We start from the raw sequence: 288,358 nt of genomic DNA, 5'->3' as shown, positions 1-288,358 counted from the left end.
AAAAGATGCAGAAATGTCAGTGGTCTCTATAGATGTCAAAAAAATTAAGCAATCTTATAAATCTGATTAATTTGACTCTGTCGTATTTATGTGGATAGGCTGGCATACGTCTGTATTGCCAAAGTTATTTCACTTTTTAGGAATGCCAATAATACTATGTTTCTTGATACATACCTCTGTCTCAGAGGACGGAAAAGAGATCAATCAGCATGCTGTGGAATTAATTTTGATGCCAGACATTGTCTGTACAGTCTTGAACTGATTGTGCATTTCTGAGGGCTTAACAACAATCAATCACATTTCTTTTGGCATCAGCTTTTGCATTAATTAGGCCTGAAAGTATTTTGCTATTTTAGCATCATAAAAAGGTCTTCTATTGCTTCCTGGTTGGTCTCTAGACTCCTCCAGTTCAGCACGCTCCTCTTACTTTTAAAAAGTTGAATTACATTCTTTATTAAGAAACGTGCATAACTCGAAAACCTGCCGAAACCAATGGGAAGGATCTCAATGAAGTTCAGATCAGGCCCACTATGAGAAAAAACTACTGAAAATGTTCCTGGAGTAGTACTGGGAGGAAAAGTAGAGCTGGGAAAGGGGGAGAAAGAGACAGACAGACACAGAGAGACACACACACAGAGGGAGAGAGATCTGACACAGAGAAAAAAGGTAGGAACGGGGATGACCCTGTCCACATCTGAACAGCCCTATCAATTCCTAAGTGTGTAGGGATAGGCTTTACCTATTCTATTCAGGTTCTCTCCAACAGGAGTGAAGTCAAACTCTGCCTCAGGACAGAACAGAAACATTTCTGCAATCTTTCACTGTCTTAACAACATGTATTTGCACATCAACAGGACATAGTGAAACGTATCAAAATGACTCTACACTTTAAGAAATGTAATAAACACAGAGAGAACAGTGTGCTTCATTTACAGTTTTCACCCTTTCTTCTCAGCCCCTTTTAAATTCACAATTTGTAAATATGAATGACAATGCCTTTAGGAAACTATTCTACATCCATTACTGGCAGCCAGTTAAGTGATCTGCAGCTGGAGCAGCCTGCAGTGTGCCACATGCAATATAGAGAGGGAAGTGCTTTTTATCCTTCTCTACAATGTCTCAAGCAGAGTGCAGAAACTAGCCTGCCAAGTTACAAATTCCAGTCAATGAACTCAGAGATAATGAAGATGTAGCACTTTGATGAAGATTCAGTTCACTCCAACACAAGCTCCAAACATCACCTCTGACAACAAGAACTGTAGTAATGGAAAGCATGCTGTTTGGAGTGGTCTCAGACTCAGCAGAACCACGTCTTTCTTCAGAAAATGTTTTAACAGTATCAGAATAGCTAGTGGAATTTCAGAGTATGCAGGTAGAGCATCTGAAGAATATCCATTTAGTTTTGCTTATACTGCGTGAGGCCACATCTGGAGTACTGCGTCCAGTTCTGGGCTCCCCACTACCCCACTACAAGAGGGACCCGGAGCTCCTGGAGCGAGTCCAGGGAAAGGGCCACTAAGACGACTAAGGGACTGCAGCATCTCTCCTATGAGGAAAGGCTGAGGGAGCCGGGCTTCTTCAGCCTGGAGAGGAGAAAACTGACCAATGTGTACAAGTATCTGAAGGAAGAGGTTTAAGAGGATGGGACCAGACTCTTCTCAGTGTATCACTGTGCCCAGTGATAGGGCAAGAGGCAACGGGCACAAACTGAAACACAGGTCCGTCTAAACGTGAGGAAAAACTTCTTTCCTGTGAGGGTGACTGAGCATTGGAACAGGTTGCCCTGAGAGGTGGTGGAGTCTCCTTCCTTGGAGATATTCAAAACCTGCCTGGACACAATCCTAGGCAACGTGCTCTAGCTGACCCTGCTTGAGCAGGGGAGTTGGACTGGGTGATCTCCAGAGGTCCCTTCCAACCTCAACCACTCTCTGATTCTGTAATACTGCTTTAGTAACCAAAAAAAAAAAAAAATAGCCTGAAGCCAAACCTTGGAATGAACAACAGTACATCAGAATAACTAAGCCTTAGTTATGGATTTCAATGCTTCAGGGGTTAAATACTCAAGGGTTTAAGATGCCTATAAATAATTCAGTCTATGTCTTTTCAGTAGATGTCTAATCCATTAAATATTCACTAACACTTTGAAGACTGGAATAGTGTCAGATCTCAAATTAGAAAATGTCCTTTGAATGTCACTCTTGTGTTAATTTCAGTCATGTTATTTCAGGTTATTTGCCACATCTCAAACTGGGGAATATGAATAGAACAAGGAGGTTTTTCCTCTTTCTTGATATGCTTCAATACTATAGGAAAGAAACAAGTAATTCTCCTTTTGACATGCACATCCCCATTGACTTCAAAATGGGGAAAGTTGAAAAAACAACAGGAGACTTCAGGACCTCCCGACTTCTCACTTTAGCAAAGCAGCACAAAAACACAGCTGAAGTATTATTCAGTTGGTAATATTATATATTACACCGGTCTATTAAAAATGTAGCCACATTCTTGGGCTGAAAATAAAAAAAGTTATTGCCCATGACAAAAGGAAGAGCAAGTGAAAAGTGTCAAATAGTAACTCTCTATTACAAGATAAAAAGACTCTAATGTAGACCTACCAGGTTTGGAAAAGAGATAACGGCACTGGGAAATTCCTTCCAGTCTTGGTATGGGATCACAATTAAATACCAACTCTGCCATATGGCCCAAAAAACACTACAAGTTAAACAAAAGTATGCAAACAGCTATGTGTTCAGAAGGCACTGAAACAAGTTCTTCCACACATCATGAACCTTGTGACATAAATTGATTCTCCTGCTTGAAATACGTCACATTCTTCTTCAGAACAGCAATGTCTGTGTTAAGTAAAATATTTCCTATTTATCTCAGCTGATTCCTAATGACAAATCCATGTAATTTAGCTCTTCTTTCAATTTGTGAATTATTTTCAAGTAGATGTTGCTTTTTGTTTGCATGGGTTTCTGGTTCAGTTTCTATAAATAATGGATAGATCAGAAATGGCTACCTGCAAGTATTGGCTAGAATACTCAGTATTCAGAGTGAATAGTCAGTAATACTCATGAAACGGACAATTCAGACTAGAAATTCAGTGCCTTAAGCATTATGGATACTCTAGAGTCAAGCTTTCTTATGATGTATCTACAAGAGACAATCCACAAAGTTCAGCGCGGGACAGGAATCAAAAGCACTCTTAATTTACCTGTGCTGCTGGAGAGAGAGGAAAATGCATGAACTGCAGAGCTTCGAATCTAAAGCTCAATTTCACATCTAAATTTTCCTTTAGCTCTTCTGATCCAGCTCAGATAATACTACTGTGCAGAACGGGAAGTCAGTAAGAACTAACCTGTACGTCAGCAGAGCTCCTGGGTTTGGCTGCACAACAACAGTAACTAAAGCCACTCACGTGCAGCACCTTTTGTTGATGAGAAGTTAAGACATCAAACAGGGAACCCACTAACATTGAGGCCATGGTGATGCATTCTGCAACTTTCAGTTTCTGTGCCCCTTTGCAGATAATATTCTGCAATCCTCTGCTAGGTGGCACCACCACTCCTCTCCTCCAAAGGAATCTAGATTCACACACATGTATGTGTGGGCATGCTTGTTTGCCTGTATATAACCCTCAAGTATGGGGAAGTACAGTGAAGAAAATATTAAAATTATAGGTTATATATGTGTGCACAAACACATATCCTGACTCTAACTTGCAGTGGATAACATAATCCAACAAAACCGTAAAGCAAGATGCTTTATTAGTTACAATTTCCCAGCTAGTCACCAATACACTCCAACTACTGTGCGAGTAATGACAAGACAATAAATATTGCTGGTCTGTTTAACGACAGGGAATTGTCACTGTGAACCTAGATGTGTTCCTGAAACCATTACTGAACAAAGTGGCAAGAAAACAATTACAGAATTAAAAATATTACTGCCAGGAATTAACTCCATAATACTCTCTGGTCAAGCATTCCTTCCCTTGCAACTCGGCTGGCCATGTTTCCTTCTACAGGGAAAGTCTAAAATGTCTAAAAGGGGGGGTATTCGAGGACCATATTTCAAACCAGTGTTAAATTTCACATCAGTAGCGTTATCTGGAGAGCAATGAAAAACACAAGCTTCTTTCCAAAATAAGAATGAAATGAAATAGTAAACGTTACATTTAACAGAAATGGATCATGTCCTTACAAGGAGAAATTTCATTATTTATCAACTGTTATGAAATTTAATGACTAGTTTTGATGACAATTACCACATCTCTGACTCAACTAGTATGGACATGACCCATTAAAACAGTCAAATATTTATGAAGCATCATTTTCTGCTGTTCACACCTTCTCAAAAGTCAATTAAAAATGTCTAAACATTTTTTGTTTGTTAAACATAAGAATGCGTGCAGTCTCTCTCATAAAGTCCATCAGGGTCTCAGGAAGCTTAAGCCCCACAAGGCTTTTAAAATACTCCCTACTGTTCTAGCAAAACAGAGCTGACCTTTCAATGCCAAGAGCAGAACAGTCTTTCTTTGGCCTTCATTTAATCCATCAAGGATTGCCTGCTAGACAAATTTTACTGTCCCTTCTCTCTCTCAATTTGTGCTCAGGATTTCAGGCTGTGCTAAAGGTTTAAAAAAAATGTTTTGGGATCTTATGTTTGTATTTGAAAGTTTTAAAAACCAGCAGCTTTCCTCTGCCTTTCCTCACAGCATTTTCTTGTGGCTACTGACAGTGACAGAAAGAGGCATTCTTGCATATTTTCTGTCATGACATTGTTAACAATTCACATTTGCTCTTCCAAAGGCTTTCCACAGAGTATTCTGGTGACTCTTTCATGTCAGTAACTGTCCATACTCCTTTCACACGATAAGCACCTAAAATTAGTGCCTGCTTTTCCAAACTGTGTGCATAGCTGCATGCCTACCTCATTCCAGTACGCAGATTAAATATTTGAGTACACATACATCTAGTTACTTAGCTAGCTGAATAAATGCCCAGCTTTGCTCTAATACTAACTCAATGCAAAGCTGCCCTGTCATTTTTAGGCACACACAATGCCACATGCAAGCTTGAAAGTCAAATTTCCAATAATCATCAATAGCAATGAGGGTAGGTACCAAGGACTATCGTTGTTCACCTTTAGCTTAAAACACTAAGTGCACTTTTCTGAATCTGTCGTTGACTTAAATGCACAAAGTACATCTTAAAATAGTCCTCCACTAAGGGATTAATGAACTACAGACGACTAAAACTAATTAGACAGCTCATGGCACAACTAAGCAATGCTATCTCCTTCTTCAGTAAAGGAGATGGCGCACAAGCCTTCTGAAGGATTTGCAGCTCTGGCTCTCTTTGGAAAAAATATTTTATATGAATAAGTCCCTCCAGATCAGAAAGAGGTACATAAAATCTATAAATATATTACCACTGGTATTTTAAAATCTTTCTTTAGCTGGCCTTCCATCTCTGCTGAGTACCATATTGAGTATATTTTACTGCTGTTCTAGCAAGAATCACAAAAAACAACAGAATGAAATTGACATCGTGACAAGACAACACACAGGTATGAGTAATGAAACTGATACAGTTGGCTTTCAGTGTAGAACAAAAGGTAATTTCCTCTTTCACCTCTTCAGCTCTGACAGCCTTTGACATTTGTTGAGCGTAATGCTTTGATTTCAAGTAGTGTTTTTCTTTGCTTGGATGATTATGACCTTTATGTGGCACCTGCACCAAAATAAAATTCAGAGGGAAATCAAGGCCAGATCGATTTTCGTGGTGAACTCTCCAGTTGCCAAAATAAATGACTTTGTAATTCATTGTTAAAATCTCCAACTCATATTTCCTAAATCTAATTTACTCTTTAGTACATAGATATGTCCTCAGGTATCTCACCAGAGTAAGCTAGGAGTTTGTGAATCACTTTCCTGAAGCCAAGCATGGAAATTTCACTTACCTTCTGCATTTGAGGCATCTTTCCTAAACGCATAATTCTTTTTTGAAAATGAGACATAAACTCTAGATCATAAACAGAGGTGTTTTATATAGCATTAAACACAGCAGTGAATTCATGCAAATCAAAGGTCTTGTGCTTAGGTTCAAAACTCACTTATGGATCGCTTCTCATTATCTTTATGATGCAAGTATCCTGAAGGCTCTTCAACTCCAGCATAATTTAAGAACATCTCTAGGCTATGTCCCAATATTATGCCCTTCCCAGGAAGCTGAGAGGAGATGAAATGAATTATCTGGGAATGCCTCAGCATCAAATATCTTCAACTCACTGGTAAACCGAATTGCAATACTTAAGAGTAAAAGAGCAAAGGTTTTACCTCCATCACCGACAGAATTTGTACATTTTTCCCCCAGATTATAACTACTGTCAAATTACTATCACAGACACATATTTAGATGTCTTAGTTATCCCAGGGCCTGAAAATCTTATCCTTACACCAGATCATCTAAGCATTCAAATTCTGTAACTCAGCTCCTACTGAAAGGAGATCTAGCTTTCCATATAAGTAATACTATATGCCCATAGCTTACCAGAAAACACAAAAATATACATACACAAAAAAATACAGCTGCAGAGTGTTGCCCTTTAAAAGATAAAGCAAAAAGACAAGTTTATAAAAGAGAAAACCTGACCAAGGAGCAGTATAACATAAGGAGAACCTACCAGTTCTAGTCATTTACAAGTTATGAATCAATCATGAGGTATGTTGCAGATATATAGGGGCTAAGACAGGTTATAAAACAGAGCAGCAGTTTTTTCATTTCGTCAATGCTGGTGAGGCCTCAGTTTAAACAGCATGCCCAGTCTGGGGGTTTCACACTACGATACACGTAGTATTTTAGTGTGTATTTTTACAGTAATTAAGGCTACATAATTAAAAACTTAGCTGAGACTGACTTCACATTCACAAGAGCACAGTAAAGCAGCAAATACCTAAACTTAATAAATCTATAAGCTTTTTGACAATCCACTGCATACCTTGATTTTAAATGAGTGAAAAGAAAAGAAAGGTACACTCAAAAAAAAAAAAAAGTGAGGGTAGGGAAAGAACACAGAAGAAAAACCTTTTAAACAGTGCCTTCCTACATAGCTCTTATACTAGATTAATCCAAAGTACCTTGCGGACTAACTTTGCTTTCATAAGTGTGCAAAATATGTGGGTTTTTTTTTAAATTGAGTATATCCTAAACTTCAAAAATGGAAACATAGACCCAGGCATGGGCCTAACCTAAGCCACCAGATAGCAATCTCATCACATTTTAGTAGGACTGAAACCCAAATTTTGACCTAATTCTACATTTTTCACATACCTTGATTATTTGTACCTTGACATACCTTGATTATTCAATACCTTGAGTAATGATCATCTTGAAACGAAACATAAGGTCCCTAAAAAGATCCTTTAAAGGTCCAGTCTTCCTTTTCAAACTGTAAGTGAAACTTCTAAATCTTAGATTAGCAAAAAAATCCAAAATTGCTTACATCTCTATCCTGCTACTACAGTAAACATCAAGAACACCTGACAAATCCCAAATTCAATGTATTCTCTTCTTGGCTGTAAATTCTATGCCATGTATTTGTTAACTGTTAATACTGATGCAACTGTGTTCTCTGGCAGACTTCAGGCTACCAAGATGTTGATTTGAGAAGGTAGTTGTTCTTATGATCTCACAGAACTGTCTATCTGTTAAAACTATAGCATGACACACCCTGAGTCCTGGCAACAGATCCAACTGGTAAGAAAACTAGAGAGTGAAGCTGGTGGACAGGTTAGTTACTACATCCCATTTTGTCACTGATGATGTCTGTTTTGGGGCAATTCACTTTTCAACTTTTAGCTCTCTGGCATGAATCTGAACTCTTTGTGTAGAGTCAGATGGGTGTCACAGACGACGTTGCACTATTATTACTATTAACAGTAACATTATTCCCCATCTGCTCTTCCAGGACATGCTGTGCTAGGATGCAGAATTTATTATTAATCTTTTAAACAGGACAGAATCTAGCTGCAAAAGGGCCTCTCCTTTTGCAGTGTCCCAACCCTTCCACTGGTCACCTCCAAACCTTTCAGTGGAGGAACAATGGTGGTAACAGCTGTTTTTTCAAGGAACTGATTTACTACTTGCTTTCCGTTTAGAATATTCATAAACATGCTCCAGAGACAGTCACTGAGACTAAATTGTTGAAAGAAACTTAGAAACAAAGAACTGTTGAAACTACTTAGATATTGACAGCTGTTTTAAGTATCTAAGCTGCTTATTTCTCATGTGGCCCAAACTGGTGATTTAGGCCCATTTCTTCACATGTATTGACTTTACTGAGGTTTATGCTTCTGAGGAATAAAGCTAAGAACTAACTTAAGCATATAACTGTCACTTCATTTTCATATGTCCAAAATTTAAATCCTTAGAAACCTTTGCTCAGTTTCCCCTACTCTCACAGGAATTCTCTAGGTACAAAAGCTCTCTGAAATTCTGCCGTTGGCCACACAACCCAGGCCAGACAATGAGAAAACAAAGAGTCTGGTAGGATTCTCATACTGGACAGACTAGGTCAAACTCAAAACATGACCCAGGGAAAACATGTTCCCTTAATCCAGTGTCCTAACTACTGAACTACGTTGTTTTCTGAGAAAGCTTGCTTACGATATCTGTTACTGAAGCTATTCCATTTTCCTGAATAAGAAGTCAGTGAAATGGGGACTTGTGTGATACCTGAAGGGGAAGGTTTTTTTGTGTTTTGTGTGTGAGAGGTTTATTTATAAAGAAAAAAAAAAAAAAAAAAGCACATACACAAACTCAGCCATAATCTGTTTTTACTGCTACTAGAAAAATGTTTCAGTAACTCCAACACTCTGAGGCAGTTGTAGTACCAGATATTCTAGTTTCCAAAAGAACAAATCCTGCCTAGAGACAAACTCTCTTTCAGTTTCCAGGAAATACTCTATAAGGGGGGATGGTAAGGATTTTACTTTAATATAAAAAGCAAGTATTTCTTATCAGAGAGAAGTCTGATATACACCATAGTCTCCTCTGACTTTAAAAGATATCCTAGCATTAGTCATAAGGAGTTAGTTTCCTTTATTTAGATGGACTGGGATCCTACTCTAGAAATCTTCCGTTGAACTTCCACATCCTTTCAAAGACTCAAAGGCTGAAAATTCACAAGATTCTTGGGTTAAGGGAACCTCATTTTAATTCTCAAAGTCTTTTCAGAGTTTTATTAACTCCTACAGACACAGCATTCAGAAAATCACCTTACAGAAGTATCTGGGATTGAATGAATAATAACTAGGGTATTATTAAATTAACACAGCCTCTTTCTCAGCTCACAGAATGCTAACAAGCAAACTGTAATAGCCTTACTTATCAGCAGATAAGTCAGCTTGATTCAGAATATTTCCAAGGAAAGTAGTAAAGATTCAATATTCAAAATTCTCTCTCTCTTAAAAGTTGTGATGGGTCACATGAGTTCAGTAGCATAGTTCTTTTTCAGCTGAAGAATATTAACTCTTACAAAGAATCTTTCTGGCACTGATAAACACAGGCTTAAATAGGAAATTCCCTGCACGTGATCAGTCCCACATACAAACCAGAAATTTATATCTCTTCACCTCCCAAAGGTCACTTAAATTCTGTTACTTAAATATCAATAGAAAGGGAGGCCAAAACTGGCTGAGAATAGCTGGAGCAAATTCAGTGGGGGGGGGAGAAAAAACCAAATATACACACAGAACTTAATTCGTAAAAACTGACCTTGGATAGCATCAAATAATGGCAGATTAGCAGACACAGAACAGCAGAGAGATCACGCACACTATGCTGCTCTCAGCTGAGAGGGTATTTTATATTCATTGAAATAATATTTACTCGTTTTCATATAATTCAGTGATACAGTTATTGTGTGCTAAGAATGCAACAGAAAGTCAATGAAAAATTAAGCACTGCTATTGAATCTACCGTACATGTATTCTGCCATATCTGTGGCATGGAGATGGTATCCTCCTCTCACTGTATATGCTTTATCTGCTCCCTGCAGAACCTTTCAATAAGAGTTTGTTTTAGCCCAAGCAATACTGTGCCACAGTAACACATCTGACAGAAGGAAAAAGGGAAGATAGGGAATAATTGTCAGTGATTATGTTAAACAGTAAAATATATGAAAAAGTAAGCATCTTTTGGGATTTGGATACGTAATAGTTTTATGATGGATGCTGATGATCCTCAGCCTTGGCCTGCCAATCTAACTACATCATTGCCCCCTTTGCAACCTTCCACTGACTGTCCCTTCTCTATTGCACCAAACATAAACTAACTGCCATTACTTTCAAGGCTCTTTATGACTGATCCTCCCTGCCCATTCTCTCTCATCAAGTATTTAGAGGCCTCCAATGAAGCTGTACTGACAGCTTCCATCATCCAGTTGTTAAATTTTCAAACAAGCACTTCTATATTTTCTCTTGTGTTTCATTTCAGTTTGAAGTTGACGCATCCACAAAATCACTTCCTGGTTCTCCTCATCTTCCGTTAAAATTCTGCTTTAAAAAGAATATTGTGGTCTATGAAGATAAATACCTAACATGCTGATCAACAATACTGAACTGTCTCCTTGCCAGTCTATCTATAATTATCCTTGTGTTATTTTAAAACTGTGAATTATTTGATCCTCTCAATAATGTTTTAGAGCTTACTGAGTTATTCGGTCTCTTACAAGATAAATGTGCAGGTCTCCCTTTGAGGAGAAGGAGAAACACTCACTAAACCCACAGAGCTAAGTTACTCATTTTAATTTAGGGTAATATAACAACAACTCCACAAGATGGCACTACATAACGACCAAATGGAGGAATACTAGGGACTGGCACGTACTATGACTGCTAATATTCAGGGAGGATTCTGTACTCACCAAACCATACGGAAATAGTTAGAATGCAGAAAACAGACATCCTAATCTGTGCTAGTGAAAGCAACATGAGAAAAAAAATGAAATGAATTAAAATGCCTAACAGTAAAAACTGTAATTTTTCCTTTTAGAAAACAGGGAGGACTCACTTCACAGCTGAAATTTTATATAGAAACAAACTGCAGGTGAGCAATCTATGACATATTATAGGCTCTCCACCTCTGCCAGGACAGTTCAGTTATATCCTGAGCATTGATGCTCACTCAGTTCCAAACAATTCTCTAGCTGAAACAGTGTTTTTTACTCAAGCTAGCTGGCACTTAGGAGTGCAGATTGACATTTAAGTATAGTGAAATTTTACATAGCCCTGCATTAGAGAATCAGCCTCTCTTTGTAATTAATAAGAATATCCGGTAAAGCTAAACCAAAAAAAAAAAAGTAGTGTAATTCAGTGTTCTCCTGAGATTTAAATAAATTCTTCTTAGGTTACTGCAACTGTAGATGATGCATACTACTTCTGCAGTAAAAACATGGCATGACAAGATTTCACATCAGCCACCAGCACATCAAGATTAAGGCAGCATCTTCTCAGAAGGCTTTGGCAGGAAAGCAGTTTTGAAGGATACATGTAGAGACTGACACAATCCTACGGCAGGAGAAAGATCCTACGAACTGTAACATCATGAAGTTGAGCAAGATAATCTAGGCAGCTAGAACTAGGACTCAGGCTACTGATAACTCCAGGTTTCTTGCTCATTTATCTAGTTCTACCTTCACTCTTTTTGAATAAGACAAAGCAGATTCGTTTCAGAATTGTCACTTATTTAGCGGTTATCCTGTTTAACGGTGCATGGAATCAGCAGTATTGGGTGGATTAAACTGCCAGTGTCAGGAAAGCCTCGTATTTACCAATATGCAGCACTAAAAAAGCCTTGATGAATGTAATCTACCTCTTCCAAAGGTTAAGTTTTGGGAGACTCTATTAAAACAAGTAGCTACGGGAGTTTCTGCTTTATTGTTAGTTTCACCCGAAACACTGAGGGCCAGATCTAACTCAGAGCCACCTGCTGACTTCACTGGGCTCTGGGATCAAGCCTTATCTGAGGAAGCTTTCTCAGTTAACCCTTTAACAAGGCATTCAGTTGATTAACAGACCTCCTGCCTGCTCCTCTGATGTGAATGCTTTCATTTTTATGCACCTCACGGCAGCAGATATGCTTGTACAATCATCAGCAAGAGAACTTTAAAGAATAGCTGTGTAACTGCAGCATCCCCTAGTGTATTTACACTGCTCAGCTGTTATTGAAAATCCCCATAACATTATCAGCAGGCAGATCCTCATTTCAGGATCAAGCTATTGCAGTACTGACTGAAATGCTGATTCTAACAGAAAAGCCAATCTCTTAGTGTGTGGCTTTCTCTGAGTATCAAAAAAACATTGGTATTAAAAAACATACTAGACAATTGTGGGAAAAGGCCATAGCTCTAAAGGTCCTCGAAACTGAACAGAGATGGGAGAATCTTAATAAACAGATGACAAAATTTTGATAAACAGCAGGTCAGTGTCAGCTTACTTTTCAGAAGATATTTGTTGGATTTAAAACGGTGAGAAGGATATTAAGGGGCAAGTGGTTAGAAAGAAGTAAAAGTTTGTGAAAAGGATGAACTAAGTCTGAATACAGCAGCACTTCATTCCTACCAGGAAGACTGTAACTAGTGTGTAAAGGAGGGAAAGAAATGGCTCAGAGCCATTTTTAGCAATAATATGCCAAGCAGCCTGAAGTCGTCCACTCCAGTTTAATCCTCATTTCACGTTTCAAACAAAGCTACATGCATAGCTTGCTTCTTTTCGAACTGCACTGGAAAGTGCTGAAATGAACGTTGATGCAAAAGGCTGGACATAGGCAGCAGGTCTTGCTTTCCGAAGAGTAAACACAAGAGTGAAGTAGCAAACAGCTCAAGGTGCCTTATTTTCGGTGGCTATAAGCATGTCAAATTGCTATGGTAAATATTCTGTAAGTTAATTATAATGTACTAGATTTATACATTAGACACCTCATATGAAGGTTTTCATTTTTTTCCTCAAGGATTAAGCTTAGATTCTGATGATCATGCTCTCATTTCATTTATGTTGCTACAAATCTGGAATAACTCAGTTTGAAAATTTTTTTCAAATTACAGCTGACTACTGGAATTCTGCCCTGCGCTTCAGTGGTTTGGTCAGTTCTTATAGAACTGATAAATGAATGGAAATGAACATAAAACCTGATAAATGACAAGACGCTTAAGCTATTAAAGATATCCTACCTGTAAAAAGTTTGGGGTTTTTTTCCTGTTTAAAAAGTCAAAAACATCTCTTTAGATTTAATCTAAGTTTAATTTTTACTCTGGAGTGTAAAAAAAAAAACGCTATGAAAAGTGACAATAAAAAAAACAATTGAATTGTGAACTAGGATTTAGGACTGGCATCAAGATATTATTGAAATGCAATTCATATCAAAAAAGGTTAAAATTACAGCTTTCTACTGACAAACTTTGGCCCCAAAGTCTGTCTTTTATCCCATATGTATTTGTCCAAAAAACATACTTTCACTGTCTGTGCCACAGAGCAATATCCAACAGAAGGCTGTGCTTGAATCTTTCGTTTTACATGTTACTGATTTCTACTTGTGACAATATAGCTTGATTCTCAACTTGTAAATTGGGCAATGGCAATTGGAAAATTTTGATCTTTTACATATAGATAGCAGATTAGATCTTTTGATTTGCCTGTATTGCATCACTAATACAAATACTATTGTTCACAATATAGTTATATTTAAAAGAACAGAAAGTGTGATTTTCATATTGGCACAAAATTGGGTTTGAAAATACCTATAAAAATGAAAAATAAATGGGCTGACATTATCTATTCCATTTGAAATTATCCATGCTAGTTGTCACAGAGAACTTTTCCTTCCCAAACCATTTTTTTCCGTTTTTTCATTATACAGTTCAGCATTGCCGCCCACAGCAAGAGAAAAAGACATTGCCCCATAGAGTATGCACTGATGAATGAATAGGCTGTTGCTCTGGGAGAGATGGGAAAATAACACCCCATATTTTAACTAACTTGCATAGGAGAACCTTTCTTGCAAAGAAAAACTGTTGTCCATGCTGTCTCAGCATGACTCATCTGGTTGGCAACTCAGAAAGAACTCAGATCCTCCCTCTCCAGCTAAATCCCTGTCACTGGAGCTAACAGATTTCACGTAACTGACAACACTTTGGGAATACAACATGAATTTGAACTGAGAACGGGATCAGAAACAAAGAGGAGTAACAGTAATAGTTGTTCAGTCTAGTTTAAGATGCATCACCATGTTATTTGTTACATGAGCAAATCCACTTATTTTATAGAAGCTTCAGGCAAGTGACTAAAATCTATTCTAATATTCCACCAGCTACAACAAAAATTGAAAATAAATCTAGTTTTGACTACATGCCGTACCTTCAAAAGTAGCAGTGATAGAAAAAATAAAGCACATTTTACACATGAGCAAACAAGGACTACATCTAGCAGATATACAGCTAGATCCTTTATAATCTCATTCATACAGCATAGCTATAGATTTATAAGAGAGATGGTCATAGCATAGCATAGTAAGAAGCTGTGTGTTTGACACAAGAATTACCTTTTAAAAAAAGAAAAAAAATGCTGGAAATCAAAAGGGATCCTTGTGGTCATCCAGTTTTAACTTACAGACTTTGATTCTATGAGTCTATTTATACCTGTAAAGGTGAAAAAAAAATCACTATCAAATTTAAAGTGTCTATTCACTAAGGGTACACACTCTTAATTGTAGGGGTCTTTTTTTTCCCCCTCTACTTCAGTGAGATCTAAGGTGAGCCCTCATAAAGCAGGCAGTGGTGTATATCCTCTTTGAAACCTTATTCTGATAATTGTAAATGACTGCAACAGAAGACAGATAAGAGAATTGGGTCCACATTATTACATTCTAGCAAAACGACATGATGTGCTGACATTTCTTTCCATTCAACAACATAAATTAGAGGATATTATCTCCCTCCTGCACTTGACATTCAAATGAGTGATTGGTAACATTATGGGAAGCATAATTGCATGGGTATGACAACATGTAATTAGTGGGTAAGACTGGTAAATCTTGCCTAAGTATTCCAGCCCTAGCATCCAAATTGTCTGGTCTCTGGTATTTGAAGACCCAGCCCACCTGGCTCAGTAATTTCAGCTGAACATTTGATTGCAGATTCACTGTTTAATAACCCACTTTAGGCTTTTCTTTGTTTCCTTGGATTATGAGAAATAAACTAATCTGTCTATTGAATAAATATCCACCCCAACTGCTCCGACTGCTACATATAGGTAACTGGCTTTTTAACTACAATGTTAACCTGATGCTTCCTTTTTTCCCTCCATTCCAATCTATTATTTGTTTTTCTTTTTCTTTTTTTTTTTTTTTTTTTGCTACAGCCAGTTGAAATATATTTATTTCATAAAGACTGTAACAGTTTCAATGAATTTAGCCTAATACCCAAAGTCCTCCAATAGATATTAAACTGATTGATTACATTGAATACTGTTTTCCTCAAATTTTAAACATACTTAGTTTAAAATCTAGCACCATCTAGTATAAAACCAGAAACCCATTAGATAAGCCTGCTGGTCATGCTTCGGTTTTGCAATGTGATATAGTATGGAATTTTACAATGTCATTGGCAGGAACTGAGGGGAAAAAAAGGCTTGCCATACATGCATAGCAGAAGAGAGAATGTGGTGATTCATCAGCTTATAGCTAAGACTAAGCATTTTGCTCTGGGATACTACAAAGTAACACCTTACGCTGATGGAACCTCTGGTGATCAACATGTGACTGGTGACACACCTCTAATTTGTTCATTAAAGACAAAGTCTGTAAGCAGAAGGCCAGCAAAATCTCAAGTCAGTGCTTCCATATCACCTTTATCCCTGTAACAGGTCTTATGTAACATAAGAGCACTGAAGCTTGCTCCTTTTACATTTTTAGCCGTCTCCCTTTGTGAACTTACTGACATTTTTGATGTCCAGAGGAGGGAGGACGGACAGAAGCTTGGCATGCTGAACCATAATTCACTGTCAATGCACTCTCTACCACAAATTCTCACATTTAGAGAAATTATTCTTCTCTCCTGACTCCTGCCAACAATTGCTATTCACTGCTACAAGGAGTTCCTGCATTCTACTCAAGAGCAGACTTATTTTTGGTGGGAAGACTTATCTAAAAGCATGATTTGTACAGAATTTTGGACCCATTTGAGATCAGGCTATTAGAACAATGAACAATCACAGAACAGTTAGAAAATGTTCTCTTCTGCCTGAACTACCATGTTTTAGTAGCACATACCTTCTTGTCTTCTCTCTCTAATTTGATCAGGCTCAAAATGTAAATATTTTTGGAATAATTAAGTGGTTCAAAAATCTTGAAATTTCTTAGCTTATGAACATGTGATACTTCAATATTAATAAGGTATTATATATAATTTTATTTGCAAGTTTCATAAAGTAGTGGGAAAAGCTCAGTAAAGGCCATAGCCTCATCCTCAGGTTTCTCTAACTCAAGAGCAGTATGATTTTAATTTCTTTAGTTCCAGGCATTATTATTACATGCCAATTTAAACTTGCTAGCTTCAGTATGCGAGCCAAACTAGAATTAGTAAGCTTCCTCGTAACCCTTTCTCTGTGAGCAAGGCATCCCTAAACTGCCTTCCACTTGCTAGCTTGTGTGTGTTTTCCTCTGAAGTAGCTGTTTTGATGAATTAACAGTGTACTTATAGAATTTGATACAACCATTGTTTTTATCTAGTATCCTAATTCTTGTGTATCTATCTCTTGGGTTCTTAGTGCTTATAGCATTGTACAAAAAAACCACACACAAACGCGCACAATTGGTGACCAGAAGAGTGTTCAACACCTCCTACCTGACAACGACTGTCACTTTGTGAACTATAGGGAAAAGAAGCATTTTACTGGATTTTCTCATACTTGCTTCCTAAAGTCAAACCATACTACTTTCCTGCTATTATTTCCCCTATTAAAACAAAAAACAAACAAACAAAAAAACCCAGTATACCTTGACTGCCAGAATGGCCAAAGCCAGATTTCTCACATATTGAAATTTTATCGAGTGAAATTAATGGGAGGAAAAAAAATTGCACTTCCTTCAGAACCATCTTTTTTGTTACTACCATTTCGCTTGCTTCTGCCTTTTCTGCTGTTCACACCTTTCTCTTCCCATCCTTTCTTCCCCAATCCTTGAGCCTCATTATCTTCCATTCTCAGCCCATTTCAGACCTGGTTCTCAGTCCCAGTGTTCCTCCACTTATTCCACCCCAATCCAGCTTACTCTCCCCTCAGTTTTGTGGTTTTCTCCGTTATCTGTTTTCTCCTTTTTTTCATCTTACTTATTTTTAGCATAAATTCTTTCTGCTCTAACATCTGCTCTATTCCCAGAGCTAAACGTTTCACAAAGCTCAGAACGTTTTCCCATAGGGTTACTTTGTGCAGACATCACCTGCTTGTGCTTTTGCTTTAAAAAAATCAGTTCATATATCACTTGCTGCTTGGAGAGACAACGTATAATGACTAAGCTTGAAAGTGATTGGGCAGCATATGCAATATTTCCATGCAAATGATTGTAACATAGCATATTATTTCTTTTCCCTTAGTCATGGCACTATTTGGAAGATAAAGACAAAACAAAAGTAAAAACACCTAACACCTATCCTCCCTGGTGATAAAAATGACCTACTCCCCACAAACAAAATATTTCCTCTGCTTTGTTGATAGCTATTTGTCATTAATTTCTGATGCTTTCCATTGTACAAACATTCAGTGCTAAGACACAAAACCACACTGAAAGCAAACTGTTAAATGTAATACTTGCTAGAATACATGATAGAAGTCTGATCTAACTGCAGAACACTCACCCTGATCCTAGAACAGTACATGGTGACCATATTTCACTGCAGGAGGCTAGCTTCCCCCTCCTTCATCAAAGAGCCAACAAAAGAATGAAACACTGCGTAGAGTGCAAGTTACCTCATGGGAGCAAACACTGAACAAAGCAGAGGCTTCTCTGTACTCTACTGAGTTATACCATTCCAAAGAATTTGTGGCTATCAAAAGGAAATGTGCTTCTATGTACAGACATCGGATAAATATGGAAAAATGTGAATTTATCAGAAGGTATTCTCCTGAGACAGAAATACCTGAGAAGGTATTCTCCTGGCCTCACTGCATATCCCTTACTATAGAAACCACTCGTATGAGCCAGGAAAAGCTTGAACACTAGGGATTTTTCAAATTCTGCTGGGAAGGTTCATATCAAAATCCAGATAAAAAGTATGTCCTACAGCTATCTCAGCACCAGTCATATCAATACATAAAAATATCATAAGAATTCCAGCTGAGAATTCCAAGACACTATAAAATCTTAACAATACAAGGTAGCCCTTTCAGAGAAGAATTTCTTCAGACAACTTATGTTCCTCATAACCTATTTTATGAACCATTTCCTGGACAGGTTTCCTAATACTCATTTGCTTGCAATAGAGGAAAAATAATTTAACTCCTGTGTGTGGGGTTTGTTTGTTGTTGTTTTTTTTAAAGACACCAAGTGATAGGGAAATGCCACAAATACCACAAATTAATTAATAATAAAATTAAACAAAATAAAATTATTGCAAAAGACTGGAAGAATATAGGTAAAGAATTCCATTTGCTCTCACTGCCTAGAGGTAAAATGCTGGGTATGACACCATTTCTAAGCTCCTGGATCTGAACACGCAGTTCAGGTGCAACTTGATTTACAGGGGGGAAATCCAGTCATTGCTAGCTTTTCCTTGTCTCCCCCTTCAGCTGCCCTATGCCTTCATTTCCGCAAGACAGAACCCAAGAGCGCACACACTGTACTGGGCATTAGTGCATGCACTGAACACACATGATTAGATACAACCCTTGTCATTTTAATTCCTCTTGAGCAGCACTTTAAGTTATCTAAATATATCTGTGTACATATATATATATATATATGTATATATTTTTTCTGATTTATGATTCAAGAGACGGTTGAAAAATATAGGATGAGATTCGGGCTCCATCAAACTCACTGACAAAGCTTAACTTCAGCTGAACTAGAATTTGACTCTAAACTAATGCCATTAGTACAACGTAGAAATTTACTGGTTTTGGGAATACTAACTTTGACAGGTGTTTTAAGCAGACAGAAGCAGTATTACAAAGCCAACTTCATCATTCGCATTTACAGTCCCTAAAAATGTAAATGACAGTAAGAGCTCTGTGCTCTTTCCAAGAACACACTCAACAGAGAAGATACCCAAAAGGAGGACTATAGCTGTTAGACTACATAATTCTTTATCAGGACTTTTTAAAAGATATGAGAAAGAAAGGTTTGTAAAATGAAGACTGCTGATAGTTGGTGACCAAATAGTTTAAGAACTGAGATATGCCACTTCTTCGCCCTAACCTAAAGAAGGCAAGCCTGTGATCAAGGATCAAAAGATTTTGGGAGTAGCTTCATAAATGCAGGTGAAAAATGACTTGGAGAAAGTACTATTTCGACTCAGTGCCTGATGTTGGAACTAGTGTATCAAGTAGAATCCACAGACCTGGTTTCACCTCTAAGGGATTTTTCCAAATCTAAAGCCTAGGAAAATATATCTTTCGATAAGGATGCTTTTCAGGCCTATGCCTTCTGTAGCCTGACAGAGAATGGAGATATTTAACACACACACAGATCTGCATTTGGACAAGGAATCTGAGAACAGGTTTACTATCTTTGGAGAATGAAGAGTTTATGCTCTCTTTCATTTTCTTGAAATTTTCATCCTGAAAAGGGGAACTTTATGACTTGACTGGTGAGCTAACCTATTCTGTAATAGCTATGCAGAAAATGAGGCATGACATCACGATCTACTGTTTGGTTACATGAGGGAAAAACATTCATGCCTCATAAGAGTAGCAGTTTATATATTTAAAAAAAAAAAAGAAAAATTGATACAAGTTTTCCCTACTTGCTGTAAGAGTTAAAAAGATTTTGACTATAGGAATAAAGCACTGAACAGAATCCAAATAAGATCATCTTGTCCCTTCCAGAACAATTTCTCTTCAGTATGTTATATGGTCAACTCTTAACTTTTATCATGAATCTTGTGCTTACTGTTTTTCTTAAGGAAAAAAAACACTCAAGTACAGAAACTACACACAAGAATCTGAAATGATTTCAGTAATTTTCATTTTTATGTTCTTAATGTTTTAAAAACAATCATCCTCAAGGTTTAGTACTTTGCTTTTGCTCTTTATTTGGCTGTTTTTAGGCCAGTTTTATGTTTTTTGGTGCTCTAGAACTGATGCTACTGTACCCAACATTGTTTTCATTGGGAATACATGGACTTTCATGTCAGGGATGAACAACACTCCCAGGAAGGAAGATGTATATTTTTGGGTTATACTGAATAGCATTTCCCTTAATTTGTCTCTTTCTTCACACTGCAAAGCAGAGGCAAGCCATTTCTTCAGTTTTCAATCTGGACTCCATACTGAGTGCAAAAACTGCTTGTGAATACTCTGTAGGAGTGTAGATGGTATTATACTGAGATGATTAATTTTTATACACTATAATCATCTATATGAAGAGTTAAAGTTCTCTAATTGCCTGGTGTGAATTACAGGTGATAGATTTGATAACGATCCAGGTAACTGAAGATAGGCTCTTTCTTCAAAAAAAATTTTGATCAATTTTGAAAAATTCAAAAATTCTTCAAAAATCGGGCAGGAAAGACCAAGCTCTTTCAATAGTGCATTAGAGATTAAAGGGACAATATCAGATGGTTTTGAATTGAACTCTGAATTTTCTGTGTTGGAAAATATACAACAAATACAGTAACTTAAAAAAGTTCTTTAAATCTTAATTTCATGCTACTATCAGACCTCGACAATAAAAAAATGCATTTATTGATTTACAAGACAAGTAATCAAGGTTAAGTCAGATCAGATCAGCTCATTTCAGCCTTCACCTATACCTTCTTGGAGGTAATTACAGAATTTACAACATGGCATCATCTCTACTTAAGTACAAAAATGAAGCTCTTTGTTACGTGGCTGCAGCTAACCCTTCTTTGGTAACCCTACAGAAAGCCCAAATACATTTCACTCTATTAGGGACCTCTCCAAGGACTTTCATTTGGCTACACGTAGTCAAAATGATATAGGTGGTCCTTTCCACAAGCCAGAGATCAACCAGACTGTAAATACGATATGTAAACTGTACAATAAAGTCAGTGCTTATGCGGCAGTTTCCATTCAGTTTTCTTAAAATCTGTATCCAGTCTCTGTTCCCTTTGACCCACCGTAACTCTATATTGACCTTAAAACTGAACAAGTCCTCCATTCGTACGACCCTGTGTTTTATTCTCCAGTGTCTGCATGTGTATTTGCTTACGGACATTAACTTATTGCTCAGCTGTTGGACTGTCTATTGACTTTCTCAGATTCTCCACTTCTACATATGACTTACATCTTCAGTAGGACACCTGTACAAAACCAAACAGCTGTATCATATTCCAAGGACTTTTCGAAGGACTTCCTAACTTTTCAGAAGCAATGGAAAGCTTTATAATGTAAGTAAATGCATCCATATCATTCAGAATAATAATAATGAGACTTCAAACATTCTGCTACTCATTACAATCTAGCAGTGTAAAGAGGCTGTATGAACACAATATATATAAACTAGAAAATAAAGCAAAAGGAAGCAATATAAAACACCACAGGCATACAGATTACAGAAAGGAAGAAAAGCAGACAGCCAACAAAAGGAAAACAACATTTAGGTCACAGTCCATTAAAATGAATAAGTAAGGAAACGTTCCAGTAGTGTGCTTATACACTTAAAATGACATGAATTCAAGAGGACTAATGGCTCAAATGTTTGTCCCCTGTAGCTGGGGTTGAACAGAGACAGGAAAACAAAATAAAACAAAGCATGTAAGAAAAGGGCAACACTAGTTTCAAACTTCTGAAATACCAGCCTTTAACTCCCTCTCTCTATAAACCTGAGAGGCCTTCTCATTAGCATACTTCAGTTAATGCCATTACCCAATCATGAATATCTCCAAACTAAAATGAAAGTATGTAACTCAGTCCTTCCCACATTTCTTCAAGCACAAATGTGGGCTCTGGGAACACTTCCTAGCTTGTGGACCCTGACTGCATAGGTGGACACCATCTCATTCTTTTCTTTCAAGCAGACCCAGACAAGGCCGGAGCTGTCCCTCATTCTCACATGTCCCTTAGTCTGGACAATCGGAGCCCAGTCCACAGCACACAGGGGAACATTCTTGGTCTGCAATGCAGACAAGTTCCTCTGTTGTCTCTATACAGTGTGGGAACTTCAGTATGCAGGTGGTCAGTTTATCACTCACCTAAAAAGGATACTATAAGTGTTGGGAATGGGGAGAATATGTTGCTTACTAAACTTTTAAAATATCAGAATATCAGCCATTGTGCCTCTTTAGCTCTGTTCTTCAGAGATCTGGAGAAACGACCACCCTGAACCTACAGTTGACGACACAGCATTCTAGACTATAACAGAGTAGATGTTCAATCCAGCTCTGATCTTGAAGTGGTAGTCTGACAGTTTGATAGTTCTGCCCAAACAGTAAAGGTGCAACCAAACAACACAGTACAATAGCACAGTAACGTATTTGCCTCATCAGAGCTATTTAAAATGCAAAGCAACAGAAATTTAAGAACCAGATATTAATTCCATGGAAGAGCACTATTTTGGAAGTCAGAACTGGCAAAGTCCCAGATACAAAGTACCAGTAGATCTGTTCAAAGCAGTTAGTAACTGTGTTACTAATCTCATGAAGGAAACCTGCAATGTCGTACAGCTGACTGGATATCACTCCAAAAAGCACATAAAGGGAATCTTTTTGTTCTCCCTCTGAGAACAGGGATATAGAGTCTTGATGCAACGGTATTACTTCTGATATCAGAAGAACTGTTCTATATAATTCAGGATTGCATGAAGCAAACTTTAAAAGCAGAACTAACCTCAAAACTTCATGAAATTATTGCTTTCCTAGTATTTTAATCACCATTGAGTACATTTTCAGGGACTATGCAAAAGCATGCTGTATTTCCTAACACAGCCAGCTTTGGAGCAGGCTCGATGGCTCAGTGATCACAAAACATCTCAGTTAATTTAATACAAAAAAAAAAGAAAGAAATATCTTACTGCTGAATAGAATAAGAGATAAGAGTGTGTTCTATCCCTAGTCACACAGAATTGATTGTGGAACCATCCCTGGAAAGACCGCACAAAGCCGGAGGAGTCTCTTTGCTGACTCTCTGAACCACCTCAGATACACTGACCATATCACTCTTTGAGGTGGAACACAGTGAATGGTGGAGTTGGTTAAAAAACATTGGTGAGAAACACTGACTCTCTTACATAAAGAGAGCATTAATACAGTACACTGACTCAATAAAAAATTGATATTAACAATCAAGGTACAAATACACAAGCAGAAGGTACAAAGCAACTGTTCAACTGTCTAAGAATGACATAGGGCTGTTCCAAAGAAATAAAATAAAGTCAGAAACAGCACACTTAACTATGAAACTTCAGGAAACCTGTAGAATCTCCAAAAATAAAGTGATTTAAATGGTGAAATAACTTGTTTTTCCACAGTAACTTCAGATGTGCATCATGGTAAATTCATGTTATTGACATGCAAGAAACAAAACCTTTGAGATATGAAGCAGCAGAATGTTGTCAGAAATCAACAAGCAAGCTTACATACTGTGATTACCTCCAAGATAGAGAGGACAATAACCTTAAGAGAAAAACATTATGATAGAATGGTAGCAGATCATTATTGCGCAGACAGTATGCAATACACCCAGGGACAGTCTTGAAAAGAGCATTTGAAGTTAGCAATGAATAGAGAAGACTATTAAAACATGAATAAGTAAACCTGGCTAGTGGTGTAAGCTGCCTTAACAAGCCTCTTGAGGATACCCCACAGGAAGGTGTTCAAATATAGCGAAAAGACATGTCATCCTAGAGTAATTCACTACTGAGGCTGCGCCACGGACCTAAAGTACGCTACAGCTGATCTCAACAACCAGTATTACATACACGCTATAGAGCCTTCCCTCAGCACTTTGTGGGAAAATAGTGACTCAGTTCGACCTAATGACCAAGACCTTTGTCTTCCGCTCAGCTACGATGCTGGCACTGAAAGAAAGCTGGAAAAAGAAAACAGAAACAAGGAGTCTCAGTGAAGTGTAAAATGTTATCACCTTCTCCCTCCATAAATAAACCTTAACTACATGTTGTGTGATATTATCTTTCTTGTTCTCTAGTTATCCGTAGCAGAGTAAGAAGGTACAAGGCAAAAACCTGTAATTTGAAAAAGCAAAACAAAAAGCTCTTAAATAATGCCAAAATTAAATATAAGAAGCTTTTTCTATGTCTTCTTTAATACAGTTGTATCATTTTATATTGGCAGTAAGTTTTCTTTATAAATACAGCTGCTTGTATTAGCATATATCCATTATTAGGTATACAGGAAGCTGAAATGTCCTCTAAGTATGTGTACTTTGATTTAATAAAAATTATAAAGACAATTGTTGCTGTCATTTATGAACTACTGTACAACATTCCTGATTCACTGTAGATTGACTGACTCATTGTAAATTGCTTTGTTCCCGTATAGCAGGTAATAATTAGCAGTAGGTTGGCTTTGACACTCTAAAGTACATCAGGCAAGCAATCTCAGGTTGAATATGTTTACTGTGTTTGTGAGAGGGAGAGAAAAAAACCCTAGAATTTTCACCCAGCATTTATTTTAGCTTTCAAAATGACAGAGACAGACATTGGATTAAACAAAAATCCAAAATCTGATTGCTTGAAGGTTTTTAAGTAACACTACCTAGTATAACATATAATAGTTTTATGTGAGCTTTCAAAAGTTAAAAGACACTCCATTCAGACTATAACTATTTGCGCTGGTACCTGCTAACTGACCTATCAGTTGCAGACAAACAAATGTGCTGCTTTCTCTCCAAATACATAATGATGCATGAAATCCAGGGGCAAACAGAGCGTTGTCAGGTCACCAATTTGTCACAAAGCTGCTAAACTGCTGGACAATGCAACTGTCTCTCATATTTTAGGGGGGAAAAAAATCACTCTTAACGTAAAAGCAAAAAGGATATAAATAAACTTGATTTCAAGTAAAGGTTTCATGGGACAACTGTCTGACGTTTCTATAAGGCTTTCAAGGAACCATGGTGATTCCCATTGCTACAGTAGTCAGATAAGTTTGACAGAAACTTCAGTATATAGTGAGTCTTGGAGCAGAATGCTGCAGAATGGAAGAATACAGTTATAAAATTTTGTGTAGAACCCAGTTACTATAGCAGAAGAGCACTGAAAAAAATCTGAGGTCACCGATGTATTTTTGGTTTACGTATACACCTAGCCTCACCGGCCATTTTAATACTGCAGTCTTCTGTTTGATTAAAAAGTCCTGCAATACATTGATAGCTAAATGTAAAAGTCAGTTTCCAACGTTTCTGTCGCAAGCATTCCAAGACTTGTTGTTCTGCGAATGTAACTGAGGGAGGGTGGCTGAACCGATCTGTTAAGAACAGCAAGCTTAACAAGCAAAGGCATTCTTGCAATAGGGACTCACGAAAGCAATGGTCCATACTAAAACATGTTTCCCATACGAATTTTACAAATACAATTGCACCAGTAAACCCTTGCACAGGTGCTCACATGGAACACCAGTCTACCCTGGGACTGGCTAGGTGCTCTTCTTACTTGGCTACTGAACTATGAATGACTTCACCAGGTCGTTCAATTTCCCAAGTCTCTCTTTTGCTGGTCCTAATAAAATGGTGATATTGACTAGGACTTCCTGGCTAAGGTAACAAGCTAATGAGTGTTAAGATAGGTGCTATTCATCCCAGAAAGTATGCTTTTTCAAAATATAGTATATATCAGCTACCCATAATAGCAGAAACACTTTTACGCCAGCATAGGTCAACAAAAGTTTTTTCTTGCATAAACATATCATAGGAAAATTTCTCCCTTTACAGATGTTGTAATACAGTAAGTTTCCAGCAAACGGCTAAAAATCGCTGCCAGCAGTTTGATTCAAAAACTGAGACTTAAGTACAGTCCTTGCCAATGACCGAAGCCTCATGGCAGCTATACAGCTAACACTCCTAGACCTGAATGCTGACCTATCCATTCCTCTTCCTGCTGAACTTTGATGTTCTGTTAAGTCAGCCTTAGAGCGCTCTAACTCTGGGAGAGAGCATAAAAGAGCTAGGGAAATAACCACAAATCGGCCTCTTCTATTTAATAAGAAACAACCACACCAGACTTCTTAGAATAACGTATGACCGATTAAGTCCACGCTTACGTTCAGATTTGATGCTTACTCATAGACGTGCATTTGTTGTTATCTGTGTTATTTGCTCCCTCAGGCATGACAGTGCATTGGGAAGAAGTAACAGAACAATATACACAACACTTGAGCATAAAATCAATGAAAAACCAGTAGCTTCCACATGTGTTTGTTGGGCCTACTCTCAGATCAACAACCTTCATTTTCTATCAGTCTAAACATGGAGAGAACAATTTTCTAAGCAAAGGTGAAATCCTAAATTTCTTGAACAACCTAACCCGTTATCAGTGAGAAAGCACTAAGTGGAGTTAGGACTGTGCAAGTATTAGTTGTTCTCCAAGAGACCAAAAAGAGGCTGAATGATACTGTTTTCAATAATAGCAAAAAGGAACGTCCCTGCTTTCTGAATCAGAAATAAATTCAATACCTTTACAGATGGGAAAAGAAGACTCCTGCTGCAAATCACCACCATCTGAGGCACAAACATTAAAAAAAAGTGTTATCTATTGCGGATTTCTAATGAGATATAAACCTGGCAGAGAGATGCTGTAAAGATTCCAAAGGAAGCAGACATCCATGTTTCAAAGCACGTTTTTTCAGTCTCAAAGCAAAGAGCACAGTATAGCAACAGGGTGATGCATTCGTTGCTACATCATCTGGGAAGTTTCTCAAACAAGAGGAGCAGAATGGAAGCAGCAGCCAAAATCCTGCTTGGCACAGAGAAAAGAAAGAACTCACTGAGTAGACAGACAGAACATTCCAGACAATAAATTCATAAAGGATATCAAGAAAACAGGCTAGAAAGGGCAAAAGATTCCCAAAGAGGCCTCCCAGTCAGGTGCCAGTAAGGCAGATGACTCTCGTGGTGACACAGGAGAGAATCCAAGCGTTGGGGGGATTCTAAGCACGTTTTTGCAGTCTGACAAAACAGAAAGATAATATATATTTCCCTAAAAACGCAGCAAGATACAAACTCAAACACTTACAACATTTGTGGGTCAAAATTTAAACCCATATTTTGAAAATATTCCATAATCTTTAAAATAATGCCACATTCTAATAAAAAGTCTACACTGAGGCCTGAAAAAGTTGGTTTAAGCCAGGATCTGCATGCTTTTATATCCATATCTCACAAAATAGCAGTGGCTATAATGTTACAAAACATTCCAAGGTGCTTTTTAAGGTGTTTTTTTTTTTTTTTTAAAAAAGACCATTAGCCTTATGCCAACACCCAGACTTTGGCAACTTCAAGATTTGGTGTGAAAGAAACAGTTCTGCTGGTGACAAGTCATTAGTTCATGACTCTTAGTTAAAACACAGCACTTGACATCACACTTTTCACTGGACAATAAGGACCAACTCATTATGTGGGCTACTTCTTTGCAGCTATGTTTAGGGTTTAGTGAATGTCTTTATGCTTGTACTTGGGTTTGTGTAGGCAAAAGGGTAAAGTTAACATTTATTCTTATTTGTAATAAAATGTATTTATTTAGGTCTCATTCAGAATGGAACTGCAGCTCCTTGTAAAGGGTAAAAGCAAGACAACTTCACAAATGGCAACACAGAAGAAAGTCAGTTGAGCAAGATAAATTAAATAGCCATAAGATAAATCCTCCAAGGCACTTTTTTGACACCTTTCCATAAACTAATGGGTGTTTTTGTTCCATAACCAACATTTAAACAGGCTAACACCTACTTCTGGACTGTAATGAAAATCAGTCCCAAAAGAATGCAGTCTCCTGAGGTGGGGATCCCCACAGTGTAAGGCAATAGACAAGATGCAAGAAGAATGGCAGTGTGGCAGTCACGAAAAAGCCATGCTTAAAGGCAAACACCATACGATACTTATTTCAAATGCATCTTAGGATTTACTCCGAATTTGTCACCTGTTTTCTTCCACTAAATCTTCCCTTCCTGTTTTCAAGACTCTCATACAATAATTCTTCCAACTGAGATCACTCCCTTTCTGCCCCGAGTCTTCATTTTCCTTATGTAGCTTCAGATGTTCTGAACTGTACCTCACACAGGAATTCGCCACTTCACAGTGAATTTATGTTGCACTCTTTGATACCAAAGGTTTACTTCTGTGCCAAAATGTTCCCTACAAAAATTGGAGAGGAACAATCAACAGCCTTTTTCTTCTTCTTCCTTTGCTACACTCCCACTATTTCTGACTTGAAGTATTCCAAAGAGCACATGACTACACTTCACAGGAAAATTCACCGAAAAACTCAAAGCAAACAACATCTATGCCTGCTTAGGTTCCCAGCATATTTGCTAGGTGGTAGTCACACAGTGATGTTTGCCCAAAAACCTTCAACTCTGCAGAAAAGAGGCAGGAACTCTGCTTGTAACAAAAATATATAACCTAAATTAGGCACTTTTTTATTACAAATTTTATTTTCACTTAACACCCAAATTCAAAAGAGTCACTTCATGTGATACAAAAGTTTTTGCACTAGACAGTGGATTATCTTTATCTGTTTCAGTTAAAAAATATAAAGTAATTTGATAACACTGTCTAATTTGTTTAGATTAAACTTTGGAGAAGAAAACACTGACTCTTATCAGCATTTTGCTGGCTTCTAGCTTAACCTGCCTAAATGTTATGCAGCTAAACTAAATTTCTAAATAACATATTCTTAAAGTTTTCTATGGCTAAGCCATAAGCTCTCAAAACAATGCTGCTCATCTACAACTGAATAGTAAGATACTAAAACACAAGAAACCCAGGTAATGCTCCAGGAGAGAAAAAAAAAAAAAAACACCAAAAGATTTATTTTTTGCTCTCTCAGGGAGTCCTCTCCCACAAAAATTCTAACTTGATTATCTTTGGAATCGACCTGAGCTACTTGAAATTTTTACTGAATGCAGTGCTAATACCATCCTTCTTCCAGGTCTACCCAGGGGTTTTGCAGGCATTCATTAAAGACTTGACACAACTTACTGAGGCAGTAAATAGGCACCGCTTCGAATTCTGAAAAATCAGAACTATAATTAGACATAGCAATTTAAGTGATGGAGCTCAATATTATTTTATCCAGTGTTACACGTCTGTAAACAGAGGTACAGACTAGTTACTGAATCTGGGCAAGTAGATCAAAACTGGTTTCAGAAAGTATGACTTCTACTACCCCACAACACTAAATCTATTGAAAAATACTTTGGAAGCACGCATTCCTTCACAGTACAAGCTTTGGCAGAACAATTATCAAATGGATATATACTCTCTCTCTCTCTCTCTATATATATATATATATATGAAAATAGCAGATGGAGTCAACCTGCACTGGCATAAAAACATATTTAAGTTACAGTCCTTTGTTACTGAAATACATGAGAATATTTTTACTGAGACTAGCGCATCTAGATCATGACCTTATTTATCTTTCATCCTCCATATCTATAATCCTTTTTTTCTAAATGTAAAACTTTTCCCTCGTTAAGGGATAATTCATTTATGTAGATTAAAGCTAATATGATCAACCAAAGACGGTCTAAATCCACGATGGCAAACTTCTTATAACTTAACACAAGGATAAACCAAAATCAGGATCCATCCCTATACAATCAGCCTCACAGATTGGCACTAGCATTGAAAAAGTGAATATACACACCTCATTGTTCTCCCCATACTTATTTAATACAAATTGATGTCACAACCTGCATCTCAAAAATCTCCTCTCATGAATTATTCCCCTTCATTAATTCCACACATTTCATCCCAAGCAATACAAGTCAGCAGAGGAAGCCTCATCACCCTCCCTGAATGATAGCACTTCACAGTCTCTCTGTCAACCCTGAGCCAATGTATGACTTAAGGAACATAAATGGAATTTAGAATGATTTTCTATTAATAGTCAGATGGAGAAAGAGAAAATGCCATAGCCTACATCCTGTAACTGTCACACTAAGATTAAAGCATTAGATTCCAGTGCTTAGGAATTCTGAGTGTCTTCTGCAGTTAAGTGTAAAACTCTCTCACTCATCTCCATAGGCTTTTAACTATTTTAGACAGCTATCACACCAACTCTTCAGTGCTGCGACAAGGAGTTAAATGAAAAGACATCCTGACTTGCAGCCTTATATTTTAACAGGACATAGACAATTTCAAAATCATATTCTACCTGACTTATTTCATAAGTCTCATTACCAGTAATGCCAAAGTAATATGAATAACAGACTACAAGAGAAAATCCTCCACTTTCTCACTTTGAATCTTTTGTGCTGTTGCTAACATTTGGGCTCACTTGGCTTCAGTACTTCACTACGCTAGGAATATTTTTTTAATGGGGAAATATAGTAACGCCATAAAAATGACCTCTAGGCCTTAAAGGAAGTTGTGTATTTTTAACACGTAGATGTAGCTTGTTTTCTAAGTTGGCTATAAATTTCAAGCCAATAGTGTTCCTTCAAGGCAAATTTAGCTTCTTTTAGTCTCGGCTAGTATTTACCAGGTCCAAGACTCTACCCTAGCTCCAGGTTCGGAATACTCCTGATAAAATCAAGCCTAACGGCTGTTTGAATCACAACTTTAACCAGCCTTGGTCTACTCCCAAATTATATGGTGAATCAAGACTGGCATTAGTCACTGCCATAGCTCAGTTCTGAAAACTTTTTTACAGTGACTGCTTATAAAAGTACTGATGTCACTTAGTTGTTTAGAAAGAGAATGAGGTGTCATCTGTTACCATATTATCTATCAGCTGTATTTTGCCTTAGGTTTCAGGTAAGCTATTACTCACTATAACTATTCAGGTTACTAGTATTAGTTTCTATGGCTCATTAAAATGAAATTTTTTGGTTCATGCTATCCCTTTCTGTATTTGCTTTGACTAAAATTTGTCTTCCTTATTCTTACCATCCACTGAAATTCTGCTGGAAACACAGCTAGTAGGTAGTTACAAATGATTAGGGAGGGAGACTTAAGGCTCTAGAGTGACTTACTGGGTGGTCTTAATTTGGTGCTGATGTTATTGGGCTGTGAGATGCTGATGGACAGCTGGGAATAGTTCTGAGTGGGCAGAAACATAAGTGAACTATCTCACAGTTCTTTTGTGTTTTATGATGTCAAAACCCAGCAATATGCATGCACAGTTATCGTATGCCACAGAAAGAACATAGGTAGAGCAGCTCAGCGAATAACAAATCTGCTTATCAGATCTTATTTATTAGAAGAGAAATGTTTTCAAAAGGCTAACTGGCCTTTTGAAAAGGCCTGGAATCAACAACAACATTCCCTAAAATATTCTGATTTGAATCCATTCTGGAATGAGGGGAACCAAACAGAAATAGCAGAAAGATACTCTTGTACTAGGGTTTTCCTTCTAAACTCCAAAATTCTCAACAGGAACAGACAAACTCATGAAGAGTTATTATAGGTCTAAGTGGTAAATTAAGGCTTTCTTTAAACATCACTAGTATCATTACAATTGGAAAAATAACTCATTCTATTTTAGCATCAGTGTTATAAATTTAAGGCACTTATTAGCACATGGATGTTCTGTTTATCACCATCATTGCTCCAAAAGCTACTATAATAAGTCGGGTACTTTGTAGCTATCCAGCCATACAACAAATGAGCAGCATTCAAAACTTTATACCTTTTCCTTGGAGAGATCCATTGTCCTGAAGATATTCTAAAATCTACAAAAAAAGCTAACAGATTTTTGAGAGAAATCCTCACCACTGAAAGTCTGTTTCTTCCTAAATAAAGCAAAAGATTTTCCACATTTCTGTATGATTTAGAATAAATAATACCACTTCAGTAGCACCCCTTTCAGGGGAAAGGCATCATAGCAAAGAATCTGGAAAAAAAAAAAAAAAGTAAAGCAAATGACTCCCTGAAATTTTCCTGGTCTGATAATTGTGGAACTCCTCATTAAATACTCTTTCAAGGCATCAGCAGTGCTTGCAAGGCTGTACACAGGCAGCTCGGAGTGCCATTTACACCCTGCCACCGCCCTGTGGCGCCCAACTACCCTCCTTAGCGGCTGCCCCTCTCTATTCCTCCAACGTACGTGTGCGTGAGCACGTCCACACATACCCCTGCACAGGTTCAAATTCCACTTTACACCTGACCTGGTTCCAAGACTTGAGCTAATTCCTACATACTACAGGCCAAATCCTGCCCTAAAGTACTGCTGTCAGCACACAACATCGTACCACAGCTGCCCTCCAGCTTTCAGCACTGCCACCCCTCGTGGCAGGCCGGCCAAGAGCAGTCACCCCACCCCAACGGTCTCAGCGCGTTTTGGGCCCAGCAGGTTTAAGCGTTGCTTGCACGTTACCTGTGCGAACTCTCTTTTTAACTCATTAGGTCAAGGGTGGAAATCACTAGCTGCGATAACCAAAACAGCCCCTCAACTCAAGGGCGACGTCTCCCAGAGAGCAGCAACGTCTTCCCCCCACAGCACCAGGCAGGGGCCGCTGCGCTCAGGCCGGCACGGCCCGCTCCCCCTCTGCCTGCACCCAGGGCCAACGGTGCCCCGAGCCAGCCTCGCGCGCGGCCGTGTCTCACGCAGCTCAGGGCTGCCGCGAGCCGCGCCAGTGACCGTTGGGGACTGCGGGGGGGGGGGGGGGGAAGGGGGCTTCGCGCCGCAGCACGCGCTGCCCGCCAGGCGGGAAGCAGGCGCCCGCCCTCTCACACCTGCCGCAGCGCATGCGCAGCGCGCCCAGCCGGCCGGCGCGTCCCATGAGGAACCACGCGGAAATGGCGAGGGCTTTTGGCCACGTGACCTTCCCCTCCTTCCGCCCCTCTACAGTGACAAGCACCTTGTTTCCTTCTTCCCCCCCAACAGGAAGTGCCCCTCCAGGCTACTCGGCGGTCTCGCTGCTCTATGGTGAGCCGCTGCTCGAGGTCAGGCGGCGGGGGAGGGGGCTGGTTGATGGCCGCTACGGTTGGGGGAGCGCGGAAGTCGGGCGCCGGGGTCCCGGGACAAAGGCGCAGAAAAGTCCACAGCGAGGTACTGGGGGGGGGGGGAGGCCTGAGGGGCGCGGTGCGCGCCCGGCGGCGGCGGGAAGGGCGGCGCGAGGCGACCGTTGGCGGCGGGGGAGGGGCTGCCGGGGCCGTGTGGAGCCGGCGGGCAGGCGCCGCCTTAGCGGGCCCCGGGGCGGGCCCGCACGGTGCAGAGCTCTTCCGGTGCCCTGCCACCGCGCCGGGCCCGGCCTGCTGCCGGCAGCGAGCGTAACGTGTTTGGAGGTGGGGATTACGGACTGTTCTTTCCCTTCGACTCAGCGCTGCTAGTCGAAACCGTATTTCCTGCCGTCGTTGTTTCCACCTGCAGTGCGAGACTAGGAAACCTTTGCTGAACCAGTGCTTCGCAGTGCTGGTCTTCATTGCTTTCCTCTGCTTTAGTTTGTTGTGGTCTGTGCGATAAACGCTAATTGCAGTTTTCACACTTGTGAGTAGAGGCCTTCGTTAGAGTAATTGGTTTTTAAAGCTCTCCCATTTCCACCAAGGAGAGTTCAGAGGTTAAAAGCTGTGTATTCCCAAGTAGAGGGGGGAAGAAACGCATCTGGGGCTTTGCTTCTGCCAAGAATTCTTACAAATCAAGTAAGATGCATAACTTGATCCACTTGAGATTTGCTTTCTCAGAGTTTAATACATCAGTATTTCAGGTATTGCAGTCATCTGGCAAGACAGATGCCTGCTAAGGATAGCAATTTAATAACTTATGCCCTCTATAAAAATTGATAATAATTGTTTTCTCTTTTAACTAGAATGTCTTCTGAGAATTCAGACTTCTAAGCATCTGCAAGTTTGGAAAATGTATATTTTTTGGTTTGGAAAAATGTATATTGTTATTTTTATATTCATCAAGTATAAAATATAAAAATATTTCCTCCTCACCTGCCAGTGCAGGAATTGGAAGTATACATTTGTTTGTTTTATCCTCTGAAGTACATTTAGTACATAGCCTACAATAGACTTACTTGAATCAAGTTAGTTGGTATTAACCAGCAATGGCTTTAGGTTTAAATGTACCTAATAATGCTGAAAAAAAGAAATATTTGTGTATTCCACTTACCGAGGTCTTATCTGAAAATTAGTTTTTGAAAAGCAAGATTAAGTAAGTTATTTTATCCTTAGTGGAAAAAAAAAAAATTAGCTATTTTAGAGAATTTAGTGTCTTGTCAGGGTTGAAAAATGCAATATCCAATTGTCCTTAATTCTTATAGGAAAAGCCTTTTGTATCATAATCCTTTAGACATGAGGCATATCAAACACATTCTCCACAGAACATAAGAGAATCCTCAAGAACATTAATAGGACATTTATGCTATTCTTATGCTCTTTCTGAAGAACTTTTTAAAATCAGTTGCTGATGAAAACAAAATGTGAACTCTGGTGTGTCATGCTTTGGTCTTATAGAATTCCAGTTATCTTATTTCAAAAGACAGACTAACTTTGGGCACTCAATGGAAAAAATTCCATTCATAAAACAAAAAAACAGACACTAATGTAGAAAAATTTGAGATTTGAGTTAAAAAAATTGAAGAAACACCATTTCTGATGTGAAGTGTTCCACAGTGTGACATTTTAAAGTTAGAAAATAAATTTTATAAAATTACAGAGTCCAGTGAGGTATACTCTTCTATTTAAATAGGCATTTAATGGTAAAGTTCATAGGCTTTTATATGAAGCAGGTATTTTTAAAACTCCAGTCATGTCTATATTTTAGCCCTTCTGCTGCAGTTTCCTGTCATCTCTGTGTAATTCATGCAGATCAGAAGAGCTGCACAAAGCACAAGAAAGATCTTTAACTGACTTATATTACAGAAATTTTAGTTAAAAGTTTAGATAACCTAGTAATTTGGGATTAGGTTAGTTGTAGTCCTTGAAATACAAGATTTATGTTTTGACCTTAGAAATCCGTTAAATACCAGTTTTTCAATTTCTAGATAATTTGCAAAAGCCAGAACTATATTTGCTGTGTGCTCAAAATAAAATACACCCCTTCTTCTGCAGCTGAGGTATTTATAACATTGTTGCCTCCACATCCAGTACTCCTACTGCCTCTATGAACTCTGCTTTTAAATCTGAAAAGCTGGAGCATTCTTAACAATAGGCTGAGACCAATTTCTAAATTATTGTTGAGAAATAATTGTTCAGTTATTCGTTTCTATCTTGAATCAAATATAAAATTTTTCCTTAAAACAAGGTTACCAGTCTGAGTATAGCCCAGCATGTAATTTGTACTAGGAATACTTACACCATTAGACAATACTATGCTCTATGCAAGATCTTTAAACTACTGTACCTAAAATTTAATATAGGGAAATGTGTTATGTAATTGCTTTAAATATATTCATTTAGTTCAGGAAAACTAAAGCATTACAGTCAAGGGGATTTCTCTGCAAAAATGCCCCAAGCAATGGCTTTTTAGAGTATTTTAAGGGCCTACTAAGTTCTCATTATTCTGTGTTAAGCTTTTTCACTAAAGCTGCTGTATTCGTATTTCTGTATGTAGGATAAATCTGTGCATTTCAATCTCCTATCGTTAGACTGTGTGATACTATTTGCATTTATTTTATTGAAAATATCATTCCAGAATATTTTTCCATTATACCACTGGATGATATTTGTAGTGATCAAAAAGCTGCATTGCCCTGTCCAGTGGTTAGCATAAATGGCTCTGCTTTTTAGTTAGCCTAATTTTGTTTTTGTAGAGTAGTTTGTAGGTGAACCTTGTAAGATCTCAGTTAGGTTGTGTTCATTTAGGTTAGGGCTCTTGGGTGTTTTAGAAAGCAAATGAATTCTTTTATTTCTCTTAATAGAAATTACTTTATGCTGTCACAAAAAGTAGCAAAGATTGGCTCAGGTCTAATGTTATAGGGCCATCACTGGATTTACGGCAAGCTTTGGCATGGGTGTGAGACAGCTCTGCAATAGCTAAAAACATCTTTGGTAATTGTATTAATGCTTAAACGACTGCCCAGTATTTACATCATGCAGACATAGCAATCTGTTGGAGAGAGCTGCATGCCAAAGGCCATATGACCTGAACATCTGCACATGTCTAGAACTACTAATCTTTGTGTATCCTGCAGGCTGATGTTTCTTGAAAAGGATCAGGTTGATTCCGTGTATTGACTTGCACTTATGCATTGTGCCAGCCTTTCTTTGCTCCCAGGAGCACAGGGGGAAAGAGCTATTGGATGTAAATTAGTACCGTCAGACAAGCTGTGCAGCCTAACTTCAGCTGTTTTCTGGAAACAGGATGGATGAATTGTTCAGCTAGCAGTAGTGTCCTCCTGTGGGCCCTCCTTTGTCGCCCTCCTTGACTAACTAGGATTGTGATTTGCCTCACTCGCATGCCAAGAGAGGGGCCCTCCTGGAAATCAGTAACTAGAGCAGTCTGCTGTCCAAACCTACCTAGGAGTTGCTGTCCAACAACTCATACCTTGCTTCCAAATTGCCTTTGAGAAAGTAATACTGCTGCTGGTATGAACGTTTTTAGTTGATATATATTATAGCTTGAAAAAACATCCTCTGAAAAGAGTATAAGGTGCATGGTTTAATTCCAGAGTTAAGTTTAATGTATTTTCAGTTGTAACAGGACTAGGAGGCTATAGTATATTATAATTTCTCTAAACTGTTTTTGAAACTATTTAAACTTAGTCTGTCAAGCTTGTAGGTAAAGGCTTGCAGCATAAATCTGATGGATTTTTAATGCTTTCTCTAGGGTGATCTTCATAGAAGCTACCAAAGACTACATAGAATTCATTTTAGGCAAAATAAGGGAAAGGAAGTTGTTTTGATCAAGTAAAATGGATCCTTGTTCAGTTGGAATTCAGCTTCAAGCTACCAATGAATGTCATAAGACCTACTATACTCGTCACACTGGTTTCAAGACTAAGCAAGATATATCTTCGTCTGACCTACTGCTACTTCAGCTTAGGACTGGAATGACCCTTTCAGAGAGCAATACAATCTGCTTCCATCATGCAAAAATTTACATTGAAAGATTTGAAGACTTGCAAAAATCATGCTGTGATCCCTTTAATATACACAGAAAACTTTCAAAGAAAAACTTACGTGCAATTGATTTAGATGATGCAACTTTTCTAAGTGCCAAGTTTGGAAGGCAGTTTGTACCTGGTTGGAAGCTTTGTCCCAAATGCATGCAGATAATAAATGGAAGCGTGGATGTTGAATCTGAAGATCGCCAAAGAAGAAAACTTGATTCAGATGTATGTATATGGATCTGTTTTTCACCCCCTCTAAATTCTATAAGCTATTGGAATTGGGCTTCATTTAAGTTCTACATAATGAAATGAACTTTTTTTTTTTTTTTAAGAGAAATATAAAAGAGTATAGCCTTTTAAATGTCTCTGTTTTAAATGCTCACTGTATTTAAACCTTTATTTGAAAGACTGTTCAGCTGAGCGCCTTTTCAAAGTGTATGCACACATTGAACTTTTCACCTTTAAAAATAATCCTGTTCCCTAATTAAATATTAAGGTCTTTTTAATTCAAGTGATTGTACTAGGGTGATTTACTCCTCTAAGTCTATGTAAATACCAGACTGCTGCCTAGCATTTATTTAAACTTATTTTTCAGGCCTAGCAAAAGATAAGCTTGTGTGCTTAAAACTGAACATTGCAAAGGTTGCTTCTAAGGATGTAGAGATACACTGCTGTCTTGGTCTCTTGAGTTTAAAAATAAACCATCTCTAGCAGTTTGTTACCAAGTAAACCTGCACTGAGGTGAATTAAATGTACTGTGTGGTGTCTGAGCTGCGAAGGCCATGGCCTTTGTTCAGGGGCGGTAATGAACTAGCGTGGGAGAAAGATTCTTCAAGTGCTGAGTTTGGAATACAGTTTGTACATTGTTGGGCGCTTTGTTCAAGATGGTTGCAGATAATCAATAGAAGTTTGGACAATCAGATCAACAAGAGCTCATGCATATATGCCCTGTGGTATAACAGAAATGCAATCTAGAAGCAACTACCCTTTCAGCCCAGAAGCAGCCACATGACTATTTTTTGGATGACATGTCAGCATGATTTGGAGACTGATAGGGTGTGAAGCTGAAATTTGAAAGTACGAATCCATTACAGCTGCTATTCTAAAGCTTGTACTGTTGGTTTTTGAGACTTAAATTGTTTCTGCTAGGAGATTCAGTGCAGAGTTGAGATCAACAATTTACCTCAGTTGTTCCAAAAGCCAGGCTTGATAGGCCATTTCCTTATGGATATAGGTTGATGTTCATATTCAAATGATATTTTCTGTTCCTGTTCAGGGGCGTACAGCTAAGGCTTTGAAGTCTCTGCAGTTTGCTAATCCGGGACGACAGACTGAGTTCACTCCTGAGACCAGTAAAAGGGAAAAAAGAAGGCTGCAAACAAAAAGTACATCATTTAATTCAGACAGGTAGGCTTCCATTATTTACATTATTATCTTTCTTGTCTTTCATTTTGAGATAGTGTAGCTTTGACAATCAACGTCCCTGTAAGGCTAACATTTTCTGTATAGAATATATTTTGCTTATATGGTTTTGGTTTTATTTTGTTTTTGAAAGACAGCAATGAGTAAACTAAACTGCTGCTACAACTCGCGTGCATTGTTGAGGAAAACAGAACAGAAGGTTAAAAAAGAATACAGTCCGTATTTCAATCAGTTAAAATAAGAACAAGTATTTGGTAAGGTGTGGCAATACTACACAGCAGACCATAGATGAAGCTATCAATTTGTGTAAACTAGAAATCCAATAATAATTAAACTTGAATAGAGTAAGAACAAAGTAGAGTAGACTTAATATTGATGGGAGCTGTCATCTTTCAGTAACCTCAGAAACAAAAGTGTGTAAGTTAGGATGAACCTTACCTTCTTTAAAAGGAGGTGAGTAAACTGTTGTCAAACATGCTGTGCCATGCTGGATGACAAGTTAAGCTTTTCTCATGTGGCTAACTTCAAAGTCAGGTATCCTACACAGAGGAGGGGTTTATGCAGCTGAGTTTTGTGTTTTTTTCCAGTTAAGTTTTGGACCAAATCAATGTTAACCAAATTTGAGGGGGATAAAAATCTCAGTTGTAACTAGTCCTAGAACTTATGAAAATCATGCAGAAAGATATTAGTTCCTTTCCCCTGCTCTCTGCCTGAAGTTTCACCTTACAAGACAGCAACCAGACAACACTACCTGTGCTGCTCACAAAACTACTTATCCCTTCCGCTTCCATTTCTTTCTTCTACTCAATGTGGACACAAGTTGCAGCTAGGGAAATTCTTGTAAGATGTCAGGAAAACTTTTTTTCAGGTTGCATGTAGTCAAGCGCTGGATCAAAGATGTTCTGGAACCTCTGACCTTAGAGCTGTTCAGAACTTGACAAGGCCCCAAACAACCTAATCTAAGTTGGGCTGACTTTGAACAGAGGGTCAGACAAGATGACTTCCAGAGGTCCCTCCTAACCAGACTTTTTCCTATGATTCTGTAGTTTAGCAGAGCTGTAACAGATGAGTAATGAGTAAAGCATAAAGAGTATTTTTTAATTATCATGTGCACCCTGAATGATTCTACATAACCTCCTTTAAACTGCAACTATACATGTTACAAGAGATAGAGGTAAATAAAGGCAGATTCTCACATCATAATCTGAAAGGTAATGTAGAGTCAAATTTGCGTCATAAATAAGAAGAATATCCAAAAATGGTTGAATAAGTAAGTGATCATGCTGTTAAAGAAATTAAAACTTTCTCATTCTTGAAGTGAGTTCTAACACACTACAACAGTAAAGATATGATTTAGGAGAGGGAATGGTTGTTGCATATGGTAACATATGTACATCTTTTAGACTCATTAAATTAACACCTGAAAAAAGCAAACTTCTGTCTACAACTATTAACCACTTGATACCAAAATAGATGGATTTTTGAATGTGGAAATAACTGTTATTTTTCATTATGCAGACAAGTTATACCAGCAAAGAGTAAAGTCTATGATAGCCAGGGACTCCTCCTTTACAGTGGAATGGATCTCTGCGATTGTCTTGATGAAGATTGCCTGGGCTGTTTCTATGCTTGTCCCAAGTGTGGTTCCAACAAGTGCGGAGCTGAATGTCGCTGTGACCGCAAGTGGCTATATGAGCAAATTGAGATAGAAGGAGGAGAAATCATTCGCAATAAGCATGTGGGTTAGTGTAATATGCATTATTTACCCTGATTATGTGTTCCAGGCTTTGATTAAACACAGCACATTTATCACTTAGAGCTTAATTAAAGCCGTTGGAATTTATCATGATGCACGCGATCAATGCTCTCACTTTAATATTCATTTTCAATATGATTATGGAAATATTCATTATCATACTGATATCTTGTCACACCTCATTCTACCTTGTAGTCAGTCTTGTTAGTCGTATGAATAAGTTCTCATTAAACAGTCTTGCATTATACTGAAGTATAAAGTGCTGAAGTCTTATGTGACGTTCTTAGCCACTCACCACCATTCCATACACTGTTTTGCAGAACATACCATCTCCACGCATCCCTCATTTATCCTTCTCTATTTCAGAATCTCATGGTTTTGATTGTTTTCTTTATGTGAAACAATTCTCTATTGTAAATTCTTCATGAAATTACGTACAATATTAATAATAAAGTTTTCTGCAGTATTAATAGTGAATGTATTTTCTATAGAATATGCCAGCTACATCTGATAAATTCAATCCATGTAACTTACTGGATTCAAAAGTATTTAGGAGTTCAGATCCTGTCCAAGTTACTGAGATTTAGATCAAGTTCTCTACAGGAATTCAAGCCTCACTGTTACAGTGTTACTGGATTGTCAAGGCACTGAGAAATATTTCAAAGTATTTCATTGTGGTACAGTGTTTAGCTGTTTTTTCTATAATGCAATTGAAATAATTGTTATATTTGTAATTGGTGTGTAACTGAACTGTAACTTCAGCAGTCGTATCTCCTTTTTTATTTTTGCTTGTTTTTAACGTAAGGGCTTACGTGCAGCTGAAGAGAGTTCAGATGTCTGTTTCCAAGCTAAGGCTATCCAGACCTGTACAAAAACAGTTGGATTGAGATTATTTTTGGTTGACATAATATTCATCCTCAGAAAATTAAGATCTTAACAACATAGCAAAATTCAAGGAAAAGAGTTCATCATTGAAATACGAGTAACATTAAATGCTATTCCCTGGCATTTTGTTGTTGTTGTGGATGTGACAGAGTCGCAAGATCTACCTGTAATCTTGGATCACATTTATTCAAGGGTGCTGTTAACTATCGCCTTCTGAAGGCTTTAATTTGATAAAGTTGTATAATTTTACTATTTAGAGTATTTTCTTTTTCTGGTAAATGATGTGAAGGAGGTTGTGTTTGTAAAACCCAAAGTTGTGCTTTGAGTTGTACTGACATCTGCTGGTCCTAGTGAAGTATAAGCATCGACTTAGGACTCATATATGCTACGTTTCTGTTAGACTTTCTTTGAAATTAAACAGACTGTCGTCTTTGATCAGAGCAATGGCTCTTCTTCCAATATGTGCCTCTCTTATTAGCCCTGGATTCCAGTCACATTTATCACAGGAGTCTTTTTTAAACAGTAGCATGCTGTTTACACTCTTTTCCGGATGGCTTTCTTACAAGTGACATTTAACGCATTGCATTATGTTGACTACAGCGTGTGTTTATTTTGACACAGCAATTAGTAGCTGGTGTGTTTTGTCCCTGTTTGGGACTGTTTCAGCTCTTAAGCAACCTTTTGAATTAGATGAAAAAAGAAATCTCCACTTCTCTATCTACATCAGAGTGAAGAAGAGAAAGCTGGTCTAATCTCGAGTCAGCAGTACCCACTGTTAATAAGCATAACAGACTTCTAACTTTGACTGTAACTTATCACCTAAGCCTAAAATTAGACTTCGGATTCAGTAAATGTTTAAATGTTTCAAAGTGAAATGCAAGTAGTTTATATTTTCTAGAGCATCACAGTATTAGACTTGTACCACTATATCTCCAATAAATCTCTAAAGTTAAGGCCGAATAATTAAGGCTGAATTAAACTGAATAGTCTTTCAGTTTACAAATTCAGTAGTAATTACGGAGTTTCCCAAATAAATCACTCAAGTTCTTCTCAAACAAAATGCATAGGGCTACTGTTTGACGGAAAACCTGTTCTAAATACTGGGTACTATTGATTGCTGTACATAAGGCTTAGTTTATTTCTGTATAACAGGATTTTTTGGTGATGGTCGTTGTTCAGATCTGTTAGTTACGTATGTAGGAAGTCAGCTGACCTGTTTTATTCTCTTAGCTTAAGAAATACTATTAACAAGGCCTGTGTACCGTAAGTTTCTTCAGCTATTAGAGGTCTAGTTGTAGTAGATCTGAAGTCCCTTCATTTCATCCCGGTGCAAAGAGCAAACATCCACAAGCAGAAATGAAGAACTTCAGCTTTCAAGTAGGTGGTTTATATTAGATGGGAACAGGCACACAAACCCAAGCAGTTCCCTCTTAGTTTACTGGTGAGGTCTGTCATCTTCCTTTCAGGTCTTATCCTCTAGACCCTTGGAAATTTGAAGGAATCCCTAGAACTAAAGGTCTAATCTACACATGTTAAAGCTGGAAAGAAAGGAAAGCACATCTGTCCTTCCTCGTACAGCAGTAGTACTGTCAGACTCATCCTTGTGAGTGCAAGAAATGCAGCAAGGGTGAGGGGGAAAAATAAAGCAGGAAAACTACGTGATTATTGCTGTCTAGTGCCTGTTATCTTCCCCAGCTTGCAATAGTGACTGCAGTTAAGTACTGCCAAGTTCACCTTTCCTTCCCACTTCATGCTTGTCTTGCAACAATCCCATCAATATTATTTTTGCTGGTATACTCAAATTGCCTGTTAGTTGAGAGACTGGGAGATAAATGGTTGATACAGAATGAAAAGCTAATATTTTTAGAAACAGAAGAATCCTTCCCTGGGAAAACTGACAGCAAAGTCCCATAGCCTCTGTGGGCTGATTGAAATGGTATCTCACCAAGCAAGCTACTTCTATAGCATTTCCTTTTAGAAATGGAAGCTCAGATGTTGCAATGTATAGAAGATGGCACTAGGGCTCTTAGAGTAAGTAGAGCAAGATGATGACACATCATGTTTTTCAAGATACTGTTGTACAAAGGTGAGGTGTCAGGAAAACAGGGCTGGCCATTAAAAAAAAAACAGACATGTAATATATCTATCTAAACAGGATTATAGTAAAGATCGTGGTCTCATTTGCACACTGTCCTCAAGTGGCGTTAAATTCACATTTCGCCCTTACGTTATGGCAAAAAGTTTCCTATCAAGATGATACCACATACTTGCCAGTGCGAGTCAGTGTGAACCCCATTTCCCCCAACAGTGCTAGGTGGACTAAGCTTACATCTGCGATTCATGAAACTCCCAATTCCTGTCTCCCAAAACTCAATAAGTAGACTGATTGTGTTGAAAAGGGCCTCAAGATCATCCGGTCCACACACCAGTTCAAAGCAGGAATGATTGTTGTATCAGGTTGCCCAAAGCCATAATATATTGCTCAGGTTCTTACCAGAGCCATTCCTGTTTGTTAAGCACCCCACTCAGAGCAGGCATCTAATCCAAAGTTACTAGAGTGTTGAAAGAAAAAGAATAATGGTAATGGTTAACCAAGTCATGCATATTTCTGGACCAATTTAGACAGGATGACAGAAAGCAGTCTGACATGTAGACAAACTGAATTATGACACTAATTATTTGATTATACCCCTAAACAATAGTCAGGCCCACAGATTTTAGTTCATCTAATTGTGATGTAAATGTTTCTTCTTAGGTACGTGTTCTGCCCAAGTTTGCAGGGTTCAGGCAAGATTACTACACATCTTTGACAGTTGCCGCAAAAGTTAGATTAATAGCCAGTTTACCATATATTGGTATCCAGTGTAGCCATCTTCATTATATACTTAATGGGAATGTACATTGCCATTTTCTTGGTGCCTGCTATTGTTTGGTTCTTTTGTGTTTAAAAAAAAAATTAAGCTGAATTGGATAAATGTTAGTTTCCACACCACGTTTTATTTGGCTGTTAAAGCAAACTTTAGCTTTACATGCACAGTGTGACTGAAATAACTGTTTAAATAATCATCTTTATGGTGCTTGGAATTCATGTCTGACAACTTTTTAAGTTAATACAATTCATTGTAAAGCAGGTAGATTCTAACCAGAGCATATTTCCTTAATAAGTCTAGGTTATAGTGTGTCATTAAGTTGAATAATATGCTTTTATACACTTCCATGTCTTCCTCCTATTTTTCCAATTGAAAGATGAGTTTTTTCAAGTCAAACTTTACCATTCTGCGAGGTTTAAAATGTTTACAGCTATGAATTTCTTGGATTTTTTTTTCTGTATATTTTTATAAAGTTAAACACTACACAATCTTACCTCCTCATCATAACAAACTATTTTTATCGCCATCCCAAAGTAAGTGCATGTTGTTCATACATAGTCCCCAATCTTTTTGTATTATTCTACAGCTAAGCCTCTTAAACATTGTTCTTTTGAATATAGCCAAAGGGAGCAACTATTTTCCATAAAAGCTAAAGTTTATGAAACTACTATAACCACTTTAAAATCTGCAGTTGGCTTTTCTTTGATACATGTAGACATACCCCAGTTACTGTGTTAAAACTTATGCCTCATGGTATTGCAAAAATTAATGTCTCAAAAAAAATCTTACATATTCAAAAGAAGGAAATCAATGACAATGAAAATGTATTTTGTGAATAATATATACCTCTTGGATCAAATGAGTTTATTAAACACAGGTTCCAGATGTGTGATCTCTTAAGTACAGTGTTAAATGCTATTTTTGGTTTCTTTCTCACACAAATTTAAAATAGAGAGTCAAATTGAGCATCTTCTAAAGTCAGCAGGAATCCTCCTATTGACACCAGTCAGACTTGCATCAAAACCTTGCAGTCATATCTAAGATATGATGTGCCCTATTTTTTCTTGGTGGAGTTGAAGGTTTCAAGCAGTGATAAAACATTCCCTGGGATGCTCCCTGTTAAAGACCCAAAAAGCAATCCCTATGTACAGTGTATTCAGGTGATTAACTCAAAGCGGGCATTTTATTGACACTTCCAGTATCTATGCTACTAAAAGGCATTTATCTCTGGGAAAGGTTGTGAAGGGGAAATGAATGATGCCAACTGAGAAGAGAAAAGTGGCCTCTGAGAAATTGCGACTTCATTGAGCAGAGTACATATAATCCTCTTTTGTATTAATCATTGTAACTAAACCTTTAATAATATCAGATTTGTTAATACTTTGGTAGTTCTGGACACAGTTTTCACTGATCCTTTTTTTGATTATTTGACTTTCAGGTTCATTAAATAAGAGTCTGAATAAAGCCAAGCATAGGAGACAGGCAAAATGAGAGGGTCCGTCTTTCAGCTAACTCTCTCAAGAGCATTCTTGCATTGGAAAAACTAAACACTTCTACTTGAGTGGGCTTAAGTATTCAAACAAGCACAAGTTGAAGACTTCAGAGTTGTCTGACGTAAGTCCTTGGCATAATTTGAATCTAGGCTCCTGAACATACATGAAAGGACTCCAGTGTCTAGTACTCTGCAAGAAAAAAGGAATTTCTTATGTAATGGTTGCATCCAGCATAGATGTTAAATAAGGTATTAATGCATGGCATGTAGGAATCTTGCAATGGCTGTGGATTCTGTCATAGCAGTCAAAATGGCAGGGACACGTTATAACATTTCCTTGAGACACAGCATGTAGTTGGGTTTCTTTTAATCAATTTAGTTCACAACACTTAGAAACTAACATGAGTAAGCTTTCTTCTTAATTTTGAATGGTCACCCAAGAGATTCAAAAGAAATCAGAAACAGCAAGAAGGAGAGACCTACACAGAAAGCATGATTTCAAAAATCCAAAAGTTAAGACTAAAAGCCTTTGGGGGGGGGGGGGGGGGGGAGGCAGAAAATTGAGTTAAGGCAAGTCTAAATTTATTTTTTCCTATTTTAATATTGTTTAGCCTTTTTTATATAGATCTTACAAATATTGTCAACAAAGGATCAACAGAAAAATGCACATAGGCATATGCTAAACTCCCACGGTTACACAACTACACAGAGGTTAGGCAATCAGATGCACATCTGTCACATCTTAAGTGACAGAAACTTTGCTAGAGTCAGCATTAAAGCCGCCAGTTTAAACTGTCCAGTTCACTCTTCTAGGGATTTTGTTTGAAACACATTCTGATTTAAAAAATAGCCTAGTTTTACATTTTAAATGTAAGCATTTTAAACATTTAAACAAAATTTTAAACATTTTAAAAGTTTCTCATATCCAGCAGAGGGCATCAGTTTACTGCAAACTTGACCACTAACTTTTCCTGGTGCACTTTATAGGAATACATCTGCATTCACTTGAGCAGCGTGGTTTTCTTTGTAGGACGGATTCAGGAATCTCACTCAAGGCAAGAGATGCACTCCCCAGGTCAGTGAGGTTGCAATAGAGCAGATTCAAGTACAAGATGAGCGTTTTAAATTAAAACAAAAGGGCTGGATTTGCTTTTTGGTCTTCCTAAATATTTTACTTCACCATATACCTTGCTGATTGTTAGTCCTTCAAGTGTAGATCAATATGTGTCCTTATAAACACGTTTACAATTTACAGTGCTCACTATGAAAGCTTGATCTTAAAACTCCAGCTTATCCGTGCTTTAGAAATTCAATGTTAGGTAGCACAGAAGAAGCCCATTCATAGCAGCAGGGTCCTGCAGTCTTTCGTGAAATAGGAGACTTTGACATCCACACTACTGCTGCTGTTAGTGTGCAATATACTGCTAAAAAATTGCACTCGTTCTTTTTTCAGTACAAACACTCGTACTCTGATATTCTCCTCAGTCCCAGTATTTTTCTAGAGCATACATTGTATTTTCAAATGTGAGAAACCAATTCATTCCTGATACCGCCACCTGTCACACATGAGGAGGCCATAGCCCTCCAGGCCTGCGGAAGGTCCGTGCCCAAACACAGTCCTCCAGTTATGCTGTACATCTTGCTTTATTGTGATCCAGCTGTCCATGTCTTTGTCCTATCTTACTATTTCATGGCACAGTGCCATACCATGCATGCAGAAATATTAAGGGAAGCCTTGAAGTCTCCAGACACACACTAAGTCTCTCTCTTCCCTTCACCTTCAAACACCAGTAGAGAATGCTATCTATAGGAAGATAATAGCTACCAAAGTAGCCGAAAGAAGCATAGAATGAACTATGGCAGGCCAGAGAGAAGCAAGATAATGGGAGCAGCTGGGGAAGGAAAGAGAGTAATAGGAGGAGATACAGGGACTAGGTGAGAGGAAAGGTGTCCCAATTCTTCTCTTTTGCCACCTTTTCCCTTTGGGCAGCCCTTCACACACAATCACAAGCAAACTAAATCTGTATAGCACAGTAAATGCCTTGTCCTGCTAGGGTCTAGTTAGCACAGCATTAAGAAGAAGAATGGAGCGCAACAAAGTCAGGTTTCCATCTCACCCACAAGTGACAGCACTACCTACTATAAGCTCCTGAGAGTAAACAGTGGGAGGGATTTAGTGTCCATGCAGAGTCCTAGGCTGCATATTGAACCAGAAGAAAAAGCAATTTGTGCAGTTATCGCCTGATTTTCTCCTTGTTCTTTTAAGTGTTCTTGCATTCTTTAACTGATAGCTATACCTATGTTAAATCCTTCACATCAGCTACCAAATTAATAGCATGAAGCAGACACCATTAATTTACATATTGAAAAAATAAGAACAAAACAGTTGCAACAAGTATCAACTAAGCATCCCAAATTAGCCACTTACCAGCATCATCAGAACTCAAAAACTGGGAATTCAAAGTCTCTGCTCAATTCACAGACCCTCAGGCCTCACAAATCACCTAAACAAGTGGAGCTAGGGGTCAAAATACATTCTCAAGAGCCCAATCCAGACAGTAGAGAGCCCAAACACATAATTTAATCATATCCTCACCCATAGACCACTGAACTGCAAGCCATCTTTTTCAGCTTAATACTTCAGGGAGCATGAGAAGAAGTAACCATCATAATCTAATGTATACATGAAGACTCTGCATAGCCATTCTCTTAAACACAGCTATTTCACTTAAAGGTAGAAAAGCAGATTTACAGACTTTCAGTAGCACAATAAGCTTCCAAAATGCAGTATTTCTCATTCTAGCTCATCCCTCTTAGGAGTACCTGACAATCCAGATGTATTCAAGAGTTTTCTCCCTATTTCATCCATTTTCTGTTGTAGGCTTGTACTACAAAAAATACCACCCCACCCCCCACAAAAAAAAAAAAAACCCTCCTCCTTTCCTTCTGTTTTATAACCTCATAGTGCTCTGAGAGGTTCCTGGGTGGTTTCCAATCACACAGGCTGAATCCTTCCACCAGCTGACTTCAATGTTGCTATAATGTTTCTCCTGACAACCAGCTCATCTTAATAGTAGTTATCTTGTTAATCAGAGTGATTATATCTCAAGTTTAGTTTTCACTTATTCTCTTTGCCAATCTGTCCTGCTTCCTGGGTGTTTCAACTCAGTCTCTAAGAAAAGATAAAAGTAGAGTTAATAGTCCATTAAACACACTTGCCTCGTATGCCTAACCTCAAGCCAAACTCCTAAGTTGTACAATCTTCTTAGATCACCACTTGGGTAAACCCCAAATCTCGGCTATACTGTTCTGTCAAGCCCGTTTGTCTATATATTGCATCGGCAATAGCAAGTTGTTTTCTCATAGCAGTGAGCTCAATTAACAGTCCTATTGACTTCAGTGAAATTACATACATGGGTAAGTGGTCAAAGCAAATAGATCAGTTCTGCACAAGTAAAATAGGCAAATGTGACCTGATGAAGTGTTGAAGCTGATGGAACTGTTCCCACCAAGATATTCTTCACCCTCAGCTGTTATGTATGCTTTTGTAGTGACAAATGAATAGAGATTGGGCCTGTGATCTGATGACAATGAGCCACCTAGCCCCAGTGGAAGGTAGCTACTAAGCAACCATCAGCATACAGCTAAAATAAAATCTCCTCCTGTTACTGGGAACCCCCAATAAAATGTTTGGGTAACCTTTGCTGGGTTGGCCCCTAGAGACCACACCTTCAGAAGCATTAAGTCCCCGTGAAACCACTAGAAGTTAGGTGCCAAATGCCTGAATCTGGGCTTAAATATCTGGGTTTCCCCTTGCAGTTCAAAATCAGGTTTGGAGACTCGGTCAAGACAGCAGAGCTTGGAAAGACAGAATAGATGACTTCTCGTGTCATTTGTGTTGGATATGGTCATAATAAAACTAGCAAGGTAGAGAGCTCAGAGTAATTAATTGACACTAACAAGCTGCTTATATCTGTAGGCAAACCCAGAATTTTATTTTTCTCAAGGGAAAGTTTTCTTTCTACTGTTATGTTTTGGTTTTGGTTTTGCTTTTGCTTTGCTCATTAAAAAAATCTAGAAAGACATAGTTTATCCAGCCTACTCTGTGGCAACTACCTCTGGTTTATGACTCCCCTGTGTTAATTTCTTATCTGTGAACTGCTGATTCTTTGAAGTAAAACATTGGGCTGGATCTGTTTTGGAGTAAGTGAGAACACAGGGCCACTGACAAAGGAAATCTATCGTAAGAATCACTGCAGAAAACGTCTGCAACTTCTCCTCCTCCAGGTGTGAGTGAATTACAACATTCAGCTTTACATATGTGCCCTCCCATCCCAACTGGGTACCTCTGTCCAAATATGGGGTAATACGCTGAGCCAGTTTTCCTCGTGTATTGACTGAGCACATGAGGGAATCCTTATTTTTAAGCAATATAGTCTCTCCAGAATGGTAGACTCTAAATCATTAACTTTGTATTTGTAATTGATTTAATTTTACCTTGGGTAGTGCCTAGAGGGCCTAAGGCTTATTCAGATCCTGAACCCCAACAGGTAGTTTCTACTTATTCCAAATCGTGGTAAAGCTGTGTACATGTGTCAGTGTTTATAGAACTGGTCCTTGTATGCAGTTTATGCAGCCAAACTAGAGGGAACTCACCTGTCAGAAATACAAGGTGCAAATTACATCGTACAAGTTGCCCTGAATTAGAGTAGATTTGTTTAAACCCTCCTGAGAGAAGCTGACGAGATGCAAAGATACTTTTCTACCCAAGTGCATGTTCTCCACTACAGGGCATGATGAAAGTGAATCCTGTGTTTAGTTGACTTTTGTTGACCCTAACGATTATTCAATAGTTACCTGTAAGGTTAGAAAGTATCGTTCTGCATCTTCTGCTTCAATGTAATCTGAAAGGTTCATGCATCACACAATTACAGCTGGTAGCTGGTTTGATATTTTGATACTACCGTGTGAAACGGACAGTTCTCCCTAAGGAATGGAACTGTAGCTCTTTTCCACCGTAAGTCCTGCCTCTCCTCTGACTCTACCAGCTTCACAGGTTTTTTTAAGTGAATTGAAAACCTTTGCCTACCATCCAGCACTAGTTGATGATGCTTCTCGCATGTCAGAAATTGCTACTGACATTTCAATTTTGCTTTATTTTCCCCCTTTCTTTGATAGTGTTAGAGAGAAAATTTGTATTTGAATAAAAAACAAGTAATACATGTCAGAGTAAGCGTCAGAGAATGTCAGAGTGTTTTTTTTCCAATTACAACTCTATTTCAAATAGGGTAATGCAATTAAAGGATAATTGCTAGAAGTGCAAAGCCAAGGTTATGATCAAAGTGGTTACCCTTTCACTTTTAAGTCCTATCATACTAAATAAAATATTCCTGCGGGGCAAGTTACTTTGCATATCTGTAAATATGCAGAAGCAACCAAATGTTTGGCACTACTGGTTGAGTGCATATTTGTTTATGGACTGCTATACTAAGAAAAGAGGACAGATACAGGCTTTATCACTGATTAATAACGACATAAATTCACTTCAGGATAGAATATTCATTAACAGTATATTAGTTGCCAGTATCATAACATGCTTTTAAATAGTGGTCATAGCAAACTGCTGATGTTATTTTCTACTCAGCTGTAGTTTGATTTCTCATTTCTTTGATAAAGTATCAGCAACAAAATACAGCAAAAAAACCCTTTGTTCAACGGCTTATTGAGTACGTTTAGCGCTGCGGTGGAATATAGCCAAATGAGCACTACCCAGAAGTTGTCTCACCAATGAAAGTGATTCAGTATGGCAGCCTAGCTGCCAAGCAGAAAATTTTGTCACTAACTGCAAATTCAGATACCACCAGATTGGTCCCGTTCTCAGCAACAGCCGTGCAGCAACCCAAGCAACCTACTAAAGCTGATGGAGTTGCACCAGATGTTCATTGTTGTGACCAGGACCAAAAATGAGCTAAATTAATATATTTATATTGCATCCTGAGGGTGGCCCTTTAGCTGCTCACAAGACCAAAGCCACTGCTCTTTCAGATGGCAAATTTACAAGCTCAGGCCCAGGCATTGCTAGAGGGCAATGACTGGCAACAGAAGTCGTCAAGCTGTGCTAGCTATAGGGAGCTGAAAATGATTTTCCCACGGCATGAACATACATCATTAACTAGCATGAAGCATTAACTACCCTTTACCAGTCCCCGGTTCCATTACTGGTGCCCAGAACACTACGAGGAGTGGTGGTGGAAACCGGGCTTTTGTTTAGCTGGGAATGGAGGAGGCTAAGGGGAGTTCCAAAAGCAGCCTGCAGCTGTTTGAAGGGCAGTTATAAAGGTGAAGGTGCCAAGTATTTCTTCATAGAGCCGGACCATATAACAAGGGGCTATAAGTACAAATGAAGGCTTGGCACAGATTGGACATTAGGAAAAACTTTTTTCTCTAGGAGGATAGTGCAACAGTGGAACGGGTTGCCTGGAGACGCTGTGGAATTTCCCTCCTTGAAGGTTTTAAAGATTTATCTGGACAAAGCTGTGGCAAACCTGATCTGATGTTTTGCCCATAGAAATTCAAGGATGGAGATCTTCAGCAAAAATAGATTTTCTTTAGCTTCAGGCTTTCAAATAGAGCCATGGACTTACACTTTTTAAAAGTCTGAAGCTAGTGAAAAATCTGCCTTTTTGCACGGGCCTGTCTCTAGGAGGCTGCTGGTCTAAGACTTCAGTGTCACAAACCATTAGTAAGGTTTTTCCAAACTGTTTTATTCAAGTACATGAAGTAAAATAGCAATCCTTTATTATTATCTGCTTTATTTGACTGGTAATAGTGCCTAAAAGGGGCCAGGACTCCAATTTGCTACTCTTTGAGCCAGTCTTTGCTGTGAGAGCACATAGTCTCATTTTCTATGAGAGTTTCAGTGGGACAATGACTAAGCCTTGATTCCATTTTCTCTGTGTCTTCAGCTGCTGTAACAAGGAGCTGGCTGACAGGAGGTGCAAACTAAATGTAAAATACATAATGGGGGAAAAACTTATTTTATTAAATGTTCAAAATTAGTGACAGAGCATAGGTGAAAAATTGCCCTGCAGGGTTTGTAACTGAGCATACTAACATTCCTCCACTGTACTGAGTGCAAACTGCAGCCCATGAACTAATGGTATCTTTTGAGAAGCTAGCTTCGTAGCCCTTGGGAGCTAGATGCCTTAGATAGCGTTGAGGCGTTTTTAACAACCTCCAAACTTTTTGTTTCAGAGCATTACTTTTGTGGCTATTTATTCTTTTGACAAAAATGAGAAACCCAGCAAGCTTATCTGGTAGGGACTACTGTTGTGTAAGTTGGAACTTTTCAAACGAGCAGCTAATTCAGGAAAAGGCTGGCTAGTGGAGAAAGGCCTGGGAGGGCAAGGGTGCTCTATAGTGTACAGTTGTTAATCCTTAATCCTCTTGTGCTCATTTAATGAGAAACCAGAAAGTAAAGCTGTATACATAGAGAATTTGTTTCATGGCATGAATGTAGCATTAACATTAGCCTTTAAAACAAGCCTAAAATATCATCTGTTTATTTCTAATGTTGGCGTTATTTCAAGAACGTTTATTCTGCCTGCAGACCTGCTATCTCCCCACCCCACCTCAAGCATCCTACTCTGCCTGAGGCAGACAAAATGTTCCTTCATGTACAAAACAGGAAAATGGGGCAGAATAGGACACCAGGAAATAATGATCCCTGTGGAACAAATAAGCAGAGGGAGAGCAGCTAAGTTAAAGTGTTTCCCTCATTCCCTGGAGATATGTCCTTATCTCGATAATTGGAGGAATAATAAATAAATAAATAAAATGTCTTATTTAGTCACGTTGTTGTTTTTGGAAGCCTTTGACTGTAGCGTAGTCAGGAAAAAACTTCAGGATTGATCTGAAGTGCACAGGCCTGTTTTCTATTAAGGTGTATTAATGTCAGGTTCTGTGCAATTAGTGAAAAGTCAATTCCCATTACTAGTTAACACTATTGAGTATCTGCTTTCTTTAATAAAAAGCCATGTCCAGCATAAAGACTATAAATCAATAAGCAGCCACTTTCTAAATCTGTGTCCTCCAAAAAATGCAGAGAGCATGGTAGGTTAGAAGACAAAACAGATGTAGAAAAAAAAAAAAGATCTCTGTCCTGTGAGAGCCTAAATGTCTGCTATAGATCCTGTGTTCTCACATACTTCTGAATAACATTGTGATTGCCTTTATGATTCAGATCTTTTTCAGAAATAGTTTACTCCTTTCTAAAAGGTGTGCACATGCAAACTGTTGTTAAAATCTTTGTATTCATTTAGTGACATCAAAGATCAGATTGGCTGAAATCCTCTACGGAATGAAGTCTTCTCTCATATTTGGATCACGTATATGTTCAGTGACCCAGCAGCTGCAGTAATGGCCTGACCGAATCTGGGAGAGACCTTCAAAGGTATCTAACACCGCCTGACATCAGTGGCAGGGCTATTCAGTATTCACTGTTGACAAGCCCTGCAGGGTAGGGCAACTAAATAAAGTTGCACATCCAGGTCTTGCTTTTCAGCTAAAACAGTGAATGCTTATGCTTTCGCAGTCTGCAGTATGCATGCTGTTCTTGGTAGGGGCTCACCTGATTTATTTGCTATATTAATTCCATAAGTGATAACAACAAGCCATTTCCCATTGTAGCTCTTGCAGGGCTTCTGCTTGAACAACAGCTGCCAGGATGGCACACACATTTAATTCTTACTGTATTTAATAGAACAATCTACAGGTTTCATACACAGTTTGATCATATTCAGTGATTGCTTTGGTAGACATCTGAAAGTTATACTATCGTAATAGAGGAATGGCAAACCAATCTCTCTCCTACTTGTGCTTTGGTAATGCTCTGTCCTGGAAGACTCTTTATCTTTGTGTATTTATTTTTCTTCTCCTTTGAAGATACAGCTATTCATTCCAAAAAATCCAGTAGGCTACTGTGAAAGTTTTATTTGGTTTATTTCAATAGATCCAGTACCCCTATACAATGGTGTATGTTGGAATATCAATCAATTAAGGTACCAACAGATTCCTAGTTGAGTTCTGCCAGAGTTACGAAGTTTTGCTTTGTTTGTTTGTTCTTTTGTTTTTAAGAACAGACAATACGATGAGCCTGATTATTTTTGATTAAGTTTTTTGTCTGTGGAGACCTGTCAACTGAAGAGTACAACTGAAGAACGTCCCTATACCCATTTTTTGATGGGCAGGAGAAGAAATAGACTATGCTCCCTTAGCATAGACACCACTTCTATTCTAGTGCAAACATACAGACTACAGTCCTTCCATGTTTAGGGTAGCAAAATGCTCTTATCCTCACGGCAGCAGTAAAGAGCACAAGATGCACAGAACTTACTCTGAGCTAGGGATATGTCAGTATCCAAGGCCTGGCCTCATACCCCCGATAGACTAAGACTATTGTCTTTCTCCAGTTCAGTTATAGAACAAAAGCATCAGCTGTGGCACCCGGGTGAGCAGCTTTTAGAGGAACAGAGCTTATTCTAATGCTATTCTTGACTTTATTATCTGCCATTCTCTTACACTAAGCCAAGAAGGATTCTTCTAACACAGGCTAGAGCAAATTTAACCAAATAAAAAACAGAACAATATTCAATTTTAGCTGCTTTGCCCATAGTATTGTCTTCCCCAGCACCCGACGCTTTCCAGACTACCTTTCTTTGTTCTGTCTTGTTTGGCCTCAAGTTCTACCTCTCCACATCTGCACACAGGAATAATTGCCAATAATTAAGTCACCTGGGTTCCCCCAAGAAATTAAGAGTTCAGTCAAGAGAAGGCCTTTGGCTATGAAGGGGCAGATGAAAATAAAGAAAAGGAAAATCAGAAAAAGATGTTACAACCATTCCCTAGTATGTACTACATACATGCAAGCACACAGACCCCTTGTAGCAGTGAAGAATTGTGATGGACTGAAAAAAGCTAGTCTGAAAGAAGTCTAGTCTAGCTCTGCCTCTTCATATGATACATACGGAGCTGACATTCTCATCCCACTGCAGAGCCGGTGTTGCAGCAGCATAGCAATAGCTGTTGGTATCAGGAGCTGTGCCCCAGCAAGAATTATGGGCAAAGCAGGGAGAGAAGATGGTAGTGCCTCCTCACAGAAATAAGAAACCCAGTGGGCTTAAAGATGGACTTCAGTAGTGGTGTTTGTGGGCGGTACCACTGCTGCATCACTGTGGAGAGAAAGGAAGGAAGTTAAAGAGTTAAGGGGGTGCTTGTTACTAGACATTCACTTTGGCAGTTGGGAAACTGAGGAAAGAAATGCATCCTGTTTGTTGGGGATAAGATGTTATTAGACTGTGTTGTGGAGTGATTTACTTACTGTTCCTATTTTATTGATTTATTCCTTCTGGGTTTCTCCTTCTGCTTACTAAGTTTTCTTTATCTTACATGTAGGCTTGGTGCTTGCCAGCAACAAATATTAAAGAACAAATTTGCTTTCCCAAGTCTCTGTGTTCTGTGCACAAGGACAACCTTAATTTTAGACTGAGCTTTGCTGTTGCTGGCAATACTAGGCAAAAGAAATGCATCTCAGGTTGAGGTTAGATATTTGTTTGATATTTGCAAAGTCCCTAGCCTTGATTCTCAGACCTAGCTGAGTTCTCTGGCAGTCTTTTCAAACTGCTATAGCTGAAGTCTTTTGAGTCTTTCCAAACCACTGACATTTTACAGACCTGCATTTGGAAACTTAAACCTAATTTGGCTTGCAAGTTGGTATCAAGAACCTTTAGCACAGGGAGCATGCTGTTTTTTAAAATGAGTCATGTAATAGATCTAGCCAAGCCGCAATCTACGCTGAGGCCTCAGGCTACCAACTAACATATCCTGATGATATTTCAGTGGCCTACACAAAGTCAGCACTTAGGCTTGCAACCACTTCCCTTGTATGAGTACCATCTTGACTAGAATCTCAGTGGAGACAAAGATGAAGGACCTTGCTCAGAGCCCTTTCAAAACAGTAGGCAAAGGTATGGGAGGAAAAAGGAAGTCATTTGCTCTTTTGTAATGGTTGGTTTCACAGGCATTGTTAGTACCTTTCCTCACCCATACTGGTACTAAAATACAGGCACTGAATGAAGTAAATAGTCACTTTTCTTGGCAGCAATGATTCTTCAGCAACACACAAAGCACCCTTGTCTTTGCCTGGATTTGAATAGGTCTGTGAAACTCTAAAAAACCTTCTCAGTTCTAGAGGTGATCCTTTTCACTCCGAGACACATTGGTAAAACCAAGCCTGAAAAGTGATAGCAATTCTGTGTACATTCTAGGATATAAATATAAGGCTTCAGAGCCCAGAGTTGTCACACAGTTACCAGCTGCAAATACTAAAATCGCAGTGTTTCTGGGAAATGCTGATGTTAAATTAACAAAAAGCTCAGATATAAAAATATAGCTGTAATTTAAAATTCTCTTTAATACAAGCTCATTCCTGCACTTGTTGTAAATGAACATATTTATAGACAGTGTTAAAAATGGAATGGAAATTTGTGTTTATGAAAAATAAGGAAGTGTTGTAAATGGAAGAAGAGAGGTTGTGTAATATTCATGCTGAAATGAGGCTTCTCTAACAGTATCCCATCAAGAATGTTAACTCTTATTCAGTAACTCTTCATTCTAGCTCAGACACTGTCAGCTGTACACAGCTGTGTCTAAGCACATGATGTATTTTCACTTTTGTTTATACTGTTCTGGTTGATACTAATCAAACTCTCTTCAGATAAGAGTACATCATGCACTTGAACTCAATGCTGAAAGCACACTTTATCCTCTTACTGAGCAGTGTGTGTGTGTGTGTGTGTGTGTGTGTGTGTGTGTGTGTCACATCACAGGTGAAGAAAATTGAGGGTCTAAAATCTATTATCCTCAGGCATAATACATGCACTCAGTTCTTAGCCTTTCTTTGGATGGAATGTTTTACCGTATTGATTTCACTTGCATTAAAAATTCTTCTTTGCAAATGAGAGTCTTGGATCTCTTATTATTTTAGATCTGAGCGGGCAACTGAGTTAATATTAAAATGACATATACATGCAAATCACATTTCCTATGTTACAAATAACTGGAGCAATGCGAATAGACTGCCATTAATAATTTACCTTATGAGCTTAGCCCCCTTTTTTTTTTAAATGGAATTTCCACAAGCAGATTGCAATTTCCTCAAATTTATTCACTATTCAAATTCAGTCAACAAATTAAGAGAAAATGTTTACCTACTAGATACCTTGCATTTTGCTTCACATATGCAGGACTTGGCGATTGAAACAAACTGCTAGTCACAATAGTGTAATTAAATGACATAATATAATTTCTATTCCTCAGCTAGATCAAAGTGTAATACTTCTGGGGAAAACTGTCCATACATACGTGAAATTCACATCTCTACAAATATTGCCTATGACTGAATTTTATCTACGTTCATTCAGATTAACAATTCAGCTGCTCAGATGTTTAGCAAATGATCATTAAAATGGTCAAAGCATGTTCGTTTCCTTGTTTCTCCATGAGGAAAGAAAATAATTTTTCTTTCCTTTAGCGATCTCTAATCTTTTCTGATATACAGTTGGTTCTCCTCCCCACAAGTTCTGCAGATGCCATTAACAAATGTAAGGCTACTGACAGCAGACTTCTTTTAGATAGCTTTTGTTCATTTCTTAGAAATAAGCCTTTGCATCTGTAAGGATTCATGGGCCACAAGTGAAAACAAATAGTAAAAAGAAGCAACCTAGACTATCAGAAGCAGAATAATACATCTTCTTCGCTCAACCCTCCCTCCTCCTGCTTCCTATTTTGTTTTCATTTTTCTTAAACAGGAAAAGTTATTTTCATCTCTTTTTAATTATTGTCATCACTAAATTCTAATCATAGGCCTCATTTATTGGAGGTTAACATGCCATGAAAACTGCATATAGAAGCTTAAAAGGCACAAAACAGTTTTTTCACTTCTTCCTCTTTGATTTTCAACCGAGTTAAGTATCTAGAGTTCTTTGCACTTTCAGAAATCTTCACCAAGATACAACTTCTTTCCATTGCAACTAGAGAGATAGGGTTCCACCAGCCCTAAGTCCTTACAGTATTACCACAAAACTAAACAGAAGAACAAATTTGATCTGAAATATTCCCCTTATGTGAACAGTTTAAGTTATTTTTAAACATAACTGCTCAGCTTTGTTTGATTTTTAACTAACGTACCAACTGTTTCATAAAATTCTGCTTTGAAACAGAAAAAAAAAATCAGAACTACCTTATTGTTGCCTCAGATGATCATGTAGTAGGAGTTCTGAGATCAGAAACTTGAAAACCTCCAACACAGACGGGAGACAGCGAGACCAGAAGAAGCTCTGACTACTGCCGGCAGCTGAGACAATCACCCAAAGCTGTGTGCAGCTGAATGCAATTTTTAGCCTTTTCAAAATCACTCTGTATTGTACTATGAAGCAAACCACCACCTGATCAACCCCAGATGAATGAAAATCCATTGTAAACTCACTGTTACGCTTTCTCCTGGCTTTGTGCTCAAAAGCAGTAGAGATGAAGAGAGGCCCTAAATTCTATTTAAAGACCTAAAATTTTTGTGTTTATGCTTCCATGTAAGCTATAGTGGAAATTGCCTTGGGGATCAAAGGGGAGTGGCATACTGGGACTCATCTAGCTTTGAAAGAGATAGAAAAGCCAGCTTAGAACAAGGAGGGAAACCCCCTTATTATAAAGGGGACAGAACTTCTTCTGCAAGACGTGTTCACTAGAAACCTTGGAAGAACTCCCAAGGGAGCAGAATTCCTCTTGGGGCTTCCTCTGCTTTCTGATGCTTTCTGCATCTCTCTCTTCCCCTTCTCTGTTGAGTAGTGTCTGATATATTTGAATCAGAAGGGGAGGACTGAGCTGGAGAGCAAGTTGAATCTTGCAGGCTGGCTGAGCTCCAAATATCCCTGTCAAACAGGATCTGTGTGAATAGAAAGGGTTGTAGTTCATTCAACCCTTCTGTGCTCAGTCCATTGAAAGAGGACTTGAGCCTCTACAAAGAGGTCAAGTTCGCTTACCGCCTTTTCAGAGACCTTTGCAACTTGGCCTTGCTCAGCATGTGATTGAGCATAATGCAAAAGGGAGGAGAATTTGGACATGAGAAAAGCTTGGACCTAGCCATATTTACTGCAGATAAAACCTAGGTTTTTGGCTTTCTGGACATGGGAAACAAGCAGCATTGAGTATAACTCTGCATCTTGCTGTGTGATTATTTCATAGATTTTGAACTAGTGGTCTCCAGCTCTTTCTAACACGCCTAGCATCATTTAAACATTACTTGCAAATGAAATGTAGTACTATGCAGTCCTTTCTAACCAAATGGGCAAAGCTACATTTTGCAGGTCTGCTTCTCCTAATGTGGAAGGCAGAAAACAGTACAGTCTGCAGACTTAAGGTACTATAAGTAATTTTTCCAAGCATAAAGCTTACCTTATTAAGTATTTCTATCATCTGCAGCGCAGTTGTTCCTTAACATAAGCCCCATGCCTGGTGGTTAGAATTATCAGGGCTGGGATATACTGTATTAATATGTCACGTCTGTATGTTCTAGTGATGACTAATAGCGGAATGGGAATGAAATATTACTCAGCTGGTCGAAAATCAGCTTTCACTGGGACACGTATGGCAGAAACAATAGCAAGAGTTCGCTCTTTTTTTGTGACTTATTCAAAGCTTGCGCCAAGTCCCCTGGAAAGATCATTTATGGACTTGAATGTGTGAAAAGAATAGTGTTGTCAGACAAAATTCAGAGCTGATTTTCATACCATGAAAGGCTAGTATTCTGCTGGGGTCATATCGAGATAGAAATGCCTTTTTATTGAATTCAAAGGATGCTATACCAGAAGTGAAATCACTGTAGAATTTGGTCCAACATCTTTCTCATTTACAACAGTCATGGATGTACATGTCCTGTTGTCTTGGGGCTGATCCATATTTCAAACTGAGCTTTTATTGCTGATTTGTCCTGCACAGAGGCCGGGGGTATGCTAGTTTCTTAAAGGGTTAGAAGCTTCCCCGTTCTTATTTTCTACTGACTGATTCTGTATTCCCCAGAGACTTCTTGTTAACAGCACAGGCCATCGCCAAAAATTAAAAATAAAAAAGGAGGGGGGAGAGGAGGGATGTGAATAATAAGATGTACCTGCAGCAGTCCTTGCTGTATATTCCCTCTGTGTCCCACTGACGGTGTCATGTGGAAGGGAAATTGTTCTATCAGTGACTATGTTAGATTCATGACCCCACCACAACCTTGAATTGGCCTTTAGTTGTCGCTGATGGGAACTGAAGAACAGCTCCTGTCGACATGATTGCTGCTCTCCAATGAATCAGAACACGCAGGGCACAGAGCAGCACATTAAACTAGCAACAGAAATATATCACTGTACTTTTATATAGATGTATTGCTTTTGCCCAGGCATATAAATGATTGGGCTATCCACTTATTTTTTTTCCAAGGACTATAAATTAAAAATAAGCTAAGGGTTTTGAAATTATGTTCTCTCTCTCTCCCTCTCCCTCCCTCTCGCCTCCCCCCCCCCCCTCCTTTTTTAAGCTGGGTAGCTATTTTAGGTCTACAGTAAAACATTTTAAAGGTAATCTTAAAGCCTATGTCTATTTCACCATCCTTTTTCTAAAGGAAATCTACTACTGCAGTTCTGGCTCAAGTAATTTAACACTTCAGTGTGATCACAATAATTTTGTGTATCCTTGTGCGTCTTTTGCTGCTAACAAACACTTACAAGGCTGCATTTTTTTAATTTAGTAAGATGAGTATTTTAAATGGCAAAATCTATGTCATATATTTTTCCCCTAACAAATATATCATGAACTTGGATTATTTCAATCTACCTTAACCAAAGGTCACTTTGACTTGAAAGTTAGTTTGATGTACAGCTGCATAATTTAATGTAGCGCCTCAAAAATATAAAATTTTCACCATTAAACTGCATTTAATTTTTGCAGCCTTCTCTGCTCCTGGAGTGAATCATCTTTTTAAGTCATCCATTTAATTCAAAGGTGATATCACCAAACTTGCAATATAAATGCCTGCAGGAAATTGTGATATGTTTTGTCCAGTATGTTTTGTCCACTCTGCCTTTCCAGCTGTCTGTCAACAGTGTGACCCTGTGACCCTGGTTTATCACTTACCAAGTTTGCACCCACATGCAGAAGGAATAAGCTACTTCCCTTGCGTTCTTATCCCTTCTTAGGTTTTTGTGGAGGGAAGCGGGGAACTAGAAATGATCAGAATCCATTTCTTTATGGTATGGGACTGAGGCAGGAGGAGGCGTCACGGCCTCAGAGGAATGAAAAGATACAAAGGTATGAGAGTGTTTGTTCCAACTGAAAGAAAGCATCACTTCAGCTCAACTTGGAAACCCTTGCACATACAAGTACCCCTAGTCACAGAAGTGGAGCAACTGACTCCTGTGAGGCAAATTTTTCTTGTAAGAATTTACAGGACAGAGCCTGCCAGATCACCTTCTGGTAACTTTTTAAACATCCGATAAGAAGACCTTTACTTTTTTAACTTTACTTTTCTTGGACCACCTGCTAAGGAAATTTGGTTTTAACCACATGTCTTTGTGTTGGATAACATGAATTTGTCATTCACCAGTGAACAGAACAAGTTATCTGGTCAAAGAAAAAAAACACCAAGCTGATTACAGCTATTTCTTCTTAACATAAGTTAAGAGTCATAAACACTGTAGTAAGAGTCATTATCAGAGTCATAAACACTGTAGTAACAACTCTTACTTGTCTTTTTCACCAAGCTTTGGATGACTGAATCTTCACTGTTAACCTGGCTGCATGGTTGTCTTTTAAAAAGAGCGGTAGTTTCCACATCTAATGATAATATGAACATTGAATGTTTTGACCAGTTTTAGACAAACACTATTCAGAATGGCAATACTTCATCACATTATGGTCTTGACAGTATTTAAAAATTAAATCCGTTTTGATCCTCTGTACAAATGCAACTAATATTAAGAAACACGGATTCCAAGACTTCTTCGTCTTCCTTAATGTGGATAGGGTGGGAAAGCGCATAAAAAAACTAAGCATCTAAATGCCTAGGAAGTAATGAGACCTCAGTCCTCGTGCTCTGTTGCTACCTAGCCATTGTGCTTTAATTCTTTAGGAGTTTAAGCATCTAACAATAAATCTCTCTAAGTGCTCTTGGCATAGCCAGAGTTTGCTGAAGTCTTTGGAGTGCTGTGCACTTCAATATCCAGCTCTTGCTAAAATCCTACCAAGATGCACAATTAACTCATGGATTATTGGCTAATGGATAGAGGAGAGCATTGCCTCTTCTGTGTGTTTTTCAAGAAAGAAACTTAAGTGTAGGAGAAAGGATTTAGAACTATGTACTAAGTGGAGACAAACACTTAGCTGTCTTTGAAGGACAGGGTTGAAACAGAGGCTCAGCTTTTCCTTTCTGGCCATTCTAAGCAGCTCTCTGCCAAGTGTGCTATCTTCCAAAATATGGGTTCTGCAAACTCTCGAGCATTGCCCAGAGAGACTAGCTATCAGACTCAAGACTGTCAGTTTCACAGTGCCATCAACTAGACAGATCAGTACTTAAGTCTATCAGTGGTCCAGTTGTATGTGCATTCGTAGGATAACAAATGCTGAAAATCTACTCTCCAGATAGATTATTTAATAAAAAATATCATTCTGTTCCCAGAAAAAGTACTTTCTTTGTGCCTAAAGTACTGTCCAAAAGCATTTGTGTTCTTTTCATGTTATACAGGCAATTTGCCCCATGGCCTTGGGAAAGCTAATTAACCTCTCTGTACTTGTTTGCCAAGCTGGGGACTTAGGAAGTGCTTTTTTTTTTCCTTCCCTTTTTACAGAGTTGTTAGAAGTCTTGACTCTCTAAAAGCTTTAACATGTGATAATTGTTTACAAATTAACTTTTGAGTATAGCTGATACTAAATTCTAGACCTAATGACTTTACATAAGCTGCTCATAAGCTTCTTTAGGCTCTGAGCGTAAGATTATTTGTATTGCTGTTCTGTCAGGTTCAGAGAGAGAGCGATAACTGCAAGGCCATTTCTCCCTTTCTTTCTGGATACATTGGGCTTGAGTGGACAAAGCAAATGCTTTGCCTTTGCTATCCACTCAGAAAGGGAAGATCTCTCACCGTACACAGAACTGACTGAGGTGCTTGTCTCCGGAGGAAGGAGGAACTGAGGACTAAGCTATGACTGTGAGGCTCGCCAGTCTGGCCAGCTCCTGGAGGAGCGCTCCTACATGTCATCTGTTCGTTAAAATTCTGAGCAATTCTCTAATGTGTTCTTAAAGGCGTATGAAGAGCTCTTATGAGCAACCACAGAACAGAAACAAAATGAAAAGTATCAGAAACTGACCATCTCAAAATAGGTAGTGATAGGCAGAGAGCAATATAGCTGCCTAGCAAGTTAGTCTATGCCCAGAACTACTTAGTTTGAATTGCAGCTCAAATCTTGGCACTGATCTTAGTGAGATGAAGTTTAAGTTATTGACTTTCTTGTAACCACTGGCCCACTAAACTTCAGATAGACTTAAAATACTTCCACCAAATAAGTATAACTGGCACTTGAAGGACACATAGAAAGTCATTACTGAAAGGTGCTGACTTTTCTGATAATAAATTAGTCTTCTGACTCCTTGAACACTACGTCAGGCCAGGCAGTAGATTGTTTTATAGTGCAGGTCTGGCATGCTGTTTGCTTACCGATGTTATGAATGTCTGTGGTTTTATTTAGGGTTTAGGTTATCACCAGATGTTGAGATTGTACAGGGAGAAAAAAAATCTTGAAATGTCCGAGCTTGATCTACTCAACTGTTCATCCAGCAGCTCACATGAAGGGGAAGGTTGACAAATTTCTGATATCAAACCCAGCTGTCAGAACAACACGAGGTAATAGCTGTCCTTGTCAAATGCGCCAATTAATTCACCAGACTGTCAATGCTGGTATAATTGATAGACTCCACAATCTGGCTGAGTAATGAAAGTGGAAAGCATTACTAAGACCATTTCACCTCCTCAGAGATCTTGTAATGTAACCTGAGCTGTCAGCACTGTGGTGAGGGACGCTTTAAAAAACAATTTTTCTGCAATGGTAAGTAGAAGTTTCATATGACTCTTAAATTAAGGGTGGAAAAAGATGTGAACAGAAAGAACATGAAACAATTAAACAATATTGTGGAGGGAGAGTTTTACCCAAACACTCTTTAAAGTGGAATAGAAAATAGAGTAGTTATTTCTCTGTGAGAATCTGTGTGTTTTAATGAGCGAGTTGTTTTTAGACGAAAACATGGCCGTTCCCTTAAAAGCTATGGGTGCTGGAAAGTAGTGTCAACTAAACATCCTTATTAGCACGTTCCTTTGTCTGACTTAGAAATGTTTGTTAAGAACTTCTAAACAAAAAAAAAAATTGCTGTTAGAATTCCCTGGCTGCTATTGCTAACTCATCCACTTCCAGTGTAGACTTTGCTCAAGTTCTCCAGATTTTAGAGAGTGATTTTATATTAAAGTCACTCATTAAAAAAAATTTAAAAAAAAGCTTTTTTTTTATCACTGCAGCGCATGGATAAGGTTGTTAGACCTAGAACTAGACAAAAACACCTCTGTTATGTTAGTTGTGCCAGTTGAAGAGAGCTCCTAGCTGAGGACTCAATAATATCAGAGTACAAAATCGTGAGGAAGAAATCCAAAGCTGTACACATTGGCAAGATAACAGCGTGAAAAACCAAGGACTGACGTTCACCAAACACTTCCCAGTAGAACTGACGCCACCCTGTTGAACTCGCTTTGTTTCGTGTTTGAACTAGAGCTGTATGGACAGGAAGGAGGATAGTGTCGGATCTCACCGTCTCCCCTAATATACAGCCTAACTTTGACACAGGAATCTGTAATACACCTAGATTCCCTTGGGGAATGAGGAGGTACGTTCCTGTACTGACCCATGAAATATATCCCACCCTCCTTAGCACAGTGCATTGGCTCAGCTCCTTCTGGGATATCACAGCTATAGGATACCACAAAAGTGTCTAGAATCATCAGTATCACTTAAATGGACTTGAGAAATGGCTGCTTGCTACAAAGAGAAGGGGACAAAATCAGATCTGCCTCTCTGCTCTCAGGAGTGGTACAAAAGCATGTCAGGGGACCCTAGGGAGTTCATTCTAAGCCACCTGGGAATTTAATGCATGCCCTCAGGGAATCCGAAATAAGAAAACTGAGCTTCTAAAGAGAATTTGGGCCAGCATTTTAGGGGGAGGGACTGTAATATTTGTTCTTTACACAGTTCAGGAGATGATTGAAAGACGTTACAGCCAGTGATAATGATGAGAAAAGCAAGTAAAAAGGGACTCTCTGTGCTGGGTAGCTCTGCTTTCCTACTTCCTAGGATTTATGTACTTATGGATGAATTTAATACTTGGTGATCAAAAGAGTTCAAATAGCGGTTGTATTAATGATTTCAACATAACCTCTAAATCCCAGGATAGCTGTAGAAATTTTCAGCTTGGTCTTAATCTTCTGACACTTTTTATTAAGAACTAAATTAAGTGCTGTTGCCTTATGATAAAGCAGCTTACAGGAGCGTGAATTGTGGTATTGTCACTGCAGTATATGTACACTCTGTGCTCTGATCTAAATTTCTAGTCAGACTGGCTAGATCTTTTCTAAAAGTGAATTACTAAAGGGAAAATCTCCTGTCTGATATTCTTTTGGCTTTTGTCTTGGTATTTGGTTAGTCCTTACCTGGTCTTTTTTTTATCTATGGCTCTGAGTTTGTAGAGAGCGGTGCAGATTAGTACCTACATTTGCTGGAGTGTAATACTGTTACAAATGCTCCAGACTAGGACAAGAACCCAAGTCTTCCAGTCCCTGCAGAATGTGTTGGCTCTCAATTGCCCCTCTTTCTTTCTGTTTTCCCAATAAATGATTGGTACCTGTTCAAGATACCTGCAGGGCTCCCAGCTCGTAAAAGTATTATGCATTTTTGCAGCAAAGGCCTATCTTATTCTGGAGTTCAGGATGTGTGATCGGCTGATATTTCCCTTTTGTGACCGAGGAAATTCAGAAATCTTCTCACAATTACAGTTTTCTCTTTTCCCCTCACCTGTTCCCTAAAATATATTGTTCTTAAATGTGCTTTTTTTCTTGAGCCAATATCAAGATATTGTGTCTGAGTTGGGGATAGAAATAAGTGATGTTTGAAGTTTTTCTTAAACCTCAGGACGGTTTATTCTGGCACTGCTTTGTCAATCCCAAAGACAACTCAGTTTCTTACTTTGGGTTAGTCCTAGCCTCTAATTAAAGGTAACATCATCCCCAAGAACCCAAACTGGCAACCGTAGTCTTTGTTTGGGAGCTGTAAGCTATATTAAGTTCTGATACTGAGTGCCTTGAAATTAAGGACAGGGACTTTGAACTTGACAGGCTATTGCATTCCTTCCAATGTAATATCACGGGGACAGTTAAAGACGTTCCTATTGCAAAAACTGATGGTAATACAGAAGCCAGATAAAATCCATCCTGGTGATCAGAATCAGGATGTGAAGAGCTGTTGGTCAAGGAAGACCCCTTTTTGAACTCGTAAATTAAGTGGATCTATCCTATGGAATACAGAGCATAGAAGTTATACACAAAAATTAACTCTGCCTAATGACATTGTGAGGTTGTGTACAAGACATTCAGAGCTCAGAACTAAAATTAATGATGCAAAGGTCCTATTTGCAACTCTGCTACAGATTTTTTTGTGTAACACTGGATAAGTCATATGGGCTTAAATTTTGTTTAAATCAGATTTTTTAAGAGGAAAATTTAATTTCCTCCTTTGCCTATGATATCAGACATAGTTAAAAGGATGTTATGACCAAAAAAATGTTGGGTACTTGATGCATAGACACACTGTGCTAAATTAGTTACTAATGTCTGCTGGTAAGATGGACACAGTGCTTGCTTGTAAATGTTCATAGTCAACTCACAGAGCAAGTTTGTTTGGGTGTCAGATGGCCAATCTATGAATGCGATGTAAAGCAGGATAAGAGGGCCCTCTGTTTCAGCTAGCCCAAGGGAAGTTGGAGCTCTGTCACTTGCAAGGGGTGTCCACTTGCATATGTGGCTGCTAAAACAGGCTGTCTTTCCTCAACAAATAAGCCAGTTCTAATAATTGATAGGGAGACTGGTGGTCCAGTTCTTTAAATGTACTTACCGGCATTTAAACATTTAGGTATGTTGAATAGGAATTGCAGTAGGATTTGTGAATGTTTGCCAAACTTTCATCTTAGCAATGACCAAAGAAGTCTGAAGTGTCACCCCATATCAGAAAAGTTTAGAGAAAAAATAGGAGTTAATGCTCTACCTCAATTTTGAAAAAAAGCCAAGCAAATTTATATTTCTTAGAGTCACAGAATAATTGGAGTTGAAAGGGATCTTGGCAATTTATCTAGCCCAGCCTCCTGAAGGGGGAACTCTCCCCAGTAGCCAGCTGGGAAGAGAATTGACTTGGAGGTCCCCAGATGAACATCCTCCTCTGGGCCGCCTTTGCCCAGGATGCTGTTGGCCTGCTGTGCTGCCAGAGCACACTCCTGGCTCATGTTCACTTCACTCTCCACTCTCTACCAAGACAGTAGAACTGCCCCTGCAGCCAGTCAGTCCGCCTCCAGCCTGTACTGTGTCAAGGGGTTAGTCCTTCCCAAGGGCAGGACTTTACATTTGTCCTTGTTGAACTTTGTAAGGTTTCTGTTGCCCATTCCTCCAGTCAGTCTATGTCCCTCTTGCACACTTTAGGACCTTTGGATTGAAAGGGAAATGCTAATGTTATTTTAATGCTCCCCTGTGCTCTATGAGGAAGGCAGGATGTTACATGGCAGATCATATTTCTTAAAATGCATCTAGAATATATCCTAGAGAGGGAAAAACAAATAGGGGACAGTGTATCCTGCCCTTCCTCCCCCACCCAGAGGTTAGTTGATGTGCTGTTTGGTATAAGATATGTGGCAATAATATCTTAATGTTGTGGCCTTCGGTGAATGCAAGGTTTAAGACTTGAGGGAAAGACATCCATAAATTCTCACAGTGATGAACGGTTGGCAGTTTCATTTGAGTACTTTCTGCTACAGAAATGTAACATTTTTTTTCCAAGGGCATATGCCAGAGAACAGAATAAGAAGACTTTATCATATGAGTACTTGCATGTCTAGTATAAAGTAGGCATTTGTTGTGGGCTAGCAGAGTCAGAGCATTTGAATATGGTGCACCCAAGTCACAAAGAAGAGGGGGAACATAACTAGTTTATGTTCTTGGCAGAAGCCTGAGAATAATGTGATGTGCTTTGCTGGGCAAGGTGGAAGATGTGATGTTCCCAGCTGGCAACTGACGGTAACTTAATGCTCCCAGCTGGAGTGCGAGGATGATATGATATTCCCAGTTGGTAGCCAAGGCTTGCCTCAGTGCATTCCCATTTGTACATGTGGCTTCTCTATACAATGGGAAGGGGTGGGTAAAGTATAATAAAGCAGCTGGTCTATTAGAAGATAAGCTTTGTTAAGAATAACACAAACATGCAGAATCCCCTTAATCTTAAACTTTATTATCCTAGATAATAGGCTTTAGTAGTGACAACAAGCAGTTGAAATGCGGAATTGTCCTGGTTCCTCAGGCACCTGCCATGTCAGTCAGTCAGAAACCATCTTCTATACAAAAAGGTGGGTGTTTGGTATAAGCAAGCTAGAAGTTGCGTGCTTTTGGAGAATGTTTTTTGAACAGGCAAATGGAAATCTGGATATGTTCTCTTTGCAGATTTAAGAATGCAGTCTGAACTTGCTGTAGGAGAGAGGCTAAAATGGTATGAAAGCCTGCTTGCTTTCTTTACCTCAGAGAAGTAGGAGTAAGTCATCTTTTGTCCCCTGAAGCCAGCTTGAAAGGGTAGGGGGTTTGCTATTCCTGCTCCGAATTAGGCCTTGTTTCTTAATATTTAACCAACGATGAAAAAGGGAAAATATCATGTTTTCTTTTTGTATAATCTTTATCTCTGCCATTTGCAATATCTCTGCCATAAAATCAATTTAGTCTTATGAGGCACAATTCAGAAACGGCTACTGAAACACTGATTGCTGGAAAAATCTAGGTCTGATCACAGAAGCCCAGTATGCATGTGCACTCTGCACTCCTGTAAGTGAGTGGGTACAGTGAGCTTTCAAATGAGAATTGATTTTATTTTTAAATGGCCTTGGCTTTATTAATTTTTCTGATTTATTTTTTTTCTGCAGTCCTACTGTCAAAATGTTAGGCAAAAACAATCTGCTTACCACAAGCTGGTGGTGGCTGTTGTTGTTTAGAAATATTTCAATAAGACCTTTTGTTAAAAGAGTAACTACAAGATAATGGAGCATGACTTTTCAGCTGTGAGAAATAAAAACATTTGTGCCAATTATTTCAATGTGGTAATGTCCTCGAAAAACAGTTTCAACAATTACTCTAGCAGAAGTTTACAGAGCAACATATATATATATATATAAGGCAGAAAAGGAGGCTAATTTTCTTTTTGGGGGGGGGGGGGAGGGGAGGGAGGAATACAGGTCCAAGCAGCATAGTTAAAGAAGTCTAAACATTATAAATATGTTAAAGATTGATCTAGTAGGATAGATTCTGATTCTTAGTTTAGATCACAAATCTAGGATCTTTCCCTTTTAATATTTAGTATTTGAGTTTTTCCTCTGAAGAAAGTGATGAATGGAGATTAGAGAGAAAAAAAGAATCAAACCGGCAGCATATTTTGACTTGCAAAGCTACTGACTTTAAAAGGAAAGGGAGCAGAAGGTGCATTTAAACTTCCGTTGTTATGTGTCTCTCTAAAGACAGAAGATGTGCGACAGCATGATTGTCCCAGCAGCATACCCGCTGCATGCCAGTGAACAGTGGAAAAGTATCAGGATGGCAGACTGGACGACGTCATGCAAACTAGCTAGATAAGAACAATTAGGAAATGGGGAAACCTAAAAGAGGAGCTTAATACTATCTCGGTGGGACTTTAAAAGAAATGCTCTTTCAAGCCTGATTTATCTCTGCTGACTTGCATCTAGAAACTTGTCATCTGTTCCTAGTAGTTCCGGGGCTTCTGATGAGAAGGTTTCATGTTCAGTGAGCTTTATCAGCCTTTTGTTTCGGTGGGACTGGGACAAACTCCCCTTCCACAGACGGCTCCACTTCCTCTGATAGACATGACCAAAATACCTCAGCTTCCTTTTGCTATGGTATAATTGATTTTTTTTTTTCTTTCCTCCCAGTCCTTTCTTTCCCCAAGGAATTGACTGCACTAGATCAAATTAAGAAAAATCTAAGCATTTAATAGGGCTCCTTCAATACAATGAAGTTTGATTGCTTGAAGTTCAAGTTCATGATAATTATTTATGCTGACAGCACCCTCACAGGCAATAGACTGACCCTTTTCTGAAGGCATCAGCCTCTCTAATAGGAAATTATGTTGATTCTGCTGCCCTTATATATGACCACATATACTTTTAATTATTAAATATGAGGATGAAGATCACAGAACAAAATATACAAAATATATAAGCAATTCTCTCTTCTAATTTCATGAGCCCTGTTATGAAAAATCCTCCTTAGTAGGGAGTAATGAAAACAGTCCTCCAAGTCAGCATGTATTTGTGTGTGCACACAAATTCTATAAAACCAGGTGCCTTCATTCCTGTGGATGCTTGTCAGTGTACAAAACACTAGCATGTTTTCACCTACTTATAAAAATTTACATATGCCTGCACACACACGTGTACAGTAGCCCCCCCCCCCCCCCCACCACCTTTGGCTGGTGTAAATGAAGCAGTATAGCTTCTTGGACTTCAGCAAATCATGCCAGTTTACATTAGCTGATGTTCTGCTTCCAAAAGTGCAATAGATAAGTATGGAAAGTAGACATGTGGGGTGGGAATGGCATGGGGGATTGGAGGTTCAGGTTATCTTTCCTCCCTCCCCAAAGCAGCAGCTACATCTGTCCTCCTTCTGTGGAGCATAACTGTCAAAACATCAAGCATTTTGGGACAGCTATGCCCTCACGTGTGTTCTGCTCTTTTAGAGTTGGGAGAAAAACAGTGTACGTGGCTTTAGCACAAGGACTATACTACTTAGGCTGTTGAGTCCTGCTGTGGCAGGGGAGGGTTATACTGCTCTGCCACATCTCCATGAAGTCCTTGTCTTTTCCTTGAACCAACAGTCCAGGAACTCTGCTGTGGCCATCGCACTCTTTCTTTCTACTGCAGGCTACTTTCTTTATAAATGTTCATAGATTTTCTGTATATTACAGCTTTAAAATGCAGGAACATCTGCCTTGTGTTACCTAGTAATTCCCCAGTCAAGGGACAAAATAGAATAATTAGTCTCGTAACTTGTCTAAATTAAAAAATGGTGTTACTTAACAAAAAAACTTTATACCAGTTAAAAAACTGAAAGTTAAAATTGAGTTGCATGAAGTCAGCAGTCCTTCATTGGGATGGTGCTCACTTTCACAAAGTGGTAACATAGGCATTGGAACAGCACAACTTCATACCAACTACTTTGGCTGGAAAGAAATGGAGCTGTTTGAGGCTGGCAGCTGATCAAGCACGTTTGAGGGAGTCCCTTTGGTGACGAGCTTCTGTTCTTGGTTTGGCTTTCATCTGTTGTGACGTTAGCTTGTCTGTATCTTGGTTTACCCATTTTAGAATGTATGCAAAGATAAAACTTGTCTCAGTGGGTTGCTCTGAAACTTAGCATTGGATTGTTCTTAAATGCCCCTGAATTTCCAGACAAATGAACAAGGGAATTGCCTTAGTACAGGTCAGGGTTTGAATCTGGGGAGAGGGTTGGTTATTTGGAGTGGGGCGTTTTTTGGGGGGTGAGGGGGAAGGAAGCAGTATAAGTCGATGTAATTAAAGAAAAGGATTCAAACCTGCTTCTCAAAAACAAGCAAAAAACCCTGCTCTGTTTCTTTAAATGAGGGACTCTGCCTTGGCTGCTCAGCCATTCATACCAGGGCTGTGAGTTTTTCAGTGATACTGAACTCCTGGTGACCCTCACAGACAATAATTGCTTTAGCATAGGTTTGACAACAACAGCAAGAAACTCTAAAAATAAGCACAAGCTTAAAATAAATTTCAGCCCTGGAGACCTGCACATGTAAAGAATCCAGTACATCTCCAGTGTTGTTTCTTGATTAACAACACGGTTCCTGGCAGTTGGAAAAATGACAGTTTTTGAAAGAGTTCAAATGTCTCATGCTCCAGTTTCTACGCTGGCAGGGAGCCAGCCAGCCGCTGAAAATGGATGGCCCTTAAAGGAACCTCACTCTGCAGTTCTGGGCCAGGACCCACTCTCATTTACACCAATATCTAGCTTGTTTAAAGGTGGAATGTGGAGTACTATAGTACTCCAAAGCTGCTATAGTAACTGAAATAAATGTCTTCCCTTGCTTTATAGTTGTAATATTTAAATGTGTTCAACATAATATTTAAATATATTTATTTAAAATATGTGCATCATAACCAGCAACGTGGAGCACCCAAAAGTCACACTCCAAAAACATACTGAATGACAGCCACTTTTGTACTGGAAGAATGAAACGACTTACTGTCCATCAAAAGAAAAAAGGGGAAATTTTAGCCAAAGGTTCTGAAGGAATTCTCTGTCTTTGGCAGACATGCCCACAAGATATATGCAGAGCAAAAGCATGTCCAATATTTAAGAACACCCTTTGAAGATTTCCTGTTTAATGAACCATCTGGAAATTAGCCCTAGTTCTTCCAAGGTTTTAAGGCAGTACCTGTATCTTGCTTGTATATTGGACCTGGGATCCAGAAATCCCAAATGTTCACTAAATTTAATGGAAAGGAACTCTTCTTTCAGTAGAGAAGAAGAGTTTTGCTTAAAGAAGAAGTTGTTTCCTCTTTCTAGCCTGTTCAGTGATGGCATCTGAAGGCATCTGCTCCAAAGAATCCCCAGATAAAAGCTGTCAGCTGTACTATATGGAGCATAGGAGGAATTTTGATTTGATGAGCGATGGAGAGGACAATCAAATTACTGTCTTTTTGGCTCTCTTCTGGATAACTTTCTATGGACTCTTGTCTCAGTTCATCAGGCTGACTTCTTGCAGGCAGCTGTTTCACAAGAGGAAGGATATTAAACATTAGAATGTACTTGTCCACTTTGCATACTCTCCTCTTATTAACGTTTTACAGGATCGTAGTTTAAGCAAAGGGTGTTAGGACATTGACTAAGTTCAAAAGACGTATGTGGAATTGTGTGTTGCAGTCAGTGATTAATCCAGGCTTCTGTACTTTGTCCCAGTGGGAAGATCTCAAATATTTCAAGTAAAGGATTTGTATCAAATTTCAATCCTCTATAATAAGTCTACAGAAAACAAAATATCTCTAGCTTTAGACAGCTGTGGCTTCCAGGATGTGGTGCACAAGGCACGAGAAGGCATACCTTCTCTGCATACTGTTATCTGCAAACTCTTTTTTTTTTTCTCTCTCTTATCAGACAAAAGCTATTGTGAGATCCAGTTTGTAAACCCACGCGTTCACCTGACAGTGGATTTTCAGGTATTACATGTGATTCTAATGCAGCATGTCTGTTACAAACCAGAGCTATCTGAAGTCTGAGAAACATAAATATGAAGAAGTGTATATTCTTCTTTTGGTTTTTTGATTAAATGCACCTCTGCTCTACCATCACTGAAGAATTTGGGTCAGTTTGGTTCAGTGACGGTTGATGAGACAAAATAGTGGACTTGCTGTTGGCTTTTTTTTTAAGTGCCCACATCTTAAAAAAATGGCTGTATCACCTTGCTAAATAGAAAAGCTGGTGAAATTGCTTATTCTAGTAGTCATTTGAATTAGTAGTAATTATGCCTCTAAGAGTAAAATGAGATTTTAATGGTGATTAATGCTAAACTGTCAAGACTGCTATTCACACTTCCAGGGTGCTGGAAACTGACCCCTAAAATAGTTGTCATCTTTTGTGTGATACTGCTTTTTCATAGGACCAGATGTGAAACATATGGTGACCTATTATTGTAAGGATGAGCTGTAAGTCTTGGCTCAATCATACTGGACAAACTGCCCGAATGGAAAGATAACATCCACTGACTATTATAGCATCATAGCAACTTTCTAGAGTTAAGGGACAACGATGGGCTTGGGAAATTGCCTAGCTCAATTCATCATTCCTGCTTGATAGAATAACACTGATATTCTTCTATGCTTATTTATATCCCAGAAGAATACCATTCTGCAGTGCACCTGAATATACTATAAAACATATTATTACATACTATGTGTTCTCTCTCCTTTCCTGGAGAGATGTTTAAGGGACAGACAAGATATATATGTATATACATATATATTTTTCATATAAGAGATATATAAGGGATGGACAACTCTGCAAGGAGGGGGAGGTCTCTCATAAATCAAAAAAGGGGCTTGAAGCAAGATCTATTTTGAAATTCTTTTGGCTGTATCTAGCAGGTCAAGCTAGCTATCCTTATGTTACTTTTTGACTTGGAAGATTCGAGTACGTTGATTAGGGAAAAACATGCCCCTCCCTGCCAGTAGCGGAATAGGTTTTTACTTGCAAAACATCACAGTCTCGTCCCATATCTGTGGGATGTACAGCAGATCAGGGATAACTACAGTTATCCTACTGCTCTGCATGCTCTTTGGCTTGGGATAGGGCAATTCGAAGGAAGTCATACTACTGCCCTTTATATTAAAGTTAATTTTTGTCACTAGTGGGCTTTTCTCCTTAGACCTCTTTTGCTCATGGGTTATCGAGATGGGGTTTAATTTGCACTGAAGCTGACAGAATCACCAGTGTAAATGTGCCTGTTCCAGGTACTCATTCCCGTTGCTGCAGGGAAGCCAGTGGGACTGTGGGCAAGAGCAAGGGGAAGGTGCAGCATCCCCCAGCGCTCTGGCCAGCGGCAGGCAGGTGCACAGAGTGGCTGCTGCAGAGGCAGAAATGTGCTGGCATGCTCCAGACTGATACGAGTAGAAGGATGTTGTATTGTCTAGACCTCAAAGTAGCATGCAGAAAAATAAAAACTAATTATGTAATGAAGCTCACTGTTTGCTTAGGCAGAGTCACAGCCACAGCGTTCTTGGGCACCTTTTCTGTCCTTATGGACGTTTAGTTGTTTGGCCAGGGTCCTTGTGCTGGGCTGGCCACCTCTTGCTCACAGGAGAACTGCTGAATTGTTGTGCTGAGCTCTGCAGGACCTTCGCTAGCGCGCTTGTGCCCCCTAACAGGAGTGAGGGCAAGACTCTCTTCTGATGTGCCAGATTTCCTCATATCCATTAACTTGATCGTTAGCCAATACTGTACTCAGTCTTCAGTATGTTGGCAGGTACTCTTCAGAGCTATAATGGACTACATTTCAGTTTTGCTACTGCCACTTTGTATTACTCTTTGGTATGATTCTCTCATTTTACGAACAGTTTAACCTATTTACTCATGCGTAAATGGACAATGGTTGAAGATTAGAGAGGCTTCATTTACTATGAAGAGCTACTATCTTTTGTCTGCAAGGAAAAAGGACCAGCTGACCTAGCTAGCAGATCATATACTTCTTGCTGTGGATGTATCAGATTATCATTATAGTGTTGGCCTATGGGTAGTAACAAGTAACAGTAGCACAGGTACACACTGATTTTTAGAGGCTAGAAAAGTACAAACAGGTATTTCAATAACTAAATACACAAACTAATACACAGGGTGGTTGATAGATACATGCAGTGCATTATTGCATTTCACATTCATTTCTAAAATCTAAGTGCTATAATTGCTGCTGGTCAATCTCTTCAAACAACATGTCCTGTTTGAATGTATATTTGGAAAAGGGAGTAAATTTTGTGTTAACTCCTTTTAGAGACGTTTCCAGTATTTCTTCTATTGCCATATTCTTGTGTTTTAAGATCCTTGCATCAGAATAAAAGTGTTCTTATAATCTGTCAGGTCTTGCTATTTCATCAGTGCTTTCACAGCGCTCAGTCCTACATCCCTAACTCATCCGAGCAGCATCACCAACTTCATAACATCAGTAGATTGTAAGAAATGCTGAAACTACTTCTGCATCCTTACGGCAACTCTGTAATTGTGCAAGACTGACTCATTACAGTAAAAATCCTCTTAACAATTGTCTGGCAACAAAAGTGAGGTATTTTTGTTTTTTAGCTAAGCTTTCTGCGACACGTAATGCTACCACACCGTAATTGGCATTTATATAAATATTCAGGCCTGTAAACATGATACTGCTGAAGCCACAGCTACAGCTGTGATTGTCTGTATATAGCTGCTATGCTCAAGATACATAATTAATTCCTTGCAGAAGTCTATTTTAATAGTGACATAGGTACAAAACAGTCTCTCAAGTGCCGCTGTGTTGGGAAAGCACATCACAGACAGATTGTAATGACTGCTGACACCAGACCAGCTTTCCCCTGGTTTCATATAAAAGCCAGCAAACTCTAAATCATCAGTGCAACCATGCTGCTTACCTGCCGTCATTGTTCAAGCATGTCTTTACATCAGGGAGCTAAATCCATCAAAACACAATTTAAGAAAAATATTTATTGCACAGTGTACAAAAGTCCTATTGACTAGTCTGAAAAAAAATTAAAGCGGGATTCAGATTTCAACAAAGAATACTTCCTACCCTGAAACGGTGCTTTGGTCAACCACCTGGCAAAAAATCTTCTCATATGGGAAACTCTTAAAACTGTTGCTCCCCTGCGCGCTTTGGCACACACACTTAAAAACTTGGTCAAAAGAAAAAGGTTTCAGTCAACAAATAACAAAATAAATAAATAAACCAACATGCATCATATTCTTTGCCTTAAGCATGTAAGCATTACTCATTCCACATAAGAAACTGCCCTATCTACTGATTTTTTTAATTACTAAAACCTATCCATATTAAATTTCTTTTTCTTTAAAGCGTGTAACTTAATATCCTTTAAGTAGTATTTGCAGTAGTTACAGTCTATGTACTTAAGCATGGAAACTGGGCATGCGTTAGGAATGCACTTTCTGATACCAAGAAAATTGGTTCAAACAATAGCTTTAATGGAAAATTAAAAATATATGTATTTTGTTCTTCTGAGTTTGAATTAGGAAGCTGGCTCATTCTAATTGTAAGATCGTTACAAATAAAGAGCTGTGGGGAACTAAAGAGCAGCAAGACATCAGTTCAGAAAATAAGGACTCAGTCCTCAGTCTGGCCACAGGCTACCTGTGTGACTTCAGTTGAATATCTTAATTTTTGTCCCATGGTTCCTCCAACAGTAAAACTAGATAGTTATCCACTTTTTTGCTTTCCCTGATTCTTGCTTGCCATGTGTTTCACGGACATACCACGAGAATGGCATTGTTTACAGAATTCTAGATAAATAGATAAGGTGACGGATTTAAATGCCACCGAAGATATGGGGTGTCCAGTAGGATTTTTCACATGTTCCTGGTAACTTAGGGTACATAAAAATCTGTCCCCTTTCCTTAATAGAAATGTGACTCAAAGAGAAAATAAACCACTTGAGTTTCATTTTAAGCTGATACAGCTATTGAATTCCAAAGTTTTTATATCTAGTATAAGTGGGTATGGATAAGTTCATGTATTTTGTAGTGTAAGTCTACAGTCAATTCAATAGTACTTTCTACTAGAAGTTGCTCTGTTGATTAGAAGGCCCTAATCAATACAGTTTAGCTCCTCTTAGGAATTGCCACTCTCCTAGTCCAAGTTGGGCTTCAGCCAGATGTCATGTAGTGTCAATAAAATGCTCACATACGCTGTCTCCAAAATTCTCTATAGATACCTCATAACACAAAGCCAATAATGATGTGGTGTTACTCACAGAGCTGCACTCTGTATCTTACAGTAACGTAAAGATTTTGTATGTGCTTCAGACCTTTTAAAGAATCTATGCTAGTCACTAGTCATGATCTTTAGAGAGCTTGAACTAAGCCAACTCATTGCTCATTTGCTTGCTGAAGAAAAAACATGAGATGCATTTGAACACTTTAAGATGATTGATAAAGATTTTGCTGTGTGTCTAATAGAGCTTGCTTGTTCTCTTAGTCAAAGAGCCTGATTTTTTACCTGTTTATCCTCACTCTATCTTAACTTAACTAAAAATGCAGGAATTGTTTTCAGTCTAGCTGAAATTCTCACCTGTTGCAAGCCGATCTGTATTTTAAGTTCCAGGGTTGATTTTCATAGCAGCTGCCTTGGTTTTGGTGGTAACAAAGGAATTGGTTGCTCCATCCATCTGCAAAGGAAAGTGTACAAATTGGGAAATTTTAATTAAAGAGCTAGAACATTGTTCAGGAGACACAGATTCAGTTCCTAGCATTGTGAGAGCTCTTGTGTGGTCTTGGGCAAGTGGGTCAGTCTGTTAAATCACTCCTCCTTTTCTCCATCCTGTCCCTATAGATTCAGCTGTACAGTATGGGAGATAGCTTGCTATGTGCATAGAGCTCCCAAACAAATCAGATCCCTGCTGACTTTGGGCAACACTGTCTGTACAAACAATTAACAACAACGAAAAGCATTAATCTCTTCCCCCCCAATTGTAGAGTGACTCTCTGCTGCCAGTAAAGTAAAAATATTTCCCAGAAATACTCAGTACAGTGAACATTGAAAAGGCTTGCATATAAACTTGCATCAATTTTTGCTAAAAACTTAGATTTGCCTGTTAGCTTGTTCCTTTTCTAACAGTCCATCACTGAAAGCTCTGGGCAATAGATACACGTATGGATCACACTAGTAGTGACACAACATTTTGTCAGTAACAGTAGTAGAAAAGTACATTTTTAATGGGTTTTCAGTAAGACTACGATTTTTGTAGTTTAAGAGTCTCATCTAAACTCTAGGACCATGTCATTTACCTAGATAAATACATTCAGTTGTAAGTCATTCATTCATTCAGCTACCCAAAGCAAGAGGAATTCATTTTTTTTTTTGTCAGACCCTGTCTCACAAATGTAAACCTTAGGTACAAAATAAGTGGCTAAATTGTTTAATTAAAGAATGGCAGGAAAACGCTACCAAGAAGGAATCAAGGCCTCTCCTCTGATTCTACTCTGTAATCAACAAAAAAGCAAATTGAATCTGAGGAAAATCTCCAAAGCAGAAAAATTTAGAGGTAAACCAAAACAAGATGTAGCCTAATACCAGATCATAAATGAGTTGTTACAAAACTGTCTGACTCAAGCCAGAGATGGAGGTGTGGAATGTGAGAACTAGATGGGGAACAATAAAATCTATATGAATGACTGAAAACAGATTCAGTGCACTAAAACTCACTCTGACTTCTCTTGCATTTTCTCTTGAGTACGCTGATACAAACTGAAGTTGAAAATGTTAAAACCCACCTTTACTCTTCCATGTTGCATTTAGGCTACACTGCTTTGTCAGTAGCCCTCTTCTTTGTGCTTCTGTAGGTCAGAAAGTGCTTTGATGGCTGGGACTTTGCAAAAGTGTGCACAGGGTCTCCTATGAGGATTAACAGCTGAAATGGTTGTCTGAGCCTGAGTCATAAAGCGATTTTCTCTTAGTAGCACAGGAATGTAAATTAGCAAAAATGATGGTGCACAGAAGACTATTTTTTGCAAACAAAGGCTCTGCAAGCATGCTAGGATCTATACCTCAAAATAAAGGCAAGATAAAATACACTGCTCTGTGTTTTAAGCTCTGTTGCATGCACATTGTGGAATTGCATTTCTCTTTCTTGTGTAAGAACTTGATAATGTCAGGCACAGGAAAAAGTGGCCCCCCCTACAAGCCTAGGAGCAAGGGGGGCAAAGAAATGATTACTTGTACAGTGAGTGGAAAGCTTTGTAAAGTGAGTAAGTTGTCTATACCTGCTAAGAAGTAACCTGGTGGGGGGAGAGAGTGAAGGAAAAAATTCCAGGAGTATAAATCAATGAGATGTGGTCAAAAGTAAGGTCTCAGAAAAAGCCCTTGGGTAAATTTAGCACCAATATGGAAGGACTGCAGAGTTTGGAAGTCTCCCTGTGACTTAAATTATAGATGGTTTCCAGGAGTTTCCTTAATAAAATTTGTCTAGGGAGAAAATATTGGTGTCAGTGAGGGGAAAAAATCTGATTCACGGAAAATGGAAAAGAGGAAAGGCAGCTTCAACCAGGAGTTAGGCATCAATCTATTTCTTAGACACCGTCTTGGCAAAACCCATTCTCCTGGTAGAACTTGCCTGCAGTAGACCAGATTGATTTGACAGTCTCTTAGCCTAATAAATACTTGACCTCAAGGTCTGCTGAATTCACTAAATTCACTATGCACAGAGAATTGGGAACCAATCACCTCTGGGGAACATCCTGTTCTGCAGCCCTCCCTTGATAAAGGCCTTGACTGCTTTCAGCCTTATCGAGATGACTAGATGAAAGCTGCTCTCAGAAGAAGAAAGGTTAATCGACTACACTACTGTTAATCAATCACTTGGAAAGATTCAGCACTTACAATAGGTAGGTCCCTCTTCCTGCCAAGAGGTTTGTGCATGTTAACCAGGGACCACCTCCTCCAGTCTGAAGGATGAGTAATAGACAGAAACACAATCCAGATGCCAGGTGTCTGATCCAAAGCCAACTGAAGTCAATAGAAAGACTCCCAGTGAGTTCAGTGGGCTTGGATCAGACCCCAGAGAAAGAATTATTATCCCAGGCTTATTCTGCATACAGATGCTGAGCTACTTTAGCAGTGAAGGATCCTTGAGAAGAAGCAGATTCACCATAGTTTTATCTTCCTGTGAAATCAAAGTTCTTCCAATCATACTGTGTCCCACTTGCACTGATTGTCAGATATGGCTGACATCCAGCAAAGGAAAATTACCTGCCTGTGACAGCAAACAAAGCCATGTACACGTTTCAAGGCCTCTAAAAAGAGTATAGAAAGAAAAAAAAAAATGCAAAACTAGCTCTGTTAATGCTTTCTGGGCCTTTTTGTAATTGCTGCTAGCCAAACTCTCAGCCTTCTCAGAGAAGAGAAAAAACTAGATCAATCTCTGAAAGCACAAAGGAAAAAGAGCAAATAAGATTCAAATAAACGAATAAGATTCTGCCATGGAGAAGCACAAACTCATCAATGAGCAAAGAGTGGCACTTAAAAGGTTAAGGACACAGCCAGAGAGAGCGCACAAACACAAGAAAAAACGTACACTCAGAGTACCAATAAAGACTACATATTTCTCTAAACAATCACCTATATTCTCCATCACCAGCAATGAATAATGAAGTAAGTGAGCGTCCTTTACGTTTGTTTAAATGGGAGTAGAGAAGTCTTGGCCTATTACAAATCCAGGCCCTTGTATTCCAGTGGAGAAAGGCTCATTTGATTACACCTGCTGCACTACATGTATGGTCAAAAAGCCGTATGGCAAATAGGTGAACCCAAATGATAAACACCTTTGAGACATCTACTGCTAGATGTACCAGTTTAGAGCATCAATGACTCCAGTACAGACTTTCGCTTTCTCACAGTATTTCCTGTGGTATTTTCTTGTTAATGGCCTTACTCAAGGCTGAGTCCTGGCTGCACTGACACTAGCCCTTGTTCATCTACTTCTGTCTGCTGCCAGAAGGCTCAGGATGCTCAAAGCCTGGAGCAAAGCTGCTAGCTTAAAATTTTTGCTTTAGAAATAGCCTAGTTTTCATTAGAGGCACATATCTGAATTGGAGAATGGCAGACTGGACTCATGGCTGTACCTGCTCCAGCCACATGCACGTAGTGAAGAGGGATCAGGTCCTTCAAAAGGCTCAAGGGCTATCCGGATGCAACTGCAGTTCTCCACTCTTCTAAAGGTTCATGACACTATGAAGCATTCAAGGTAATGGATCTTTCCTCCTTATGTAGTAACAAGGAGCAACAGACTAGCGAAAGAGGATAATCTAGGGTGTTTGCTCTCTCATCTAAAAATTTGCTCTAAAAATCTCCATATGATTTTTACGCGCTCCAGGAAAACACAAGGTTTATCTGAGGAAGGACAGCCATCTAAATATAGCCATACTCTTTGCCAGTTACCAGGTGCGGATGCCAAAAACAATTCTCCAGTCTATGAATATATGTCTAAAGCAAAGAACAGATACTGGTGAGTTTTTTTTAGTTTTTCCTTGATGCACTGGCTAAAAAATGCTGTACTGCAAGCAAAATATCTTTCAAGAGAGTGAAGGCTGCTTCCTTTTCAGTAAAGAACCAAAGAAGAAAATCCAGATACAAAACAAGAACTAGGCTTAAGAGTTATAGCAGCCTCTTTCCCAGAAGAGACTTTGGTGCAGAAGCCTTTCAAATCTGAAAATTTCAGCCTTACTCCATAGTTGTGTGTGATGTGAATTACTGTAACATACATGAAAATACATAAGCAGCAGACCTCTAACTTTGTACCTTTTAAAAATATTTCCCATTATATGGTGATTTCTATATACTACAAAAAATATCAATACTGAAATATGTGATAACAATGACATTTCAATATCCAAGAGGTTTAAAAATTAACAACCTGCTAAGATAAACGGGCACACATTGTGGCTCTCAAGTTCCAGTTTCATGTTACTGTAGATTCATGAAAACAATGCTTTATCTTGTTGTGTTTGGACCTAGATTTTCACAGCCATAAGTGCCTTTAAAAAAAATTTTTTTTTTTTTTTAAGAGGAAGATGTGATTATTAAATACTGAACTGTAATCCTGTGCAGTTCTCTTGCCAGTAGTGGATTCTTCAGTAGCCACAGAATTGAGAATGCACCCAAACAAAATGCAATATATTTTATCTATAATTATTAATTTCTTAACTGACAATGGATGAGCATAAAGCACCTGCAGCTCAGTACTAATGAATAAGTGAGGAAGTACAAAGGTTGCTACCTAATCAATTTTTTCTCACATCATCTTGAACAATACCCGACAAGGCATAAATGCACAAACTTCGTTGCATGCTGAATTATAACGTCTGAAGACAAAATCTCTTCTGTCTAAAAGGAATGGAAAGATGGATGGCAGAGAAGCGGAAGGAAAGGTCTTGAGTGCTCTATCGACCCAACTGATATCCTGTGAATGGTAAGCAATAAAAATTTATTAAGAATTAAAAAAGTTATTGCTGCCCTCCCCCATATTGCTAATGCCACACAAAAAAAGCAAAATTCTCTTAAACCACGTATTTAAAAATCTTGCAATTTTATTTGCATATAAAGGCCGCTAGATATAATATCACAATAAATTTAAAGAAACAACTGCTTTTCTAAATTCCATTAACAAGGTAACATAAAACAGAACAAAGCTCAATAGCATTTACAGTGGTAGAACAGAAATAACTATCGGCAACAATATTTTGTGCTAGCAAGATTGCATTTACACACAGTGCAAAATAAGAAAAAGGAAGTAAGACAAGAAGAATACTTAAATATAAAGGACAACTAAGCCTTATTTTAGTTAGGCTTGATTGTATCCATTTGACTCTATACATGTCTGAACTACAACAAAGATTTAACTCAGGCTCTTGAAGGCCTCGAGCACCTGGAAAATGTGTCACATCCGTCATAATTTAGATGTGCTGTACAGCATAATTTTGCAGATGCTATACTGGCAATATTAAATTCCTAGCTTAGTTATAATGCACAAAAAATACATATATATATAAATTCATATTTAAAAGAAGTCCGCATTTACATTTTTTTTTACTGCGTGAAAACACCTGCTCTTTGCAGCTTTCATCCCCAGTTTTTTAAAGCTAAAATAATTTAAAAAAAAAAAAGAGAGAGAAAAAAAAGTAGATATCACATACAGGCTGCGGCTATCTATATCAGTCTTCAACATATACAAGTAGACAAACAACTAAGAAGTCTGCTTTCCCCTTGCTGCCTATTTCTGTTAACAGGAAGAAGTTTCAGTACATGCACACATATCAAGAGGTAAACAGACCCCTAAATCATGTTTGTGCTACTGAAAAAGTTTGATATAAATGGAGAGATGAAACGTTAACAATTAGAGCTAGGGAAAACAAAGACACTTAAAAAACCGAGACAAAACATAAGTTGTGCAAATTTGGGTGTTTTTAAATGCTGCCTATTTTTTTTAGCTTATAATATAATATTAAAATAAGGTCTTTCACTTATTAAAAGAAAGCTTGGCTGTCCTTTTGAGAACACTATAACAATTTACAATGGCAAGTTTATTGAAAAACAAAATTCATTTTACAAATTCACAATGCTTTATCAATTAAAAATGAATGCTGCATTTCCAAAAAGCACAACCTCTAATTTTTTCCTCTCTTTTGTACCAGCAATTTACAAAAAACTCCCCCCCAAATATCCCCCCAATCCCTCAAACAAAATGCCCCTACATAATTTTGAAATAAACATGTAAAGAGAATGCAAGTTTTATAATTAGAAAATGGCAGTTTATAGACCTTCCCAGTTCCAAATGTGCAGTAGTGCTTCATGATCCTTGAGGGGTTGGAAGGTCAAATATAATTGGTGGATTGGTTGGTTGAAAGCTGACTGTACACGTTGAGGCATTGATGTACGTTGTATAACCGTCTGTCATAATGCCGTAACCTGTAGGGAGAAAGTGTCACACTTACTGTAAAATAAACAAACGATACTGCCCATGGGCAGCTGCTCTGAAAGCTTGTTGTGGGATCAATGCTTTGGAATAAAATTAAATTAATCCCTTCAAAATGACATAAGCTCCTGAAAACTGCCACAAAGACTTGTTTGAAAAAAATACAATATATTGTATTTGAACTAAGAACAAATGCTTTTGTTTCATATATGCATTTTTGTGGATGGTCCTCTACTGCAACTGGATACAGCAAAAAAAGGCAAAATCACACATGTGCCTTTTCTAATTACTTAGTGTCTTTTAGTTTGCATGCCTGTAACGTCAGTCAGATAACAAAAGACCAATCAGGGCTAGAGAGTTAGAAATAACCGTGGTTTTGTCGGTAAGAAACCTTCTCAGGGAGTTCCAGGGAACGAAGCCTTGTTCGCTTTCCCCATACTAGCCTCATCATCCAACTCCTGATCATAGGGAGGGGCTGCCAAGCTTGCGAAACCTCAGAAACCTATTAGCAGGTTTAAAAATAAAGGGGTGAGGGGGCAATTAAAAAAGGAGTTTCAGTAGCTTGTTTTTTCATGATGGATCATGCGTCTGACTAAAATTTTAACATATGACCCAGGAACAAAAGGTCACCTGGGTGAACTTAAGTGACCTGGAGAGCAGCCAGAGAGTGAAGGTTCAGAGAATATTTCCTCCACCCTCCTAAAAGCTGCTGCAAAGTGTTTCTTTGAAAATTTCTGTCTAATATCACAAGTACTTGTGCAAGTGAAGCAAACCAGTAGTGTGAGATACAGGTGTGGGTTTATTTCTAAGGCTGCTCTAAAAAGCGTCCCCGACAAATCTGGCTGATTTACAGGGATGCTATGGTTACAACACCTTGAACTGGCAACGAAATCCAAATGTAGGAATGGACTTAACAGGAATAAAATAATTAAAGACATTAAGTTCTTTTCAAAAGGACCAGTGAAAATCCTAAGGAAAGGAATCCTGCTATACACAAAATAGAGCACTGGAGGTCAATGAATGACCACAGGGCTTAGGCAGAAAATGGAAGTAAGCTTAAATAGGTGACTGCTTTTCATTACTAAAGGATCTTGACAACTCTTTCCCAAATAAAAGCAGGAAGAACTGAATATTAATCACAGGTCACTGTCACAAGCTTTTTCAACATGCCAAAGACTAGACTCTCCAGTAACACCAGGGCATCAATTTCAGGATGCTTAAGACTGTTCTCAGCCTAAACACCTGGCCAGCAATTCTCTCGTTCAGAGTAAACGTGAGGAAGCAGCTGTAATGCCTTTTTTCCTTTGGCCCCTAACTTTTCTCCCACTTGCCAGCAGGAGTAGGTGGGGAAAGAACAGAGGGCTGTGCGCTCCAGCAAGTCTGGGCAGGTGGAGCATACCATAGTGCCCCATTAATTGAGTCCCCTGTGATTCTAGGGTGGAAGAAAATGACTGATAATAAAAGTACAGAAATTACGGAGGGGGCAGAAGCTCTCCTCTCAGACACGTTCCCTCAAGAAGGACAAGGAGGTAGGGCTCCATTTCTGTGCAAAACTTTGCCATAGTTTTCAGTTGACATCCACAGAAAGCTCACAAAGGGGCTAGAAAAGTCTAGGAAGACTTTGGCACCAAATGCTGTTTATTAGAGTTTCATGAAGAAAGAGAACTTCCCATTGCTAACCCACAGGGGAAAATGTTTTCTTTTTAAACCATTATGATAACAGTACAGAGCACTGCTGTCCTAAAGCTCAGATAAATACAGCTACCCACAGTGTCTATCAGAAAGAATAATCATTTCAGAATTGCTGCACTGTCTTTCTCTATTACTTTATTTATTTAACCTGGCAATTTTGATTTAGATCATCTCATCATGGAAAAAAACTTGTTGTCATTGTTTTTACTTATCAACTGGGAAGAAAAACTGCACGACCAATGTGTGTGTAGAGCATTCACTCATTTAGTGGAATGTGGTGCATGTTCACCTGAGCTGGATGATCATTAATTGCTCCGTAAGATAATGCTCTTAAGAGAAACATTTGACCATTTCTTTCCTTACTGAAGTGAACCATTCCTTTGTCATCAGCATAAGAACCTGGACAGTATTTTGACTTTTTTTTTTTTTTTTAGTATTCTTGTAAGAATAGTTTTATTTGATCGTTCCCTTTTAGTATGCGCTACCATCCTCCTTATAAGATTTAAATATAAACATGGTTGCAACATGGTTCCTCAGAACTTCTTCATAGGTCTCTTGTACATTAAAATACCTTTTTCTCCCATCAACTTAACACTTTTAAGACTAAAAGTTTCAGCATCCAATGTGCCTACAAAAGCTGTAGACAATTTGCATGCTTTAGCTGGGAGTCTTGCTCCATTCACTTATTAATATCCAAGGATTAATATTTGTACAAAATACTCCATCTTCTCCTGGATGCATTAAAGTACTACTATTCATGCCACTGTACTTAAAGTTGTGTCATTATTTTCGTTATAAACGCCTTACTTGCAGATCTTTATAATCCAGACATAACATTCATTGCATGAAGTCATGAGGGCTTTGGAAAAACCAACAATACTAGTTGAGAAAGCTGCATTTTTTTCTTCTTCTTTTACAAAGTTCTCCAAATCTGTGAGCCTACAGAGAACCTAATTAGAATCAATGGAGAAACCTCCAGGGCGGAAAATATAAAGCACTTAACGTGTAATTTTGAGTTCTAGGGTCACAAAGTCTTGCTCTCTCTCAGGCAGAACTCCTAGTATTTGTCTCACAGCAATGTGAAAGCAGCAAATTGTATTAAATATTTAAATATATCCAAAATGTATTCAATCTTTCATTCCGTTCCACTACCATAAACTGAGCTTATTGTTTCTGAAGCTTCACATTCTGCCTGACTTGGAACTGACAATGGGGAAATATCTGTTCTAAGATGAGACTGCTGGAAGCTACCATGCACAGTATGAACGGTCTTACAGAACGCTTTCAGAAACGTATGCAAAGTGAGCTGTAGCAATCTCTCATCCTGATCTCTGACTCAAGATGCCCTCCTTTCTGCTTTCCCTTATACGCTGAGGGAGGTGAGCTGAGACAGTAAGTTGTCTTCAGTTTTTTTTCCACCAACACCTTTCTTGCTCCTGCATTTGGAATAATTGGGATAATTTTCAATTTGGCTTGTATGCATTGGGAATCTCATCTGTTTTTCTGATCAAGTTTGTCAAAATTTGAATGGCTATCAAATAACCTGTACAGAACCACCTTTGCACAGTGAAAGATGTAGGTGGCTAAAAGTAGCACATATTCCCAAAGCAGTCTGTCTTAATTCTGGCATCAATCTGCAAAGTGCTGTGCATGCAATCGCTTCCCTCAGTTCGCTCTCTACCTCAGTCCAATATGCCATTATCAGTTCACATCCTGAACAACTCACCATTGAAACGCACTTCTTTGAAAATAGGGTCAGATCAAACAGAGGAGTAGCACTGCTCCTTACCTTCATGAATTCCACCAAAGACGTGGAGTTTGGGTCTTACTCGCCTCTGCACTGTGTTTAACAGTTCCACACAACCAACTCTCTGCAGCTCCTTTGGGACCCAGTCCCGAAAACCTGAGGGCAAAATGCAATCAATAGTCTTAATTTTCTCTGTTCAGGTAAGGTTTTCACATGGTCTTTCAGGAAGTCATAATTCACTGAAGGGTTTATTACATTATCTGTAGTCATAAACTCTCCATTAAAACACACAATGGCTTTTAAGAAACTTCTCACTGTCACATTGTCTTCTGTAAGATTTCCTCCCTCTTTATGTGCGTTAATATTTTTCTGTATGCGATTTGCTTTTTTAAATGATAGGCTCCAACTCATCTTCCACCTTCAAACTCTGCAATGCTGCTGCTGCTGCAGATTTTTCTTACCTTTCTCCCGGCTCTTACAGCAGTCTGCCTCCCAGGTGAGCTAGGTGCTTACTCCAGAAACAAAATACATCACGAGGATCAGCTGTTCTACGACCTGATTCCTCTGCCACCCCAAACATTTAAAATGCAGTCTTCCAGAGGACCGTGGTCTGCAAGTGTCGGACTGCTTCTGAGCCCTCAATCACTAACAACAGGCAATACAGCAAAATAGCTTCCAGCAGGCTAGTGCTAATTGACTACCTTTAAAGTAAAAGTGACTTAGTTCTACAGATACTACAGAAAAATCCATAAAACTTGACATCAGTTATTGCAGAAGTCTGCTGTGTGGACTAGTGCTGATAAAGATCAGAAGGGCAAGAAGAAGAGGTGGAGTACAAGGGAAATCAGGGACCAAATCCACCTTAGACGTTACTCTACTAACTTCGAATTTATTACACCTTATGCCAAGTTCATCCTGGGTAGTTAACATATTTTGGGACATGAAATTGACTGAATTCTGGAGAGTACAAATAATCCCGTATGTAAAGTCACAGCTCGACTTCTGTTAATATTTACATAATTTAAAAGGCAAAATTGTTGTGAATATTATCATGCAGGCTAAGATCCAGTCATCCTGATTTTAGGCACAGTACTAACATCTCATCTGTGTCTGTGGTTAAAATATGAGTGGAAATCTTTTGAAACTTAACTTTATAATCTCCATCAAAATCAAGACATAAGTAATCTTATTCAATTAAAGCATACATTAGCGTCTCCAGCGTCACAGTATTTCTATAGGAACCCAAATTTAGAGCAAATGGACTGGCAACTCATTTAAAACAGCATCTGTGAAACATTAAATATGCTTGTGCGTTTTTTTTTTTGTTTGTTGGGGAAAATAAACAGATTAAAAGAATGTTATTCTAAGTGCTGGTTTCCAATATCCAGTGCACTTCACTGTCAGTGGGTGGTACATCGCTGCTTTATCAAAGCAGCAAGATGGCAGTTCTACTAAACTGGGAGAGAACCTGCAGATTAACTAAATAGCATTTTCTAAGTAGTATTTAAAAAGTCCCTAGTAGCTAAGCTATAAAAGGAGCAATAAATATGTTATTGGCCAAAAATTTTCTTCAGTTTCTTTTTTTGAACTCTACTTAGACTACTGACTCTTAACTTAGTTGTGATACAGTACATAAACACGCATTAATTCCTGACTGCACATTCACTGTGAAACTCTATGAGAGGACTGAGCCAGCCTCATAGCATTTAAATACTTTTTTATATTGGTATAACAATATTGGTTCTGGAAAAAATTTTTCATATCCACTACCATCTCAAGAGTCAGTGATGCTCTCATCTACATGTGACGATCTGACCCCATGGATTTCAAAAGAATTTACTAAAAGCCGGACAAAATCAGTCTATGAACAAGAACGGTAATGCAGGAGGGACTGACAAACATTCTCATCCTGATAAGCCAGATTTATAAAAGACAGATCCTCTTTTGTTGTTAACCAACTGAATTTCCACTGAAGTTAATAAAGCTATAAGAATCTCTAGCAACTGAGGAGACAGTCCTAGACTGCTTGCCACATCTGTCTTGCAGAAAAGCAGTAAATAATGTGTGATATGGTATTGTGGGGTACAGGATGGGAAAAGAGTGGGAAGTTTCAAATGGCCTAGTGCAGGGTTTAATTACCTTTGACATGCCAAACCTAGAGTACTCCTACCTCTGCTGAATGATTGCTTTACTCTCTTTTTTAGACAGTCAGAACTTAGTTTTCACAGAATTAAAACAGAGATCAGTGGAATTACTCACATTAATAAGGCAAGCAAAATCTAACTAAATGAAAAACTAATTCACGAAAAAACAAGTTACACGTTCATATACTTGCACCCATCTGTCAGTGGTTTGAGTAAGGAACAGTTATCCGAGGGCATGATTTTATTCCCTCACAAATGCACTATAAGCCAATTAGAATATGTAACAGTATTTTTAAAGATACTTTTAACAGAGTTGAAGAGGAAATTGTCAGGGGAAAAAAGTAATTACATATTCTGTAAGATACTAAAAACCTTAAAGAAACTTACTATAGCAGAGGAAAAATATTTTAGTCAGTCTCTGAAAAATCATATGGGAAACTGTTTCTCAGATGAATACGGTTCTTAAATAAAACGTCAAACTCTAATGGCTACAAAATCGCATGTTTGATTTTCCCTGGCTTGACTAAAACAGAAAATGTAATTTAAAAACATCGGGAAGCTCAACAGATCTAAGCCTAATCATCACATTAGACTTCTTTCAGACAGACTTTTTAATTCATAGTTAAGGTGCAATTACTATATCCCATATAGCATTACTAATTTTGCTTATTTTGAAAGTAAAATTCTCATGCAAAAGTCACACCCGGCTTTTGCTTCACTTACCAAGAGGAGGTCCATGCGTCATTAGTATATCAATACCCTCAGGGATAAGGTTCCACTTGTCTAGCAAAGACTGACCTCTGGGTAGGTTAAAGCCCCATCCATTAAACCATGGTGTCCTTTGGGGGAAAAAAAGATGAACTGTATCAGTCTAAACTAAAAAACTCTTCCCTTTTAAGAGTTAAAATAATTTCTGTACTTCAGAGATTACTTGCAAACAGCATTTTTGAAGAGGATGCCTCCAAAACAAACTGGTTCAAATTCATACATACACTAATCTGTATGTCTGAATTCAGATTAGTATCCTGTCCTCTTTATATTTCAATAGTATTAAGCCCTGGGGCATTTATCCACCACAGAGGAAAGGGAAAACCAAATAATCCAGTCTAAATCGAAAGCTTTTTTCAAAGCCTGCGCATGTTCAAACATAACGACTTGCACCAAAACTTTAAAAAAAAAAAAAAAGAAAAAGTTTTTAGAGGCAAGAGACAATTACTCACAGCAGAAGGCATCTAAGGGATCACAGTTTGACAGAAAAGCTGCATATAATGCCGTCATTATAAGCACTCTCTGTACCACAATAATTCACTAAATTCAAGCTTCCTTTTTTTCACTAGTTTTAATATCACAACATTTTCATATGCCTTGGCTTTGAGTTCCTGAGCCTCCTAGAGGCCTTGATCATACAACGTTTGGCCTCATGGTAACTTTTAAAAGAGATCGTATCATTTAAAATATTTTAGTATTTCTTAAGAAAAACAGAGATCCTCAGTTCCCTTCATCATAGCACAGCATTGTTCCGAGACATTTGTTCATCCATCAACCCAGGCACAGAGGGATAAAAAGAAGCATATTTTATAGGAATACTTGTTCTGGGACGTTTTAGTATCGATGTATAGCAGCAAAATCGAGCATTTTGATGCACATATAATATAAGAAAGCCTTTATCAGCCAAGTCCAGAGAGCAACTGTTCCAAAGAGATAATGTAGTATTTACATCTGTTACTAACTGTAATAATTTTAATACTTTTCACCCCGTGTGTGTTTCCTAGAGGTTAGGCAACAGAATTAGGCTCGGTTGTTTCACATTCCATGTAGGATACTCCCTTTCTAGGCCCTAGTTTTTTGGTGCCTTCTCTCTTCGGTTCAAGTTACTCCTTGCAGTCTTCCAGCTACTGCTATTCTGAAATGAACAGGTTTATTTTTACTGCAAGTCAAGGAAACGCATGCCTATCAAATAAGAGTTAATTAAGAGCCTACATCACTTCACTATGTAATCTGCCTCCTGCACCCTTGAAGTCATGCACGCTTTCAGTCCCAAATATGCATTTAAGTGAAAATTTCCTGTTGAAAATACTTCTCTATTTAATTCTTGTTTTTTTGTAATTATAGTGTTTTGTTCAGAGGAGACAATAATATGACTAATTAAGAGTTCACCCAGATCTATGTATGTTCTGCATTCCTGACAATCAGTGAAAACACAAGGCTCTATTAGCAGGTGGAGTACGGTCACTGGTGCCTTGGTAGCAGCCAAGCATACCCTCCTTCCGTGGAGTCCCACACGTGCACAGGATCCCCTTCAGCTTAGTCAACGTTCTGAACCTTGGATGAACACTACCAAAACCGAGAGAAATGAAAATTCCAATATGAAACATTTTATCTAAGCTATGGGTTGCTCATAAACATGGCAAAGAAACTTCAGCTCTCATTGTGGGCTTATTCTAGAATCCACTGAAATAATTTTAAAAAAGATGATCTTATGCTGTTAAATAAGGTCAGTGCACCTCAGAGGAGGTCTGTATGTAGCTGCTTGAAGATTGAAGCACGTGCCTTAACTTTACCTAAATCACATGCGTTTTTGCCTTTTTTTTTTTATTTTTAAGTTCAGCTTTCTGAACGACAACTAAATTAGATATCAACTTTTCCTTTACTATAATGTTCCTGGCTTTTAACATATAAAGACTATTGTAATTGTCAGGGTTTCAGTTAAAAGCTGGAATATGGTTCAGCTAAATATTCAGCTGCTTAAAAAAAACAAACACACACAGCATAGGTTGAACTGTTCACTATCAATTAAAGGTTCTTTCCCCACTTGCATTTCTCCTGCAGGTAATACTGTAGTTATTATACCATAGTTAAACCTGAAATATGAAACCACATCTACAATCTCCAAGAGCTCTATAGAGACTACAGCCAGAAAAGCCTGGATTTGTCTGCAGGTTTTTTATTTTCTTTTATTCTTTAGCACTGGGGGAAGAGGACAGGAATCTGAATTCCAATATATTCTTCGTTCGCTAGCCCCAGTAATTAGCTGTGACTAACAGACACCACATGGGAATCCACCTGTGAGAAAACTTTACAAAAACCGTCTCCGTTATGCAGCATGTGCACAAAAAAAAAAACCCAGTAAAATATTTCTTTAATATACTAAATATATTCATGAGAAATTAATAAATACTGTACATAGGGAAGAGAGGGTGTGAATGAAAGAACACGGGGATTACAGATTTAGATTTCACTCTCTGAAGCTGACGTTTAAAACTTGAACCTGTACTGCATAGTCAAAGAGCCTACTGCGCCCCGACGGAGCAAAGTGAGAGGCACGTGGCCCATGCATTTTTGAGGGGTTTCAGGCCTTGCTAGAAAGCCAATAGGAAACAGAACGTGTCCAAAACAGCGCCAGTAAGAAAAATGGCTTCAGGGCACAGTTTCAGGTTTAGATGAGATCACAAGACAGGTCCCCCTATGTTTGCACTCTGCTGCGTTGCAGTGCAGGCAAAATGGAGTTGATGTACTGTGAATCCCTGGAGCGGACAGACGAATAGCTGTTTACCCCCAGCAAACTTCAAATTGCGTAGTAAAGACGGACTGTAGTGTAGGTAGGTAGAGTTGTATCAAGGGTCTCTATTACTAATTCTGGATTGGATGGGAATAGTTTATTTCTATTATTGCCTTTTTCTGTATGCACGAGTTAGATAGAGTCACACTCACCTTTTAAATAATTTAGTGGGGAAAAAATTGTGCTCATAGTTACATGCCCTCTACAACATCTTCTTGGGCTGATTACTTTTAAAAAAAAAAAAAAACAGTGAAGCTGAAGAAGGAAGGGTCTCTAATCAGTTTTGGCTACACCCACCTATGGTGAATTGCAATCCAGTGCAAAGAATTAGTAAAGGCTACTTAGTCTGACATAATTTTCTTTCCTATAAGTTCTAAATAAAAGAGTTTAGTTAACTCCTGAAAACATTAACAGTATACTTCATTTTTAAGTACCTGACAAGAAAAGAAATTAACTGTTGAATAATGCCAGAAGGGAGGCCTAGATATAAAAACCACAAGGATGGGTCATGAGAGATTACAAATGATTTTGTCATTCTATGTTTGATGGACCAGAACACTTCCTCATACGCTGCGCACGGCACGCCACGGGTCCTGCTGACCCTGCATGTCAGCCTACAGCCGAGAGAACCTAATTTAGCTCCTGCTAGCCAGAATCACAGCGCACATCACAGCATCTTTCACATGCCATGAAACTGCCATGATAATTCTTGATCCCTGGCTCACCCGACAGCTCAAACCTCCCATGACTGCAAAGCTTCCTTATCATTCAGGAATAGCAGTTATCCTGGCACCAGATGTGTCACAGAGAATATTCCAACCAAAGGCAGACACCTGGCCAATTTTTACTCTCTTCCCGTTCTTCATTTCTACACAGGACTCCCCACAGATTCCTCTCCACCTGCCATTTTAGAAGATGCTTTTTCTGCAATTAACACTTATGCAGCAGGCCACATATTATCTTCAAACCTTGTGCTGCAAGAGACACTCACATCACTTGACATGCTACCAAGGAGGAGGGGATCTTAAGCTTCATGACAAGACTTGCCTCCCTTTGCAGGGGCATTGTAAGATCTGCCTGACAAGAAAAACAAATCCATCCTCCTCTAAACGCAGAGAGGGCTGACTCTCTGCGTGCAGGTGATCAGATTTCCCTTTCCCCAAGTAACTTTACAGTGTGTTTTTACTATTTTTCTATGAAATTCTGAAAGAAAGGCGAGTGTCAGAGCATTATTTTATGGAGACAAACTTCAGAGGGTGAGAATCACAAACACTCATAGCAGTAGTGTGTACATCTCAGAAGCAACACAGTCACATGGCAAAATAGAAGATACAAGACCATGCTCAAGTTCATCCAACCGACAGGGGAATTTCAACTTCTCCTGGAACTTTAACGTTTTTTTAAAAGATGGTGTCTCCTACCATCCATTTTCTTTCTCTTTTCTGACAAGCAGCTCATGAATTAAATTACATAACCCTCAAAGTTCAACAACTCAAAAAGGTCAATGTATAATGAGACATTTTGAATTCAGGTTTTCCTTTTACTTCCACTAGTTTTAGCCAGGAGTAAATCCAGTTATGTCAATGGATTTACTTCTTTAAAAAAGAAGAAAAAAAAAAGTAGACCAAATACCCTTTCTAATCACGTGTATTTATTAATTTTCCAGTCTTTCAGGAAAGCCTCAGTTTTATCTTTAATCCAACAAGCAAAGTGTACGGGAGGCAAAAATCTCAGTCTGTTCCCTTCTACAGGACAATAGTAGAGGGAGTGTCTGAAATGCACTGCAGCAGGAAGCACTTGCGCACAACTAACAGCAATAATGAAATGCTCTGTATTTTTGTCGGCGTTTAAAGCAAACACATAAACCTAGATTGCTAGGGAAAGAGACAGTTCCATTAGCAGAACAAAAATGACAGGGCGCTAAATACGCGTTCCTAGAATTGTTCAATTATAGGACCAGCCTACAAACATATCCCAAAAGTTCTACGTGAAACTGTAGCAGCGCAGGGGAGCCAGCACCCAACAAACCGCAAAGGAAAAAAAGTGACCTTTGTGCACAGAAAAGCCTTTCAGTATTCCTCCCTCCGCCCCCAGCACCGCACACCAGCGCTTGCCAAGGCAGGGAAGCACACGCGCCCTTCGCCAGGCAGTCAACGAACAGAGCGTGCCTGGTGGGAACACACAAATAGTGATCATAGCTGGGGGGGCGAGGGGAGAGGGGGAAGAAGGAGAGTGTGTGTGTAATCATGAAAACAAAAGCTTGAGTAGGGCAAGTGTACAGTGTATTAAGTAAGCACATTTTACAAGATAAAAGCTCTGAAATTTGCCTTCAGCTCTACAAAAGCAATTTTGATTAAGCTCTTTCTTATAGCAAATATTTAAATACTAGCTTATAATGGAACAAGAACAATGAAAACTTAAAGCTGAAATATTTTTCCTAAATGTGCTTGTTAGAGGTAATCCTGTGATATCAATAAAGGACATAACGAGGTGGTTCTAGCCCTATTTCATATCCACTGCTGCTGTGCCTCCTCAGTGTCCCATTTGGGAAGTGAGGATAATAATACACAACCTAAAGCAGCCTCATGGGGTGCAGTTCCTTGGGGCTTTGCTTTTATCCTGCATCTTTACACAACTGAAGGTCTCATGGGGAAGCTGTTATGCAATGTGGGTTTTGAGCACTGTGGCTGTTTTAGCCACGATGCTTGTCTGTATCTCCTTATTACTGAAGTATATAGGGTCCAGCACATATGCAAGTCTCTAAAACACAGTTCTGCTGTTTGTATAATGTTACGAAAAGCTGAAGCCTGAACAGCTGATAATTTTTTACAGGTATTAATTGTCTCTTTAAACTTGCCTACTACAATTTCTAAACATTTGTGTTTTGTCTAAATAAAAAAAAAATTTACGAAATCTAACTGACACACATAACCCTATGCTTGGAAGGAAAGAGTCCGCCCAGTACCTTTTCTCTACAACGCAATCCTCCACAGCGGAAAAACTGCAGCAAGCCCTGCGTCACCATTTAGCTGGTGTGTGAGCTGGTGTACTCCTTGCACCAAGCTGGTCTAGATTTCTGCCTCAGATGAGTATGAATGAGTAAGCGGAGGTTCTAGCTCAGACTCCTTTCAGACAGAAAACTGTGCTTGTGCTTGACTTCTGGGAGGAAAGAAAAAAGTAGCTAAGTCTTCAGCACGTTCCACCGATTTGCTGAACTGCACCGGATTATCTCCTAAAATAAGCATCAGCTATAGGAGTAAGGGCAGCCTTAGCCTTCTGTATGACTGGAAAACACGTATGCGGTAAGAATTCCCTTCTGCAGTTTGCAGTTTTTCCATCGCTTACTCTGTGCACATCTCTGACTTTGCTGCCTCTAGGATGCCCCAACTTTTACTGACAAGTGATCAAGTTCTATTCCTACCTCTACAGCCTCCTACTTCTGTGGATTCAGAAGCATTTGGCCTCTCAGATGATCCATGCAACCACTGGCATCAACTCTTCCATCCTATGTTAAGAACAACTAGTGATGCATTTCACAGGAGGAGCACAAAACACCTCCTTTGTTCTGTGCTAACAATATCTGAACACAACAAAAAGCAACAAAGACCACAATGTGTCGTCTTCAGAAGAACGTCTTCTGTGGTGAAGACGACGTGTTTAAAAACGGAATAAGGAGGAAGCTGTGTAAAGGAACACGTGACAACATCCCAGGGTTTAAGAAATTTAAAGCCAAAGGAGCAGACGGACAAGAAATTAAAATGCCAGCAGTCTCATGGAGGATCACAAGATATGGAGAAGGTAGAGACACAGGGCCCCTGAGGAAAGAACGTGGAGTGACGCAGAGGAGACAACTCTAGGAAGCAAATAGCTACTGGAAAGTGGAAGAAAGGAGCAGATGAATTTTTCAAGTTTGTAACTCAGAAAACCTTTGGTTAAGGTGAAGTGCTCAGCATAGAAGAAATTTTCCCCAATCTTCTGAGGTTTTCCAGTCCCTGACTGTACTGTGATTATTTTATTTAGGACTTCACTTCATGAGATCTGGGAGATACTTCAATATCCCAAAATTGCAAGAATAATTCAAACTGGAATCAAGGGCTAATTTCATTCTACTTCTAAAGAGAACAGAATTACATAGGCCTACTAACATCAGCAGGTTTAGACCTTGTATATTTCTGTAGTGCGTATGGTTGAGGATGGCTTGATGTATAGACATGGGCCTAAGCTAGCACCAAGCTCAGCTGCGTCCCTACAATACACTGCTTTTCCTTGCACTGTGGCAGCAGTGCAGGCCTACAAGCACCAGGCCCAACCGACTCGCACAACCATTCTGGTTCCAAAGCGGGCACGTTCTCCCCTTCGTTCTCATATTGCCCCAGTATGCAGGGTACGTACAGCCCCTAAGTGTCAAGAGATGCTGCAAGTACTGAACAGAGCTGCAGTTTCTCAAAGTTTTATAGTAGAATTTTGTGGCCTTTGCAGAAACAAAGAGGAAGGGACTCTCTGACCTAGAAACTCACCACAAAATAAGATGAATATCCATTCCTGGGGATAGGCTGACAGCAGGAGGAAAGAAAAAAAACAGCAGTTTTTGCTTCAGTTTTGCACAGTAATTGTGCACACTACAGGGCGATAGGTTGGATGGCCCAATTTCTTCTTGTAAACATGATCATAATACACTTACTTGTTTTACATCTTAAATAATTTTCTACATGCCTCTTATCATCCATACAAGAAATATAAATTGACAGAGCTTCCATCCCAGGTAGCTCTGCAAGAGATGTTTATTAGTAGCCCTGTTTCTGCAATGACAACACAAAAGAAGGTAAAGCAAAAGCAAGGAAGTAACTGCCTCCCATACACACACACTCGTGCATTTGGATCCACTAGAAGCCTGGAGATGCAAAAGAGGGAGAGAGAACAACAGAAAAACATGTAAAAAAGCAAAATCTGCAAGGAGGTAAACTGCATCTAGTAGCTTCTGTTGAATGTTATAAAAAAACAGCTGCATTCAGAAAATAATAATTAAAGATGCTTGTCCTTAAAATTAACTACATTCAGTGAACTGTGAAACAAATGTTGCCAAGTACAAGGTAACATAGCAAATAAAGCCCCACTCAGAATAAAAGAAGTTATGTAATTGCTGCCTGCCTGCCCTCTTGGTGAATTTGGCCCTTGTTTGTAAGAGACAGTCTCTAGAATATGTTTTTAAATGCTGCTTAAAACAGAATTCTTCAGCATCACTAGAGAGTCTCTGTAGTTCCTCTGAAATGCTATACTAGTCATAAAACAGCTGGATTGCTTAACCATCAATAAATGCTTAAGTCACAAACTAGAAGAATCCCAGAAACATATTTTTATGCAGTGCTTCAGCACCTTTACATCTGCACCACATGTAACTCAATGCTGAATCTCTCCCTAGAGAGTTGGCTTTGGCTGAGACTCCTCCGATCCCCTGAGGCAACGTCAGAGCTCACTGCTGCCCAGAGAGGTGCCACTTCCTTCCCACGCCGGGCCCTGCAGCCACCTGATGTGTCCTTATACTAGCTCCAGTTTGTGCAGTCCCTTTCCTGGGCTGATTTGCAGAAAACGCTGGGGGGCGGGGGCAAGCAAAAATAGTTTTCTGCCCTTTTTTTTTTTAAACTTACACTGTCTCCTACGAGGGTCAGATGCGCTCCAAAGAGAGGAGGGAGGCACCCCAACTGGCAGGAAAAGGGGGACAAGGAAAAGCAACACTTTCCTGTTTCAGCAGCAGCAGCTGAGCTGCTCCAGGAAAAGGCAGCATCAGAGGAGGCTTCACATCCAGCAGAGCTCCCTCCCAACCCCCCAAGCACACTGTTGTTCAAAGCAGCAGGCCAGGCCCAGTCTCCTCATCACCCTCATATGTTCCCGTTATTTCCCTTGTGCATGCATTTCTGACTGGGGAACCCATTCAGCTCACTAAACTGGAAGAAAACTAACCCAGAAGAGAAAAGAAAAAAGGGTGAGCAATTTTCTGCTGTTGAGCGGGTTACACCAGCTCACTGTTGGGTGAGATCCATACAAGAGCAACTGCAAAGAAGGAGAAGAACGGCCACAGCTGTGTGGCAGACAGAAGGGAGCATCACTTGCAGCGACAACAAACCAGCAGCTTGGCTCCCCCATCTTGGCAAAGCTCAACGTGAGGTTTTCATCCTTCAGTTGTTTCATGCATTTAGGCTGACTTCAGCAGAAGACCCAGGGGACAAGAAGTCTTCCAGGATCATGCATGACTTTATGAATAAAATCAGCTCTGGCGCAGAGGACTGAATTTCTTCCCAAGAGCCCTGTCAAGACAAGCTTTTGGAAGACAGAACTGAGTCTGGGAAATTGTAAGCACTGGGGGGCACTGAATGGTAAACAGAGACAAGTGGAAGGAGATGGAGAGAAGTGAGATTTCTGGAGATCACTGGTAAAGGTCAGTATGTTACTGGTGACTTAGAAATGAAGGAAGAATATATTTAAAAAGTAATAGAAGAGAGGATCTGGGGCAACATACTACTGGCTGAATGTACTGGAAAAAAGGAACTGGATGTTAAAGATACAAGGAACAGAGGGAGTTGTGATGGATCACCTGTTGTCTACACTAATATTTTATTTTTTCCAGCAACCAGTATCAGGTTCCTCAGAGGGAAAACTCTGAATCAAGCATGCAAATGTTCATTGCAGCTGCAGATTTTGTGGGTAAGCACCCAACATAAAGGATATATTCAGATATTTACTGCAAGTGTAAGTACTTTTATTATCCATGTGTACGTATAATCCTTTGGGTAATGTTCTGCTAAGCTTTTACAGAATGACAATCAGTAGCAATTATTTTCAACAATCAAAAGTTTGTGGTACAAAAGAGTATTTCCTTTCACGTGGTTTGAATATGCCACTTGTCCATTTCACTGAACACTTCTTTATTGCAAGACTGGCAAAATTTCCAACCAGATCAGTGTCAGTGTATTGTCCATGTGAGGTATTTGTATGGGAACTTGGCCTCTTTGAGCTGCAGAGATCTCTAACATTCATGGATTCTTTACTGTCCAATGCAACTCTGAGGTTTACTGAGAGTTGGCTAATTTTTTTTCCCAGAGCATAAACCATCAATATAGCTTACTGTTCAAGCATACACAGAACTGGAATTTAGTAAAAACTGCTGAGCACCATCAACTTTAGGAAGTCCAATTTAATCTATTTGGATTAACAAATGAGGGATAGTAACTAGTGATATGAGATGATGTCACTACTTTTATAAGCCATGGTGCAAAACCCAGGCTTGGATGCTGGAGGGAAAAGGTAATAGCTGGAGTACCTCAAAAACCCCCAACTTTTCGCACCCTGCTGTTCTCTGAAGGTAACTCTTTGAAAAAGAAACAGACTTGCCTTTTTATGCTTACAGGAATAACTATTAAATACCATCTAAAATATGTTTTGAACCATTTTAGAAATGAAATCCATGACCAACATTTTTAATTTTTCCACAGGCAAACTATGGTGAGTGCACACCTACGAAGGATTCAGCAGAATTAATCCGAGTTATAAAGCCCTTCAAACAATGGAGTTAGGCCAGAGCTGAATTTAGCTCTTTTTTTTTTTTTTCCCCCGCATTTGCCTTACCTGCATGTAACACTTCCTTGTTCTGGATGTAGAGTCAAGGAAAAAAGATTTTGGTCAAAGCCTCCTGAAGTTCTGGATGTCTGGGTTGCACTTGCTTTTCCTGATATGATTTCTAGACAGACTTACCTACTTAATCTGCTTAATTGTTTTTGAAAACTAATTTTAAAAATCCACTAAGCCCATAACTGCATCACAGGAACTCAAAGTCTTTCAAAAACTCTTTTCAAGTACCTTATAAATAATAATGACGTAAGCCTCAGAATATTCTAGACAGAGCACTGTTCTTTACAGAGGAACTGTAAATCTAGGTTGAATGCAGCAAGAATAAAGATGCCAGAACATGCTCAGGTGGGAGACATAGAATGTGCCCTGCTCCCTCTTTAGCACTAAGTCTATTATTCTTATCCACTCCAATGATTTAAAATGCAATACTGAGATTGCTTATTGCCAGATGGTGCTGTTTATCCATAAATATCATCACTTTTCCCCCCTCTAAAATGCCACTGAGCATTCTTCAAAAAGAAACTGAAATTTTCCAGAATGTCTGGTAGGAAAACCAGTGCTTACATTAATGAGTCTTTGATGCGCATATGACCCATAGCATTTCACTGTAGGAACTCACAACATAGTCTTCCAAACCTTTACAGAAAAGGACTGAAACTGTTAGTTATAATAGGCCATAGGATACTACCAGTATTTTTTGTTTGTTTGAAGTCCACACTGCCTTCCATTTCAGCTTATTCTTTAAGCTGGATGTAAAGTTGCTCACCCTCTCTAGGCAGATGAAAATGGCCAAAACAATCAGGAAGTTTCCAGTGTCACAACACAAGTTTATTTGGCATTTAGGTATTGCATGAAACAACATGGCTGGTCCTCAAGCAATAATACTGGATTACCATCTTAAATGTAAGTGCTGGGAAATGTAATCTATTTAAAAACTACGCAGATTTCCTTCATCTTAGTCATTTCTGGCAGCCTTCCCTTTGTGCTGAAATTTAACCTCTGGCCTATTCAAAATTCCATCTTCATGGAAAACTGCCGTCCTACCTGGGAGCCTGCAGGAAGCAAAAGTTTAGTAACTCCTGTCTCGTCTTCGTCCAAAAACATTGCTACCTAATTTGTCAAATGGTGCCAATCAAAAAACTGCAAAAATGTCATCTGGGGAAAGGGGTGGTTTTGCATCTCTGTATGCATACCTTATCTGCTCTCAACTCAGGGAACCTCCTCAGACTTGTAAGCAAGCAAAGTGCACACACACACACACACACAAATCCTGTGCTTGACATTACAGACTTATTATAGGTATTCTATAATATACAATACATATATTAAAATGTATATATCGTCTTGCTCATAGGCCTGTGACCACGAGTCCAACAAATTACTTCAAGAAATGGCACAGTGCACTCCCAAACCAATGAAAAATACAACTCCTGTACCGCTCAAGCATGCGCCTAATATTATAACCTAACATGTTCAGGTTATTACCTGGAGGAGCTGCCTTATGTATGAGCCAATTTAACTAGTCAATTAAAGTAATGCACTTAGTTGATCAACAGGAGAACACAAAAGAAAAAAAAAGAGCAGAAGAGGCTGAGAAAAAGCATATGAGGATCATAAAAGAAGCAGGAGCTGCTGAAAAGACTGTACAGAACACTCCGCACCACAGAGGCGAAAGGAGCATTATTTTAATTGAAAAGGACCTGTTTAGGCACGGGTCACTCGCTTTTGTTGACTTCAAGATCATTAGACATGAAGCTTAGATTGCATGTGGATGAATTTACACAACATTTAATTTTAGGCTCACCCACCTTCATGATACCCCTTCCAAGAGGTCTTTGGGAGACCCAGATTAGCACACAATGAACAAGAGTTAATTTGATTCTTCTGGCTAACACGAAAACTCCAGTTAGAAAGCAACGTAGTAGAATTTTTACCTCCAGATCAGTGACTCCACTGGATAAAATGCTATTCACGCTCTATCCCGCTCTCACCTTGACTGTGAGAGGAATTTGATCCCCATCTCTCCAAGGCAACATGTAATTCTCTTCAAAAGAGTGTTAATGGCACTTAATTAAGTGCAAGCAAGCAGCAGCAGCAAAGGGATGCAGGGAAGATCTCTTCCTCATCAACAACCTCATCAAAACTCCAGACGTTATGAAATACCTAGCTGGATTATACTGTAATCCAGTTTGCCTGTGTCTGTTTTCAAAATATCTGTTTACGTGCGTGACCAAACTGTTCCTTCGCAACGGCCACGGTCAGGGCACAGTGCTGCGGGTCGCCATCGTCACGCCTTTGCGCTGCTGTATGCACAACTACAGCAGCGAAGCCAACGAAGCTAGTAATTCTTCATTTACAGCACCAACCTACCCTCACTTCAGTGGATGGCAGTAAGATCAAACTCTAAAACATGGGTATTTGTTCCTCTGGATCACGCACACTCGCATTTTGAGGCGATACCTTTCCTAAGCAAAGCTGTGAGCTCATATTCCAAGTTTCCCCCTGAAGTAAATTTTTACTCCTGAGTTACAAGCCTATGAACTGGTGGTTTATAACACAAAAGCAGACTGACATTTAAACAAGAGTGGCAGTAGAATAATGGAATAATGGCTTTACATTAGTATTTTATGGGAGGCTGAATTACCACAGAGTTAACATACTGTATTTTCTGGCAATAAAAAAAATCTGTCGAAAACAAAAGGTCATTTCATTTAATAATGTAAATGAACTAGATTCGTACAGTATGGTCAAGACAGTAAAGGAAAGATTAATTCTTAAGAGCAAAAGTCACTATATCCGGATGGCTAGGACTGTTTTGTTTTCAATTCTTTAACCATGTTGTAAAGCCTGCAGTTCATAATCCACAGCCATGTATTGCTGTGCACTGTAGATTTTAATACAAGCCCCGGACTTCAGTCTGATCTGATAAAAATCTGAAGCTTACAGTAGACCATTATGCGGGCAAACTATTCATTTTATATTCACCTCCTTGTCGTGTCAGTGCAGAGGTCATCTAAAGAGGGGGCCTAATTAATCAAACTGTCAGAGCCAATGAGGAGGAGCATGTTAATAGGACTTTTATTTCACCCAGGAAAGCAGCGGTCTGACAGCAACCAGAAAATATGGCCTTGGTGTTGCTGTTTATTAGCAATGCTGAGACCAATAGTAATAGGTGCCAAGCAGCTTATGTTTGATAAAATGCTGCATGTCAAGAACCTGCACCAGCCAGAAATTAGACGGACAAGAGGCAAGATCCTCAGCATATTGATAGCTGGTGAAGGGAAGATATGGTTTGGATGTGATCACAAACTGAGAACCTGCCCAGGCCACATTCATATTTCTACAAAAGTGAAGCAACAAAAAGGAAAAAAAAGAAACAGCCCCGCATGGCTATTTCCCTGCGCTGAAGGGTGAGTCTTTTCAATATTTAACTACTATTTGGCATATATATGTGAACACAGCCACACTGGCAGAGGAAATACCTAAATTTGGTGCAGCAGTGCAGAACCTAAAGGACTGCCTTCATGGGATCCTAGGCGGGTATATGCCTCGATGGGCCCTGAAGATCTCCGTTATCCTGTAACTGGCAGGATTTTGAACAGCCATAGACTAGTTTAACACTTAACACTAACTGAATCAAGATCAACGCAGAGGTTACACCAGATCAAGGAAGCATATCATAGGTAGCAGTCAGGGCTTGCCTGTGTTAGACTGGGCATTCAGTGAGTTAGATCCTGATAATGCTAAAATAAATGTGATGAAGAATTAATTTCTTATCCAAAGCTTTTCCGCCAAATGGATGCTCTTAACACAAACTGCCTGCCCATAGTAAAGATGACTACATGCACATCTAAAAGGGAGCGAGTGGGAGACAAGAGATGCTCACAGCTTTTGAAGGACACTGCACTCATTTTAGCAGCAGCCACGACATTTGCTGTGTGGGTGATATATGTAAAATTTTAAATTATTTATTTTAGTAATGCACCCCTACGTGATTTCTCAATCTGCAGTGTACTTTATACTTCAGGCCATAGTAGTTTTTATAATTAACTGCTTTCTGAAGCCATTATTTTTTTTTTTTTTTTTTTTTTTTACAAGACCATTATTTCCAAATAAAGAGACAGCCAACACTAAATTGCCTCTGAACAGAGAGCTGCAAGAATCTACTCTTGGGTAGGATAAAGCACACAGAATCATGCCTCTACTAATACCCTCTGGAAAGGTTTAAGCAGAGAATGGAGCAGTGGCAAAAAAATGCACTGCCAAAGGTGAACCTCAGACCCTCTTGGGACATAAAAGAAAGATTGAGAAAAGGAGCTAGGCTAAGTTTAAATCTTTCTTGGTGGAAGAGGAAGGCTGTTGTGTTTATGGCTGCTACCATGGATCCAAATATCCTCATCCTGCATTATCTTGGCTTTTTTCCCTGAGAATACTCTATTGTTTGGATCTTCCTCTTAAAGCCAGCAATACTAAAATTGGAATCAAACGATGCAGAAGTGAATCCTGTGGCCCCTAGCTCTTGTGCGTCAGCCTCCGAGGCTGCTGCGCTCAATCCTTGAGCTCTCACGAGTCTGTCACAGAGATCCAAGCTCATGCCCAGCACAGCAATGCCTGCTGTGATGCGGACAGCTGTCCCTTGTGAGTGGACTCAGTCCCTTGTGAGTGGAATAACACAAAAACCAGAGAGACATTAGCAGCAAGAAGTTTATCTGTTACTGATCTTGACTGGAGTTTAGATGGCTTAGCTTTAACATGCAGTACAGCAATATTTTCCCTGGTGGGAAAACCATTTCAAAAACCTCCCGCTTCTCTCCTGAGCCCTCCTTGCTGCTCTGTGCCAGCAGCAATGCTCCCTCCTGTTGCACTGATGGGATTGATTTTGGGACGAGGGTCACTGACGTAATCCAAGTTAAAGCAAATTGGAAGATCTTTTCAGTTATTTGGTTTACAGCATAAAAAGCCGCTGTAGCACAAATGAAGGACTGGAGAACTGCGGCACAGAACCGGGCGTTCAGGGCAGGAACTCTTTCTTCGGTAGCAAAACATGTTTAAAGCTTTATCATCAAACTCCAGCTTTAAAGACAACAAATCACCCCTATAATTAATAAAGATACTCTCCCTTCCAAAACTTCTGCTGTTGACAATATCCTTTGGAATTGTTAAAATTACATTTATTTCCCCTTACAGCTTCATATGTCCTAATTTAGCTAACATAAGGCATGTTCCCTGTACTTCACAGAAAATATGTCAGACTGATAATGAAGAGAGAAAGCTGTGTCAATGCAGTATTCTTACAACATATTTTAAAATCAGTTCTCTATTAGAATGTAAAGTAGCACAAAAATTTGGATTTACAGTAACTGCATATCCTTTTTAGAAGTACTGAAGAGGGTTTTTTCCTGCCATTGATAGCTTATTTTTGCTACTTAGTCATTAGTGTTAGTATTGTATTAGTATTTTATTATCTAATCAGTAGTATTACTTTTGGGGCTACTCCCCTTTTCCATAAGTCACCCCTTCATTTACTATCATTGCCTAGTCTGAGTGTGACCAAGCAACAGGTTCTTCAAAGGCTTTGCAAAAAATGCATTCTTCAAATTGCCTGCCTAACTTTACAGAGATATTGCTGTTATTTTGAAACAAAAGAAAATCTGCACGTTAATCCCAATGACATTGCTATAGGAACCTTATTTACAGTATGCTAAAAAAAACCGTTCCTTTCTTACAGCCTCATTAAATCTAAGCCTCATTTAACTAGTAGGACGTTTTTACAATGGGTTTACTGACATACAATGATAAATATCTGTACAACATCCTTCAACAATAGCCACGACTATAGCCATAACCACAACGTGTATAAACACTGCATCAGTTTTAACAATGTGCTGTCCTGAATAGTAGGAAGTGAAGTAACACCGAACACATTTTTACTAACCTCCACATCTCCAAACCTGCTTTTTGCTTTAGTTTTTTTTTTGTTGCTTTCTGTTTTGTTTTGGGAGGGTTGCCTTGTTTTGTCTTCTGAGTGGGAAAAGAAACGTTCTCCTTAAAACTGAGAGGATTAAGAAGTTAGACTTTGTAAATGTTACAGGATCCCTTTGAAATTTTGACCTAGGAGGAAAGGTTTCCTGAAATTTGATTCTTTAAAGATAAAAGGGTTGGCAGCAGGATGAAAGCAGCCCTACCCTTTTTTCCATGTCAGAGAAATGAATGGAATGGTTTATGAATACATGTAACTCACCCATTCAGGAGCCACACTGGTGCCTATTTGTCCTGAAACATCAGTGTTAGGTTACTGTTCAAATCAAAATAACTGTTAGCTACCATGAACTTGATCCTCAAGAACAACGAGGGCCAGAACGCAGTTTTTAGAGAGTCTTAATCAACTTTTCAAACTCCAAGGTAACGCAAGGAATTCAAGGACATTTCTGTGTGGACTGTGCTTTTAAAACACCAGGCACCTTTACAAACTGTCACCCGTTATAACCTACTTTAGCAAGAGATTAGGAATAACAAAATTACCCTATAAACTAAGCTTTAGCAGGCTCAACTGCTTTCTTGTTCATGGCTGGCCTCTGATTTAATTTCACATAAAATGATATCGCAAAGCTGGACATGGTAAAGCTGCAGTATTTACACTGGAGACCAGCGTCTGACATTCTGTCTAAATGAAATCTCCCAGTTGTCCCAAACACTTTTTATCTTGTTTCCATGCTAGCAGTTTGAAATGTCACTACATATTGCCACAATGACAGATGAGCAAAAGCACAAAAGAGCAACATAGCTGGTTTCTCCATTGAACTATGCCTGGCAAATGTGAAAACTTACTTTTGCCCCTGGCTCCTGCTCCGCACCCAGATAACGTTAATGGTAACAGAGCTAAGGTCTAGAATGTGACTTCATACAGACTGAATTATAGATCAGTGGTTAAAAAAAAAACTTTTTGTGTGTATGTGTGTATACACACACACACACACATAATTTTAAAAAGCATCACTAAGGGCTGCAAGTATTTTTTACTGTATTACCATGGCTTATCTCACTAAGGTTAATGTGAGACTTACTGCAATAAAATCCTGTACTACAGAGAATTGAGCTATGTGGCCAGAATACATATTTTATGTGGATTAACAGACTTAGGCTTGGATGGTACTGATAAGAAAATAAAGAAAACTTCCTTCAGGAACCTTCTGTTTAAGGATTGAATGCATCCCACTCACTGGGATTTCTAAACCTACAGACTTCCCTTTCAGTGACAGTGGGGCAAGACCCATGGTGAAATTATCTGGACAGACTCATGGGAATCAATGAGCTGCTCTAAGGAGGACTTCAAGATCAAATTTTGAACTTACATTTCTCATTTCCAAACCTCTTTTCCATGTTACAGTGAAAGAATGATCTTTTTTAAAAAAGGAATCCGTCTGTATAGGTTTGTACATATCATAGAGCTGGTAACTGCTAGAAGAAAAATAGATGTGTTAATTTTACCAATTAGCATCTAAATACTGCTTAATCTCTTTCTCTCTCCCATTTGAGGAACTGCTCTCACTCTGGGTAACACTACTGTTTACTACAATGACGTAGGGAGACTTGCTACTTTTTTTTTTAAGCAATGCTGAAAAAAAGGAGCAGTGAACATCTGTATGCAGCAGTCTCCATCTAGACACATCCAGCACCTGTATCAGTGTGTGTTACATGCTGGTCTCCTTGAAATCAAGTTCAGGATTTCATCCATGATCTATTTTTCAATAAGTCATCTCTCACTGTTCTGCTCTTTTATACTGCTTTCCTTCTGAGAACACAGAAGATATGAAAAGGTGCATTTCTATTAGCAACATTCACTTTAAAACTTTACATTTCACTCTCTTTAAAAGGCTCTGCTGCCATCCATTCTCTGATACAAGCTGTTATTTGGCCTTCATCTGCCTGTATCCTCACAATAAATCATTCCGACTACCACAATACCTCCTTCGCAAAAGAACAGCCAACCAACCAACCAACAACCACCACAGGTCATTGTGGTCTCTCTTATGAGCATTAGGCAAATTAACTTTTGAGCGGCACAGGTACAGGTATAGGAGAAAAGAGAGTTCTGCATCACATTCTGGATAAACACTCCTGAAGATGTAAATCTGTTCAACCACTTACTTTACCAATGCACAACTGAAACCCCAAATGAGTGGAATCTTCCATGACTTGAGATATGACACGACTGAGACACACCATATTTTAGGGATATATTTTCAGAGCTTAATACTGAGGTGCATATGAAACCCTATTCTTCCCGATATGCAGGAGTCTACCTACCTCCATGAGATCCACAGTCTGAAATCACTTCGTGAATGAACTATTCCTCTGCTACAGCTGACAGAAGGAAAGAGGAAGGAAAGGAGAAGACTAGGCACGATGCCATCAGTTTATGTAACACTTACAAAAACAGCCCTAAACCCCTACAGTACAAACAGCCTCATCACCCCCAACAGACAAGGCCAGTAGGTCTACGCACACACACACACACACGCATACATATGAATCAAGCTATGCTATGTGACATGCTAAGCATGTATAATCAAGCAGAAGCAAAATATATGGAAAATGAATATGACTTTGTATGTTTAAGTAGTTTTGCATATTGCTATTAAAAGATGGAAGCCTTTATAATATTTGGTTCATAAAACGTTAGAGCAGTACAACTTCAGCCTGTAAATACTGCTCTCTCTCAAAAATTCATACTTCCTGTTTACATGCACATTTTCCCTAACTGCAGCTTGTATTCAGATAGATGAATTCAAAGTGACTAAAATGCAAGCTATTGCTGGCTGTCATGAGGAACAAGGTTTTATATAACTCTTACTGCTTTTCAGTTCCTAAATCACTGACATGATGTATTTACTAAGTATAGTATGACCTGTTATTACTACGTAAAGTAAACGCAATCTTATTAACACGACTTCTTGTCAGCCACACTTAGCCATGCAAAAGTCAAACATTTGGACCAAGCTAGTTTACTACAGTCCTTTACAGGCAATGGAGACAGACCGACCCAAGGAAAGGGCATTTCAACCCGTCCACAGGCTGATGTTTAAAGAAATTGGGATGGATCACAGGTGCCACCTTCTCTCTCCATTAACTACAAAAGGAGCTGAACAAATCACCTTAGCGTAGACTTTCAGCTTTAAAATACCAAAAACCTCATCTGCTAGACCTTAAGGAACATCATGCATCTATAAAGTGAAACTTTGGAAAAAAGTGATGAGAAAGGTTTTTTTCCGCATGAGAGTGCATGTATATACACAGTATCTAAACTCTGACACCAAAAAAAAAAAAATTATACACTAACTTCTGGCAGTTCTGCAAACCCTGCAGCGTATTTCTTCTTTGAAAGTGTGCAATGCTTGTAAGGTGGCAACCATGATACTGCCTTTAAGATATTTCAGTAAGAGCCCTTGACAAGTCTCACATAAAATATTCAGCATTGATGCTTTCAAGTCCACACAATTTAACTTAAAAAGCTGTCTTCAGTCCACATTATGGAAAGGGTAAGTATAAAGGTTTCCCTAGCCCTTCCCATCTGCCTTTCTGAAGCATAACAGTATTGGACTGCATCACAAACACAAGCCAAAAATTGAAAATAATTTCTAAGGACATGTATTTACTAAAAACTGTAGTAGTTTTAAAGAAAATTCAGAAGAATTTCACATATGTTAGGTTTACATTGCTAACAGGAAGAGCACAGAACAAAAAGAGAGGGGGTTGTATAATGGATTTATTTAGTCCTCTAGTACCAAACCTTATTGGCCATGCCTTTTATTGCGAAGGCTTTTGTCATTCAAAATGACTTTTAAAATGAAATCCTGGCTTTATAAGACTGAGGAGCCAATGCTGCTTATTTCAGAGGGAGTAGGGTTTCACCTCTTCTCTTTTACTGTTATCTGTAAAATGAACTGATATTTGCTCTATGTAAAGAGATTAGCAGTTCTTAAAATAAAACACTGAAATATTAGGAAATATCCTACACTTCTGTATACATCTGCCTAACTCTGCTCACACTGCAGTTGCAATTAAGGACTCCTTGCAGGCATAAAGTGAATAGCATATTCAAGTGCTTGCAGGCTTGGAGACTTCACTACATTTTTCTAAGCTATTTAGATGCTATACTAATGCCGGCATCAAGATGGAGACATGGCTGAGTCTGCATGCTGTCTCCCATAATGTAAATCTGCAGTCCTTAACCAGGCAGAATTCCAAGTACAATGTTCGAATTTGTCTTGACTGTTGTCTGACTAAGGTCTTCAGGCTCAAACACTTAATTTAAAGCCTAAAGAGATCAATGGAAAAAATCCTATTGGCTTCAATAAGCTTTGGACCCGACTCAGAGGATCACAGTTAGAACGTTATCTAGGGCCTAGAGATGGAAACAAGCATCTAGTGGTTTTTCCAAAGAACCTATACAGCCTTTCTGCAGATGCTGAAAATATGTTTATGACTGAGCGCTTTCAGCACGGATTTTGAAAATAAAGAGATTCTCAGTTGAACTACTCCAAAGTTGCTAGCTCAGTATTAAAGCTGTTTTTTTCCCTTCAATCATTTTAGTCCTCTGAAATTTTTTCATTCCTATCCCAAACTATACTAATCTGACATTTTCTTTATTCTTTGTTTCTTTGGAAATCCTGTGCCTCTTTTTTGTTTTTTCCCTTTTCCTCCCTCTGTTTTGTACACTAGGGAATTTTCTCCTTGGCAATGGAACTTCATGATAAAAAACAGACTAGTAACGCATTTAACTTCTACTCACAGTATGCAAAGCTCTTTTAACTTTTGTTGAACTCAGTCTATAGGAAATGGTGCTTTAAAACTGGACTTGATACATGATATGGCCACTGAAATACTTTCCGTATTTCAGATGGTAACTCTATTCTTCCCAAAGAGAAAATGACTGAATTATCAGGGTCTTTCACTCACACCATTCATGAAAACAGATACACTTTTGTAGCATATTTAAAAATATCAAACTATAGAAACCAATTCCCATAGGGTAACCATCAGAGATAAATTTATTTGACAGTTCATTTTCATGGCTAAAGCAGATTTATTTATTTATAAGTATCATGTTTACCATATGATACTAAAAGCAGATATTTCTTCCTTTATATCAAAGCCTAATTTGGTGCTAAAAGGTTAAAAATCACTGTAATTCTGCTAGCCTTGTCATATATATACATAGTTAAAAATCAGACACACTTTTTTTTGCTACATCAATATTGCACTGCCATTGCAATTGATTCCCTTGTCCAAAATCCGCTCAGGTTAACCTGCTGTTTTACAAGAGCTATGCATTCATATATGTAAATACGATCTGTGATTTTCTACCCCTTATAAACTACCATTTACCCTTTAAGCAGAACGTTGGCTAGAACTCCTTCAAGCACAATGTCTTATTGTAGCTGGAGAGTACCAGACATACAATGCAAGGTCCATACAGTAACTTCTGCTTGGCTGCAAAATAGATTAGTGTGGGTGAATCTGTCTTGGGGGAAAACCATCAGGTGCTCAGAGGCACAGAGCACCTGCAGGTACCACCTGTGTCTTCTCATCCCAGATCTGACACTCGTTTACAGGAAGTGAAACTTCAGCCCCCACTGAAATGAGAAGTCTGCCACCTGATTTAAACTGTATTAGGATTCAACTTCAGATGACTGCTGACAAAGCATTTCATTTCTCTGTTTGTTTCTATGTGTATAGACTAGGCATAATCTTTTACTGTGGAATTACTGCAAAACATATTTTACTACTGTTAATACTAGGAAAATATTTGAAATCAATGAAGGTGTGATTGGAAGGACCAGACCAAATTCTCATTGAAATGAAAAGAAAAGATTAAGTGAGCTCTGGATCATACTTTGTTTACAAAGCACAACCTTCTTTAAAACAAACAAAATTTTAAACCTAAAATTAGATGCATGTTACCCAATTATCCATATAAAATCCCCACAGAATATAGTGTAAATGAGAAGATAAGCAAAAATTTAGTTTCTGGAAAAAAATATCACGAATGAGCCATTTCTGTGCGTTTACCGAGTTGCCCTTTCTTGTCAGCATTTGCTGGATTAAAAAGAATTCACCTGAAGTATTACCATCCGGGAGGGGTGAAAGTGCAATATAATTTCTAGTGAATGCATTACCTGAAAGTTATGGTGTGAAAATCACAGACACTCCCCCCCCCGCCACTATATTGCAACTAGAATAACATCTTTCCATTTTTCACTCACACCAGTATTTACCTCCTTATCATTTAAGGACAAAAAATTTGCTGTGTCAAATGAACTTAATTAATTATCTCTAGAAATGATTACTTCTTCAAAGAATAGTTAAGAACAGTGATAAAAGCAAAGCCTAGCCCATAGTAACTATGTAAATTTCTTCTTGAGCTATACTGCAATCAGTTTATCCCTCATATAGTAAGATTTAATGATTCTTGTAGTAAGGCAAATTGCTACAAAAATATGATTATCTAAGATTTTTAACACACAATTCAGTACGAAGCTTCTCTATGAAAGGCCACTGCTTTGGACAGGTAGGCTGAAAAACACAAAGAATTTCCAATACAGAAGCAAAAAAAAGGCCAACAAGAAAGTGTGCAAGAGCTCACTGGGGAAGCCTTGCTTGCTACGCCACCTTGCTACCCCTTGCACAGCCCTGAAGGTCTGAGCCCATGAAGGACTGTTCATCCATCCCCTCACGAGCTGCTGTGCGCTCTGGGAAGAGCACTAGGGCTTTCTTGAAGTTGCAGCTAGGTATAAGCTCCCCAACTTCCACTCAAGTTTTGTTAGGTATATTCTGTAAAGCATCTCACAAGTCAACACCTACACATCCAGGGAACTACATGCCAGTCAGCCTCACCTCAACATCTGGAAAGGTTATGGAACAGCTCATCCTGGAGGCCATTTCTAAGCATGTAGAGGATAAGAAGGGGATCAGGAGTAGTCAGCATGGATTGACCAAAGGAAATCATGCTTAACCAACCTGATAGCCTTCTTTGATGGGACAACTGGCTGGATAGATGAGGGGAGAGCAGGGGATGTTGTCTACCTGGACTTCAGCATGGCTTTTGACACTGTCTCCTGTAACATCCTCATAGGCACAATCAGGAAGCGTGAGCTAGATGAGGGAACAGTGAGGTGGATTGAGAACTGGCTGAAAGGCAGAGCTCAGAGGGTTGTGGTCAGTGGCGCACAGTCTACTTGGAGGCCTGGGTCTAGCTGCGTCCCCCGGGGGTCAATCCTGGGTCCAGTACTGTTCAACTTATTCATCAGTGACCTGGATGAAGGGACAGAGTGCCTCTCAGCAAGTTTGCTGATGACACAAAACTGGGAGCAGGGGCTGATACCCCAGAGGGCCGTGCTGCCGTTCCGAAGAATCTCGACAGGCTGGAGAGACGGGCAGAGAGGAGCTTCATGAAGTTCAACAAAGCGCAAGTGCAGGGTCCTGCACCTGGGCAGGAATTACCCCAGGCACCAGGCCACGCTGGGGGCAGACCAGCGTGCTTTCCGCGCTGGAAAGCGGCTCTGCCGAGAAGGACCTGGGGCTCCTGGTGGACAACAGGCTGACCAGGAGCCAGCAATGTGCCCTTGTGGCCAACAAGGCCACTGGGCTCCTGGGCTCCATTACGAAGAGCGCTGCCAGCAGGTCGAGGAAGGCGATCCTCCCCCTCTCCTCAGCCCTGGGGAGGCCTCACCTGGAGCACTGCGTCCAGCTCTGAGAGGCTCCCCGCTACAAGAGGGACCCGGAGCTCCTGGAGCAAGTGCAGGGAAAGGGCCACTAAGACGACTAAGGGACTGCAGCATCTCTCCTACGAGGAAAGGCTGAGGGAGCCGGGCCTCTTCAGCCTGGAGAAGAGAAGACTGAGGGGCGGATCTGACCAACGTGTGTAAGTGTCTGAAGGGAGGGTGTCAAGAGGACGGGGCCAAACTCTTCTCCGTGGTGACCAGCGATAGGACGAGAGGCAACGGGCACAAGCTGCAGCACACGAAGGTCCGTCTGAACGTGAGGGAAAACTTCTTTCCTGTGGGGGTGACTGAGCCCTGGAACAGGTTGCCCCGAGAGGTGGTGGAGTCTCCTTCCTTGGAGATATTCAAAAGCCGCCTGGACACAATCCTAGGCAACGTGCTCTAGGTGACCCTGCTTGAGCAGGGGGGTTGGACTAGGTGATCTCCAGAGGTCCCTTCCAACCTCAACCATTCTGTGATTCTGTGATCTGCCACAGTAACATCAGAAGTACAGAAATAATGAATTTTAGCTTACCTGTTTTAGTTTGCAATGAGTGGGATGCTTTCTCAATATTTGCTGCTATTTCTCCGCATTCATGATGGAAAAATGCTGATGCTTTCGCTCTTTTATCACTTGCAAAAGGCATTCAGTTTCCAAAAATGTTTTTTTCCTTTCTGATTGATTGCTTTCTTCTGCAATTTATTTTAAATAATTTTCCATGGGAAAGATATTTTGGAATACAAAATTTGAATAATTAACAACTAAAATTAAAATAAAAAGACAATGGAATGCCATTCAGTCTTCAGAACATTGTTAGCATAAAGCTTTTCTCATATCATGTAACTAAACATAAATCTACACATCATAAGCAGCTGCATCTCACAGCACAACAGAGAGATAAAAAAGACTCTAGTAAGCAGACAAGTAGCTTGCCAACATTTGTGGCTTCTCTATTCTCTTCAGCAAGTTTACCACAAACAAACTTGCAGTAGAAAGTACTAGATTCACAACAAACAAATGGAGAGACAAACTTGTATTTCTTTTGTTTTTTTTTTTTTTTGAGTTTTTATATAAATTAAAATCCATTTAATATTAAATGCATTACTGCTATTTTGGACAGCTAATTATTTTTTAACGTTTACCCTCATTCTATAACTACCCACATGAGGTCTACACTTACAATAAAGTATTTAAATAATTAATATCCTAAGAAGTTAGCAACGTTTAAATGCTCCTAAAGTTAAAAGTCAAGCCCATGAACTGGCAGAAGTCCCAAATAAGCTCTTGGAACCAGTCTGCTGAAAAAGATTTTTAGAGGATTAGTCTCTTCTTTTGGAACAAAGAGAATATATTCTTCACTTCAGTCTAAACAAGTAGTTCATATTACTGTTTAATTAAAATTTAAAAATAGACTAGGAATTGGAAAAGCAAAGATGCCTCCTGCAATCTGAATAAAAACCAAGTGTGGAAGACAAGGTCCATTATCTCTACAATCTTGAAAAACTAGCTTGACCAGGAACAATAGCTCAATTTAGAAACTACAGGTAATATTTTTTCTAATGAGACACGAGCAAAATTTGCTGCGATAAACTCATTTTCTTTGTGTATTTAGCATGTGCAAGGTAGTTTCAGTCTAGTAAGAAATCAAAAATATTCTGTGTATGCATAAAAGAATTCTAATTTACATGCAAAGACTGCTTGACATAAACCTCAAAAATAAGTAAAAAGCATAATTTAGCATTTCATAACCAAAAAATTTAAAAAGTAAGACCCTAATGTTTAGTAAGCTATACTGTTATTTAAGTAAGAATAAATAGCATATGGTCTCAAGTTAACAAAATTAAAATATTGCAGGTCAATGAAAATCAAAGTTTCCAAGGTTATTATAAAGTACAAAAGCAAAAAAAGATTAAAGCCAATTATAAAAATTGCTTAGACTTAATTTGACCCACTCTGAAGAAAACAAACACTTTCTTTTACAAAGAGATGTTTCTGCAAATGGTATTGTTTATTTTTCCATCTGCTCCTAAGGCCTTCCCATAAGTAATACAGCCTACCTAATCTTTCTTCAGCTCCTTTACAGTGCCATCCACTGCTCTACTTTCCAGGGCATGCCCTCTTTCTACACCTTGCCACTGTTTATCTACCTTATCAGCTCAGGAAGAAATTTCAGCAAAACTCTTCCTCTGGTCACTGATATCTCTGGGAACCAAATCCATTAAGATATTTCTGACCCCTACTCATGCTGTTTTAACTGTCTGCTGTACAGGAAGGAACTGATAAAAATAGGATTACAATGCCCTTACAGATGAACTAGCAAGAGGCTCGACTGTGATTGATGCCTGAATAAATATACAATAACAGGCCCTACATTTCAACACAGCTTTTCGGACAAGGTAAGAAGTGTCAGTTTTCACTGCCTGGATTGCAGCAGCTTTTTCTCAGATATCTGGAAAGTGCCCATCCACGATGGGATCTTCTACGTTAATTTCAAATAAAGAGCAAGGGGTAGATAACAAAGAGTGAATATTAGTATGATTTTGTGAAATATAAAAGTGTCATTTTTCCTACAGATGTCTGCCCCCCCCCAAGTTTGTACAAAGGCCCAAATTCCTCTGAAGTCTAAATACCTTCCTGGCACTCAGTGCCAAGGTGGGGGCTATCAGAAAAACGAGCAAGAGCCGAACAGCTCTGCAAAAAATAAACGGGTTGGACCAGAAGTCTGGGACGCAGAGAGGAGGGCTAGGACTAATGTATTTTTTTGGCTAACTGATGAAGTCCTTGGGAAAAGAAGTCCTCAGTGGGCATTCAGGTTCAGACTTTTATCTGGACAATGGTTCAAAACAAAGCAACACCTGCCCCCCGCCCCCCAACAACTGTCAGTTGTGTCCTTTACAACAAGGGGGAAAGAGCTCTCCCTGGACTGCAAGCTACTCCTTTGCGCCCGTCTTGCCACAGCAGAGCACCTGCAGCGGAGCAGCGTGCCGGCAGCCAGAACAACTGCAGTTTAACTACAACTCACGCTCTAAATGGGTATCACAGAGAGTCTTCTACTGCACAGAAGTTTATACAGCTCATTGCCGAGTTTGGATATCACCAAAAGGACACAGTATTTCCATCAAAGGATTTCAAATGGTTTTCACTAACTCCATGGTCCTGCAGTACAGACAGGAGTCTACCTTCCTGTACTCTTTTAGTCTTTCTTAATAAACTAATTATTATTGAGAGGTGCACTTAACACCTCAAACAGAAATTTCAGGAGGTCAACTCCATGCACTGCTTTTATCCACTTTCCTCTTTTTGGAGCAGAGTGTTTCAAGTGTCCTGAAATCACACGTTATCAGGTCCCACTTCAAGTAAAACAGCTCTATATTCCACTTCAACAGTATCTCAAAAATACCTTTTCTTATCCCACAAAAAAGAGGCACCTACAAACTTCAAGCAAGCAAATATTCCCACTGGCTCCTTTGAAATCATTCATGAAAATAACAGTCGGCACGTGTTTAGTACCTTGCTGGATCATGTGGCTAAAAATAAGTACGATATTACTTGGCACTTTCACAGTACTGTCCAAGTGACAAGTAGTTAATTAACCCTCATAATATCCCAGTGAGGTAAGTATGTAACTATTGCTAGCCTCATTTTGCAGATGAGGAAATTAAGGCAAAGAAACAAGCTTCTTCCAGCTAGCCTTACAATGAGACAGTGTCAGAGCTGTGACTTTAATTCAGCATTTCCTTACCCATATGCTCAATCCTTCTGGCATCTGATGGCTTTGCATATGTAACAGCTGCCTGACTGTTTGCAGTTCTACAAACTAACCTTCAAAGTGCAGTATCGCCAATTCCTACCGTTTGCAACAGTTAATACAGATCAAACACAAAATTAAAAAATAGACATATCATTAAAACGTGATCCAAACCAACACAGTATCGTTCAAGAAACAGTCAGAAGGATCAGTCACCTTTAAGGTGTGCTCTTTTATTTGTGTAATGCCTCTGAAATTAATAGCACAGTTATTTCTGACATTCGGTAGTTTTCTGCTGCAGTAGTTTTCCATGTGGTTGTGGCAGCATCAGAGCCAGGAAACCACCATTTACGTAGACCTGCAATACTTAGATCCTGGCAGAAATGGGCTCTCCTATGGGCAGAGTCGTTATTTACGGCTAGAACTCCAACAGAGATAGCCCAGCAGCGCCACAACTCAGCACAGCATAAACACAAATATTTTGCTAAAGAATAACAAACATACATATACTTCCTTGACAACATTCTGGTTCCCAGCACCACAGGAAATATTCATTTCCTCTCACAAATTACTGACACCTTTCTAAAACATACTCTGTCCTCTCCACCAAGAACGTATGACCTGACAGTTCACCTCCAGAATAAACCAACGTACCGAATCTCCTCCTTATCCACTTATCTTTCTGAAAACTCTGTGAATTAAAATTATTTCACAGCAGTGACCTGTATTAAATTGGCTTTCAGGTACATACACAAGTGCAAGTCATATGGCTTTCTGATGTGAGAGTACAGGAGCCCCTTAATGGCTTTGTCCTCAAGAGTTCAATCCACTAAAAAACACAAGCCAGCTGAGGATCACTGTTGTTATATTAAAGATATATCTTGGCCAATTTCTAATATCTGTTTTATACACAAAGCACTTTAATTCAAATGCAACATCCTTCATTTGAAGGGGTACAAAACACACACCAGATCTGTCACCCCCTCTCTTACTACTCACCACAAACAGAACGAGTAGTCCTACTCTAAAGTCACAGTCCAACAAGAGAGTAAAACCCATTCTAGGGTATCCAGCACCAGATGAAAAACCCAAACATCCCCCCAAACAAAACACTGCAGCAACAAGATGCCAAGCATTCACCAAGTACAACCTCGGCCAGCTCAAAATTTTCAAGAGATCTGAAGGAGTAACTCCGTCCCCGCCGCAGTCAGCCCAGACTCCCTATTTGGTACTCTGGGTACCGAACAGAAACATACCTGCCTCTATTAATGGGTAATACAGCTGATCTCAGACCCGCTATTACCGGCTGTGCAACTGTGACCTGGCATTATGCTGTTTCCCAGTCTCGTCCTCCCCCCCTCCCTGCCCCAATTTCAGTGGGATTTGAATGCTTGTAAGGTTACATTAAAATCATTGTGTTTTAAAAGTCATTTCATACAGCATCTCGCTGCTTAGTGTCACCGGAGCAGTGGCCCCCTTCTGCAGAGGGGAGTAGCAAATCCTGGCTCAGTGACTCCCGTGATTTATGAGCACTCTGCCTGACGTATGTGATTTCTTTGTTTAGACTGCAGTACACCCCAGACGTAACCAACCAAAAAGTACCAACAAGTGCTTGGGTTTTATGTTACTATAGTTCTGGATTAGCACAGTCGTAAATCAGGGCTATGATCCATATTTTAATACCCTTTATTCTCCCAGTTATTATGATTCAGTTATGATTTGAACAGCATGCCATTCCAACCTATTCCATTTATTTATCCAATAATAAACAAACCCTCCACATCACACTTTATAATGTAAAAATCAATTTTTGTATTGAGCTTGTAAAAATCAAGCCTAATGTACATAAAAAGAAGCTGAAATTTCCCAAGACTGTTCTTATTCAACTGCTGATGACAGAGCTTGCTATTCAAGTTCATACAGATACACATATTGCAAGTGGGAAAAGCCATGAAGCAAAAGATTTTCTTACTGCAATTTAAAATATCTTTGCATTTGAATGGAATATAAATTCAGTGGACTACTAACCAAATGATTCCTCCCCCCCCAGCTCCAGAGTAAGAAAGCACTTCAGCAAACACCTAAAACTTAGAAATGTCACAAGCATGAAAGCACGCACTTAAAATGAAGGCAGGAACTTTAGCTCAATATGAATGCATACTTCCCTATGACTACCCGCCAAAAATCTGCTTTTTGCCAAGTATTTCTGGCAAAGCTGGTTCAAATTCAGGAACAGTTTTGGGACAACCAGACCCACGTTCTTTTTCAGCAGTTCTACCAGTTGTCAAAGCCTGCCTCTGAGTAAGTAAAAGATACAAATATTAACACACACGAATCACAGAGCTGCTTTTCCAAACAGGTGAATGAAAGCTCTAATAAAATTACAAAATAACAAAGCTCTGACCATGACTAACTGCTGACTGTTACAGTAACTCTGGGGAAGTCAATATCTCCTGTCTAAACCACAGACTGTTCAAAATTTTAAATATTAAGGAAAATTTTCCTGATTTAGAGTACTTTATTTTCTTAAAATCACATCCTGGAGAAGCAGTGAGGAACACGATGCTGATGCATACACTGTGAATAAAGGAGCGATCCTGAGAATTATCTTCTAGTAAGTCTAAATCCAGCACAGAATAAAATCAGGCTGTAACTTGGGAGGGGAGATGTAATTGCTGTTAAGAAAGGAGAATTATAACTAGTCAGCAACTAAGATTGCAAAGTGCTCAAAAACATAGTCCTATTTAATTACATTTAATTTTTGTACAAAATTCAGTCAGTGAATGAAAAGAATATAGTAGATTGTATGATACTAGACTTTGGCAAAATGTGATAAAATCTCTTAAAAAAATAACTAAAATAGGCTTGCCAGTGAGGACTATCATGCAGGCTGAACAGTGGCTAAAGGGCTATGAACAAATGGACTACAGTAGCACAAGGGAGGTGCTAGTGGATTGCTACAGGGACTGGCATGAGGATCAGTTTTACTTAACATCTTTATTAATTATCTGGAAGAAGGAGTAAACAGTACATTATACTTAAAACTGTGAATTTAATTAATGAGAGGTGTTATAAACATGACAGTGGGGAAATAAATTTTTCAAAGGGAAGTTAGAAACAGAATAAGAAAATGGGATTCATCCTGAAAAAATGCAGGATAATACATCCGAGAAGAAAAGAATAAACCGTAAATAATCAGAGAGAAGAAGAAATCTGAAAGCGGTTAAGCTAAAACAAAAGACCTACGGGCAGTATTTGACAGCATATTATGCATGAGCTTGCAACATGAACAGGAAAAAGAATAAAAGGATTTGGGCTACAGATATGGAGGTATCACATCAAAAGACAACGTGATGCAAGTCTGGACTTCCCACAGAAGCAATGCAACAAACAGTTGTCATACTAAATTTGTATTTCAACTAGCCAAGCATCTCTATTTATATGCCAGTGATATCCAGGCAGAATACTGTGGTTTTGGTTCTGAGCCTCTTCTGAAGATAACAACCCCCCGACCTCCAGAATATACATACATACATATACACACACACACACACACACACACACACACACACATATATCTCAACAGAAATATGAAAGAGCAAAACAGATAAACTTGTAAGGATTAACAAGGTTAAATATGTACAGTAACTGAGACAGGGTCTGAAAGGTAAAAGAAGAATATAAACATCATGAAGGAAAAAGAAACATTTAGATTCATCAAATAAGGTATAATGCAGGTTTTTTAAAAATGAAACAAATGCAAGTGGAGTATTAGTACCTGTTAGTAACACCTAAAACACTAAGGAAAAATCTCCAAAGGAATTAGCTTAAACTTTTTCTTCATTTATTAAAAATGAACAAATCGTTCAAAAATATCGTGCAGGAAACAATCCTGCAACGACAGGATGACTTTATAGGTCTTTTCCATCTCTCATTTCAATGATTCTGTAAGAGACAATAAGCAGAGAGACAACCCTCTACAAAATTAAATCACTCAGAATCAACTGCAGAATGAAAATTAAATCACAGTAAAGTATTCTCTTCTTTGTAAGCATTAGCATTAATCACATGCAAAAGTAAAATATTAGTTAATTTGATTCTCTGTGCCTTCCAGACTCTGGACGAAATGAATCAATGCAGGAAGAGTGATTTCTCTGATAACCAGGAAAATGATAAGGAAAGGAAAAAAAAAAAAAAACCCTACCATGTTTAGGGATCTCTATCTCTAAATTCACAGTAAGCAAAAAAATGAAAAACTTCACAGTGGTGGCCTTTATATAGCATTATCCAAAGAGGACTGTAATTGGAAAGAAAAACACCTTGGACTGTATAGGCCACTACTCGTTTGTTTGTTTAAATGACTCTTATTACTCTTCTGCAAACCTGTGAAAAATGGCTTTATTTTATACGACACCCAAGCCTCCAAACGGTTAGTCCTATGGAACACTTCAGAATCGCCACAGGAAGAAACAACGTAAACTAGAATGCCACCAACTCTTCCTTAACCACCACACACACACACACACAAAAAAAGGGTGAACTTAAAAAGCACGATACGTTTTGGAACCCGTTCTCCTCAATTGCTGTGCCGCAGGTTAGCCGGGTGCCCAGGAGCCGCTCGCTCAGCTAGCTATTCATGGCAGGATCACGTCAGTGATAAGACGCACACTGAAAGAATTTCATCTGCACTGTGTCAAAGGAGGGATGTAGGTATAACGTCGGCATTCAGCTGTGCTCTCTAGCCCATGAAAGGTCAAACTGGACAAAGCATAGCCTAATGAAGCAGTTCGTGTCTGGGGGTAAAGCTGCACAAAGCCTTTCAAATTAGCAGTTAAATCCAGGCAGGAAGCAACAATGGATCAAGTTCTTATTGTAGCCAACAAGAATTCAGACGTGGACTTCACTGGAAGTCGAGTTTGGTCCAGTTTTGTAAAGGGTGATAATTTCAGCTTGTGTACTAGCACAACTGATGCATGCACCGCAGAAATAAAGACAAACGGGCCAGGCATGCTGCAGGAGACGAGCACAGCAGCTGAGGCAGAGCCTGCTGCCTCACGGCTGATGTTCTTTCCAAACAACAGCTTTAAGTTCTTGAGTTCAGGAACAGACTTAACAGAACTGACAAAGAAATAATTGACGAACATAATAAAAACTTAAAACAAAAACAACAACAACACAACAAACCACAAAGGAACAATATAGAAAAAATAACTAGAGGTCTGTTTTGTTTCTTCTGATACATATTTAAAACACATAATTTCCTCCTGCAGGGAGGAAATACTGTATTTAATTAGAAGGATAAATCATTAAGCTTTTATAGTTAGTGACACTTTATATAATGAAATCAAACTACTTCCTCACCACATATGCTATTTGTGGTTTGAATTTTACTATTACTTCAAACAATGGAAGTTTTACAGCTCAGTTTGCTTATATTCCACCAATTCCTTGATTTTCATGTATCAACAAAAAACTGTCTGGCCTTCTACCTACTGCAGAAAAATACACACTACCTTAAATAACCTTCTGAACGTTGAGGGGATAGATGGATAGATGCATCTTCAAAACTAGGTGAAGTAAGTTAAAAATGTAACCTTTTTTGTTTAATCAAAGCTGAAATTTGGTTTCACAAATTCGAAGATGTGGCAGGTTCTTCCTACTCAAAATGTATCTTAACAAGCACTTTTGCTGGGACAGGATACTTCCTGCAGCTGCTGGCTAGCTTCTGCGAGCTTTCTATCAACATGTAGCCACAAATGTCACTAATTTAAACAATTTTCTATGAGCCTCCCACTATTTTCCTCTTTCTATTTTCCCCGTGTTACACCAACAGAATCAAGATCCAAGAATGAAGGAAGTGCAGGAGACACATCACTGATTTCATTGCCATTTAAGCCAACCCCAGCAGCTCTGTTCTGCAGACTGACGAGGAAAGCACATTAAGCACTTGCAACACAACATCCAAGTAGACCTGCTTTGCAGCCTGATTAATAGAATCAGCCTCTAAGGACTAATCGTAAGTTGAGCTCTGTCTTGTAGATTAATAGAATAAAGGCACAAGAGAATAAGGAAGGTTACAGGACTGGAATATAAATAAGAAAAGGTGTACACTCTCAGTAGTTTGACTGCTAGTAGTTATCACCTAAAGGCATATCTTCATGGCAAGGTCTCACTGTTCTGTACTGAAGCAGCTCACTTCCAGATGGACAACCAGAAAAGGCATCTCAGAACGTTTTATCTGTATTTTCTGTATCTGTCCAAAATTTAAGACACCAAAAAAAACTACTTCTCTGAAACAAAGCATACTTTCATCTCATTGTAAGTATCACTCAAAATTTCTGTTGAGATTAGCAGATTACAGTATTCGCAAGAACTATACTTTTCAGTTACGCATACACAGACAAATCAGCAAATACAACGTTGGCATACAGTGAATGACTACTACTCCAAACACTGCTGCCATTGCAATATGGTAGCAGACGCTAAGACCCAGCAGAGGGTCTAAATGAGCCTCAGATGAGGTGTCCTGTCGCGCCATGCCATCCTGGCCAGCTGCTTCTGCTGGCCCTGAGCAGGATGCCACTTCGTGAGGAGAAGGAACTTAAGATCTCAGACAGAGAAGAGTTCTACAGATACACTCCTTGGAGACAAAATGCAAAATAACATGCATATTTCCATCACCTAAATTTTTGCTAACGTTAAACAACAATTTAAAGGTATGGATGTCTACACAAATACTGATTTAAAAAAAAAAAAAAAGTAAATTAGTTTTTCATTCCTTTAAGGAAAGCAGACTTCTCTGCTTTTGAAAGTACTGTACTTACTGGTTATAACAGAAAATTTAGTAAAGATAAAGGGAATAAGAAACGCTATTTCTGTGCCTACTTCAGAGTTCCAGAAGTAGTACAGGTACAAATCAGAGTGCTTCATCAAAAATGCGGACTCTGTTGTGTACAATCCTAAATGAACTACAGAACTTCTTTTAACTTCATGTATGCCATCTTTTACACTTCAAAGTATCTCTTTATCTACAAAAAGATTAAACAATCTGCTGAACTCTACCACAGTGATTCATACTTGCCTTCTTTCCATGTTTTCCAACCTTTCCAAAAAACCGAACCTCTTCCAGAGCTATATATACAAGAACACAAGCAGTGTTGGTCTTGAACCTTATAAACCTAGGAGCTTATTAAACAAGGGCTTCAGGTTAGGCGATGGAGGACAAAAGTGGTATTTTCTTGGTTTCTCAACAAATGGTAAAACTGGGTTATATTTGCAAACAGAAGACAGTTACAAACTTACTAGGAACCTAAAAACAAATTCAGATGCATATACTCCTCAGCTATGGCTATTGGTGCAGCCTGCACTGAGAACAGAAGCCCTTTAGGACTACAGTTTTCAGCTGAGCACTCTCTTATAGCCTTTCTCCTACACTTTTCTGCAATGCAGAAGATGGAAGGGTCCCAGGCAGCCCAGACGGAACACCAAGAGAGGTGTTAAAGAGAACACCTTTCCTGCAGTTTCTTTTTATTACATTCCCAATTTTGGAAACAAGATGCATTACAATCTGTGCCAGGGAAATGAGATTGAAAGATTCACCCTTTTATATAAAAAAGCCTACCTTTGAGGAGATACGCAATCCGTAAGTATCTTCTTTGGGTACAAACTCATCAACTTTCCCAAGAGGGCAATATAGTCAGCAGCTGCCAGTATCGCCCCTTTTTGGTGAGATACACTGATTCGTATGTGTACAGAAATAAACTGGCTTCTGAGGAACCAGCTCATACTACTTTCTTATCTGTCCTATCCATCCAGTGACTGCTGCTGAAGTATCTAAATGAAAGGAGAGGGCTCTCCAGAAGCAGTAGACAAACTGGCAGATATTGCAGATACAGTACTCAGAACATTATATGCAAATTAGCAGGCAACAAACATGACGACGCACCTCCCAAACAAGATCAAGTACCTCACAAACCCTCCACCACACAGTCCTCAGGAGAGTCAAAAGACTGGGTATCAGACATGAGAACTGTTTTTCCTGGTTAAAGTAGGCATAAACATACTAATCACTGGCTCATTTTCTAGGGAGTACTATTACTCTTGCCAAAGCAAACCTAGGCACAGGGTTCCCAGGCATGGCATGTATATTAGCGTGAAAGGCAAATAGAGGAGCACATATGTTAAAGGACACTGGTCTGCTTACACTGAATTCTTTATCCAAAACACTGAAGGAGAGGAAGAGAAAACAGTTACCGGCTGGTAACTCCCATTACTTCCTCCCAGGTGCACCGTACAGTCTGGTTGTACAAGGATGCCCTTGTTTGTGCATAAATACAGCATGTGCTGTAACTTCTCCTTGTGATTATTTACATACCACAGTATCCAGAAGATAGTCAATGAATGCCCACCAAATTCTGTAAGTGCCTATATTAACGCAGTGTAATGTACATTAAAATAAGACTATGCTATAGCAAAACCAGTCAAACTATAGGTCACCATCCATAAACGTAGTCAAGCTGGCTCATATGGCTCACCTGTTGGGGCTATGTCATACAACCCAGGCAGCGTTGGAACAGGCACTTTTTGATAACCTAAAACTGACTGAGGAGGAAGCAAGGCATCACAGCTTGAGGCCTTCTGTAGGTACTCGGGGGTACACGCTACCCAGACACATCCATGAAGGCATGGCGATAAGCTGTCGTCGCCATCACCTGCTTGTAAGCTTTACAGCTTAAGCTTTCTCTCATCATATCTCTCTCATATGCATGGTGCACAAAACATAGCTGTTAGCTGTATGAACATTTTCCTACTAAACCAGTAGAGTCAGAAAAATTGGCAACTCCTATACTTTGGATGTATGCATGAACTAAAATATAGACTAGCACCTGAACATTTCAGAGGTGGTAAATACCCACCAGTCTCATTGATTTTCAATTGAAATCATGAATGCTGAACACCTCTGAAATTAGGTGCCAAATCTACTCTACTAAAAAACTTTGATGAAAATGTAATGAATTTAGCTGTCACTCTTGACCTTTACTTCTATGCTCAGATTCACGTTCAGTGTTCTCTTATTTGAAGTACTTGTGCAATTTTTGCTTTATTTCATACTCTGCGAATTACATTAAGTATTTTATATACATGTCAGGTTGAAGTTAGCGTTCTGATCAATAAGTATTAGATAAACATGACTCAAATCATCTTCAAGGCAGTCCTGAGAAATCTGCTCTTCCAATGGGAGCTCACTTGCTACATGACTTGTTACGCTAAATCCATACATACACACTTTTAAAAACTTAATTTCTCTTCCATTTCTATTGTATTTTATCTCCATCCAGACATGCGAATCTTATACCATTATTTCCATCTGAACCACTGTAAATCCTTCAATTTTGTTTCCACGTTCCTTCTGAATAGATGGAACTATGAAACAAACCACCCGTAGACTACACGCCTAGCCTTTTCACCTTCCCGATTCCTCCAGACAGTACACAAGGCAAGACCTCTTATTCTTTTACAATCTCACTCATTTCATGCATGTATAGGGGAGTGTCAAATGCATTTTAAAGTATCCCTTATATTTCCAATTACAACTTAATTCTGCAAAGCTCTTAATATGTATATCTACAGTTAACTGACAGCTATATACTTAACGAAAGCATATTACCAGCCTCGCTGGCTCAGTGAAACTACTCGTGCCTCAAATTCAGCACGTTTAAGTACCTTTTTGAGGTGGGGGTTTTGGTTACATATTTCCAGTGTGGCTTAACACAAACACCCTGAAGTTATCTACCCATGTAGTCTCTTCTGACTTCGGATCACAGCTCCTGACTTCAAAATGATTCGTTCATCCAGTGCTTTTAAAACGGCAGCACTACTGACTGAGCCTCCACCAGCTACATTAGTTGATGATCTGCGTCTAAATATCCTGCTGGAAACGCACATACCCTTAGGCGCATTGGGCTCGATGCTTCTCATTCTTCTACCTCTACTCTTACTGCCCTTGTTTTAGGGAGAGGCTAACTACACAAAGTCTCGGTCTCCCACTTGGTTCTTTGCTGGACTCCCAATTGCTTTGGCTCAATTGCTCCTCCTAGAGGGCCTTTAGTCTCCGTTGCTCCTCCTAGAGGGCCTTTACTCTCTGGGCGCTCTGTTCCTCAACAGCCCGGCCTTGGCTCATGCTTTCTCCTGAAGCCTATTTGCCAATGACTCAAAGCGCTCAGCTGCTCCCTACTTCTCTCCTTCCTGCTTAGGTTATATCACATAGGGTCAAGGAAGGAAAGAAAGCAAGAGGACTTGAAGAGCACCATCCAAAGCGGAGAACAGGATGCAAAATCTGTTCTTGAGTCAGCTTGTCAAAACCCAAACGCCTTTCTTACTTTTCCATTTTCCGATTGTGACAGTGGCTGTCCTCAAGTGTAAGTTCTTCAGTTAACCTGAACAGCAAGATATTTTCAGTTTTGTCTTTCCTCCCCTTTGCCCTAGACCCCCGTAAAGGCGTACGGCACACATGCAGGCAGAAGAAAAGGGAAGAGTCATGAAGTGCAGAAGCCACACAGAAGAATTTATTCAAGCAAGCACCAACCCCTAGTCTAGGGTCCAATTTCACAAGAAACAGACTATCTCCACATTAGGGTTAACTCTCCCCTTCCTTCCCCCAACTCCCATTCTTTAAGGATGTTCAGTTCTCCTCTCAGGATGACGTCTATAGAAGCCAAGCTGAAAATCCCAGGACTTCTGTAATACTCTAGGTAAACCCTACTCTTCCTAACTCCTTGCTGGGTTTAAATGCCTTCAGACTGCTCGGTGAGAAACTACACCCTGAGCCACTGCATACCAATGCCAATTGGACCACTGTGTACTGCAGCGCTCAGCAAAAGGAAAGCATCTCATTCCCGGGCAGCTGGCAAGTGAAAAAAAAAAAAAAAAAACCAAAATCTGAAGACACATACAGAACTTGTGGCTTTTGTAAGCACAACTTTCATTTCAGAACAACTTTGCTCTTGAGCAGACCATACTTCCATTTATAAACAGGAGATCACCTTAACCAATTAGCCCCCTAAACACTACAGCTGATGATCATTGTGACTCCACTCGTTTCTGCAGCACTTCCTAAACTCCAGGAAAACAGTGCAGGAATTAAGAGACATATGGCCTGTTATCTCAATCATTTCAACACCCAATGAAACAAGGAGTTCAGGGAACCAAATCCCTGATTCTACATTAGGAAACATTCAAAAGAGTAAGGAGAGCTGTCATTTTATGTGCTTAACTAGCTAAACTTCCACCTACAAATAGACACAGTTTGGGTGTTAAACTAGTAATGGATACTCTGCAAGCTCTTATGCCTGTTGAAGTCAAGCCTGAATAAAAGTAAGACTTCATGATTTGTTTCAGAGCTTGAGATACAGAGCTTTCCGAAAGAACCGGCTATGACAGGTTAGCATCACAGTATAAAGGTCACTTATGAGATAATATATCTACATTACAAGCATTCTAATATCTCGCATTCTTAAAAAAAAGAGAGAGAAAGAAAGAAAGAAAGAAAGAAAGAAAGAAAGAAAGAAAGAAAGAAAACCTTTAAAAGTAAACAGGAACATTTTTAACTTAGAAGTGAATCAAAGATGCTGAAGAGAAATCAGTGACATTCCCCTAAAAGGCAAAAAAAAAAAGTAAACAGACCATTGCAATTCTAGACCTGGTGGAATACATTCTTCAATCTTAAAATGAAAAGAGTTGAAGGACAAATGCTCCCCCCCCCTCCCCCCAAAAAAACCCCCACAAGCCTGCACCTTGAAACACAACCATGCTACAGCAGCGGTGTGTTTGTTTAACACGCAGATAGAAGACTTCAGTCTTTGCCAATACTTTTCTCAATTGCTGACTTCTACTGAACAAATGCTGGAATTCCTGAAAAACTGGTACTACATCAACAGTCTTTTTGCAATCTCCCTCTGGTTTCCTTCCTGCTAAATAGCAATGAAAAACATTATTGCTGAGTAGTGCAATTTCTGTTCCTCCCCTTTTTAGGCACAAGTTAATTGCCAACTAAGACTATGAAAATAAAAGAAATGAGATCCGTTCTAACCCATCAGTATATCTGAATCCTATCATGTGAGTTGCCAATTGGTTTCCCAGTCCTCACACTTGATATCTGCTGTTAATTTGCTAGCTATTTCAAGAACTTGAAGACTGTCAGCAAAATCCATGATGCATTACAAAACTTATAATTGAAAAGGAAAAAAAAAAAAAAACAACATCTGACGCTTTTCTGACAGGGTAAACAAGGTCTGAAAACACTGATCAGAACAAGGGAGACTTACTAACATATAGCTACTTGTATTAAAATATAATTGCAAATGAAGTAGAGAAAGCAAGACTTACTGAAATTCATGCAAAATTATGCAAAATCATTTGATGAAACCCCAAAATTTACACTAGACTAAAAACAAAGGAAAAAAGTTACAAAATCCATTATTTTTAAGAGGAGATGACTGAACCTCTCTATGCTTTCTTAAGGTTGCCTATCTATGCCAATTAAAATTTTGCTTCTGAAAAAAGAGTTAAGGCACTTCCTCTGGAGTTACTAAAAAAAGCAAATGAAAGCCTCTGCTTCTCAGAGGTGAGCAATAGTGAGACGTTTGTTCTTGACCTCTGGATCACCCTACAGATCAAATTCTTGGACATAGGAAAAACCCACTAGTATTCATTAAAAGCAACTGGGAGGCTAGCTTTGTGCTTCTGTTCTGGAGACCCGAGCAGGCTACAACTTGACAAACGTGCAGGATATTGCTGAACAATGCTGCTGTTCCTGTCAGAAGGGAAAAGCTTTATTCCCAGCTTCATTCAGGATGGACTGATTTTAATCACAACGATGCAAATCATAGATTTTAGTCATTATTAAATAACTAATTTTAATCTCCTTCTACTTTTGTGCTTTTCAGTTATTTCCATAAAGTTGATTTTAATTGACCGTTAAAATGCATTGATTTATATCAAATTCAGCTTTTATATAAGTGTTAAGCATTTTCACTCTTCAGAAAGATTTATCTATCTACAGTTATTTAAATAAATATATAGAGTGAGGTCTTCAGTTTTACTTTTCATTCTGGTAGATATAGGTGGATGCTGCCCTTATATTTTAATAGCTAAAAAACAATGTAAATGACTACTTTACTAGATTATTTTATACCTATCTTTTGTGACATTTTTGTGTCATTCTTATGGAGAGTAGAATTTGGAAACCATAAATAAGCCTATTAAATTGTTAATCATGAAATAAACTACCAAAAATTGCTAGGCACACAAAATAAAGTTTATCGGGATACTTCCACATTTTAACTTTTTTTTCTTTTCCAAACAAACCAAAAGCTACCTGTAGGGCTTGCTGAACAGCAGAACAGAATAAAAAAAAGAGCAAATATTATCCCTGCACCATTGTCTCTCTCAAAACTTATTTGAACAAATTCTGGCTCCAGGTAACGGCAGTTCTGTGGTGGTTTGAATGCTTTTAAAGCTCCATCAGAAAACAGACGTTGCTGCAATATTTGTATTCAAACAGACGTAACATACTATATAGTAAATTATGTCCTTATTACGGATGAACAGTTTCAAATATAATTTAAATGTGTATTTTATAATTAAAACATTTTAATTTAAATGCATTTAAATGCTCACACATGCTCAGTAGCTGAAGAGATCCAGTAAAACCAGATCCTCCCTCCTTACCCTTCTACAGATACATCAGTATGCGAGTTATGGCTGTGCATGCTGAATAAAGGGAATTTTAAGATTTAAAAGTTCAAATATCCATTATTGTTTGTATTGTTTGTCCTCTTCAGGACAAACCTGGCCTCTAAATCTCAGACTTCCAAAGGAGAAAACGTTTCCATTGCAGCCTTTAAGAGTTTGGGTTGCATAAAGTATAAACTGTCAATTATTTCTCCAACAAATGAGCTGGGTTCATAGGGCAAAGGCAGAAGGAAGAGAAAGGAGGGTCATGTTTTTATGGATTGTTATCTATAGACTAAATGGAAAAATCTTCAGCCATTTTATTCCTTCAAGGTACATAAAAGAACCTCCTAGTTAAGGTGTGAAAATGTCAGTTACATTCTCCACCTCTGAAAGCGAGTGAAGCTCAGACCATGATTCACGTCCCACCCTTGCTCTTTCCTCTCTTAGGGGCTGGTATTCTGCTTTCAGCTCCTCACCAGCTAATGCCATTTAATACTCTTAGACCCATCAGGCTAAATTCAAATTTTCTGCTCCTTAGAGGCTGCTGATATGCACCACTGCACACTCCAATTGCAAATACACATGAATGCTCCTGTGTATTGCACATTATTTTCTACATACAAACTCTACTAAATTGTAAGTTAGGAGGCACTACTTGAATTCTCTTAGGTCTTTAGAAAGCTTTCAGATGTACCAAGAGTAATAACACGTAATGAATATGGACTGGTATTTCTTTTCTGTAGCTACATTGAGTTGGCAATTTACACGTTCTAAATAGATGGATGACTTATAGCCAGTTTTCGCAGTCTTCTGGCGATTACTTCTTAGAAACCTCTGACAGGCTGAAACCCCTTGAATCACAGCCGTTATTCTTGGTTTGATCCTCTTTTCAAATTAAAACCAGTAGCTTTATCAGCAAATGAGAGGTTTTTCCCTTCTGGAAATACTTACAAAAATGCACATAAAAAATTGAACTTGCCAACCTACCTCATTTTAGGGTTGGAGCATCTTCTGGGTTAATGACCGCTTCCGCTTCTTTTTAAAATCCTAATTGAGGTAAGGATGCCACATACAAACCCCCTTTCTTTGGGGGTAATCTGAAGATTTATAGTAGTAGAGTGAGATGTGGTTGGAGGGGAAGGAGAAAAAAAAAAAGGGAGGTGCTAACAGGCCTGCCTGATCATTCCGTCTTAGCTTCCACATACAGGACAGATTTGGAACAGATTTGGAACAGATTTTTCCAGTATCTGATGCGACTTTTCCTTCCTCTCAAGGACCAACTAAAATGCAAGCAACTACCTGAATTTTCACCTTTTCCAGGAACTGTCACAGAAACACAAGACAAAGGAAGACACTACATCACTGTCCTCCAAACCGGGACTGGATGTACTGATCTAAAAAGCTGTATTCAAAATGACATCTCCATTTCCTAACGCCAGTTGCTCAAAACATGGCTTTACCACAGTTTTCCACAGCTGAACACATAAGAATCATCTTCCAAGAGACAGCAGAGGTCTGCTCCCGGTTGGAGCTCAACTTTACTTTCTAGCATCTATCGTTTACCACCCATTGATTGTGAACTGGAAAAAAACAGTTATTAATAGATTACAGGGAGGAATAATTAAGATTCGTCTTCCACAGCAAGGTCAAATAACGTATGCCACTCATTTCTTGTGATTAAAAACAGCTCTGTTCCTTGATGTGGTGTGCCTTAACATTTCAAAACAAAGACCCTAATTTCATGTGTATACCTGCAAAATGAAAGAACTTCTGGATGTAGCTGGAGATAAAAGGGTAACAGACTGCTATTATGGATTTGGGATATAAAGGGGGGGGGGGGGAGGGAGAAGTAAGTACATTTTGCCAGTATAGATAAATGTCAGTGCATACAGATGAGTTCTCCATTTCAGAATACCAAGTTATCTCTTCCACAAAAATGCATTTCCCAAGACCTGGATTCCGAGTTATCCTCCAGATTTCTCCAGCAGCTCTGCAGTAGCACAGTTCAGGTAAATCTGTCCTACATACATTTGAAAAATGCCTACAAATTGTAAACATCATTGGATGCCTGCAAACTGCAAGCCCTGTCTGATGCACGCATATGAAAGAAGCTGAACAGGATCTTAATCTTAGCAGTTAACCTTCCAGTATACACAGATGCTCACCTAGCAGCGCCAGTCTCAGATCCACCTTACGCTACCCAAGGGTCTGAATGTGCCTGTCTTCTTCAGTGAGATATACGCTGCTACGTTTTAAAGATTACTTTCAAAGGTCTTTAATTCAGGTTAAGAACCATCTCTTAAGATCATCTTTTCCACTTAGCTGATACTGCAGGAGTGAGAGTACTTTTTTTTTTTAAGCTAGGCAATGTCAGATTGATTTAAATTGCAAGATAAAGGCTGTGATTTTTAAATAAGAAAAATTAGTAGCTTAAGTCAAGAGTGCTAGATACAGAGTTAGACTGTTGTCTTTTAGCCAGCACTAACAACATTAAAAAAAAAAAAAAAAACCACACACCACACACACTGTCAGAAGTCTATTGATGTATGAACCACCAGAGTCTGTGAGCTAAGTGTACAGTCAGAAGAGATGAGAGGAAGGGAAGCATGAGAAAGGGGAAATTTTCTCATGTCTATTGGTTCCATTCCTTAGTTCCAACCCTGCCCTTCCCCCTCCTCTCCCACTTTCACATTTAAAACAAGCCTGACATCAAAAAGATTAAGTTATAAGCTTATAATAAACCCTTCGTATAGGTGTGCATAATTTAGCATCTAAGTAGTTCAACTGACAATTGAGAATGCCAAGTAACACAATGATTATTACCATCACTGAAGATCAGTTTTCCAGTAGAGGCTCAAAGGGCTATTTTTAGTATTACTGTTATTATTTTTAGCATGAGAATTTAAAACAAGTACTCCCCAAGATTCCACACACAGATATCAGGCAACAAAATTTAACAACATATTGAGAAAACAAGAAAGACTCTCCTTTGTACAAAATTGTGAACAGCAATTGTTCCTGCAAATGCTTGGCTCGGGGTAAAACGGGGTCAAAATTGGCTTGAAATCTTGCTATCACACCTTTACGAGCAAAAGAAAACAGTGCTTATGTCTGATCAGAAACAAGAGGTAAAGAACTTACTGCCTTGAACCTTGTACTATGTGAGTGTTAAACGGTACCGTACTCATCTAATGGCACAGCAGATATAAATATCAGAACACGATCAAATGCAGCGGAGTTGAATCCTTCCCTGATATGTCCTCAGATGCCACTGCAGTTAACCCACAAGCACAGAGTGAATATCGAGTCCTCAATTTTTTTTTAAGTGCACTCAGCAGGCAGAATGGAGATAGATTACAATTCTTTTTTCTGTTACTTTATATACATGCCTAAACTTAACGTATTTATCCTGTTGCAAAAAATACAGTTATTGTGGTTTACGTTGAGGTTCAACAGCTTGTTTCAGGGCAAAGCAACAAAGCAGTTCCATGCACTTTCAGCAGCAATGGTTCCTGCCGTGTCTTAAGGAATAAACATAGCAAAGAAAGTTTAAATTGAGACTTACCAAGGGGCACCGTATATTCGGAATCCTTTAACCGTTACCTCTGAATCTTGCAAGTAAATACTATTTGTCAGGAGTGACTGAACATTGTCAAAGTCCTCTGGTTTCAATTTGGACACAGAGGGAAAGCGGTAGTAATCTTGTTTAACAAGGTCTGCCATGAATTCCTTATCAAATGTCAGTTCGTGATTCCCAGCAATCACTATTTTATATTCATATGGCAGGTTTCCTGAAATAACAAAAAAGAGGACTTAATTAGCACATTTTCCTCCCACACCAATACTGCCGGCACAATAAGTAGACAGCTAGCAGTGACTGAATGAAATACCCAAGACCTGTGTGTATCTCCATGTTGAGCAGAAGTTATTAATGCTGTTTCTCTTCCATTGAATGAAATTGTGTTAAAATGCAGAGTAATGCCACACAAGAAATACCGTAAGAAAAAGCGTGTGCTGCAGAACTAAACAAAAGAAGCTGGTAAGTGCTGAACTAGCTGCTAAGGTGGGGCTCCCTTGCTTTCAGCTGATTCCACACTGATTTATACTAGCCGAAGATGCGATACTGAGTCTGATCGCTTAATTCATGGGACAGAGTCAGCAGTCCTTACCCACAGAACCGACCTGCTGCGAGATACCTCAGGTTCCTTAGTGAGTGGGTAAAATGGAGCTAGCAGTATGCCTCAAAAGCATATTGGGACAACACCAGGTATGGGGTACTGAGTTGGGTAGCTGGTGCTGTTGTTTAAATTATGCAGTTATTCAGACTAATTTGTAGGGAATCCAAAGCATCCAAGAAGTGACTTCTATTCCCAAACCTAGCCTGTTTTCCGAAGCTCTGAATCACTCACAATGGACTTTCACTTTATCCGGTTTACGGCAGTGTCTCATTCCTGTAAGAACGCACGTAGAAGGAAACATGAAACCCGAGTAAGTGAGACATAAGGTAGGAGAAAAGAAATGCAGTTAGCTTATTTACTGGGAGGGTCAGAAAAAAGCATATAGGCTTCATCACTTGAAGTCCGTGCAAGTATTTCTGTTTGGAATGAGGCATGGATCAGGCCTATGGAGCCAGACTGATTTCAAGAGTTCGGAAACAGATTTTCAAGCACTTGGTACCAGCAACCAGTGCCAGATCTTCCAGATAAACATATTGGGTGCTGAGCTCCCTTAAAAAAATGGTCCCATACTGTAGTCTCTTCACAGAAGTTAAGTTCTTTTACAAAGTCTGTCCCACTATGACTTGCCAAAAGTCACACACAAGTCTGCCTCAGAGCTGAAACCGGACTTGCCTCTCCCCTCTACTGCTTTCACCATAATCCCAATTTTCTAGTCTTAGTAATACTAAGTGATTCATTTTAGCACATATTCCTAACTTGAAACATTTTTTTCATAAAAGCGGTATATACTTTAGAGAAACAAAGATTAAATAAACCACTATATATTCACCTTTATAGGCTCGTGGGGCTTCTGTTATTTACACAAACCATGAGGGTAACAACTGACACTCTTAACTGTTGGTGTTGTTAGCCCAGATGCTCAGAGATGCATACACATGGCAGGTGCTTACCTCCCACTGATGTGGGAATAAGACACTGGTGCTGAGAACGTAGGGGGAAATCTGTGAGTAGGACTTCCACTTCTGCTACAGCCCACGGAATGCAGAAGCGAGTGCTACATATTCTGCAGCAATACAGTTTTACTAAATAAACACAGCTTTGCTATTTTAAAATTTGTGTTGCAAATTTCAAAAGTGGGTTCTTTTTCTGTTGCACAGTAAGTTTCAAACTAAAGCAGGAAACAGGGGAACAGGCCAAAACCCTCTACTTTTTAGTATTTATAGCATGCAAATGGGAATTATTCAAGATTCCTGGATGTAAGTATTTCCTTCACAAAATTACTTAATTCTGTACAGAACAATAAAAAGCAGATTCCCTGGGGGAAAAAAATAAAAATAAAAAAACAGGCATCTTCATAGATTCCTCATATGCGAACAAAATGTTGATCATACATTTTCATAACTCTCCATGGTGCTGCATTAGATTAAAAGCTGAGGGAGATGCTACCAGGCACTTATCGTTCCTCTACAGTTTATGCCCCACTCCCCCTTTCCCTCTCCCCTCCTCATTTCTGCGACATGCTGCTCTGCAATTAATTTCATTTAAAAAATGGAAGTGGCAGGTACCTACAATTCCTGCTCTCTGTGACTCCTGGGCACAAGGTAAGATTGCCATTTTCTTCTCTCTCAGGAAACATAAAAGACACCACTGGCATGAAACTTGATACACTTGTCATAACTATCAATCCCCCAAAACAAGCAAGATGTGATTAAATTCTCAGAGAAGCAGGATGGAGAAGTTAAATTCAGGTTTTTGCCAAGTTATCGGCATTTGCCAGTTTTAGCAGAGAAAACTTCCTAGTGTTACTGGATAAATGTCCAGATTTCACACTTTCCTCCATTTATTTTGATAAAAGATTTGAAAATCAGCACATTTTGCTGATACAACGTCCAATTAGATGTGGAACATTTTGTTTCAAGTCCTTTTTTTTTTTTTTTTTAATTATTAAATCTTTCCAGAAACTTTGAAAAGGAAGACGCTTTGCAGACACACAGGAAAGCAGAAGACAAACTAATGGTGGGATTAATGATTACTGAAACTTATATATGTAACATTATACACGTTATATATATGTGAAAATCACTAGGGAAAATTCAACAGTGTTTACTACGATTTATGCCACAAAAGTCATTAATTTTATTGGGACTAAGGAGAGGTCCTGCCTGGTACGTCACAGAGACCCAGTAACGCAGTAACTCCCACTGGGGAGCCTCAGGGCCACTAGAAGAGAACGGTCTCCTTCCAAACTTAATTGGGGAGCTCAGTCCAGCGCCCCACCAATGAAACCCAAGGATCGACACCAAAGACAGAGGAACACGTCAAAACACAGCACTGAGGAGAACCTCCAGGGGCACCAAAATACGTCAACACCTACCTGCAAGCCATAGCTCTGCTGTACTGCACGCCCATAACGTGCTAGCTGAAGAGTAATTAGTTCTGGCTGCGGAAGCGTTCGCTGCAAACCTGAGTCCCCTATTCATGTCTGAGACAAGATGTGTCTCATTCCATATCTGTAAATACTTTCACTATTTACCATAAGATTGGCAGAAAGTACTGACCTTGCTCCCCTTGCTAGCAATGAGGAATTCTACTCATAAAAATGCAAGCACATACCAAAAGCCAAGCCCAAGTAAAGGACAGCAGAAGGGAAAGTCTCATCCATTTCTTTCCTCTTCCCTGAGGAAAAACTATATAACTCTAATCACAGTAACATATTACCCGCAATCAGATTAGCTAATTTGTTCATCACGTTCAGGTTTTCCCTTTGTGAAAGGCCTTGGCAGCGCAGAACATTCCTTCTCAGTTTATGAAATAATTTGGCATGTTTTATTTCGGCAGCCCTGCCCTTTTCCTATAATCTGCTGATCTTTTGTGTTTTATACAGAAACACAAGCAGTCTTGCTCAAAATCTCCTACTCAATGGTATTTCAGTTTTCATCTTGACCAGATGAATCTCTATGTATCTACATTCATATCGTCTGTACAGAGAGAGTCTGCAGCACAGTACAGAGGCTGAAAAGCATTTCCTCATCTTTCTTCACTAAATTTCTGTTAACTACATTTGTTCTTTATTAAACTTCTTTCCTAACTAGTAAATTTTCCATCATGTACCAGTAATACTATTCATTCTAATTTACATTGCGAATCCAGTAAACAAAAGAATCTTCTTTCAAAACAGAGAAAGAGTTTGATGCGTTTGTTGGGGCAAGCACTTCAGAAACTCAAATTACCAACTGTCAAAGTAACAATCCAGTTTAGTTTTAAAAAAAACTTACCTATTTCCCAAGTGAGATCAAAAAGCTACAATTACAGCTAGTAAATACGATTAGAAAAAAAAGGCATCAGGAAGGGTGTGGCCTGGACAAATAAGCAGCACTGAGACTGTGAAGTAGACAGACTTACACTGGAATACTTGAAAACCTCAGAAGGAACAGACTATATGTTTTTTCATATATATGTGTATGTATATATATTTACACACACACATACGGGGAGAGTTTGTTCAATACATACTTTCCCGGCTAAGACGTTTTCCAACATTTGCCCATAATAGGAGCGACAAGGGCAAAATGGAGCAACTGATTTAAGAAAATACTGTAACTAGACAAGTCGTTCTCTTCTGGACGACAAAAGTTCAGTACCAGTCTTGTGCAGAGAAGAACATATGTAGTCAACGGTAAACAAACTATAAAAACTAAATGGTTTATATAAATACAGTAATCTGAGGGTGTCGAAGATTTCTGTGCTTTCTCCATTTACCAGTCAACCCTCAGGCTACAGTCCCACTTACCAGTTCTTTCATCCCTGTGTCCCCCAAGCAATTGTCCTCATTCCTGTGCCACTGCCTCTCTTTGCCAACACAAGGATTTGGTGGCCACAGAGCACGGTGGATCAGGAAACTGCTCCAGCTGAAAACTGACATAGCAAAAAAAGGACTGAGACTCCATGTAAGCTCATAAGGCAGGACTTCCTCTCTCAGCAGAAACCACTTATGTCACTTTAAAGTGTCAGCCTAACTTTAAATACACACAAATTACATGTTTTGCTTTGTTTTTTAGCCCATGTAAGTAGATGCTCCAGTACTTTTTTATGTTCCCTCAAAGCATTAGATCCTAGGAGTCCTCAACTTGTTGAGCAACCCTTCCTGTTTTATTGGCGTGCCGCATACGAATACAATTTAGTCACACAACCAAAGTTTTGTAGAGCTGTCAGACACAAAAAGGAGTCTGACTGGCCGTGAATGTTAACTGCTTAAGTTCCTATAAAATCAGAAAAAAGGACATTAAAAAAAAAAAAAACGTTTGGACTATCGTTACCTACAAGGTCCACTGGGGAGGCAGAGGAGTTGGAATAAAATGACACTTAACAATCTACAATAGTGGTAGAAACCTGTATTTGCATACACAAATGTTATGCAAGTGCTTTTGATACAAAGCTCTGTATATACATCCACATATACAAACTGTTCAGGCCACACAATATTTCATGAAACGTTAAGTGCTTTCATGCCCATTTCACTGAGTCTCTGCCCTTCTGGCCATATATTGAGATTGGCTTAAAACTCTTGAAATATAAATCTTAGCCTCTTCAAAAAGGGGGAAAATCTGTACAAGTAGCAAACCTGTGCAAGTGAATCATTTATAATTTACAATATATCATATATGCTTCAAAAGTACAAGACTGGCCATGGAGCGTTTGCTTATAACCAACCACATACAAGCGCAGAGATAAACACTGGACGAGCAGATTTCACGTTGTTCCTTTGGACTTCCAGTCACTGCATTGCAGCAGCACAGACTAAGAGCTGTATGGGTAGAGCTGTACAAACTGCCCATCAACAGGCAGTAGGAGAGGGCAACCGGCAAACATCACCACATAGAACTTATCCCGCTCAGCAGAACCGTAACTCTTCATAGACGTTTCCTTCTGAAAGCCCGCTGAAACTTAAGGCAATGCTTGTACTGTCTTCAGTGTATTTACAGTACTCTACTGCAACACACATAGGCCCCTTTCAACATTTTAAGAGATGAGAGAGAATACCTCAAAGACTCTGATTTCTTCTTCTGCAGCAACAAATGAGTTAGACTGTATAAATACAGCATATAGACTATAGCTTTTACATGATATGCTGGACTTCTCACACCATAAAGGAAAACAATCCACTGTAGGAACTGAGATCCAAAACAGGGTAGGAGAAACAAAGGTCTTTTTTCTAGGATGAGATTAACTATGAAAATATATTCTGCCTATCCAACAGTCCTCACAAACAGCCCTCAGCGGAATAGCTAAAACTGAAACCAATCAACATACTGGCTGAAAGCTTAACACATGTATTTCTACATGTCTTCCCTCTCTGTCTGCAGAGATCTAAATAATGAAATAATTAACTACAACAAAGCAGGCAAATAATAGACAGAACATGCACAGAAACAGAACAAGCTTCTAAAGAAGTAAAGATCTCTCAAAATCTTCTTGATGAAAAATATTCTGCCAGCTCTTTTAATAATCATAGTTCAGATGTCTCTCAGCTTCCCCCTCCTCCCCCCCCCACCCCAAGAAAATTTTGGAGAAGGAAAAATAAAGGCAAAACAACACATGGGAAACACAGCAAGATGGATAGACGAATGAAAGTTTAACTGTTTTGCCTTTATGCAAAGAAAACATCAGACCACAGCACAGGGAGAGGCAAAGGCTGAGACCCTTGAATTCCTGTGATAAATCTAAAGCTTGTACATTAAAGCTCCCCTTTGTTGAAAACGCTGTTAGACACAACAAAACAGAAATGTTACGTAAGTGCAAGCTCTGCCTCTGACCTTTCACTCTGTAACCGTCAGGCTTCATTAATTTTCACAAGGCCTGACAGCTCTAGCGTTAATACTCACACTTGCTGATCGAGCCACACAGCAGGTTCAGACTGCTACCTTCTCCTCTGAAACTCATGCATTAGGATTTCTTCCATGCTGGCAATGGAAAACCAAGTCTAAGAAACATTAAACACAAAAAACTACGTTACAATAATGCCAAGGTTGAGCCATAAACCCATGAAAGCAAGGAAGTATCGAGTGAATCTCGCCTCAGCACCTGTAACTCAGCTACGCAGTGGCAAGATATCGCAGCATATAGGGTCCTCTGTGAATGACAACACCGGATACCGGAGAAGTTACTCAACCTATACGGTCACTTACGAGCAGTCTGATACTGCAGACACAGCGGTACCTAATACCAAGTCCTTATATTCATTTCCTCACCCACAGGTAAATGAAGTGAATTCTGTTTGACCCTAGGCTGTAACATCACCACGTGCAGTATGATCCCTGAAACTGGGCCATATATCCTGCAGAACCTAGCTAACAGTGGGCCTGATTTAACGATGCTGTGACATTTGGTAACAATTCCTTGCTTTTATGTATTTATGTCTCAACCGCAACATTATTCTAATGTAACTGTTTGTGATTAATATCCTTTTCCTCTCTGTTAACAGAAAAAAGTACCGTAACACAAGCGATAATCTTTTGTTTCACTTCATGGTGTTCCATGGCCTCTTTAAAACTCTCCTGACGCTACACATTTTGTTTTTTGATCTCACAAAATTGCTTTGAATTTCATTGGGCTAATGTTATTGGAACTTTTTCTTGCAACTTAGAAGGTTTCGCTACATTTTATCAATTAATAGATAGCATTAGTTCGTTCTGAAACAGAATCTTTTTTTTTTTTAAGCTTGAACTCAAAAAAAATTGAGATTCTGTAGCTTACACCACTGCCAACTTTAGGCGCAAAAAGCCCCCCAAACTGACTTCAAAATTAAAAAAACATAAGGAGCACAGATTGCTTGCTAGCCCCTTCTCTTCAGGCTTGTAATTACAAGCCTGTAATTACATAACCTCAAAAATGGGACTTTAAAGGAAAAAAAAAATTACATAACTTACATAAAACCAAAAAAGCTGACAGCTATGAAGTTTCCCTCTAAATTTAGCAAATTCTGAAGACAACATCCTCTCTGCAAACCACAACAGTCGTCGTCTTTTTCCCTTTCATTTTAAAAAATGATTCTTGCAGAAATGGTAGTTCTTGTAACTCCTGAGTTTCCTACAAACAAAACAATATATGAAGGACTACCATGACAGCTTCGATGCTATGTGTGCACTTCTAAAGAGCTACATCAAGTGAAAGAGCATTCTCTTCGGGTGAAACATAAGGTTTTCAGAAGAGAATCAGCTGATCTTTTGTCTGATACCGTTGAAGCGTGTTCCTCTAAGCAGAATTACCCCATCTCTACACTTAGAAATAGGCTGGCACCTAACCCTCTGTGCTTTAGGGCCTAACCATAGCTGGATATACAGAAATATGTTACATTTTTGTCCCACAGAATTTTACAGTTTCTCTTGCAATCCTGAACATCAAACATTAATACATTAAGATCTAATGCACCAGGGCTGACAACTTTAACCGATTTCAGCTCAGTGTGGTTTCAAACGGCTCAGATCTTGAACTCTGAACACCAACACTGAGGATAGAAACATCCTCAGCCTTCACAGTGCCAGCAGAGCTAAGTAGAAATGCTCTCCTTGAACTTGATGAAGACTAAATTGAAAAGGAACATTTCTGGCTACTATTACATTAGACTAAAATATAGAAATGAACCCTAATACTATCTAAATCTAATAAGAAAAAGCCATCTCTATTTCAAAATTTTCAAAGCATTCTTCTCTATAAATGCATCACAGATCAATTTACATGGTACTCTTGCCAATAAGCAAAACGAAATCACAGGTTCCAATTGGCCTAACTCATATTGGAAAGTGTGAAAGCAAATGCTAGAAAATGCAATTATTGCAAACAAACTCCATTTTCTCCACTCAGGAGGGAATTTCAGGGAACGTTTTATTGCCCTCAAATAATATTTCTAAAGGCATCAATACACAATTCCATTTTCTTTTTTTGAGTCCCCCACATACTATATAACCTAATCCTTTATAAAGAAACTCACCAGATTTTGAAATAATACATTGGCAGTTGATATTACTTGTGCATGCACATATTGTATCCATTCAAATGACTTTTCTCTTTAAATTTTAAGAATATCACAAAACCAACAGTCACTGTCTGACACAGACAGTTCCAGACGTACTTCTCATACTTCATCCTTTGTCTCCATCATTTACAATTCCAATTAAGTCATTTTTTCTAAAATAAATGAATAAAAGCCATCAAAAAGGGGGTCATCTTGAGAAACAATTATACAGAAAGTAATTTAGCTAATCATAATTATCATGGATGATGTATTGGTATTTTCATACACATGTATTTCTACACCGCAAGAGGCCAGTGAATGCTAAGGACAAGGCTTACCAGACAAAGTTAAATCTTCATCTAAAAGAGAAACAAGTCCAAAACCAATTATTCACTATTTACTGAAAGAAAACTCGTCCCAAACCTATGAGAATTTTAACCGTAGGATCCGAATCTAGACTCTGCTCCCCAAATTTTTCTGCCTAACATGGACCTTTATGCCAGCTGCACCACTTCCTTTTCTGTCCACAGAATTAAAAAACAGACCTGCATCAGTCTCCTTCCAATTTTGATAAAAATATAAATAAATAAATAAGAATCAGGAGTCACATATAACTGCCAGAAACATTCTCTTGTTTCTCCCGTCTCTGAATTTGTTCCAGTTATTTAGTTTCTCTTTTTCAAATGAGGATGCAGAGTCTTTATTGCTTACTGTTCACAGAGCGCTAGGCACACGCCTCCGACTGTCTCACAGAGCAGTCAGTATTGCTGAAAAGATCCCCCCAAATGGTTCATTTTTTCTGTATCTTAGGAAGGTGATCAGAACACTTCTTCTGAGGAAAAAAATCTCAAATATATAAATGAGACATTTTTACGATAACTACTTTAACTTTCTTTTTATGATTTTTATTATCCTGTAGACAACTTCTCAATTTGCACACAGAACCAATATCCTTCCTTTCAAAGCTAAGATTTTGGAGTACAGTGTTGGTAAACTACAAGACAGAGAGCAGGGTCCAGACTACTTACCAAACACTAACATACTGTGGATAAATTTCAGTAATAATGAGGAAAAATAATAAGCAGTGGTAGCAAGAATAATCACAAGTAAACTAAATAGAAATGAAAAAGAAGAAATAAGGTAAAATATTTTTAAAATATCTTAAGAGCACGGACTGCTGTCTAAAAGCAGTACGTCAGTTTTTAATCACTCTGAAAATGCAACTTAGGTGCTAAAAGAATTAGGTGCTTTTGAAATTTTAATCTTGTGATTTTACTTGCAAATGTTTGCTATAGAAAGCAACTTTGATACTGAAAGGTTTTCTTAAGCATGCTTTCTGATGGTGATGCTGGTGATGGTTTCTTCCTTTTCTAAGTCAGAAGAGGAGAAATCTAAAAACCTGAACTAAACTCCTTCTCTAGAGGCGGACCAACATCCATCTGACAGCTCTGCCTACTATATTTCAGAATTACCTTCATGGTCCATTCAAAGTTTCTTTTTTTTTTTTTTTTTTACAGGGAGGAAAAAAAAAAAAAAAAGGAGAAAGTACACAAGGAATGCAAACAGAAATTATAGTCAACTAAAAATATTCAGGTAGAAGGTCTTTGTGAACCTCCAGTACCATTTATCAGGGGACCTTTGCTGAAGCCTGTGTTTAAATTTATTATTCTAAATAAACAGAAACATTCCATTATAGTCTCTCAAGATGAACTTGGATACCAGAAATCTCCTGAGCCTAGTAAGGGAATTCCTTTTAATATCCCAGCCCACAGAGAGGTTTCTTAGCTACTAAAGGAGACAACCAAATCATTCCAGCTGTATCATGCTATTACAGGGAACTGAATTCTTCTTATGCCTTTTTTTTTACTAGCTATCTAGAGTTGCCTGAGCAAAACAACACATGCCCTCAGATATTTTTTTTGTAAATTTAAACACATACACTAATCCCAGACATCCAAAGGAAAAAATTAGGAAGGAAAAAAGGAAAAAAGTTCTAAAGCCATAACCGTTGAAATCAGAGCTCCAATCTTGCTTCTGCTACTTTTTTTTTTTTTTTTTTTTTTTTTTTTTTTAACCACCGCTCTTCTCCTGGCCTTGGGCAAGTCATTTCAATTATCAAATTATTTACACGTTACAGCACTCCAGCATCTCAGGATAGAAAGTTCAGACTGAGGTCTTTTAAAAATCCAAGGCACAGCTCTTTGACTTTTGGTGGGCAATCCTATGTGGCTAAACATCTCCCAGTTGTCCTTCCAAAGAAGGAAGGACAAAACAAGTCAATGGAAAATATTCTGTGTAGTATAAACTGCGTCCTGCAGCATATAGAGTTCACAAGCTTCATTTGTGACAGAGTTTAGGTAAAACTCCTACCTTGATATCCTTGCTACTGTTAAGTACATAGGCCCTCTGCCACAGCTGTCTTTCTTCCTTATTAAAATAAGGATGATAGTAAGCACCTCACCTAGTAAGGTAATTAAACCCGAAGAAAGTTCAAGGAGTATGTGCGATTATGTCCACCCACTTGAATTTACAGTAATATTTCCACAAGGTGCTGCAAAATCCACATGATGCAGCACTCGTTTCCTTTTTTGTATAGAAATACAGTAAAGGTTCTGGTACACGAATAAATATTTCTCTATAACTAAACGCCATTCATAAACTGTTGAGGTACGCAACATTTACAATTTTTCACCTTCTGTGCTTTCTTCAAAGTAGGGGTCTCTGCTGACTTACTCATTTCAGCCATCATTTCCAGTCTAAAAAAGGCAAAAGGTACCATTTGCAGACCTTAAGTTTTGCAGAATAAAGAGACGACTCTAATAAACAGAGCTGGTCATTAAGACAGAGCACTAACAGAACAGCTATTGCAGTCACTTACAAAAAGGTAACAATTTATTTCTTATTTATATTCCTTTCTGCTAAGGTTTTGCCCTTTCACCTCAGAGGCAAGCATCACTGTTTTTACAGCTGGCTTCACGGAAGCATTTGTTTATGAATGGCTATATTGCTTCCACTATAACTGTACACACATCCCTTCCAGTAACTCAGTCAAATGCCAGAGCTCATTTTAACACATACAGCCAGAGGTGTCAGTCACCAAAGCAGTGGCTCTGCCCTCCCGCTGCCCCCAGCACTACCCCTCAGGGCTGGCCAGGTGACTCCAATCGCCCAGTATCTTCTGAACCGTCCTTGCTCACTCCATGTCCTCCTCACTTTTCAAACTCTACTTAGTGACACAGTACTATAATTTACAACCAGGAGACTACAAATGGGGAATGGTTTTCCCCGCAGCATACCTTACAGATTCCTGTGCTATTCGAGGAATGACTTTGCCAGGGGTTATGAAGGAATGAGGTGTGAAAGGTTATGAAGTCTGGTAACTTTTCTCTTAGGAGGGCGAGTATAACTAGAGCTAAGATCACTGACCACCAAAGCTTCCACTAGGGACACAAGGTCGCAGAAGGAATGAAACCCCTTCCCCCCAGTCTTCAGAGGAAATCTCTAACCATCTTTCAGGCATCACACTCCAGGGGCACCTTGCAGCTTTTCTGCTCATCTCTCGGCAGCGAACACAAACACCGAACGCTGCTTAGAGATTGAGAGAGAAATGCATCAGGGAGACCAGTTCAGATAAACGTAAGGAAGCGCGGCTAACTTTTTGTCATTCGTATCCATGTTTTAAATGGAAATTCTCTACGCTTCTGTGGCTGGTTACACTGAAAAAATACACTGAAAAAATAAATGCCAACATTCAAGAGAAAAGGAGCTATTCTACTCTGATGTCCAGCCAAGCCTGTAATAGTAGTAAGACTCTAGTTCAACAGAAAACATATGATCCTGGGGTCTTTGAGGTTCAGTCATCAACAGTTAACAGGAAATTCAAAGAACAGAGAGCTCCTGAGCTCTCGTTTGTTAATTTTATTAACTTGAGAAGAAATTAAGCTCTGGAAAAAGCAGGTGAACCTCCAGTCGACGACTTTACATCCCTGTGCTGTCTCATTTGTCTCTCTCTTCTTTGTAGCCTCAGTCCCTCCCCCAGTTTGATGTTATTTTGTTCTCTTCAATATTGGCTTTGTGTCTTCTTGCCTCTCTCCTGACAGTGCTGTCCCCTGTTGCGCTGCTTTGCTCCTTCTTTACCCTTCTTTACTAAATGTACCATCAATAGTAAGAGAGGTTTTAGTAACCATCACCTCACAGCTGGTGCGCAGCGAGAAAAGAGCCGAGAACAGCTCAGCATAGCATCGGAAGAGAGGGAAGTGAAGCACTGCAGTGACCCGAGCCCCCGCATGATGCAAGCCCTGCAAAACTTCACCTCCAAAGCAGCAGAAGGTATGTCGCAAACCAGACCACGCACAGGCCAGATACACGCATCAGCCCTGCTCAACACGCTGCAGTTCAACAGTTCCTCCAGCAGTTACACCAGCAAAGCCGGGAGAAGCTGCCTGTGGCTCTTGCAACTACAGAATAAGCCTTTCCGCACAAGTAATGTTACTTAAACTACTGTGCTCAGAATGACAACGCAGGACAAAAAAACCCAGAAATTCAGAAGTTAAGCTTAGGGAGAAGGAGTTCTCATCTGTTTTCTCCCTACCAGCAGCACCAGATTGCCCACGAATACAACACTCAGCCTCCAAAAATCAATATACTCCTTAAATACAGTTAATAGAGATTTCAAGCTCTTCTGCTGGGGGGGAGACAGGGCAGGGAGGGTGTGGAGAAAGATGCACAGGTTTTTCCCTCACTGCCCTTTTGTGGCAAGACTCGATCATTCCTGATACATTACATGCAGAATTTGTCTGAGCTCAAATTCTGAGCTCCAGTCTACTGAAACAAGAGGGCTTAATTAACAAACTATACAGGCTGGTCACAGCCAGAAAGAAGCAACAATCTACTTTTCTTTACTAATAATAATAAAAAAAGTCAGTAATTCTTGGAGCGTTTACTAGCCCCCCCCCTTACAGGTAATTACTCTAAGATAAAGGTCTGCCAGTCTTGTATTAACATAAACTGCTGCATGTTGCTTTTCCGCAGCATAGTAATGTCCACAATACTGTGAATAAACGCTAACATCTGAGTTTTAAGCCTGATTCAACCCCTCCAACTAACATTTTCAGCAGATCTTCACTCTCAAGAGGTTGTTGGGCCATGAAAAAAAATTTTTATACAAACTAAAATTGTAAGAAAGCATTTCACTGAGATAACATTTTGGTAGCTCGGTTTAAGGTAATCTCACACATTTGCCCATGTGCAAAACAGAAAAGGACCCGGGGGCGGGGGGAAGGGGAGGGGGGGAGAGAGAGCAAAACCCTGAGACCATTCCTGCTGTCTGCTAGGTTCTGTAGTTGTATGCAGCATAAAATAACAGAGTGGTGATAAAAAAAAAAAAAAAAAAACTGTAATAGACAGGACACTGCCAACCAGCTTTAAATTGAATTACACAGCCTGCTAATCTTTACGATGAGATAAAATTTCTTTGAACACTCACTACACATTATACTAAAATCTGCAGTGCTTTCTCCCCCTAGCCCCAACCTCTCTCTGCTCAAAGCAGCTCCTCCACCCCCGCAACCATTGTTCTTACTAAGCAGGAACGTGATGCTCTACAAACTGAAAGACCTTTTTTAAAATTAGATATTATTAATATGGTCTGTGATGTGAAAAATGAGAGAGGTATTTTTGTACTCCGTATTTCTGGTGCAACATTCAATTTGTAAGTGACAAAGTAAATCGATGGCGTACCAACGATACATACTTTGACTGCTTTCCACTGAAATCGTTCTCCTATTACAATACATAGCTGCAGCAGCAATGCTTAAGGAAGAATCTGATGAAAATATCTATAAAACTTTCTGTTTGGGTAATATTACTTGTTTCATGCCTAGTCAATTCAATAACCATAAATCTTTGTTCTATTTTAAAGGAGATTTTGCTGGGAAAAGGGAAGTAAAAGGAAGAATTATTTTGGTTATTTTATACAATTGTTTTGTTTATGGTTATCTGTTTGAAAGCTGATCATCCCTCCTTTCAAGCCAACAGTAGTACAGGGAAGTAGATCCAAAAAATGACAGAGCAATTATTGTGATTAAAAAGTCCTGTCCAAGAATTGTGCAATACTTTCCAGTGCTCACTGCCTGCCATTTTTCATTGAAAATTACCATATATGTTAGATTTAAACATATAAAGAAACTACTCAATCAACATTATTCTGATTGAAAACAAATTTAACCCTAGCCAAGTATTCTAATGACCTTCAAATACCACTTTAAATTTTAGTTTGATTGATCATGGCTGATAGTATACAAGCTGTATAGAGAATATGGCACTGTATCTCTAGTTACAGTGACTACAGGGTAAGAAACAAGGTCAAAGTTTCTCTGCAAAAATAGTTTCATCTGAAATTTCTTTATGAAAGTTACCAGGAAAACCAAAAGCAAAACCAAGAAACAATTGATCCGACATGAATAAACTCACACTGCTCCTCACGCAGAAACTCCACTTAAGTCAGTGGAAATTTTGCATAAAAAAAAAAAAAAAAGTGTGTCTGGAAAGCAATTTTTTGTTTTTTTACCTTCAGAGTTATACTTTAAGGGGACTGTTTTCCACAAAGCATGTAGTAAGTAACTGACCTTATGTAGAGGATAAATATAAAAAAGCTACCAAGAATAAGCATAGTGCAAAAGCAGAATTTTGCATTGTTTTGTTTGTTATATTTTTGTTTTCACATGTCTCTGTAGACTGTTACATCCGGGTAAAAGTTATTAGAACAATATATATGGTTGTATTTTTCTATAACTGTATAAATACAGTAAAACATAACATTCATGTTACTTTTGTATTCCTCTGGGAAGAAGAAATTTAAAAGTAGTATTACTATGCCTAGAAAGTGCGTATGCCCCCCCCCAAAAAAAAAAAAAAAGAGCTGAGCATTGATTATTAATTTCAAGAGTCAAGAGATATGGGAATTTAAAACTAAGTCCAAATGAGAATTCAACAGTGACATTAAACACAGTTCAAGTTAGAACAGAAGCAAAGGAAATATTGTAGTGATACTGCAATAAAATCTAAATAACCTCGGAAGCTTTTGAAAACTTTACCTTAAAAAAGGTAAGAAATACATATCTCAGAACTAAACAGGTAAAGGAAGACTAAGACTAGTAAGACGCTAGATTCCAACACGTATTTGTACTTTTTTTCAATAAAGAAAGTGCACTGACATATTTCATGCTTATAAAATTCAGCATCTATTTGCAATGAGAGTTAGTAAGCAGGCAGACACAATAAAACTGTCTGTACAGGCTGGCCAGCGCACCTGAAGGTCTCAATCATTCTCCAGTTTGGAGCATCTCTGAAGTAAGCAGCCACCAAGGTTCAGGCCCTGCAAATCACACAAAACTTCAAAGGGGTGCCAACACCAACAGAAGAGTCAGATGTCTTAGGCAGCACCAGCTTAAGCTCTTGTTAAAACAAGCATATCCTGTCCCAATGGCTGAAGCCCAGAGAAGCTTCCCACAGGAGCCACTCACAGAAGGCACAGCTATTGTCAAAATCAGACTAAGAGGTTTTTCAGGAAGTTGCTTCCCTCTCTCTCAGAACAGCTGTGCAAAACTTATACATGCTCACAGGATTAAAGCCACATCAGCATTTTCTTTCACTTTCAATGAATGCAAATTTTTTTCAAGAGTTAAAGAGTTTTGCTCATCAGAATGGTATTTCATGTTTAGTCACTTAATTATTCATTCTAGCTATAACAAGTGAAGCAATATAGGGTTCAAAATATGCTCCAGATGGTAAGAACAGAAATCAGAAATAAATCAGTTTATTAAAAATAGGAACAGACTTGTTTTTATTGCCGTAATTTTACTTTAAAATATTCAGAAGCTTCCTTTTGGTTCTAAATTAGTTCAGAATACTCTGAGCTAATATTCCTCTGAATGTGGAGTACTTCAGAGCTTACTGGTTTGTTTTTATAAAAACATTTCATGTCAGATGCTAAAATAAATCACATTAGAAACATATTTTTGAGTAGTAAAAGGATTTAAAAGCTCTGAAGGACAAATAGTTGGCCACAATGGAAGTATTTCCAATGTACATAGGCAAAAGGAACACACTCAGGCAAAACCTTAGATACAATATTCCTGGATAGGGGATCATGCCTAAGTACGATTTGAGAAATGCACATTTTCCTGTGAGGAGAACAAATAAACATGACTTAGGATAAGACGACATTAAACTAGGGGGAAAAAAAATGCAGCAGCAGAGGGAACAACTGAGCCAGATCAGACAGACAAAGAACACAAGAGGAACGCGACCCTGAATTTTTAAACAGTGGTAAGAAAAGAGCCTTAGCTTTACTGTTTTGTTACAGTTCATTTTTTCAGATTAAATTACATTATCTTCAAGATCAAACACTATTCTGGCAGGTGTCTGGCTTAGAGTTTTAGATATAATTTCAAGTTTCCCCATGAGCTACTACAGACAGCTAATGTAGACTAAAACAAACCGTCTGTCCATACCTCCTAGAGCAACACGTTTTTCAGTGCTCTTCCCATTTTGTCATCTATTCCATGTTACAGTCAACAATTCCAACCTGAAGCAGCCATTTTCGATGACCGAATGTCACACATGAGCAAGACCTACTGAAACATCAGTCCTACTAACATTAAAAAAAAATTCAATAGAACTGACAACACATTTTTGAGGACCACAGCCCTACACGCAGGGTGTAACAAGACAACCACCATATTAAAAGAGTTTAATCATTCTTTTCTTCTCACTTTAAGTAACATAATGGAAGAATGACAACACCGAAAAAGGCAGACTTTCATTTTAGATATACCAACATCATTTCTACTAAAGACAAGGATATATTATTACAGGTAAGGAGAAATTTGTGCCCATCCAAAACCATATGTATTTGATTATTAGACTATTCACAGGGTTACTCATTATCCCACAGAAATACAGCAATAACAAGATAAAATCTAAAAGAAACATGCATTCAGAACAAAAGCGAGACATGAAGAAAGCACAAGAGAATGATGCTGCCAAATCCCAAAATAACTCAGATAAAAAATTAGCTCAGTTTCACAGCTGTAAACTGACAGTGCTTTCACCTACAGGATTTATTCACATCTACTGCAGGAGAATTTTGCCGAGTTTATCCAGTATATTACAAACTTAGAAAGAATGAGAGAAAAAAAAAAATCAAGGAAGTCAGGCCATAAGGAAGAGACAACCATTATAAAAAAAAAAAAACAACTACTAGAGAACAAGACTGGCCATTTGCTTAAAAAAAAAAGAGATGCAAATCCCTCACACACAATAAACACATCATCACTCATTAAAGATACATCTGCCTGAATTTATCTTTGCTTTTTCTTCACTTAATTCTTTGAAGTCACTTCCTATCACACAGAAAGGAAATATTATGAAGACAGAGCTATCTATAATTAGATACTCCTCTATTTCATTCCCACATATAACTGAATGAGAATGGATGGAAAAAACATGAACAGTGATAAAACACTGAGTACATCCAGTAAAAATGTATCGGGCAAGTCTTAATTCTTCCTCAGTACATAATGCTGTGTTTACTGTAAGGTCAGTTAAGTTACTATAAGAGATTTTTAATGAAAACAATTATAAATGTAAAATAACTGTGTTTAAAGCATTTAACAGTCACTAAGGTCAAGTGATTACAGCGGTTACAAGACCCAAGGGACATGTTCACACCAAAACAAAGTGCATAAATTACCTCAGTCAGCGTATGTAATCACTAAGTGACCACAGAGGTCATTCAGTGTATGAGCCTAGACAACTTTCATGCAAAACCAATAATAAAAATCATCAGCCAAGAAGAAAAAAAGCACAAGAATTAGTAAAAGTTCCATGGTAGGCCGAGAGCTAGAAGGAGCAGGAGAAAGGACATGGAAAGTATGCTTTGTGATTAAGGAAGAACTAACATAATGAAACGGATGGACAACACACTGAATATTTTGCTCAGGAAAAATACCCAGCGAGGTATGTAAGATGCAACAAAATACTAAGTCGCCGGGTTGAAAGAAGTGCTCTCAGTCCTGTAGGACTTGGTATACAAAACACCCAGTGGAGTAAAACTTAGGCAGGAGTTCAGAATATTCATCTTCTAACTTTTGTTTTGGCCTTCTGCCAAGAAAATTCTGCCAAGAAAAACAGCAAGAAAATTGTGAATTTTTTTAATGGGACAGTTACTGTGCCTTAGTTATCCCATTATACAATCCTAGTGCAGACATGGCTGTGTTGTTTTACCCCACGGTAGGTAGGTAATATTGGCTGTAGAACAAAGCCTCATTTTGCTCTTGCTTTGGGGTCCCTCAAGGTATGAAAGATACAGATGCTGTGTCTTCATTACTTTTTTTTATAACAGGATTCCCATAAACAAAACCATCCACACAAAAGATATGAAACTCCCTTTTATAAGAAAAACATGATCTTTGATGGGAATTCTAGGTTCTTTGCTTCGGAGTATGCTCCTATGAAAAATGGTTGAAAAATGAAATGAAAAATGAATGAAAAAGATACAACCTAGTACAAGGCAGATGAAAAAAAAATCCTGTTCCTTCTTCCTGCCTGCCGCTGGTAAGTATTTTTATGCTATTATCGAGGTGTGCCATCACCTCACAACCTTTAAGGTATTAATTTTCACAATACACCTAGGAAACATCAAAATGTGGTTACTCCGATCTTACAGATAGAAGTCAAAAATAGAATGGAAAACGGACATGCTTGAATTCACAGTGTTTTGATTCCGCATGAAAAAAGGAGAGCAACAGAGCAAATATTAACCAATGCAGACAAGACTCCATGGAGGAGTCAATTTGCAGTCTCACTTTATGCTAGAACCTAATAACTGGCACAGTTTTATATACGAAAACAAACGTAGACTCTGTGCAGGTAAGAAGATAAGAAATATCAAAAGAGGTTTCCTCTGTATCTGAGGGGAAATACGAAAGTTTGAGGCCGAAGACGGTAAGTTCTCTCACAGTCAAAGGCTTCCAGTCACTTTCAATGGCACTGACTGCCAAAGAAGGCAAAATTTCCTTTCTCATCATACTGACTTCTACAAGGACTATGCATATATATGTACTAAGAAAGCCCTATGATAAAGTATTGAGACTGGAAGAAAACCTATTCCAATGTTTGTAATTTTTATGTTGCAAACATTAAACCAAGGATGCATATGATAAAATAATGGCATCATGAAAAAATACCTGTTAAAAACAAGGAATGCCAAGTGGCTGCTCATACTGTAAGAATCCCCGTGAAAAAAAAATTAAAATAACAATAGCAGCTTACTCTTGCTGGCTTTCAGCAGTACAAAGTTGTCATTTTCAAACACCGAGCAACGGCTCTATCAAAACAATCCTTGTGTAACAATCCAAAGCCTAGATAGAAACTTCAGTAGCTAGACACTGCTCTTAACAGTACTTAGCATAGATTTTGGAGGTCTAACGTCTCCAAGGCATCCAATCCTTTCCTGGAGCTGCTTGACATAAAAGGCATCTGTGAAAAACTGAACCTGCTTGAATAGCAGTGCTGCCTAGCCTCTCTGCGAGATCTGGAACTTGGTGGGACCACACCACTCACTCCCAGGGAAGTTGCACAGCTTCCAACAGCCGTTACATTGGTTGCTCATCTCCTTCTCTGACACCCCAAGACTTCAACATTTACAGGTTCTTACAGAGAATGCACAACAGTTGAAGAATACGGTTTCTAGTGTGTTTTTTTTCTCCCAACTTATGCAGGTCTCCAGCTGTTTCCCATTCCTCTTCTTACTTCCTAGTCCTGTGATTACATTCCTAGAAACAGGATGGTTTTGATCCCACAAAAATCTAGCATTGCTTTCTAGAAATAAGAACGATTACATTTACAGCAATATAGCAGTTAACTGGATGCCCCAGTGCCTTTATGCACAGCAGTAAAAAGGGGGCAGATATTCTTTAAAATGGGGCTATGGAAATCAGAGAAGGTCAGAAGGAAGATAGTAAAAAAGAACAGTATGGAGAAGATGCAAAAGGGGATGAAAAAGACCAAGAATGTGGAAGCTCTTTTATTTTAAAAATTACTTTTGTAAACCAGAACGTTTTTCACTAATCTGTGAAGGGTCAGCCAAGGAACTCCAACAGAATAAAATGAAGCTATTAAAGACTTGTAGAGATGTGGCCATCACACAGTGCGCAAGAGAGGGTGCAGAGACTGATGTGCACCATGACGACAGAGCTATGTTTCCAAAGCTTTTATATAATGCTATAGCTTCATTCCAGGAAAAAAAGCATTCCTGGAAGATCAGCTCCTTGAGTCTCCTTCACCTCTAAATACCTCTAGCCTAAGTGGTGACATGGCAGTGCACAGCCAGCCTATGAGCAGTATTTATAATAGGAGTACCCTGCAGATGTTACCCTCCTTCGTTTTGGTCCTCTGCTGTTGCAGTCTAACTGCCTTCATCTGCAGCAACACAGTTAACAAATTCAGCAGAATAAGAAATGCTTCTACCTAAAAAGCTTTCAGTGTCTGCGTTCCAAGTTAAAATACCAGCACTCTCTAACTCAAAGAGGCAATCACATGAACACCACCAGAACAAAATTCCCCTCTTCCAAATAATATTTTCGATGTCACCAAAAAAAAAGACTGCAGAAAAAAAAAAGACTTCCATAAATATGTTGTGACTTTCACCACCATTTTAGAATATGATGAACCTGAAATTCAAAGAGCAATATTTTTGGTTGTGTACATAAAACTATGGGACACTGTACGCATCAGTATCAGATGCCATGACCCCTCAGTCCTTGGCTCTGGAATGATAGTATCTTTTCCCCCAAGACAGTGCAAAGATAAAACCAAGTCTCTAAATTTGTCCTAATTAACAGAATCATACTGAAGCTAGAAACAGCACATCACACGAGGGCAAATGAAGCAAGGGTAGGTGGGATTTTCAAGTTCTCCATTTCAATTAGGAGGCAGTAACTGACATTTGGACAGGAGAGGTTAACTGGGGTCACCAAAACGCAGTAATTCCTTACCTAACCAGTCATTAAACTTCTTAACCTCTGAGGGCAGTCCCAGTTCGGTGAAATCGCCCGTGTGCAGAAGGATGTCCCCATAAGGCATCTGGATGCCATCTGTTCTGGAGTGTGTGTCTGAGACGCAGACAAATCGCGTGTGGCCCGCTGGTTTTGGAGTGTCGTATGGGATAGGGTCGACCCTAAAGCAGACACAAAGATCTCATAACAGTTACAAGATTAAATTCCTCACATCTCATATTTCAAATATCAACACAAATCTATCTATACATAGTTGAACGTGCGTGCACACACATACATACACATATTTATAGATATACCATGCTGAAAGAAAAGACTCCATAATGCAATACCATCAAAAATCCAGAAGGGACCGCAATCCTTGTCAAATACTTATCTGGCAAGGAAGGAAGGTGGGAAGAAAAAAAAAAAAAAAAAAAACACACCACCACCACCACCACCACCAATATGGCTAGTTTCTGATATTTTAAACATTGGTGAATGTTTAGAAGATTTAGAAAATTAATTTAAACATTGGTGAAAATGGTCTTTAGAAACTTTGAATTAAGACACATCTTCTTCTATCACCTGCTTTATACATGAACCGGTGCACAAGTCATTGAGTAACAACTCTAGCAGGTGGGCCAGCAACAGTCTCTCGCTTGAGTTGAGCAGCTTCACATATGATTTTGTTCAAGGGCATAAAGACCTCTATTGATTCCAACAGGAATATTTGCTTACACGCAGTCAGGTACACTCAGCAGTGCTGTGATGAAGCCTGGAAACTGCAGAACTGAACATACCGATAACTCCTTACTCACTCTCATACAAAATCTTGAGCCCATCTTCCAAGATCTATAAAGTCAGGAACTGATGTGACAGAGCAACCACGGATAAAAAGTATTTCTTTCTATAGCCAATGATATTAATAATTTAGTTCAATTGGCTATTTGCAAGCTACACACTGTTAAAATGATCTTACCAACTACAACAAGTGACCTAGCATAGAAATTTGGCTTTCTTCTTCATTTAAGCAGAATAGAGAAAAACCATAGGGAAGAGACAAGTGGTTTAGGCATACTTAATGGCCAGGTGTTCTAGTTTGTATCAAAGTAAGTATAAAAGGCAACCCATTGCCAACTTCAGGACAGCATTTATTTCACTGCAGTTATCTTGTTTTTATTTGCTCAACTTCGATTTGCTCAATCTGTCTCCTCTTGAGACAGCCTGAAGTATCACACTGCAAATCAACAATTGAATAGCAAAGCATCTGGACTAACACCACAGAAAAGCCCATGCCAACTGCACAAAATTTCAACCCATTTCAGTGATGTGCCACTTTATACATGGTTAGAGCTTAGCTTGAGCTAGAAATTTTGTGGTATGCAGGAGCTACATTGGAACAACAGTCCAGTTACGTCTCAAGCCACGACAGCAATGAAAACAAGCTTTATGTATTTTAAAGTACCCGAAACAACAGCATTCTAAGACTTATTGGGATGAACCGGCACAACAAGAGACATTCAGGAACTGTTGCCTGAAAGGAAAAAGAAAATTAAACAGACTGTATAAGTTTTGCTTTCTGCACTGCACGAAAAGAAAAACAAGTAACTAGCACAAATGACTGGGAATCTATTTTCCTTAAATACTCATATTTTTACACGAGACGTGTGATCAGTAACAGAAAATAAAACACAAATCTTAAGAAAATACAGACCCTAGAAGTGTTTATCTTTTCTAACACAGAAACATCCTCATTTATGTACTGAACTGCATGGAAACTTCCACTGATGTCTTCAACTTTGGCTCCTCATATAGGTGAGGGAGGCCAAAAGGATCCTCCAGGGAGTGATTCAGCTCCCTGTACTAGGAATACTTTATAATGGTTCAAGAAACTGAAGCCCTACGTGGACCGGACTCCAATGGAAAAATGTCCAGGTTGACACACTTATAAGATTTTAACAAATCTGTTTTTTATTTGGCAGAATATTTACTATTAGCTTAAATTCTAGGCATGTAAGAAAGGGTGAGGGATCTTATCTGTTAGACTGCATTTTCTAGGTACCATAAATAGGTAGCTCCAATCGAAATGTATTTACCATAAATGTACTGTATTTGGTTGCCCTGGGCCACTGAATTAACTTGCAAAATTCAGCCTCTAAAAGATGCCGTTTGTTTTAGTATGGTCTTTATTTTACAGACAGATTTTTTTTCTGCAAGATGAACTGGACGGGAAGGGGCAGTCTGGTAGCTGGGTTCCCCCCCCCCCCTTCTTTCTTTTCTTTCTTTCTCCCCTTTTGGTACTGGACCTCCTTTTCCTCCCAAAGCACCATTAGTTGAGGCACCTAGTTGTCATTAGTTGAGGGATATAACTGGTTACCACTACAGAAACCTACTACAAAATCTGAGCTCCAACAATCAATGGATCTTTCTTCTCTACCAGGATTACAAATTAATAAGGTTGTTACCATAGAGAAAACTCACTTATCCATTGAGATCATGCTGGCAAGCTGGGCAGAACTGTGATTATAGGCCACAGCACTTTCTTACTTGGTCCTTCCAGTTTCTGAAGGTAAATTGAAACTTTTTAGAAATACGTCACAGAGTAAACATGGGGAACTCTGAATCAACATCTCCACACTTCCAAGCATGTTTTCTCCAGGCAGAGCACAAAAAATGAACATCCACTTCATCACTACCACATACCATCACTACCGCGTGCCTTGTTCAGATTGTCTCTGTGTGCGTGATGACTAGCACTGTCTGCCTCTGCAGACACCCCTTCTGTTCCTACGCAGCCACTACGCTTTTCCTATTCCCTGCAGCCTATTCCCAAACTGTTCTGCTTTTAGGCAATCCCTATTAGCATGAGACACTGAAATCTGGTTTAGGATCTTCTCTATTCATGCAACGACTTGACTTATAGAAAATTCCATAATCCACATTCATAAAGTTTCTGATTCCTCTTTCTCCTCTTTACACACACTATGATGTTGCCAAGTAACCTTTTTTCTATATCTAAGCTTAATTTCTTCTCTATTCAGTTGTGCTTGGTTGGAAGTATTTGAAAGTGAGATACTGAAGGTTATTGTGTCCAGCCCATCAATTTATCTTACTCAAAACAGTCCTTCAACAGAAGCTTAATGAAAGTGGCGTTATTGCTAATCCTAAAGGCTCACATTTTCTCTTCATTTATAGCTACCGTACGGGAAAGAGTAATGCAAGATTTTTATTTATCACTGTATCACAAAAGGACTGGCCTCCCAACCTGTGAGATCACCTACCGCAGAAAGCAAGGAGCTACCTTTTCACGGCTTTTGCCTGATACCACTAGCAGGCTTCCACCTGGGCTGTGAACAACTACATCTATTCTTCCAGTGATCTGCTCACCCCACAATCTAACAACTGGAGATGACAGACTGGCATTTCTAATAGTCGTGCATCTCTTATTGCAGTTCAGCGGGATATAAGAAAACAATTTTTTCAGCCCTGCTCACCATGGGTCTCTGCCAAACCAGAACACGTACCTAAGAAATTCAGTGGATTCTTTACCAATTGCTTCAAACACAATGCCTCCAGCCAACTCTGACACACTTCATTACCACCAAAACTTCACTTTTTCAGTCTTCCTGAGCTGGCAGACTGAAGCATTTTACAGATTATTCTATCATTGCGTTGGAGAAAGCGTGCTCATGGAACGATACCGTAAATGCAATTCCAGCATAATTTATACGTTCACGTTTGGATTAATACAGTAACCAGAAAATGGGAAACAACATAAAGAAATATTGTAAAGTATTAAAATGAAAGAGGAGTTTTTGCCTTAAGTTAGTAAGCAAATTTGGGTACCTAGCTCCCACTAAGGTCAGCTGGTGACTGGTACTCATCTACCCTAAGATATCTTGTACCTTAGAAAGGCACTTAAAGCATTTTTTCAAAAGTTTATGTAAGGCCAGAGTGAAATCCCATAGGGCAGCTGAGCAATAACTGCTTTCTAAGATTATGACAGTAATGCAAGATTTGTCACATTTAAAGCATTCATGACAGGGGTTTAGGAATCAGAAATCTTCGTACGCCTCTTCGTACAAAGACCTTGCTGATCAGATCATTACTCGGCTTAACTAAACTGCCTTTACAATCAGTTGTTCCCATTTAGAATAAGACTTCCTCAAATGCAAACCTCAAATTTACAAGTCTTCAAAACAATGCGGTAATTGAATCAAATGAGAACATAAAGCAGACTGATTTGGCTTACTCATTGGCTACCACCGAACACTATCTTCCTCCAAAACCACAGCTCTCATGGTGGTCCCAGCACACCAGGGCCTTTTAAGGCCACACGCTGCAGTAAGAAAGCTCAGTGTTGCCCTCCTGTCACACTGGCTATGCATGCAGCAACCTGCACGTGGAGCTGGCTAGGCTGCTGTTACCTGGTTCTGGTCCGCTGTACTGCAAAGACCTGGGGTTGGCAGATGTGTAACTGCAATCTGTCCCTGTAAAGAGGTGATGAAGAAAGAGAGAATCTGCTATCAGTATCAAAATATTCCTGGCTACTTCTCCAGGGAGAAGGAGGGGAAGCAGGAAACGGACAGCTTCACTGTCCTACAAAGTGAAGAGTTTGGTCCTAGATCTGTTCCTCAGTCAGCCCAACAACGCGCGCTCCTTACTTCAGGATCATGCAGTGCCACCCATGTGAGCTTATCCATATCATCAGCTAAAGCTATTCAGGGATAGCTAGGTATAACAAAGCAGGCTTTAATCCTACTCATTACTCATGCTTTGTTCCAGATTTCACTATGAGCTACTTCGTCTAGTAGGGAAAAATTACCAGCTTTTACTGAGACTGGAGACAATATCAGAATAGTTGGCAGAACAGGGGGAGTGTCAGTGTAGATGTAGGTGGGAATCACCTTCCACTGAAGAAAGTGCCCATTACATTGCGAATGTCGCCCTCCTGCAACCATTTCATAAGTCAAGAGTGGAGGCATGGGGTCCTCTGACTATACTGTAAGCACTTGCTGATAATACAAGTCTACTCTCGAAACAACGAATGAGATGGTGCTCCCAAGTCTCTTTATCTTACTTTTCTTGCTTGTGATCAATGAATAAAACATAGAGCCCTGGCTGCACAGATTAAATTCTGGGAAACACTTCCATGAGAAGAGCCTTCACTCATGGATCTGCTCTGCAACTACGCACCAGCAGCAAGACCAAATCCAGCTCTGCTTTCCCTTCTTTCTTACCGTGCAGATCGCCTTTGTGGGAAGTCACCATTTGCCAATACACTAGAAACAGGTAAACTTTCGAGTACGTTCCCGTGAAAACAAAGCTGCTCCTGTCAGCTCTGAGCAACAGAAAAAAATTATAGTATGTAGTAATTTATTCAGATGCTCTTCTCCCCCTTTTCTTCCTCCTCCAAATGCATAGTTTACGATGTGGAAGTTCTTTACCCTTTTCAGAGATGTTCTGAGGCAGAGCTGGGTTTCATCTGACAAGGAAGCTCTCGTACATGAAGCCATGGCTTCATTTACATAAAAAATGGACACTGAAAGGTAATTAAATAATTGAACAATGACCAGCAACATAGAAGTTATCAAGGATGGCTGGATTCAGAAATTCATCCAGGAAAACACTGGGTCTTTCACACACATGGCAACAAAGGACACGATTTAGGATGTCAAAGCATGGAACAAGTATGCAAGCTGTGTATTTCTGCTCAAGTTTAAACTAGTAATGATGTCTTATAAATCAGCAGCAAAGTACCTCAGAGCCAAATTGGCAGTAGAGCCCTCCAAGAGACATAGCTGCAGGCAGAATTACACTGGGTACCTGTTTTCAAAGAAAACTCACAAAAGACACAAGCACCATTTTTCTGAAAGAAGTGAGGTTTTGATTCCAAAGCATAATTCTGCACAGATAACTTTAAGAGCTGAAAATACAGCGCTCTGGCTCTGTTGGTCGGTCCCCTGGAACGCCTATGTTTAGAGAGCTGAAGCCACAGCCTTTTCACTTTCCTGCTCACTTGGTTTTTGAGATAAGCAAGTCAGCCCCCAAACGTTCTCTTATAGCAGAATTCCCAAGAAAACCAATTCATCCATGAAGATAAAACAAAAATCTTAAAGTTCATCCAGGAAGAATTTCCAGTTCCTAAAGAAGAATAAATCACTCAGATCAGTGCAGCACCTATGCTGAATAAAACATTTACAGATGCACAAAGATTTCTCCCCTCGGTAAATTTCAAGCAGCAGCATTACTGTTTACAGCCCACTACTTTTTAAACTGGATTTGTTGTCTGTCCTACAGGTGAACAGAGGCAACTGCAAAAGATCACTTAATTTTACCCTTTCCCAGACTCACCAGACATAAGAAGGGTCCTGAGACACACATGGGCCCATGCCTCTCCCAGATTTTATCACAGTAGATACTGTTTTTTCATCTTTTAAAAATTTCTCCATTAGGTTACATCTATGCCTGCATTTGTAGGTTTGTTTTTATGACATCTAAATTAGCACTCATTATTGGTCAATTTAACCAACTCGTCTGTTTGCCATATAAAATCTGTATATGTTGCTGCACTTCCTCTGCTGTTTTGGAGGTCATTTAGAGACACATTATTCAGTTAATTTTCTGTATTAACAACTTATCTCTGTTATCAACACTTTCCAAAAAATCATCTGTTCTTTTTTCAGTGCTTTTACTACGCATAGTGACGGTTTTATTTATTTGCAATTTAGCCTCCTCTTGCAAAATACTCATTCTCTTCCTGCTAACCCTATTTTCAAAATTCGTAAATCAAATACTTTTTGAAAGAGACATTTGGCTCAGCATATTTATTTTAGGATCAAAATACAAACGTTTTCTGCAAGAAACACAAAAATTTTGTTTCTGAGTGCTGTTAGTTCCCTTTTGAGCTATGGCGATAATTTTGTCTGAATTGGAAAATGAAATCAACAGAGCCTCTATATCTTCATCTTTTTCTTCCTCTGAATGCAAACATCTGCCTCTACACATTCTCCCTCTGGCAAATGAAGTTCATGAGAAGAGAAGAATGGGAATTTCTGTGAAAACTTTTTGTTACTGTACTGACAGCATTTGTTGCTGTAGCCAAATCACACATCATTGCTGTATTTTGATATTATTTCTCTTAGATTCCCAAGTCCTGGAACTGAGTGCTCATGCGAGAACTGTGACTTTAATTATTTTCTTTTCCCCAAATAACATCAATAGCTCTCTCAGTTGAAGAAAAATGCATGAAACACACGAGCATGTGTTGCAGAGGTTCAAGAAATGGAATGAAACTAGAAGAGATGTGTAATCTTCCTTATTAAGGAAAGAATCTCATGAATATTAGGCCAATTTCATGATTTTTAATCTTACAGACTAAAAAAACTACACCAAGATCAAACTGTACACATGTCTACATTCTGGAACAAAAATTCAACATCTGGATTTAAAATCCTTAGTTCAAAACATTAACATAAGTCTTAAAATGTAGTGCCATTTAGCTTAGTTATCAGGCTGATCTGAATACTGACATGTTAATCAAGACTTGTTGCACTATCACATCAAAAACTAAAACTACAGCATGAGTGTGGAAGAGACATGACGTCCCTATTCCTCGTTAAAACTTATTCAAAATCGTTTAAGCTGCTCCACTCCTCCGTTACGATGGAGCAAGCGCTCTGAGCCTGCACTGCTCTACAGCTGCAGCTCCCACAGCTAGCCAGTGGCCTCCCTGCTAATCCTGGCTTGGCCCCTTTCTGCTTTCAGTACTCTGAAGTCATGCCCTGGATGTGGTTCCTCCGTTTTGCACAACTTGGAAGACCCAGGCTGTTCCTTTTTTTCGAATCACTCTTTATTTCTCACCATATCACCCTGATAACATGTCTCACACCCAACAACAGATCACCCTGCTGCAGGAGCCTCAGTGACAAACACGTGCACAGCGACAGTGCCCCCGCACCACACAGGCTGTCTGCCTGCAACACCCCACTGCCAGCCAGGAAGAGTTAGCACCCCTCCCCACACCCCAGGATGAAACACCAATAAAAGGGGCCTCATTGCGCATACACCAAAGCAAACAATGTACAGTCAAGACCAAGGCTTTCAAATTACAAAAATCCATAAAACCACCAATTAAAGTAAGGGAGGCTAGGGGACCGTTAAGCTGGTCACTGAGACCCGTTTTCCCCCAAGAACCTGTCCGGCCCCAGAGGTTTTATCCCACTGTCGCTCTCCTTTGCCTGTTTCCAGCATCAGCCATCCATGCTCTGAGCTCCACGGCCTCAGTGCACTAAGCTGTGCTTCCCTAGCCTGCTCCAGGCTGCTGGCTATACTGTGGCCCCAAACCCAGCTCAAATGTGCGCCTACAGTCTGTGCCTACTTGATGAGTCCAGCAGGCAATGGCACCTTTATATCCTTAATGTCATCTCTCTACACCACGCTGCCCCTCAAATACAGGGCAGGTCCAAGCACAGCCACAGACCCCAATCCTAGATGAGACTCTGCAGGAATGAGCGCGCCTAGTGATGGGAACTGATTTCAAAAGAAGTATGCACCTGGAAAAGGGGGAGGAAACGGGAGAATACCACAACCAGCTGATTAAAACTTTCCCCCCCTCTTCCTTAAGAAATCTTAGTACCTACCAGCAAATCCAGACACCACAGGTGGTCTACCATAACATTCCCCAGCCAACAGGATAGCAAACAACTTGGAGAAAGCAAGCTAGGAGTCACGGTACTGGAAGGAGGAATGAGCAGGGCATACGCTCTGCAGTAACAGCAAACCACACAGAGGTATCAACGGTTGCTTCAGCATCAACGCCTGCTGAGAGGGAGAAGGGGCAAAAACCAGCACACATGCTAAGGAAACACTATGAGCCATCTGCGAGCGGCCTCGCCAGCACCTCTGCCTTCCCTCCTAACCACTCCTCTCCCACACCTGCCTCCTATCAGAGAGCTCACTTAAGCTTCCCCAGTAAGACACTCCTGGTGGCAAACATTTAAGCTCAGCATAGATCTCTCGTTGCAGTCTGAAATCTTCACACAGCCCAAGTTCTGAAATCCTATATAGATGCATCTATTTATAGTTGTACATAACTTTGCGCTGTTTTCTCCCTCCAGCTGAAAACCATCCATTTTTCCCACCATTCAACTGGCAAACATCCATTAGCATTCCTGGGGAAATAAAGGCTTATGAATAAAGAAGGGCCTGAGCCATCCATCTTCCATGCTTTTTTTTTTTTTTTTGGCAGATGTAAATATTGAGGGGGAGAGCGGGGAACCTAGATCGCATAGAGTTCAACCTGTCATTACTCAAGCTAGAGGTAAGCAAGTCTTACATTATACCTAGTACGTTTTTTGTTTTTTTTTTTAAAAAGAAAAGTTGTGACCAAGCACCAAAATCTGTCAGTCACACAGGATATCCACCTCCAGAGCAACTGCGGTGCATTCCTAGGAAAGAATCTGTGGTCTTGAAAACTCACTCCAATTAAGTCAATAATTACATCATTTTGTAACTTTAATTTTAAAATTCCCACCAAAACATGCCTTTTACAAACATTTTTAAACATTTTGGCAAATGGGTTAACTTTTCAATATTTATAACTGGTCTCCTGATCTTGAAATGGGAGCTACGAAAACTGTGATCGAGAGGACAGGCAGGCTATTCGATTCCACTGGAGCTTTTCTAGTTGTATCCTTTGATGAAAGGAGAAGTGGATAGTCAGCAACTTCTTACAGTACACCCTCAGCCCAGCAAACAGATATCCTGACATTTCCAGCCAGAAAAATGTGTGTTCATGTATGTGTGTGTGTATATACACATACACTCATGGTTGATGATTGTGTGATACAACACGTGCTGAATAACACAAAGCCAAGTACTCATTTCCTCTCAATAAACACAGTGAACATCACATATAGTATTACTTTAGTTGGCCACTGTCAGCCACTAGTTGTTTAACTTGTATATATTGCTGCTTTTGTTAACTTGAGGCCATTTTCCAGCACGGTCAAACACCAAGAAAACATTTTCCTTCTCTGCCTAACAAGCAAAGGACACCAAGACCTTTCACCGCTCTCACTGGCAGATCTTACTTGTACACGCGTGTGCATCTAAGAACAAACTACTGCAGGTTAGTTACAAGCTCTTCTGGAAATCTCCACGCATATGCGTCGCCCATCAAAACTTCTGAGAGAGTTCTGGAAACTGTAAAGCAGAGGTCTGGTATTTATTTCAGAGGTGCCTTTAATTGTGTCACCATGCAATGTGAAAAACCCTACATTTACAAACCCACATGAGGATTCAATGCATCACGCAGCTTACTGCTAACATTTCCAACAATTATAGCTGCAGGGAAACGATGGAGCTTTTTATTACAGGTTGGGGAGCTGCTTTATTTCCAGTGAAATTTATAAGATTAAACTGAAAAGACCTACACTATCCACTGTCATCATTTGGGCAAACTTAAGAAAACCTGCCTCATGAGGAAGTTACAGGAATATATCTTCTCAGCCTGATATAAACCTCAACTAATTAAGAGTCCTGACTCTGTTAATCCCAGATTCTGGGCAGTAAAAAAGCAGAAAGAGGTAAAAGCCAAATTTTCTATGGCGTTTTCTGGAGTGGCCAATAGTCCCATGCTATTTTTCTGAAGTGCCTAACCTCCTCTGATATTAACGGGATTTCAGAAACTGAATTGCTTGAGTGCTTTTGAAAATCCTCTTAATCATCACTTTGCAGATGAAATTTCTTTCCAGTCAATAAAATATCTTGTAGAATTTGGGTGCAAGTGGCTTTCTAGAGGTTACAAAAGCAAAACAGTACTGAAAACGACAGCAACATCAGTATCAGAATCACTCTAAGGCCCAGGCAAAAGTTTCTGCTTTAAATAAAATAGTAAATTGTGGGTTTGTGCTAGTATGGTTTCAATTAAAAGTCATTAAAAAGTACTTTTCCCACATTCTTTGTTTCTGTTGAGAGACTCAGGGCAGCTATAAATTATATCAAAAAAATTCCCTCTTTTGCTGATAAAACTTCACCTACTAGGAAGGTATGTCAATAAGCTCTGCATATTGAAGGAAAATTTTTATTTCCCGACTATGAGCTCTACAAACACTGTCTCATTACACATACTTGGAACGTGAAATCTGGAATCACAAACCCTGCAGAGATATGAATTTAGAATCCAATTTTCAGGACAACGAGATTTGAAAGATTCATATTTTATATCTCAGCTAGAGTGAGGCTAAATTAATGTGCAGCATCTCTCCAATTACTACAATTGCATGAGTCATAAAATAGGGAGGACCTATTCCTAGGGTGGAAAAAACAGAGAAGGCTTTTGTAATGGAAAAAATCCAAAATGAACTGATCTCCTGGATAAATTTAATTTAATTAGTTTTGCTCTAACTTGACACTTCAAAAACGCCATATTCCCCAGAAATGAAGATGATGTGGGTCAGAGGGACAGATGCAGACAATTACTGAGATGATTTATAGTCCCAACAAGGTTCTGACAAAAAAAGGCCACTGTAACAGAAATTACTGCAGCATACACTCTGCTTTTGATGCCTATTTGTATTACAAACGAAATACAGAATGTCCTAACGTGTGCAGAGTCCACTTTATCACCTTTGAGGTGATAAATTCAGCAAAAGAGAATAAATCTTATGTATTGAGGCAACTGGACTTGGAGGTGTACAAAATTTGCAGGGGAACTGCGTAACTTTTAGAATTAGCTTCCTAATCTGAAACCTGTCTTCATGCTTCAGAAGCAAATACTCATTGCTTTGACATCCACAGGACTGAGCCTAAAGGGTTTGCAGAAAAACACTTGAGGTTGCCTCCGATTTCTTTTTCTTCAATATATACTTGGTCTAAAGTATAGTAACTGCTTGAAATTTCACTGACTTTCACTTGAGGAAATTATCCACGAGTTAAATATACAGTGTGAATAAGAAACTCTGCACACAGCCTTCTCAATGATTTTACTTTCTGACCTGAAGGTATCACCATCCCAGGGATGTGATGCATTTCAATCCCCATGCAAGCAAAGCCCTAGCCTTCTTCTGAACTGAAAGCACTAATCATGAGAGTATCTATCTCTTCTGCTCTGCCTTACAGTTCCACTTCCATGGAGGAGATGGAGCTGAGGACACACACACACACAAAAAAAAAAAAACAAACACTGTTCAAAGGAAGGACAACTCTGGGCAAACTCTTATTCCTATTAATTCCTATATTGAAGTTACTATGTGCCCATAGTGCCATGAACGTGCCCATGAAATTCCCACAGACCTGCAAGTAAACAGAGCAGACCATATAACCCAAATAAAGGGAATTTCTTAGCATTCATACAGCATGTATTATAAGGAAGTAAATGGCAAGCACTGTCTACTAACTACAAAATCCATTTGTTAAATCTGAACCAGTACAGCATGCATACAAAGGTACGCATACAAACACTACATATCTTTGTGGAGAAAAAAAGTTCCTGTGTGGGGTGAGATACCTAAGGGAAAAAACCTGTCTCCACTAGGCTGCGTATTTTCTCCTGCATCTAAACTCTGACAACCTTTTTTAAGATTTTAATAGTGAAATGCTTCTCTGCGCATCTAACGCTGTGCTCCTACTAAATAAAACTCTTCATAATAGCCATGCAGTCTTAAAAGGTTTGCATTTTTGCCAGTTTCATGTATATAAAGTATTTCAGCCGTTGTCAAAGGTTTCTGCCTCTAGGTCCTCTTTTTAAGCTTTTCTCCAGGAAAAATGATATTTAGTATAAACAGCAATTTAGCTCTTCTTCTAATGTTAAGTCCTTGATTTAATGGGAATAGAGAGGAGATTATTAACTAGCTTCTACCAACAGCTATACTACACCAAAATAAAGGTTCCTACTCAGCATCCTGGTGGCCAAAAAGCTCCATACATTAAAACTCTTGATTGAAACGATATAAGCTTTCATATTATTTACAGTCAACGCAAATAGTCTAATAATATTCTATACTCCTTCTAATCCCATTGCCATAAATTGTTATACCAGTCACTCTGTCTAAACTTGAGTATCTCCACCGAGGTTAAAGTAATTATTCTAGATTTAGATTGGCAGGCAATCCAAATCACACTCAGAACATCTCGAAAAATATGCATTTACTTCATATTTTTTTTTAAGTAGGAAGAAAATGCCAGAACTAAGTTCTGCTCTTAGGTGCACTCTTAAAACTTCACTTGGGCATCAAATTCTACTGGATATAATTTTGCACTTTTATCTTTTTATCCTTTATCTTTCTCATGCAATTGTCTTTGTTTCAGCTCACACCATCTCCCTGACATCCATTTCTAAAATGAAGCCTAGTCATAGACAGAACTGGATTCAATCAACAAAATACTGCAATTCCTTGGTGATTGGATTGGAGAGATCTATAGTGCCGTGCACTGTAGATACTGAAAGCAGGTTCTTTTATTTGTGAAAGACTGTGCCGAATACATTCCCAGCTCAAAACATTATACCAGATAGCTTTCTCTCTCTTTTCTCTCTCTCCAGTATTAACAACTTATGACAAGGAAATCACAGGCCAAACGGTATACATTCCAAAATATTTCAAGATACAAACATTGGTTTGAGGGGAAAAAAAGCTTGGTGGATAAAGCTATAATGGAGGAGGAGAAAAAAAACATAATGTCTGCACTGCACTAGCAAAACACCGCATGAACAAGCTTCCGCTGGAGACATTCCTCAAAACTGCACAGTTCATTCTGCCTTGTTTTCTTTCCTCCCTCTGCTTTTTTTTTTTTTTTTTTAAATCTCCCTCATTATTTGGTGTTCTCATACAGTTTCTCCTGAGCAATGATTACTTGGCTAATATACTATTTGGTACTTAGGCAAACAATATTGTGAGAAGCATTTGCTGCATATACCATCAGGAGATGTTATCAATAACGTAGTTAATAGGCAGAGGTTTCGTGGGCAACCACAGTGTTACAGGTTATCTTAGAACATTTCATTTTGCTTATACTTCTGCCTTAAAAATTAATGAATTAAAAGTCCTCAGTGGGAATATCTGGGGCATTCACACTTATCAGAAGTGTTACTGACTTCTGCAGTCAGCAGTTATCCTTACTGTTATTTATTTTAAAAGTACCACCCAGAAAAATCAAATCCAAAAATGAATTACAGTCAAGACAGGAATCTGCCTTAGGGATACTTTTAGAAAATTCAATTTAAAAAATGTATTTACCTTCACTTTTATGCCAGGAAAAAAAGGAGAAGGCGAGGGGACTGAATGATTTTGATTGCAATATTATCCGCAAGTCAATTCCAAAGCCAAACAGGCCGAAACCCTTCAATATGCTGCTTCTTTATGTGAACAGTTGTAAGGTATTACCATGTATGACTCAGGGGTTCTTGTTAATTATACAAACCTGCTCAGCAATCACTTGCTAATTATACAAACCTGCTCAGCAATCACTTGCTGTGCAACACAACACAAAACCTTGAAAATTTTGAAATCTAACTGCTTTCCAAATCAACCTGTTGTGCAGTATCAAAATCTCAGTTCCTGTATCAGAAGTGGAAGAGCATTGCAGAAAGTTATTTCTAGGCCAAACATAAAAGGCAGATGCTTTGCAGCTTTAAAATTTAGAAAAAAAAAAGTATTACCATGAAAAGCTCTAGGAAGGAGGGAAACAAGCTGCATCACATAACATTTTATAATACAAAATGAGATGCAGGCAATGTAATTTCACTTACGTGATTCAGTTACAAGCAATGCAAATGCAATCTCACTGATTGCGCTTTAAAACAAAAGAGGGAATTTCATTATTTCCACCGTTGCATCAGACAGGCAAAATCACGCAATGCCCTATCTGCATTAGAACAAACAGAAAACACTGTCTCACATTTAGATTAGAATAACTTAAGTGGGTGAAATTAATCCCACTGCAGTGAGTGCCAGTAAGATGTAAACTGAGTAACACAACATCTCACGCAATCATACTCTCACACAATCAGTGGTACATAAGGTCTGGTGCACAGAGGTGAATTCCACTGAACTTTGCTAATAACGAACTAAACACAGAGAAATCATATCTTGGATTCCCTAAATCACGAGTTAAAAAAGAATTATGCAAAAGGATATTTTTTGTTGTTTTTGTTTACCTTCTGGTTTCTTAAAGCTTAAGAATATGAGGAGGTTACTGTGAAGTAAGACAGGCTGTGAGATAAATTAAAAGTGCCATAGCCTATCCTATATGACTCCCCAGGGAGTCCATTTATCAGCAACAGTTGTGTTTTGTGATTTAGCTTAAGCACTTTTCCTAGGAAACGTGAGTGTCCACACCAAGAGGAATTCCAGAGTACCAGCTGCAGAATAGCCTTTTCTGAACTACCTGAATCCATTTCCTTGTATGGACACATCCTCACTCTTGGTTTTCATTTTCACACTTCTCTGTGCACCTAAGAGGAAAATAAACTTAAATCTTTCTTTGCATGTATTTTGAGAATAAACTACTGTAAATAATAACTACTGCGAAATTCACAATAAACTGCAAAGCTCACAAGAACAAAATGCATAAGTATATAAAATATCAGGGTGCAATCATCATCACTTGTACTAACTTGTGCTGGTTTTTTATTAATCAAAAACATTTTTGCTTTTGCTAGGAACATTTGTAAAATTGTACTCATCTACTCATCCAGAGTTATTTTTCTCCATGTGCAAATGAAATACCAGCTCTTTTCTTTGTCATTATGGAGCAGGAAAAGAAAGATACATTCAGGGGACTGAATGATGGAATTTCGTGACAGCTTTGCAAGGTTGTAGGGATTTTTTTTTTTTTTAATAAAAGTTCTACGAGTTTTCAACCCCCCCCCCCCCCCAAAAAAAAATTACTAAACATTCTGTAAAAAAGAAGTAACTAAAATTTCCCAGCATCCCTGAGAGGCTGATAAGTATTTTGGTATTTTTTAAGTGAAGAAACAGACAGGCTAATTCAGTAAATTGCTCGAGGAGACAAAAAAAAAAAAAGAGCTGTTAAAACCTGGGAACAGCTGTCATTTAACCATTTCTTCCTCCACATCTGGATCCATTTGTTTTTTTAGTTTTCTTTACGTTTCTGATTCTCGCATTGCCACTGAAATGTCCAGCTGGACAACATGAAGGGCTTGGGCTTGCTGAAGTCAAAGTTCACACTGACCGTAATGGTGCAGGAATGTGAGCTAAGTGAAACTATTTCTTTCATATCAAGATATCAACAATTATCAATATTGAACAATATTAGTAGTTAGATTCTTAGTTCTGGGATTACAGTGACTAACTTCCTACAACCTTTCTCCTTCTCCCTCCCCCCTCCAAACTTTTATGCAATCAAGAACAGCAGAGTCGCAGACTGGTTCATAAAAAGACTGCCCTCCCAGTCAAAACTGATAAGATATTTCAGTCCATTTCAAAAATGCCTTCAGCAATTGATTATTCTGTCTAGCTCTACTCTAGTCGTTTTCTTTGACCTACAAAATCCTGAAGTCCTTCATCTCCTGCTGACTCTAAGACTTGTGAATAACTACACCCTTAAAGGGCAAGCCTAGCTCTTTCTGGAATTAAGAGGCTTTGGTCAACCCACCTTCCAGAAACTTGACTGCTCCAAACTTTTTCCTCAAGCATGGCTTTGAGGGCTGCTGTAGAAGCTGGATGGGAACATAGTCAGTGGCTTTCTAGCACCAACTGCTTTCATGTAAGAAACCATCTTCAGCACTTTTTTTTTCTCCATTCATATAACCTACAGTAAAGAGGAGCTCAAGGTTTTTTTTTTCCATGTCAAATAAAATTTGTCCAATTTTTTGTAATGAACCTTTTTTTTTTTTTTTTTTAACTGATAAAGAGAATATCATGCAGTTCCAAATAGCTGTGCTGATCTGGTCCACACAAGTGACATTTTGTCTAAAACAGCACAATCCTGAAAGACCATTTGTCACAGAGTTAATATCTTGGTGTGGCTATGATTCAATGCTTGTATACCCTCTAAAGTATATCACCAAGGATAGTTGCAAATACAACTTAGCTTAACAAGCACGTGCATATCTTTTGAAAACCAGCTAATTGAAGTGGCTGACAATCACTTGCACAGCCATCAGTGACCTGCACTGTGTCACATTACCCTTTCCCTGTAAGCCATTCTTTCTCCTGTACACACAGCGTGCACGTACACACAAGAGTGTGCACATACACACAAAAACACGATCCAGAAAGTTACTTTGCCCTTGACCTTTGCCAAATAATCAAATTAGCTTCACTAATAATTCTACGTCCAGAGAAGAGCCTGAATTACAGGCTTGCCATTTAACTATTTCTTAATATGAGGCAACCTGACAGTTGCACCATAAGGCCCAGCACCTCAGTAAGTATGGGCTTGCCTAGCTGCACTTGCCTCAGACAAGCCAACTATTTGAAGGGAATCTAACCTCACAGGAATTTAGCAAGTTCTCTGACTTGCGGCACGTGCCGCTCACTTTTCAGTTCCCAGCCCAATGGTAAAAATGCAGTTCCAGTCCAAGCATGATGGGTACATGCCTGTATGTGGAAGGATAACTGCAGTATGGCGCAAAGGGAATTCAGCTTTGGTATATTTAGTATGAACTGCCACCAGTTTAAACAAGCTACCCACTGAGGGTAATACAAAGTACAGCCATTTTCACATTTGGAAGTAAGTGCAAGGAAGTGCTGTTGACTTCATACACTATGCTGCGATTTCCTTACCGCTTAGATAAGCGGAGGAAATAGTTACCCTGAGGACATGTTTTTTTCTCCTGGTTTTCCCTGGTGGTTCCCAGCCTGTGATTCTTGATTTCACGAACGTCCCACAAAGCCCTGTTTCATGTGAGCTGACGACTTGTATCAGGAAACCTATCAAGATTATTGCCTTCACCATCAATCCCATTCACAGATCTGGCCATTCAGAGGATAGCATTATAAATATTACACAAGCACAGATTTTGGCCCTCCTTAAAAGTCAGCGTATAAAAAGCGAGGCAGGGATGTGCTTCATGAGTACCTCTGAGGTGTAAGGCAAAAAAGGCCTTCTCTCACTCCCACTAATCCAGAAGCTACACCGCCAGCCCGCAGGTGGTTGGCTTGCCCCAACCCCCAACTGCTCCTCATTTCCAGGTATGTTTGCAGTCAAACCTATTCTCAATCCAGTTCACAGCAAAGCTGCACAAACAACTGCACCAGCAGAATGAAAAAAAAGCACAGAGCAGCAGCAGCACAGGGCAGGAGCAATGTCCTGAGCAAGTACCACAAATGAAAACTTCACATTTGGAAACAGCAGCCTAGAAAGGAGTTTTCGCAAGACAGCCTAGCAGACCTAGACCTCAATGTAGACCTCGCTGCTCTCCTGCACTCCTCTTGCCACTTCTAGTGTCACAGCTGCAGCCACTGACTTGGATAAGCCCTGGAAGTTGTGACCCCTCCACGAGCCAATTCAGCTCACCAGACTAGCAGATGATCATAAGTGCAACTGAAGCAGCAGGAGTATTTGGGTAGGGCAGGAATGAAGGCAGTGGACTGCTCCTCTCAGCAGAAGCTACATGCTGGACTGGCACAGCAAACCTCTGAACTGTTAATCAAGCATTTCTTTCTTCCTATTAAGGAAAAAAAAAAAAAAAACTTGGTGTAATGAGAATTTACACTATTTTCAACCACAGTTTGATCTTGCATCGTATATTCGAATCTTAGACAACTTATTTTGTTAGAGATAGTATTAGGCTTGGATAGGAAGCAGGCTTCCTAAACAGACAAAATTAAAAGCAAACAAACAAAATGAATGAAGAAGGAAAAAATAAAAACAAATAATTTTAACATATTGAGACATCCAGAGATCTGACTGGAGTTTACCGTGCTGTGTTTGCAACCTTCTCCATATATTTCTTTCCCAATGTCTCTCAGACATAACCATCTATGCTTTTCTGTTCTCCATTTTTATATTTTCCTTGAGCAAAACTGTCTCCTTACACGCTGACATTTCTTTTAACTTTCAAAGCAGCACGTGACAACATTGCATATGAAAAATACGGTTATGCTCTGAACAATTTTGCGGCCTTTTTTTTTTTTTTCTTTCCTACACCACTTGATTTTTTCCTGAGGGACAGACTGACATGAATACCACAGGAACTGCCAACTCTATGAGAGGAACATTTCAATCAACTGTTACAACTAAGAATTAGACCTCGAAAGTCCAATGGCCAGATGTTATTTCATGCCCTTCCAATAACCCTACAGCATGGCTATCACTGCCACTTCTTATCTTATCGCCATTTCAAACACTGTCTGCTGTGGTCGGACACAGAGTAAGACCAAAACAATGATGTTAAATGAACACTTCCTCCCAACTCATTCTTGAACTTCTAATGAAACCGATCAGCCCTCAGTGTGATAACAAACCATGCTGGGATTTCCCTGGCTTTAGAAAGGAAGTCAAAAAAGTGTCAAAAGGAAGCAAGCTTCCAAAGGTATTATATTACTGCATGCAGACATTCCTTCTGGGCAACAAGTAAGCATTACCTGCATTACACACGTATATATGCATACATATACACAAACTATACATATACGCACACACACATACACACACGTATATATACACACCACATGAGTATGAACTATACACTGTACTGTTTTTTGATTCCTTCATTTTTATCACAGAAGAAAAGCTGCGTCAAACTCCCCTCTGTTACACCTGGTGAGCAGAATAAGAAGTTTAAAGGAGGCTACTCAGCTTATGATGTTTAAAAGGCTGAAGTGGCTGGGAGTTTTCCAGAGTAAAGAACTCAATGTTTGATAACTTTGTTTAAATTCAGAAAACTCTACACTAGAAAGTGATGTCAGTTAGAGAAAATTACTTCTGCAATGTTCTTATAACAGCAAAGGTCTGGTACATATTAAACAAAATGAAACAAAACAAAAACCCAAACCAGGAAGGAGCAAGTCTTAAGTTTCTTTTCGCCATCCAGCTGCTTGCTATCAGAGTATAAGCTTTTTTACCAACATAACCTGTGTCCTCATTTCCTGGATTTGTTAACATCATTAACATTAGAGCTATACTAGCAAACTTTACTAAAACAGATTTAGCCTCTGTTCAGACTAACTGTCCTTTCTCCCAGGGGAGCCACAAGTAGGACCTCTAAATGCGGATTACATAAGGTTTTCAAAGGGAAAAGAACATCCTGTCCAAGGCTCCATGTTACGAAGACAGCTTTTCATTCATCCCATCCTGCCAGGTCAGCTTTAAGCGGGACCCTGCTGACTGCCCTCACAGCTCCCCCAGAGGCCTGAAAAACAGAGAACGTCCAGTGAAATGATTTTACAGTTCAAAATGGGATATTTCTTTTCGGTCATTGCACTGGTGGTTTGTGTCGTCACTCATTACGGCAGGGAAGCCAGCAGCGCAGAATTCTCAGTGCTTTAAAGCATTAATCTGGCCCTGCAGAAAGCCAGTGTCAGAACTCCCACTGATCTCCATCGGTGTACTCAAGCCCTTAAGGGTGTAGTAATTATCTCCGAGTATTCTTGTAGCTTTGAACAATGGTGGGAAATTCTTTACCTCTTGTTCAGAAATCATACAAAAGTCTCATGTGGATTCATTTTAGCTTTGCAATCCACCTACACACTGAAGTCTGAACACCTTTAAAACTATCCAACACCACAAGCTACATAAACCAGTAACTTAGATATCTCTGTCTCATGAAGAACTTCCGCAAGGGAACTGCAGAGTCAGCCATACATTAAACACAAGGCCGTTACTGATCAGTGTGGGCACATAGTTTGATGACCTTTTCTTTCAAGCAGCAGTGCCAGCCTCAGCAGCTCTCCGTCTCCTCTTGCTGTGAGGGGTTCCTGCTGCAGCACTCTCCTCGTTGGGCTGGTACAACTGTTTGCAGGGAGAGATGGTGAACAGGCCTGGAGCTACAGGAACTGGGCTACATACAGCCTCTCTCCCCCTCGATCCAAAGTAATTCTGAATTCTCAGTTACATTAAGTGCACAACACTGACACACGCGGGAGAACAGCACAGCAGTGTGAAAGGAATACCACCACCACTAAAAAACAGGAAGCAAAAAAGCCCTCATAAAATCACAGCTTAATGCATCCATTGTCATTATAGATTCAGCAAGCGATGGCTTAAACCAGCTCTCAAACCACCGTTGATCTTATGAGGATTGTTAATTCTAGCAGCTTAAAGCTTCCCTAGCTGCACCCTCACGTTGCAGCTCTTTGTGAAACCACAATGCAAATCAGACTGCTAAACCACGGGGGGAGTTTAACATCAACTGAAGGAAGCGGTCAACTCTGACTAGGTGTGGGAAGAAGAGATCGGTGAATGCTTTCCTAGTCTGGCTTCATGGTCATAGCTAGTATTATGTGGAACTGTCTTGCTTTTGTAGCTCAGTTTAAGAAAATATTTCACAGCACCTTACTGTTTCTGTAAGGAAGACTTAAGCCCAAATCTTAATCTCATTAAAACTGGTAACAAAATTCACACGCACAGAGGTTGCACTTCACGGTTTCAAAATCTCTTTCAAACAACAACAACAACCTGGCCTCCTGAATGTATACGATGGGCTGTGTGGCTTAGTGAAAGTGCAAGTTAACAAAAATCTATGCTATTATTATTTATTTTCATAAATACTTAGGTCAAGTGCTGCAAAGCAGCATCACAAAAAGCTCCTTCTAGGTTCACTTCAAACAGACAGTCAATAGCAGCCACCTTCTTACTGATAACTGCAGGGAGCAGAGGAATGAGAAGGCAGGTAAAGCTGTCAATACAGAGTTGTCTACGTTCTTCCTCTGTAAAAACACAGGCTCTGTAGAAGCTTAAAAGTCCTTTCTAGCCACGGCGTCACTACTAACAGCTAATGTAATAGGAAATTTTAAGTCAAATAGCGTATTAGCCAAAATAACACCAATAAATTGCAAAGTTGCAAGGCTGAGCATAAAAATGAAAAACACTAATGGAACACAGTGCAGTTTGTTCATACCACGTGCAGTGCAGAATCATGCATAATGTAACAGTGCAACTGCTAACAGCAGGCTCACAGAAGATAATTTACACTTGTTTTTATGGACATGAGGAACTGATCTTTGAAGTTGTCCCTAATGAGATTCTGCTTGGCCCTAACAGCATCCTGAGAGAGTGCGCTGCTTTTCACCCCTGCATCCAGTGCATATTCATATAGAAGAGCACAGACTTTTTTTTAAATTGCACATGTGGATTGGTGTCCCCTCATCCTATTTGAAAGTAAGATTCTCACAGTAGGGGGAATACCTACTAATACATCTCACTTTATCTTCAAGTGTTTTTATAATTACCCATCCTACCTTTGCCAATTACCAAAAGACACACAGGAGACAATGAATGAGGTTCCTTTTTTCTTCGTCTGGTTGAACTCCTAACTTGATTAAGCCGCAGGGTCACAGTGACATTGCACCTGTATCAGACATCACGGAAGACACGTCCAAAACACAGTCATAAGGGCTTCCTCAGAGAGCACAGATGCCTAATTGTGCAACAGATCAGAAAACTCTCATTCAGAAACACAGGCAGCAGCCTTAGGAACACAAACAGAAAATATTTTTCTGTATGCCATAAGTAGTAGCTGCTTTAATAGTATACCTACCTTTTTATACATGTCTTTCCAGCTATGAGACCTGCAAGAACCATTCAACTAACATTACTAAAATTTCAAGTCACAACTAATGCAGTAGCCAAAATGCCCTTCTACATATAGGAGATACTGTGGTATAACTACTGCAAAATGGCAACTGATGGGATGCATAATACTCACAGAGTGTGGGAGGGAAGAGAACAGACCTTAACGTAGGCACGCTGCACACGCAAGTCACATCTGGTACCATAACCCTTCCACAGAGCAAAAAGGATTCTCCGAGAAAGTGACACACATTTTACAAGACTTGTTAAACGGCAAACGGTGTTACTGCGTAGGAACGTTCTGCGTGTTCTAACAAGCGTCATCACCCGCTCCGGGGCGGCTAGACCTGCTCACCCACCTTTCATTTAAAGAAAAAACTGCCCTTAGTAAAACAAACATCACAGGAGAACCATCTTCGTTTTGGGAAAAGAGGAAGTCAAAATCATCATATAATAAATACAGGGAACTGAAAAAGTGCAAGTAAAAATCTCTGATTGCACTATCCCTTCCTGAAGACACAATTAACAAATAAGCAGAGTCCATCAGGCACCTATTTAACATATTCCCATTGACCTCACATCTCAAAATGTTTCCAACGCTGGACATCAATCTCTAGACCTCCGAGAAAGGACCAAAAGCCACAACTATATTTTGCAATGAGAAAAGAGCATGGCAGATCAAAATGGCACTGATCATTTAAAAAAGCAGACAACAGCCCCTCCTAGGAAGGCAGGCAAAAACCCTGCTCTCCTGTTCTGTCCCTGTCACAGCCAAGGTATTAAACCATGTCTGGCAACACATTAAATGAGGACTGCCCAAGTTTTATTCTCTCCTCCACATCTCTCTTACATATAGCCACCCGCTATATCAAAGTTCGGGACTATCACAATTTAAAGTCAATGAACTCAAGTAAACTAGAACTGATTTACACTTAGATTAATATACTGGAATGTAAACTAAGGCAGTCCAGGAAACCTTTTCATGTCCCATTCCAGCGCTCCTTCCGCAAGATAACAGTCTCCATGAGGGTGCAAAAATCAGACAGCGGGGACAGTAGCTCCAATAGTCATTCATTGCAACTAACACTTAATATACTTAAGTTACACCATCAGCAAATCAACAGTTTAACTCTTAGCACTCTGCCCTTTTCTTCTTGGAAAATATAGGAGAAAAATCCATAAATTCTTTGGGCACACCTGTCAGCACAGTTCATGCCCTACAAACATACAGTGTATTGCTTAGGATTAGATGACTCAAGGGACAGATAGTCGGATATGTGACTTTTCCTTTAGAACTCATTGTCTAATCTGACCCTAAACAAACAAAGAAATTCTATAACTAGACAGCTGTTTAGTGCCTTAAATAAAACACAAAGGACTGTGCTCTAGCTCCTATAAAGATGTTCACATAACAAAGAATACCACTATAACTAGTGTTATCTGAAGAAACACTAGTTTCAATGGATATAGAGACTCATCTACCCTCTCGCTTCCACAGGAAGTCCCTACAGGTAAGAGACGACAGTCATTTGTGGGAACTTATGAGGGAAGCTTTAACAGTAACTACAATAGCTCTGTGTGCATACGTGGAGAAAGAGAATTTGTTCCCAGTGCAAACTGCTTGACACTTCTCATAAGCACACCAAGCCCAACAGAAGAAAAATTGAAAAGAATTAAAAAAAAGTGTTATCTTTAAAGTCTTTAGGTTCTGGGCATAGCACTGAAAGGTTCAAATGACCTTCCCTCAGTATGTTAACGTACAACCTCTTGGTCAGCGTTGCGAGATTCCCTTGTGAAGAACTACAAGGCATAAGACTAGACGCTCAAAAGCTAAAAAAGCTTTTTGTTAGGGAAATAATAAAACACACATAAAACTTAAAGACAGGCTCTGATACTAATACTGGAGCAATAACGTGTCAGACACTATTGCTGTACTTCATGCTAGAACAAGATTGCCTTTAAACACATATGCAGGCATTAAAATCATAAATGAAATACAGCCGCAGGTGCAAGTTGCGGTGAGAACTATACTCTAAGCCAGTATCTTATCTCTGGTTATTTCTGGGTATTTGAGATCATTTATCCATTTCTCATCTTTCATTTATTCTGCTTCTTCCTTATAGCCACTGTATTAGTCACCTCTAATACATTCCTCCTGCATTTTATTGGGCATGTGTCTGAACCCTAAAGAAATTGTATTGCCTCTTTATAAGCAGATATCCAGAAAATTGCCACTTTTTGTACCAAAGCTTCTATGGACCTCCATTAATTTGAACTAATCAACCAAAAAAAACTTCCATCAGCTTCCTGACTCAGTGTGCTTTAGTTTATCCCGTTTAACTCTACATTGAAGGAAACGATTCCTAAAAGGTCTTTTCCATTCTGGAGAATGCTGCTTAAAACCTTCTAAGAGAAGTCCTGACTGGCGGGCTCTTGCATATCTTATTGTAAAATGATGGTATGAACAGACTACCAAGGAAGCTAGGTGATTCAAAGTCTATTTTTCACTTAAATTAATATTCCTCTTGCCAATCCAGACTGAATGCAAAGATTCTTTTCAGGAAAATGTGTTCTGTATTATTGATATCTAAAATGAATGAGTCTGGAAACAAAACAAATTCCTCCCAAACACAGAACATTTTAATTTCCTTGAAACTGATACCCGAATTTCCTTTCTCCTCTGGCTCAGAAAAAAATGAACCCTCTACTCTACTTACATTTCAAAAACACCTCGTTTTCTCGAAGGTACAGAATTCATGGTAACAGATAACTAACAACAAATGGTGAAAACTCCAAGAGTTAAAGGTCTTCATTGTGGTGCCAAAATGGTATATCAGGTTCTGAGATGAACGGTATGCGTAATCCTTCCATTAACACAGTGGCACTGTCAAGACGTAGCAATACAAAGTGGCCTAGCAAAACACTGTCAAAGGTCACAGTGCAAAAAATACATGTACCACCCCTAGAGAATCATCATCATCGTTTTAATTCTCAGAGGGTGTCTGAAACTGGCATTGCAGTATCTGATCTGTGCAGCCTCATTATACTGACAGCATTCCCAGCAGAAACACTGTGCAAGAACTTTGTACAAACAATTAAAACACCCTCCAAAAGCTCTAAGAGATTGCAGTGAGTCAGAATTCTCCCTCAGGAAGCCAAAGAGCGTGCAAAGCTGAAATATTTCTATTTTCAATGTATAGAATAATCATGATAGCAGAACAAAATCAGTTGTTCGTATAAATAAGCCTTCTCTTTCAAAGCTGCAAACAGCATTGTTTAACAAACAAAAGATGAAGATCAAGCTAATGCCAAGAAAAATACAATCAGAATGAAAACAATTTATTTGAATAACTTCCCAGTACTTTCAAAGATTAAACCTGTCTGAACTCCATACACCATTTTTAGAATTACGTATTTATTTAGCTTTAATTTGTTCCCTCCTTCCCACCAGCATGTCTGCCACTAAGTGACAATGCAAGGAAAGGTGAATGCTGGCTGACTTGAAATTTACAAAATAATAAAGTTTTTAATTATTATAATCTTAGGTGTACATTGTTAAGAATCACAGTTGAGAAATTTCTGTAAAAATCACGGCTTAAAATTGAGGAAGTCACTTAACTTGGCATCTCCAAGTGAACAGTATTGTCCCACTGGAGGCAGTAAGAACGTCATCGCTACATTTAATAGGTAGGGCTCTTATTAAATATGCTGAAATACATGAAATTATAATTCTGAACACTGATTTTCCCAAAAACTACTGCTTTGCCATTTACAAGAGAGAAAATAACCCTTAGGTAATTCTGTCTGCTGGCCAAAAGTGAACGTGCTTTAAGAAACAAAAATGCCTAGAGTAATGAAAAAGTAATGATTTTTTCTCTGTACTCCCCTCATAACAAATGAGCACGAGGGAAGATATACTGGACTAGCCCCTTTTCCTTCCCACAAACTGATACAACAGCTAAACATTTGGGAGTAATGCGCTGACCCTGATGCTCCCAGTCACTACACTCAATTCCTTATACCAGAGAAATTGTAAACACGGTAAATAGCAAGTTTCCTGGCTTAGAAATACATCAGATAAAGTCCCTCTATCATACTCCTTTCTCTTTCCCTCCCCCACTCTCTCCCCATCTGCTGCCCTCTTGGGAAGGCAGGGCTACACTTAATGGTTGTGTGCTTTTAAGTCTAATGTGCTGGATATAACTTAATGCCCAGTACAGTAAGTGGGGACTCTGCTGTGAGGAAGCCTCTAGTACTGTTTCTTCTTGTCAACATCTGTTGGAATCTCTGCAGCCCTAATGTCAAGCAGCATGCAAGAAAGAAAGGTCCTAGAACATGAAATCCAAAATCTGTGACAAAAATAAATCTTACAAGATACCATAACATAATCTTTTCAATATTCTTTTTGATAAAAAACAGGATACTGCTCTGATTTTCTTCTTGTTTGTCTTTTCCCTCAGCGAGGTGAGTTATATTTAGGAAACATATTCATTACAAAAAAACACTGGCAAGCACTTTCCCTGTCAGTGGACAGTACACAGGACAACACCATCAGCAGACTCAAGTTCCAGTCAAGAAACCTTCTTTCACCCTCATGTAAACTATTCTCTTTGATCGTTCTTTGAGAAAATTTTGCATTTACAAGCACTAACGAATATAGCACAGGCACCTCTGCTGACAGTATTCTAATTTACAAGACAAGGGAAAGAAAGAACATGGCACTGGATCTATTTGAGTTATGAAGAGGATGACCAACCACACTGCGGGATTACGAGTTGCTTTCTTGACATCCTCTCTAACTCCTTCATCTCTCTTCTCCCCTCCCCAAATAAAGTTTTAGCAGTAGCACATATCACCAATGCCCATCCACCAGCATTTTGCTTTGGCCAACTTTCATACAGCAGATCCTGCAGGATACGTACTGCTGATAGGCCAAGGGAAATCTCCAGCTTTATGGAGATTAAGACCAAACTTTATGGTCAACTCATCAGGAAAGAAATAAAAAGACTGCAACTCCAGGCAAGTTCACAGTCAGGAATCCAGACTTGCAGTTTTCTGCTCTAACCACTTGGTACTGCTCCTGGCATGCTACTGGCTGCTGTACATGTTACTGTGTACAAGACTATCATACACCACCTTTGTGTTTGAAATCCAAAACAAAAATAACTAAATGAAGTCTAGTCACATTTATTACATAATAGCATGTTTTTCTTCAGTGTCTTTAATATATACAAATGCTGTGCTCACCACGTCATCGTTCTATAATTAAAAACAATCAAACACAGCAGCACACAGAACTTGCTTTTTACAATAGGTAAAAATAAAAAATAGCAATCTTATTGACTCACATCAAAAAAAAAAAAAAAGAATAACTAGGTAAGACCTGAATCTCCAAATCCCATCAAAAAACAAGCAAGCTCTTTTTTTCTTCTGAAATAAAGGCTATGAAATGAGTGCCAGCATGTACGCAGACATACTCACCTCCTTACTTGGTTTAGCACTGCTCTGCACATAGAGATTAGAGAAAATATCAGAAAGCCAGTATCAGGCCTGCTGCAAGCAGAAGCAATCATGCTGAAGTCCATGAAATTACAACAGCATATAGCAAAAGTATGAGTCGAGCCACTAGGAACAACAAGCCAAAGGACAGAAACTCACAGCTCACTTGAAACCTTTTCTAGGGACTTGGAAAAACCTGGTCTGAACTAAAAGGTGAGTGTTCTTGCCATATAAGACTTGGGGGACTTCCTGCCACATACTGGCGCTGACTTTCTCTGCTAGCACTCACCACCTGTGACGACGCAAGTAACCCCTATACCAAACTTTACTACATCTTCAAAGAAGTAACACACTGCAGCTCTCTGGAAAGGATGCATGTTTTAAAAATATCTCCTTGCTTCACTGTATTTCTGCTATGCCTAATTATGTTTATTTTCTCAGGTCAAGTTATGCCAGCTGAGATATTTTACAAAATTCAAGCCCAAACAAAACAGTTTAACTTTTTGGGAGAGAGACACGTTGGCCCTCCATTTCTAAATTTTTCCAAAGAAACCCATGCTAGGCAATTGACTAAGCAGTTGAGCTACCCCTGATAGCTCAAGACTAGAAATGTATACTCAAAAGTTAGTGTGTAACACACAGCACAAAAATCAACTTTCATCACCAGCACTTCAGCACTTCTGAAACAGTCCTGCATCAATCATAAGCAAGTAGGCTATATAATGTCATATAGTCATGTAAAATAGGCATGTAAAGTCACATCATTTACAGGGCCTCCTTGTTTAAAAAAAAAAAAAAAAAAGGAAAAAAAGAGAAAGAAAAGCTAAGGAAAATTTGCTCCCTCCACAACTACATCTCTACTACGTTGGTATTTATAAGAAAGAAACAACAAGCTTCCAGTGACAACGCATGTCCCGATTATAAGGTATACCCACCCATCTTTTCTGTCCAACCACCTCTCGGCAAGGAACTCCCTTAGCAAGCAATTTCACTTAGGCACAAGGTGCTCTGCTAGGGGCCACTGGCATAAAATGAGTACTTGGTCAGATTCCATCACAAGCCTCCCATAAGATAAGAACACATTGTATATTGTATATAGAGATGAATCCATAAAAGTCAGTCCTCACTCAGTATGACTGAACACTGAAGGAACGACATGGATAATACCGTAAGGTAGAACCCAATCATGTAATGAAAATTTCCATTCATGGTTCTCTGCTACTGAAATGGGGCCTTAGAGTTAATGTACTTGTTACTTGACGGCTTCTTTACACCATTAGTGCAGCATTAGAGAACATCAATATACATGTGCATAAAAACTAAATTTATTTTTTTTTCTTTCTCTTTCACAGGGTTTACTGCAAGGTGCTGTTTTAACGGCATGATTTCTTCAGTGAAGAAACAGAGTGAAGAAATGCCCACCTCCTCCTATCCTTGTGCTCTGGCCCACCTGTGAACCATGGTTCACTGCCCTCTCACCTGTGCTGACCACCCCCTGCAACCACACTATTTGTGAGGCCACACTAAAAACAGATCACTTAAAAAGTATCTTGGGGGCAAGAGGGGGGAGTAGAATGGATATGTTTAACTTGAATCATTTCAGTAATAGGATTTACAGAGCAGTCTCACAAAAGGCTCTGCCAGCGCTGCTGGGAAGAGGCAAACTGTGTAGCGTGGGAGCAGGAACAAGCAGCTGGGGACGGGCAGGTTCAGCACGGAAGCCTGTGTATCAAAAAAACTTCACCCCTTCCAGTTCTCACAAGTATCCTACAGGCAACATTTTTACATTTTGACAAACAGTGATAACTGAACAAGGCCAATTCCTTATGCTGAGGGATTCATTCATACGTTCATAATGAAGAAAACTCTGGCAGCCTGTCCCACTCCCAGCAGAAGTGAAAGGTTTCATCACCGATTTAAACCAAATCTAGCTTCCATACCGGAACAGTGCAATATGGAAATATAGTAACTAATAGCAAATATAACTAATGGTACAGTTACTACTAATATAGTAACTAATAGGTGACAAAACATTATTTTAAACCTGTCCTACATTGTAATAATAATATTAGCACATTTACAGCATCAGTCTTTCAAGTATGTCAACATATTAAAAAGTAGGTTGGCGTTATTTCTTTTTACAGATGACAAAAAGAGAGGTCAGAAAACAACCCATTCTTCAAGAGACACTACATAGTATGACTATTGCGTTTGCATAAACAAAAGACAGGGGCCTGAATTTGAGTTTTAATTACAAGTGCAATCCCCAAGCCATACATAGCCACTGTACAAACATTTTTCACTTTCAGTGGTCACTTACACATCTCAAAATGCTTTAAATATAATTAAAGTGAAAGATATGCTTATGAAAAAAAAAGTGACGTTATTCTCATGTTACAGGTTAAATTTAAATTTAGGGCTTATTTTATGTTTAGATTTTGCAAAATAAGTGATTTGAAATCACTGATTCACAAGTGATTGTGATTTAAATAATGAAAGATTTCTACCAAACACACACAGACGGACACACATATACATACGCTTCAGCAAAACAGTTTTCTTAATGAAAAGTAAAATTAACATCTTTGCAAAGCAACTTCCATTGTTCTCCCGCAGGAGAATCAGAAAATGCAATCAGCTAATGGCCCTCTTCTTGAGTGGGGACTGTTTATTTTGGGGACAGCTGTACGGATCCTCACCTACAGCTGTCCTCGCCTCCCGTCTGCGGGAATCCCCACTCCTGCTGCAGGGAGAGCTCAGCTGCTCCAGGGGCAGCTGCCGCATGGCTGCTGTTGGCTGGCAGCTCAGCCCATTAAGAAAAACAGGTTTGTTTTGCTTAATGCACCGGGTTGTAAACTGCCTGCATTTCAGTAGCCACCCAGGCCACTGAGGGACCAATGAGAGAAGGGAGCATAAATATGCACAAAGGTAAATTGACCTTGCTTTTGAGCCTGGGCCCCAAATAAAAATCCCCGCATCCAGAAGTAAGGCGCCAGTTTTAACTACACTCGTTCAATGTATTCTTGTTTTCAGGAGCAGAACTTAAATATGATTCACTTACTCCTCAGGGAGTAGTTATTTTAAAAATATATTTAGAAAAATAAGTAGTAAAAAGCAAATTAAATGCTTAATAGCTACATATGCTTTCATAAGAAAAGTCAGTAATGGACAAAGCAACAATTGTGTCAAAATGATGACTCTGATCACATCAATAGCACCTAAAATAACCTGTCCAGTTACACGAGATATAGCCATCTAGCCTAGGCTTAGAGTATCCGCACTCTCTCAACATGTATTACATGTATGAACTGCACAATTCTGCAAGTGTCAAGTGAGGCCATACTCGACTAATGATAATTCCTTTGCAGCCCCCAAATAACACAGAGTTTATATGAAGCAATAACTGAAAACACTGCAAGTCAAATGAATGAATTTCCCACTGACTTCACTGCAACCTTCTAACATTTGTCACATGCAGGACGGTTCCCTGAAAAAAAAAGTAGGCAAGATCCTATTTCTCAAGGTTAGTAGTCTAGTTAGGACTCTGGGTTTTAACAATTTAGGACTTCATCACAGTTAAAAGTTTTTCTTCTATGACTATATGGCTATATTTTTATACTACTTTTTTTATTATATATACACATTTACACACTCATACATTTATATACTTCATTCCACCACATATATATAATCCTATTAATAAGAAACTCTATGTCTATACTCTTTCAAAAAAGAATATTCACATGGGGAATTATTCCAGTATAGCAAGAGCAGTAAAATTTCATAATTACAGATTGCTCAATATATCTCCAGGTATGCATAAACTCATTTACAGGATACACTTCTGTAGCACTGAAACCTTTATCTTTCTTACTCCCCTAGTACGGAACTTAAACCACACCTGAGTTTTAATATATGTTCAAAGTATCTCAAAAACAATCCACCAAACCATTCTCGTGAGATCTGAGCAAAGCTAGTGAACTTAACAAGAACTCATCTAAATGGATCAGTGTGCAGTAGTTTAGGTCACTGCTTGTGCTTCTTCACAGGACTCTCATGATTTAACCAGCTGGCCTATCCAAATAGGCATTTTTTACAACAACAAAAGCACAAGGAAGAGATGTATTTCACTCTCCTCTCTTTTCCTGAAAATGTGGGGTGGGGAGGGGGTTGTACCTAACAGGAAGACTATTTACTTAAGTAAATTATTTTTCATTTAGATTTGTCCCATTTTTCTGGTCTGAGGAAAAAGAAAGGTGAGACAGGCAAGATTCCACAAAGCTGAGCCAAATTAATTTCTGTTAAATTAAAATGGTTAAATACCCACTGTGGTGGGTGCTGTTCAAAGCAGTTTAAAAAAAAAAAAAAAGGAGGGGGGGGGAAAAGGGGAGAGAGAGAGAGAGAGAAAGAGAGAAAAGGGTGGGAGAAGGAGAAAGGGAGAACAAGAGAATATCCTCAGTAACCCACCCATTCATATACCAGATGAATTCAACTATCCCAAAGGCTTGGTCATTCTTATTTTTTCTTGCCATTGCCTTACGATAGTAGAAATTTTCTCTATCTTCTCTACTTCGAAGGCACAGTTCCACGGGACAAAGGCTCCAGCAGTTTGCAGAATACCGTCCCCGACATGCTTCCCAGAGGCAACTCCTCCTGCGGTGCTCCCTGCGCCCCAAAGCTGCATCCACAGCTCCTTGCTGCTACTGGTGGCAGCGCTGTGTAGCCTCCCGCAGAACACATCAGGGTCTAAACAGGCTTACGAGTTTGTTGTGCTTTTTCTTTTTAAACTTAATTATTTGGTAGGATCTTATTTTTTAAAGTCATTCTGGTTCTCAGACCAGTCATACTAAAGCCAAAAACAAAAATCAGTTGTGCAGCAGAACTGAGAAGACAGCACTACATGGAAGGAGCAAGACGCACTACCACCTAATCCTATATTCACCCCTTAAAGCTACAATTCCTAACATAAAAAAGGAAAAGTACAGAAGCTTTCAGAAAAAGAATAATCATCAGAAAGTAAAAAAAAAAAAAAAGGCATAATTTTATTATTATTACTATTATTATTATTTTGTAGCTGTCCTTCAAAGCAGGGAACGCAGGTAATTCAGTTAACTAAAATTAAAGGACAATAAACACGACTTGTACAAAACATATTAAATATTTAATATTTTCAGAGAATTAGTGAAACTGAGGGGTGATGGGAAGAGAGGGGAAGTTGCTGTAAGATGTCCAAAAACGAAACACGGTATCCCTTTATCCAAAAGGGCTGGACAGTGAACACTGTCTTTGGAACACCTGCTCAAACATTAATTAGTATAAAAAAATGCAAACTGGAGAAATTGATATAAAGTATGTAGTCTTCAGTCCAAGTAATTGCCAAAACTGCCAGTACAATCAGCCTAAGCAAAGGGAGCTTCAATATGTTATTTACCTTATGGTATCCTTAATTAAATTCACAAAGACGTGCTGGTGCAAAAATAAATATAAACACAATAGAAGAGAACTATGTCCCTGCTGATTAAAATACATGACACTGTCATGTGAAAGGCACTATATAAGAGTGGGAGAAGAGAAGGACACGTCTCAGGGAACAGGAAGCCTAGCTGCAGTATTTCTCTATACGTCAGGTTTATATTGGTGAAATTACACAAGCTTTCAGTCTACTCTATTGCGAGATGAGAATCAGGCCCACTGAATACAAGAAACAGTAAAGGCTCAGTCAGTACGTGCTGAGCAAACTCTTTTCTTTGAATCCAGTTCTCATCTTTGGAAATTAAGATGTATATTCATAGAGAAATGACTTTAAAAAAAAAAAACCTTCAGGAGAGAACATTGTTCCCTTACTGCAACCCACCACTGAATTATGGTATGCAGCAGTGCCCTGTGGCAATATATTGCCCTGCTATTCAGGTACTTGTCATAATGCTCAGGGCTTCTGTGATGCTTTTTATTCATTTCTCAACATCCTACCATTTTGTAAAATAAATTTTTCACTAGAAGAATAAAAACCCCTCAAACTTCCCCTTTTTAAAGAAAAGCATGCATTAATTTAAGATAGTCAAAAAGAAAAGCAAAACTGTAAAACCAAACCAAAGCAAACAGTCTTCACAGCTGCAGCAATGTGGCATTAACAAAGATACAACAGGCTAAAAGGATCATGGTTTCTTTGTTATCACTGCTTCTACAAATTTTCTTTTCAGGGTTTCTCACTTGATGATCTCCTCTTTCAGAAGTACGCACAACGCTCCCATTATAAAACCTCAGGAAGACTAACAAGGCCCTCCTCCCCCCAGCTACAACACGCTCGCTCATTTTTTCCTCCCCAGAAATAACTCTACCGTTCTTACAGTCACACAAGCCTGCAGCATTAGTCTCAGATTCACATCTTTCCTTTCTCCTACCCCAACTCCAGATACCAGCTAGGATCCTACCTTTTTTTCCTTAACAGGTTTACTAAAATCCATCATTTGTCATCCAGTCCTACCCCTAAAATGTTATCTCCTCTACTGCAACATTTTTTTCTACTGCAACGTTTTCTTTGCTTTTGTTTCAATTCTCTGAGATTAACCGTCTTCCTTTTTTTTTTTAATTTTTGATGCAAGAGACTTCTCCCTCTTCCGTTCTCTCCCTTTCAGCATGCCACACCCTTCCTTGAAACAGGATGACTGAATTTAAGAAAGCAGCATTTTAGATAAAAATCTTGCAAAAAACTGTCACTATGTTGTACTTTATAGTTTCAGTATTTATTTCAATTGTACAATTCCTTCAATCTAATAGATTATCTTCCAAGACGTCCGTGAAGTTAGTGTCATTTATGAGATAAATTATTAGGAAAGTTGATCTTATTATTTGCTCATTTCCAAAATAAAATATGAGTTATCTTTAAGTTGTTAAACATCATATTTATTCAGGCCTTAATTCAGCTCCCAGAGCAATCAATGGCAATAAGAAGGGGTCCTTTAAAACCACTTTTTAAATCTTTATTGTTTACTCTCAACTCATTCTATACATGGAACTTCTACTTAACGCCAGTCAGAAGCGCAATTTGAGTGCAAAACATGCGGCAGAAATTCACTGACAAAAGATCTAAACATTTGGTCAAGCAATGGAAATATCATTTCTAAAAGCAGAGTTACACAATCACAGTAACAAATCGCATGTAATTAATGCAAACTTTTCTGGTATTAAAAAGTCACACGCACAACAGATACTCTTCAGCATCCTTCCTCAGGGAAGTTGCTTTTAGGAAGATTGTAATCACATAAAATCCCATTAGAAGGTGTTAAACTCCTACAATTGTTATGTAGAATCCCGCCAGCAGAGTCACAAAAATGCAATGAAGTACCATACAACTTCTTCCACTCTTACACAAGATCCTTATCAAACTCAATAGCCTGACAATGTCCAAAATCCTGACCAACAATGGTACACAGGAGCTCAAGAGATATCCCCTTTGTTTTAGTTTCATAGGCTCTTCAGACTTTTAACATTTTAAAAAAAAAAAGAACTTTAACTGATAAGGATCAAAATTAACTAAACAATTGAAAGGAAATTCAGAGTAAAAGCTAGTACTTAGCTCTTACCACAAACCATTGTGCCTAGGTACTATGCTGTAGAATGATCTTACAAGTCATACAATACCCAAAAATAACAAGGTGAGGTAAGGAGCCTGTAACTTCACACTTCCAAAGCTTCTGTTGGTATAAGTTCAGGCCATGAACATTATTTTAACACAGTATTTGTATTTCTTGGGACCAATTGTTCAGCAGTCTCCGATTCCTTTGTCCTCCTGGTTGCGAGTGGAATGCAGCATGCGGCACACGTTCCACTCACAACCAGAAGGACAAAGGATTCAGTGATCAGGGGGACAATTAGTCCCAATTAGGCCTGTTTCGCAGCTGAGTGTAAAGGGTGGGGGAAGGGTGTTTAAATTTTCAAGCAATGGGTCCCTCAGGCAAGTTAAAGTGAGATCACTAAAGTGAGAAGTGTCAGCAAATGCACCCTATTGTACGCCACTGTGATAAGTTTTACCAAGTCGGTAGCATTGCTCCGGAGGAAGAGAGTTATCTCCCAGAGATGATAGAGTGCTATGTCTCAAACACGCTATATATAAGAAATTTGGTAGCCGTTTTGCCTCTTTGCTAATATGACTAACCCATTTTTCCAATTTTCAACCCAGTCCTTCAACATCCGTTCTCAATTTAAAAACACACACACAAAGGCAAGATTAGTAGTACTTACATATGAACATGTGGAGGCTGGAACCTGCTCTGATTAATGTTGTAATGTGTAAATGCTTGCGTTGGATTGGAGCTATATTCATCCACTGTTATGGTAACTTTGCCTTGCGAAGGAATTCCATGAGCCATCCTTTCTCCTTATGGACATGAGCAATTCACAACTTCCCAAGGCCAAGAGCAGGGTAGGGCATCGTGTTCCAGGCAGCTCCAGAGTCCAAGCACCTCCTCATCCACTCCCGGGACCTCTACGAAGAGAAAAAAAACAGGAGACTTTGCTGAAGACATGAAGGAGACATAAACCTACACAGACGCATTAGTCTACCCCACCCTGATTTCCATTCAAAGATCTCTTCTGAATTTCTGATGTACCATCACCTGACTAGCTAACCATTACTCTTCACAATTTTTTTTTTTTTTTACTATCTCATCATTTAACTCCATCATCGTTAAATGTGTCTTAAGGGTGATCACTTAAAATAAGGTTTTGTTTATCTTCTACTAAATAATCTGCGTGGAAAGCCCTAGTCCATATTTACTATTCTTCTTCATTTTAAATAAACAACTTATGTTAATTACTGCCTTGAAAATTAAGAAGTAGGCCTAACTTCCTGCAGGACAAATGGTTTTCAATCAATGTACACATAACGTTTCCAAGGCACTGCTTCAGCTCTACCAAATAAGTTACATTTGAGGAACTTTTGGAAACTGATGCAAGGCAGAAAATTTAACAGTTACATAACAAAAGGCAAACTCAAATACCTTTAAATCAAGGTATTTGTCTTAAGAAAGACCAGTATTTAACCAACTTTGCTAAAATATCCATGTTGCAGTCGACTATCAATTAAACAGCTTTGTATTCATCAAACAGTAATGATCTGTTAGACTTAACAGTATCATTCTATGAATAAATATTTCTACATTTATGATGAAATGCACTCTTCCATCTATATGCTTCCTGCCTAAAGAACAGGTTTGCTATTCTCTAAAAGAAAGCATCACTGCTCGTGATTAAGACATTGTTTAGGCCAAATGCCAAATGGTTTCCATATCTTCCACCTCTTTAAAGTGCTCTTAAATGTAATTTTGTATTCAGACTGCAAATGTTCTATGATATGAGCATAAGGCTAACAGCCAGAAACGTCCCAAATTTTATCTCTGTTGAGTCCCCTGCACAAGTTGAGTTTGGATTTCTCCAGTAACTAAAACGAAGGTAACGTGGCTGCCCTCCTTCAGAGGGAATCTGTGAAAATTGAAGCGCTGATGTCTGAAGAATACTTTCAAGATGAGGAGTTCCATAAAAGGACTGCTTATGATGTAAATCCTCAGCTGGGGGCACACCATTATAGCTTCAATAACTTAAATGAAATTATGACAACTTAGATCAATCGATCTGCCCTTTAATTGCCATATACAATAGCAGATTTTTCATATCTGTGTTTAATTTACAAAAGTAAACCTGTACTTGCTGGGAAGAAAAACACATAAGAAAGAGAAGAGAATGATCTGAGCCCCAGGCATCAAACTAAGTAATATTTTTCCAGTGGGATGTTCCTGGACTTCTCTTTGCTCCCAGATAGAAATGTGTTTGCCATGTGTAATGTTAAACATTTGGAATTTTGAATTGTATTCAAAATATATTTTTAATACAAAAACTCATTTCCAGTTTGGCATAGAGTACAATAAAATTGCCCTGCAAATGGCAGATGGTCTGCTATAGGCCATTTATTTTATTATTTTACAACCTCAGGCCTACGTAGGCTTCCATATGTTAAGCTGGGTTAAAACGTTCTGCAACCTTCATTCCAGTAATTGGGTTCTATCCTTCATCTTCTTTCTCAGTAAAAAGTAGGCAAGACAAAACTAAACCATAAAGTTCCCATCTAAAAACTCAGTTACTTGTGACACAGTACATCTCAGTAACTAAGGTTACAGTTTGTTCTTTATACTAACCTGCTCTCGCAAGAATAAGCGCAAGAGTTTCAGGGGTAAAAATCCGTAAGGTGGGCTTAAATCAAATCTTTGCTGTCTTAATATGATGTAAGGAATGTAACATCAACTGCATATGTATATCATAATATAGTAGTTACCATACCAAGTTTGCAGCTGTTTCCTTAATCTCCCTCACAATTATATTTTACTGTTATTTTGCATAACAGTAAAACGCAACACCTGCTTCAAATTGCAGTCCTGTTCTAAGTACTGTAATTCTTTTGAGATACAAACTATGAAGAACGTGCGGCACAGAACAGCATAATTGCTCTGCACTGAAAAGTAAATACAAATGAAAACATCTTCCTGTTAGAGAAATGACTGTCATTAACAAGAATGCTAGCCATCAAAGCTCCAAGGAAAAAAAACAACTTTTTTTAACACAGTAAGAACTTTAATGTTTGCATAAATTAAGGAGTAGTAGAAAATTGTACTACTTTTTTTTTTTTGCAATTAAAAAGCCGCTATATAAAACAAGAAGCGTTAAACCAACCACAAAAAATGTTTGCACTTTTAGAAAAGCTAAATCACACTAGTTTCAATAATCTAGCATAAGACAGGTCAGAAGATTAAATTTCATATTACAGTTTACTCAGGGGAAAAAAAAAAATCCAATTTGTTGATGACTGAATTACACATAAAGATAACAATAAGCATTTTTATAAGGTTTACAACAATCTATTTGTTACAGAAAAATTTCAACTAGCATAAAACAAACGATAAGAGGATACTTAACTAGCTATATTAAGTACCTTAGAGTTGACTTTCAGTATAATATTAAGTATAGAAGCTGCAATTGCTTCCCACCGTTCCCATCCTGTATTCCCAAGAATAAATCTCTACACTTAAATAAGATAAAGCCAAACAAAGCATCCTATCAAAATGAAATTCAACAACAAATACCAGATATGGAAAAAAAGTAAAATTCGAAGCCGAAGTGGGTGTCAATTCTCTAATCTCCCTTTAGAGCTCAATATAGTACCACAACTTGCCTCCTAGAAGTGTCTCATTATTATCTTCTTTAATGTGAACTTCTTTAAAGAAAACGTCAAACAGGAACAGAACACCTAAAAACTTTCAAATCAGATTTATTTTAGGCCCATGGAAAAAGGCTACTTCTCGTCGCTGCTATTCTTTCTCCAAGTGTAATCACTCTTTGAAGATTACATACACGAGATCAGTACAGAAGAATAGAAGTTACATGATTCTTCACTACTGTCAAGTACAGCAACGTGCAATATTTTGCAATCCTTACATAGCAATTTATAAGTAACTATATTTAAAAAGCCTAAATAAGTAATCTTAGCATGCTGAATTTCCCCAAATATAGCACTTATCCCGGGAATAACAATCATTTTCCAGTGAGAATTTATACCAACACTGACAACAAGAGATGTGCTATTGTACGGTTGTGTTCAGTTTTTAAAGTACAAAAGTAAAGGTATAAAACTGACATTTTTTCCCCAAAGGGGCAGATACAAACTTATATACAACTAATTTTAAATCAGCACAGTTACTAGAGTATCTGAAAACGATCACAAAACGCACACAGACAGCGAATGCTAAAACAGTGTTAAATTTCACGGAAAACTATACATACGAGCCCCACGTATGTGCACACACATGCATGCACATGAAAAACACATTTTCCTCGAATCAAGTATTTACACCTTCCTGATCTGAATTTCAAAAAATCTGTTTTCTGACTGATATCGCACTATGAAAGAATTAGAAATGCAGGAGAAGGGTTACTCTGGTGTCAACACCTTCTGTTAATAAAGCCACTATCCCGACACTGTTAGAACAACAAAACACGTTAAATACGAAACCCAAGCACTGGCGGCTGCAATAACCTCTCCGAAAAGGCAGCCCCCTCCTCCGCCCGTTTCTCACAGCTTATTACCACACGCTTCGGTGACTATTTAACAACTGCCCCAACAGCCCCCGCGATGCTGCGCTACAGTTCGCAGGCAACTCCAGGCTCCATCCGAGCCACCAAGTCCAGCGCAGAGCGGGGGGGGGGGGGGAGGCGGGTTACGCCTCTTCCCGGCCCGGGGGGGGGGGTGTGGGGCGGACCCCAGCCCTGTCGCCGGGGGAGGGGGGAACCCCGGTACCTGGGCGCCCAGGCGCTCCTCGGGCCGTCTGCCGCCCCGGCCCCGGCCCTGCCCCGCGGGGCGCCGGGCTCGCCCCCCGCCGCCGCTGATTGATGGCTCAGGGCGGCCAATGGCTCCGGCGCGGCCCCGTCCCGGCGTGTGCCGCAGCCCCCGGCCCGCGCCCCCGGCCCGCTGCCGCGCACCGCCCCCGCCGCTCCTCTGCGCTGCTCTTCCATTCGGGGGGCATTTCTGCAATGTTTGTGCCATAGGTGTTTTTACGCGCAAAGTTTACATAACGCTTTTCCCCCCTCCCCGCAATTGCAATAAAACTCAAATCATTGGGGGGGCGGCAATAAACCATAGTGGACGGAGGGCGAGCGCCGCTGGGGAGCGGGCGGGGTGCGCGCGCGCCAATTGCTTTTTATCCCAGCAGTACCAATCGCCCCATTTCTCCCCCAGCTTTCCAAGTGCTTTAGGCCTCCGGGATCTGGGTTTCAAAGCGGGTTGTGAAAGGCAGCTCTTTCGCCTGTGAAACACAGGGGAAACTCCGCCGGGGAACGCGAAAGCAGCCCGTTTGCCATCGTTACTTTCGCGGCGGCGGCGGTGTGCCCCCCCCTCCCCGCCCCCGCCGACGAAGCCAGGGCCGCCCGCCGCGGCCCCGCTCTCCCCGGCTGCTCCGCGCTGCGCCCGCCGGGGCTGCCGCCCGCCCGCTCGCCCCAGCCAGCACAATGCTCCCGGCCTACCCTCCCTGCCCAGCTCCTGCGCTCACCCCATCACTCCGCCGCCCCGGCCCCGCAAGGCAGCAGCCAGGCAGCCCCATCCCGCGGCCACACCACTTCCAGCACCGCCTACCCCGGACGAGAAGGCAGGCGGCGGCGGAGGGCAGCGGGGGCACGGCCTGGGGGAGGCAGGGCAGGGCAGGCTGGCCCGGCGCCGCCGAAAAATCCGCCCTCCCGCCGGGAAACCCCCCCGGCCCCGCCGCCGCTGCGCAAACCCGACCCGCCGGGCTGCGAGCGGTCACGGCGGGGAAGGAAGGCAGCGCAGGCAGCCCGTTTTATCCTCATTATTGTTTGAAGGAGGCTGGCCCCGGCGCCGGCGCCGCTGCCCGCTCCTCCCGTACTTGCCCGTGACACGGCACCTCTAACCCGCGGCTTTGTGCGCCGCTGCCTCCCGCCGGACCCCCCCGGCACGCACACGCTGGCGCACACGCCGCAGCGCCTCGGGGCCGCTCACCTGCCCTCCTCCCTCCGCCGCCTCTCGCTGCGGGTCGGCGAAGCCTTCAGCGCGGGCAGCGGGGCCGCTCCATGGGGCTGCGGGGGCGCGGCCGGGGCAGAGCCTGCGCCCGACCCCGCGGCGGTGCCGGCGGCGGCCTGGGTCCGGGGCGGCGGCGGCGGCGGCGGTGGTGCAGTGAGCGGGACTGCCACTGGGGTCAGGGAGCAGGCACCAGGAAACACGGCGGCCACGGAGCGCTGCTCGCACACACGCACACACACACACCCACACACACCCGCACGCACGGCTCCTCCCGCCGCCTCGCACTTCACCCCCTCGGGCAGGGAGGGAGGGAGCGAGGGAGGAATCGCTGCTGCATTTCCCAAGTGCGGCAAAGCCTCCCCCCGCCTCGCCGGGAGGAGAGGCCGGCAGGAGCAGCCGCTCTGCCGCCTCGCCGGGGTCAAGGTGGGGAGACTAGTCGCCACAAAGCCGGGGAAGGGGGGGCAGCGCCGGGAGCCGGCCGGGGCCCCCGCCGGCCGCGGGGCAGCGCCCGGGGGGGAGGCGGCCGGCGCCTGGCTCGCACCCCCCCCACACCGCCGGCCCGGCACCACGCACCGCTGCTCGGGGATTCCTCGGGCTAACCAGCTAAATGCATACATCCATATGGTACATAAGGGTACGTAAATATAACCGTTTGGGGGGGGGGGAATACTCCAAAGTGGTTTTACCCGTTCCGCACGTTTCATCACTAGACACTAATGCAGTGGTCTGTTCCTCCTGTAAAGTAGCGAACCTCTGCCATCAAAAGAAAACGTAAAAAAACATTACTGTACCGTCGTCAGTTTAAGCTGAACAGTGTTTCAGGGCAGTTGGGTTTTTTGTTTCAGGGCAGTTGGGGTTTTTTTTAAGGATAGAATGAGGTTTTTTGTTTTGTTTTAGGAAGCCCACAGGAATTGTCTCAATAGACACAACAGCAACAAAGTCAAGATCAGACCTGTTTGCTCTTTTACTCTAAAGACAACAAACAGAAATAGGACTTCCACAGTCATACAATTATAGTGCAAAGAAAAGAAGAAAACAAAAGGAAGAAATTTCCAAAGAATAATGAAAATCAAACTGACAGAAAAATACAAGCTCCTAACAGGCCTCTAAGAATGATACCCTGTAGTGCACCACGTATTGTAGAATAATTTTGATTCTGGCCGACCTTTGGATATGCGTGGCAACTAGACAGGTTTTTCTTTGTTGCTGAAAACAATGAGAATGATCTAGAGTATTGCCAAACAGAAATACACTAGGATGGAATGTCCTGTTTAGAAACAGAGCAAATTAAGAAAAATCAACTCGAAAAAAATTAAAATTGCGTAAGTTTTTCCCTGTTCGACATGAGACCTTCCTATGTCATTTTTTATTGTTGTTGTTTTCCCCCTCAACAGAAGAAAACACGGTGAACCACCAAAGGAAAATTCTTGTTTCAGATTAAATGGTCCACAGATGAGTCGTCCTCATCAAAGCAACCTTTTCAAGGACTGTTTGCCTGAAATGGAGTCTGAGGCCATAGTTTCAAAAACAGTTTTAGCTGACTTACTCTGACACTCTTGTAAAATACGCATTCACTCCACTTATCCCATCTCTGTCCCTGCACAAGCACTTGTGTGAAAATATTGCTCCCTATCAGGAAAAGGGATCCAGTAAGCGTCAGAGAAAAGCCGGCTGTTTTAATGTGGGTCAGCCTCCCCATCTGATTCATTTCCTAAGTGCATAAAGGCTTGTGCTGGAACAAGGCAGGGAGAATGATGAGCAACTGGGGACACAAGGAGGACAGGATAGCTTCATGTGGTGCCAGTGCCAGCTTAAATGCAAAAAGCCGGGGGGGGGGGGGGGGGGGAGGAGAGAACCCGTTTGATTCAGAACGGCATTGCAGAACCTGCTGCGCCCATTCTCTGCTTTTGCATCAGGAAGACTTTTCCTGTATTTGTGTCCTTGTACCACATCAAGAGCCTCCAGCACTACAGAAATTAACTTCTAGCACAGGAGAATAAGGTAGAAAGTCTGGGCAAGTAACAGGCCTGGGAATTAGAGAGCTCAAGGAATTTATCTGTGATACCTTGTATGGCGAGGGATGAATCAAGATGTTACCCCAGTGTGTCAGTTTCCTAGTACTGAAATAAGCATTTGCCTGATCTAAAAGTCCTCTTATAAAGTATGTGCCTTAAAAGTTATTTTGGGAATAGCTCCGCTAAACTAAGTAAAGTAGTATCCCGTATGACTCAGGGGTGGGACCCGATTCTAAGGCTTTTTCACAGTGCTAAATGTTCAGCAACAACACCAAGCTGTAATACAGTCATCAGGAACACAGTTTTTAGTATACGACTCAAAAAACTCATCAAGAAGAGCACAGAAGGAAACTCCTTGTTTTAACAAACTACTTGTTTTCTGTTTTCCCTGAGAACAACATGTTTTCTAAAGAGGTACCCACTTTTAGAAATGTATTGGCCCTGCAGTTGCTACCTGGGAGAAAAATATTTTTCTCAAACTGATTAATGGGTTCTCTGAGGAAGATAGTTCCACTTATTTGCCTTTCTTTTCTAAATTACAAGAGCAACATCAGAACGTAAGTATGTAAGTATAGAAAAAGAAAATGCATCGTTATTTTGGCTAGAATGTAGATATATTAACACATACCTGACAAGAGAATCTCAGAGATAAATTTGAAAACTTAAAATTAAGCAAGCTGTTTGAATGTCACAGGACTGATTTTTCTAGTTGGGAGAAATTCAAAATATTGAACAAGCAGCTTTTGTTTACTTCAATATTTCTTACTTGTAATGTTAAAAGTGTATATTATACATGTTTTTAAACCTTAGTCATGTTCAGGTTTGCTCTGAATTTTGTTTTTTCACTTTTACAAAACCAAAGGGACTATTATCAAATGTACAGATGCAGCTGCCGCATGTCAAAAATCATAAAAAGCATACAGAGCTTCATAAAAAGCATACAGATTATTCACAATCTATCATGTCATCTCTAGTACCCTTCGCAGGTACCAATGTGCTCGGTTTTAAGCCAAGCACAAGAAGGACCAAAATCTTTTGAGACACACATAAGGCAGTCCAGAGTGAGTCATGGAACTCTGTCTCACTTTGGGGAAAATGTTCTCTAAGTAAAGCTATCCAATATGAAAGCCATCATTTAAAGTCTGTCCCTGGGAACTCATTCCCTAAATACTTGAAAGTTTTGGGTGATCTTTTATATGGAAAGGGAAAAAAAAAATCCTTTCAAATATACATATGATATTGGCCTGCAGTTACAGTACTGACCTGACGCAAATCCTGCCCGGTCATCCCACACCATGCACCATACATCATCACCATACACCATTATCGTGCTCCACAATTTGCTGTATGTCGTTCACTGAGACTAGTCCGAGAGTAAGGTACTATTCCATCTGACCAAAACTGGCAAGACCAGATTACACCACCATCTTCCACAGTATAAAATGAACAATTTGGCCATTTTAAGGCTGTTTCCTCAACTCCCCTAACTCCTCTGCCACTTATTTCCCCTCCTATTTCTTAAAGATACAAACCACACAGGAAGAACAAATTCAGTTTTAAAAAGTCTCCTTCCTAAAAGGGAAAAAAGGTTTTAAGGCAGATCAGTTCCCTAGTCTGGTTCACAGCACAGGCAAATGAACACTTATGCTAACATAACACAGACTGCAGCAGTCTGCAGTGCAGAACCAACACCAGCACAGAATATGTTGCACTTTCACAGAGAGTCAGGCAGTGGTTTCAACACTACCTTTTAATTTGGACATAGTATCAAATATATATATATATATATATATGTATAATTTTTTTTTTTAAATACATGTATGTTTTGGATGTTTAGCCATTTTAAGACCAGAGGGGTGAGGGTTCTTGTTTGTGCTATAGGGACAAACAGATTTTAGCCCACAGAGACTGGGACACATTGATGAGCTAGTAAATTACCTACAGAATTCTAAAATATGTATTTTGCTTTGCTTTGCTATTTTATGAAAGGACAGTTTTATCCAGTGGACATTCACTGGTAGCAAACGACACTGAAGTCACTGGACTCACCATGCTTCATGCAGACCACTGTGATTTTGCCAAGAATCGTATCTCAACAGGCCCCTTCCCCTCATTGAAGCAGATATTCTTCAGTTACTCCGGAACAGAAAGACAACGGGGGGAAACTGTAATGTGCTGGTTTAGACCTTACACCGCATTGAGCAGATACTACATTCCAAATTTGTAGAATGTAGTTGGATAGATGAAAAGTTCCCTTACTATCTTCCTCCATTTATAGCTTGACAGTCACTGAACATTTGGTGTGCGTTCTGGCCAAGAATATAATAACAACAGAAAAATATAGTATTGGATTAAAAAAAAATCAAAACCAAAAAACAAAATCCAGAAGATTCCAGCTTCGAAGATTCAGATTGCAGTTCTTTCGGCTCTTAAGAGTTTCTCTCCCATTAGAATACTGCCGACGGGAACTGCAGCTAATTACACCCTAAAAACTGAATTCAAAAGCCAATGCCTCTTGGCTTTAGATTTTTGTCATCTTTTCTGTTTTTATCGGACTTTTCTCTCACAAGTATGAGCTCTAGACACTAACCTGTTCAGCACTCCAGCAAACACTACATCTTCAGGAAGCATCCACGGCCTATCTTCTTCCCTCTCCACAAAAGGGCACCAGCTTTCTGAGAAAAGGACAACTCTTACAAGCAAGTGCAACTCAAGTCTTCTGTCAGAATCTGCAGACAGAGAGGAAGAGATCATTGTAATGCTGACAGAGCATCAAGTAAGACTACCAAGGAAATATCACTAGTTGTCCTCTGGGCATTCTTTTTATATTCAGTGGACCAGAACATTGTCACAGGATAATGGTTGTCTGCTGCCTTGCCCGATTAAATTAAATTAAATATTTGATTGGAACATTCCCACTTGCTCTCTGTAGAAATAAAAAGTGATGCAAAAAAGCTGCAGGTGAATCATTTGCCCTTCTAAAAATACCCAGTGCAACTGCTAATCAATAGAACTAGAGAAGAAACTGTTCCTTCTAAATTTTTGGTTCTGAGCATTCTACAAAACATTCTTTTTTCAACATTAAGAAGGAAGTCCAAGTGATTTATTCCTTCACAGCAGAGCAGGCAGTGACTGTAGTTTTGTATATACATAAAGATGCAAACACTGTTTGATGCATGGTAGCTATTGCAAAGACATTACTGCAGGAACATTTAGGTTTACTCTCAGACACTGAAGACTCGCGACAGGCTACACCGAAAGGTTATGCAAATGACAGACTCCATGAACTGAAATTCCTGCAAATGGAGTAAAATTCTCCTCTCTATTCCCATGAGAAGCTCTCTACTTGCACTTACTAAACTTATGTATGAAATTCTCCTCACCATCAGTCAAAAATACACATAGAAAGCGAACTGCAAAACTGAAACAGACCTTATTTCACAGAGAAAATAAATTTACATGGTGGCGCAGAAAAGAGACTATTATTCCTATTTCATCTTGAAAATTTATTGAAGGCTGCAGATTTAACTGAAAATTCACCGGCTGATGACTGTTGTCAACAGTTGCTAGAGTTAACCTCTCTTACATCCAAACAGTTGCTAGAGTTAACCTCTCTTACATCCAAACAAATAGGCACCTGAGTTTCACTTCATGCTGTGCATAATTAAATTATGCTTTCAGCAGACATAAGAGCCATGGTCTCCAGCCTATCTCCATCCAGTTCCAGGTTACAGGTTCCAAATTACCTTTGAGCCAGGGATGTGCTCCCTTTATAGAAAATTGTAAGGAACTGTAGAATGAACATTATGAAAAGCTTTCCAAGGGGGTCAGGCGTTCCAACATAGAGATCTCTCCAATTTCAACACAAAGTTAAGAACAAGCCTCCCTAAAAAAAGGAAAAGATTTTCACAGTCATTTCCAGGAGTCTTGGCACTTTGAATGTCCCCAGTAACACCACTGATCTGAAGGTACGTTCAGCCTAGTGCCTGAAGGCAAAATCTTTATTATTTGTTAACTATCGTAATTATCAAACACTGTTATGCAGAAAACAGTGGAGAATGCTCAAGAAGCCTACATCATATAGCAAGAGAAATAAGCTTCAATTCACATGCAGTGCTCTCTAATGTAAGATACAGTTCTGGAAAGAAATGGATAAAAATCTTACAGTGTATTCTCTGGTATTAATGTTCATTTTTATCCGTTGATTTGACTTTTTTTTTTTAATAGATATTCTGTAGCAGTTATTGTCTAGCTTTTCAATGCATGCAAGCTGAAACCACTTGCTAAGAACTGAGGGTTTCCATGTTGTCTCAGACACTCCAGGAAAAAAAATCCCCTCTTCCAGTTATTGTCTAGCATTTGAGTTCAGTATTGGCAAACTGGTCCCTGCATGTCTTTGAGGCATATGGAAATTGATGATGAAAGTGTCTAGTATAACTAGAAGTATAATTTGATGAAAGCTGAAGCAGTGAACTGTGAGAAACTGCTAAATCAGTGTCATCAAACTCTGCTTGAAAAATAATGAAACAGAAATAACACTAGCACATGAGAAATGCAGGGCAAGGACTGTGAAACCAGAGAGTAAATGCAAAAATTAAGGAAACACATAAGGTACTATTTCAGTCGTTATTATTGAAACACATGCACAAAATACACCACAATGGTCCTGTCCAAATTTGCTTTAGGGAGACAGTGACATCATGTCTCCTCCAAATCGTTCAAACAAAAAGCTTGGCACAAGCTCTTCCAACAGATCACCATGTTTGGCCCTGGCACTCTTGCCTATCTACCTGTAATCATGTGCTGAATAAGAACAGTACTGTGGTCAATGCAAATCCTAGCTATAGCTCAAGTCCCTTGGGGCAACGGAAAAAGGCCAAAATAGAAAACATATTACAGTTTTTAAGTAATAATATTGCTAAGAAAAATAAAACAAATGTAACCTCAGAAGTAAGGTGACATTTATTGCCTAAAGTTCCTGAAGTTATAAAAGTACTCTATAAATAAGACCTGAAGATGGCAGTGAAAAGATCGTGATAACGCTTTACTCATACCTTTGAATGAAAATAAAACAGACAAACTTAGACAGAAATCTGGAAGCAAGAGGGAAAAGGAAGAAGATATCCTAAGTTTTAAGGGTTTGCCTACATCAGTAAACACACCTGAATTACTGAAAAACATTAATGATTCTATTCAGCTGTACCCATGTTTTGAGGCGACAGCATATATATTTACACACTCAAAAAACGGGTATAAGCCTGCATATTCAAAGACTTGTCAGAAAATTTGTTCGAAAAGATCACAGGGAGACAGAAACAGCTGGAAAAATTGGAGCAGGGGCTCTGATTTTCATGCCAATGTTACACCTAATGCAAAGGGAATGCAGATGAAGGACTGCAAACTATACGTTATTCCTCCTGCCGCTTAGCCATATACTTGTAGAGCTAAACAAAAGTCAGGAGGTAACAGAAATAAAATTAAATGTCAGAAAATGTGCTAGTGTAGACTAATAAATATCTTGACATAAATATTTTAAAGTAATATCAACATTTTTATGTATAAAGGGAAATCATCAAGATGCGGCAGTGGTTAAGGATACCAAGCACTAATTTCTTTAAAGCATAATCTTCATTTGTAAATTTAACTGAATTGCTATCACGTTCACTTAAAATTTAACCAAGGTACATTTGCATTGACCTAGGAGTCCCATTGATTCCTGTTGGGCTTTCACTCTTGCATACACTACAGCCTTTGACAGTGGCTGAGAAGCAGAGCAGAGTCACACTGTCTCTTTGTAGCACCCCCATAATCACCACGGCCTACCCACTGAGATGCCTCAGCTCTGGAGAAGAGGAGTGGAAAGGGAAAAAATTTAAAAAGTGAAAATGGTAAAGCAGAAGACAAAGGAAAAAGTGGAGATTCAGATCTAAACTTGCCACAAGCTCAGTGGCACATGGAGCTCCAGTATGGGACTATGCCTGCAAAACTCTATAGCTTACCCTTTTGAGACAAATCCAGGCACATACCTTCCCTATATCAGCTGTTGCCTCTACCCAGACACTAGATAAACTAATAATCTGACAATGACTCTTTCCCATTTAGAACACGCTGTTACCCTTAAAAAGGTCAAAATCGAGAATAAACCGGGACACAGGTACATTTAAGTTTCTGCCCAAGCTTCAGTTTAAGGCTGTACTTCAGGCTGTTGGTTCAGAATGCACAACTACAGAATAAGCTTCATCCCACGGAAGTCCTCAGCTTTACTTCTCGCTAAATTGATGCACTTGAAAGGAGCAGAAGTTCTGCCCTGCTTCAAGATCAGACCTTTTATTTGTGATGAGCCCTTGACTGTTGATATAGAAACTTTCTTAAAGCATACATGATTTTTAGCTTGCTATTTCATATGCAGTAAAATCTATCAGGCTGTACTATTTCATCCATTGTTGTTTGCTTCACTAAGTACTTTCTATTTTCTCAAGTTTAGCCTATCATAGGTACATTGTAAGCTTAAAAATAAAATATACTATATATGGAAGTTCTTACAATGGTTAAATTATTTCATATCTGCGATTCTCTACTCTTAATAATGACAGCTCACAAACAGAAAGGAAGAGATCACCACTGTCAGTCCACACTTCAGCAAATTCAGTTCAAAATCTGGAAAACTATCCACATTCGTGATATTTTGAAACATCCATCTATCTCCTGGTGGGTTTTTATCGGTGTGTTCTTTTCTATGAATTTGTCAGGTCAGAACACTGAAGTTACCTATTTTCAATACTGTCAAATTAATAAGGCAAAAATTAATGATTTAAGCCCACAAGCCACAAGACTGCTCCAGTCTATAAGCTACTTTTCTTTTTTAAAAAACATTACTTTCTGTTTTAAGAGTCCCTATACTGATATTGTATACTTACATAAAATGTGTGTGTGCATAGCATATGCCTTTACAGAAAACTTCAACGATATTACTGCTGAATAAGCTCCAGTCTGTCAAAGCGAGCGGCGTGACCAGAATGCTGCACCCACAGGGAGCTCCCCTGACTTCTCTTTCAATTGCAGGTGTTAGAACCATTGACAGAAGAGAACTCCAAGGTTTTGGACAATGGATTCTGCATATATTGCAATCAAAAATTTGTGTGATTCATAGGAAAAAGAATCGGGCTTCCAGGATTTTATACATCTGGATTCAAAGATGAAAACAACAGAAAACTAGGCTTCTAAACTGTCCAATAGCCAGCATCTCAAATTACCCTAGTCATATATGTAGTATTTTTTTATTATTGTTTTGGACTTCTGTACGGATCACACAATGACAGGATGGGAAAAAAATGCCAGATGAGATATTTTATCCAATTTATCAAATTGTAATCTTTTGCAACAACAAACTCGTAACAACAGAAGAAGTTCAAAGTGTTCAAAAGATACTATCAACTAGGTATGTACTTCACGGATCACTAATATTTCTCTTGTAAGGTTTGAAAGATTTACTTGATGCTGAAATGCAGGACATTCTAAGAACCAAAGGCTCCATTCAGTTCTAGCACAGATACAGTTTTTCAATAGGACTGGAACAAGGTTGTGAGAAAAATGAACTTGATTCACGTCCAGTACCTTAACAGCGTCACTTTCGTCAAAGGACAGTTGTCCTCCCATCATAAACAAGAGCTTAATCTTAGACTTCTTTCCTCCTGCCAAATTCCACTGGATTCAGAGACAATTTGGGATTTAAAGGAATATAGAATTAGCTTCCTTTCAGCTACTAATAAAATAATTGAAGGTAAATCTTGCTTCTACTGAAAGAGGCATGGGTTTTACAATTAGTTTAAACAGAAGTAAGATCAAGTTGCAGACTTACCAACTTGTATCTTTTTTTCACACTCATAATTTTATATATGATAAGGTCACTTTAAAAGCAAACCCAAAATGTAATTTATTTCCAACTTAAGACTCCCTAACACTGTAGGGTAAAAGGGTCACACTGTAATGGAAGATGTTGATAAGAATGTCATCTAGACTCTACAAATCTACACAGATTCTCTTTTTAACAGTTGCTCGTGCTACATCAGATGTTTGTAAGTTAAAGACACACTCCACCAGCACTCAATGATTCATGCTGCTCACTCTGGAAGCCACGCAGCTTCAGTGGGTTTTTTTTTTTTTAATCTTCCTCGTCACACACCAGTTTGAATGTCCCACCTCCCTCCAGCACATATCAAGGGAATCACAGAGCGCAGTTCACAGGTATGCAGGTTCCTGTACTGAAGCCAGAATTTGCATTTTCTGTTTTGAGAACAAGACAATTACGAAGTGACGAACCTAGACGCGTTTTATTAACAAAGTCTTCATTTCTAACAACCCACTTGTCAGTATTCTTAATTTTGTCTCTGATAACATTTATTTGGAATAGAAGAATGATATATGCTATATTTTAAATATATACACTAAAAATGAATACTAGAAAATTCCACATTGTGTTTTACCTGTCAGAGGTCATCAGAAGCTATATTTCAAGAAAACTGAGGGCAATAGATGTAGTTTGCCCAGTAGATTAATACTGAGCTGTGAACTTTCATCCTCTGCAGCAAGATTTCCATCCAACTGACATAGAACTGACATGCAGTAACACTTACAACCAGGGGGATCCAATTTAGACGGAGTTCAAATGGTTTCAAGCTAGTCATAGGTCACAGAGGTAAAGTATGCATAGGAGAACTGGCTTTAATCAGAAGGTTTTCAGTAATGTCACACCAAAAGTGATAGGCCACATTGAAAAAGAACTGGATGTTAGGCATTAGGATGTTAGGAGAATTAAATTACCAAATATATTTAAATATTCTGAATATATTCTTTAAGACATTTTCACAAGGCCATAAATGGTATTTTTTGGACAGCAGAAGAAAGCACCGAGTGTAGCACTGGCATAAAAAGACTTCTTTCCTATGTAGCATCATATCTGTGATGTCTATCTTTAGAAGCTTTTTGTGAAGAAACAAGATCCAAAACAAAAGCCAAATAGCTCCATCATGGGCAAGAGTGTGAAAATAAATCTCTAAAGACTCAACATTTTCTCCACAATGGAATATTAGAACACAGCAAAACTGAGAGGGAGAACAAGGCTTTCAGTGAGAGAGGATTTAGGAAAGGCCAATTTTAATGCAGTTATCAGATGCTGACCTACTTGTGAAACAGGCAGGTGGAATCTCTATTTAACATGTCCTATGAAAGAACAATGTGAAAACGAGAGGACTCATTGAAAGACAAAGAGTTATTCTCTTGAGAGACTTTTAAAGGCTGTATTCCACCCAGAAAACCCCAAATCTGTCAGCTCTTCTTATTTCAAAAACCAAAGTGATCAGAGAACCTTATCAGTTCTCTGCCCTCTTTTTCATGCAGGTAGGCTGAGGTTTATCTCTATACCATTAGATGCTCCAGGAAGTAAACTGAGAAACAGCTCAGCGATACAATGGAATGTATTGCACCTTTTGCGCAGTCGTTCCAATTGGTTTGCTTTAAGGTGTGCATTAGGTTTAAGAACTGTTTCTCAGCAGAAATGAAAAAGCAACCACTACGTAACACCTAGCAGACAAGGTACATGGACTTTCTGCAGAGTTTCACTGAGTTTTGTTATGAAAAAGATAAAAAAAATTTTACTGCTGTGCCTGCCTACAATAACATCTCTGCAAGAATTCAAGTCAATGCCAGGAAGAGAAGGAGGAACTTCGCACAGTCACTGGAGTTGTTCTGACAATTCTGCCAGTAGATGAAGTCTGTCACTAGAAGTCCTGTGCTGGATCTCAGGTCATATTATGACAAGCATCTCTCAGCTCAGATTAGCAAAGAAGAAACAAGGAACTTGACAGAGTGGAATCTAGTGTTTTGTTACTAAATATTCACAGAGAAGCAGCATCCCAACCAACAGAATCCCTGCGTTCTATAATCCATTAATTTCACTACATCCTGCATTGATGATTTAGTAAGTATAAGCTAAAAAGAAGAAATGAGGAATTTAAAGGACAAAACTGGCGTTTTCTTAACAAGGATAAATTAGACCTTGTTGACTTCCTTGCAGCCAGAAACTATACTGCTTTCAGTACCTAACTTGCTCATTTGCAGCTGCTTCAGGTAGCTCTTTCCACAGCTCCGAGATGTGTAATCAGGCATAACTTTAAACAGTGGACTACCTGCAGTGTCCCCATCTAGGTCAGTAAAATAAATACTTAAAAAAAAAAACCCACAAACTAGGAGGCTTTTAATGACCAATCCATCACTGCTTTCTGAGTCAGTATTTATTTTCCTTCCTCATGCTGAACAAACGTGGTTTATCACATGCTAAAATTCCTTCATTTCATGAAGTGGTATCTTTCATTTCTTACTCTCACTTGATAGCCACATTGGTACCATAAAATTACATGCAGTATTCCTCAATTCTAATTACACTGCACAGCTCAATTTTCTATACAATTTTCTCAACTCTGTAGGAAAAATAGCTGTAGTGGATGAACTGTCCACAGAAGCCAAATATAAAGAGATTTTTTTTTCCTCTCCTTCCAGCCTACCAGAGCCATACAATTCTTAAATTATGAAAAAGATGTTTTTCTTACTTGTCATTGGCATCTCATCTTAACGAGCAAGATTCTAAAGTAACAGTAACTAGTGCGTGTCAAAATGCTCCAAGTCGGCCATATTACCCATCCAGCCCTTCCTACGTTTGCCCTATGTAACTCTGAAGACTTTGATTATCTATGCTTGCATTTCCACGCGTAACTGTAGTATGCTAAGCTGAATGGATGGACCTAATAGTACAGGGACGGCGCCTAAGCAGAAGTGGAGCATACTGTTGCAACTTGAACAGTTTGGGTGTTAATTGACATGTGGCTTTCCTTCTCCTTCATTTCTGCTGCAAAAACCAAACCAAACTGCTTTATGCCTTTTAATATGTCCTAACAATTCATGACAGAAAGTGGAGCTAAATATTTTTCTTAACACAGCTGTATACATTTTATTTCACATTTTTGCCAAGATTCCTCTCGCACACTTCTAACCATCACAGTCTTCCTTTCATGTTTTTAATTTTTATGTTCCGTACTTCCATAAAATATAAGTTGCTGAATGATTTCTAAGCTCACTGCTGCAAGCGTCTCTCTGCTCCACCCCATGTCTACATTTGAATCTTGGACAGATTTTAACACCCATCTTTGGGGCTTCTTTTCAGAAGCTGGCCATGGACTAGTATCACGTATCTAGCCAGGGTGTCTCCCTTGCTTGCCTGGAGCAATTCCATTATTAAAGTCCTATCCAAGGTTCTATTATCTCCTTTCACTACTCCTGAGTTTTATTAGCTCTTTCTTTGCAAATGCAAAAATCCCACAGCAGTTGGAGAACTCAAGCAGCAGACTAGCATGTCTTACTACCAGAGAATAAGTGATGCATCTGAGATTTTCATTCTCTTTGCAAGGTTGTATATATTTTTAAATAGTGAAATAGAGAAAAATAATACACTGTTAGGATGTATTTCGGATCGGTCGAATGTGAAATGGTTAATATGTTTAGTTGTACTCGTGAAATCCTTGCTAGCAGTATACCCTTATGTTGCAATGAATGGGGCTCCCTTCAGTCTGGTGCTAAGTGACTCCATCCTATCCTAGTTGTTCATGGTCTGGCTTCAATTATTCATATTTCTTATCAAGGCAATACATCTGACATGAAGGCTTTCATGCTAAAGAAAATCCAGAAAGTGCAGAATACGTCAACAACACAAACTATCATGACCCCACCATCGCGTCTTCTACTCCTTACACTGGAAATTCTGTGCATAAAAACAAACATCTGACCAAACTGAACTTTTTATCTATACGTACTTCTCCTCTTACTGCATAATCAAAAGGAGAGAATATTCTGGTAAAATGGAACAGACTACTCCAATGCTGATCTTCCAAAATAAAATGAAACAAAACAAAACCCAAAAACCAACAACAACAACAAAAAGCAACAACAACAACAACAACAAAACACCCTTCAAGAAGTGCTAGAACATGGACACAAGATGAAGAGCTTCTAATCCTTCTGAAGACCTGATCTGAGTGGGGACCCAAGCCATGTACAGTACAGTAGAGTATTAATTTTATTGTAGAGATAAAGATGACAGCATGGAAGCAACTATGCCTTAACATCAACCTTTTCTCCCCAAGCATTTGTTAAACCTTTCTCCTCGCATTGCTTTTCATTCGTTCCCTTCCCAGGTTCTATTCAGTGCTTACACGTCTCTCAAATGAATTGCCGAACTTATTTTATGTCAGCTGAAAAATTCATCAATTATGTAATTCAAAAGAATTACATAATACCAATTTCCATTACACTGACACTGGATAGTGATGCTCTGTGGGCTCAAGAGGTTTCATGTTTTTCAAACTATTAGCACCGACACCTATATAAGAAAATAACTGAAAATTATGACAGTTAAGCTACCTCATTGCTATGGCTGCACAACGCCTTCTAAAACACAGCACAGGACGCTTATTGTAGTTCCTAAATATGATTTATCTGTTTTTTCTTCAGCATCCATATTTCAACAGCCCCAAAACCATTTAAGCTATCCCATGAGATGCATATCCAATAACATCCTGAACCACCTCCATTTCCCGAACACCATACTCTGTGGATCTGAACGTTCTGGTTATCTGGCTCATAGTGATCAAAGAGTCGATTGCCTGGGAAATGATACGAACTATAAGGGTTAACTCCTGGACTACCTCAAAACACATTTGTGTTCTTTTGCGATAACAAGCGAGACTTAATGACCATCATATAATGGCTGCATGATCTGAGATGTGGAAAACCTAGATGCATTCAGTTGCTTTCTCTGATGAGGTCTGTTCTTATTTGGCATTACCAGAGATATCTCAATCCCTAAATAATTAACCTACAACCAATATGTATGAAATTGCCTCACTAAGCTCACTATCCAGGACTGTTTGCTGTTAAATTAGTAGAATAAATAATTTACACCCCAAAAGTGCGCACAAGATAGTGCCAATAAACCTGAGGGAACTTGTTCATTATTTGCAAGAAAATTGGATGAAACACAATTCCCCAAGTATGAGCCATCCTGTAGAGTCAAAGGCATATTAGTATTATTGCAGCATGTGTGGAACAAATGAAGTCTCATGACTGTTCACATCGGAGTATGCTCTCCTCATTAGCCTTTTCTCCAGAGCTATGATACATGTAATACACTGTACATATTAGAACATAAGAGACTGTACTTTTGTATGTGAAATACAGTAAGTACATTTCTTATAGGAAAAAGTCACAAAAATATTATGGATCTTTCCATCATATTTCAGTTCTGAGTAAGTTAGGAGAAAAGGAATAACGTTTAACACTGAAATGACAGCGGCGCATCATTTGGAAAATCCATGAATCACCCCTTCCAGTGGCAAATGTTATGATCGCTAGCTCTAGCTGTTGAAGAAATTGGTTTGTAAATATGCAATTCACTGGGTTTTTTAGCGTTTTAAGATCATTATAAAATGCACTATTGATAACATTTATCTTTGTCAAGGTTCTGTATGGTTAGTCATATGCCACTTGGTCTAGCACGTAATGAAGTCAGTGAGAGTCTTTCCATAATGTCAGTCGGAATTGGAACAGGCCCCACCATCAGAGAAAACCCATACTGACTCTTGTCAAAAGCTCAGAAATATTTTAAAAATAATTTCGCCAAAGGCACATTCAGAACTAGCAACTAAAAAATTCGGATTTAGAAATAAATAAATAAAATCACAAAGAATCATTTGGCATAGAAACTAGAGTTCAAGCCAAAACAGAGTTTATGACTTTGGCTTGGGCCCATCTCTAATTGGGTTCCTGAAAAACGCAAGTTCTGTACTCAAAACCTTTATCGTGCTTGAAGGTGTAGCCTTCCCTTCACAGCAGGATACAAGAGATATAGAATCCATATACTGTGACTTGAGTTTTTGTTACAAAGTACCACTTCATCTTCCTCCTTGGGATACCAGAACGCCCCTAAGATAGGCTCAGTCATGGAGTGCCCTAACCCAAAGAAATATACTGCTCAGTAGCAAGCATCATCTGCTCTTCAAGCAATGCTTTTCCTACAAAGAGAGACGGTCAGTATCTTGTGCTCTTGCTGCAGCTCAAGGACAGAGCCACAAACAGACTTACCACATCCAAGGAATATGCAGCAGACCTGGCAGAATCCCATACTGGATCCAGGCCTTTGTTTAACTCTGAATTAAATGCTGGGTCTCAGCCTGACTTGTGGTTGTTTTTTGATTTTTATTATTTGATAGCAAGTATCCTGGGACATGTCTCATGACCTTTCTCTGTATTCATGCTGAAACACAACTGTTTTATAAAAAAATAAATATTTTCCAGTAGATTACGAATCATGTAGTTGCACGACCACCCAGGTCCCAATGCTTCCTGAAATCTATCTGATTTAATACTGAAAGAAATCATAGATATGAATACCAGGTTACCTGTTCTTTTAGGAAACAGTGCTGGGGATAACAATTTCACTCATCTTTATCCCAAAAGATCAGGAAAAAAGGTTAGTCCTGTGGCATAAAAGGTGTCCCAATGTCATTGTTGCATGCAAGGATCAGATAAGCACCTGGTTTGTTCTATCTGTGAAGACGGCTTTATCCAAATAAAGCATAGTGCATTTTATCATTCTATAATGGAAAAGACCTGTCACACTCTGAATATCATCATATGGTCGGTGGCCAGCAGATAATGGACTGTTAAGTGTCAAGGTGACTGGCTTTGAATGTGCACAAAACTAAAAATTATAGACCTGTCATTCTATAGGCAGGCCACAATTAGCTGTCTATGCAACTTGAAATTTCCATGTTGCCAGCTGAATAATCAATTGGCTACAGTTTCTCAATATAGATGCATTTTTAGGCTCTTTGCATTCAGGATTTTATCTTTTTTATAAGGGTTTTCAAATAACTGTGCAGTGCACTTAAGCAGATGGGGTCACAAGTGAACGGTACAGTTATCTCCTCTCTGAGCACATCCACAAAGACATTTACCAATATTTTATAATCAACACTTTTTACATTAATTTCCTTAGCCATGCCTCTACCCTATAATATTTCTGCCAGGAATCTGGTGCTGAGGATCAGAAGCTACACACAACTCACAGCTTCAGACTCTGCTTCTATTAACAATTTAATAGTCTTCTTCTACATTTTGATATCAGTTCACCCTTCATATAAGTTAACAGCACAACATGACTAAGAAATAAAATCTTTTCAATTGTCAGCTTCTAAAAGGATTTTTTCTTTTTTTTTTTTTTGGAAAAATCACCCATTTTTCTGTACAGCTTCCTAACAAAACTGTAAGCTGACTGGGTCAGAGACCTTATATTACACTGCTAAAATAGCATAGGCAAATACAATGATATATATATATATATATATATATATATATATATATAAAATTACACAATGACTCTGTTTTGATACTCAACAAGCAACATAATCAAAAAAGTTCAGAATTGCATGATATACATTGAAGTATATATCATAAGCCTTTTCATCCTGGTCAAGCAGCAATTATTTACTGTCTTATCGGCTGTCTGCATTTGAGAAAGAAAAGCTGTGCCTATATGTAAGACTAGGTTAATAAACCAGTGAGCTTAGGCAAGTTTTATGTTTATAAATAACACAATACCAAGTAAGTGCTGCCTTAACGTCTTTCCAATATGGAAAAAATCTTTTAAAGAAATGTTGCTGCAACTCTTCATTTTGGTTTCTGCGAGCTCAGTCTGATTTGCAGTACGTGATGAGCAGAAATCCAACCATGTGAAATGGAAACGCTACAAATAGGCTCTGTCCAAAGCCATTTGGAATAAAGGAAATAAATACATCTAGGATCTCCACTGGAGTTTGAATCAGGCTGCAAAATGTAGCCTTGTATTCTGTAGTATTATTTCATATATTGAAAAAGCCTTCGCAACTGTATACCTCCTGGGAGATATATACTGATACTTTGGTAAACTAAGCAAGGCTGCCGATCAAGAAAGCCCATGACCGAGTCTGCTGTTACATGACACACTGGTTTTAGTGATGACTGGCTTAAGTGCTAATGGCTTAAGGAGCTCCTGGGCCTCTCAGTCTCCTCTTACAGACCCACATTCATTTCCTTTCTCATAGTACCAATGGGGACAAATTGTGCTATTTCAGGCATCCCCCTCCCCCCTTTTTTGATGGTGACTTCTAACATTAGTTATTTGAATTGTTTAATTTACAGAAAGTCACAGAAGTGGCTGTATTTGTAAAGCTGAGGATGTGGCAAACTGCAGCAAGGAAGCAGAAAACAACTGGCTGGAGGGACATGAGGGGGAAGTTCTTAAATTCACACTGCAGAACTACACTGTACACCTGAATTTTCTCCCCGATTTTTCTCCTCTTTCCCTCTAGAAATAGAAGGCTAGACTGTTAGACAACTCAATTGGTTCCAGATGGACCCTTAACCCAGCTCTTCTAATAAAAACATTTTCCTGTTAAACAACCTGTTTCACATGGAATAGATGAAATTCATCTTTGGTATACCTCCACAGAAGCCTAGAGAGATCCTCTTTCTTCTGGTTTATCGATATTTCAAACATAAAAGGGTAATGCAACAATGATTTATCTCACAATTAGACAGTAGTAACTAAAAGAGTAATACTGTAATAGACATACAATACTGGTTTCTAAAAAAAAATAAAAAAAATAAGAACTGCATCTAGTTGTTTTAAAGACAGCATTCCATTCGTGTTTTCTGTTATATTCTCAAAAAAAAAAAAAAACACTTAACCATGTGACTCTTAAATCATCTCTTTCATGGGCTGCAGCCATTGTGTTTAACAAATTTTATTTTACTTCTATTTTTCAATATATAAATGAGGAAGCCAGTCTTGCTTGTACAGAAATCAATGATGAAAAATCTCTTAAGTTTTCTTATCAGACCATACTCAATCCTTCTTGCACAGTCAAACAAAACTTCCACTGTTCTAGACTGACCTTTAAGGTACTTGAAAAATAAGAAGAGTGGACTGTGATTTCACATTCAATGGTAGGTCGCTTAAGTAGCTCCCAATCTCCTTCCCCCCAGCCTTCCTTCTGCCCCACATGCCAACCAGTGTTGTGGCTGGCACAGACATCTCGTGTTGCCACGTAGTCAGTATATATTTTATCTCCTAGCAGCTGGATCTATTCCTTGATCAAGTGCACTGTGTCGCTGTGCAAACACAGTGGCAACACAAATGCAAAAGCTGGGAACAACCTACCAGGAGCAGGGAGAGATGCCTGGGCTGCTTAAGCTATGACTGATACTGAATAAATGTTCATCGTACCACACTCTATGCAGCCTGTCTACCCTAGGTCCTTAAAGAACTTCTATTTCTTTGCAATTTCTTTTCAAATATATTTATTCACACATCACCTTCGTGGTAAGTGCGGTGATTCCCAATTTACAGCTACGGAATTGACTTGCAGCAACATTTCTAAAAATGTCTTTCAAAGAGACTTAGATTCTGAGTGCCTTCAATGCTTTTGAAATTAGCTTTTAATTGATCTAGATGCTTTAGAAATTATTTGCCCAAAAACGCAATCAAGAAATGGGTTCTAGGTTAGCATCCTAAGTGACAAACTGTCATATCACTGCTGCTGTGTGCATTTGCTTCCATTTTCCCCTCAGAGATAGCTGTGATATAATTCATTACAATCATGAAACAGATTATGTATGCTTAAATCAGCAGATTTACCTTAACATAACACTGTGCCTCAGTGAAAACCATTACAAGTTCATAGAGGAATTTGTCTGGGCAACTGGGAAGGAAGGAGTGAAAAAAAAAAAAGTTACTCGTCTCAGATTCCCCTCCCACCCCTTGACAAACACCTACATTAGGTAAAAGTAACTTTCACACTGTTCTATTCTGTTACTTTTGAAATTTCAAAACAAGAATAATTTGAGTGGCTTTGTCCACTAGAAATCCAAATTTTAAAGAGTCACACTTACTGGATTTTCTTCTGGGTTTCTGAGGGCACGTGCATTCAGAAAGAGGTGAATGCTTCATTGTGTATTGGATCTTTCTGTACATTACTTTGAAAAAACAAGTTTTTGTACTGCAGTTAAAGAGTATTTGTCAGGTGTCAGTCTAATGGTCTGCATACTTTGCTACATGGTAGTAAAAGATTGAAGAAACAAAAAAAAAAGCTCCCACCCCTTTCTCCCCACATCTTCATCTCAGAAGGCTGCTGTGTTGCCAGACCATCCACAGAAAGCTGAAGTAACTCCAAAGTGGAAAACTGGATGGGCTTTCAGTCGGATCAGAGTTACCTGTACATGGTTATCTCCTACACTGTAGAAACACAGCTTATTTTCACCAAACAATGCTATCACAGGGATGTTTCTTAGCCCTGAGGTACAAGAACCCTACCTCCCTGTAATTCCGATTCAGAACATATGAAAATGTCTTTGGTCCTCACTTACATGGAAACTTAGGAAAGTGGAAAAAGAGGCTAACCGGCAAAATTAACACAGGCCATTTGCACAAAGAGCCAGATTAACTAATACAGAACTGAAAATGCTTCCAAGCCTTTCAATATCATTGGTTCCTTCAGTAATGCTGCTCACGTAGCACTGTTTGTAATCCATTTTCCTTTTTGTCCTGGCAAGCCCTTCAAATCAGAAGGGACAATACTGTGATGCAAGGCATTCACGAGGATAACACGATGGGAGATGCAGGAAAAAGAAACACAACAGCATCTCCCTGTCCTCAAAGGTGCTAGAGATACATTGTCTGTAACAGCACTGTACTTTATAGAAAGCTGCAGGAATAGCTGGAGAAGTTACCATGACATCAAATCACCCCTTCCCCCACTTCCCTAAACTGCATTTACATCTCGCTTAGAGGTGATAACAGATAAGGCAACAAATTCAGACCAAAGTATGCCCAGATTCATCCCAGCTCCACCTGGAGCTTGGCCATTGGCTTCTCTGGAGCAAGAGTAAGCCCTTTACCTGTACCGAGAACAATATAAATTTAGAACAAAAACTAAATAATGTCTGTTGACTCTTGGCTGCTACAAACACCTTAAGGTTGAAGTCCAGCCAATTAATTCTCAAAGCAGTAATACTGTCAAGACATCTAGCTGCTAAATGAGGTACAGGCTAAAGATTTTGCCTAATTTCTGAGAACTGCTGAAAACTACTACGCTCTGAATTCTGCTGTTTCCTCTCAAAAGCACTAGGTCTCCAAAAGCTGACTGCTAAAAGAACATAATATTCTTCTTAAAACTAAGGGTCCATTTAGATTCTGTATCAAAATGACCATAAATAATATAGTGACTGCACGTGTCAAGTTAATATTAAAAACGCCACCTGCAAGACGCATACCAAGTAGTGATGCTGTCCGTCTATGTAATAAAATAATGGTGGGTTTTAAACCAGGAAATTCACATCATTTCTTCTGAGAGGAAAGCGCAGGAAGAGTCTTTCCTGAAAACGATTCTCACATCAAGCGCACACAGCTGTCAGTCTGCCAGAGCTGCCGCTGAATTACAGCTTCGGCATGCTTCCCATAACTGGCTTTCCGAAAAAGCTGCAATTCTTAATGTTTCAAGGCCTGCAGCAGCTTCGTACTACTTCTGTTTGCGCGCACTGCCGTACTTGAAATGCAACCTGGAGCTCTGCATGCTGACAGACTCCATTAGCATTAATGCTGCTCTCTTATCTCCCGGTGGCCAGCCCCGGCTGACGGCTGGCTGACACCGCCGCCAAGGCTGACACCGCCAATCGGCTCCTGCTCAGCAAGGTCACCGCGCAGGCCGGGCTTGGGATTGGCTCCGGCGCCACGGCGTGTTATTACTGTCTGATTTGATCGGAGGCAGGGGGTGGTCTCCAATCAAACAGAGAAAAGGTCCTGGAGAAGGTAATTAAATCCTGTCAGAGGCAATTATCGGTTCCAGGGCCATGACTCTGGCACTGAATGCAGATGATCTGAAGCTCTATTCTTGTAGAAATTCAAGAGGGCTTCTGGCACAGATCAGTTAGACATAAAGGAAACAGCAGGCTTTTTGCAAACAATGCAGCTCTGTATTTTGAAGCTTTTTGCACATCTTTTTTCCTCCCTGTCCTCAGAGTTTGGTTACCACTGATCAAATATATTTCTTTCTCCTCACATTCTCATTAATTTAATAGACAAGATTTATTTATATATTATACACATAATGACAAGCTACGTACAAGAAATTTCGTTCCAAAATACTGCCCAGTTAAAATGACGTTCAGTAAGACAAAACAGCTTTAGACAATAAAAATATATCAAATTATTGATGTTTTACTGGAAAAAATAAAAGCATCACAATTGGATTATGTATCCAGAAGGGTAATGTCTGATCTCTAAAATCCTAGGATGCCAAAAGGAAATAACAAATAAATGACTTCCTCCTAATACAGTTTAATGATGCCAGCATAAGTGCATCAGAAGTGCCCTGAAACATTGAAAAAGGCATCTTATTAGTATGTATTTCACTGATATAAACATTACATACATTATTTAGATTTAGTTCTGTAAAGCCCAAAATATCATTCATCTATGTAATATCTTCTTTTAATTTTATTCTGATGTGACAAACTGGAGCTGAGAAACACCTAGAATCTATACCAAAGATTAAAAAACAAGAACAAAAATCTCACAGTCTTCAAACAAAAAGCACTGATTTTACATAAGACCTTTTTTCTCAAGCTCATTATTTAAGAGCCAGATTCCAAGCTCAGTTATGCCAAGGTAAGGCAGAATCAACACCATTCAATTAAGTGGAACTACGTTAGCTTTTACAGAGATCAGAATCTGGGCCTCCATCTACCTCCTTAGGTCTAGGCTGCAGAAAGCTCTTGCATCGATGCATGGGGAGCAGAAGGGAAAAAAGAGCTGGGATGCGAAAGGCCATGCTGTGAAATACACCACAGGCTAAATGCAGCTTTAGGTCTTCCTGAACAGGCTTCATTCACTGGTAGCGTATTCTGTTCTGAATTAGTTTTAAGAGTCTCAAAATGTAACACATTCAGTAAACCCGTATTTCACTGACTTTCAATTTTCTGAACTGACTCTGTAAACCACTGTTTAAATATAAAAACTGCTGGTGGTGAAACATTTTAACCAAGTATTAGTACTAGTTGTCTGTCATTTTTAATCAGGGCACTGAGGATTTTGTTTGGTTGGTTCATCGCATTTCCTACACAGCCACAGAGGGGCCATGGTACCTGGACAGCATCATTTCGTTTCAGATGAATATACATGTGAGGAGAGGGGAATATTGCCTCAATTTCACATTTTCCCATGCAGAGAGGCACAGAGCTGGTGAACAGAACTGAACTTCAGCTTTTCCCCAGTATTTCAGCCACCTCACGACAAGAAACGGTGTGTAGAAGGTCCTATAACTACTGAAGAGGCAACAGATTATTTCCCCTCATGAGCAAGCACAGCAGAGGCAAAGACCTTTCTCTCCTCAGAGGTGAGGACTGTACCTGGAGGCACAGTCTTCTGTCAGCCTGACTCACAGCTCATTCTGGGTTCTGCTCCTGAAATCATGTAGAGCCTTGGGAAGTTCTTCTTACAGCCAACAAGCTCACAGTAACAAAACTCAAGAAATAAACAGTGGGAGGAAAAAAAAAAAGATATAATTGCCTTAACACTTGCAAAAGGAGTTCTTTGATTTTAAGGTAAAGTACAAGTTGAGGGATCTCAGCAGAAAACAAAACCAAAAAAGCCCCAAACCCACTTTGTCCAAAGGCCTATGGATAGAGCTGACATCCTACTTGAAAGATCAGCAAATTGAGGCTTTATTAGGTTGCTAGGGAAAATTACACTAGGAGAGAAGCATAAAGAGAGGGATTCTAACATAAGCCTAACAGTTACGACTTAAATCTTATGTGTCTTTATAAAATGATATTGACATTTTCAACTGCAGAGAGAAGGGCCACTACAACTTTGGTAGCAAGGGAATATCTAAATCCCTGTAATTCATTCATTCTTGAATTGCAGTGCGAAAATACTGAAAAAGGCACTGAGGTGGGTTGACAACCACCACAGTAGTTTCGGAAATTCAACTAAGAGATGGCTGAAACAGGAACTTGTTTTACACCATCAAACAGCTGCCAGATAATGACTACTTTGGTCACTACCAGCCTCCAGCTGTTTCTAACCAAAGGTATATTGCCTATCACTGACTATTCGCCCCCCGCCACAACACACAAACACATACAAAAAAACTATTCATCAGCTCCTGTTCTTAAATTTTAATTACGAAAAGGAAAATTTTACTTCAGATATGGAATAAATACTAGTTTGTGAAGCTAGGTACTATCATTCCTAGTTTTGTTCAAGAGTAATTGAGGAGCATTAAACGGCAGAAACAAGCATCAGACAGTGTTGTCTTCTACTCTACAATACTACCTCCGTCACTGCAATTACAGACCTTCATTCACATCACTTGAAAAAAAACTCGGCCTTGTCAACATAACAATATCACATGCACTTTCTTGAGGCATTTTATAAATGCCTTAGAGAATCTGAAAGAAACATACAAATTTACTGATGGTTTACACAGAATTGTATAATATTATTGCGAGAGTAAGTTGTCTTACAGAATCCCCTTTGCACTATCATTACTGCATACTGTAGTATTTTTCTATAAAGGCACATCAAAGCCAAGAGATTGAGATAGCTTTTTTGACTAGCTGTATATCCATGTGTCTCTTGTGAGGTTTATATGATCACGGTTGTGCAGAATGCTTGACCATTAGAAAATAAGCACAATGCCTTAAACTCGCATCTGTATTTTAAAATACGCCCATTGATCATTTGACTCTCCTCATATATATATTTTTATATGTATACAGAAGTATATTTCTGCATATTCCTTTATACACAAACATTGCATACTTTAGCCTTACTTCACAGTAGTTAGGAGAAAAAGTATTTGTCATTCTTACACCAAAATATATATTTGATTTTTCCAGCATGGCGCATGATTAGTTCCTATCCATATAAAAGTCAGTCTTAATCATCTCTGTAAATGCAGTTGTCTGTTTATGATGCAAAAACATACTGTTTCATGCATGCTCTATAACATTCACTTAAATTCTACCATTTCACTTACCACTAAATTTTAGCAAGTATGATAATGAAACATTAAAAAGCAGAAATAGTGAAGATTAAGTTGATTAAAAATTCAAATGAATATGTCTTGAGCTTTTTTGCAGTTTTTGTCAATGCCCTCTTTAATATTAATACTTTTTAAAAAATAAAATCAGGAAGGTCAATAAAACAGTTGATTCTACCAAATATGAAGGGCTATATTCTTTTAGACTATCCATAGTCAACACATTACATACATAAATTTCAAGGCGCCAATATCCAATTTTCTGTGGTTTCTTTCTTCGCGCACATCACACTTCATATTCATTTTGACAACTAAACAATGTTTCCTTTATTTCATTATAATTCCCTTATCTAGAGTCAAAGCTTCATGACAATTTCATAGAAAGAAACAGGAAAATTCCTCCTGGTAGACAGGTTCCTTATTTTAAAGATTTCTTACAAAGATATGCTGATAAACAATCCAGCTGCATGGGTTTTTGAAGGTAATATCTAGCTCTTACCCTACCTCACAAATCCCACCACAGATCCAATTCTCATGATTAATATTCTGTCTCTCTAAAAATAAGTCATCAGGCATTCTGGCCAGAGGTTTAAAAAAAAAAAAAAGAGAGAGACATGATTTTTCATTACCTCATTTCTGTATGTGGTTTTTGGAAGCTGAAGCATCTGTGTTAATATTATTCTACTATTCTACTATCAGCATATACATTTTTAACTTACTAAAGGCAATAAAAGTATCAGTTGTCACTTGTGTAAGATATATTCACTTATGTACTTTTTTCAGTTTAATGTATAAATGTAATTTCATCCACCATTAAAGCATATATGCTTCAGAACATGGATGCAGCCATTGATTACTAATGCACAACAACAACGCAAATTAATGTTTAGCCATGGACCTATCACCCAGTACAGATAGACAGAAAGCTCACTAGGAGAAGAAAACCGCAAACATTGAAGTGGCAACAGCTTTCTGATGCTGGGGCAAGTATTGTGCTAGACAGAGTGACAGAGTACCAGCGTGTCTCAAGAGGAGCCACAGAATTGCCGGGCTGTGGTTTTCAAAAGGGACTCACCACCTTGCATCAACTGGGGAAGCCCAACAGCACTTCAGTCACGGACCTCCAACTCCCACATTCCCACCTTCATGACATGACAGGAAGGTCAAAGGAGGAGGCAACTCCATACCACAACAGAGTAGAGGAATTCAGCTGAGGAGGTCTGGATGCTTCCTCATCCTTCAGCGCTCCAAGAGAGGGCTAGAACTGGTCAAATACTCTGACCTATGTTGCTACAGCAAAACTGTGAAGAGGTAAAAGGGGGTGTAAAAATAGCAAATCAGCAAAGGCATAAAGCAGTAAGTTAGAACACAGAAAAACAGCCACAGGATCTTTAACAGTCTCAACTGATTTTATTAAACAGTTGAAGATGACATCCTTGGCAGGGTTTCCTCGGTGCCACACAGAGCATCACTTCAGCATGCACTCTGAAGATGAATCCCAAACACAGGACAAGAAGGAATCTCCTGAATGAAAACTAATTGCCTGCTATTACAAGCCACATCATCATACGGACCGAAACACCTTGGCATTTTTCTCCCACTTCTACTATCAGAGAGAAGTTCTGGAATCTCCCTCCTCTGATCCTTAGAAATCTTCTAATTTCCAGCCTAAACGTATGCATCTTGAGACCAAGCAATACAGAATTTGTTCTTGTACCAGTATTTGTTCTTGTACCAGTATTTTCCTTTAAGTTGCTGTTCTGTCTCGTGTTCACCTCTAACTTACTTGTAAAGAGCAAGCAAGCTACTTTTCAGCTTCACTTTGCCAGGCTAATGAAACCAAGCTCTTTCAGTTTCCTCTCAGCAGAGAGGTTCTCCATCCCACCAGTAATCCTTGAAGCCTCTGTCAACACCACTTTCAATTGAAATTATATTACTGAAATGGGGCAAGTACAATGGCACAGAGTAATTTAAATGTGGTTGCAGCACTGTCATGTATATGATCTTACCACTTTGCTGTCCCTGTTGGGAATACTTCTGTAGCAACACGTAACAGTATTGTGTTTTTCAACAGCCCATGTCACAGTGTTAGCTCATCATCACCCCTTAATCTGTTAATACATTCAAGTTCTTGCCATTTCCAATTGATGAGCTCAGCTCGTGCAATAGAAATTCTTACAACTAGTTTTTAAGAACATATAGCTTTATTCTTTGTAATATTAAAAGCCTTCCCATTTCTGTTACCCTCAAAGTCCAAAAATCCTTCCTTTAGGAAGTTCATCTGCTTTATTGACAATGACTTCATAATTTTGCACTTTGCAGTAATTTAATCACATCTTACCTATTTTTTATTCCAATGCTTTATATAAGAATGATTCCAAATCTGGCCTTGAAAAAAATCCTTTCAATCTACTTCCAAACAAAATTTTATACTTTTATCACACATTGTCGTAGAACCCTTTGGCCACCTTACAGTTTTTCTCTTATTTTCTTCTGCCTCATCTTCATGATTTTTCCCACATGACTCACATGAAATGTTTTTCTGAAGTCAGGATAAAACAATAAATTCTTTATATGGGAAATCTAATTTCTCCAAGAGGGATGTGGTATAATCTTTGGTAAATTCAGTATGTGTTATCCCATTTTAAATTATTCTCCAAGGCCTTTCTTTTCTTTTTTTTAATACCTTCTTTTAACTTCTGCTCTAAAGCCCTGTGTACTACCTACGCTTGAACACCTGAGAGGAACATAGGACCCCCCCAACACACACCCTTTGCTATCATGCACGCATTTCTTAAATAAAACTTGCTATTCACCTGTTTTTAGTACCGTACCCAACATTAAAGAGCGCTGCCAGCAGGTCGAGAAAGGCGATCCTCCCCCTCTCCTCAGCCCTGGGGAGGCCTCACCTGGAGTACTGCGTCCAGCTCTGAGAGGCTCCCCGCTACAAGAGGGACCCGGAGCTCCTGGAGCGAGTGCAGGGAAAGGGCCACTAAGATGACTAAGGGATTCTGTGATTCTGAGATTCCTTACTTGAACAGAAGTCTCAAGTATTATCTCATAAAATTGATTTGGAAGAGGAGACTGAACCAAGGAGTCGAGTACAGAAAAATAAATTAAATCATTTTCATTATGGACTTTATAGTAATCATCTTTCCCAATGCAGACTTCAAAAAGGACAGCAGAATTGATTATGAACTTCACATCTGCTCCACATTTGATGCTAGTTTATTGTATTCAGTTTTACTGTATGTTAGAAATACCTCATTTTGAAGTATACTGTTTCTTCTGTGGGAAGTAAAAGCAGTATACTTATAGCAAAGGCTAACGGCTGGGGTTTTTGAAGAAGTCTCTTTTTTCTGTGACGTTTCCTGACCCTTTTACCTTGTAAGATCCCATCAAATGACTCAGGCTGTCAAAAGTATGCTAGAAAGTTTGATTCTTTCAGAACAAAAACTAAGAGGGGGAGGGAGAGGAGTTAATTGCAGACTGCATGCCTTTCAGGAAACTGTTGTATCTCTGGATTAAAACAAAAACACTACTACTTTAGGGGCTAGATTTTCTGGAGTTGAGCAAAGATGTTATAAGGAAGTCTCATTAGACAGACATAGTCCTCTTATCACTGAACTTCTCAAATATAAGACAATATACTTGAAACCACCCAGGTTTAGGAGAGACCACATTAAAAATTTTAAACTTTGAATATACACAACACAGAACATCAAAAATGCTTTGATTTTGTTATCACACAGAACAAGAGGGTTCCATCTACTTCTGTTATTTGAACTATTAAGAGTCTATGGCTCTAAATGTCTCTCGTTACTAAAAGGCGGTGGAAAATTCTTCAGTATTTACAGTTCTGCCATGTGACAGGTATTCATCCTCACACACTGAAACCTACGCACAAGAAGAGTATAGGAAAAGACAAAGCCAGCTTCCTGCTTTGTTCTGTTCTGACACTCATATATTTCTGCCTGACCCAAATCTATATCACAAAGGCTATCTGACAGCAATTAAGGTAACATTTGATGAGTAATTAAAATAAGAGTATTAAGGTAAAAGTAATTAAAAATTCTGCACTATTTCAGAAACCAATTTTAAACATTACCTTTCATTTTTATAGGGAGCATTTTGTCTCCACCGATTACGATATACTTTGAAAAGCATACAACATACAGTTATCATTTCACCCACTGCTCATATCTACTGCAGGCTAGAAGAGAAGTATTTTATAAATGACTCCTTGTAACTGCAGAGAGAATTGAAAAAGAATATGCTTACCCAAAACTGAAAGTAATACAAGAAGACTACAGCTCTGGACTTAAAGCACTGGGCAGATTTAAGCCTTATTCCTAAGGCAATAGCCAGAGTATAAAATCATCTCCTTTCCACTACAATGAAAAACAGGCTCCCTACTGACAAGAGGCTGCCTGGGAGGTCACACAAGAACACAGTACCTGTGAACACAAGTTAGGGAGCAGAAACCATCTGGTAATGGTGGGGGAGGGGGGAGGAATCAAAACATTAAAGGGACCAAAATGCTAACCAAAGACCTTGTAACATTGCGCTAGAGTGATAACAGATTGAGCCATAAGCCCTACGCAAGCAGTTGCAAATCTTCCTACCCATTTTGCATTTAATGTCATGTCTCATATTAGCTGTACGACACCAAAATTGTATACCCTGAAACTGCTACCAAAAGTCTGTAACAAACAAAATATGCTGAAGAAACAAGGTTGCTGCCTCACCAAAACATTCTCAGTTAAAACGCTTTGCTACCACCCCTTCTTAGGCACTATAAGGGATTATTTTTCCATCAGTTAGTCAGGTCCTAGAATGCATTCCTGAAATTCATTGTATTGCGCTAGGCTGCCAGGAAATTGCTTACACTCCCCATACTTGCTACTGGTTTTATTGCATCTCAGAAAAGTTTTGCTGCAGTCTGATTATCAGTGCTTACCATCAGCATTCTCAGCAGCACACTGACAGGTCTTCTGACATCACACCACAGCTTCTGAAGTCTGGCCAATAAAGGAGATATCTTACTGGCTTATAACAGAGGGTCACAGATGTAAAGAAACTGGCTCTCTTGGACCTTCCTCTATGTGAATCCTCTTTGAGAATCTGAAACATTTAAGACTGAACTGCATTCCAGAGAAATAACACACAGCACGTATCTTTGGTGTATTTACTCCACAACCCTTTTACTTAAGGGTTTACTTAAGAAATTACAATATCACGCTTTTTTCCTCCTCAGGAGAAAAATTATGAAATTTTGAGAGAAATATTTAGTGTGTGTATGTGTAAAACAAACTAAAAACTACTGCTGAAAATAGAGTTTTTCTCAAGTTATTTAGAAAACAAGAAATATTAATGTATTTCAATATGCCCCTTCTCTAAATGGCCATATTTGCAAATATAAAAATTGAGCACAAAGAAACCCAAACAAACAGAGAACAGTCCACTTTTTACTGCTGAGCCACTGATGTTGGCTTGTTTTCCATTATTCTTCAGGTGCGAATGGTCTGAAAGTTATAGAAGCTTGACTCCAAGAGAGTTATTTAAATTTATACAAAGAAAAGATTGACATAGTTTTTTGGTAACGAGTTTTAAGGAAAGTTGTTTGTCTGCTGATAATCATTTTACTAAAGTTAACATCTTGTCAGAATGAGAGAACAGCAATAACAAGAAAAGGCTTTTGCAACAACCTGCACTTTTACTTTTGATTTAGAAGAACACTCGTTCTGTGCGAACAAATCCAGTATAAACATTGCACCGTCAGGGGGAGGGGGGACCTGACCAAACCATGGGCAGAGAAAAGAGGAAATTCTTTTTGAAACACATATGAAAGTTCCCATGGTGTAGTCTCCAAACCAAATACTGCTTCAGCTCTACAATATTGTATCACATTTCATTAGTTATGCTGCTTCCTGCAACCAACTACAATATGAAAGAATGAGATGAATATTTAAAATTTAGATCATTTTGAAGATTTAGATAGTGACATACTCATACCATCAGAACATTATGGCTAGCCACCTTCATGTAACTGATCTAAACAGGTGTACAATGATAATGCAGCTTTGACCAAAACTTTAGATAAATATGAAATAAATATTTGATGAAAAGAATGCCACAAAGTTTGTGCAATTTAGGTGCTTTCTCTGGCAATGCAATTTTGTTCCTAATGTTATCACAAAAGGAGACAAATAGAAATAGGTCTTTACTGCATGCCCTGCAACAAAAAGCAAACCTATGGAGCCTCTGTTGTTGTAATGTGGTGACCAAAACTTTCCCTTCGCAAATGAGTAAGCAATGCTAGCATGCATATTCTTGGTAAAATGCAGTATACATACACCATAAAAAAGAGTATTCATCAGAAATTTGCACAGGAATCCAAATTAGTACTTCTGGAGGCACGGTAAATTGTTGAAACGTAAAATTGATAAAAGTTCTTTTTATATGGTGTTTTTCATACTTGTGGTAGTACAAAGCCATTACATACTTCTAATAGCAGCAGTACCCATGTGGACAATAGCTCACCCACAGCTTAGGTAATCAGAAGCCATTTCATTTGGAAAGAATACATTAATATTGTCCGGGACAGCATAAGGATAAGTCATCCTGTTACTTGTGCGAGACTGACCACGATAAGGAGATTGTAGGAGCCTGGCAATGTGATAAGCCTCTGTGGACTGAATAATTTCAGAACCTTGGGAAGACTCGAAGCATTTATGCTATACTGAGTTGCACAGAACGCAAAGGTTCCTGAGCCAGGACTGAACATGCTACCTTTACAAGCAGGAGCAGAAAAGTCACGTCAGTGTAATGACGTATCACGGTTAATTATCCCTTCTGTGAGAAGGGGGTAAGTCATCTGGGAGAGGTAGTGTTCCAATGCAGCTATTTTGCTTTGAGGATTTGAACTGCTGTTTCTGTGTAATACAGAAAGCACAGCACATTATGTCTTGACAAATCTGACTGCTTAGTGGTTACCACCTATCACACTTACCACTCTACTCTTACCAATAGACAGGTTTCAGTGTCACTGGGCAAGATATTAATATTGTTGGTAGGGCTATATTGTTGGCTGGATGGTAGGGAGAGATGACTAGTATTGAACAAAAAGGCATGTCTTCTCCAGTACTACATAGTACTGTGCTGTACTAGACTGATGCATCTTGAACCTCATGCACACACACACACAAGACACAACTGACAGTCAAAGGTTAAGCAGGAGGCAAATTTTCTTGGTTTTAAACAAGAAAGAGGCCAATTTCTGATTCTGGGACTACAGAAGTTGGAGCAAAACATACGGATACACGTTTAGGAGACAGAATTACTCGGTAAATCTATCCAAACTGAGTTGCAACTCTGTATTTCTATGAATCAAAGATTTATGTCCAATCAATCTGAATTTTTCTGATTAAGAGAAATTCGCTTTTATTTAGCTAGTGAATACTAGGTTCAGAAATGGTGAGGTAACAGAGAAGCACAAAGTGAAGGGAGATATCAAAGTAAAATTCACAATGTACCAAGGCCAAACTCTGAAGTTCTTCAGTCAAAACTCTATCTGAACTCAAAAATGGGGTACAGACTGAACAAAACCTCAAACATACCTCATATTTACAAAATAATAGTGCAAACATGTCATTAAAATTTTTTTTTCTTCTTTGCAATTCACTATAATCATTCAGAAGGGGAAAAAAAACCAAACATGATCCACAGCAATGCAGAATAAAATGTAAGAACCAAATGTACTGAAAAAAAAAATTTCACATATCAGGATAGCTGTTTAGAAAGCCACATACAAATGGCAGAATCAGCAACAATGATTTGTGACTACTACTGAAGAAATTAGAAATAATTGCAACCTTTCATCACAAAACCTGTCATTTGGTATCTGCAAGCAATTTGGTGTAAAACTAATCTTGACGATTGAGTCATTGCCAAACCTAATAATTTACTGTATAAACTTTAAACCATATAATTGCTCAAGGTGAATGCAAGAAGCTTTCTGTTCCTATATCAAGGCCCAGTCATACAGTCCCTGACTCAAAGAACTTGGGACTGCAGGATCAGGCCCTTAATTGGTTTTTCTCCTTGTATACAACGTGGGTTAATATGCATTTAAATTGCATGAAAAAAATCCATCAGTGAAAATATAAGAAGGTTTCTATTCAGCAGTCTTATTTTGGATTAACCATGTGAATTACAGAATTTACAAATACTACTCTAAGTAGGATTCAGCTTTTTGCAAACATATACATAAATTGCACGCAGAAAAAAAAAGCATTAAGTGGAAAGTCCATTAGTATTTATTACAAGTCAAAATAAACTCAATAAATTTTTTCCAATATGCAGAATGTGAATTAATCTAATTTTGGATTACTTATTCATACCACAACATAGAAAACAGCTATTCCTTGCTTGTACATCCCACTTTCACTTCTGAACAGCTACCTAGAGCAACATTTCTTTTTGCTGTACAAAGATGTGCCTCTTAATTTACCGTGTTTTTCTCCCTAGAAGAGTTCCTACCCATTCACCAACTAAAAAAATTGATTATTTTTATAATTCAATGTCTTCCATAACATCCTCATAGGCACGATCAGGAAGCGTGGATGAGTGGACAGCAAGGTGAACTGAGAACTGGCTGAAAGGCAGAGCTCAGAGGGTTGTGGTCAGTGGCGCACAGTCTACTTGGAGGCCTGGGTCTAGCTGCGTCCCCCGGGGGTCAATCCTGGGTCCAGTACTGTTCAACTTATTCATCAGTGACCTGGATGAAGGGACAGAGTGCCTCTCAGCAAGTTTGCTGATGACACAAAACTGGGAGCAGGGGCTGATACCCCAGAGGGCCGTGCTGCCGTTCCGAAGGATCTCGACAGGCTGGAGAGACGGGCAGAGAGGAGCTTCATGAAGTTCAACAAAGCGCAAGTGCAAGGTCCTGCACCTGGGCAGGAATTACCCCAGGCACCAGGCCACGCTGGGGGCAGACCTGCTGGAAAGCAGCTCTGCCGAGAAGGACCTGGGGCTCCTGGTGGACAACAGGCTGACCAGGAGCCAGCAATGTGCCCTTGTGGCCAACAAGGCCACTGGGCTCCTGGGCTCCATTACGAAGAGCGCTGCCAGCAGGTCGAGGAAGGCGATCCTCCCCCTCTCCTCAGCCCTGGGGAGGCCTCACCTGGAGCACTGCGTCCAGCTCTGAGAGGCTCCCCGCTACAAGAGGGACCCGGAGCTCCTGGAGCGAGTGCAGGGAAAGGGCCACTAAGATGACTAAGGGACTGCAGCATCTCTCCTACGAGGAAAGGCTGAGGGAGCCGGGCCTCTTCAGCCTGGAGAGGAGAAGACTGAGGGGCGGATCTGACCAACGTGTGTAAGTGTCTGAAGGGAGGGTGTCAAGAGGACGGGGCCAAACTCTTCTCCGTGGTGACCAGCGATAGGACGAGAGGCAACGGGCACAAGCTGCAGCACACGAAGGTCCGTCTGAACGTGAGGGAAAACTTCTTTCCTGTGAGGGTGACTGAGCCCTGGAACAGGTTGCCCCGAGAGGTGGTGGAGTCTCCTTCCTTGGGCAACGTGCTCTAGGTGACCCTGCTTGAGCAGGGGGGTTGGACTAGGTGATCTCCAGAGGTCCCTTCCAACTTCAACCATTCTGTGATTCTGTGATTTTGTAAACATCAATTTATATCAGAAATTATTATAGGTGAGCCCCTGCAACAACTCATTTTTGCTTGGGGGAATCTTCACCAGCTTCTTGTAAATCTGACATAAAACCAGCATTTGCTAGTACTGTCCGTCATGGAAATGATTTAAGAAAGCTCCTTTTGCAGCCTATCTCGTTTTGCTATGTACCATTGCTATACAATAATTACTATATATACATATAATTGTATTGTACCTATATATGCACACTTTTTTTTTTTTTTGTTTCAAGGATTTGGCAAGGAACATGGAGTAGGAAAGGATTTAAGATGCTCCCACAACATACGAAAATAAAGTTCAAGTCACAGCACCATACAAAGACTTATTACTGGAAGGGAAAAAAGAAAGAATTCTGTCCACAATGTTTTGAAAGCTTTCCAAATGGTGTGAGATATTTCAGAAAGTTTATTTTAGGTAAAACAAAGCTTTTTCAAGGAAGTGGTAACACAGGATTATACATTACAAAAATTGCTTTCAAGTAAGAGTACAATTATTTTACTTTTCAACGTATCCTCCTTCTCTAAGAAAAAAATGCTACAGTGTCAGCTAGTAGATAACATATATGCGTGCATATTTTATTTTCTAGCCAAACTAGAAGCTAGAAACATCTTCTAAATCATAAAATAATTAAATGAAAAAAAATTTCTTGAATGTTGAGTACCAAGTAAGAAATATATTAAGCTTGCATGCAAGAAGTATAAGGATTCCTTAAAATATTATTTCTTTTCCACATCTCAAGGAGCCTTGAAAGATGAAATGTTAGAATTAGTCCTATCAGTTCTGCCCCGCATACACAGGATTAGATATGTCCTGTGAACTTAAGCGATAATGTTACAAGATCTCAGAGGCTAAACAGAGTCCCTCTTCCCCTTCTCCTATACCTCTGCTCAAGCAGGGCTCCAAATTCTGAATCCAGCATTCATCAGAGGCACTGCTGAAATCTGAGGATCAGCTTACGGAAGAGAGAAGTTTTAGATGCAACCTTCTCATTGACATCTCTTAGCATGTGCTTTCTCAGCATCCCAAAGCTCATTACACTGGTTGCCATCAATCCCAAATGAGGCATTTAACTCTCCATCACAAGTTCAGTAAGGGGCCAAAGACTCCTGAGGCATACAGTGCCTTCCACTTCTGGGGCCAAGCCCCCAGGCTTTTGGCACTAGTTCATTGGGGATGTTAAAATTTCATTAGGGATGGGGAGAGTGAGGGAAGAGAAGAAAGAAGAGAGAGAAACTAACCCTCTCTTTAATAGATGTCAGTATCACTTGGAAGCTCACCAGCAGGTAAAGTCAGCTAATGAGGACAGTGAACTCCCCTGAGCATAAGTGTGAGATATTTTATAATGAGCCTGCATTGCTTTACTGTAGAAAGTATGTGCATACATAGCAATGAAGCCATGCATTAGTCTAAGTGAAAGAAATTACAAAGTGTTTGTGAACAACTAATTGGAAAATGAATTTGACTGTGATCCTGTGAAGCAAAACTTACAAGACAAATGGATGGTTTGATTTTTTTCAGAGGGCTAAAAAATAAAATTAAACATAGAATTTTTTTTTTATTACTCCTACAAGCCTCACAGAGACTATAAATTACAGAACTATAGTAGCTACAATTAAGAACTAAGTCCCTGGAGACAAAAGGAATAATCTGTTACATATCGCAACTGTGCCTAGATTCAACCAAAGCAGGTAGAAGATTTGCTTTCTCTCTAGCATTTCCAGCGCAACTGACCTCTGTATACAGCCAGGCACCTACATCAATTGTAAAGTTAGCCCTGCTAATGCAAACAAGTTCTGTATTGATCTACTGTAGCAAAGATTTGAGCCTGAACACTAAAATAACAAGGGCAAAAATCCAAGTACACTTAAAAAAACAAATTTTTTTTGGTTTATTGTTTGTTAGCGCTCACTAACATCAAAAGCCACTTCAATAAATTTCACATAAAAGTGAAAATCTTCAGCCATTCTCCTCTTTATCATGATGGTCTAAGTATTCCAAAGTACAAATGACTGAAACAACACAAAACAACAACAGAAAAGTTCCAGTGTAGAACTGAAGTTTTACCTTATTAAAGAAGTTATTCAAAGGAATTATTTTTCCCCTTGAACAAAGTGCTGTGAATGTAACAAATAGGCAGTATGAAAGGACTGCATCATGTCAGTAGTGATGAGCCATTGCTTCTTTATGAGATAGCAAGAAAATACATATTAAGTTAAAAAGGCAGTCTTTAAAAGGAAAATCAGTTGAATCCACAACATGAGCAAGACCAGCTCAAACTAGGTGCAGCCACTGACATCAACAGGAGCTTTGCTGTTATTTTCTGTAGAACCTGGAATACGGACACAGTTGTGGGGCAGATCTACATCACAAGTTCTAAGATTTCTCTGTGTGGTATCAGTGCTGGATATAGACACACAGTACAGAGACTTTAGAAGTAAATGCAAGCTGGTGTTTGCCTATTTCTCTGGTAAACCAAGAAAACCAACCATGTCATGTTGTAATCAATTTCAAGTTTATTTAGATGTTCCCTGCTTTCTTACCCGGCATTTAGGCAAGCTGTGCGCTAAATTTTAACATAAATTGACTTTGGCTCTTGGTCCCCAACACAGGATAGCTGTTCACTAATGGCAATGTAAGAATAGTTGCATTTTGAGTGAAGCTCCTCTTTGTGCCTAAATTCTCAAGGTTATATGGTGTATAGGGGATTTGGATGATAACTAGAAACAGGTGAATTCAGCTTCAGTCAGAACTAGCATGCATCCACAATGCAATTCAGTGAAGGAATTCCAAATTTTCTTCACTTCCACGCTAACCAAACTCACTACTCCATTTCATTGTAAAATATGAAAACCTGTGAGACATGACATCAAATATTTTCTTCACTGCTAGTAAGGAAGGAGAACAAAAAAGTTGAGAAGTCTTCTACGTACATATGAAAAAAAAGAGAAATATCTGCAGTTAGAAAGGTGGCCTTTTATATTCAAAATTGCTACTGTAGTTTATGCTACAAAAGTTCTTTCACAGATGAACGTTGTACTTCAGTTGCCAATGCCAATATACACAGAAATGGGCTTCAAAGTTTGTATGGAACTTCAGAACCGCAGAAAAAGACAGAGAAACACATTTCCCTTGCATCTAGGTAAGATTATATTTGCACATATTAAGAGTTTCTGCCAATAAAACATACAGAAAGCCAAAGTCCTGTTAGTAAGACGAGCCTCAAAATATCTAGGAAACAAATACTAAAATTATTCAATCTAAACTCCTGGAAGTCCACTATAATTGTTTCTTTTATATCCAGCACTGCCCTTCAACTGCTGAATTCCTTAGTTTCCTAGAGCCGACTTACAGGGATGCTGTACTGTTTGGTTTGGCACTATTCACAAGCCTTGGCAGATGATCAAATAGAGGGCACAGAAGAGCAGGAAAAGCCTTAAGAAACTGTCTGGGCTGCTGTTGTTACTGCCTTCGTGGAGAGAAAACTTACTGGTAAGCACAAAATAGCTCTCTGTATTTCTCTGGTATAATTTTACACTGTTTTTTTATACATCTTGACAAAATAAACATTGGCATTTCTTCAACATATACTGATTTACATCTAGCTTATGTCTTGCACCTCTCAAACAGGCAGATAATTTTTTTTCTTATTGCAATATTTTGGAATATGTGAGTCACTAATGTTGTACAGTAACACAAAACTCAAGACAAAACTTATAAAAAGTAGCAGGAAGGAAACAGGACAATTTAAAAGGTGCTTTAAAGAAAATCATAAATTATAATAAGATTAGAACTGGAAAATTTGAAACACTGCATCCATAAATATCCAAGGGACATAAAAATGTATTTTTACAAGAGGATTTAGATTCACAGCCATGTTTTGAACTTTAGGAGGACCTGATAATAGGACGGGGAGTCCTGGAAACCTGCCAAGAAAATTCTGCTCATATAGAATACCTTGGGGTGTGTGTGCGGCGGATGTCCAAGTCACCCTGAGGCATCAGAAAGTAATTCCAGGATCCTTCCACATCACTGAAAATTCAAGGCACACCCCTGCACTTAAACACGATCACTGAATATTGACACAATCACAGAAAGGTTTTACATGCAGCTTTGAACTCCTCATAACCACGGCCCACACTGAGTGACAGGGGCCACGGAAGACAGAACTGCACATACCAACATCCCCATCCTTCTGTTTGTTACACTGGGCACCCAGGACTAGAGACAGTCACTCTGTGTAGCAACTTTTTCCCCCCTCTGCTGCCAGCATAAGCCCTCAAAAATATGCCTGGCCACTAGAAGCCTTCACTTCTGCAGAGTATTGCTCCAGCAGAAAGAGGGAGGAGGAAGAGAAGGCTAAAGACTAGGAAGCAAATTAATGCTTCAAGCAGTTTAACTCCTATTCAGATTTCTACTTGGAGAGCTGCCAGGTTACCAGGGAAGCAAGTCATATAGAGCAGCTGTTGCCCAGTTTTGATCTTCTCTCTCCCCAGGCTTCTTCCTCATACACACAGCAGACCCTTGTCCACAAGCAGGGGCTTCTTAAGGACCCCACAGAAGAGAATGACCTGGAGCTCTCTGCTTGACTATGACGTTGGCCAAGTTTCCCTCCAGTATGCACTTTAAGTACAGAGCAGCATATTACACTTCAGACTCTATGGCAATGCTGGGTAATGCCCCTAGGGGAATCTGCAGCGGGGATGAAACCTGACATAAGCTTTTCCAGTCTTGGCAAGAAATAAACAGCCTCTTTTAGCTCAGCATTTATGAATCAGATTACTCACAACATATGGTCAAGCCACCAGAGAATACAGAGTCACCCTATGTAAACTGGGCATCATGCTCTATTAAAGAGCTCAACATGTTTTTTACACACAAAATTAACACTTCTCACAGAGGATTAAATAAAAGTCATCCTACTATCTTCCTTGTTTTCTACGATTTTGAGATTACTTCTCCCTTCCTCCCTATCTACCACCCGTTCCTCATGTGCCCTACCTGGGGATAGACATTGTACCTTAACCAGCATGAACACAGAAGAAAGAATGTTTTCCTGAATGACACTTTCACCTTTTTATTCCAAGACTTTGAAGTCATTTTTGATTAACTATAGTCAGGTTTGCTGTAACAACAGAAACTGAAGTGAAGCTTCCTAAAATCAGATGCTTTAATCTCGTGTCCCTTCTGAGCGAGTAAAGCAAGCCTGAAGGGTCTACTGCTAAATACTCTATTTGCATACGCACCTGTATACAAGGGCATTAAACTGAAGGTCTCATTCTATAACGTGTACATTTTTTAAATGTATGAATGCTTTACTATACTAATTTGATGAGTATTCTTGTGATAGTTTAAAAAAAGATAATGTCCTCCCTTATAAACAAACAATTTTTACTGATTCCCTTAACTTACTTTCAGCGAAGTGCATTTTATTATTACTAGCTTTGTTGTTCTGAAGACGAATTATCCAAGTGAGCATCATCCAAAAGCAACACATGTCTGTACACTTGCTTTAGACAAAAATTTCATCTAGTAACCCAATTCCAGTCTCAGTTATGGTCCCTTAACCAAATTACATCTTAATGAAATTGGCCTACTTATACATTAAGACTACTGTACCTAAAATGTAACATAGACGGAAACATATTCTTTGTCATTTTACCTGCAATCTGCAATATTGTTTTTAACCCAGATCAGACTTTGATCTAACTAAGTGCACTGCGAATCCAAAAATCCCGACCTCCAGGCCACACATTTGTTCTTTATTGTAAGTGCAAGCAGACCACCTCACATTTGGGTGACTGATACGATCCCAATCTATCAGTTAACACTGTGGTTCAAAGAGTAATTCTGCTGCACACAACTTTATTGTTATAAAAGCTATACAAGAGTATTCACTGGTACAAAGTAATGACTCCTAGTTCTCAGCAACATCAGGAACCATCAGGGTATTGTCTCATGAAAAAAAGCAAGAAGAATCCAGAACTTAAGGTGACAGTCTGCAATCAGAAAAAGAAATCTTTGACTCCTTTATACTGCTGAAACTTAGGATGGAGAGTAGTTCTTCTTGGTGTTTTTTTTTTTTTTTAAACAAAATGAAGCATTCAACCTCTCATCGCAAGCCCTTCCCCTCCCAATTTAGATAGTATGGAAGGATTTATTCATTGGCAATACATGAAAGCCTCCACTGATTTATAATACACTGATTTATAAACCACCCTTCCCTATAGTAATGGAAACCCAGATCTCACAAAGGAATGTAGGTGTCTACCTCCTACTGGTTTTACTGGGCACCTAAATACCTCTGAACCTATTGATGCTTCACTATTCCTCTTCCTCCCAGTAAATGCAGCTAATACTGCTTCCCTGTTTCAAAGAAGGCTCACGAGAACAAACTATTAAAAACATGGAATCATTTCCAAATTTTCAAAGATACTTAGTCACCTAAATAATTCTAAGGACTTAGATGTCAGGGCTTGCAGGAACATGGGCATATGTAAGCCCCACACATGGTTATAGGCTCACTACCTGCAGTGAAAGAGATTTCAAAAAAATTTAACTTAATCATGACAAGATTTTATAAAAAGAAAACTGTTTCAAAATCTCCTACAAGTACAGAAGATGGGGTCTCTAATTCTCTTCTGTGCCTTTCAAAACATCTCTCTAGGGAATGGTTAGACTTTTCATAAATAAACTACCCCCTCTTTACAAAGTTGGCTTCACATCTAAGCTGTGGAGCAAATCAAATGTAATGGACCCTTTTTATCCAAGGGAGCTTCTATGCGAATAGATAGAAAGAGTCTCTTTAGACTGATCTTCTGTTTAGTTTCACAGGCATATTTAAATGTTCATCCATCTTTGTTCTTGCAGACACGAAGGAAACAGTACCGCCTCAGGACTCATATACTGTACACTATTTTACATCAGATGGTTAGGAAGAAATAGAAGATAGCAGGGACAATAGGAATCATTCATGTAAGGCACATTCTTGGAAGACCCAAACATTATTCCCCAGAAGCACAGCTAAGTGTTTTGCAGTGCTATAGTCTTCATTTCAGAGAAGTAAATTCATAGGAAAAAATATATATATACACACATATATAGTCAAATTCACATTTGTCAGTGGTTAAGCCGATTATTAGAATGGAAGTAGTGGGGTGGGAGGAACTAGGATTAAAAATGTATTTTCTAAACTGCCAATAATTCCAAACTATAAATGAAAATACAAAATATTATGTCTGTAGCAAACTTTAGAGGATTACACAAGTTTTTAACAACTATAGAGGACAGATTTATGCAGCAGACACGAAATTAATTTATCAGATGCCCCTAGACGCTATTGAACATCAGTACCTTTGGCACTTTCAAAATGCCAAATGTGAAAGAGCAGAATCCTTTCCGACTTAGTATGCAACCTTGAACCAGGCGTTTAACCCTTGGCCCATCATTTCTGGGTTGCACCTATTTACATACTACAGTGTTGCATGGAATTAACCTGCATTAAGTCAATTTGGGTGCTGGAAGTAGTTCAATGCTCAGTATGGATTGTGGTCCTTTGCTTTGCATTTCCGATCTCAGGAGATGGTGATAAAAAAAAATGAAATGTATCTTTACCACTACAAAAGAGAGTAATAGTGCGAAATCCTAAACTCCTCAACTATTTTTGTGTGCCCCAGTAAGTCTTCAGGATAAGATTCAGGAACAAAGATTTCTTTTTTTTTTTTTATTTAGTGAATGATTTTAAAATGCTAAAGAAAGAGAGGGAAAATGCTACATAAGACAAAAGGGGAAAAAAGGAGAAGATTAACATTTCATAGAAAAATGTATAATCGCTACACTGGAATTTGCCCTACAGTAATTTGCCCTACCGTGTAATACTTTATTCTATGCTTACATATGCCTTTATTTTTGAACAGGACGACAATGCAAGTCTTGCTAAGGTACCCCTTCAACGGTACAGATAAGATTAGAGAATTCGGCACCTCAATAACAGGAAACAAATTCATCCTCTAAATAAATGAAAGGAAAAAAGACAGCTCAGAAACAGCTAAATATGAAAATTCTTCAAGATTGCCACACACAAAGGAGTGGTCTAAAGAAGAGACTAAGATTGTATAATCAAAAAAACAAACAAACAAACAAAAACTTTCTGACCAGATAGAGTCAGAAAGACTTGAGATCTAAAACACCATCAATCATCTACGCAATCCTTAACAACACACTAAACACTTTTTCCAAAAAGCAGTCAAAAAAGCAAGATCGTACCCGTATCAGTGCATGGAGGCAGCAGAGCTTTCTCTTCTGCAATATAAATATTTACAAAAGAAAGCCTACATTTTGATAGATGCCCCACAGACCAGGAAAAAGAAAGACAATGTTTTGCATGATATCCAGGTCACTGTGACTGTGCTTCCTAAGATCTCTTGTACACAGGACACATGCAGTTATCACGTCACCCTGACAGCTTCACTGTAAGCCCGAAATCAACAGGGAAGACAACATTTAAAATATTAAAAGGAAGTCCGTGAGAGAAAGCAGCAAAAAATACATTGCAGTGTACTTTAGCTATTTCATGAGTGTATATATTTTCTATTAGCATAGTGGTAGCCTCATGCACAACATGCAATTCTTGAATCACCCTCTTCCTCGACACTTACCCACCCCTTAGTGAAAAAAAGAGTTGCTGCATGCAGTAAAAGTGGAAGCGAGTATACTTCACTATCATTTCTTTATATCCTAAACAAGTATTGCTTTAAATTATTTTACTAACACGATAGATAATTTCTTCTTGCATCTGTTTATCAGTCTTTAGACTGAGAATCCTAAAAGGCACAGACGGCAGCTCTCTGGAAAGCATACAACATCCTGTGGGTACTGTCCCCATCAAAATAATGCCTTTTGCTTACTGAGAATTAGTTTAATTACAATAAAGCACAGCAAATAACAGAGATTGTCTGGCTTGATTTTACAAAGATGAGGTGCAGTGAAACTTTGAAATAAATGATAATGCCACAGGGAAAATACTTCACTGTTGTCAAACCTTTTAGAAAGTGTTAATATGGTTCATTCATTTTCAGCTGCAATACAATGTTGAAAATATACTTTTGCTGGTCTGCAGTTGATGTACATTACTCATATCAGACTAATGGCACTTTATTTTCCAACAGTAGCAAGTAATGAGTGACCTTGAGTGCATATTGTTTTGCTGAAAGGTTTTGTTGCTCCATGTACTCTATGAGCACCCCCAAGGAAATGAGGGCCCTGTATTGGTGTTTTTCAGCAAACCTCATTTCTTTCATGGCTTTCTGTAAAAGAATTTGATACAGGGATAGAAGCTAACCTCAGTGAGTAAATGAAATATTGATCCATGCTACTCTGGCCTTGCCTTCACCTTGTCCCAGGGCTGTGAGTTACTGACTTTTCCGTTTTGGCTGTAATAGGAATTATTACAACAGGCCTGTGCAAGTAATTACTTGGCATGGCAAAAAGGAGGGTCCATCATATATTTCTGTAGAGACGTTAGTTTCCATCAGCCCAGCAGTCTGCTTTTTTGGCCCTGTCTTTCCTACTCTTGATTCAATTCTTTTAACCATCATTAATCAAGCTCCTTGTCAGCAGAAGTTTATCAAAAGTATTAAGTGAGCAAGGTTGCATGGCCTCCTTAAAAAAAGGAAAAAAAAAAGCTAAGAAAAAGAAGTACCAATGCAGGGCAGTAAATTTCAAAATATGGAAGGCTGGTTCTGTGATATATATGAGTGTCTCTTCAGCTAGAATGAGCAGTTTGTTTTAGTGATAGATATTGCAGTTTGAGCCGTGATAGAATCCTTCTCAAGTTTATATGTCATAGGCTATCGTTTATGAGAGACCATGTGTTTCTAAATGGTGAAGGTCATGGCTGATGGCAAAAGTAAAAGCAGTGGTGATTCATTAAAAATAGTTAATAGGGCCTGCTGTTGACAGGGATAAATAGCAACCCCTGCTTTTTCAACCCACAAGCAACTACTTTAGGCAATGTTTCTTCTGTGTTTTCCACCACTCCTGATTGCCAGACAGCTGTGAACATACATACAGACATAAGCAAGATTGCTTCCATCCTGCTAGTAATAGATGTAGGATGGGTTTCCAGTGTGAATGACATTGCTAGATGCAGATTTTCGAACCAGCAGCTTTAGCATACCAACTAAACATTTGCCTCTTGGTTATTGCTAATAATCAAGTTTACACTGTACACTGAATTCTTAGTGACTAAACACACATTTGCTATGCAGTTGGGCTAACTATACTGCTGGGTTCTCATGTCCTGTTACAGCCTATGTAACAGCAATGGAAGCTTTGCTTGCATAAAGCACACTAGGCCAGCGCTTCACGGCACTGCAATGGCTAAAATACTACGGAGCTTTATTGTGTGCTCAATGGGGAAAAAAACCCGTAATTTCCTTAGGCTATTTTTGTTCTATTCAGAAAACAAACTCTTAAAATCCAATAAAAAGAAAAGAGATTGGCTGTGGTGGTACTGCTCAGTTTTTGTTTTTAGACAAACAAACAAACCCCAACCATCATTAAAATGGAGAGTTTTAGTCCGCTTAGAAAAGTTAACAAATATATTTGGCCAAATTGATTTGGGAGTGCATTTGGAAAAAGTCTGGTAAACATCCTCTCATGGACACAACTCTGCAATACACACAAAGGACAACTTACGGATTTTTCTCTTGTCCTTTTGTATGCAGAAGGCTAAGCCACTACTATACAGTCATTATTTATATTAAAAAAAAAAGTCAGAGCAATGATTCATAGCTTCAACAGATAACATCCACTCCATCTAAGTTTATCACACCTGAGTGTTCTGGGTCCAGTCGTTGAATTGGACAAAACTGGACACTCAATTATACGAAACACAGGATCCAGGTTATCTTTAGTGTAAACTAGTGCAGCTGCACTGAGGTCAACGGACCTAAACCATTTAGAAAAAATGAAATGACAATTTCCTGGCCCTTTAACTTCATCAAACACACAAGTTTCAGTTCCGAGAGATTCTCATTCTGCAGAGACAGACAAACTATCTTCTGAACCTCACTGCAGCAATTATTTATTGTAATAAGGTTCATTGTGTTCATTTCTAGTGACTGATCAAACACAGTGGGAAGCTGGAAGAGGAGGTTAGGAAAAGATAAGGATTCTCAAAATCCTCTCCCTGCACCTTGTCTGCACTTCTTCTGCAACAGTCTGTATGTGCAAACAGTAATGATAAGAGAAGCATTTCGTAATAACATTCATTTTTAAAATTAAAGTTAAGAAATAACATTTTTAGAACTGCTAAGCACCTTTTACTTCCAACTGTCCTTTGCCAGTCGCGCACCTTTTCTTCCCTCTCTCCTGGACTTTCTCTTTCTCTACCTTTCTACCTAGCTAACATTAGCACAGTGGGGAAAAAAAAGAGTCTTATTTATTTTTGGCAAAACAGTATTTGTCATTCTGCTAACTGTTTTGTGATTTCCTCCATGATCTTAGTCTCAGCTACTTAGAGAGCTCCAGTTCTTATTTGATCTTGAAGCACTATCAAAATGAGTACGATAAACGACTTCCCTAGGAGTTGACTGTGCTCTGCTAGAGTGGACTTTGGAACAATAAAAAACAAAAAAGAAAAAAAAGTAGGAAATCTAATGGTTAATTAAAAATAGTAGCAAAAAGAGCTAGAGAAAAAGAGTGAATCCACTGAGGCCTGGTTAATTCTGCAATCTCTGGGTCTTTTGTTCTTCATACGTTATGTATGCTTTGCAGCTGCTCATATCAGAGCTGGAATTTCATAAATACAGATGCTCCCTCACGTTCCTTTCCCTTGCTACACTGTGGGGAAAAAAAAAAATTGATTTTTCTTTACTTGCTAGCCTAGTACAACTGCTTTTTTAGGCAATCTAGGGAGATGGGTCCATGCTGTCAAGGTAACACCCCTTTCTCAAACGTCGTTTCATCTCAAATGATTTTCCTTCTTTAGGCACTAATCAAATGCTACTGCCCTTGGCCAATCATTTTCATAAACACCACTAGCCTCTAAACTAAATAAACATACAGTGAAAATAGTTGCTTACCAAGTAGAAAGGTAAATGACACATCTATTGTGATTATTTTAAAGCTTGCATTTTGATACTGCTATAAAAGGATCAGTTACCCTAATACAGTCGTCTTGAGAAAGACAGTCTGCAGTGGTTACAAATTGACTTTTTATGGAGAAAATAAGACTGTTCCTAACCTATTGCACCGATATTATATTTTGTTAATATTTTATGAAATAAAAGTCCTCCCATTAAGGGTGGCAAATTGCTTTATAATTATAGCACTTCGCACACTAGAATGACTACTTCATTTTATAGGAAAAAGCTCAAAATACAATTTCATTATTATCCAGTGTCTTTTCATCCTTCTAAAGATTTCAGCAGAAAGCAGTTATATGCATCTCAAACCTCTCCTTCTCCAAATATTAGTTCATTTTTAAAAAAGAAAATGGTGATACCTGTTCCATGCTGCTCACTGTTAATAGAACAGTTGCGTACAGTGAACATTTGTGCATAAGATCTAGATGAATCAAATAAATAATGATAAAATATGGACCCTTTTAACTTCTGCATCTAAAGGTAGATTTATATACAGCACGAGCACTGAGTTAACTCAAGTGGTTTAGAAGCAGATTTAGTTAAATCTGTGCAACTCCTTGGTGCAGTCTCTCTTAAATCAGTTTAAGAGAATCTTAAATTGATTTAGCTTGATGTGGTTATAGACTTGAATGGGTTTCTAAATCAATTTAGTTAAAATTGGTACCCAGGTTGTATTCAGACAACCTCCAAGTCAATCACTCTGAACTTAGTCCGAATAGGTACAACTTTGCAGTTCTCAGGTTAGAGCTACTTTGCAGCGTCAAAGACTTTTTTTCATCTTTCAGCCTTCCATTTTGAACGTTTTGGTATGACTATGAAATTCTTCTTGGGAAAACATTAATAATCTCGCTTATGTACAACAGTCTTCTCTCCTACCTGAACACACCAGTGGCAGTGAGAGTTCTGGCACCTTAGACTGCAAGCTCAAAGGCTATTTGATACCCAATGAGGTGCTTTGTTTGTGTGCTAGCAGATCATCCCTGCAACACTATCAATATTACGCTGCCTGTGTAACAAATGACAACTTCACTGATTCATAGTACTGAAAAATGCTGCCTCCAAAATATCCTGATTCTAGAGGTACTAACTTAAAAACACTCTAATTAAATTATACAAGATGCAGAAACAACTGCCCTTAAAAATAAATAAATTAATAAATCCTCAACTGCAAGAGCTTTGTGGGATGATGTCTACAGACCATATTGACTCAATATTCTTTTTAAAAAAACAAAGCAATGGTAAAACAGAAAATCACCAAGAAATCAACCCCAAACAGAGGCGCCTTTAGCCAGCCTCCTTAAGAGCAAATGGTCTGAAAGCTAACCTCCACGCCAAAGACCTGAGACAATTTAAAAGTCAAAGCGGTAATGATGATGTCCTTAGATAAGCCCGAGACTTGGGGACAGAAAAAGAATCAAGTAATGCTGATCCTTCAGTATTGCAAACTCCTTCCAAACACTACGTATTATATAAATCCTTCTATATATTTAGCTTTCTTCTGCAAGTACAGGGAGCAATTTATTTTTACCTCTTTCTTTTTTTCCTTCTTCTTCTGATCACTGCTACAGCATCTCGTCCTGTAGTTTCTTGTTTCAGAAGTTTAGTTTCTAATCTAACCAGTGAAGTTCAGTGCCTGGGGAAGGTGCAGGATGCATCTTCTCCATCTGCAGGATGATGGCCATTTCCTCCATATGTGGAGCATTGTCCTTGCACCATGTATATTTCACGCAATCAGGCAGTGCAACGCAAGGGTAAGTTGCCTTAACTCTTCTACCACAATAATGAATTTCAGCCTTCTGTAGCCATCTCATTGCACAGAAATATTTGGTTTGTTTAAAAAGGTAAAACCTCACCAACTCGTAACTTGTAAGGTCAACTTGTAAGGTCAGGGACTCTGAAGAAAACATGTCATTATTTCTGCTATGAAAATTGGTTTACCTAATAGATTTTCATTTAAATACATTTTTGAGCTACAAAAATTGGACATCAAGAGAACTCTAAACACTGGACTAAGGACATTAAAAAAATACACCTTTTACTCCCTCTGTCCCTCTCTAAAAAGAAGAAGTACCTGGAGTAATATGTTGATTACTCATTTTAACAAAAAGCTCTATCAGGACTTCAAGCCTATTCTTCTGTGCTAATCATTTTATTATTAAATATTCACCCAAATGCACAAGTAAAAAATTATTCTGAGATGAAATTATTCATGTCCTAATTTTTGCGCGACATAACTTGGCATGAGGCTGTTAGTCTTTGGTTTAAGGGACTTCCTAGAAGAAGTGTGGGGGGTGTTGAAAGGGCAACCAAGATACTGAGTTGGCAGATAAAGCAAGCTGAGACAGAGTACACACATTTGTAGGAAACTTGCCACTGTGTATGTGAGAAATGGATTATGCAAGTCTCATTTATTTTAAACAGTTTGATACCTTCAGGGCCAGATTCCAGTGCATTTCTGATACCAGTTAGAATGCCAGGATCCCTTCCTACTTTGTGTGGAAGGGATATTAATGAAGTAAGATGTCCTTACTCATTCAGATTATTAGAATCCAACCAAAAATTAATATTTTGGCCTAAATATCCCCTACACAAGATACTTCTGCATCTCCTTTTTTCTTGCTTTGTTGTGAACAAGACCAGTTTGATTTGAGCAGGACTTTCTTACAGCGTGAGTGGGTGGGAGAAGGATTTGATCCCCTGTGTTAACAGCTGAAACGAGAACGAGAGCGAGCAAGAGATTTTTTTCTCAGTCTTAGAAATATGAACATGTTCTAGTCTGCAATCCTCCTTCTCACACGGTGTCTAAGCTCTGGGATGACATCACTGCAACATGACGCCAGAGCTTTCCCTCATTCCCAAATTTTATTAAATACTGCAATTTTTACACATAGGGACCCTTCAATTATTTCTGCACTGGCTTTGTACCAACATAAGCTCTGCCAAAAAAATCAAATACAATCTCCCTTGAAAAAAGGTTAAGTGCGCTGAGATATATAAAGATTATTCCTCAATTTGAATTACTCCTCATATTCTTACTGGCCAGGATAACATTGCATAAGTTTATAGAACATCTTGACTAAGCTTAAACAATTTTTTCAGGCATACACATACTAGCCAAATAGTAGGAAGCAGGCTAAACAGCCAGAGAGACATTTTTCTCTTTATGATTTCAAAAATTTATTTTTCTGTGAACAAACAGAAAAATAAGGCTGTTGTGAGGCCTCATCATTTTTAACATACTGTAAAGCATCACGCTCTGTAGCTTGCATGCGCCTTCCCCCACCACTACAGAGTATCAAAACTGTTGGGTGGCACATCCGACACTTACCAGCTAGACTCAAGGGGGGGCTACCTGCTACTATGCTGGTTAGTCTTCCGTCTTTTCGGCTTTGTAGCCTTTTATGGACAACTTACGTAGACCCAAGATCTAAACCAACACCAAGAATTTGGGGATTCATTCATTAGTACATACTTAACACAAAAGGTAAAAACGAGTCTTTATTTTCAGCATTTATTAGGAAATGATAACTCTACTGTGCCCAGTTAACTTTTACAGGGCTTGTGTCTTAGACCAAAATGCGCTGCATAAAAATGGTTGATACTGTACAAGTAAAACAGGGACTTCTTATCCAAACACAAGCCTTAGTTTAATCTTGTTACTTTTCTAGCTAATGCTGCCCAACACATTAAATCTGAATAGCTTTGGTCAAGTACATTTTGGCTCATGATACAAAGTGCAGATAACTGAAATGGATAAATACATCTGTAATTTCATAGGTGGATCCACCTATGAGGTATCTGCTGATGTCACCCATTTCTTTCCGACTTTTTTTTTTAATTCCAGTGATAAAGCATTGCTACTATAAACCAAAAGTTGCCACAACTGTTTATTTAAATGCAGCACATTATATTTCTCCATTCCTCCAAATGGCATAGTATTTCAATATAATATCAGAATGGTTAAAACGGCTATCAATAGTCTCTTTTCTTAAATAGTACAAAGAGCTAGAGCAGCTCATGTCACTAAACTCAGGAAAGATCCGTTTTACCCTTATGACTTGTTACTTATATTCCAGTACAATAAACTAGGGCAACTCTTTAAAGATTGTTTTGTGCAAAGAAAACACACATGCAGCTGCCACACTGCAATGTAAATATTTGCACTTTTTGGTAGCTAATAGTGCATCAAAACCTACAGGATTTTTCTCCCCCTTCTGCTTCCTGTTCTCATTAAAATATTTTTTAAATGAAAATGTCATTGATATGTCACATCATTGCACCCACAGTCAACTCTCAGACGCTCATTATGCTGATTCTTGAGACAAATGTTGGACTAAGAATAAGAAACATTTTTCCCCCCATAAAAGAACTCGGATGGTATCAAAAAAGAAAATATAAACCTCCTCATCAGCAAAATTCATTCATTTTGGGACACTGTTTCAAGTGTTCTAGTATTCATTAAATAACCTAAAACTGCAACAGTCACTTCATTTTAAGTGTTATCTTAATTTTCTTCAGTATATATTTGCATTTAGAAAGCAACCTTTGTTTAATAAACAGAACAAGACCACAGAATTCAAAAAGCAAAGGGTTTGGACTGAGGGAACAATCTGATTAAAGATTAATTAGAATTACATATAGAAAAATGTAGATTCACAGAACAAAAATAAACATAAGAAATAAAAGGACTGTAAATCTAATGCTGCTAGCCAATGCTTTCAACCTGACCGTTTAATTAATACTATTCAAATCATCATTATTCCTAAATGACCCTCCACAGCAGTTATTAATCTCTAGATAAAACTATTAGCACACATACAAACGTATTCTTTCTAATCAAGAGATTCATGCAATGGAAAATTGAAAGCAAGAAAGGACAAATAACAGAAGCTGGGTGAATTCTTGGAACTTAAGGCTTTGAATCCAAAATTCACCAGCCAACTCAGCCTTAAAATAAAAATGTAACTTGCTGCTTCTACCAGAAATATAAGGATGCCATACTGTAACAACTACTCACAAAAACGTTTGAAGTGCTTTAGGGTGGCTCCACTTTTGTACAAAGATTTAACCCCAGTAATAAGAATTGCAGGTTTTGTGGTGACCAAATCATTTCTCAGACAACGGAAAGGCTACCAGTAGCGGCCGGGGGCAGTTGATTAGAGCCTTGTATCGGTTAACTACCTGTTAGAACCTGTACATCGCGCAGGCACGCACATGTGATTTTAGCTCATGCAAAACTACTAACAAGCTGGAAGAAACTTGCAGAGTTCGAGTCAAAATTTTCAGTATCTTAAATTACCTGCATTTGTAAATACATTTACCTTCAAAAAACCCACAGAAAATACAGCTTCTCCTACCCTAACTCTGACTTTACTTTTCAGGATCAGGTACCTCGCTCCTGTCTAACATGCACCCTTTGAGAAACACACTTCTTTTTTTTCAACACTCATTTTGTCAGTAGTTCATTTCTGACATATGCACGTTGGGAAATAAGGCGCAAAGAAAGACTCTCTCTCTCTTCTCCTAGCAATAATTACAGCAAGAAAAAAGTCAAAAGCTTCCTTATAACAGCAGGTTATTTAAACTATCATTGTACGTAAACGCATCTATGAGAAAAAACGCAAGTCAGATACAGCTTTTAAAGCCTATACAGTTCAAAGATTTTCAGGTCATAGTACGACTTGAACCAAAATAAAGATACAAGTAAGTTATCAAACAGCCACTTTGAATTTAGACTCCATCTTTCCGATTCACAGAACTCAATTTTTTCCCTGGTGTTTTCCTTTAAGCCAAGTAATTGGTGTTTTATGAGAGATCCTAATAATAAAACTAAAGCTCCATCTGTGCCTGTTTGTACAAATTATATAGCTAATCATATACTATTAGCAGTGCAGATGAGAAAGATGTACTCTACATGTTGCATGTTCCTATATTTTGTTATGATACATTTGCAAACCATATTGTTTACAGACTAAAAGTTCAAAGAAAGGTATTGCCAAAACAGAGTCACTGATTCCAGAAACTGTTGCAAATTACAACCACAATTAATGCATTAAAGTATCCTTCCAAGACCACTTTGTTCTAACTATGTATTTAAATACCAGTTTCTCAGGCTCTCCTTTACAAACTTCTTAGAGCAGGTAAATAACTCTGTTATACTATCAAAGAGATAGAATGCTTCTAGAAAAAACTACATAAAGAAAGGAGACTTTTCTTTTCCCTTAACAGTTTTCTGAAGTTCAGTTTTGAAGTGTTGGGGAAAACGGAAAAGAAACTGTTACGAGCAATGTAAAAATTGATGTGAAACCTTTCTACCTTACAACAGCTAAAATATTTTATAAGGGGTAAATCCAGTGGAAAACATGCAAGTCACAGCAAAAACCCAGAATGAGGATGCAAGTTTCCCAACACTTTGGCTGCGTTGGCAGGGCTGCCATAAGCAAGGCAGCATAGTTCATTGTCTTCTCAGCTGTCTGCAAGGCTGTTTTTACCTCGTGTAAGTGAAACCACCAAGGAGCAGCACCACAGAAAGCTGTGGGAGCGCGAGGGGACACAGATGATCAGCAGGCCTCAAAACGTCCCGAGCCAGCCCAACTACCCCCATTCGATGGCTTGCAAAACAGCATCCCTTACATCTCCAGACAAAAGTCACAACAAACAGCTTGAATGGTGCTCCTGCACTTTCAGATTATACAAGTGATTTTGTAAGTTGCTGTACACTTGCATACAAACACACAAGTTTCTGTAGTTATCACAAGGATGCTACAGAAATGCAGTCCAAAAATCACAGCGCAAAAGAAAATTTAGACGTTTGTTTTAAAGTTTGGCTATAAAGCCAAAATGGTGTTGATTCATAACATTCTGCTGATAGCTGTATTTTAATTAACGCCAGTATGACCGACATCTTCCTACCCCGACCTTTTCTACAGAGCACGCCCTTCGTCCGGGCACCCGTCGATCTCTCCTGGCCTTTCACCACTAAGTCCTGTGGCTCCAAAAACAAAACCACCTCCCCCCCCCCAAAAACGCTGTAACACCATGAACGCTTTTCCTCCCTTATACTTCCTTCCTCTTTTAGCGCTACGCAGCAGGTATTTTTGTTCGGGACCTACACGAGCAGCACAGTTCCGTTTCAAAGCCTGAGCTCGTCCGTCACAACTAAAGAGTACGTGGTCGTATCGTTCCCAAAATAAAATACACCTAGCCGTACTTTCTAGAACTCTCCAAAGGAGCCAACGGCAATCCCGTTTAAACATGCAAACGGCCGCTACCAACGCTTGCCCCTCCATCCCACCCCCGTTGGTGGTGGGAGGCACGCGCGAGGGGCGGTAACACCCCCCGCCCCCCCGGCCGGGCCTTCGTGCTTTCCAGAACGTTCTCTGCCTACAACAGCTACAGACTACAGCAGGTGCTAATAGAGCCAAAACATACAAACTGACCTATTTTGGACTGATATCATACTTGAATATCAATGTTATTTCAACAAACAGCAGAAAGGAAAGAAACCTTGACTCACTGCTGGCACCAGGCAGGGGAGCAACCTCCATTTTGTGCAAAGACAGGACTCGGAGGCGGCGAGGGCAGGCAGGGAGGGGGGCGGCCTCCATTTTGTGCGAGGGCAGCAGGCCGGGCCCGGCCGCCCGCCGGGCAGGCCTGCGCGGTCAACACCTCCGCGGTGAGGGGAGCGGAGCGGGCCCTGCGTGCCGAGAGAGAGGCACAAGCGGCTCTGGGACTCAGGTACGCACAATAACCGCGGAAGGACAGTTGGTTCTGGGGCAAACGAGGTGAGCACCCTCGATTTCCCGGGGCGCCGGCCAGTGAGGGGGCCAGGTGCGTGCCGTAAAGGCTTTGCTGAGTGGAAAGGGGAGCCGAGGGCGGGATCAGCCTCCCGCCAAAGAGAAAGGTGGGACATAAAGCATTTGACAAGGGTTTTTGTAAGTGCTCTTTCTCGCCGAGGCAACTGGTGCGTCTGTGGGGACTTCATCTCACAGACACGTGGGACCAGCACCTTCTTCCACGAGAGCAACTGGAAAGCATAAGCCGCTTCTATGTCCATTACTGATTTTACTTAAGTCATAGGTGATTTACTGTTACCGTGCAGAGGTGCAGTCCTGGCAGTTTCCGCCTCATTTAGTCACTTCACCTCGCTGGTGACAGGACTGGGGTTCCCGCCTCACAGCCTGCCCGCGCCGGGCAGCACCCGAGGCCGCAGGCAAGGAGCAGCAGACACGGGGGTCCTGGCTGCGGGGGCGTTGTATCTACTTTGCCTCGCTTCTAGGGAGCCACGCTGAAGTACGGGGTCTGGAGGCTGTTTCCCCGAGCGCGGTTCCCTTTGGCTCTACACCATGAAACAGCCTTTTGCTGAAAACGGTCAGAAATGAGAGATAACAGGGGCTTCATTCGGTAGCCAAGGAGATCAGCACTACGGACACCGTAGTCCAAACAGAAACCAGAGCGTCCCAGAGAGCCTCTGCGACATCCTGGAGTCCGGAGCAGATTTACCGCTCTCACCTCGAGCCTGTCCTGGACGGGCCAGGCTCGACGAGGAGGCAGAGCGCACACAGTCCCCTCGCACACGGAGGAAGTAGGTGACCAGTGTCAGCTCCCCCTCCCCTGCCGCCATCTGGATGTCTCTTAGCCAGGCAGAAGACAGCACGGAGCGTACAGGGCAGCGAACGCAGAGGACCATGGCTACCCGCGCTAACTTCCTCTGCGCGGACTCTCCCATCACATAGTGAGCGTGCAGTAGCTTATTCTTGCAAAGTGCCCCTGAGGAATGAGTGCAGGGGAGGGAGCGGGGCACGAACTTCCCTGTGTAGGCAGGCCCCCAAGGAAGTTTCCCAGACTGCAGCATCAGATTCATAATAAGACACCGCCCCTCCGCAATGTTGCAATACATTAAGATGTTGCAGAGCTTGTTGTCTTTTTAATGTGTCTAAGCTTAAATATTGAATGAATCACGTGAGTATTATTTCTCACCATTGTATTCTGGACTCCTGCATCTCAAAAGGCTACTCATACATCATGCAGTATAAAAGCTAATACAATCTCTGTAGTGTAGTACATGGCCAAGGTCAGGAGCATATTCTCTCTACTGGCACTTTCTAAGCACTTTACAAAAGCTTGTTTTAAACAATAGGGTTTTTTTTATGATAAGGACAAACATACACTCCTAATCAGCAATGATACTATATTTATTTGTTTTAACTATTGCAGGCAATGATTTTTAAGAATTGAGAAGTGCAAGGTAATGTACAATTAAGAGTCTAATTTGCATAGTTATTTATCACTATTTCTCACCCATAGTGCCTTACTTACAAATGGCCTGCTAAGTATCAGTTTGCATATATAGACACACAATTTGCATATATAGACATACACTTTGCACATGCAGATATTGTGCTTAGTTTGACTCGGCAGTCAACATTTTCAGAACAATTGGAAATACTGATTGTGTGTAAACCAGAATGAAAGTATTTAAGTAATGCAAAACTACAGTATTCAAACCCAAAATTCTGTCTTATTTATTCTGAAAAAAATGCACCCAAGACAAAGGTCTTCTATTAAAATGAAACTTTAGAAAGAAGCTTATAATTACAAATCATCTATCCCCAAACAATATTAATTTTTCTAAGTAAGTATTTGCAAATCAATGAAAAGGTTACTTGCATATTGGTAATGACTGTTAGTGATACATTTACATATGCTACTTGAGAAAGAAAGAGTAAAATATAATTAAATGCAGTACTACCAAATAAAAATAACATATTTTTGAGGCATGTGAATGTTAGCCTTCCTCATGAAATAAATTTTAAAAAATAAATAAAACATACAGTACTTTGCCCACACTGTAATTTGTCAACTGTTGAGGAAATTGGCATGTCTTTTCTGCTGATTTATTGGTTAATCCCAACGATTCATTGCAGAAAAGGCCAACAATGAATTACAATGTGAGGAAAATTAAGCAGTGCATTTAAAAAGTTAACTATTCAGCCCTTAAAAGCAAATTTCAAAGTTCTTATAGACCTAGTTCCAATATTTTAGGTGCTATTGCAGATACCAGTTTAATAATTTCAAATATTATCTCTTTTAAGCTGTGTATCCTGTATAATGGCTTTGCCAATATATTGTTTTTTACATTGAAAGAAAAGAATAACCACACAAAATGTGCTTGAAAAACATACAGCCCTTGGCTCCCCAAAATATAAAATATGAAGGGGGCACAGAAGATAGTAGGCTTAGTTCTTAAACGCTGGATACTTTGGATGTTTCTGTGTGTCATCTAAGCAAAGAATTTTGTTTATGTTGATGACCACTTATGCTTATTGTAATAGGACTACTTACTACTTAGCATTAAATGAGACTTGAAATATTAAAAGGTATTTGTACTACAACCTACTTTTAGATATACCTTATTTTCATATAAAATAAGCTGTACACATTTAAAATGGTGTTCATTTAAAATAATTGTTCAGATAAGTGGTATAAAACCAGAGGCATAGAGTTTCTTCAACAAGAAGAGGAAACAGCGAAATCAGAAGTGGGTTGGCCACTAGGGAAGAGAGGACCGTCCAGTACTCCTTTCCTTCTTTACCCATACACGTATGTAGCCTTCGCTAGCACTGAACTGTAGCAGTCAAGATTGGTACTGGTTCTCACATTTTCTATTTTTTTTCTTTTTTAAAATATCAGCTGCAGGTGATATGTCTAACAATAGTGGGTAATAAGACTTTTTATTCTTTTTTCCTCTTAGGCTTTATAGCACTAGAAATGAAAATAAGAAATACCTTCAGCTGAGGTAATAGGGTCTATGCAAATTCAACCCCACTTGTTGCTTTGGGACATAGTTCAAAGCCTATGTGTAAGAGTATAGCCATTTGTTCTTCCACCAGGACTGCATTAGCTTTATTACAGTTTTGGGGCATGCAATGAACATGATTGTATAAGGGTTGCATCCCTTAACTGTGGCCATAAATTAAAAATTATCTCTGTATCTCCAAGCCCTGTAATTAGGTTCTTGGGTGCAAATTTCACACTATGCCTTGGAATTTCTTTAAGTGGAGGTTCCAAAGCACCTTTCAATTCCCTAAACTCATCTGTCCAGTTAACTTAATTGATCCTTACCGTTTCTCAGACTCTTCTGAAATTACTTCTGTATACTCTGTGTACACCCTTCCATGTCGTTTGAACTTAATCACTTACGATGATGTATTTCAAAGTTATCAGCTACACATTGCTTTCATTTCAGAGAAGTGGACAGGTTCAAGTTAAAAATAAAAAAATCAGCAGAACTCAAACAAAATCCAGATAAATAATTTTGAGGATTTTAGAAACTGTCATTATTATAGTCATTATTTCAGTACATTTCTAGGATATTACATCTACTGCCTTTCAGTAAATTTCAAGTCATCATTTCAGTACAAAGTATTTGCCTTGAATCAACCAGCCAGGCTGTAACTGGTAAAGAATTTGGTAAAGAACTTGGTACTGGTAAAGAACTTGGTAAAGAACAAATTTCCTAAATATTCCAAAATAACAAATACGCTATTCGGGTAACTCTAAAAATTAACTCCTCTTTGCACCCATATAAAAAGCTAATAATGTACTACCCATAGATTTTTATTAGACCCATATAATGTACTAAATGTAGAAATATTTGAGCAACAAGAATACAAGAAAGAAGCCCTTAAAACAAAAGAGCTATATAAAAAAAAGAGAAAATTTGTTGCATTTTTTGCACAAACTCAGATACCAGTTTTGGGTCCCACCTAGTCCTCGGCACTCAACACATACCAGTAGCACCCATCACCTTTCAAGAAGAGAAAAACAGGCATTTAACCGGCATACCAAGTCAGCAGACTACAGCTGGTGTACTAGAAAGAACTGAAATGAAAAGCTGACAAGAAGCTTGCCAAGTTGCTACTATTCTGGAGCTCAGTATTCCAACAGCATGTATAATAATCAGTGAATCTGACCCATCCTGCATCATTGTCAGTTCACATGCACTACTTGGACGGTGGGAGATTTTAAAAATAAGAGGCATTTTGCCAAAAACCACTTCGGTCAAAGGCATTTTGTTATTTTTGTGACTGGGGACCTGAAGGCACTGAGCTTTCTATACCATAGAACACCTGAAGACACCACAAAATACCAGAGTACTGTGCCTCAGTACTTTGTCCTGACTAAGCCACCAAGTCTTGCTGGCAGGGTACTAGCTACCAGTGTTAAGAGATCCATTAACTAGCTTGAGGGATTAGTGGCACATAATGGGACACAGAGGTATATATGGATTGGAGGAGAAGGAAAAAAGGCAGCAAGCAAGCAAGTGGAGCAGCTCTGTTGAAAATATTGCCCATCTAGCAGACTACAACCAGCCTCACTTACGCAAAACTCTTTCTTCCTCCCAGAATGGGCATTTCCTGCACAAAGGAAGGAAAGATGGGCTCAACTGTAGCCTTACAAAAATTGCAAAAACTGACAAAAATTGATTCTAAGTAGAAGTTTTTCACTCCAACCTTCAGGGACAGCAGGAGGAAGAGAAAGTCTGAAAATCAAAGCAGATGCTCATTTTAAAAGCTACTTTATTTGATTGGATATTTTTTTGGCTTTTTATTGTTACTTTAGATTAGCTGGCATGCAAAGGGCTTTGCCTTGTTACAAATTCTAGCTAAGGTAAGCAGATGTCTTGTTTCATTTACTACAGATACAGTAGCTAAGACTGCAAAAATAAAAAGCCATGTAGTTCAGTGAGCCTAAAAAAAACATGCAACAGCCATACACTATAGTGGCTTTTCTATGATGTCTTAAAAGCTTTGTAGATGTTTTGGCAGTTCCGTCATGAGGCAAGTATGCTTTGATCAGACTAGAAAACCTACCATGGAAAAATTAGCATGTTAGGCTTCTTATTATAATATACAAAGCATATCCAAAAGTATCAGTGATTGTTACAATTCTCAAAATAAATATGTTGTGTTCAGTTAAAAACATTTTTAATTGTTGAGACTTTGTTGAGACTCAGTCACAAACTGCAAAATTTGGCAAAACATCACTTCAGTCACATATTTTTGCCCATTGCCGAAGAGAAGGGCTGTCATGCAGACAATGCCCTTATTAAAAAAAAAAACCCACACACCCAACAAAAAACAAGCAGATATACACATGCAAAATGGAAAATATTATTCAAGTTACTTACAGCAAGATTTAGTTTGGGCCACCCTGAGACTACATAAGGCCAAAGCTAATAGCAAATTTGTGTGAAACCCACCGAAATAGGCTTGGACAGAAAAAAGCATTTTAAAAGATCAGTTTTCTAAACTGTCAGTGGAGCTGTCAGCCGCATTGTCCAGTAACAGCAACGAGGGGCCAGATTCAATATATTTCTCTGCCTAAAAAAATCTGAATTTCCATCTTCCATTTCACAGGCCGAAACCATACACAGTATGGCGTGCTCTCAACCTCTGCTATTGATACTCCTTCAATTAATACGAAATATTTAAATATTTACTGAGACAAAAAAACAGCATAAGAACCAACATGATTCTGTTGCCTGGTATTTGAGACAATTTTCTGAGATGCCGTTTCAAATTCTCTTGAGCAGATAAAGTAGGGAATCAGCAGTCATCTTTTTGTGCTCATTTAAGCCTGAACGAAATGTTGTCTTCAATTTTCCCCTTTTTTTGTTTAGATGAGAAGAGAAACAGTTAATATTTGCTTCAAAGTAGAGCAGCTTTTCTTCCAGATTTTTTGACTCAGCAGCTGAACTAAAAACTTTATAAAAACATCACTTACATGCAGATAGGTAATTGTGATTGCAATCTGGAACCAACTGGATTATCAAGAGTAAGAGATATTAGTATGAGGACTGACTGTTGGCTGGCATTGTCTAGAAACTGCATGAGAACTATTACATCCCACCACCAAATTACCTGCCAAGAAATCACATCAGAGCACATGGCAGCCTACAGGTTATTATTAAGAAATCCATTGACAGCTTATCAGCAGGCAATATCAATATCGCCCAAGGGGAACTAAATTGGACTAATTCAGGAAACCCAGAGCAATTGTTCAGAAACAAAAGGACGATACAGTGGATGAGAAGAAATACTGAACACAGCAAATGTCTGTAGCATGATAACCTATCTCACTGGAGTAGGAACCGAAGAGACCCACCAGAGACCTATACGAAAAGCCAAAGAAGCATTCTCAAATGAGTATTTGGCTGCATCAGCACCACCTCATGGCAAAAGTATCACTCAGTACTTAAAAATAAATTCTGTGATGGAGTATGTGACACCAGAATGTACACTGGAAAAAGCTTTTTTGTGTGTGATAAAGTGATCTAATTTCACTTTCCAAACTGTATGCATAAATCCAGCGGATTTTACATAAGCAAACATTCACATTTTAAGCAACCTAAGTCATTTATATTATACTTACAGGCTCTATTGTAATGCTGTTATTTCACAGAAATGCAGTATCTGCATTACCTTATTAATTCAGATATATTATTTATCTGTATAAATACAGATGTATTTATTCAGTAAGAACAAAAACTCTGTCTCCACATTACTCTGAATCCTTAGGTGTATTTTATTTCTTATGTTGATAATTTTATGATCACACCAAACTTGAGTTTAATGATCATTTTGCATCATTTCCTTGAAGGAAAGGAAATGACCTTTCCAGAAGGTCATTTTCTTGGTCCTTACTCTGCTGCTCCAAGAGAACTTACAGGACCTAGAGCTGTGCTCCAGGAGCAGCTGGGAGATCCCTGACTATAGAGACAGTCCTGCATGGGCCAGGTCAGCCGGCTCTGTGCAACACTCCAAACCTCTGCAAAAATACTGGAGCTCAACTACACGCGAGGGGCATTGGGAAGGAGAAGTGATTTGGCCAACACGCACTGTGATGTGCAAGAGCTGGAGCTGGCTGAAGATAGCCCAGCTCTATTGTTCTACTGTCTACAGGCTCCCCAGATCAAGAAAGGTAGAAGGGTGTCTTGCAGCCACCTATAGGGCATAGATGGGCAAGAATAATCCCACAGAATGTATGAGCTGTCCGCATTCATTCTGATTTTAATGCTTATTGATTTTATTATACTTCTCTTACATGTTGTCTGGTAGCACTTTATAAATGTTTTATGTAAAATAAATAATTCAAGAAACACACAGCTTTCTTCAGTAAAGTTTATGACATCATGAGAGCTATTTTTTGTTACCATACTGACTGCAGTGATGGAAGAAAAAGGAGAACTGGGATCTAGACATTCCAAACGTGACCATTTTCCAAATCACAACTCTTATTTGTGTTGCAGCAGCACTCTGTTCAGGACTGTATTTGACATAGAATATAACATGGTTCTGTCCCTTTTGGTGCTGTTTTTATGTTGCTCCTTCCCTCTGACCCTTGCTTACAAAACCATGTCCTTATAAATGACAGATTGAAACCTATTATATTTTAATGTTATTTTGTCTTTATTTCTCCATTATTTATTCTCCTTTTGTTCTTTGTTTTGCTGTCTTCAGTAGCATCTGTGTTATCACCAAAGGGAGGAATTGCAAACCAAAAAAAAAAAAAAGCAAGCCATTTTCAACTTGACTGAATAAATTGCCTTCTGCTTTTTTAATACCTTTTAGTCAACTCACAAGACAACAACTAACCAATCCTAATCACAAATTGTTTCTAATAATACCATACCTTTCCTCACGTACATTCTCCCCGAAACACTTTCCCTTCAGTTCTTGTGTAAATCACTGCATCAAGCATTTACCTATATGATACCTGTAACAGTGGTGTCTCAGTGTCAATGGATTCTTATGTTACCACTTTAACATTTATACTCATCACGGAGAGAGAATTAATAATTATAAAACATGGTTACATATCCTTACATATTCTTACAGTTCTACATCTAGCTCTTAATCCATCTGTACAGAATGTTTCTTGACTTTACAGTATCATTACAGCAAGTTGTAAATTACATGAAATGAATAAATCCTGCCTGGGGCATACATAGACATGGATAGTACCATGCAACTCTTCCTGCAAGTCACCATCAAGTCATAATACTGCTCACCTCCCAGGTGCTCTCTGGAAGGCAGAGAGAGCAAAGCAGGGAAACGGATGGGGAGACGGAAGGATTCTGCTATGTCAATTTTGCTGTTGAGAGGGATTTCCTTATGCATCTATCCAGTGGTCTCAAAAAGCTATTCAAGACGGAGTGGAAATCCAATTAAAATTTAATAAGCATATGCTCATACCTCCACATTACCTTCACTCCAACAAATCAGCACAGCGCTTTGTAACAGAATCTTGCCAGCAAACAACCTGGTAGACTACACATAAGCTCACATCTCACAAACAGAAAGTAAATAAAATAAGGCCCTCTATTCACTTTATAGCAGAAAATATTGAACCAGTAAATGTCAAAAGCCATTCACCATCTTTCACTACACTGTCCACTGGATCCTACTACTTTAGTATGTTTCTTAGCTTCGACTTAGCACTATTATAGAAATTTTAAAAATATATCTCTTCTGATACACAGGTAAAAGGTATGCTAGGTGAATGAAATAAAGCAAGCTCAATAAACTAAAAAAAAAATTGTTTCAGAGAATAATAAAAGTCATGAGCATTGTTTCTACCAGTTTCCAAGAATTTTGGTCCTACACATCCGTATGTTATATCCTTGTCATATTCTTAAGAAGTGACAGTCTGGGGTCAAAACTAGCTAAAAAATAAATCCTGACAAGGACTAAAGAGGGATTAGCAGACTCTGTTGGAAAGTGTGATGGATTTTTACTTCAGTTGATGGAGCCACACACATAAGTGCTGAAACATGGAAATACTCCCAAACCACAGTGCTACAAGGGTAAAAGGCTTCTCATCTCAGGTACAGCCAAACAGATTATAGCTGGCAGCAGTAGGAAAGAGATCTGTCTGTTAGAGAGCGAGCTTTGTTTCTGAAGAAATGGGACTCCTATGCTAATGCCTGCAGAGGTTACAGAACCGGAAGTGATAGCTATGATCCTTGTTTAATATTCTGAATAAACACAAGCCTTTGACTCTTGTCATTTGCTTTTATCTATTCAGAACTTAAAGAGAATTATCCAACATGTAATGGTAGGTGATGGGCAAATGGTACCCACTGGTACTGGTTTAGTGACATAAATACAGTTTCATTCAGCATCAAGCCAACCAAATATTTCGCCAGTGTTGTTCCAAAGCTGCTGTTATTTCTTCCAGTAAAATTCAAACAAAACCAATATTTTTCAGCTGTAATTCATAGCCTGCTGATGCTTTACTGAAAGTACACATCTGGGGTCCCAGTTCACATCTGCCTCTAGACAAAACGTGCGCCATGAATTTTCTTAAGATTTCAAATATCATCCCAAGCAGTTTCTAATGCTTGGAAATCAAGTAATTGGAGCCTAAAAAGGTATAAAAGCATTTATGAAAGTGCTGGTGTGAAATGTTTCATCTCCATGATTGGCACCGCACAGGCAAGTGTGGGATTCAGGATGGTGCAGCCCACAGAAGAGGGGTTTGCTCTAGCGTGCTCCCCAAGAGTTGAGGAACCCCGGGTGCACCACAGCCAGAGCCACCACACTGGGGGGTTGCTGTAGCCCTCCAGTGACCCCATGAGTGCAGAGCAAACCTAGTCAGCGGAGGAGAAGTGACACCACAGACTCACACTATAAGCATCTAGGTACCTTGGAATTTTGTACTGATATCTGTTGAATATGCATACTGATAGCTGCTGAATGTGCATACTGATAGCTGTTGACCATCCTGTTGGCATCCATACTGTTGTCACCTGAGGCCATATGTTCCATTGTTCAACTGTGGTCTGGCACTGATTGACTGAATTATGAACTAAGCCTGGGAAAGATAAAAGAAAGTAAGCCCCATACCTCTGTGTGGACTCAGACTCACCGTCAGCTGGCCTGCGGACCCGACAACCCACCCATCAGTGGGGACACGCCTGATGCCAACTGCCAGGGAGAACCTGAATCCTCTTGGCGCAGCTCGAGCATGGTGAGAATAATACAGGGAAAAGTATACCGGAGGGGTGGCCCATAAGGACGAGGAAAGGGTGAGAGCAGTCATTATACCGTGCATCCGAGAACAGTCATTGTACTGTGCTTCCATGGCTTAACCATAGAGCTCCGATATGTGTATTCTGTTTTTAGTTCTTTACTATACTTCTTAGCTTTGTTATACTTGTAGATTGTCTGCTGTTAATTGTTTAGTGTTGTCCAGCACCCGTCATATGTGTAGAACCACTTAGATCTAATAAATTCTTATATCTGACAAAAGATGATCTCTCGAGTTCAGTGCAACCAACCCTGGAATCTGAAAGAATCCCGGACGCCCCTCTAGTGGCGCGTCACACTCCACTGACTCCAAATGTGCAAGGCCCATTAAAAAAAGCAAAAAAGGGCTGGCACACAACTGAATGAGAGCCTCAGGGAGCACAGCTTCTTTCTAAATCACTCAAGGGGAAGTCAATGTCAGTAGGCAGCTCAATTCACTAGCCCACACTGCCTTCTCATGCCAGTGAGCAGAGGTCCCACAGTGAGCTGTGGAAAAGTTCATCCCTCTGCAAATGTCTACGTGTAAAGCACCAGGCAGCTGCTGAGCGCGTCATGTAACCAGCTAACACTGTCCTCCTACCTTCGACACTCACAGACTTGATCTGTGATTGCCTTTTCAAGAAACAAAACACAAAACACTAGTAGCATCATCGTGACACATATGGCTGCTTCTCATTTCCACTCCTCAACACGTTGTCTGTAACAATTACAAGGAAATTCTTTGTAGATTTCCATTAAAAATAAGTACTTACAATCTAGAACAAATTTGCAAAAGTTCTATTTTGGGGGTAAATATCATAAGTCTAAAATGACCAACTCACAAGTGACACCTGATACTACTTGCTTCTTCTGGATTGATGGTTCTGAAGTTCTTAAGGACCACAAAGGCAATGCAGGTAGCCACAGGAACGAACAAAACAGGGGCCTCGCTTGTTTGTTGAAAGAGAACTTCTGCCATTAATGCTTTATGTAGGAACCATTAAAATGTGCCTTACAACTATTAAGTTTTTTTGCTCAAACCTCACTGAAAGTATTTAATATTTTAAAATGCAAAAATAATATATATGTATTTTCACTCATCTCAACAGTGGAGTTAAGTCCTACTGGAGGAGTGTGTTTACTGTTAGTCATAATACATAGTACACTAAAGGCCTCTACTGAGAGGAAGAGGCTTTGTGCTAGTCTTTGAACAGTCACAGAGGAAAACGCAGCTATGAAGGGCTTCTAATCTAAATACATAAGATATAGAAAAAGGTAAAAAAAAAAATATCTGCTGACTTATGAATGCCAAGCTTTGAATATGAACGGTACTTTATGAACAGGCAATCTCCACGCTTTCTACAACTAATTTATACATATATAGCAGATAGGTAATATACATATTTGGAATAGCAATGCTTTATAATAGTTCTGTATTGGTATAAAGAACTACAGGGAAGAACAGTGCAGTCACATCCTCTACATTGTAAACTGTGTGACATAACTATAAGAATGACAAAGCTTCGCCTTGCAGGTCTGCTTTTGTCATTTGTCTTATACCTTTAATTGTAACATTTTCAGCACAGCTTGCATTCTGACAGTTTGGCCTGTTCAATGGACTCATGCATCCCATCTCCTTCCTCTGGATGCTCAGGCAGTTTTGATGTGCACTTGTGCTAGCAAAGGGTTAAAAACTTTTCTTATGTTCCTACAGGGTTGTAAAAGAAACTGCTGAAGCTGATCAATGACCACTGTTAAGACCTGGAAACCAATTATAAACCTGAAATTTGTGATGAACAAAGCTCTGAAACACTAGGATGAAAACTACTGAATTAGTCCAGTTCATTAAAATCATTAATAGTCATGAAATGAAAACCACCAGAGTCCAAAAAGGCTTAATGTCCTATCCATATTAATTAGATGGGAGCAAATCTGAAGTGAAAAGCAGCACATGCTTTGTAGAATTAGCAATTGCTCTCTACAGACTACACAGATCTCTATTAAAATTCAGTTTAATTAAAATTGATCACGTTAAGAAACTGATGTGGTTAATTAACTGAATTCCTGGACTTCTTTTCATACATTTCACAAATGCATTGTACACAGCTTTCCTGGGTGACAGCTTATGTTCCAGTGAAAATCTCGATTTCACAGGTTAACACTGCATGTTCCATGAGGCCTAAAGTTCCCATGTCTCCACCAGGAGAGCCTCGCAGTGCAGGGACGACAGGATTTAGACATTACCAAACTCTACCACCAGGAAACCTGACTGGAGTCTGAACAGTCTATCACGTAGATCAGTGTGAATCTCTAGGCACATAATGGTCTCATAAGATCACTGTTCTTTTAAGATCTCTCAGCAGAGCTAAACAAAATATACTGGAAAGGGATAAACAGACACATACACTGTTATAAGTGTACAGTGATGTAGACAGGCAAAGGATCTGGCCCATGCAGTTAAAGAAGTAATACAAACATGCAGATTGCAACCATTTTAATTTTTAAAACAAATTGTCCCCGTGTGTTTCACGAGGATGAAAGAAATATCAGGGTTTAGCAAAGGGCTTAATTCTAGAGCAGTCCAGGAATGCCGAGCCGGCACATGCTTCTGTGGCCTATACGGTGTTTCTCAGAGGCACAACTACCGTGGTACTTCCAAGAGCTTGCAGTATTGTTCTCTAAACAGTCAGATAGCAATTTCTCAAATTCTAAAGTTGGGACACTTCACTACTGCCCTACCAACTTCAGGGAACAAGGCTGAATTACATTCAGTGAAGACTTATTTTTATCATATCGTTGTTGAAAAGTAAATGCAACAACAAAGGAAAAGGCACTAAAAATTGAAAGCCACAATTCACAATGGGCAGATTCCAGGATTTTCTTTTCCATACCCTATTCATTTGTGTAGTCTATAAAAGCAACTTATTATGAAGTACTGCTGCAAACAATTTTGTATTTCAGAACATCACTTCTTACAAAATATCAGCAAATGGTCCTGTGCCTGCCGCTCATATCACAAGGTATAAGATGATGACTAACATCAGTATTGATGCAGCATACAGGATCGTATTACAACATCCAATTTACAATCTGAAATGCCACCCAAATCACTTCACATTTTTCCAGGTAACAAAGCGACAGACATATGGAGTTTTCAAAGACTCATAAGCAATAAAACCTCTGGATACAACTCTGAGGAAACTTCAGACAAACGAAATAGAGAAAGGAAGACTGTGGCCAGGCAACTCCTGAAGGAGAGTGGATCTAATAATTACCAAAGCATTATAATGCAATTAATATATAAGATATACACAATTTTACATACGAGTTCTACATACCTTTGATTTATATTCAAACCTATATGAACAATGGTACTGAACTTTGCATAATCCCATTTTGCTCTTTATTATTTCTGACCACTATGTAAGCTCTAAAATGCTTTTTTTTCCCCCTCAGAATATATTTTGCTAGTTGAGGATCACTATTAACATTCAGTGATAATCCTGTACTTAGAGATGTTGTACATAGGCTGCCTGGGTATGTGGATGGACGCACACGCCCACTGCATTCAACTCCAACACTACTTTTTTTTAAAGCAACATCTGACTTGATATGAGATACGTGACTGACACTTAATTCCCTCATGGCCAAACCTTTGTTAATGCCTTGGCCTGTTCCAGTAAAACGATCATGGTTCAAGTGATGTAAAACACACACGTTCAATCATTTTTCTTTTCCCTAAAGGCAAACACTTTCTTATCACGGTGAAACAGGAGACCTGTGCTGATGCACTGGAGAGCCTAAGTTCTTTTAAGCCTCATCAGAAAATTGCATACTTACCGCAACCTATCATTTGGAACTGCAGAGTAAAACAGAAGCATAATGCTGACTGAACCTCCTTCCTCTGTTTGTTTGCATTATCCAGTATTGCATAAGCCAAAACAGATGCCTTATAAAATGAGAATACTCTAGCAAAACCTGAAATCAAATAGAAAAACTTAACTCCAGAAAAAACATTATATCTATTCATATTTAAATCAGGATTTCATAGTCAACATTTAAAATACAATCTATTGAGAGGAGATGCTTTTGATACACTTGTCTTGGAAGAAGGGTTGTTTTCGGACAAGCAACCACAGAGAGCAAGTTCTAAGCTCAGAAGGTGCGCGATCTATACTTGAACACTGTCTTTTCATAATCCTCTTATAATCAAAAGGGAATACTCATGTTTTGAAAAATTTAGTGAAGATACCAGTACAACTGGATAAAATACAACAGAATAAAATAAACTATGATGTGGCAATTAAAGCAGGTTCTGCTCTGGTGGAACATAACACTCTTGGAAAACAATATCATTAAGTTGCCTTGCTCATGTTTCTCATATATAAGAGCTTCTGTTTCTCAAAGCGGGGCTTCAAAACTTCCCAGGCTACCAAGTCAAACTGCAACTCTATCCTGTACATCAGGACAGTGAACTGGACTTGCCCCTTTCAAAGCAGCAGTCATGGGGGCTGATAGGAGCCGTGAGAGGTGATAGAAAGGGAACAAGAGATGTGCAAAGACAAAATCCATTCTCATCTGGAATAAGGCCAGACCCCAAACCCTGAATATCTCCCGAACACTAACTGCATGAGGGCTCAGCCTATTCCAGAGCAGCTCCAGAGCCTTTTTCCAGAGCAGCTCCAGTGCCACTCTAGGGCACACCCAGCTCCCTGGAATGGCAAGTCCAACTGCTCCCAGTGCACAACGGCTCCCAGGACCCTCACACACAAGTAACATACAGTGATTTCCAGAAGGAGGATAGGAACTCTTTCCCCCCATCCATCTATTTGTCCATCCTTTCCCTATCAGCTCTTTCATAAGAAACACAAACTCCAAATAAGATGTAGTTGTATAAAGGATAGTCTCTCCTCTGCTTTCATACAGGCTCCCTTTTCTTGCTTCTAGCATGGTTTAAATACAAACGTTAGATCCATTTCAGCAATAGATGACATGACCTCCTGTCAATAGGTTTAGGATGAAATATGCCTTTAAACAACTGAGGGGGAAAAATCTTCCCCAGGAACTAAAAAATTGCTCAGACTCAAACTACACTTTCCAGTACCTTCAGCCCCATAAATGAGGAATTCCAGTTCATTCAGGCCTTATTTAGCAAAACTTTACATGTTTTATATAAATTTCAGGGTCCTAAAACAATCCATGCCGTAAACAGGCACACTACTTCCAGCAAATCAGACTTCCTAATAAATAATTAGGAAGAAAATAACACCTAAAAAAATGAATATTGCTTAATACGAGACCAAATCTTCACCTACTTTACAACCACATAAAGCTACTATAACTTTATTAAGTTAGTGGGGGTTACTCCTGAGTTATATATGAAACAAATGAAAGAAGAAACCCTCAATCTGCCAATGTAAGGACAGCATATGCGTTGTCCTAGTTTAAACAGATTAGGCAGATAAAAGACTCCTGCTTTTTCCAAGAAGGTCAAAAACAATTTCTTTAGCAGCTAAGAGCCTGAAATATCAGAACCACAGAAATACTGACCAAAAGGATAATTTAAATTCAGTAATTGAGGATTATTATATCGCTTTACATTGTTGTCAACAACAGAGTACTTTCCATGACTTTAGTATGACTCATATACAAAAAAGGTAAATTCAATAACCCCCCATCTGGATTTGTAAATACATCCTTGGGCCCATTACATGCAGCAATGGCTACAGAAGGCAGACTTTTGGCTAGGGATTGGGTAGAAGAAAATGTAAATCATCTAAATGAACATGTGGAAAAATAGAGGCACTGCCAGAAAAAGTTACTGCTGGATCTCATTTCCAAAGTCTACTAAAATGCATTGAAAGGAAACTCTGTGCAATGCAGAAATTCTCACAGTTGACTTTGGGGAAAAAAAAACAAGCAAAATTAATTCTTAGTAAAGCAGTAGTGAAGTTACATTAGGGTAAGGTTTAGCCCAATATCTTGTCAATTAGTTAGCATCAAAGCAATGAATATATAAAATTCATGTGTCTGGTGCCATCCTATACACAGATTTAGAGAATGTATGGAATATTATGGATTGTTTCATCATATTTTGATGATTTCATAGGCAGGCAGGTGAAGCTGCAGTCAAGATGTAGAGCTGATATTTACTTCCCTCTAGTTTCTATTTCATAACTTTGTGTTTGCAATAGGTCAATGGTCACAGACCATAATTTCAAAAAAATCTCTACTTGTATTCTTGGATACCTTGAAGGAACTCTGTTTTCATACAATGAGCATTAACTACTTTCTAAAAATTCAGACACATAAGGGTACTTGAAGGGAATGCTTATATTGAGTGTCGTCTTCTAACTTGAGGAAATTCTCAGCAGTGTCTGACAGACTTGTTACTACCCTTGTGTTTTGTCATTTTTCTTAGTGTGGCCCTTCTTCCTGCAAGAATTGTTAATATTTAAAATGCTTAAAGTTGAAACAGCCCAAACTGAAATTTCAGGAAAAGGAATTAGTAATTGTATTTGTAATGTAAAATTGTCCTTCCACTCTGCGTAGTTATATATGAATGAAAATCCCTTATTCTTTCTGCAGTTTGGCAAAGTAATGCCTACTTATGATGCATGAGGTGCTTTATGTGAATTATGTACCTTGGCATGAGAATCTAAAAGTATTGTTACTATATTTAGCTAGAAACATAAAAGATTATTATGGGGGAAAAATAGGAATTATTTCTACATTCAGATTAAAACCTACATCTTGTCTCTGAATGGAAGAATTTGGTAAAAAATTACACGTTAAAACACCTAGAAGGACGTGGAGAATGATGGAGATGAAGGAAGATGATACAGACAAAATGCCCATCCTCAGTAAGTTCAGTTACAGTTCATCATATCATACCAGATACCCTGTTTCAGTAATCTATTCTTGTGCTGTGCAGGGGACAAGGAGCTTCGAAACGACCTCTTGCGTTAATTTTGCATGAAAACACCATCTGGCCCTAAACAACTATCTAGGCTATGGATCTGTTATAGCCTAGATATGGTCAACATGTTATTGAAAGGTCAAAGAAGGGTCTAATTATATGCCTTAGTACTTAGAGGCCATGGTCACTGGAGCATGAACATAATCACTCAGGCCAAACAAGACTCATTTATAATTTTAATTATCAGTGATCAGACATCTTTCAGAGTTGTTCCATGTAAAATAACTATGATTGTTGCTCAAAATAACTGTCTTGTCTTGTTTGTCTCTAAAATAACCCCTTGACATACCCTCAGACAATTCCCTGTTCTTATATTTAGAATCCATCACTCTTCTCGACCAAGGCACATTAACATTATTTGGAGTATTGCACAATTACACACAAAAACTATGTTACAAAAATATTAGCGTTTGCAAAAATTCAGAATTCCAAAACTGAGAAATATCAGACTAAGACTAACTGTAAAATTCAATTCATTCCTTTGTGTGTAACTATGCAACATGTTAAAAAGTCATTATAATCTGTTTTGTACAAGTCTCTCACCTCTTTCATTGCACACGATGGAGCAGTTTCGTGGGGGGAACAGAGCTGTAGAATAAGGGACCTCCACCTTAGCCAAAAAAGAAAGGAAAGTTGTGTCTTGAAAGAGGCAGCATGATACAAAAAGAAAGATATGTCAGCTGATAAGCTGACCTGGAAAGCGTGCACCACCTCTTCACCTGCCATGTACACTATGTGATGCTACACAAATCACTGAGATCACTTTTTTCCCCTCAGATGGTCACTAAGTTTTTCATTTTCTCTTTGTCAGTGCTTGACTTCAGACACAGGGTTTGATTTACAGAAGTGTGAACACAGTTCTGCAAATACAGCACTTACAGAAGTGACCTCGATGCAGGCTAAGCTTTCAGCATAAAAGAGCTGGTTGGCACCAAGTATTCTAAAGATGACGTCCCAGGCATCTTACATTCAGCATCCCAAAATCATTGCAGTGGCTCCCAGCCATCCTGGAATGACTCTTGTCAGCACTGTCTGTGCTCCCTATCGTCCCCTAACTCCTGCCAGGTTTCCTTTCCCACGGGACACTCTCTGTGCTCCGTACTGCACCCTGACCATTGACACCTAGCCACTTGGGAAAGATCACAGCTCACAGAGGCCTCGTAGCATAATCAGAGCTATTACTGCAGCCAAAGAGAACCACTGGAGCAACCGTCACTATCGGAGGCATAGCCGTGTTGGATAATGCGGTTGTAACCATCATAATAAAACTCATGAGAAAGCTGTTAATGCAGGGTAAGATATGACTAGTAGGCAGTAAGGTAAACATTTCACACTAGAAGATAAAGTACAATTATAGGTACATACTTACATAAGCTATAAAGGACCTGGGTTTATGGTGTTACAATAAGGTACTGTCATTGTAAAAAAACAACTATAAGAAGTCCAGTACTACTACTCCGAAAAAAATACCTTGGTTTGCTTCTCTTTTGAATGATCACCTGGATCATTTACAAGACACTCCAGTCTGTTTTGGTGTTCAGCTAACATTAATGTCACTACACCTGTCAATTTGTTATGTGTTACTGGAAGTCCAGGAAGTACCTATCTGCACTTTCTCTCTATTTACGCTATTTTATGTACTATTCCCTTCTTTGCACAATGAGCGTAGTAATACTCACCCACTTGTCTAGTGGATGTTTGAAGATCTGTGAAGAGAGATCGCTCACAGCCACTGTTACAAGGATGGCTGGGCTCCTGACCCTCCAAATAATGTCTACTGGGTCACGATCTGGAATAAAACTTTATCAGGTCAGCTTCCTGGGGAGCTTCCAGCTGAACTGTCAGCCCAGCTGCCCTCTGTGCCTGCCCTCTGCCAGGTTTCTGATGTGGCCTGATTGCATCTTGCACAGGGTGCAGCTGACTCCTGCCTAATGCCTAGGTTACTGACTGCTTAGAGGGCTTTCTCTTTCCATCAAAGGGTCTCAAGGGCCCCCTTACAGCCTAAACCAGTAAAAGAAAATAGTCTACAGTTCAGTAAGTTCCGTACACTCATATTTAACTGACATGAACTTCAAGAGGACTATTCACTACCCTAAAGGTAAGAATGTGCCTGGTATTTTGCTGAACCTGGATATTAACAGGGAGAGTACTTCTACTACTAAGCCAAAATGGCTCCATTTTCCACCACCTTATATCCATTTCACCACCACTGAACCCAACAGTTGCATAACATCAAACTGGAATAATCTAAACTATGTCTACCTTATGGATTAGATGTGCTGAAATATGCTCAGACACGCAGAGAACTCCACAGTCCTGGTCACCCCAACACCAGGTGACGTACTGCACTTCAGCTCCCTTCTTGCTTGGACACCCCAGTTTCCTTCTAGAGGAGAGCAGGACCCGTGGGAGATGACGTGTGCCCAGGTCAGGTCTGACTGAGTGTCAGAAGTCCCGTCATCCACAGCCTGGATGCACAGCCAGCATCAGTGCCACGGAGCACCGCTGAATATACTCGCCCTGCAGCACAGACACAATCACAGTGACTGTAGTTCTAAGCAATATAGAGCACTATATAGCACTAAGTTTGCTTGTCAAATAGGCTTTTAATAGTAATAAATGATTAGCATTAGAATTTAAGCTTCAGTTACACTTTTTCCACTTGGTTTCAGTGTAGTATTGAATTTGCAAAATAAAAAAAGGTATGCTTAACACATTTGACTGAGTTTAATAATACTACGTCTCATGAGGCCTTTGTTACATTTCAAACATGCATAGGTTAACATAGATTTCTCCCATGTTTATAAAGGACTGGACGAAAAAAAGAACAGATAGCTGTATCAAAGGTTTTGAAGTAAAAGGCAGAACTAGAATCAAAGATACTTATTAAACAGAAAAAGGTAATAAATTGGATCATTTGCTTCTATATTTATGCTTTCAGTCATTAATCAAATCCCATTTCCATTTCTAATTTTACAATTTTTCTTTTCTTTTGACCTTTAATAAAATGTTTCAATTGATCAGGGTAATAAAAATATGAATTATATGAGCTGGCACAGACAAAGAAAGACTGTTGAGTAATCTGTGTTCCAGATATAACAAGGAAAATGTCTGTGATTAAATATGGGCTAAAAGATACCTGAAAAAATCCAAGTATCCTATATTTGTTACTTAAGAATTTAACAAAGAACAAACGTTGTTTTTACCATGAACAACCAAAATAGATAGTTTGTAGGACAGTAGCAAAAATCATTAAGTTGACCTACAGCATCTGCTCATTAATACAAAAAAAGAAGGAAAAAAAAACTTTAGCACAAATAAGAACAGGTTCCCACCTGCTCTTGAAATTTATTTCAACTAGTTCCGAAGCACAAAATGGCTTAATCGGTTTTACAACAGAAGCACTTACACTTAAAATTGTTTTTCAGGTTTTCTTAGCATCAGTGCAGGAAAACGTTATCTGCAATGTAATCAAAGCAAACTGAGCTTGCCTACCAGTAATACTGTTTGTTTCAATAGCTTTCCTTTGAATAGCAAGTATTGATTTTCTACATCAGAACCCTTATATAAAAGAGCATTAAAAGACAAATTATATTTCCTTTTTTTCTCCATCCTATTAAGTACTATTGCTGAAAACTCTAAGAGTATACTTACCAGAGGTTTAGAAGTTTGAGTTGAATAGATTGACCAGTTAAGAGTTCTAGCTAAAAATCCATTTTTAGCGTCCTTACTATGAGGCAGTGTCGCTTCTGCCAGAAAGAATGACTTTTTCCTTGGAAATATGCAATTAGCTAAAACACATTATTCCATTACTATCTGGCCTCAATTATGTGCATCCCTCAAAGTATTCCTCTCATAAAGAACAGATAAGTGAAGGAATCGCAAAAAAAAAAAAAAAAAAAAAAAAGAAAGAACAAGCACACAGTGAAAGAGAACAAGCACACAGTGAAAGAGAACAGGGGACTGGTAGAAAGAAGAGGCTGAACAGGAGAAAGAGGATCAAGATCAGAGGTGTGCAGAACAGGCAAAGGAAGGAGCTGAGTGAGTACTTGGAAGCAGTGAGAAGAGCTAGGAGGTGTTGGGAGGCAGCAGGAAGATTGGGGAAGCAAGAGAAAGGCCACAAGAACGTTAGGGAGGGGTGACAAAGGGAATTATGGCTACCAGAAAACAAATTTTATGTAGATTCATCACTTCAAAAGACTTCTCAGGAACGAGAAATTCATAATGACAGGTGGTACAAAACGTTTCTTACTCCTTCAGCCACAGCCATGGATTGCTATAGCTATCAACAGTCACAACAGTCTACGAGGATTTAAGGGCCTCAGTTAGCAATGATCTTCAGCATACCTTTCTCAAGCAATAATAGCAACTTTGTGACCTCCAAATTTGTAAATGTTTTCCTAAAGAATTCTAAGGTGCTAGAGAGCTAGTAGTGAGCCAAATTAAGTGGCTTCACTCATGTATACTGGAGAACAAAGATTGGACTCAAAGTTTTAAATTTACACCTACATACATTATTGTGCCCATTATTGCTAGCTGAAGTTCATTCTTCTCTTCAGTAATTTGATTTCCATGATACTATGATCATTTTAGCCCTCGGTTACTCTTAAATCAGCATATCTTAATTAGAGTTAATACAGCTACGTAGCAAAGATTCATCTGTACGCTGGTTACAGTATTGCTGCCACCATTTAATTGAACAAAGAATGACTCTGGAATACCCCTGGTGATAATGACTGCAACAGGATCACTAAAGAGATGTGAGTTAACATGTTTTCTTTGCATTCTTCCCACACACTTGGGACTATATGTGTCCAATAAATGACACAGAACTCCATAAAGAAAGTAATAACATCTAACTTTTAGGCTTCAGATCCCAAGGAGGGAATTCAGATTCACAGTCTGATGTCTGTAATGCATGGAGGGACTCGGTATTTCAGAGAGAGATTCAAAACAACCAGCACTAAAGTCTAGAGAAAAATCTGAGCTCAGAGAGCATCTGAAAGGCCAGCTCCCTCCAAAGCTAATATCTTTATTCAGCGATATAGACAAGTGCCAGCACAGACAGTACTGGACCTTCTTCTAAGGGTAGGTTCTTGTATCTATTCTTCATGAGAACTGATTGGGATTTTATGTTTTTTGTTTTGTGCTTTTTTTTAATGTGACTGAAGAATGAGTGCTTACACTTTTCACCTTCATACACTAGCATAACGCCCCTACCTTTGTTTAGGGTGTAAGAGGCCAGCCTCAATGCCTTCCTTACCTGACCTGGTTCAAGCCTATGTTTCCCAGCTCCTAGGAAACTGCCTTCCCCCAGGCTATATATCAAGCTAGAAGGAGGTTCCTGGGATTCCTCCTGTTAAGCTTGCACTACTATGCAGAAGGGACTACAGACCTGAGGGAGAAAGCATGTGAAAGAATGAGCATGGCCAGCCTTGTAGATAGGGTACTTAGCCTCTAAGGGAGTCCTGGAGCAGGATCTCAGTTCCTGAGCCTATTTGGGGATAGCTTCTACGCTAGCAGTGGTTCTCTGTAAAATGCATGAACTGCCCTGGGAAGAGATAATAGAGGCTCTTTTCTATTAGTCTTGCACATGCACTACCCCACCACTTCAATCATTCAGCTGCTCCATTAGTGGACCATAACACTGTTCACATCCTGTAAATTTCAGGCTTTCCTTTATATTACTGTACTTATTTCTCTATTTTATAATTCACTCTCTCTTAAGGACTAACAAGTTTTAGTCACTGTTAGCTCAGCAGGGAAGAACCTGCTCGCAGAAGAACTTGCTCCTTTGTGTTACTGGAGCAAAGTGTCTGGAAACACCACCTAACAATATGACATTGGGACTAGAAGCTTCAGAAGACAGCAACAATGTTTAAAAAAAAGAAAAGGAAAAGAAAAGAAAAGGAAGTCTGGTGACAGATGAAAGGAGAACAACTAAGATTAAAACTTCACCCCCAGCTTAAACTAAATCAAAGAGGTCGTTTTGATTACCTCAGTGTGCTGGAGTATCAGCAGCAGTTGCTGAAAGCTCTAGACTAGAAAGAGAATACTCAGACAAAAAGCATATTAACTCAAAGTACACATTTTTATTTAATTAGAGGTAAAACAGAAAGAACAGTAATAGGTCAATAATAATGACTTATTACTTCCTTTATGTGGCACATTTACAATAAATGGTAATTTATCATTAAAGAGACGTATTAAATTTTTTTCTGCTAAAGAAATTAACGTTAGCCATGTTGAGAAAGTGAGGGCTCTCCATTTCCAGTTTGAGAATTTGCGTTCAGCAATTCAATCTGAGGATATTACAGACCCCATTCCCCCTTTAGCAGTGCAGGAAGAATTAAAGCATAACCACGTATGACATCATTCCAGCTGTACATTGATGGGCTACAGATCGTTTCATCTCTGCTATTTGAAAAATATTCTACTTTCCAGTCGTTAGACTTGCTAAATGGATTCACCTGCCTTACCCTTGGAATCATTAAAAAAAAAATCTTTGGCACACAAGAGCCTTACTTCAGTTTAATTCTCATAGCTAAGGTACTATTACTTCTTAAAAAGAGCTAAAAAATATTTTTCACTTTATTACTTCAGGGGAAAAACTCTGCATCTACATTTCCTACTTTTATTTTTGATCTAGGCATATTTCAAAGTTCCTGATTAACTATCTTCATAAAACATACACAACATGAGTTTCTAGACAAAACTTGTCATTACCTTGGGATTGTACTATGCTTCAGTATCTTAAGTACCTGCCTGTTAACCTGTTCCAAAGAGGAGAGGATCGGCTTCCTGATCTCAAGTCTACCTCTGGTAACTTCCTTAATTATGTGGCATGAAGCTAGAGATATTTAACACTTCTTCCAACCACTAGAAAACACCATACAATTTGTGCACTCATTATGGCGGCACTCCTAACTTCACACTCATTTATTTAAAAGCTTCAACTCTACAGTTGCAGTTTTCAAAGCTGCCTCTAAGTCATTAATTTCTAATCGGACACCCCAACCCTCTAGGCAATCTGTGCAAATCTCATCCTAAATAATCAATATTCTACTTCCTACTGACTCGGTCTGCCATAGAGTTGACAGGACCCAACATTCAGCAACTGCAGAAAGACTGCTGCTAACATGGCAAAAAAAAAAAAAAAGATGAAGAAAGAGAATAAATGCTATAGCCTAGTCTTCATATCACGAGTATTTCCTACTCTCTGTGACAAGTGAAAGTGACTGGACTGATACGGAGAGGGGACAGATACCTTCACAAAAAAACAAAACAAAACAAAACAAAACAAAAAAACCCAGCATCCAGAAGTTCATAGACCTCTCGCAAACAGAACACCTTCCACAGCGCTGCGCCTGGCTTGGATATACATTCAAAATAAGTTTAAAACAATATGGTCCAGATGGCAAAAAAAAGTCTAAGAGGATACTGAAATATTACATAATGCCATAAAGCAAGGTATTCAATAAAACACAAACTAAATAATTAAGATATCATTACAAATTTAACCACATAAATATTTGAAATGCATAAAGCAGGGATTTAAGACAGTATCTGGAAATGTAAATATCAGCTCCTATTGGGTTAAGTATGTTATAATTGCTAAGTATGTTATAATGTCTAATATATAGGATTAGAAAATTTCACTCAGGATGTACATCAGCCTGTGCGACCTAATGAAATGGAGAGAATTAATTATATTAAATCTAAGGTAACAGCAGGAAAAATGCAGTGAAACATTTGGGAGAATCTCAGCTATTCAAAATTGTAAATACTTTGAAACGTGCCTCTCCCTACACTCCAAAAAGAGGGAGGAGAGAAGGTAATCTGGTCTAGACCATCCTCATCCTAAATAGTGGGCATTCAAACAATTGAGTTTTCTATTTAAAGCAAAAAAATCACTCCTTTAAAATTTTAATTATTAGTTTCTCTCTCTGAGTTTCCTGCCTTCCAGAGCAGTTACAGAACTGGGTAATATCATCTTTGTGAACCTCGGCAAAGTAAAATACTCTTAATCACCTTGAAGCAGAAAAAGGTTCTACTTGTTTTAATATATTACATTAAAAAAATAAACCTTTAAGTTTTGAAATCCGGGTGTTCATTCAGTGTAATCAGAAGGATGCAGCTAGCTCTTCCTCTTATGGTTCAACCTATTTGTTTGACCCACTGCTCCGAGACGTGACACAACTTAGCACTGTAGTTCTTGAAAAGTGTACAAAGGACTTGACCCTGCAAGACACTAATCACCTACTGGCACTGGTGAGGTAGCACTAATATCTTTCACGTTCCACTGGACAGCCGGGCACAACAAACAGCAATATCGGCAAAGCAAGAGGCAGCAATGGGCACGGCTACAAAACCCTACATTTGAAAATGCAAACTAAAAGTTAAATATGGCAAAACCACACAGCCACTTAAGGCTTATCACTGTAGGGTGCCCACTGCAATACTTCAAATAATTATATTTTCATATATATAACCTACAGATTATTTTAAGTGACAAAATATCTTCCAATAGCAGCCTATAATCAGCACTAATGCAGGCTATACAAAAGTTTACCAGGAGTCATCAATTCTCAATAGTTCCCAAGTTCAAATTTTCTATTATCTTCCTTTCCTCCTCTTTAAAGAAAGTGAGGCAGGCACTTTAGAGAAGAGAAGCAACGGTATTTTAAGTTAATTCATTGCAGTGTAAAATATTATGCCATCCGGGAAGGAGCCATACCTAACTCATCCATAAACTGAGCAGCCGAACTGACTAGATTGCAACTGTAAGACAAAGCTGGCCATGGTCTATTGTGACTTAGGCATATTCATACGCTGCTTGTACCAGAGCTGATGCACACACAGGACGCTTCACATCCCTGGCATTCTCAGAGCGCACAGGAAATGGACTGTATAGAATCACGGGATGTGGCCCATCAGTGATGATGGTCTCACTGTCATGACACTTTCCCCAGTCATTCATGAAGTACACTATTTTAGGAGCAACTTTAACCCAGCACTTGACTGCTTATATTAAAGCGGAGGCAGCCACTGGAAGGGTAATCCCACCTTCCCTACTTAAGACAACAGAAATGCTTCACAACTGCAGTTACAGTATTTTGGATGAAGAAAACTGGAGGTCTTTCATACTATCCTTAGTAACTGGAAGGGGAAAGGAAGGAAGGAGGAGACGCCACATTGCGGATCAGCGATGACACAGGCAAAGCCTTGACTCCTCTTCTGCTGCCGCTACATTCATGCACTGAGGCGCAGGAGGCTGCTGAAGAACTAAGCCTCTTAGTCCCAACCCATACCCTGACACTGCACTGAACCACCCCAAACAGTTCCTCTCTGAATATATACAATTTTCCACAGAGATAAATAGGCAATTCAAATCTAAAGGCCCATGACCATACAGAATTTTGTACCTAAAAAGTGTAATCTTGTAATCAATATGCTATTTAATGTGCAGCTAGTGCAGCCCTCGAGGAGAGGGTGGTGCTGTGAATGTTTAGTTCAGGTGATAACGTTTGCTGCTGTCTTTCAGCTTCATGGAAATACCCAGGACTTGAACGTCTCCGATGGTCACAGCATCTTGGATTCATTAAAAACAACGGTAGAAAAGAGCAGGTGAACGAATCCTTGGAAAACAGAACATAAGCAGATCAGTCAGTCCAGACGCCCAAACACCCTAGGTCTTGAAGGGAATTTACTAGCACACTTACCACAGCACTAACAATGATATGTGAAAAGTCCTAGCCGGCTCAGAGGGACTGAAAAACTGAAAAAAGAAAACAGCATTGTTTGGCCAAACTAGAAAGACAGGTGTGCTCCTTGTAATTTCTATTATGAAAGTGTCTTTATGTAGGACCAACATTTATGGACTTTCTAGCTTTAAAAGAACTCTGAGAAGAAATAGGATAGCATCTATTGAATACCGTTGATTTAAAGAGACTATTTCAAACTTAATTACGTTTCTAATGCATTCTTTTCATCTGATGATGTTCTATTAGGTAAACATAAAAAAAAGTTTTTTTTTTTTTTAAGTGAAGCATCTAATACTATCGTCTCTCTTGCATTTAATTAGACAACAAGGAATTAAAAGCCAGTTAGATAAAACCAGAAACAAAGAGTAACAATAACTGGAAATCATTACACATCTAGAAATTGTGTATTTAAACAAGCTGATACCCTTGTCCTCCTTTCTACTTATGACCACTGGTGGAGGCAGAACAGGGGATTACACAGATGATAGCTCTAGCACAGTATAATAACAGACTTGAAGCAGAGATTTAAATACGGAAAGTGTCCTATGCTGCAACAGGAGGCTTGTTATTAGTTTTGGTTTTAGTTAGCATCTTCATTTGTGATTAGGTATACAGTGTGAAAAAACATACTTGTGATATTTATGACTGATACCAATTTGGGAAAAGTTGCAGGAGTGCATGGGATTGCAAAATCTCAAGAAACTAGACAAATTAGAAAGATGTACAAAGTTACTACAGGTGGCAAATATAATCTGAAACATGGAGGGAAGAATTGAACAAGCAAATAGAAAGCTAGCTAGCTATCAGAGAAGAGTATTTACTTCCTCATGAACTCTTCCAAGTCCCATTAGCACAGCTGAAGTAGTTTGTTGCTGCTGGCCACCCTACCTTCTGCTGGAGGCTGCTACATTTCTATTGAAAAAGGCAAAATTGGTGATGTGTCCATTCTTCAGTCTCCAGCTGAAGAGCCAGGCACATTATAATGTAAACCACTATTGATTTCAGTTCACTTTAATACCCTGGATTGTGATCTGTGGTGGTAGAGGGCTCCAATTCATAATCCCTGTCAGATTTAGCTGCCAGAGCTAAATCCACAGAGGTTATGAATAAGAGACCCTTAGAAATCATTTCAAAGTGAAATATGATCCAAATAGGCAGGTACAATTTGAGGATATATACACCAAATCACAAGGTAAATTATCAACTAGCTCTTCTTCTAAGAGGGACAGAGACAGTTTAATTGAATGGATACCACAATGAACTGGAAGCTCAAACACTGTGATATGAAACTGCTGCCTGAGGGCAGACAGCTGCAATGCCAGCACCTTCCATTTATCGCACACTCATTGTGATCTCTGCACTGCAACACACCAGCCTTTGAAGGAAGTGATCTATTTTAAAAGATCACTCTTCCTTCGTCTCCTCAAGAAAAACACCAAAAGTTAGCCTGAGCAGTTCACCAATCCAGTTTATAGGACAGCCCCCCCAAGTACAGCGCAACCTGAGTGGGCAGGATTGCCAAAAGAAGCGTTGCTAAAAAGTCTGTGACATGCAAACGTAGCACAAACTGGTTGTGGGTCCCTTGGCATTTTGCCTTTTTGTGCTTTTGCTTCCCAAGCCTACACCTGCTTAGACCATCACCTTCTCACAATCTTCTATTTATACGTAACCTCCAAACTACAATGGTTCAATTCCTTGGCTAAGACCTAAAACTTCTGTTTTAAACACAAGTGTTTAACAACTAAAACAACATAACAATTTACAAATACCTGAAACATTGGTAGGATTCATTTGTCCAGATTTAAGTCTCTAAAAAGTCTACTTAAGGATGAAATGAATCATGGTACAAGTTCATTCTGTCCTTCTACAGACAGAAGTCCACAGTCTAGACATCTAGTCCAAGGGCAACTATTTATTTAACTATTGAAATCTGCAATATGACATTAATTCTACCCCAAGACACTAGAAGAATAACTAGGAGAAAAGGAAAAAAAGAATAAGGCCATTAGATTAACTATAACAAACCTTCCTTCTATAGGAAAAATTACGGTGCCATAAGGAAAGTTCTGCATAGACAGGAAAATTAGATGATTTAGCAGACTTTTCCCACCTGCAAGTCTTACTCCCATTACTACCTCAAATAGCAACAACAGTCAGTTTATGCTGCCTCGTGTTACCCAGAAATACTTCTCAAGTATTACACAACTGACCATAAAGACTAAAAATCAGCTACATATCTAGACTACTTCTGTGACTCAAGATACTGAATCAAGACTAAAACAATGTGATTCTATCGAAAGGAGAAAACAGCCGGTCATAATCCCATTTTATTTGCATTTATGTTTGCAACGTTTTATACAGTCTAAACTTCGGCAGGCAAGCACTGCTGTCGTATACCCAGAAATGCTTCTAAGAAATGAGTATGTCCAAGCATGTCCAAGCACTTTCCGCATGCTATTAAAATGTGTGTAAGTGTCCAAAACGCAAGCTGCAGCAACATATACGTACCGGAAACCGAGGGACACGCCCAGTGCATAACCTTGGGGAACCGGCTAATTCATAGGGGCAATATCAGAAGATGACATATTTACACTGACACAGTGTCACTACTGAGGTAAATACTAATGAAACAATGTCAGAACAGTGCCCACAAGGCTCAGGATCTTCTACAAGTATTTTAAGAGAAACCTATGATCTCTCATATCAAAAGCCACAGGAAGATCAGTAGGAATTAAAATTGACAACGTGCCAGAATCCACCTACTATAAAGCAGAAGGTCACTACAAATCCTCATTAAAGCTGTCTCACTGCTTCGGCCTGATTGAAAATTTTCCAACAGTGTATTATTACCATGAATGTAAGGGCTGCAGTTGCCCTGCCACAACCTTTTCCAGGACCTTTGCTAGGGAAGGTAGATTTGAAATAAGGTGGATATCTGAGAAATTGCCTGAGGACAGCAAAAGGCTGCTTAATCAACTGCTCCAATCTCCAGCAAAGAAGAAACTCTTACAGATGCCAAAGAGGTGTTAATGATAGATATCGTAAAAGAGGACTGCTACAGTACATCTTCCAAGGACTGTTACAAAAGCCTTGCTGGCAAAAGATCAAGAAAACAGGTTGCAAGTGCAAGACCATATCTATAATAAAAGTACAATGTGACAGGTTTAAAATCCATAAGCTATGCTGAAGTACATAGTTCAGAATCCCAATGAACCAACTGGAGCTGAAGGTGCTGAAAGCCTTGATATTTAACCACCACAGGGAAAGAAAAAAAAAACAAAAACCAAAAGGCCTCTCTCATCTCCTCACGTTTCCCCTTTCCACTGGACTTTATGCTGGGAATCTCAGCAGCCCAGATTGCTTCTCCATAATCGGTTTTCACTTTCAGCATTGGAAAATTTCAGCAGATGCTAATAGCAGAAAACATTCAACTGTAGCAGAAAGGTCACAGAACAACAGAAAAACAAAACAAAAACACCAAACCCACCACAGATGCATAAAAAACAGCACACACTAGCAGCTGCATGTTTGAAGGATGCAACGACGATATCACCTGAGATTCCCCTGGACTTTGAGACAATCTTTTAGTGGTGAAGGGACCATTCATTTACAAAAGTACAGTCAGCTCCTCCCAAATCTCTTCCTGTTGCCATACCTTCACTAACTGTGCTATGTTTCTTTTGCTCACCACATTTGTCATGGTTCTTTCCATCCCCTGCCCAGCCAGAAGGACTTTCAGTTTATAGTTTTATAATTTTGATTTAAGAGAAAAACTTAAAAAATAACCAAGAGTTAATTCTCTAGGAGCATAGAGTTTACGTCTCCCTTGTAATAAAATATGCTCTATATCAACGAAAGACATTTACAGGCATGCACTTAGGAAATGAAAGATTACAAAGCTACAGCTATGTATTGTAGCTACACTACAACCAGAGCTTTGTTTTCCTTGCTTTTTAAACATAAGCCTTACCCTAATTTAGTCAGACCTAAACCGGAACACAGCTTAAAACAGATGAGTGAGAGAGTCCGAAGAAAGCTAAAAACTTGATAATGTAGCCACCTTTTCCGGTCACAGGCCAGAAAGCCAGAAAAGGCTGCCACAACCCAACCGCAGCCAAACACATACCCCCTAAAAAGCCCCTCCTCCCCCATATCCTCAAAAAGCTCAAAAACTAAGGACAACAAAGGAGTAGTAATTCATTACCAGCCATTGGGTTAAGCCTTGAGAAGGATTAGCATTTGTTCACATCTTTGACACCTTCTCTTTGTTTTTTGGATTTTTTTTTGAATCACAGAATGGTTGAGGTTGGAAGGGACCTCTGGAGATCACCTAGTCCAACCCCCCTGCTCAAGCAGGGTCACCTAGAGCACGTTGCCCGGAACTGTGTCCAGGCGGCTTTTGAATATCTCCAAGGAAGGAGACTCCACCACCTCTCGGGGCAACCTGTTCCAGGGCTCAGTCACCCTCACAGGAAAGAAGTTTTCCCTCACGTTCAGACGGACCTTCGTGTGCTGCAGCTTGTGCCCGTTGCCTCTCGTCCTATCGCTGGTCACCACGGAGAAGAGTTTGGCCCCGTCCTCTTGACACCCTCCCTTCAGACACTTACACACGTTGGTCAGATCCGCCCCTGTCTTCTCCTCTCCAGGCTGAAGAGGCCCGGCTCCCTCAGCCTTTCCTCGTAGGAGAGATGCTGCAGTCCCTTAGTCGTCTTAGTGGCCCTTTCCCTGCACTCGCTCCAGGAGCTCCGGGTCCCTCTTGTAGCGGGGAGCCTCTCAGAGCTGGACGCAGTGCTCCAGGTGAGGCCTCCCCAGGGCTGAGGAGAGGGGGAGGATCGCCTTCCTCGACCTGCTGGCAGCGCTCTTCGGAATGGAGCCTAACAAAAACTGCATTAAATGCATTAACAAAAACTTTTAAACACTTTCTTGTAAACTGAATTCCTGCAGACTTCAGCCAAGCAAGACATAGAAATACATCGCTTGTGTGCTGAATACAGTGACTGTAGGTGTGATTGGTGCACAAAGCACACAGTAGGTATGCTGTAAAATCATTTTTTCTGAAATGGAGATGGTCTGGCACCTAGACATCTGAAACTTCGCTACAGAGTTATAAAATCCAACACAGAGCCAGGTTCCTATTTCAGTGCAACTGGTCTGGACATGAGGAACAAAAGGATACTACAAATATAACTGAAAAAAAAAAGTGTCTTCAATTTCTTGTCATGGGAAGAATATTCCATGTTAAGCAGGTAAAATGCAATTTCTCTATCTGTGGTTTCAGTTCAGCTATTCTACACTTGACTAGAACTTATCGTGATATTTTATTTTGAATTCATTCATTCATTAGGTTTTTGGCAAAAGGACTAATCTGATGGTGTCTGAAGTTCCTTAAAGTTTCTTCTACTCACTGAACCTCAGCATTAACATTGTGAAAAATGCAGGACAAGAGGAGGATTCATTCTTGCATCAATATGTGTTTTGATAAGAAAGATAAAGAAGGTCTAGCTACACTGTCTGTCGGCAGAACACATTTTCATTTGTCCATAAATTGCAAGCCAAATTAGAGCAAAGACATAGCTTGCCTGGAAAATTACAAAAGACATTTTACTTGAAGTAGCAAAGTACATCAATAATTTTTCGCCAAGTCTTGTATTTCTCACTTGGTAGTAATTATTTTACTTACTCTGCATCTCTGTTTCATCTTTGGAAAGCACATACAGATGCCAAATAAGCTTCTACTATAGCACAACATTTGAGCATATGTTGAACTTAAGTAGAATAAATTCAGCTGGACTGTTCATATGCTCAAATACAATTACCCTTCTGATTTCTGAATTCAGACATAAGCAACAGTATTATCGTGAACAGGCTATCACTGAGCACATACCATTCCTGCTCATTGCAACTGAGAGCAATGGTTCACATTGACCCTGTC

The 288,358-nt window shown here is 39.2% G+C and overlaps 2 protein-coding genes across 11 annotated transcripts; one reads left to right on the top strand and one right to left on the bottom strand.

Annotated features, from left to right (window-relative positions):
• The first annotated feature begins 33,165 nt into the window (after positions 1 to 33,165).
• Positions 33,166 to 41,910, top strand: ARL14EP (ARF like GTPase 14 effector protein). 5 transcript variants are annotated; one of them, XM_068945287.1, is made up of 4 exons: positions 33,166 to 33,278; positions 37,125 to 37,632; positions 38,684 to 38,814; positions 40,348 to 41,910. In XM_068945287.1, the coding sequence occupies exons 2-4, from the start codon at positions 37,210 to 37,212 to the stop codon at positions 40,574 to 40,576; spliced, it is 783 nt and encodes a 260-aa protein (XP_068801388.1). In that variant the 5' UTR covers positions 33,166 to 33,278; positions 37,125 to 37,209; the 3' UTR covers positions 40,577 to 41,910. The 5 variants fall into 5 exon arrangements, with proteins under 5 accessions (XP_068801388.1, XP_068801387.1, XP_009677750.2 ...); XM_068945286.1 differs by having other exon boundaries at positions 33,177 to 33,401; XM_009679455.2 differs by lacking the exon at positions 33,166 to 33,278 and adding an exon at positions 33,498 to 33,637.
• A 42,210-nt stretch (positions 41,911 to 84,120) lies between these two features.
• MPPED2 (metallophosphoesterase domain containing 2) lies at positions 84,121 to 205,313 on the bottom strand. Of its 6 annotated transcripts, none has more exons than XM_009679460.2 (7): positions 205,163 to 205,313; positions 195,223 to 195,466; positions 158,782 to 158,963; positions 137,100 to 137,325; positions 91,830 to 91,945; positions 89,005 to 89,118; positions 84,121 to 85,516 (listed from the first exon to the last, which is right to left on the bottom strand). In XM_009679460.2, the coding sequence occupies exons 2-7, from the start codon at positions 195,348 to 195,350 to the stop codon at positions 85,398 to 85,400; spliced, it is 885 nt and encodes a 294-aa protein (XP_009677755.1). In that variant the 5' UTR covers positions 195,351 to 195,466; positions 205,163 to 205,313; the 3' UTR covers positions 84,121 to 85,397. The 6 variants fall into 6 exon arrangements, with proteins under 6 accessions (XP_009677755.1, XP_068801384.1, XP_068801383.1 ...); XM_068945283.1 differs by lacking the exon at positions 205,163 to 205,313 and adding an exon at positions 200,537 to 200,679; XM_068945282.1 differs by lacking the exon at positions 205,163 to 205,313 and adding an exon at positions 200,073 to 200,184.
• Between the last annotated feature and the right edge of the window lie 83,045 nt (positions 205,314 to 288,358).

The sequence above is a fragment of the Struthio camelus genome, chromosome 5 (assembly GCF_040807025.1).
Source record: "Struthio camelus isolate bStrCam1 chromosome 5, bStrCam1.hap1, whole genome shotgun sequence".
Taxonomy (NCBI): Eukaryota; Metazoa; Chordata; class Aves; order Struthioniformes; family Struthionidae; genus Struthio; species Struthio camelus.
The sequence above is the reverse complement of the archived record's forward strand: the minus strand, read 5'-3'. Positions and strand labels throughout refer to the sequence as shown.

Excerpts from the sequence above, each read along its gene's own strand:
- ARL14EP (XM_068945287.1), top strand. The coding sequence starts at position 37,210 with ATGGATCCTTGTTCAGTTGGAATTCAGCTTCAAGCTACCAATGAATGT. Across the intron at positions 37,633-38,683 it reads GAAGAAAACTTGATTCAGAT|GGGCGTACAGCTAAGGCTTT; the intron begins GTATGTATATGG and ends GTTCCTGTTCAG. Across the intron at positions 38,815-40,347 it reads ACATCATTTAATTCAGACAG|ACAAGTTATACCAGCAAAGA; the intron begins GTAGGCTTCCAT and ends TTCATTATGCAG.
- MPPED2 (XM_009679460.2), bottom strand. The coding sequence starts at position 195,350 with ATGGCTCATGGAATTCCTTCGCAAGGCAAAGTTACCATAACAGTGGAT. Across the intron at positions 137,326-158,781 it reads GAAGTTTAATGACTGGTTAG|GAAACCTGCCATATGAATAT; the intron begins GTAAGGAATTAC and ends TTGTTATTTCAG. Across the intron at positions 89,119-91,829 it reads GACGCATGGACCTCCTCTTG|GTTTTCGGGACTGGGTCCCA; the intron begins GTAAGTGAAGCA and ends TTTTGCCCTCAG.